Source organism: Pelmatolapia mariae, linkage group LG14 (assembly GCF_036321145.2).
Source record: "Pelmatolapia mariae isolate MD_Pm_ZW linkage group LG14, Pm_UMD_F_2, whole genome shotgun sequence".
NCBI classification, from domain to species: Eukaryota; Metazoa; Chordata; class Actinopteri; order Cichliformes; family Cichlidae; genus Pelmatolapia; species Pelmatolapia mariae.
The window spans coordinates 26417036-26703165 of NC_086239.1; the positions used below are offsets into that span (position 1 = coordinate 26417036).

General features: G+C 39.9%; 16 protein-coding genes, 1 long non-coding RNA gene and 2 other non-coding genes across 28 annotated transcripts; 7 read left to right on the top strand and 12 right to left on the bottom strand.

Moving 5' to 3' along the window:
- Nucleotides 1-324: 324 nt before the first annotated feature.
- Nucleotides 325-4360, top strand: LOC134640635 (extracellular calcium-sensing receptor-like). The gene is made up of 9 exons (XM_063492543.2): nucleotides 325-434; nucleotides 714-1008; nucleotides 1174-1260; nucleotides 1540-1809; nucleotides 2026-2232; nucleotides 2308-2583; nucleotides 2917-3144; nucleotides 3240-3363; nucleotides 3450-4360. Exons 1-9 carry the CDS (start codon nucleotides 325-327, stop codon nucleotides 4358-4360), a joined length of 2508 nt encoding a protein of 835 aa, XP_063348613.1.
- A 1243-nt stretch (nucleotides 4361-5603) lies between these two features.
- On the bottom strand, nucleotides 5604-11004 carry LOC134640636 (extracellular calcium-sensing receptor-like). The gene is made up of 13 exons (XM_063492544.1): nucleotides 10988-11004; nucleotides 9552-9779; nucleotides 9134-9375; nucleotides 8913-9004; nucleotides 8585-8764; nucleotides 8265-8453; nucleotides 7932-8151; nucleotides 7597-7838; nucleotides 7189-7398; nucleotides 6963-7086; nucleotides 6612-6805; nucleotides 6105-6386; nucleotides 5604-6026 (listed from the first exon to the last, which is right to left on the bottom strand). The coding sequence occupies exons 1-13, from the start codon at nucleotides 11002-11004 to the stop codon at nucleotides 5604-5606; spliced, it is 2643 nt and encodes an 880-aa protein (XP_063348614.1).
- A 2735-nt stretch (nucleotides 11005-13739) lies between these two features.
- On the bottom strand, nucleotides 13740-41225 carry LOC134640637 (extracellular calcium-sensing receptor-like). The gene is made up of 12 exons (XM_063492545.1): nucleotides 41132-41225; nucleotides 40678-40963; nucleotides 40293-40501; nucleotides 40039-40130; nucleotides 39710-39889; nucleotides 39390-39578; nucleotides 38743-39276; nucleotides 38335-38544; nucleotides 38109-38232; nucleotides 37758-37951; nucleotides 14254-14535; nucleotides 13740-14162 (listed from the first exon to the last, which is right to left on the bottom strand). Exons 1-12 carry the CDS (start codon nucleotides 41223-41225, stop codon nucleotides 13740-13742), a joined length of 2817 nt encoding a protein of 938 aa, XP_063348615.1.
- LOC134641537 (extracellular calcium-sensing receptor-like) lies at nucleotides 18009-22080 on the top strand. Its single transcript, XM_063494012.1, has 9 exons — nucleotides 18009-18148; nucleotides 18427-18721; nucleotides 18884-18970; nucleotides 19245-19514; nucleotides 19723-19929; nucleotides 20024-20299; nucleotides 20637-20864; nucleotides 20960-21083; nucleotides 21170-22080. Exons 1-9 carry the CDS (start codon nucleotides 18039-18041, stop codon nucleotides 22078-22080), a joined length of 2508 nt encoding a protein of 835 aa, XP_063350082.1. The 5' UTR covers nucleotides 18009-18038.
- On the top strand, nucleotides 33535-37600 carry LOC135933779 (extracellular calcium-sensing receptor-like). Its single transcript, XM_065471952.1, has 9 exons — nucleotides 33535-33674; nucleotides 33953-34247; nucleotides 34410-34496; nucleotides 34776-35045; nucleotides 35253-35459; nucleotides 35544-35819; nucleotides 36157-36384; nucleotides 36480-36603; nucleotides 36690-37600. Exons 1-9 carry the CDS (start codon nucleotides 33565-33567, stop codon nucleotides 37598-37600), a joined length of 2508 nt encoding a protein of 835 aa, XP_065328024.1. The 5' UTR covers nucleotides 33535-33564.
- Nucleotides 41226-44342: 3117 nt separating the features above from the next.
- LOC134640638 (extracellular calcium-sensing receptor-like) lies at nucleotides 44343-48431 on the bottom strand. The gene is made up of 11 exons (XM_063492546.1): nucleotides 48166-48431; nucleotides 47685-47887; nucleotides 47447-47538; nucleotides 47034-47213; nucleotides 46752-46940; nucleotides 46181-46639; nucleotides 45813-46022; nucleotides 45600-45723; nucleotides 45273-45466; nucleotides 44857-45138; nucleotides 44343-44765 (listed from the first exon to the last, which is right to left on the bottom strand). The coding sequence occupies exons 1-11, from the start codon at nucleotides 48429-48431 to the stop codon at nucleotides 44343-44345; spliced, it is 2622 nt and encodes an 873-aa protein (XP_063348616.1).
- A 4328-nt stretch (nucleotides 48432-52759) lies between these two features.
- Nucleotides 52760-56696, bottom strand: LOC134640639 (extracellular calcium-sensing receptor-like). Its single transcript, XM_063492547.1, has 11 exons — nucleotides 56512-56696; nucleotides 56176-56378; nucleotides 55922-56019; nucleotides 55633-55812; nucleotides 55341-55529; nucleotides 54736-55218; nucleotides 54403-54612; nucleotides 54169-54292; nucleotides 53856-54049; nucleotides 53492-53773; nucleotides 52760-53182 (listed from the first exon to the last, which is right to left on the bottom strand). Exons 1-11 carry the CDS (start codon nucleotides 56694-56696, stop codon nucleotides 52760-52762), a joined length of 2571 nt encoding a protein of 856 aa, XP_063348617.1.
- A 4161-nt stretch (nucleotides 56697-60857) lies between these two features.
- plch1 (phospholipase C, eta 1) lies at nucleotides 60858-130349 on the bottom strand. Of its 2 annotated transcripts, XM_063494441.1 has the most exons (24): nucleotides 130267-130349; nucleotides 120449-120559; nucleotides 100051-100197; nucleotides 95672-95915; nucleotides 95170-95299; nucleotides 92613-92783; nucleotides 91973-92066; nucleotides 90317-90520; nucleotides 89566-89686; nucleotides 82271-82442; nucleotides 79063-79170; nucleotides 76443-76601; nucleotides 75664-75726; nucleotides 72755-72849; nucleotides 71088-71185; nucleotides 70813-70992; nucleotides 69038-69145; nucleotides 68244-68368; nucleotides 67948-68032; nucleotides 67135-67281; nucleotides 66653-66732; nucleotides 66448-66507; nucleotides 65569-65959; nucleotides 60858-64679 (listed from the first exon to the last, which is right to left on the bottom strand). In XM_063494441.1, exons 2-24 carry the CDS (start codon nucleotides 120525-120527, stop codon nucleotides 61999-62001), a joined length of 5742 nt encoding a protein of 1913 aa, XP_063350511.1. In that variant the 5' UTR covers nucleotides 120528-120559; nucleotides 130267-130349; the 3' UTR covers nucleotides 60858-61998. The 2 variants fall into 2 exon arrangements, with proteins under 2 accessions (XP_063350511.1, XP_063350510.1); XM_063494440.1 differs by lacking the exons at nucleotides 120449-120559; nucleotides 130267-130349 and adding an exon at nucleotides 108180-108757.
- Nucleotides 128766-134176, bottom strand: c18h3orf33 (c18h3orf33 homolog (H. sapiens)). The gene is made up of 5 exons (XM_063494439.1): nucleotides 134010-134176; nucleotides 133689-133748; nucleotides 133358-133517; nucleotides 132645-132805; nucleotides 128766-132558 (listed from the first exon to the last, which is right to left on the bottom strand). The coding sequence occupies exons 1-5, from the start codon at nucleotides 134169-134171 to the stop codon at nucleotides 132304-132306; spliced, it is 798 nt and encodes a 265-aa protein (XP_063350509.1). The 5' UTR covers nucleotides 134172-134176; the 3' UTR covers nucleotides 128766-132303.
- Nucleotides 134177-135298: 1122 nt separating this feature from the next.
- Nucleotides 135299-159850, top strand: LOC134641765 (mediator of RNA polymerase II transcription subunit 13-like). 2 transcript variants are annotated; one of them, XM_063494307.1, is made up of 30 exons: nucleotides 135299-136160; nucleotides 137024-137258; nucleotides 138301-138469; nucleotides 141359-141504; nucleotides 141602-141799; nucleotides 145694-145888; nucleotides 146001-146157; nucleotides 146249-146356; nucleotides 146441-147160; nucleotides 147287-147503; nucleotides 148214-148244; nucleotides 148341-148462; nucleotides 148573-148663; nucleotides 148758-148954; nucleotides 149039-149238; nucleotides 149471-150360; nucleotides 150462-150629; nucleotides 150745-150968; nucleotides 151101-151296; nucleotides 151401-151782; nucleotides 152987-153203; nucleotides 154267-154458; nucleotides 154586-154809; nucleotides 155096-155238; nucleotides 155326-155484; nucleotides 155579-155764; nucleotides 155852-155985; nucleotides 158177-158341; nucleotides 158629-158729; nucleotides 158829-159849. In XM_063494307.1, the coding sequence occupies exons 1-30, from the start codon at nucleotides 136095-136097 to the stop codon at nucleotides 158959-158961; spliced, it is 6366 nt and encodes a 2121-aa protein (XP_063350377.1). In that variant the 5' UTR covers nucleotides 135299-136094; the 3' UTR covers nucleotides 158962-159849. The 2 variants fall into 2 exon arrangements, with proteins under 2 accessions (XP_063350377.1, XP_063350376.1); XM_063494306.1 differs by having other exon boundaries at nucleotides 148214-148462; nucleotides 158829-159850.
- A 4711-nt stretch (nucleotides 159851-164561) lies between these two features.
- Nucleotides 164562-169259, top strand: LOC134641040 (uncharacterized). Its single transcript, XM_063493227.1, has 6 exons — nucleotides 164562-164825; nucleotides 166390-166530; nucleotides 166673-166765; nucleotides 166884-166952; nucleotides 167415-167532; nucleotides 167637-169259. The coding sequence occupies exons 2-6, from the start codon at nucleotides 166432-166434 to the stop codon at nucleotides 168380-168382; spliced, it is 1125 nt and encodes a 374-aa protein (XP_063349297.1). The 5' UTR covers nucleotides 164562-164825; nucleotides 166390-166431; the 3' UTR covers nucleotides 168383-169259.
- A 104-nt stretch (nucleotides 169260-169363) lies between these two features.
- zgc:112083 (uncharacterized protein LOC550461 homolog) lies at nucleotides 169364-177120 on the bottom strand. The gene is made up of 10 exons (XM_063493226.1): nucleotides 177044-177120; nucleotides 176364-176548; nucleotides 175105-175331; nucleotides 174899-175010; nucleotides 174667-174819; nucleotides 174493-174567; nucleotides 174032-174152; nucleotides 170426-170564; nucleotides 170203-170327; nucleotides 169364-170076 (listed from the first exon to the last, which is right to left on the bottom strand). The coding sequence occupies exons 2-10, from the start codon at nucleotides 176512-176514 to the stop codon at nucleotides 169662-169664; spliced, it is 1518 nt and encodes a 505-aa protein (XP_063349296.1). The 5' UTR covers nucleotides 176515-176548; nucleotides 177044-177120; the 3' UTR covers nucleotides 169364-169661.
- Nucleotides 177121-181064: 3944 nt separating this feature from the next.
- Nucleotides 181065-190696, bottom strand: map6b (microtubule-associated protein 6b). 2 transcript variants are annotated; one of them, XM_063493015.1, is made up of 4 exons: nucleotides 189310-190696; nucleotides 186979-187192; nucleotides 186358-186406; nucleotides 182732-182838 (listed from the first exon to the last, which is right to left on the bottom strand). In XM_063493015.1, the coding sequence occupies exons 1-3, from the start codon at nucleotides 190041-190043 to the stop codon at nucleotides 186362-186364; spliced, it is 993 nt and encodes a 330-aa protein (XP_063349085.1). In that variant the 5' UTR covers nucleotides 190044-190696; the 3' UTR covers nucleotides 182732-182838; nucleotides 186358-186361. The 2 variants fall into 2 exon arrangements, with proteins under 2 accessions (XP_063349084.1, XP_063349085.1); XM_063493014.1 differs by lacking the exon at nucleotides 186358-186406 and having other exon boundaries at nucleotides 181065-182838.
- Nucleotide 190697: 1 nt separating this feature from the next.
- thap12b (THAP domain containing 12b) lies at nucleotides 190698-195910 on the bottom strand. The gene is made up of 5 exons (XM_063493013.1): nucleotides 195603-195910; nucleotides 194691-194811; nucleotides 194456-194563; nucleotides 194292-194328; nucleotides 190698-194185 (listed from the first exon to the last, which is right to left on the bottom strand). The coding sequence occupies exons 1-5, from the start codon at nucleotides 195689-195691 to the stop codon at nucleotides 192279-192281; spliced, it is 2262 nt and encodes a 753-aa protein (XP_063349083.1). The 5' UTR covers nucleotides 195692-195910; the 3' UTR covers nucleotides 190698-192278.
- A 496-nt stretch (nucleotides 195911-196406) lies between these two features.
- Nucleotides 196407-196478, top strand: trnap-agg (transfer RNA proline (anticodon AGG)). Its single transcript has one exon. It is a non-coding gene; the product is annotated as a tRNA-Pro (tRNA).
- A 267-nt stretch (nucleotides 196479-196745) lies between these two features.
- Nucleotides 196746-196817, bottom strand: trnap-cgg (transfer RNA proline (anticodon CGG)). Its single transcript has one exon. It is a non-coding gene; the product is annotated as a tRNA-Pro (tRNA).
- Nucleotides 196818-196949: 132 nt separating this feature from the next.
- dyrk1ab (dual-specificity tyrosine-(Y)-phosphorylation regulated kinase 1A, b) lies at nucleotides 196950-208585 on the bottom strand. Of its 4 annotated transcripts, XM_063492462.1 has the most exons (13): nucleotides 207767-208585; nucleotides 205895-205964; nucleotides 205227-205245; nucleotides 204216-204412; nucleotides 203844-203936; nucleotides 203274-203462; nucleotides 202917-203064; nucleotides 202524-202810; nucleotides 202227-202373; nucleotides 201812-201952; nucleotides 201379-201682; nucleotides 200963-201087; nucleotides 196950-200646 (listed from the first exon to the last, which is right to left on the bottom strand). In XM_063492462.1, exons 2-13 carry the CDS (start codon nucleotides 205922-205924, stop codon nucleotides 200059-200061), a joined length of 2268 nt encoding a protein of 755 aa, XP_063348532.1. In that variant the 5' UTR covers nucleotides 205925-205964; nucleotides 207767-208585; the 3' UTR covers nucleotides 196950-200058. The 4 variants fall into 4 exon arrangements, with proteins under 4 accessions (XP_063348532.1, XP_063348533.1, XP_063348534.1 ...); XM_063492463.1 differs by lacking the exon at nucleotides 205227-205245; XM_063492464.1 differs by lacking the exons at nucleotides 205227-205245; nucleotides 205895-205964.
- A 13961-nt stretch (nucleotides 208586-222546) lies between these two features.
- Nucleotides 222547-268196, bottom strand: LOC134641513 (CD166 antigen homolog). 4 transcript variants are annotated; one of them, XM_063493969.1, is made up of 16 exons: nucleotides 267890-268194; nucleotides 237438-237544; nucleotides 237007-237223; nucleotides 236831-236895; nucleotides 236324-236411; nucleotides 235913-236077; nucleotides 233329-233453; nucleotides 233065-233197; nucleotides 232620-232732; nucleotides 232404-232530; nucleotides 231676-231797; nucleotides 228500-228632; nucleotides 227691-227720; nucleotides 227130-227241; nucleotides 224379-224518; nucleotides 222547-224283 (listed from the first exon to the last, which is right to left on the bottom strand). In XM_063493969.1, the coding sequence occupies exons 1-15, from the start codon at nucleotides 267948-267950 to the stop codon at nucleotides 224416-224418; spliced, it is 1701 nt and encodes a 566-aa protein (XP_063350039.1). In that variant the 5' UTR covers nucleotides 267951-268194; the 3' UTR covers nucleotides 222547-224283; nucleotides 224379-224415. The 4 variants fall into 4 exon arrangements, with proteins under 4 accessions (XP_063350039.1, XP_063350038.1, XP_063350040.1 ...); XM_063493968.1 differs by having other exon boundaries at nucleotides 227691-227723; XM_063493970.1 differs by lacking the exon at nucleotides 227691-227720.
- A 9689-nt stretch (nucleotides 268197-277885) lies between these two features.
- LOC134641726 (uncharacterized) lies at nucleotides 277886-280030 on the top strand. The gene is made up of 3 exons (XR_010095570.1): nucleotides 277886-278046; nucleotides 278385-278461; nucleotides 279739-280030. It is a non-coding gene; the product is annotated as an uncharacterized LOC134641726 (long non-coding RNA).
- The last annotated feature ends 6100 nt before the right edge of the window (nucleotides 280031-286130 follow it).

The following is a 286130-nucleotide window of genomic DNA, read 5'->3' on the forward strand; positions in this document are numbered from 1 at the left end:
TTCTTCAGTGAGTTATTACTGATGACTAATTCAGTGTTCCATGAGTTTGCCTGGATACAAAGCAATCTCAGATGAAAAGTATACTCCTCCCTCTTCCCTAATGGGTGGTGTGCAAGATTAAACAACACAGTAAGTCAATAAAAGGGAATGGCAAACAATAAAACCTAATGACTGATCTCAACAATTCAGAAAGCTGTCATGTGCTCATCTTTGCGAAACAATTTAGTCGTGGTTGTTTTGCTGTATTCCTGTGTTTCTTCTACTCTACCCACTCCTCAGTTTTCTTTGTCCTGTCAGCTGCAGGGACAGTTTCATCTAAATGAGATGCACAAAATTGGAGATGTGGTTCTGGGTGGACTGTTTCAAGTCCATTTCTTTTCAAGTGTTCCTGATCTGTCTTTTACCTCGCAGCCACAACAGCCGACTTGCCATGGGTAACAAAGACAGGGAAACAGAATGAATAAAACAGAATAAGAAAACTGTCAAACTTAGTGCCAGTATAAATATGTATTTTATATCTGAAATAACTAGACAAAACATCTTCTTTTTTAAAATGTATTTTCATTAATATATGTCTTTAATTGTTATTCACTTTTCTTGATTGTTCATAATAGTATTACTTTTGCAACATTTTCAAACTGTGCTCATTTTCCTATATTTTAAAAATCTGTATTGTATTATACTTTTTAGTAATTAACCTTTTCTTGTCTTAGTGTGTATGTCCTAGGATTTAAGCTCGCACAAACCATGGCCTTTGCTATTGATGAGATCAACAGAAACTCAAACCTGCTACCAAATGTGACTCTGGGATACACTCTTTATGATAACTGCTTTGAACTTGGAATTGGATTCCGTGCAGCATTGTCATTAGCCAGTGGTCAAGAGGATCAAATTGTAGTAGATGATACATGTGTTGGAAATCCTCCAGTCGTAGGGATTGTGGGTCATCCGTCCTCTACAATTTCTATTGCAATCTCCAACATCTTAGGCTTGTACAGAGTACCGATGGTAAGTTTTCTGCTTGACCATGTAACAGTTTTCATGTATTAATTTGATTTAATTGAAAATGTAAAACCATTTTATGAAAAAAATAATGCAGTCATGATGACAAAGTTAAGATATCTCTACATGGAAAACTCTACAATATACATATACAGTCTGTATTTTTCACAGGTGAGTTATTTTGCCACATGTTCCTGCCTGAGCGACCGTCAAAAGTATCCATCCTTCTTTAGAACGATCCCAAGTGATACTTTCCAGGTGAAAATTTGTCATCAAAATTAAAATGGAAAAACAAAAGTCTGTTTCAATATCTGTGTAAAAGAAGAACACAGACAGATATGAAAATATTAGAAATAATAATATAATTAGTTTTGAGAATTATGCTCTCTTTCGTTTCTGTATTGTCTCAGAGAACAAAGCTAAATTGCAATTATATTTAAATACTGTTCTGTGGACACTGATAGACAGATAATGCACTGAAATTTTGTTTTGTTTCTTCTTTTAAATGCACTTACACTTTCATCTATATTCACTTAGGTACGTGCAATGATCCAGATTCTAAAACATTTCGGCTGGACTTGGGCAGGTCTTCTTGTCAGTAATAATGATTATGGACTTCATGCAGCCAGATTCTTTCAGTCTGAGCTGAGTGTGTCTGGTGAATGTTGCCTGGCCTACACTGAGGTTTTACCCTGGGTCAAAGACACAGAAGAACTCCGGAGGATTGTTGATGTGATGAAAACCTCTACAGCTCGAGTTGTCATTGTCTTTGAAGATGCTAGTCGCATGATACACCTTATAGACGAGGTTTCACTTTAAAACACTTTAATGATTACTAGTTACAGAGATCTTCATAATTATAGTTCATAATTGTGTAACACACATATTACGTATCATTGTGAGTACAGAAATGAATACAGAAGAATAATCATTCAGAATTCATTTTAAAGATCAAAAACTGTTTCAGTAAAGAAGTTAGAGGTTCAATATTACTTCATAGATTTGGTCTAATCTAATTCACAGGTAGTAAGGCAAAATGTGACAGGCCTACAGTGGATAGCCAGCGAGGCCTGGACAGAATCTACTGTGCTCCAAACACCTCACTTTATGCCATACCTGGGTGGTACACTGGGTATTACCATTCGTCGAGGAGAAATACCAGGGCTCAGGGAATTCCTGTTGCAAATACGTCCTGATCTACATCACAACACTAGCTACGGAATTAGCTTGGTGAGACTTGGATACTTTTACTATGTGTGTGTATATTTTCATAATGTGTAACAAACATTTTTCAAAATATTTCAGGTGAATCAGTTTTGGGAATTTACATTTCAGTGCAGGTTTGCTCCAGCTCCAGCAGGCTGGCTGGAAGTTGGAGGTGCACTATGCACTGGACAGGAAGATCTAGGAAATGTGGGCACTGAGTACTTGGACATTTCCAACCTGCGGCCTGAGTATAATGTGTACAAAGCTGTTTATGCACTGGCATATTCCCTTGATGACATGCTGCGGTGCAAGCCAGGAGGAGGGCCTTTCAGTGGGAACAGCTGTGCCTCTTTGCAGTCACTGGAGCCTTGGCAGGTGTGGTATCATTGTACACTCCACCTTTGAATAAATTGTTTTTGCGTGCTTTCAGAATTTTATTAACTTCAGGTCATTATCTTTTACACAGGATTATTAGTAATGTGCCTTGGTTGATTGAGACTTAGATATAAATGACTTTATATATGTAGGTACCATAGATAGAATATTATATTTGATTACTGAACTGAAAAATTCCCACTGTTTGCACTGTAAAGTTACTGGAGCCATGGAAGATGTGATATAATTTTACACTCTATCTATAAATCAATCATTCTATAATTAGTTTCGGAGCAAAAAGTAATTTATTTATTATACATTCCTTTTAAACAGCTTGTTTATTACATGGAAAGAGTGAATTTCACCACTCCATTTGGTGATCAAGTGTCATTTGACGAGAATGGTGATGTGGTACCAATTTATGATGTTATTAACGCGTTGTGGCTCCCTGATGGAAGCACTAAAATTCAGAAAGTGGGTGAGGTTAAAAGGACAGCTTTCAAAGGTGAAGAACTCATACTTGATGAAGGCAAAATCTTCTGGAACTTTGAATCCAAACAGGTTAGATATGTTTTTATTTCACAAGTACCTTTTATGACATTTACAGTATATACAATTGTAGCAGGTAATAAATATTTATTTTTTATGTCCAATAGCCACCTCGATCAGTATGCAGCGAGAGCTGTCCTCCTGGTACCCACATGGTGAGAAGGAAGAGAGAGCCCGAATGCTGTTTTGATTGCATCCCTTGTTCTGAGGGAAAGATCACTAACAAGAGCAGTAGGTCTTTGTCTTTCTGTATGACATATTTGATTTAATTTCTGTGAAATATAGGATGCATTTCAACATCAACCCCTTTTTGTCAGACTCCTTGGAGTGCACCAGGTGTCCAGAGGATTTTTGGTCAAACCCACAGCGTGACCACTGTGTTCTTAAGAAGACAGAGTTTCTCTCCTATCATGACCCTTTGGGTATTTGTTTGACAACAACCTCCTTACTGGGAACATTTATATGTGTTGTTGTTCTGGGGATCTTTATCTGCCATCGCAGAACACCTATAGTTCGTGCAAGCAATTCAGAACTTAGTTTCCAGCTATTGTTGTCACTTAAGTTGTGTTTCCTGTGTTCACTTTTGTTCATTGGACGACCCAGGCTGTGGACATGCCAAATGAGGCATGCAGCATTTGGGATCAGCTTTGTGCTGTGTGTCTCATGCATCCTGGTAAAAACCATGGTTGTGCTGGCTGTGTTCAAAGCCTCCAAGCCAGGAGGGGGAGCCAGTCTGAAGTGGTTTGGTGCTATGCAGCAGAGAGGAACAGTTCTGTTTCTTACAGCTATTCAGGCAGCCATCTGCACTACCTGGCTTGTCTCCTCCTCTCCAACTCCACATAAAAACACCCAATACCACAATGACAAGATAGTATATGAGTGTTCAGTTGGGTCCACTGTTGGTTTTGCAGTGTTATTGGGCTATATTGGCATACTGGCTTTCCTCAGTTTTTTAATTGCATTCCTGGTGAGGAATCTCCCTGATAGTTTTAATGAGGCCAAGCTCATCACATTCAGCATGCTGATCTTCTGTGCTGTGTGGGTGGCCTTTGTTCCTGCTTATGTCAGTTCACCAGGAAATCTTGCAGATGCAGTGGAGGTATTTGCCATTCTTGCTTCAAGTTTTGGACTGTTGATCACACTGTTTGGACCCAAATGTTACATAATCCTGTTGAGACCAGAGATGAACACAAAGAAAGCTGTTATGGGCCGTGGGTTTGTGTCATAAAATGTTTTAATTTATGTTAAAACATCTTCATTTTCTGTGCAGTAAATCAGAAAATAAAATATATTAATAAAAATAATAAATGTAAATATTAAAAACTCTTGAGAAATCTAAATAATAGAGAGTTATTTACTCTTTTTCCTCTTGTCTTTCTTTTAAATAAATCTTTTCAAATATAACTGACTGACTGTGTTACACTTTATTGTCAAAATGTATCTATTATGTAAGTTAAATGTAATTAGAATTCTTTTAATAAACTAAGCTTTAATTTTGTGCTTCAGCAATTTTTGTGGTATATGATGTAAAACACAGTAAGACATGAAGCATTGTGCAAGGAAGTTCTGTACAGATGTCCTCCAGGTTTACACACCAACTTCTTTGGTAATATTGCTTACTGGGATCCTTACAGTAATATGAATGGATGTTTTAATGATTATGTTAGGCTCTTATGAATTAGACATGAAGTTTAAATAATTCTCTGAATGATATTCTGGCAAGTTGGAGTACTGAGTGTATGAAATAATATCACAAATTAAGAATTCTCTAAACACAGACACACATTTACTAAAAGAGACCTGTAGTTATGTTTGTGAAGCTGCAAATACTGATGGCAATGGGTAAATAGGAAATTCAACCACAATCTGAACATTTTACTAGAGGGTTCGTCAGCTTCATATTTTGCCTTCCCAGAAAGATCATATAGAATCCTACACCTTACAACCACAGTTACATTTTTAACATTTTTTTTTAACTTTTTAGCATCTCTTAAAACGTGAATTGTGTTTGATCTTTACCAAGAAATTGAATTACAGTGAGTTACAATTTAAAAAAGAGCCATCTCATGGTAGTTCATATTGTAAAGTCAAACATTGAATAATTTAATTTTTATACCATATAAAAGCATCTTAGTTCCTTAAAAATTATTTTAAAATGCATTTATTAATTGATGTCAGATACAGCAATTTTATATTAAAACTATAAACCGTTTTCACATTGACACAATAAGTTAATATGGGTGGTGTTTTGTTTTCCTCAAAGGTTTGTCTATAAAACTACAGTCGTACGGTATATACATTTGCAATAATATATTAAAACTTTGCATGATCATTCTTAATTCTGGATAAAGTGAATCAAGGTTTTTCTATTAATTTAACAACAAACAAAGATAAATACATAAAGATGAAGTGCAGATATAGATAAACGGAGAGATAATGAATATTTGTCATATTTTGTTAATTTACTTTTGCTACCTGGCCATCATATATTTCTTGGTGTTTCTCTCAGGCCTCAAAAGAATGATGAAACACTTCGGAGCAAAAATACAGAAAAGTAAACCATAGCTAGAAGCCAGGATGGCAAAAACTTCCACAGCAACAGTGTATTTACCAGGAGAGCTAAGGTAAGCAGGCACAAAAGCCACCCAAACAGCACAGAAAATCAGCATACTGAAAGTGATAAGTTTGGCCTCATTGAAATTATCAGGAAGTTTCCTAGCAAAAAAGGCTAATATGAGACTGGTGCAGGCCAGCAGGCCAATGTAGCCCAAAATCAGACAAAATCCCACCACAGAAACCATGGCACACTCCAGAGTGACCTTTGACCCTTGAAAACCCAGATCTTGTCGAGGCACGGGGGGAATGAGGGATAGCCATATGGTACAGATGATAATCTATATGAAAAATAAAATGTTTTAGATAGATGTAAAAATACAAAGACTTAAAAATTCAAAACAGAACATCTGTATGACCTGTATGCATGTAAGAAGGCAGACACTTCCTCTCTGTTGGCCTGGACCAAACCATCTAATCAAGGCTTCAGCACCAGGCCGAGCTGAGCGAAATGCTGCCAGAACCACAATGGTCTTGACTTTCAGGCAGGACACACAAAGCACAAAGCTAATCCCGAAAGCTGCCTGCTGGAACCGACAAGACCAGACTGATGGACGACCAATGAACACGAGCGAGCACAGGAAGCAGAGTTTGATTGACACAAGAAGCAGGAAGCTCAGCTCTGAATTGTTAGCCCGGACCTAAAATTAAGAAAGTGCAGCTTTATAAAAGTAGTGACACAGATAATATCAGCCACATGTGGAATAATTCTGTTGTTTTAATACTTTGTCAATTATTTAATCTTGAAGAAAAAACTGTCATGAGATGTCAAATAAAACCTAACAACAAAAAAACTGCACTTGCCAACTGCACACAATGTTTTCTTTAAAATGTACATTATAATTTTGTGAACATTTCTTTCTCACCACAGGTGTGTGACGGTAGTGAAGGAAAACCACAAAGACAACTGTTGTCACAGTGACACCGGTCACAGCTGCTGTAGTAAGAGTAATTCCCAAAGTCTCATTAAAGGCAAGAAAGTCAAGTTGGCGAGGGATGCAGCCAGTACGTTTAGCATTAGACCAGAGCTCTAGGGGACAACGCTCACAGTCAAGGGAATCTAACAGTAAAAAGAGTGGAGAAGGAAAGAAGAAGAGAAAGGAAAATCAAACAAGAACAGCAGAAGTACATGACTTTAAATCAAATGGATTTACAAGGAGGGGTGTCTGATATTCCAAGGCACAACAGGCATAATGTTTAGATTGTAATCCCATTACCAGTTTTATTGCTTATCTCTCCTGCAGCACATGGAATACAGTCAAAGCAGCAGAGAGGTTCTCCTTTCCTGCTGACCTTTCTGGTCCCTGGGGGGCAGATCTCACTGCACACCGAAATAGGCACCTAAATAATAAGCCAACACTTATTTTTAAGCACAATATGTGTATTCCAGTTAAGAGCAAGAAATGCACAAATTACAGTTTACATTATTTTCATATAAAATACCCGATTGGATCCTGTGATCCACTGAATAGCTGATTCATTAAGATGGAGAGCAAACCCATCCACATGACCAATCAAAGTAATTTTTAGTGTCCCATCAAGCATTTTCTGCCAGTTAACAAGGTCATACTTTGCTGGAATATCGGCTCCTTGAAAGTAAAATGTTTCGTCTTGTGGTGTGGTGAAGTTCACTTCTTGCAAGTGCTGCAAAAGCTGTAAAATTATAACAATCATGAAACTAGAGTTATTAGAGTTCAATGATAAGTGCAGTACTGAAACATATAAAAATGTTGTAATTACAGCATTGTGGGTACTCATGGGTCAGACCAAAACCCTGTTCAGTGTCTAAAGAATGCAAATGGATATTTATTTAATTTTTTAGGGAAAGGATGATATTCATGATTACTTTACCTCAGTGGGCTTGATTTGTTTTGGAGAGGAGCAGGTGGAGATGTTGTTTTCAGAAGGGCTGTCTTTAATGGGACAGAGAAGGCTGTGGAGGGCATGGGCTGCAGCATAAACAGCAAGGTAGACATTATATGTCACCCTTAGCTGGGATGCATCTGTAAAGAGATTCTGCACTTTTTTCAGAGACTCCGTCCCATTGCAATGTGATAGTGAAGCTTTCTGATCAGACATAACAGGAGGATTTGAAGTTAAAATATTTGATATATGGCTGGACTTTAGTGTGGACACAGGAGAACTGAGCAATGAGGAGGAATATAAATGAAGATGCCTGGTCCTGTGACTACACCCAAACTCCACTTCCCAGAATTCTCTTAAGAACTCGTCATCTGGACGGTGAATTGGGTGTAAACGTCTGAGATAACTTTCAAATCCAGGTATAGCTGAACTTCTAGTGGCAACACCAAGAACACCGTTTGCCACTTTGCTTGTAACTGAATTTTGGACCAGATCCCCACTAGTGCTCCAAGCCTCACTGGCCAAAAACTGTCTATCAGTCACCTAATAAGCAAAAGCAAAATTATTTTTAAAGTTTATTTTGTTTTTAAATATAATCTCTAACTTTTTTGCAGCATGCATTATATGCAATAGGCAATATTATTGCAGCTTCTCACATTCAGTTTGGCGAGTTGCAGGAACAATTCTCTCACATCTGTATACCAAGTGAAGATCAAAATCACCCTTGCAGTTGAGGCTTGAATTGTGAGGGCTGCTCGTCTGGCATCACTAATGATATTTTCCCTTTGGAGAGTCTCTACAAATGCCAGGCAGACACCTGCTCCCTGAATCTCCTCCTGAAATATCTGACATATACAGGTGAAAGAAGCCTATTACATGATTACACTGCAACTGTAGTTATATAATATACTTATTACTGTATATTTTAGAGATATGACTAAGTAGTCTAAATGACAGAAATAAAAGATGCAAATACCTTTACTGCCATGTAGCCATAGTTATTGTTTGCTACAACTGCTCCAACCCAAGTCCAGTTGAAGCGTATAACAAGCTGGGCAACAGCACGTGCTTGGTAAATATCACTGGGAATTGTTCTGAAGAAATTTGGATACTGGAGCCTGTCACTGAGACAAGGACAGGTGGATAGATAGCTGATCTGAAAGATACATACACACACACAAACACAAATTTTGCTTAGAGTAAAAGATATAAAATCAAGTAAAGATGGCTCCACTTATCTAAAAAAAATAAAAAAATAAAAAACTTACATACAGTTTTTATGATGCATTCACAACAAAACTCACGAAAGGTATGGAGAGTGGCCCCAGCACTGTGGAGAGTATTTGGCTTGTTATGGATGAATCACCACCAATAATCATGGGGACAGATTGACCACCTGAAAACAGAAATTATTAATTTAATTAAACAAGATCCTGCAGCAGGAGTAGAAGAAGTAGAAAGCAAAATTGTTGACACATTTTTTTTGTATGTTTTCTGATCAAGTGCTAGATAAAGAATGAGTTACCCCTCCTGTCTTTAATTTCTTCTCTATTCCCACTAGAATAATCTGGAGGGTTTGTAGAGTTGCAGCTGGTGCTGTCTCCACCAACGAGTGACAGTGCTGACTGGAGAGCCCATGGTGGGCGCCCACAGCTGTCAAAAATATGATAGCCCAGCTTGATTCCTGGTAGGAGCATTGTACTATGATTGATTTCCTCCAGTGCAAACACCATAGCATATATGTACTGCAGGGGAACATATTCTAAACTGAGAGGAGGGAGATAAAGTGATGAAATATAAATTAGTGATTTCGTTTGAATCATGTCTGTACAGCTACAAGTACAAATCAATGGGAAAAATGTAGCAATTGCTCCTATGTTATATCTATGTATGCTCTAATTCTACAGCAATCACAATATTCACTGTAACTTAGAGTTTTTTACCCAGTACATGGATTGTAGTGTGGCAGCTGAGTGAAGTCATGGTCTATAGCTGGAGGCTTATAATGAAGAGGAAAAAGACCACCAATGATTACATCTCCATCTTGAAACAGACCCTGGCTACTTGGTGTACCCCGATGAGAACATGTCAGCATCTGAACATACAGAAGCCCATCCCGGATTCCCAGCTCTCTTCCCACAAGCCACACAAGTAGCAGAGATTGGGATGACCTGGACCACGCAATGAAGAGCCAAGAGAACCAAGACATAGATGCAGCTGTTCTAGACACTTGTACAGTACATTAAATTTGGTTTATTCTCATGAGCTCAATCAGTATCTATAAACATTTCCTGGAATGAAAATATCAAATTAGATTAAAACCCAAAATATAAAAAACTGTTCCATTTAAAAATGTGTATTTTCATACACAGGATATAACATGAGTTGTCTGCTTACATCCATCCTCTTCCTTGGAATAGATGATTTGCAGATGTGGGCACTTTATATAGAGGCAGGGCCTTTTGGTGAGTAAGTGAACATGACGACACATATACCCACTCCCAAATCAGTTCTCTCGAGGTAGAAGATGTGCACTTAGGATGTGTATGTAGGTGTGCCTCATATAGTATTTGGTCGTCTTTTAACATGATCTCTTTAGTACTTCTGTAGTGATCGTGTAATATTTTGATATTTGGAATGAAAACTCCCCCTGAAATACCACAGTTCCCAATTATTTTAATTGGGGGAATCAAGAGACAAAAAACATGAGTACAAATGAACATTTCATGCAAAATAATAAAAAAAAACCCTTTAAGATAAGATAAGATAAGATAAGATAAGATAAGATAAGGTGTGTTACCTCAGCTCAGGTACAGATAGCAGAAGAAAAATACAAAAAATACAAATAAAATACAAACAAATACAAAATAAATAAGATAATACACTATATACAACAGTAGCATATGCATATGCTACTGTTGTATATAGTGCATATGCACAGAGTGATGGGGCTGACTCTGCTGTGGGTAGATGTGTGGATGGAGGTGAAGCAGGGTGGTGGTGTGAGGAGAGCTCTGGTAACAATGGCAATGCGGGGCGGGGGGGCATCAACCCCCCTCCAGCATAAGATTAAAAAAGTTAACCAGAGTCGTTGGCCCACCCCCGGTCAGTAGACACTGTGGCTCCTCCATTGTCCTCAAAGTGTCCAGAGATTTTTTAAGCATGTTTAAGGCTGTCATTAAGTGTCACAACTTCACTCCATAAATATATAAGAATGTTAATTTAACTTTCTGGCTTTGACTGCTGTTCCAGGTAAACCCCTTTCATTGTGAATGTAGAGGTTTAACCATCTTAACAACCTCATCTAACTTAGTATTCTCCCTTATCGTTCATTGTAATCAGTGATCAACGCAATGTGGATATGTGGATATTTACCAACCTTATTGGTTGCCACATATTGGTTAAATGGTGATAAATGGCAGGCACAAGACCACTGAATTAACAAAATATTAACCAAGGTGAAAGCAAAATACTTTGAATTACAAATAATGCAGATAATGATTACAACAAGACTGTTCATTCCAGGTTTTTGTTGTTGTTGTTATTTATGTATTTATTCTTTACAAAATGGAGATATCCATAACATTGCTAGCTAAAGTCAACAGTTCATTTACAAGAACACCAAGTGCAATATATACAACGTGCAGGGGTCGGGGCCTTTAAACAAACGTCCTGCCCCTTTAAGTCAAACTTTTAGAAGTTGAGAAACAAAATAATAGATTACCCACCAACTGAATAAGATGTGAATATATTCATGTGATTTTTTTGTGCTGAGGTGTTTTTTTTCACTGCCCTCAAACTGGTCTCCCAGTTAGGAGCCCAGAAGCCCAGAAGAATTCCTTTTTTTCCCCCTTGTCCCTGATGTTTGTACTTTCATAGTTTCCTTTTTGGTGTGGCCATGTCAGCTTGTATCCCCCCCCCCCCCCCCCCCCCGGTACAAGCATTTCACTGTGTATGTGACGAATGCATAAAATTTGAACTTGAACTACTTGTTGGTTGTAAATATCTGGATGGATATTTTATTTTATTCTGTATTTATTTTTATTTCATTTTTTTCATTTTTTGGTGGATTGACTTTTTTTAATAACTTGGCCGACTCATTTTATTTTCATTAATATTGGCAATAGTGAGAAGTACTATTGTTGGGTTTGAATATATTTGATGTAGGGCATCCAATTAAGGTAAATTTCATGTTTTTAGTTGTTATAATCTGATGAGGAACATTTTATTTTTTGTTGTTTTATTTTTTCAGTTTTCCCCCTGAGGGATTGCCGTGGTCAGGGGTTTGTGTACCTCAACGACCCCAAGAGCTAGACCAGCAGAATCTTAGCATTTAGGTGGACAGGGCTGTGCATGGAGGATCATCTGATATCGTCGTGTCGGTGTTGTTCCCACATCATCATAATAAATGTTGTTCCAGGTTCAACATTGCAAGTGACCAATCACATTGTTGTGACATCATACTTTTGCAAGCCAAGCAATTCAGTCATTTATGAACTTCCAGTGTTGCAAGGACAATATGTATAATGCTTACCGTTTATTAAAGAACAGTATCCTGAAATGCAAAGAATTCAAATTGCTGGATCGGCGGACAGAGGCGGTTTCTCGCAAGTTAAGTAGATTTTTTTTGTACGCCGTTTTTTTCCGAAGTCGCAAAAGTGTGACGTCACAACAATGTGATTGGTCACTTGCAATGTTGAACCTGGAACAACATGTATTATGATGATGTGGGAACAACACCAACACGACGATATCAGATCGTGCTCGGGTGGATGCCTGACAAAGTGTAATCTAATTACATGACAAAAACAGTTATCTAGAGCACCTCACCTCCATTTCAACCCTTTCCCGCCTCTGTTGCCACCATGTGGCCCCTTTACATTTCTGTCTGCCCCCTCATATTTGCCTGTCTAGTAATGGCCCATGTCCCAGGGATCCATGGGGAGGAAGGGAAAAGGTCCACACACACACACATGTCACGCTCCTCTTCAATAACTCCACGTTCCTCTTCAGACACTCACACTCTCGCTCCACATGCACCTTGCCACTCAGCCACTCTCAGGTAATCCAGGGACAGGAAACGAGAACAGGTTCAGGGGTATCTATATACAGGAGAATACGTTCAGAGATAAAGCTAGAGATTCACACGGGGAAAAACAGATTTACTGGGGCTGCACTAATACAGGTTACTCAATGATCCAGCCATGAGAAGCACTGAATCGCCATCTTTAAATAGTGGTAATTGAGCAGATCAGCGGCAGGTGAGTAATCAGGCCAGGTGTATGGGCCAAAGGCAGGAGCCTGAGATGAGCTCCGCCCACGCAGACAGAGGTCAGAGAAAAGAGAGAGAGAGAGAGAGAGAGCATCACGACAAAAAAACATATGGCCTGACGCTGAGCCAGCCAGGGAGGCATGGAGATCATGACACAAATGTTGCTTATAATAAAGCCTGTATGCATGTAAAAACTGAAAATAAGTTCTCTGTCTCCCCAGGTGCCATTTTACATATGAAACGTGAGTCAATTACTTATTTACTAGACAGAAATTTCACAAAACAACATGGAACACTAAAATCCCATCTGTACTCTGATCTTATTGGACTCTCATGAATTTTCTGTATAACAATTTACTTCTATTAAACTGGATGTCTTTATAGAATAATGAAAGCATTTAAAATTCTTAGTTCTCAAAATTAATGAAACATTTGTACTGCTACAAAGTAAAAACAACACAACATTGGACTTCTTTTATAATGTTGTTTTAATTTTATGAACGTGCAATTGTTGTCAAATAGGTATAATAAAGATTTTTTCAAAAGAGTAAAATAAAAATATATTTTAAGAAATTGTGTTTTTATTTGCTTTGACAGCCTGGTATATTTTGTCAATTCATGTCTAGGAGAACATTTCTGATTTCATATAGCTTAGTAAACAATCATAATAGCTAACAGATAGTGACATAAAATGGAGCTCTGTCATAGAGATTTAGGATATGTCACAACTTAATAAGAAAATAAACAATTATATATATTTTTTTAATGGTATATGACCAGATAAATAAAATGAATGTATTCCAGCTGATAAAAAATTTTAAAACGTTGAATTACAGTGGCAATGGTTACATTTGCTTACCTATCTACCCATCAGATGTTTCTTAGTGTTTTTCTCAGGCCTCAAAAGAATGATGAAGCACTTTGGAGCAAATATGCAGAACAGCAAACCATAGCTAGAGGCAAGGATGGCAAAAATCTCAACAGCAACTGCATATTTTCCAGGAGAACTGACATAGGCAGGAACAAAAGCCACCCAAACAGCACAGAAAATCAGCATGCTGAAGGTGATCAGCTTGGCCTCATTAAAGTTGTCTGGAAGTTTTCTGGCAAGAAAAGCCAAGAGGAAACTGGTGCAGCCCAGTAGTCCAATGTAGCCCAATACCAGAGAGAAACCCACCACAGAGGCAGTGGCACACTTCAGAGTAACCTTTAACCCTGGGACATCCAGGTCAGATTTGGGAACAGGGGGGCTGATTGATAGCCAAATAATGCAGATGATAACCTTGATGGAGAAGCATTGTACAAAATCAAGCTAATTTCTGTAAATCCCATAAAGAGTAATGGTTTATGGTTTCAAAAAGTGCATGTCGAACCTGCACACAGGTGAAGAAGAAGACGCTTCCTCTCTGTTGACCTGGACCAAACCACTTCATTAAGGCTTCAGCACCAGGCCGAGCTGAGCGAAACGCTGCCAGAACCACAATGGTCTTGACTTTGAGGCAGGACACACAAAGCACAAAGCTGATTCCGAAAGCTGCCTGCTGGAAACGACAAGACCAGTCTGATGGGCGACCAATGAACACGAGCGAGCACAGGAAGCAGAGCTTGATTGACACAAGAAGCAGGAAGCTCAGGTCTGAATTGTTAGCCCGGACCTTAACATGAGAATTGGAATACCATTATTATCTTAAACTAGTTTTTTTAATTAAGCAGCAAGGCAGAACAAAATCAGGGCTGTATCAAAACACAGGGACTAAACCCCAACTCAACCAGACCCAGAACTGATCCGGAATTAAACAGGACTACAACAGTTCAAAATCAGGACTACTTAGGACTTAACCAAGACAGAACCAGAATCAAAACTAGATGATAGTAGCACTAAAAGTCATCATAGACCTCCACTACACTTATTTTTTAATTCTGCCAAAGTACACTATTTAGATTCAGAAAAGTTCATATAATTATTTAGCCTTGTTGTGCAAACAAGCCTGCATAACTTAATAAATATAGAATTTGAAAAGTAACAAATGGTATCTAAAAAGTTACACTAGGTACTAGATACATGTTATGGTGAGTTTTGCCAAACAACCATTTGACTAACATGTCTGTCTCACCTGCTCTTGTTCCATCTCTATTCTGTCCTCATTCTCCTCTCCATCTCCCTCTCTGTTCCTCTCTCTCCCTCTTTGTGCTGACAGTCAAGCCAAACACCAACATCATCAAATATACAGTTGGAACCAGATATTTACATACTCTTCAGATAAAAACACAAACACTTTTTTAATTGTAACATCAAATCAGACTAAATGTTTATTTTTTTAGATTGATAAATATAAAAACATATCTGTTAAATTTAAGAGTAAAGAGAGAAATTGTCTGTATTTCTTAAGTGCAAATGGCACCCAAATTGTATTCAAAATTGAGCCACACTTATGGAGGTCCACAATTCTTTTCCTGGTGTTTTGGTTGACATCTCTTGATTTTCCCATGTCAATGAAACAGGCTCTGTGTTTTGGGGGTGCCTTATATGCATCCACAGGTGTGCCACCAATTTACTCACATGGACTCTACTAACCTATCAGAAGCTTCTTAAGCTCAGAATGGAATCGTCTGGAGTTTTCTTATTAATTAACAATAAACTTTGTGAATATATACTCCTAAATTTGATGAAAGTGATTAAAATAGACAGCTCTCTCTCTCTTTATTATGACATTTAACTAATTCAAAAGATATTTCAATATTTATTTATCTGAAACAAAACAAGTTTACTCTAAATTGATGTTTAACAGTAAAAAATGTTTTTATGTTTTCTCCCTAAAGTGTATGTAAATATCTGGTTTAAACTGTGAATATACTGCTGTGTATTGAAATTTCTCGTGTTTTGCATAGAAATATACTGAACAACATACAAAGCATAATATATAAAATAACATTTACCTGAGTTTTTTCTTTGAAAGAAGCCCCTTATGTACAATGTTGTATATCAGTACATAACTGAAACCGATTTGGAGTGCTTTATTTAGCCATGGAGGGTAACAACTGAAAATATGAAATAAACACACATGTAAGCTAAGACTTTCTAAAAAAACAGCATTGTTGTTCGGCTTTTCATTTCGCCATTTATTGATTCACTTCAAGAGCAAGTATCGTAATGTGGGTCAAGTGATCAGTTTGATATCAATCTTTTGTGATACACCATCATATTTACATTAGTTGTACAGTACGAATGATTTGCTCTGGTACCTGGTCAAACTTAACCTCTCCTCTGTCTACCTGGCTGCACTTCTCCAACAGCAAACTCGCAGGCAGCAGCTTCTCCCCCCTCGCTCACATGCGTAAGTGCTGTGCTCAGTCGCCTAGTGCCTGAGCTCGGATCATACCAAAATTAGGCGGAATTTAGGACTGTGCGCTATGTGCTTCGAATATTATGTGTAGTTTTTGTTTTATACAGTTGTCAGTCAGGCATCTAACTATGAAACAAATTACACTCCAAAAGACCCCGGGCTTCTGAAAAAATGACCATGGCTTAAGCCCAGTAAGCTATCCCCCCCGCTCCGCCGATGGTTAACTCCAAATCTCCCGAACACTACAGTGGCTTGCAAAAGTATTCGGCCCCCTTGAACTTTTCCACATTTTGTCACATTACAGCCACAAACATGAATCAATTTTATTGGAATTCCACGTGAAAGACCAATACAAAGTGGTGTACACTTGAGAAGTGGAACGAAAATCATACATGATTCCAAACATTTTTTACAAATAAATAACTGCAAAGTGGGGGCCAAATACTTTTGCAAGCCACTGTATGTCGATCTGAGAAAGCAAGACCGAGACAGCGAGACCAAGATGAGACCAAGACCGGTCTCAAGACATCCAACTCTATCTCTTAGTTGAACCTCTGATTCAGGAGGAACAATGAGATTTTCATCCAGGCTGTGGAACTGGACAAGCTCTTTATCCTCTCAAGGATGTTTGAGAAAGTGAGCAAGTGTGGACAGAATATCTTGGTCTGTCCAGGCTGGTGGATGTTCTCCACTATGATGGCCTCAGGATTTCATCTTTACCTTTTGCAGATGATGTGGTACTGTTTGCTTAATCAGCTGGTGACTTCCAACTTGAACTGGAGTGGTTTGCGCCCAAGTGTGAGAATCACTACCTCCAAGTCAGAGACCAAAGTTGTCAGCCGGAAAAGGTGGAATGCCAACTCCATCTGGGACAAATTACTACCCCAATTGAAGGAATTTAAATGTCTTAGGGTCTTGTACACGATTTGGGGGAAAGTGGAGCATGAGATTCACTGACGGATTTGGGCAAAATATGCAGTGATGCAGACACTGTACAGTCTGTTGTGGTAAAGAGAGAGCGGGCAAGTTTTTAATTTACAGGTCTTTTTACATTACATCCTCCCTTACCTATGGCCATGAACTCTGTCCCATGTTTCACATTCATGCATTAGCCCTGAAATTTTTCTCTGTCTAGTTTCTCGTTTGGGCCGTCCCCTTGGACTGTCCCTCAATTATAGTTTGACCTCAGGACAATCTTCCCCATCCACTAAGTTTTCTATTTTCCTTTTGCCCTTTGCAGCTTTGTGTCCTGCCCATGCTCATGCAACTTTGTTTTTGTTATGTTTTTCATCGTTCCCTCAAAAATTTTGTTTTCTCTTTCAACTCAAATATGACCTGAAGTTTTTAATATGATGTTGTTGAGACATTACACATGAACTTTGATGTACATGAATTATGATATGTTATTTTTGCTATTTGACTTTTATGTCACTTGATATGCACACGGAAACAACTACTGACTACTGAACAACTACTTACTCTGACAATTCTTCAGTGAGTTATTACTGATGACTAATTTACTTACAGAGTGTTCCCTGAGTTTGCCTGGATACAAAGCAATCTCAAATGGAAATATACTCCTCCTTCTTCCCTAATGGGTGGTGTGCAAGATTAAACAACACAGCATGTCAATAAAAGAGAATGGCAAACAATAAAACCTAATGATTTCAACAATTCAGAAAGCTGTCATGTGCTCATCTTTGCAAAACAATTTAGTCGTGGTTGTTTTTCTGTATTCCTGTGTTTCTTCTACTCTACCCACTCCTCAGTTTTCTTTGTCCTGTCAGCTGCAGGGACAGTTTTATCTAAATGAGATGCACAAAACTGGAGATGTGGCTCTGGGTGGACTGTTTCAAGTCCATTTCTTTTCAAGTGTTCCTGATCTGTCTTTTATCTCGCAGCCACAACAGCCGACTTGCCATGGGTAACAAAGACAGGGAAAAAGCAAGAAAAAAATAGAATAAGAAAACTGTCAAACTTAATCCCACCATAAATATGTATTTTATATCTGAAATAACTACACAATGCATCTTCTTTTTAAAAATGTATTTTCATTAATATATGTATTAAATTGTTATTCACTTTCCTTGATTGTTCATAATAGTATTACTTTTGCAACATTTTCAAACTGTGCTCATTTTCCTATATTTTAAAAATCTGTATTGTGTTATATTTTTTAGTAATTACCTTTTCTTGTCTTAGTGTGTATGTCCTAGGATTTAAGCTCGCACAAACCATGGCGTTTGCTATTGATGAGATCAACAGAAACTCAAACCTGCTACCAAATGTGACTCTGGGATACACTCTTTATGATAACTGCTTTGAACTTGGAATTGGATTCCGTGGAGCATTGTCATTAGCCAGTGGTCAAGAGGATCAAATTGTAGTAGATGATACATGTTTTGGAAATCCTGCAGTTGTAGGGATTGTGGGTGATCCGTCCACTACAAATTCTATTGCAATCTCCAGCGTTTTAGGTTTGTACAGAGTACCTATGGTAAGTTTTCTGCTTGACTATGTAACGGTTGTCTTAGATTGCGTTGATTTAATTGAAAATGTAAAACCATTTTATGAAATGAAAAATAATGCAGTCATAATGACAAAGTTAAGATATCTCTATGTGGATAGCTCTCCAATATACAGTCTGTATCTTTCACAGGTGAGTTATTTTGCCACATGTTCCTGCCTGAGTGACCGTCAAAAGTATCCATCCTTCTTTAGAACGATCCCAAGTGATGCTTTCCAGGTGAAAATTTGTTATCAAAATTAAAATGGAAAAACATATCTGTGTAAAAGAAGAACAAAGAAAGATAAGATATTATTTCTATATATAGAAATAATAATATAATTAGTTTTGAGAATTGTGCTCTATTTCGTTTCTGTATTGTCTCAGAGAATAAAGCTAAATTGCAATTATATTTAAATGCTGTTCTGTGGACACTGATAAACAGATAACGCACTGAAAGTTTGTTTTGTTTCTTCTTTTAAATGCACTTACACTTTCATCTATATTCACTTAGGTACGTGCAATGATCCAGATTCTAAAGCATTTCGGCTGGACTTGGGCAGGTCTTCTTGTCACTGATGATGATTATGGGCTTCATGCAGCCAGATTCTTTCAGTCTGAGCTGAGTGTGTCTGGTGAAGGTTGCCTGGCCTACACAGAGGTTTTACCCTGGGACAAAGACACAGAAGAACTCCGGAGGATTGTTGATGTGATGAAAACCTCTACAGCTCGAGTTGTCATTGTCTTTGAACATCCTAGTCGCATGATACACCTTATGGATGAGGTTTCGCTTTAAAACACTTCAATGATTACTAGTTACAGAGGTTTTCATAATTATATTGTGTAAAACACGTATTACGTATCATTGTCAGTACAGAAATAATTACAAAAATGTCCTCATTCAGAATTCATTTTAAAGATCAAAAACTGTTTCAGTAAAGAAGTTAGAGGTTCAATATTACTTCATAGATTTGCTCTAATTTAATTCACAGGTAGTAAGGCAGAATGTGACAGGCCTACAGTGGATAGCCAGCGAGGCCTGGACAGAATCTGCTGTGCTCCAAACACCTCACTATATGCCATACCTGGGTGGTACACTGGGTATCACCATTCGTCAAGGAGAAATACCAGGGCTCAGGGAATTCCTGTTACAAATACGTCCTGATCTACATCACAACAGTAGCTACGGAAATAGCTTGGTGAGACTTGAACATTTTTACTGTGTATGTGTGGATGTGTCACAACAATTATATATTTTATAATGTGTAACAAACATTTTTCAAAATATTTCAGGTGAATCAGTTTTGGGAATTTACATTTCAGTGCAGATTTTCTCCAGCTCCAGCAGGCTGGCTGGAAGGTGGAGGTGCACTATGCACTGGACAGGAAGATCTAGGAAATGTGGGCACTGAATACTTGGACATTTCCAACCTGCGGCCTGAGTATAATGTGTACAAAGCTGTTTATGCACTGGCGTATTCCCTTGATGACATGCTGCGGTGCAAGCCAGGAAGAGGGCCTTTCAGTGGGAACAGCTGTGCCTCTTTGCAGTCACTGGAGCCTTGGCAGGTGTGGTATCATTGTACACTCCACCTTTGAATACATTGTTTTTGCGTGCTTTCAGAATTTTATTAACTTCAGGTCATTATCTTTTACACAGGATTATTAGTAATGTGCCCTGGTTGATTGAGACTTAGATAAAAATGACTTTATATATGTAGGTACCATAGATAGAATATTATATTTGATTACTGAACTGAAAAATTGCCATTGCTTGCACTGTAAAGTTACTGGAGCCATGGCAGATGTGATATCACTTTAAACTACATCTATGAATAAAACATTCTTTCTGTAATTAGTTTCGGAGCAAAAAGGAATTTATTTATTATACATTCCTTTTAAACAGCTTGTTTATTACATGGAAAGAGTGAACTTCACCACTCCATTTGGCGATCAAGTATCATTTGAAGAGAATGGTGATGTGGTACCAATTTATGATGTTATTAATGCGTTGTGGCTCCCTGATGGAAGCACTAAAATTCAGAAAGTGGGTGAGGTTAAAAGGACAGCTTTAAAAGGTGAGGAACTCATACTTGATGAAGACAAAATCTTCTGGAACTTTGAATCCAAAAAGGTTAGATATGTTTTTATTTCACAAGTACCTTTTATGACATTTACAGTATATAGAATTGTAGCAGGCAATAAATATTTATTTTTTATGTCAAATAGCCACCTCGATCAGTATGCAGTGAGAGCTGTCCTCCTGGTACCCACATGGTGAGAAGGAAGAGAGAGCCCGAATGCTGTTTTGACTGCATTCCTTGCTCTGAGGGAAAGATCACTAACAAGAGCAGTAGGTCTTTGTCTTTCTGTATGACATATTTGATTTAATTTCTGTGAAATATAGTATGCATTTCACCATCAACCCCTTTTTGTCAGACTCCTTGGAGTGTACCAGTTGTCCAGAGGATTTTTGGTCAAACCCACAGCGTGACCACTGTGTTCCTAAGAAGACAGAGTTTCTCTCCTATCATGAGCCTTTGGGTATTTGTTTGACAGCAATCTCCTTACTGGGAACATTTATATGTGCTGTTGTTCTGGGGATCTTTATCTACCATCGCACAACACCTATAGTACGTGCCAACAATTCAGAACTTAGTTTCCAGCTATTGTTGTCACTTAAGTTGTGTTTCCTGTGTTCACTTTTGTTCATTGGACGACCCAGGATGTGGACATGTCAACTCAGGCATGCAGCATTTGGGATCAGCTTTGTGTTGTGTGTCTCATGCATCCTGGTAAAAACCATGGTTGTTCTGGCTGTGTTCAAAGCCTCCAAGCCAGGAGGGGGAGCCAGTCTGAAGTGGTTTGGTGCTATGCAGCAGAGAGGAACAGTACTGTTTCTTACAGCTATTCAGGCAGCCATCTGCACTACCTGGCTTGTCTCTTCCTCTCCAACTCCACATAAGAACACCCAATACCACAATGACAAGATAGTGTATGAGTGTGCCGTTGGGTCAACTGTTGGTTTTGCAGTGTTATTGGGCTATATTGGCATGCTGGCTTTCCTCAGTTTTCTAATTGCATTCCTGGTGAGGAATCTCCCTGACAGTTTTAATGAGGCCAAACTCATCACATTCAGCATGCTGATCTTCTGTGCTGTGTGGGTGGCCTTTGTTCCTGCTTATGTCAGCTCACCAGGAAATCTTGCAGATGCAGTGGAGGTATTTGCCATTCTTGCTTCAAGTTTTGGACTGTTGATCACACTGTTTGGACCCAAATGTTACATAATCCTGTTGAGACCAGAGATGAACACAAAGAAAGCTGTTATGGGTCGTGGCATTGTTTCATAAAATTTTCAGTTCAAGTCAAAAAAGTGTTTTTTTTAATTTGCATTCTATTGACCAAAAATTAAATAAACAATTAAAATGAACAAATGTTAAATATTGAAGACAGTTATTTAGTCATTTTTGTTGTTGTTCTTTTAAAATGCAGTTCACATACAAAACAACCAGACTTTTCAAAGATAAACATTGACTTTGTTACACTCCACTGCAAAGTTAACCTATTATGAAAATTAAATGTAATTGAAATTATTTTAATAAACTAAGCTTTCAACTTGAATTCATTTAGCAGTTTTACTCTATATTCTTGTATATTTGGTCTGTCTTGAACTGATGGTGATCAAAACCATGTTGACCATTTCAAGAAAACAACTCAGGCAGGACTCAAATACAGGTCTTAACTTTCAAACTTCAGTGCAGTTTGTTTCCATTTAAAAATGTGCTACAATCAGAACTTAACTGTAGTGACAATTCCAGGCTCCCAGACACACAAGGCTCTCCAACAGTTTGCTAGAAGGTCTCTCCAAACAGACTCTAAGAAGCGTGTCATCCAGAGAGTTTATCTCCCAATGAGAACTGGGAGTAATGCAAGATGGCGGCTCTATGCTCTCCACTTAGGTGCTTTTCTTTTTTGTTTCTACACTTTTTCTTTTCCTTTAGTTTTTCTTACTGTAAAGCCAAATTTATCTACAGCCATCTGGAATTATGCAACATTGGATACAACAGCCAGATCCCCATTACCAGTGATTATCAGAGGATGCACAACATCCCCCTGGAGATAGTGAGAAAATTCGGTGCTCTGTGGATTCTTATCGAGTCTGCCAAGAAATGCAGATGGCGGAAGGAACGCAAACAAAAGCAGGAGTGCCGGTCGGGCCTGCTAGCTATGCTAAAGAAGCAGCCTTTCAAACTACTGCTCCTGAGCACCTTCCTGACCAACGCACGGTCGGTCGTCAAAAAAATAGACGAACTGAAGCTACTTCTCACTGCACAGCCACTTGTACGCGACTGTTGTGTCCTGGTTGTCACAGAGACATGGCTACGAGAGGGAATTCCCGTAGCCTCGATGGAGCTATCAGGTCACACAATGCACCGCAGCGACAGAAAGACTACAGCGGGGAAAAGCAGAGGAGGAGGTTTGTCCATTTACACACATAACAACTGGTGCACAAACATTAAGATCATCACCACAGTCTGCTCCCCGGACATAGAGGCAATGTCTGTCATGTACAGACCCTTCTACTTGCCCAGAGAACTGCCTGCAGTGCTAATAACAGCAGTCTACTTACCACCAGACGCTAATGCTAGCTCAGCCCTTGCCTACCTGCACGACACAATCTCCAAAAAGCAATGGACATATCCAGAGGGAGTACACATCATTGCAGGGGATTTCAACAAAGCATGCTTAAGAACTGTGCTGCCTAAATTTGTTCAACATGTGAAATGCCCTACGAGAGGGAATAACACCTTGGACCATGTTTACTCAAATATTAAGCAAGCCTCCAGATCTTTTCCCCTCTCCCACCTGAGTATGTCCGACCACTTCTCTCTGCTAATCGTCCTGGCATACACACCACTCAGGAAAAGAACAAAGCCCACCATCAGAACCATTAGCCCCTTTTCTGAGGAAGCTCTTGCTCAATTGCAGGACTCTTTTGCCCTCACAGAGTGGACTGTCTTTGAACATGATGGCCTAGAGACTCACACATCCGCAGTGCTGGGTTACGTCACGCACTGCATGGACACTGTCTCCACGGAAAAGGTCTACCCCAACCATAAAACCTGGATGACAAGTAAGGTTCAGGCATTGTTAAAGGCACGCAACTCGCCATACAAATCTGGGGGCCAGGACATGTACAGCAGAGCAAGAGCAGACCTTAAAAAAGGCATCAGAGCAGCAAAACTGGACATCTCAAACAAGCTATCAGATCACCTCTCTGATAACAACTCCAGAAAGGTATGGGAGGGCCTGAAACACATCACCAATTACAAGGGCAATGGGAAAAATACAGATAACATGGACATCTCATTAGCAGAGGAACATAACCTCTTCTTTGCCTGCTTCAAGAAAACTGCAGTCACCCCCACCATGCACACCACCCTGCCCACAGCCTCCTCTGAGCACAGCCCTCACACATTTAGCCTCCAAGAACACCAGGTTCGCAACGTGTTCAGAGCAGTAAATCAGAGGAAAGCTGCTAGCCCTTACCTGTTAGAGTGCTCAAAGCCTGCGCTGTCCAGCTGCCTCCTCGGTTCACCAGACTATTCAACCTCTCCCTGTCACATGCCACTGTCCCTCAATGCCTGAAATCAGCAACAATAGTCCCAGTCCCCAAATCCCCCACCATCAGTAGCCTCAGTGACTACAGACCCATCACACTGACTCCAGTGGTTGCAAAGTGCTTCAAGAAGCTGGTCCTAAAACACATAAAGAACTGCCTTACTGGGACATCAGTAAGGATGCTCTTCATTGACTTCAGCTCGGCCTTCAATACCATCATCCCAGACATTCTTATAGCCAAGGTGGTAAACTTGGACTTCCCCCCCTCCACATGTGCATGGATCAAAAACTTTCTCACAGACCGTTCACAATCAGTCATGGCTGGCAACCAGAGATCATCCACCCTGTCACTCAGCACTGGCTCACCACAGGGATGTGTGCTGAGTCCACTCCTACACACCATCTACACCAGTGACTGCACCCCCATGCACCCCTGCAACATCATCATCAAATTTGAAGACGACACCACTCTGATGGGGCTCATCACCAACGATGATGACACCGCCTACAGAGATGAGGTCCAGCGACTGACAGAATGGTCTAACTACAGTAACCTCACCCTAAACATCAAGAAAACCGAGGACGTGGTCATGGACTTCCGCAAAACAAGAACTGATCCCCCTCCCCTATCCATAAAAGGTGACTATGTGGAGAGGGTGCCCTCCTTTAAGTTCCTCGGCACCAGAGATGGGCAGTAACGCGTTACTGTATTCCGATTACTTTTTTCAAGTAACGAGTAAAGTAAGGGATTACTATTGCAAAAAAGGCAATTAGATTACTGTTACTTTCCCGTAAGCACGCTGCGTTACTGCGTTACTAAAACCGTGATTTTTTTTGTGATAGTGTCTCATGACAATGACGTAAGCGAGTGCGAGGTTCGTGAAAACAGCTGTGTGCATATCAAAAATGGATAATATAACGAGTGTGGGACAGAGTATGAGCATGCAGCGTTTAAAGCGTGGAAATACTGACCGTACTTTGAGTTTGAGTCTGTAAAAAGTGACAAAAACATTAGTGTCCACTGTTCACTGCATGGGAAGAAAACTTCTTTTTACAGCGAAAAAATTCCTTCTGAGCAAGCACCAAATACGCTACCGCTGGAATGTGAAATTCACAGAGAAACTGCCGTATCCTTCCACTGACCGCTGCGACACACCTGCACCAGGGCAAACCTCTACCTGCCCCACTCCTGCTATACAGGTGAAAATAGAGCAACAGGACCGCTAAGTCTTTGATTTTATTTATTTTCTGCTGTGTTTTACATGCATCTATTTGAAAGAGTGAGTGTAAACACAAAAAAATATTTTATTTTATATGCTGGAATCTGCAGAAAATAGGTTTAAATGTTAAACAAATTTCTTCCAGTCAGAGAATGTTGCATATAATTTAATGTTTGCTTGATGCATAAAGTTAAAAGATTAAAACTAATAAAACAAGTTTTAAAAAGAGACTTTTTCATTTGATTACATTTTACATGATGGATTATGCAGAAAAAGTAGAATTGGGCTGAAAGATCTATTGCTTTGTTACCTATTCATGGTGTAAATCATGTTTTAAAGAAAAAAAGTAACTAAAAAAGTAACTAAGTAGCTAATTACTTTTGAAAATAAGTAATCAGTAAAGGAATGGGATTACTTTTTCGGGAAGTAATTAGTAATTAGTTACTGATGACTTTTTTCAAGTAACTTGACCAACACTGCTCGCCACCCACATATCTGAGGACCTATCTTGGTCCACAAACACATCAGCCCTAGTGAAGAAAGCCCAGCAGCGCCTCCATTTCTTGAGGGTTCTGAGATGGAACAGGCTGCAGACTGACCTACTAGTGTCCTTCTACCGAGCCACAATCGAGAGTGTGCTGGTACATGCCATCCCTGTGTGGTACCCTGACAGCTGACAAGAAGAGACTGCAGAGGGTCATCAGAACTGCAGAGAAGGTGATCGGCTGTCAACTCTCCTCCCTGGACTTAATTGCCAGCTCAAGATGTCTCTCCAGAGCCAGGGCACTTATAAAAGACCACCTCCATCCTAACAAACACCTCTTCAACATTCTGTCGTCTGGAGAAAGTTCATATCCATTAGGTGCAAAACAAATAGACTAAAAATAGCTTCTTCCCGTGGGCTGTCAGAACTCGCAATGCAAACTAAGAGTGTGAACAGACTTCTCCCATACAACCATTCTGATGCAGCTATTGATCAACTATATTGCTGCCATCCCATGTGCAATATCTCAGTCTTTCCTTGTTTTGTGCAATATCTTTGGCCCATGTGCAATATTTTTGGTCTTTGGTCGTTGTGCAATATTTTGATCTCAGTGGAATTACCATCCCCACCCTAGACCTTATGACCTTAGCCCCTCCACCCTTATTTATTTATTTATTATATTATATAACAGCCCTTGTATATGGCCTCACAATGTTTCTGCTTCAATGTTTCTATGCTTACACCATGTATATAGTTTACTCACATATATGTATACATATATATTCCTTTTTTCCCTCGTTGTATATAGTTTTCTTTACTTTTTTTTACCTTTCTGGTCCAGCTACCCAATTTCACTGTGCAAGAAACTGCACAATGACAATAAAAGCTCTAAGTTAGGTCTAAGAATCAGAATATTTAATTAATCCCTAAGGCAATTATGTCGGATACAGTTGCTCCAAAACAGTAACAGTAACACACTAAACTATTTCAACAATACGATATGTTACAGATTTTACAAATTTAAGAAATAGCACTAATATATACAAATCATCAATTATAAATATCAAGAATTAACAGAGGTGGTTATAAATAAATATCAAGAATATTGAAAAGAATATTACAGAGTAGAAAAGAGCATGCACAAAAAGGGTGTAACTATTGCAGTGTTTACAGTGTATTAGATGGAGGAGTTGTACAGGGAGATGGCCACGGGCAGGAATGATTTCCTGTGTTGTTCAGTAGCTATGGTCATAGTACCTATGGTGTCCTAGGCTCCATAAATGCTAAAGAGGTAAGTATTATTTCTCAGTTGCAGTGAATTAAAAGAAGAAAATAAACAGTAGAAAACTAAACAGCAGAAAGAAGAAGAGAAATAACAATTTAACATAAACCAGTGACCAGTGTTGGGGAGTAACGGAATACATGTACCGCCGTTACGTATTTAGAATACAAAATATGAGTAACTGTATTCCGTTACAGTTACCGTTTAAAAAGGTGGTATTCAGAATACAGTTACTTTGTTGAAATAAATGGATTACACGGCGGTACTTTCCTGTTTCATATTGTCGCGGGTCAGGACTGTTTGGGTTTGTTTGACAGCTACGCTCTGTTGTTCCAGGCGGCAGTGTTACGGTTGCCATGGTTACAGGGTGACGCTCTCTCTCTCTGCGTGTTTCCTGGGTGAGAGAGCGCTTTTTTGTTGTTGTTGTTGTGCTAAGCTAAAAGGCAGAATGCTACAGGCATGGCCCTAAAGAATGTAGCCTCATGGGCAGTGTAGTCCGTGCTGCAGCGAGAATGGACTACCATACACGTTATGTGTCTGTGAGCGAGGGGGGGAGAGAAAGGAAAAGTCCGAGCTGTCACGGAGCAAAAACGGGAGCTGGAAGCATGTAAATATAATAATAACCACTGCAGCCAAGAAGAGTGCCTGACGACCCCAGTTGTAAGTAAGCTATTAAGACTCGACTGTACACTGTGTTCGTGTTTTCCTCCGGAAAAAAATAAGTTCCGTTGGAGCAGCCTTTCAGCGCCTCTCTCTGTCTCTGCTAGCAAAGTTGACCCAGACAACAAAGTAAAGCTAGTTTTCAGCTACGAGCCCGACACGGAACCCGACGTATTAGCCAGAGGTCCCTTTACTACGGTTCGGAGCCGCGGACCTTCAGTAACAGTAATAAATCACAGCAATAGTACATTCACGTAGTTGTAAACAGCATGATAATATATTAAGTAATCCAAAGTATTCAGAATACGTTACCCTCATTGAGTAACGTAACGGAATACGTTACAGAATACATTTTGGGGCATGTATTCGGTATTCTGTAATGGAATACATTTTAAAAGTAACCTTCCCAACACTGCCAGTGACACACTCCGGGGCCTCCTTGGATGAGGGTGTAGTGATAATGACCGAAACACCCGATGAATCCAAGGTCCACCACTGACTAAGTGTCCCAAATTTTAATATGATAATTTAGATCAGATCTTTAATCCCTAAACCCAACCGAAGAAGAAAAAAATGGCAGATTAGCTTGGGTAAAAGACCGAAAGTTGAGGCACACAACGATGTGTGCTGCTGGTAAAGTTTCTGGGCTGCTTTTCCTCATAACAGCCATCCCTCAATATTCTCTCCATTTAAAGCAATGCATTATCAGGAACTGTAACATCTAGTGCTCTTACTGAATCAGCAGATAGGTCTATTAATACATGTTGAGTGAGAAAAGTGACTGAAAAGGAAGTACTCAATGCATCATGGGAACCCCCCAGAAGTCTACACCTATTGCAGCATAACTAAGGGAGGATTCAGGGTCACCTGATCCAGCCTTAACTATATGATTTAGAAAAAAGGAAAGTTTTAAGCCTAATCTTAAAAGTAGAGATAGTATTTGTCTTCCGAATCCAAAGTGGAAGCTGGTTCCACAGAAGAGGGGCCTGAAAACTGAAGGCTCTGCCTCCCATTCTATTTTTAAATACTCTTGGAACAACAAGTAAGCCTGCAGGGAGTATTCTGAAAAAATTTGGATGCTCGAGCCTGACAAAAACAGGTGGATAGAGTGTTGATTTCTTCTTGATTATATTTTGATTAGATCCCTTATTTGGTTAAAGAAGGAATAACTATCACCAAAAGCACATGCATTAAACTCTGTCACAGGATTGTCTTACATTACCACAAAGGCTGGATTTTAGGCCTTTTTCTTCACGTGTGAATGGAGCTGAGCTGAGGGATCACGACACTGTGAAAGTCAGGACACTGCAGGGTTTATCTCTTAGTAGACTTGTAGTCAAGACCGCCTAAACCGAGACCAAGACAAGACCAAGACCAGAGGGTATCGAGACCAAGACAAGACCGAGACCAAGACCAAGTCGAGATGAGACCAAGACCGAGACCAAGTCAAGACGAGACCAAGTCCAAGACGAGACCAAGTCCAAGACCAAGACCAAGACAAAAAAGTCTTTAAACTGCAGCCAGATGCTGCTTTGTTTACGGGTCTCAAGCATATTTATATGTTTCTGCGATGCACTTGCACAGCCCTCTTCACCGCTGTCTACTGTCTCGCTCACTTACTGAGAGGACAGATGCACGCTCCACTTGACTGTCACATCCATCACCCTCTCTGTTTTTCACATAATGATATTATCATATATCCTCGCCTGTGATTGGCCACAATATGGAGGGATTGGAGCATAGCTGAGCCACTATGTGAAAGGTGAGCAGCGAAAGGAAATTAAGTGAGGAGCCAGTTCTCGCTCAATGGGAGTCGGCTCTTCTGATTCACTACAAAGTACTCTGTAAGCACGGCTCTTAGAGCTGATGCTTTTGTGCATGACACATTATCGAACGTTATGTTGTGTGTCATGGATACTGTTGACTCCAAAGGCGGAGCCAGACATTTTATACACCCGGGGCTTAGCCCTAAAGGGCATGTGGGATGGGGGGGACGGTGGGGGGGTTAGAAATGACTGAAAGATTTATTAGGCTGTGTTTTGAGTTTTGTTCAAAAAAGAATGACTTCATATAGGAAAAAAAAAAATCACATATGCAGGACACCTTAAACTAGTTTTTTTTAATTAAGCAGTAAGACAGAACAAAATCAGGGCTGTATCAAGACACAGGGACTAAACCCCAACTCAACCAGACCCAGAACTGATCCGGAAATAAAACAGGACTACAACAGTTCAAAATCAGGACTACTTAGGACTTAACCAAGACAGAACCAGAATCAAAACTAGATGATAGTAGCACTAAAAGTCATCATAGACCTCCACTACACTTATTTTTTAATTCTACCAAAGTACACTATTTAGAGTTCATATAATTATTTAGCCTTGTTGTGCAAACAAGCCTGCATAACTTAATAAATATAGAATTTGAAAAGTAACAAATGGTATCTAAAAAGTTACACTAGGTACTAGATACATGTTATGGTGAGTTTTGCCAAACAACCATTTGACTAACATGTCTGTCTCACCTGCTCTTGTTCCATCTCTATTCTGTCCTCATTCTCCTCTCCATCTCCCTCTCTGTTCCTCTCTCTCGATCTTTGTGCGGACAATCAAGCCAAACACCAACATCATCAAATATACAGTTGGAACCAGATATTTACATACTCTTCAGATAAAAACACAAACACTTTTTTAATTGTAACATCAAATCAGACTGAATGTTTATTTTTTTAGATTGATAAATATAAAAACATATTTGTTAAATTTAAGAGTAAAGAGAGAAATTGTCTGTATTTCTTAAGTGCAAATGGCACCCAAATTGTATTCAAAATTGAGCCACACTTATGGAGGTCCACAATTCTTTTCCTGGTGTTTTGGTTGACATCTGTTGATTTTCCCATGTCAGAAACAGGCTCTGTGTTTTGGGGGTGCCTTATATGCATCCACAGGTGTGCCACCAATTTACTCACATGGACTCTACTAACCTATCAGAAGCTTCTTAAGCTCAGAATGGAATCGTCTGGAGTTTTCTTATTAATTAACAATAAACTTTGTGACTATATACTCCTAAATTTGATAAAAGTGATTAAAATAGACAGCTCTCTCTCTCTTTATTATGACATTTAACTAATTCAAAAGATATTTCAACATTTATTTATCTGAAACAAAACAAGTTTACTCTAAATTGATGTTTAACAGAAAAAAATGTTTTTATGTTTTCTCCCTAAAGTGTATGTAAATATCTGGTTTAAACTGTGAATATACTGCTGTGTATTGAAATTCCTCTTGTTTTGCATAGAGATATATTGAACAACATACAAAGCATAATATATAAAATAACATTTACCTGAGTTTTTTCTTTGAAAGAAGCCCCTTATGTACAATGTTGTATATCAGTACATATCTGAAACCGATTTGGAGTGCTTTATTTAGCCATGGAGGGTAACAACTGAAAATATGAAATAAACACACATGTAAGCTAAGACTTTCTAAAAAAACAGCATTGTTGTTCGGCTTTTCATTTCGCCATTTATTGATTCACTTCAAGAGCAAGTATCGTAATGTGGGTCAAGTGATCAGTTTGATATCAATCTTTTGTGATACACCATCATATTTACATTAGTTGTACAGTACGAATGATTTGCTCTGGTACCTGGTCAAACTTAACCTCTCCTCTGTCTACCTGGCTGCACTTCTCCAACAGCAAACTCGCAGGCAGCAGCTTCTCCCCCCTCGCTCACATGCGTAAGTGCTGTGCTCAGTCGCCTAGTGCCTGAGCTCGGATCATACCAAAATTAGGCGGAATTTAGGACTGTGCGCTATGTGCTTCGAATATTATGTGTAGTTTTTGTTTTATACAGTTGTCAGTCAGGCATCTAACTATGAAACAAATTATACTCCAAAAGACCCCGGGCTTCTGAAAAAATGACCATGGCTTAAGCCCAGTAAGCTATCCCCCCCGCTCCGCCGATGGTTAACTCCAAATCTCCCGAACACTACAGTGGCTTGCAAAAGTATTCGGCCCCCTTGAACTTTTCCACATTTTGTCACATTACAGCCACAAACATGAATCAATTTTATTGGAATTCCACGTGAAAGACCAATACAAAGTGGTGTACACTTGAGAAGTGGAACGAAAATCATACATGATTCCAAACATTTTTTACAAATAAATAACTGCAAAGTGGGGGCCAAATACTTTTGCAAGCCACTGTATGTCGATCTGAGAAAGCAAGACCGAGACAGCGAGACCAAGATGAGACCAAGACCGGTCTCAAGACATCCAACTCTATCTCTTAGTTGAACCTCTGATTCAGGAGGAGCAATGAGATTTTCATCCAGGCTGTGGAACTGGACAAGCTCTTTATCCTCTCAAGGATGTTTGAGAAAGTGAGCAAGTGTGGACAGAATATCTTGGTTTGTCCAGGCTGGTGGATGTTCTCCACTATGATGGCCTCAGGATTTCATCTTTACCTTTTGCAGATGATGTGGTACTGTTTGCTTAATCAGCTGGTGACTTCCAACTTGAACTGGAGTGGTTTGCGCCCAAGTGTGAGAATCACTACCTCCAAGTCAGAGACCAAAGTTGTCAGCCGGAAAAGGTGGAATGCCAACTCCATCTGGGACAAATTACAACCCCAAGTGAAGAAATTTAAATGTCTTAGGGTCTTGTACACGATTTGGGGGAAAGTGGAGCATGAGATTCACTGACGGATTTGGGCAAAATATGCAGTGATTCAGACACTGTACAGTCTGTTGTGGTAAAGAGAGAGCGGGCAAGTTTTTAATTTACAGGTCTTTTTACATTACATCCTCCCTTACCTATGGCCATGAACTCTGTCCCATGTTTCACATTCATGCATTAGCCCTGAAAATTTTCTCTGTCTAGTTTCTCGTTTGGGCCGTCCCCTTGGACTGTCCCTCAATTATAGTTTGACCTCAGGACAATCTTCCCCATCCACTAAGTTTCCTATTTTCCTTTTGCCCTTTGCAGCTTTGTGTCCTGCCCATGCTCATGCAACTTTGTTTTTGTTATGTTTTTCATCGTTCCCTCAAAAATTTTGTTTTCTCTTTCAACTCAAATATGACCTGAAGTTTTTAATATGATGTTGTTGAGACATTACACATGAACTTTGATGTACATGAATTATGATATGTTATTTTTGCTATTTGTCTTTTATGTCACTTGATATGCACACGGAAACAACTACTGACTACTGAACAACTACTTACTCTGACAATTCTTCAGTGAGTTATTACTGATGACTAATTTACTTACAGAGTGTTCCTTGAGTTTGCCTGGATACAAAGCAATCTCAAATGGAAATATACTCCTCCTTCTTCCCTAATGGGTGGTGTGCAAGATTAAACAACACAGCGTGTCAATAAAAGAGAATGGCAAACAATAAAACCTAATGATTTCAACAATTCAGAAAGCTGTCATGTGCTCATCTTTGCAAAACAATTTAGTCTTGGTTGTTTTTCTGTATTCCTGTGTTTCTTCTACTCTACCCACTCCTCAGTTTTCTTTGTCCTGTCAGCTGCAGGGACAGTTTTATCTAAATGAGATGCACAAAACTGGAGATGTGGTTCTGGGTGGACTGTTTCAAGTCCATTTCTTTTCAAGTGTTCCTGATCTGTCTTTTACCTCGCAGCCACAACAGCCGACTTGCCATGGGTAACAAAGACAGGGAAAAAGCAAGAAAAAAATAGAATAAGAAAACTGTTAACCTTAATCCCACCATAAATATGTATTTTATATCTGAAATAACTAGACAAAACATCTTCTTTTTACAATGTATTTTCATTAATATATGCATTAAATTGTTATTCACTTTCCTTGATTGTTTTTAATATTATTACTTTTGCAACATTTTCAAACTGTGCTCATTTCCCTATATTTTAAAAATCTGTATTGTGTTATATTTTTTAGTAATTAACCTTTTCTTGTCTTAGTGTGTATGTCCTAGGATTTAAGCTCGCACAAACCATGGCGTTTGCTATTGATGAGATCAACCGAAACTCAAACCTGCTACCAAATGTGACTCTGGGATACACTCTTTATGACAACTGCTTTGAACTTGGAATTGGATTCCGTGGAGCATTGTCATTAGCCAGTGGTCAAGAGGATCAAATTGTAGTAGATGATACATGTTTTGGAAATCCTGCAGTTGTAGGGATTGTGGGTGATCCGTCCACTACAAATTCTATTGCAATCTCCAGCGTTTTAGGTTTGTACAGAGTACCTATGGTAAGTTTTCTGCTTGACTATGTAACGGTTCTCTTAGATTGCGTTGATTTAATTAAAAATGTAAAACCATTTTTTGAAATGAAAAATAATGCAGTCATAATGACAAAGTTAAGATATCTCTATGTGGATAGCTCTCCAATATACAGTCTGTATCTTTCACAGGTGAGTTATTTTGCCACATGTTCCTGCCTGAGTGACCGTCAAAAGTATCCATCCTTCTTTAGGACAATCCCAAGTGATGCTTTCCAGGTGAAAATTTGTTATCAAAATTAAAATGGAAAAACAAAAGTATGTTTCAATATCTGTGTAAAAGAAGAACAAAGAAAGATATGAAAATATTAGAAATAATAATATAATTAGTTTTGAGAATTGTGCTCTATTTCGTTTCTGTATTGTCTCAGAGAATAAAGCTAAATTGCAATTATATTTAAATGCTGTTCTGTGGACACTGATAAACAGATAACACACTGAAAGTTTGTTTTGTTTCTTCTTTTAAATGCACTTACACTTTCATCTATATTCAATTAGGTACGTGCAATGATCCAGATTCTAAAACATTTCGGCTGGACTTGGGCAGGTCTGCTTGTCAGTGATAATGATTATGGGCTTCATGCAGCCAGATTCTTTCAGTCTGAGCTGAGTGTGTCAGGTGAAGGTTGCCTGGCCTACACTGAGGTTTTACCCTGGGACAAAGACACAGAAGAACTCCGGAGGATTGTTGATGTGATGAAAACCTCTACAGCTCAAGTTGTCATTGTCTTTGAAGATCCTAGTCGCATGATACACCTTATGGATGAGGTTTCGCTTTAAAACACTTTAATAATTACTAGTCACAAGGGTGTTCATAATTATTGTTCATAATTGTGTAAAACACGTATTATGCATCATTGTGAGTACAAAAATTAATACAGAAAAATAATCATCATTTTAAAAATCAAAAACTGTTTCAGTAAAGAAGTTGGAGGTTCAATATTGCTTCATAGATTTGATCTAATCTAATCACAGGTAGTAAGGCAAAATGTGACAGGCCTACAGTGGATAGCCAGCGAGGCCTGGACAGAATCTGCTGTGCTCCAAACACCTCACTATATGCCATACCTGGGTGGTACACTGGGTATCACCATTCGTCAAGGAGAAATACCAGGGCTCAGGGAATTCCTGTTGCAAATACGTCCTGATCTACATCACAACAGTAGCTACGGAAATAGCTTGGTGAGACTTGAACATTTTTACTGTTGTAGTCACAACAATTATATATTTTATAATGTGTAACAAACATTTTTCAAAATATTTCAGGTGAATCAGTTTTGGGAATTTACATTTCAGTGCAGATTTTCTCCAGCTCCAGCAGGCTGGCTGGAAGGTGGAGGTGCACTGTGCACTGGACAGGAAGATCTAGGAAATGTGGGCACTGAATACTTGGACATTTCCAACCTGCGGCCTGAGTATAATGTGTACAAAGCTGTTTATGCACTGGCGTATTCCCTTGATGACATGCTGCGGTGCAAGCCAGGAAGAGGGCCTTTCAGTGGGAACAGCTGTGCCTCTTTGCAGTCACTGGAGCCATGGCAGGTGTGGTATCATTGTACACTCCACCTTTGAATACATTGTTTTTGCGTGCTTTCAGAATTTTATTAACTTCAGGTCATTAACTTTTACACAGGATTATTAGTAATGTGCCTTGGTTGATTGAGACTTAGATAAAAATGACTTTATATATGTAGGTACCATAGATAGAATATTATATTTGGTTACTGAACTGAAAAATTGCCATTGTTTGCACTGTAAAGTTACTGGAGCCATGGCAGATGTGATATCGCTTTAAACTCCATCTATGAATAAGTCATTCGTTCTATAATTAGTTTCAGAGCAAAAAGTAATTTATTTATTATACATTCCTTTTAAACAGCTTGTTTATTACATGGAAAGAGTGACCTTCACCACTCCATTTGGCGATCAAGTGTCATTTGACGAGAATGGTGATGTGGTACCAATTTATGATGTTATTAATGCGTTGTGGCTCCCTGATGGAAGCACTAAAATTCAGAAAGTGGGTGAGGTTAAAAGGACAGCTTTAAAAGGCGAAGAACTCATACTTGATGAAGACAAAATCTTCTGGAACTTTGAATCGAAAAAGGTTAGATATGTTTTTATTTGACAAGTACCTTTTATGACATTTACAGTATATAGAATTGTAGCAGGCAATAAATATTTATTTTTTATGTCAAATAGCCACCTCGATCAGTATGCAGTGAGAGCTGTCCTCCTGGTACCCACATGGTGAGAAGGAAGAGAGAGCCCGAATGCTGTTTTGACTGCATTCCTTGCTCTGAGGGAAAGATCACTAACAAGAGCAGTGGGTCTTTGTCTTTCTGTATGACATATTTGATTTAATTTCTGTGAAATATAGGATGTATTTCACCATCAACCCCTTTTTGTCAGACTCCTTGGAGTGTACCAGTTGTCCAGAGGATTTTTGGTCAAACCCACAGCGTGACCACTGTGTTCCTAAGAAGACAGAGTTTCTCTCCTATCATGAGCCTTTGGGTATTTGTTTGACAACAACCTCCTTACTGGGAACATTTATATGTGCTGTTGTTCTGGGGATCTTTATCTACCATCGCAGAACACCTATAGTACGTGCCAGCAATTCAGAACTTAGTTTCCAGCTATTGTTGTCACTTAAGTTGTGTTTCCTGTGTTCACTTTTGTTCATCGGACGACCCAGGCTGTGGACATGCCAAATGAGGCATGCAGCATTTGGGATTAGCTTTGTGTTGTGTGTCTCATGCATCCTGGTAAAAACCATGGTTGTTCTGGCTGTGTTCAAAGCCTCCAAGCCAGGAGGGGGAGCCAGTCTGAAGTGGTTTGGTGCTATGCAGCAGAGAGGAACAGTTCTGTTTCTTACATCTATTCAAGCAGCCATCTGCACTACCTGGCTTGTCTCTTCCTCTCCAACTCCACATAAGAACACCCAATACCACAATGACAAGATAGTGTATGAGTGTGCCGTTGGGTCCACTGTTGGTTTTGCAGTGTTATTGGGCTATATTGGTCTGCTGGCTTTCCTTAGTTTTCTTATTGCATTCCTGGTGAGGAATCTCCCTGATAGTTTTAATGAGGCCAAGCTCATCACATTCAGCATGCTGATCTTCTGTGCTGTGTGGGTGGCCTTTGTTCCTACTTATATCAGCTCACCAGGAAATCTTGCAGATGCAGTAGAGGTATTTGCCATTCTTGCTTCAAGTTTTGGACTCTTGATCACACTGTTTGGACCCAAATGTTACATAATCCTGTTGAGACCAGAGATGAACACAAAGAAAGCTGTTATGGGTCGTGGGATTTTGTCATAAAATATCAGCCACATGTGGAATAATTCTGTTTTTTTAATATTTTGTCAATTATTTGATCTTGAAGAAAAAACTGACATGAGATGTCAAATAAAACCTAACAACAAAAAACTGCACTTGGCAACTGCACACAATGTTTTTTTGAACATTTCTTTCTCACCACAGGTGTATGATGGTAGCGAACGAAAACCACAAAGACAACTGTTGTCACAGTGACACCGGTCACAGCTGCTGTAGTAAGAGTAATTCCCAAAGTCTCATTAAAGGCAAGAAAGTCAAGTTGGCGAGGGATGCAGCCAGTATGTTTAGCATTAGACCAGAGCTCTAGGGGACAACGCTCACAGTCAAGGGAACCTAACAGTAAAAAGAGTGGAGAAGGAAAGAAGAAGAGAAAGGAAAATCAAACAAGAATGGCAGAAGTACATGACTTTAAATCAAATGGATTTACAAGGAGGGGTGTCTGATATTCCAAGGCACAACAGGGATAATGTTTAGATTGTAATCCCATTACCAGTTTTATTGCTTATCTCTCCTGCAGCACATGGAATACAGTCAAAGCAGCAGAGAGGTTTTCCTTTCCTGCTGACCTTTCTGGTCCCTGGGGGGCAGATCTCGCTGCACACCGAAGTAGGCACCTAAATAATAAGCCAACGCTTATTTCTAAGCACAATATGTGTATTCCAGTTAAGGGCAAGAAATGCACAAATTACAGTTTACATTATTTTCATATAAAATACCCGATTGGATCCTGTGATCCACTGAATAGCTGATTCATTAAGATGGAGAGCAAACCCATCCACATGACCAATCAAAGTAATTTTTAGTGTCCCATCAGGCATTTTCTGCCAGTTAACAAGGTCATACTTTGCTGGAATATCGGCTCCTTGAAAGTAAAATGTTTCGTCTTGTGGTGTGGTGAAGTTCACTTCTTGCAAGTGCTGCAAAAGCTGTAAAATTATAACAATCATGAAACTAGAGTTATTAGAGTTCAATGATAAGTGCAGTACTGAAACATATAAAAATGTTGTAATTACAGCATTGTGGGTACTCATGGGTCAGACCAAAACCCTGTTCAGTGTCTAAAGAATGCAAATGGATATTTATTTAATTTTTTAGGGAAAGGATGATATTCATGATTACTTTACCTCAGTGGGCTTGATTTGTTTTGGAGAGGAGCAGGTGGAGATGTTGTTTTCAGAAGGGCTGTCTTTAATGGGACAGAGAAGGCTGTGGAGGGCATGGGCTGCAGCATAAACAGCAAGGTAGACATTATATGTCACCCTTAGCTGGGATGCATCTGTAAAGAGATTCTGCACTTTTTTCAGAGACTCCGTCCCATTGCAATGTGATAGTGAAGCTTTCTGATCAGACATAACAGGAGGATTTGAAGTTAAAATATTTGATATATGGCTGGACTTTAGTGTGGACACAGGAGAACTGAGCAATGAGGAGGAATATAAATGAAGATGCCTGGTCCTGTGACTACACCCAAACTCCACTTCCCAGAATTCTCTTAAGAACTCATCATCTGGACGGTGAATTGGGTGTAAACGTCTGAGATAACTTTCAAATCCAGGTATAGCTGAACTTCTAGTGGCAACACCAAGAACACCGTTTGCCACTTTGCTTGTAACTGAATTTTGGACCAGATCACTGGCCAAAAACTGTCTATCAGTCACCTAATAAGCAAAAGGAAAATTATTTTTAAAGTTTATTTTGTTTTTAAATATAATCTCTAACTTTTTTGCAGCATGCATTATATGCAATAGGCAATATTATTACAGCTTCTCACATTCAGTTTGGCGAGTTGCAGGAACAATTCTCTCACATCTGTATACCAAGTGAAGATCAAAATCACCCTTGCAGTTGAGGCTTGAATTGTGAGGGCTGCTCGTCTGGCATCACTAATGATATTTTCCCTTTGGAGAGTCTCTACAAATGCCAGGCAGACACCTGCTCCCTGAATCTCCTCCTGAAATATCTGACATATACAGGTGAAAGAAGCCTATTACATGATTACACTGCAACTGTAGTTATATAATATACTTATTACTGTATATTTTAGAGATATGACTAAGTAGTCTAAATGACAGAAATAAAAGATGCAAATACCTTTACTGCCATGTAGCCATAGTTATTGTTTGCTACAACTGCTCCAACCCAAGTCCAGTTGAAGCGTATAACAAGCTGGGCAACAGCACGTGCTTGGTAAATATCACTGGGAATTGTTCTGAAGAAATTTGGATACTGGAGCCTGTCACTGAGACAAGGACAGGTGGATAGATCGCTGATCTGAAAGATACATACACACACACAAACATAAATTTTGCTTAGAGTAAAAGATATAAAATCAAGTAAAGATGGCTCCACTTATCTAAAAAAAAAAAATACTAAAAAGCTTATATACAGTTTTTATGATGCATTCACAACAAAGGTATCACGAAAGGTATGGAGAGTGGCCCCAGCACTGTGGAGAGTATTTGGCTTGTTATGGATGAATCACCACCAATAATCATGGGGACAGATTGACCACCTGAAAACAGAAATTATTAATTTAATTAAACAAGATCCTGCAGCAGGAGTAGAAGAAGTAGAAAGCAAAATTGTTGACACATTTTTTTTGTATGTTTTCTGATCAAGTGCTAGATAAAGAATGAGTTACCCCTCCTGTCTTTAATTTCTTCTCTATTCCCACTAGAATAATCTGGAGGGTTTGTAGAGTTGCAGCTGGTGCTGTCTCCACCAACGAGTGATAGTGCTGACTGGAGAGCCCATGGTGGGCGCCCACAGCTGTCAAAAATATGATAGCCCAGCTTGATTCCTGGTAGGAGCATTGTACTATGATTGATTTCCTCCAGTGCAAACACCATAGCATATATGTACTGCAGGGGAACATATTCTAAACTGAGAGGAGGGAGATAAAGTGATGAAATATAAATTAGTGATTTCGTTTGAATCATGTCTGTACAGCTACAAGTACAAATCAATGGGAAAAACGTAGCAATTGCTCCTATGTTATATCTATGTATGCTCTAATTCTACAGCAATCACAATATTCACTGTAACTTAGAGTTTTTTACCCAGTACATGGATTGTAGTGTGGCAGCTGAGTGAAGTCATGGTCTATAGCTGGAGGCTTATAATGAAGAGGAAAAAGACCACCAATGATTACATCTCCATCTTGAAACAGACCCTGGCTACTTGGTGTACCCCGATGAGAACATGTCAGCATCTGAACATACAGAAGCCCATCCCGGATTCCCAGCTCTCTTCCCACAAGCCACACAAGTAGCAGAGATTGGGATGACCTGGACCACGCAATGAAGAGCCAAGAGAACCAAGACATAGATGCAGCTGTTCTAGACACTTGTACAGTACATTAAATTTGGTTTATTCTCATGAGCTCAATCGGTATCCATAAACATTTCCTGGAATGAAAATATCAAATTAGATTAAAACCCAAAATATAAAAAACTGTTCCATTTAAAAATGTGTATTTTCATACACAGGATATAACATGAGTTGTCTGCTTACATCCATCCTCTTCCTTGGAATAGATGATCTGCAGATGTGGGCACTTTATATAGAGGCAGGGCCTTTTGGTGAGTAAGTGAACATGACGACACATATACCCACTCCCAAATCAGTTCTCTCGAGGTAGAAGATGTGCACTTAGGATGTGTATGTAGGTGTGCCTCATATAGTATTTGGTCGTCTTTTAACATGATCTCTTTAGTACTTCTGTAGTGATCGTGTAATATTTTGATATTTGGAATGAAAAGCTCCCCCTGAAATACCACAGTTCCCAATTATTTTAATTGGGGGAATCAAGAGACAAAAAACATGAGTACAAATGAACATTTCATGCAAAATAATAAAAAAAACCCTTTAAGATAAGATAAGATAAGATAAGATAAGATAAGATAAGGTGTGTTACCTCAGCTCAGGTACAGATAGCAGAAGAAAAATACAAAAAATACAAATAAAATACAAACAAATACAAAATAAATAAGATAATACACTATATACAACAGTAGCATATGCATATGCTACTGTTGTATATAGTGCATATGCACAGAGTGATGGGGCTGACTCTGCTGTGGGTAGATGGAGGTGAAGCAGGGTGGTGGTGTGAGCTCTGGTAACAATGGCAATGTGGGGCGGGGGGGCATCAACCCCCCTCCAGCATAAGATTAAAAAAGTTAACCAGAGTCGTTGGCCCACCCCCGGTCAGTAGACACTGTGGCTCCTCCATTGTCCTCAAAGTGTCCAGAGATTTTTTAAGCATGTTTAAGGCTGTCATTAAGTGTCACAACTTCACTCCATAAATATATAAGAATGTTAATTTAACTTTCTGGCTTTGACTGCTGTTCCAGGTAAACCCCTTTCATTGTGAATGTAGAGGTTTAACCATCTTAACAACCTCATCTAACTTAGTATTCTCCCTTATCATTCATTGTAATCAGTGATCAACGCAATGTGGATATGTGGCTATTTACCAACCTTATTGGTTGCCACATATTGGTTAAATGGTGATAAATGGCAGGCACAAGACCACTGAATTGACAAAATATTAACCAAGGTGAAAGCAAAATACTTTGAATTACAAATAATGCAGATAATGATTACAACAAGACTGTTCATTCTGGGTTTTTTTGTTGTTGTTATTTATGTATTTATTTTTACAAAATGGAGATATCCATAACATTGCTAGCTAAAGTCAACAGTTCATTTACAAGAACACCAAGTGCAATATATACAACGTGCAGGGGTCGGGGCCTTTAAACAAACGTCCTGCCCCTTTAAGTCAAACTTTTAGAAGTTGAGAAACAAAATAATAGATTACCCACCAACTGAATAAGATGTGAATATATTCATGTGATTTTTTTTGTGCTGAGGTGTTTTTTTTCACTGCCCTCAAACTGGTCTCCCAGTTAGGAGCCCAGTTTGAGAGAATTCCTTTTTTTCCCTTTGTCCCTGATGTTTGTACTTTCACAGTTTCCTTTTTGGTGTGGCCATGTCTACAGCTTGTTGTTCCCACATCATCATAATAAATGTTGTTCCAGGTTCAACATTGCAAGTGACCAATCACATTGTTGTGACGTAATACTTTTGCAAGCCAAGCATTCATTCATTTATGAACTTTCAGTGTTGCAAGGACAATATGTATAATGCTTACCTGAAATATCCTGAAATTCAAAGAATTCAAATTGCTGGATCGGCGGACAGAGGCGGTTTCTCGCAAGTTAAGTAGATTTTTTTTGTACGCCGTTTTTTTCCGAAGTTGCAAAAGTGTGACGTCACAACAATGTGATTGGTCACTTGCAATGTTCAACCTGGAACAACATTTATTATGATGATGTGGGAACAACATCAACACTTCGGTGGATGCCTGACAAAGAGTAATCTAATTACATGACAAAAACAGTTATCTAGAGCACCTCACCTCCATTTCATCCCTTTCCTGCCTCTGTTGCCACCATGTGGCCCCTTTACATTTCTGTCTGCCCCCTCATATTTGCCTGTCTAGTAATGGCCCATGTCCCAGGGATCCATGGGGAGGAAGGGAAAAGGTCCACACACACACACATCACGCTCCTCTTCAATAACTCCACGTTCCTCTTCAGACACTCACACTCTCGCTCCACATGCACCTTGCCACTCAGCCACTCTCAGGTAATCCAGGGACAGGAAACGAGAACAGGTTCAGGGGTATCTATATACAGGAGAATACGTTCAGAGATAAAGCTAGAGATTCACACGGGGAAAAACAGATTTACTGGGGCTGCACTAATACAGGTTACTCAACGATCCAGCCATGAGAAGCACTGAATCGCCATCTTTAAATAGTGGTAATCGAGCAGATCAGCGCCAGGTGAGTAATCAGGCCAGGTGCATGGGCCAAAGGCAGGAGCCTGAGATGAGCTCCGCCCACGCAGACAGAGGTCAGAGAAAAGAGAGAGAGAGAGAGAGAGAGCATCACGACAAAAAAACATATGGCCTGACGCTGAGCCAGCCAGGGAGGCACGGAGATCATGACACAAATGTTGCTCATAATAAAGCCTGTATGCATGTAAAAACTGAAAATAAGTTCTCTGTCTCCCCAGGTGCCATTTTACATATGAAACGTGAGTCAATTACTTATTTACTAGACAGAAATTTCACAAAACAACATGGAACACTAAAATCCCATCTGTACTCTGATCTTATTGGACTCTCATGAATTTTCTGTATAACAATTTACTTCTATTAAACTGGATGTCTTTATAGAAAAATAAAAGCATTTAAAATTCTTAGTTCTCAAAATTAATGAAACATTTGTACTGCTACAAAGTAAAAACAACACAACATTGGACTTCTTTTATAATGTTGTTTTAATTTTATGAACGTGCAATTGTTGTCAAATAGGTATAATAAAGATTTTTTCAAAAGAGTAAAATAAAAATATATTTTAAGAAATTGTGTTTTTATTTGCTTTGACAGCCTGGTATATTTAGTCAATTCATGTCTAGGAGAACATTTCTGATTTCATATAGCTCAGTAAACAATCATAATAGCTAACAGATAGTGACATAAAATGGAGCTCTGTCATAGAGATTTAGGATATGTCACAACTTAATAAGAAAATAAACAATTATATATATTTTTTTAATGGTATATGACCAGATAAATAAAATGAATGTATTCCAGCTGATAAAAAATTTTAAAACGTTGAATTACAGTGGCAATGGTTACATTTGCTTACCTATCTACCCATCAGATGTTTCTTAGTGTTTTTCTCAGGCCTCAAAAGAATGATGAAGCACTTTGGAGCAAATATGCAGAACAGCAAACCATAGCTAGAGGCAAGGATGGCAAAAATCTCAACAGCAACTGCATATTTTCCAGGAGAACTGACATAGGCAGGAACAAAAGCCACCCAAACAGCACAGAAAATCAGCATGCTGAAGGTGATCAGCTTGGCCTCATTAAAGTTGTCTGGAAGTTTTCTGGCAAGAAAAGCCAAGAGGAAACTGGTGCAGCCCAGTAGTCCAATGTAGCCCAATACCAGAGAGAAACCCACCACAGAGGCAGTGGCACACTTCAGAGTAACCTTTAACCCTGGGACATCCAGGTCAGATTTGGGAACAGGGGGGCTGATTGATAGCCAAATAATGCAGATGATAACCTTGATGGAGAAGCATTGTACAAAATCAAGCTAATTTCTGTAAATCCCATAAAGAGTAATGGTTTATGGTTTCAAAAAGTGCATGTCGAACCTGCACACAGGTGAAGAAGAAGACGCTTCCTCTCTGTTGACCTGGACCAAACCACTTCATTAAGGCTTCAGCACCAGGCCGAGCTGAGCGAAACGCTGCCAGAACCACAATGGTCTTGACTTTGAGGCAGGACACACAAAGCACAAAGCTGATTCCGAAAGCTGCCTGCTGGAAACGACAAGACCAGTCTGATGGACGACCAATGAACACGAGCGAGCACAGGAAGCAGAGCTTGATTGACACAAGAAGCAGGAAGCTCAGCTCTGAATTGTTAGCCCGGACCTTAACATGAGAATTGGAATACCATTATTATCACTTTCTGTGAATTCTTTCAAATGATTCCTATATGCTTAATGTTTTGGATTTTTTTTTTTTCAAAAATGTAGTGTCTCTGTTACACAGATGTGCATTCTCACCACAGGTGTTTGACGATAGTGAAGGAACACCACAAACACAGCTGTTGTCACAGTGACACCAGAAACAGCTACTGCAGTCAGGGTAATTCCTAAGGTTTCATTGAAGGAAAGAAAATCCAGCTGGCGAGGGATGCAGGCAGTTCTTTCAGCATTTGACCAGAACTCAGATGGACATCGGTCACAGTGAGGGGAACCTGGGAGAAGAAAATACATACAGTAAAGCGTAGATGTGCTGAAACTAATAAAGCCAAGATTATGGTATAATAAAAGATTGATGAATGAATATTGAAGTACTGAATAGATTAAAGAACATTATATCTTCCTCACCAGTTCTATTGCTAATCTCCCCATCAGCACATGGGATACAGTCAAAACAGCAGACAGGTTGACCTTTTCTGGTTGCCACCCGTGTACCTGGGGGGCAGCTTTCACTGCACACTGAAACAGGGACCTAAACAACAACAACAAAAAAAATCCTTTTCTCATGTATATAATGTATTATTACCCACAGAAACATTTTAATTCTCCTATTTTAGCTACCTGATTGGATCCTGTGGTCCACTGAATAGCTGACTCATTAAGGTGGAGGTCAAACCCATCCACACGACCAATCAAAACAAATTTTGCTGGGCCCTCAGCAGTGTTCTGCCAGTTGAGAAGGTCATACTTTGCATGGATGTCAGCGCCTTGGAAATAAAGCTGTTCACCCTGTGGTGTGGTGAAGTTTAATTTGGCCACATGCTTTAAGAGCTGGAAATGTTGAAACAGTAAATATTCAGTAAACATTCAGTGTTTTAGTAGAAAGTACTAGTCTAATTTTACATGAAATTGTAAATGCCCCGACTGCAAATGTAGCTTTTGAAAAACAGTATACATAGAAATTTTGGAGTGAAAGCAATGTTACTAACCTCTATGGGTTTAATATCTGCTGGAAAGAAGCAAGAGGAGTTTTTATTTTCAGAATTGCTGTCTGTGTATGGGCAGGAGAGTAAGCTGTGAAGGGCATGTGCTGCAGCATAAACTGCAAGGTAGACATTATATGTCACTCTTAGCTTGGAGGTGTCAGTAAAGTGATTCTGTACTTCTTCCAGGGTTTCTGTACCACTGCAGGGTTTAGAAGCATATGCAGAGACAGATTTGAAACCAGGACTACATTTAAATTCCTTTTCCCAAAATTCTCTTAAGAACTCATCATGAGGACGATGAGATGGATTCAAACTTCTGATATAATTTCCGAATCCAGGTATAGTTGAACTTCGAATGGCCACACCAAAAACACCAGCTGCCACTTTGCTTGTAACCGGATTTTGGAGCAGATCCCCACTGGTGCTCCAAGCCTCACTGGCCAGAAACTGCCTGTTAGTAACCTAGTAAGCCAAAGGACAAAGTCAGAAAAAAGAAAAAAGATATGCTGTTACAAACCTCAGTTCTGTCTTGCATTTTGCATAATTCATTATTAATTTTATTATAGTTTCTCACATTTAACTTGTCAAGCTGCAGGAATAATTCCAACACATCTGTATACCATGCGAAGATCAAAATCACCCTTGCAGTTGAGGTCTGAATTGTGAGTGCTGCTCGTCTGGCATCACTCACAATATTTTCCCTTTGAAGAGTCTCTACAAATGCCAGACACACCTCAGCTCCCTGAATCGCTTCCTCAAATATCTGAAATTTACGTTAAAAGCATAGAACCTTTAGATTTGTGTCAAACAGTTGTGAAGATTTCTTGCAAAGATAAAATTGCAACAAATAAACCACCTTTAATGCAACATGCCCATAATCATTATCTACTATCACTGCTCCAATCCAGGTCCAATTGAAATGTATGGCAAGTTGGGCAAAAGCCCTGGCTTGGTAAATATCACTAGCCATGGTCCTGAAGAAATTAGGATATTGACGTCTATCACTCAGACAGGGACAGCTAGCTGTATAACTAATCTGAAAGACAAAAAAAAATCATACTCACCCATAAATATATATACATATAAATTTACTGAAATATATAGTATATTTAACACAGGGTTGTACTATATAGCTGTGTTGCTAGAGTCTTCGTAGCAAGACTCTATATATATATATATATTTATATATGTGTGTGTGTGTGTGTGTGTGTGTGTGTGTGTGTGTGTGTGTGTGTGTGTGTGTGTGTGTGTGTGTGTAGTACAACTCACTAAAGGTATAGAGAGAGGCCCCAGGATTCTGGCGACTGTCTGAGTTGTTGCAGATGAGGAGCAACCAATGATCAAAGGAATGGGCTTATCACCTGATGACAATGGAAAATACAGTGAGATAAAGTTATAGTTTAAAGAAAACTAATAATACTTGATTTACTGATTTATTTTAATTGCTCAAAGTGAGGGCCAAAATTCCATGGAAAACTAGATTTATTACCTCTTTCTTGTCCATAACCAGACTGCAGGGCTGTTGTGTTACAGTTAGTGCTGTCTCCACCAACCAGCGACAGTACTGCCTGCGAAGCCCACTGTGGGAGGCCACAGTTATCACGGATGTGGTAGCCCAGTTTTATACCTGGTAACAAGTTTGTACTATGATTTATTTCCTCCACTGCAAACACCATAGCATAGATGTACTGCAATGGAAGATTTTGCACCCTGGGAACCCAGGTTAAAAGAAAAAAGTACAACATTAGGAACAATTATGAAGTTTTTTTTATGAAACTGTTGCACTGTAACAGTTTGTAGATTAATTACTAGGTGATATTCATATATCATGACATTATTAACAAGAATGGAAAGAAAATAATTGACTGCATTTGGAATAGAAAAGACAAAAATAAAAATAATAGAGTTCATCTTCTGTTTTTTCATGTTTTTCCAAAATGCATTGAAATTGTACAGTTATAAGAGTAAAAAAATGCATATAGATTTACCCAGTACAAGTTTTGTTGTAGGGCAGCTGAGTGAAGTCATAGTTTATAGCTGGAGGATTGTAATGAAGATTAAAGAGCCCACCAATAACTACATCTCCATCTTCAAATAAACCCTGGTCTCCAGGTGTACCCCACCGAGAACAGGTCACCGTCTGAACCACCTGCACCCCCACCTGGAGCCCCAGCTGTCTGCCCACAAGCCCTACAAGGAGCAGGGATGGAGCAGTGCAGGACCAAAGAATGAAGATCCATTTGGCCCAGGACATGGACAGAGCTGTTCTGGATATTTCAAATATGCATATCATATTAAAATAACTTCTCAATGGTGTATCATACATTTATAAAATTTGCAAAAAAATAAAAAATAAAATCTGTATTGCTAAGGTTTAACAGTTCCCGAAATGCCTAATTGTATTATATTTTTCTTTATAAAGTAAGAAAAATACTTGTTCCTGGATGTTTACCTCTGAAGGAAAATATTTCAAGACAATATGACAACAAAGATAGCTTCCACTAAAAGCTGGCAAGATATCTGAACTGACATACCTGTCTCTTGCTCTGCAAAACAAAGATGTTGTTCTAGGTATTTATAAGAGCTGTAAGGCTGATATTTAAAGCAGTAAACAAGATGAGCAAAACATCACTGAGGGTGACTGGTGTGTGCTGCAGAAACTGGAGTATTTACCTGGAGGGCGGTGACTACATAGACCAATAGATTTTCCTTAGAAACATTTTGTTGACCAGGTTTAGAAGATTTAATTTGAACTCAATAACAATGGAAAAAAACACACAGACCACACCCATTCAAATGGTTGTTTTTATAATTGTAATAGAAATGGAGCTATTTCACTGTATTATTTAGGTTGATGAAAATATTGCAAATAATAGCCAACAGTGTTAATGGAAACCACCAGTATGAAAGCCTGGAAATCTTCAGAGGACAAATGCTGGGATTTTTGCACCAACAGTTTTACAAGCCACATTTGACTCTAACTCAACATTTGGCATTAAGCCGGGATGCCCAATGCTTTGCAGAGGCACCCCCATGTCTCCAGGGAATAACAAACGGCATATTTGACCTGCTAAAATATCACATTTGCACTAGGCCGCAAACCTGACAGATGTTAACAAATATAACCAAGCAATGAGTTCAGGTCTTCCCCTACACCTGGAGCTGAGAGAGCCAGATCTGGTATCTAGTATTTTGGAAGGAGGCCATAGTGTTGACACTTAATCGCTACCAGCTGACAGTGAGATTTGCAGCTACATCTATCGCAAGACTGCTGCAGCTCTGGTGAGTTTTGCATCCATGAGTTCACACAACAATGACAAAGACAGGGATGCCTATTCAGTGGCAGTGATCTAAAGCCAATTTTTCCTGACTGTGTACAGATGTGAGCTGTTCACATAAATCTAATCAGTTATGATTAGATAAGTTAACATGTGATTTGATTGCAAAATAGGAAACAATAGTAATACAAAAATGCAATAAGCTGTACCACCAGGAGCAATAAAACATTATAAATCCATGTAACTTGGTCATGCTCAGTGACAAAAGTATGTGTAAAAAATATCCCTGTATTTACCCTGGGAGATCTATTGCGTTAAATTGGTTTTGGGCTGTTTTAAATTAAATTTCAACCAACATATTCAAGTGTGAACCACCAATGAGTTGTCCTTCAGAGTAGATACTTTTATATCTACATGCAGGCAAGTGTGCAAACAGTGCATTTTGTGTCATAGCAGTGTGAGTTGTCAGTATGATTAGAAAAATGTTCTATAGATGTCAGTCCATTTTATTCAATTATATAGGTGCTTGTTCACATGTACCACACACATGATTATCATAATCCAAATGAGCTTGCACTGCTTATTTGAAAAGAATTATACAATGCAAAACAAAAAGGATTCACAAAGGAAAAACGTTTGATTAAATTGTTTGAATCTGATCTATAGTTGAAGCTTTGATTCTTTTCTTTTTTACTGACAGATTGCACTAGCAAACCATGTTTTGCGTGTTATTTCCCATGGAATTAAGTCCTATTAAAAGGGTCATAGTACAGAGTGCCAAGGAAGCTGTGAGGTAAGTTTTATTGCATTGTGCTGTGTTTTATGGTTTTTCAGAAAACATGGCACATTATTCATATACAGGGTCATGAATAATCAGGGCCAATCTTATATTTCTTTGCCCTCAGACTGCTGAATTATTTGTCATTCCTAGGGTATTTAAAAGTAAAATGGTAAGCAGAGCCTTCAGCTTTCAGGCCCTTCTTTGAAACCAGCTCCAAGTTTTGCTTCAGGTAAACAGATACCCTCTGCACTTTTAAGATTAGGCTTAAAACTTTGCTTTATAATAAGTGTAGATCAGGTGACCCTTAATTCTCTTGTGCTGCAACAGGTCTATGATGGGGGTTTCCCGTAATAAACATTTCTTCTTCAGTCACGTCTTTTCACTCACTTTGTTTATACCTACTTTGCGCTTAATCATTATTATTATCTGGCTCTCTTCCTCTTGTCTTTTGTCCAGTCTCCCTCTCCTCACCCCCAGCTAGTAGTGGCAGATGGCTGCCCCTCCCTGAGCCTGGTTCTGCCAGAGGTTTCTTCCTGCTAAAAGGAGTTTTTTTTCTTCCCACTGTTGACAAATGGTTGTTCAAAAGGGTCATCTGATCATTGAGATTTTCTATTTTTTTTTATTCTTATTGTAGCTTTTTCACCTCATAATATAAAGTGTCTTGAAATAGAAGTTGAGTAGAAGTAGAAATAAATTGAAAAAAATCATGTAGGACACTTTAAAAAAAAAAAAATAAACATAGAATAGTTTGGCTGAAAATCAGTCTTTGGAAGAGCATTTTGGTCACTCATATAGGAGTACATCATGATTTGATACATTTATACATTAGTGGAAAAAGGAAGAGAAGCTCCAAACAATTTGTACTCCAGGTCACTATGACCCTTTCATTAAGTTTCCATGGTTTACCACTGTTCGTAATCATCTGCACTAAGGTGTAAACAGCCTGCAGTGTGTACAGGAATTTCACAATTAAATAAAAGAAAGTGGAACATGGCTTAAACATGGCAAGAAATGACACGACCTCTACTTCTATTTGGCCTCTAAATGATTAATGTAGATGGATGCAGTAACAATAGATTAAAATATTATTACGGTTTTGCTTATTTATTATTATTATTATAAATGGACAAAGTGAAATTCAGAATTCCTTGTTATTATTAAACAGACTTGTTTTCTTTTCTGTAAGTATAAAAGCATAGAGTAGTTTCATATAACACGTACAGGGTCATGGCAACAAATTCAAATGGAAATTACATCCAGCTTTTCAGCTTTACATGCAAATGAAAAATTGTTGATTGGGAAGGAACCTGTTCATGAAAAAGCCCCTTCAGATTGCCCCTGTCTCAGAAATGGCACTGTAAAGAATCCACTCAGAGAGGAAATTATCTGAAAATAGCCTGCAGAGAGTGCCCTTACGCCAATATACACGAATAGCGTAGGCTCTCATCTAAAACACTGCTGTGAATAGTTGCAGGGTGGTTGATGTACCAACCTCAAATCCTTATTCTGTGCCACACATAAAACATACTGTCTATTCAAAATGGTTTACAGGAAGTGGCAGATGTCAGTGACTGAAATACACAGAGTCTAAAGTGACATACGGTGAGAGAGAGATGTGAGTAACCCCAAAACTACCTTTGAAAATAAAACATGGACTAACAGTGCAATCCATGAACTTTATTGTATTGTTATTGCAAATTGTATTTGGACTGAGACTAATTTCTTTGGGTCAAAGAAAAGACTGTTTGCACTGTCATAAGAGTGCTGTATGTACATTATTTTCAAAGCAGCCAGAGGAAGGATCAGAGTATCAATAAATGGTATGACACTACCATCTGCTGGCCATGACTTGGTACATGCAGTTTCAGCAAAACCTACATATTACTCCATCTTTAAAGTTACTTGTGTATGTGACATCTACCTATTTATCATGAACTTTGATTGTTGTATATATTTAGAATATATACGATATTAATGTGATCTGCCTGACAGATTAGTCCTCTCTGTACGGAGTGTGTATCTTCCATTATCAAAGTCTAATGTCATTTTATTTATTTACTACCAAATGATATCATACGTCGCCTCAGCACATCTTTGAGTATTTGATATCTATAAGTGTTTTGGGTTGGCCTGTTGTCTTTAAACTGGTGTGTAATGGTTGTGATAAGTTGTCCTGAACTCTCAATTTATTATCAACACAACATATCAGTAAGTTACAAAAGCAATCACTGAATTTAAATCAGTTAATGTGGATGGCATATTGAAAAAAAAAACAAAAAAATGGCCTAGAACAAACAAAGTGAAGCATTTTACTGGGTTTTGGTGCAGGTTTTAATCAAAACTCAGGAAAAAAGAACCACTAAAAACATTGACACAGAACACATAATTGCATTATATTTGATTCTATTCTCTATTATTTACTAACAGTAGAACTCCACTACTTTTTCTAATTCAATTCAGTTATTAATAAAAGACAAATGTAAAAAGAATTCTACACTCACAATCGAATAAGAAAAAAAAAAACTATCGAGCCATAAGATGTTTCTTTGTGTTCTTCTCAGGCCTCAAAAGAATAATGAAACATTTGGGGGCAAAAATGCAAAGCAGTAAACCATAGCTAGAGGCAAGTATTGCAAAAACTTCCACAGCAACAACATACTTCCCCGGAGAGCTAATGTAAGCAGGCACAAAGGCCACCCAAACAGCACAGAAAATCAGCATGCTGAAGGTGATGAGTTTGGCCTCATTGAAATTGTCTGGAAGTTTACGAGCAAGAAACGCCAAGAGGAGGCAAGTACAGGCCAGCAGGCCAATGTAGCCTAGGACAAGGGAGAAGCCCACGACAGACTCCATGGTGCACTCCAAGGTGACCTTTGACCCTTGAAAACCAAGATCACTTTGAGGCCTGGGGGGACTGAGAGACAGCCATATAACGCAGATGATAACCTGTATGGAGAACAAACAAACCTCAAAGTTATTATTATTTAAAAAATTATTATTATAATGAAGCATGGGATTTCCAATGAAATTTCACTGTAAAAATCATGCCCAAAAGTAATATTTAAATGTTCTTACTCCACTGTTGTTGCCCACATTTTTAATGTACCTTATTTGTAAATTAATGTACTTTATTTGTACATTAATTTACTTTATTTGTAGATTAGACAGCTAATAAAACAGATTGTGAGCCACTATAGAGAACGGACACTATTAGCAAACATTCTCATTATGTCATCAATACAGGAATATGTGCACCTGTATACAGGTAAAGAAGCAGACACTTCCTCTCTGTTGGCCAGGGCCAAACCACTTCATTAAAGTTTCAGCACCAGGCCGAGCTGAGCGGAAAACAGCCAGAACCACAATGGTTTTTACCAGGAGGCAAGAAACACAAAGCACAAAGCTGATCCCAAATGCAGCTTGCTGGAACCGGCAGGACCAGACTGACGGGCGGCCAATGAACACGAGCGAGCACAGGAAGCAGAGCTTGAGTGACAGAAGAAGGAGGAAGCTCAGCTCTGAATTATTGGCTCGTACCTGGATATGAGAAAAGATAAATAAATATGAAACAATGAATCAATACTTTAAACTCTATTTCACATTTTGTCAAAGACCTCACCATAGGTGTTTGACGATAGAAAAGAAACACGACAAAGACAGCGGTTGTCACACTGACACCAGACACAGCTGCTGTCGTGAGAGTAATGCCCAAAGTTTCATTAAAGGAAAGAAAGTCCAGCTGGCGAGGGATGCAGGCAATTCTTTCAGCATTAGACCAGAACTCAGACGGACACTGCTCACACTGGAGTGAATCTGGTAAAGAAGTGAGGAAAAGCAGATTGAAAACAGGAAAAATGAAAAGTGCTGATGAACTTAAAGTAGACAAGGGTCAGGGTAAACACTACCCCAGAACTCTGCTTACATTTCCTTACCAGTTTTATTGCTAATCTCCCCTTCAGCACATGGGATACAGTCAAAACAGCAGACAGGTTCCCCTTTCCTATCTGCCATCCATGTACCTGGGTGACAGCTTTTACTGCACACTGAATCAGGCACCTAAATAAAAACCACAAGACACATGGCATAATCTTATAAAAATTGACAAGAACACTACTTTCTGCAGCAAATTAATCAGTAACCTTAAAGCAGTTTGTTAATCTGACTACCTGATTTGATCCTGTGCTCCACTGAATAGCTGACTCATTAAGGTGGAGGTCAAAACCATCTACATGACCAACCACAACAAGTTTAAGCGTCCCCTTGGGTGTGTTCTGCCAGTTCACAAGGTCATACTTTGCTGGGGGGTCACCTCCTTGGAAATAAAACACTTCTCCTTGTGGTGTTGTGAGATTCACTGTGTTTAAGTGTTGCAATAGCTGAAAGCAGAGGATTGAGAATATAAAAAGCATTTCTGAAAGTCCTTTATAGTATTCAACTTATTGAAATCTTAAAGTCCAGCACTTGTGTTTAATAGCTCACACAGTGATAATTATGATCACCTCTACAGTTCTGATGTGTTTTGGAGAGGAACAAGAAGAGATGTTGTTTTGAGGAGGGATTTTTCCACTGGGGCAGGAGAGTAGGCTGTGAAGGGCGTGGGCTGCAGCATAAACAGCAAGGTAGACATTATACACCACTCTTAGCTGGGTGATGTCGCTAAAGAAATGCTGCACTTCATTTATGGACTCTGTCCCACTGCAGGGTGATATAGAAGCTTTTTTCACATGGGATGAGGTAGAAATATTGTGTGAGGCATTCACAATACTGCATCCAAACTCCTTTTCCCAAAATTCTCCCAGAAATTCATCATCAGGACGATGAGATGGGCTCAACTTTTTTAGATAATTTTCAAATCCAGGTATTGATGAACTCCGAATGGCAACACCAAGAACCCCACTTGCCACCTTAGAGATTGTAATATCTTGAAGAAGATCGTCACTGGTACTCCAGGCCTCACTGGCCAGAAACTGTCTGCCAGTCACCTAAGGAAATATCAAAATAAAGAAAATTTGCAATAAAACCAGCAGTGCTTTTATTTTTCAGAACACAAGTTTGTGTTTACTGATGAACTCCTACCCTACTAGTGTCAATATATTTTACTCACATTTCTCTTGGCAAGTTCCACAAATATTTTCTGTACATCTGTATACCAGCAAAAGATCAGTATCACAGTTGCAGTTGAAGACTGGATCGTAAGCGCCACCCGTCTGGCATCACTCACAATAGTTTCTCTGTGGACAGTCTCAATGAATTCTAAACACACCCTTTTCCCCTTAATCTCTTCCTGAAATACCTGGAATATGGAAGTATAAACAACCACTATGTTATCTTTTATTATATAAGATGGACACAAAGATTTTATTCAGCAATTTACAGCATAATAGAAAAACATGCACCTGTATTGCCTTTTGACCATAATCATTGTTCGCAAGCACAGCGCCAATCCAAGTCCAGTTGAGGCGTATGGCCAGTTGTGCCATGGTCCGAGCTTGGTAGATATCACTGGGGATTGTTCTGAAGAAGTTAGGAAAGTTGGACCTGTCACTAAGACAGGGGCAGCTAGCCAAGTAGCTGATCTGTGAGCCACACAAATATCAGTTTTTTACAACTTACAAAATATATTAGCTCTTCAAAGATGACTATACAATATTATCATCAGTCATTTTTCCCATTATAAAAACTTACAACTGGTACAGAGAGAGGCCCTAGGATCCTAGACAGTATCACTCCTGTTGTAGATGCGTGACCTCCAATGAGTAAAGGAACAGGCTGAACACCTGATGGTTAGATAAATTAATAAATTAATAAATAAAAGCAGCTTCTGTACACAGTCATAGGATCATATTACTTGTTGTTTGACATGAACTTTTCAAATTTTAACTTCATGACATTTCAAATCAAACCTGCTGTCTCTCCGGGTTGTTCATAAGCTTCAGAATAAAGTGTAGAGGCTGTTAAATTGCAGCTGTGTCTGTCTCCTCCAACCAGTGAGAGAGCACTTTGCAGAGCCCAGGGGTATCGGCCGCAGCTATCAAGTATATGATAACCTAGTTTTATTCCTGGTAGCAGAGCGCTGTTTTGATTTATTTCCTCCACGGCAAATGCCATAGCATACATATATTTTAGTGCTTGTAATTCTAAACTGAGACCACAGGAGGAAAAAAATCATAGTGAATTAAACAACCTGTGAAAGGTAAGGTTACAGGATATGATTTTATAATAGGAAATGATACATATTGCAGCAAACAAACAAACGTGTTTTGAGTAAGTTTTACCCGCTACAAGGTTCATAATGTGGCAGTCTGGTGTAGTCCTGTTCTACAGCTGAAGGTATGTAATGCAAACTAAAGAGTCCACCGATAATCACATCTCCATCCTGAAAGACACCCCTGTTGCTTGGCGCACCCAGCTGGGAGCACACCGTCACCTGCAACCCCTGCAGTCCCACTGGTTTACCCATTATGCTGACAAGCAGCAGGGAGAGGGCTGAGGAGAGCCACTTAGTGGGATGCAAGGGGAGCCAAAATGTGGAAGCAGCCATTCTGGATATGTCACACATGAATGTCAGAAAATTCATGAATCATAATTACAGTAAATCTAGTAAATGTAAAACACAATTCAGCACAAAACAGTTTAATCAAACCTGTAAAATAAGTCAAATACACTTTTACTAAATAAAAAAATTAAATTAAATCCTATAGAGCTTCATATGAGTTCTTCAAGAAGAAAGGGCATTTTAAACAAAAACATGATTTCACCTGGTTACAAAGTCCCCACTATCTCGACCAACACATATCTGCCTCCCTCTCTGCACATGTCAGGTGTTGATGTGGGTATTTATAACAGGTGGGAAGCATTTTGAAAGGAAGTAAAACTGATGACTCAAGCAGCAGATAAAATAAAATGACTCCTCTCCAGAGTAATAGTGGAAAAACACTTGAATGCTAAGTAATTAGCATGCATGAAGTTGGTGGTTGGTGGGTGCGTGTATGAGAGTACAGTATGGTTGCTGTACCCTGTATCCTGTACCCCCAGGGGGTCATGAGTATTTTATATAAAATAAGGTAATTGGGAAGTGTTGGTGTAGTGAATGAGCACAACAAATGCTTACATTAAGCCAATAGATAAAAAAAAAAATAGAAATAAGGAGCTCTGACTGCACAAATTCCCAGAGCAGTTGGACTACAGAGGCACTTGTGGAAGCACAATTTTTTCAAGATTGCTACTATTACTACAATTACTATTAAAATACTATTCCCCTGCTATTTGCAGGTTCAAAACAATATTTTAGAAATGCTCTATCATTTTTGCTTACAGGAACAGAAATGTATTTAGTGTACAAGGTTCATCCAGACTTGTTCTACATCACATCTGATCTATTTTATTTTATTTTTTTTATCTGCAGTATCAGATGGCTCAAAAGTAGTAGCATTTGCAGAACACACAATGTCAAAATACTATAATAATAATAATAACTAGAAAGTGCATTTTCTGAAGAAACTGCAGTGTGAATGCTTGAATCTGAATGTATGCACTGAAATGAATTAATTGCTGAATTTAAGTTAAAAATTTTGAATGACATGAAAAATACAGAAATTGTCGCCTGAAAACAAAAGTGCTGAACTGCTAAAAGCTAAAATCCACAGAGAAGAAGTTGGAAAATAGCTGAAAGGTTTTTCAATAAAAATGAGAAAGGAAAATTCAGAGTCAAAAAACCTCTGAATGAATATTAAAAGTTCATATGCGTTGAATAACTGAATGACTAAAATGTGAACCCTCCACTTGGATCCACACAGTTTAAAAAGTTTGTATCTATGAGCTTTGAAAGACACGGTGTTGGAAAGAGAAGAACGATGGCGACATTTTGAGGGTAAAATGATGGCTGTAGAGCAAACACTGTGGACACAGCAGCAGTTGAAAGAGAAGTGTTTAAGATGAATCTTGGCAGAGTGAGAGACAGAGCTCGTTAGGCAGGCAGGTGTGAGCCTGGTTGCTATAGTGACTGCACCCAATGGCTCAGTACACACGCACACAGACATGCACCTCACTTTTGCTGCTTAAAATGAACAGAAAAGTCAGGTCGAAACAAATCGCTCCCAAATGAAAAGTACCGGTCCTATTGACAAAATTCTTTCACCGTGAGCGCCAGCAATGTCTAGTCTACCTAATTCTCAGTTTTCATGCTTGTGGAGTTTATTATATGGACGTGGTGACAGTGTAAAGACAGCCTGTACTTCTGGTTTTCAAACGAACCTTCTGAGCCATTTTAACATTAGAGTCTATGGAGGAGTTGGAGGGAGTAGGCTGTGCATTGGTGACATTTATGAAAGAACCATAACACCTACTACAATAGTAAACACATTGGATGAAAGAGGACAGCGATGGCTACGTTTTGAGGGTAAAATCATACCTGTAGACCAAACACCGTGGACACAGCAGCAGTTTTAAAAAATATTTTAAGATTAATTTTCGACCTGCTTCCACTCTAGCAGTTGAGCTGTCTCACTCTAGCGGCAACATTCCGTCCCATACACACCCATTATAAACTCTGAAACGGCTGAAAAAACATCATGAAACTTAATCTGGAACTGAAGAAAAAGTATAATAGATATTGAAAAGATAAATACAAGTTGAATAGTTGAATGTCTTGTCTTCGTTTTAAAGTTTGAATGGTGGCTCTATGTCAATGTATGTGGAAGTAGTAGGAGTTTAAAAATGAGTAAGTTGAATGAGGATTTGAAGGGTCTCCCCATTGAAATACATGGGAAATTTTTGTTGAAAAAAGTTAAATAAAATTAAAAATATAAATGTTAAAAATGAGAAAAATAGAAGCAGTCGTGTCCAAAAGAAGAGGAATCTAACGGTGTTTGAATGGTTTTTCTAAGTTGAACGGTTTTGAAGGAGTAGGACTACAAAAAACGTACGGAATCTATAATAATAATAATAAAATAGAATAAAGATTACAACAACAATACTGTGAATGCTTTTACAAGCATTCACACTAATAATATTAATAATAATAAAAAGAGCTTTTAAATACAAGGAATGAACATCTGCAAATTCTTGTGAAAACCTTATTTCTCCGAAAGATTTCCAGTTACTTCTGGAATTCCAGTGCTACACCTTAACTTGTTTAATTGTTTTTTTAATATGTGTTCTCAAATTCTCAACATTACATTTATATAGATGATTCGAACTCAAGTGAAATTACAGTAAAGTGTAAAATAAGATGGGTGAATATTTTTTTTATATAATCTGTGGTCATTGTAACGCAGGAGTTAACCAAAAAAATAACTAGAAAACTATTTATCCTCCTTTGGATCAAGTTCCCAGCTGCCCTTCAAATCTTTCTTCTGGTGATTTTTCTAATTGAGTCTTAATTCTTTTTACTTTTCCTTTACTGTTTGATGTTTGTAGCTGGCAAAACCAGCTACTGACCAGAATTCTGTAGACTATGTACATATACACTCACCAGCCACTTTGTTAGGTATAGCTGTTCAACTACTTGCTAATAAAAATATCCAACTAGCCAATCACATACATTTAAGGCGGTCTGCTGAAGGTCAAAAAATGATTTAAGAAACTTGCCATAGTTGTTAGCATTGGACAGGATGGTGTGAGTATTTCAGAAACTGCTGATCTAGTAGAATCTGCACACAATCATCTCTAGGGTTTACAAAGAATGATCTGAAAAAGAGAAATTATCCAGCAAGCAGCAGTTCCTTTGGGAAAAATGTAATTACAATATGTAAATAATGTTGTTCTGATGACTTGATTTCAGCTGCAGGAATAACAACTTGGCATAAACTACATGAAAGCATGGTTTCATTGTGCCTTCCATCAGGTGTTCAGGCTGCTGGTGGTGGTTTAATGGTGTGGAGAATATTGTCCTAGCACACCTTTGGTCCCTTAGCACCAACTAAGCATCATTTAAACGCCACAGTTTACCTTTTATTGCTAACCATGTCCATCCTTTTATGACAGTGTATCCATCCTCTGAGGCGGTCCAACTTGGTGCTAGCAAGGTGTACCTAAAAGGTAGATTGTGTGTATTATGCTGACATAAGAAAAATAACAACATCTCATAGCCTCTCTAAAACCCATTAAATTAGCTTTATAATTAAGGCAATTTTCACTGTCTCTTGCTTTTAGGTGGCTTGTAACTTTAATATTTCATTTGGAAAGAAAAGTTTACAGCCACTGTTATAGATATAGTGATGTTTGGTATTGTGTGGATGAACTAAGGTGACCGAGATACTGAGCATTAGGGTAGAAAAGCAAAGTCTTGGCTCAAATCTTATGCTAATGAGCCTAAAGTTGAATAAATAAAAAAAAAACATTCAAACTATCTAGCTGTATGCCTCTTTTCTCTCATATTTCCCTGGATGTTTGTACTGTGGGAGTTGTGTATCCAGAGCAACAGGTGTATCATTTGTCAGCTGTATTACACAGTCATTTCATGAGCAATTACATCCCGTTACGTTTTAGGTAGCATATGGGGAAAGAAGAGGCTGTTTATGTCTTACAATGAATTGATTTTGAGCTTCAGCCGCATTCTTGATTGATTATCTGTTACTACGCAGGAAAAAAACATGTCATTTGTTGAAACCAAATATCTCATAATTTTATTGCATTGATAAGAAAATGCTCATAGGTCTTCAGTGAGCAGCCATACAAAGAAAAAAGATGGTGCAACACTGAAACAAAAAAGAAAAAACCACCAAAACTGCAGTCTTACTACGCTCCTCTCCTCTGCTTGGCCCAGTGTAGTTGTCACTCTGCCTTTTCAGTCCATCACGTATACAAAATAAAAATGAACAGAACTAAAAGATCATTTTTGCAGTCTGTATCAAAGCAATTATAAAAATAAAAACCTTAAAACTCAATTTTTTCTTAATTTGCAATCACATTTTCAAATTCTACAAATCAAAAAGAGCAACAAGTCCAAGCAAAGAAGTCTATGTACTGTATTGCACCCAATACAAACAAGCCTATGCCCTCTGTTGTATCCAATACAACTGTTTGTTCTGTGCAAATAAGGTTGGTCAATGCAACACCTATTGTATAAACTGGTGCATAGTCATGCTTGACATGTTCACAAGTAACATGCACAAACATAAATGTACAGTTAGAACTGATTCTCAACTAAAACTCATCTGAGATGAAAAATCATGTCAGGAATATTTACACACAACACAAATAAAGAAATACCACTGGAAAGAGAAGGAAGACTTACATTTGATATGAAGATGAAACCCATCAATTCAAAGTAGCTGTTTGATACTACTACACATTCAAATGATACAAAGAAAGACATTCCCTCTCTGCTTAACAGCCAATACTTCTTTTTTTTTGCTTCATAGTCAGTGTACATATTTTGGACAGTACATCACAGGGACAAAGATAACAAGTATCTGTACAATCAGTCTAGGAAGCCGTTTGGAGAGACTCAAAGTTCCCAAGTACATTTACACATTAAGCAGAATACAGACGATACATATCCGACTAGAAAGACCATTCACTATTGAAATAGTGGACATTTCATACAGGCAATTCATGCTGTCAGATCCAACCATGGATTATATGAGATGCTTCACTTTTATCTTTTCTAAAAACATCCCAGAATAAACATTTATTCAACTTGGGGCTAACAAACATGAGAACAAGCAAGTGCTTATTTCATTGATCCCCAGACTTTTGGTATAACTGAAGTTAATCAAGAATCACTGGCAGATTCTTAATTTCATGTAAAGTTATCAGAATTAGAGTCTGAGCAGAAAGTAGACCTCGGGCTCAGACACTGAGTGGCTTGTGTTTGCAGGTGGAAGAGAGTCATCGGTATAGTATCGATCTCCATAATGGTCACCATTTCCGTAACGTAATGATGTGCAAGCTCCTTCGGGAAGTCCCCTGTCCTCCAGCTGACCAAGATAACCTGCTATGTAAGAACCAGTAGAGTGTCTGTTCGTTGGAGGATTCTGTGAGGCTGGTTTATTCCTTAATACCACCCCACCAATGTCGCCAGTGCTATTGATGACCACCCCTGAGCGAGGTTTTAGAGCTTCTTGCTGTCTTTCGCGAGCCCGGCTATTGATGTGACGTACACGGCTTTGACTACGGGAGGATAGGCGACGTGTTAGGGGTGGAGGGGAATCATCTATATCCCTGGACACAACAGGAGCTAAACTTGGTGCCTGTGGCTGTGACAGTGGGGATTTTGCTTGCAACTGAGGAGACTGGGGCCTATCAATGTCACTGTCATCCCCCTCCAAACTGACCAGCTTACGCAGCTGTTCGGTAAGAGGATCACAAGACTGTGACTGGAAAGTTACTCCCTCTATGGTGCCCGACTTCTTTTGCTTCCTCATATGGGGTGTGATGAAACTGCGACTAATAATGTGGTATTTGCTCTGAAAGTTGCATGATATGTCTTCAGAGGTTAAGTCTCCCAGGGATTTGGATTTGCATGGGCTGGGGGCTGTGGAGTCTATAGTATCAGACTGAGAAAGAGGTGATAAAGGCTTTAAACTAGACTGTCGTGTAGTTCTGGTTTCAGCCTGTGGCTGGTGCCTATAATTAATCTGAGAAACCTCGTGGTTCCATGACTGCTGTTGGTCAAATGATTGTGTTTGACTTTGGTTGTGTAGCTGGCTGTTCTGTGGAGCTGGAGAGGACATAAAGCAGTCATAGTCCAGATGGCTGTATACTGCTTCACAGTCTGAAGGGGGGGAATAAAGGCCTCTGTCTCTACAGCTGTTTACAGATGTAGCAGATTGATCATGGAGGCTTTCCGAAGAGGAAATACCATTTTGGTAACATCCTGCTTGCTCCCTCTCCAGCTGTTCATACCCCAGCTTGTCTTGATGAGACATGTTTAGGATACGATTCCCACTGTAGCTCCTCTGCTGGTAGGAAGTGCTGAAGTCTCTGGTGTGGTTAAGGGCCTCGGAATTTCTCTGAGGTATGGGGTAGCTGTTTTGACGCAGTGGACTGGGTTTAGAGGGTCTAGAGTTAAAAAGGCTATAGTGGAGGGAAGTCTGGGAGCTGTCATGATGTTCGTCATGACTGAAATGCTGATAAGAAGGTTGATTCATGGGGGAATGATGCTGTGAAAATGCAATGTGAGAGGAACGTGATGAGTACTGCTGTTGGGAATCATAATATGAAGAAGGCTGTTTTTGTAGGAAGCAGCTGGGAGTGGACTCATGGTTTTCATAAATAGCCTGGCGTTTGATAGGACTCATAAGCCCAAACTCATAATGTCTTGGGGAAGTCAGCATAGTCTCCAGTGGATCCTCATCAACATTTAACTCCACTTCTGTAAAAACCTTTCCAGATGAATCGCGGGGAATGTGGAAACTGTGACCATTTACAGAAGAGCCTATGTACCTTTTAGAAGTATTTTGTTCTGTTTCACTCATTGGTCCTGGGGGATCAGTCACCTCTTCATACACCCTCTCCTCTATCTCCTCATCTCTTTTTCTTTCCACACAATCCCAGCCTATATTACGACTGTTCCCCAGTCCCTGAACCACCTTTGCTGGAGATGACCCCAAACTGCTTGAGGGTGTGCTCTTTAAAGTGTCTGCCTGAACATGGACTGTCTGTTTCTTCAGGTTGTACACTGATACTGGCGACAAAACCTCCTCATCTAGAATGGTATAGACCTCCTCGAGCTCAGTGGTTTCTGGGCTGGAGATGAGGGCTGGTTGGGTAGTTTTGTGAGGTGAACAGATTTCCCGATTTACATTATTTGCTTTTTGAACTGCCTTCTGGGGACTTGTGGGATTTTTCTTGTAGGGGGAATCTGCGCTGGTTTTCAGAGGAGATCTGAACTCTTCTTTTGTTTTAGGGGTAGTAGGCCTCAAGTTTGAATGATGGGACGGGATCATATCATGAGATGTGAAACTGTTTTGGTCAACAGTGCTTTCAAACTGACCAATAAGAGCTGAAACCGAGCCACATGTGTCTTCCTCATTGCTTAAGGATACAGCATCAATAATTCTGGAAATTGTGCTGTCATGCATAGAGCTGGGGCTCTTTAAATCACAGTACCTGTTGACAGGGGAAAGAGGGGCCACAGATGAGGGGACAGGGGAGGAGGATGAAGACACTGAAGGTGCAACTGTGAATGTTGTGCTACTTAATGACGTTTCTGGTTTATCCAGTTGCATCTGGCTATTCATTGCAGGCAATACAAGAGAGTTTTTCTCTGTTCCTGTGGAGATGATCTTGGATTTGTTGACTTCTGGCTGGTAATTCGCATAGTCTTCTTCCTTCCTCACTTCTCCAACACCAACAACCAGATAAGAAGTCTCTGACTGGTGAAATTCTTTGTTTCTGTATGTTTTAGAGGGAGAAAGGGCGTTTGATTCTGTGGCAAGTGATGATTCGATGAGTAGGTCAACAGATGAAGACCTGGGCCTGTCAAAAAGGCAGGATCCTGTGGACACAGATAAATGAAATAAGGGATTAATAAAGAGATGCTTATATACAATAACTGATTTTGAATACCAAGCAGACCAACACTCACAACAATTAACAATCCAGCCAATACAAGGCAACAGCAAAACACAGACAAATGGATCACCAAGTACAACTGTGAAAGGAGAAGATGGTGGAGGTTTTAAATAAAGAAAGAATCCATGTTTGCAAAGATCAGATCAGGACGGAGATGGTCAAATGGGATAACATGGCACAGTAATATATTTCTCAGACCACTTTCCAACAAAATACACTGGGTTGACGCAATACTGGTATGTTTTTGAACGATGCAACCTTCAGACAATAGGTATTTTAGATTACCTGTAGGCATATCCTAGTCAGTTCTCTACTATAAGGAAACACACAAATGAAGATGGGACAGAAAAGGCACGTTAAGGTATTATGAAGAATAGGCTGTAGTCTGTCAGTTCACATGGTTACTGTACATGAGTTTTGTAGCATGAAGTAAAGCAAGGGAGGGAAATCAGAAAATATTTTACATTCATTAATCTGCAAAGCAAATCAAGGCAACTCCATGTAACATTCACAAAAACATAGCAGTTTAGAAATATGCTGTAGTTTTAAATGTTTCACATTTTGACTCTGTTGTTATTGCCACAGATTGCTGTGGCCTGATATGTGTTAGTATCTGATATTAGATCATGAATCTTACAAATATATTTAATTCAGTTAAATTTTAATTAAATAGTGCCAAGTCACAAAAACAGTCTTTTCAAAGCTCTTCATATGATGGCATTTAAACTAGAATGGTTCAATTTTCTCAGTAATTTATATAATTTCTGTATTTATTTCCATCTTTGACTGCAGGATGAATGGAAAATACCCACCAATAACAGTGTCTGCACCCATGTCATGCTGTTCTTTGTCTGGGGAGCAGATGGAAAGCTGCCCTTGCAGAAGTCTGTCTAAGGGCATGGAGATCGGCCTGTGAATAAGTGGGGCTCGAGGCTGGAGACGTTTCTCCATCCCTCCTTCCTTCCCAGACACACCCTCTCCTCCTGCAGCAGCTGCACCTGTGCCATTCTTTTGGTCTGATATTGAAGCCACTGACTCTGACAGCATCATCTTTGTCTTCTTCCGTCCCTTTGCCGGGGCACTTGCCGTGCGTCGTAGGAGGTGATCACTGATGGAGCGTTTTCGAGGACCACTGGAATTTGTGTCAACGGAGGACTTGGAAGAACGGTTAAAGAAACCTCGGATACCTCTCAGCTGATTACTCTGAGGACAAGAGCCAAACAAGAAGAAAAATGTATAAGTAATGCCTGATCAACCAGTGTGTCAATCTAAAATAATCTAAATTCATTACAACATTTCAGTTTGAAGTTAAAATGTTGATGTGGAATTTTATATAAACGATGAGAGGTTTGGCATGTACTGGATATGAGCAGTTAACAACTACCTGCTTTCATGAACATTGTCTATAGATGGCACCCTTACTCCTTAGTCACCACAGCAAACAAAATGCAAAAAGCTGTTGTTTGGTTGTGCACACATGCTTACATTAAAAATAATTACATGTACATTCATAATAAGACAACAACAGGTAAAAAAAAATCTGAATGAAAACTTAATTTGTAAGTAAACTGATTGACTCAGTCATTGAAATGTCACAGACAAAAAGTCACTGAAGATAAGCCAGACTGCACATTTGCATCATGCATTGCTTTTTCATGCAGCACCACACAGACCCTAGTAAATGGTTATACCTTATTAGATCCTAGAAAGTGCATTATGGTAAAGCTGGGGTTCAGCACTAGAGGGCTCCACTAGAAAGACAAAGTATTGAGCATAGCTTAAATGGACTGGTGTGTTGAGAAAAAAGCAATTTTCTGTTTACCTGTTAAAAAAGAAAATGTGTCACTTGATGAAAAAGGCTAACAAGGGGATTCCCCAGGCGTATAGGGCACTTACCTTCCCATAGACATCATGCACTGACATGTGCACAAAAATGGAAGCTTCAGTTAGCCCTTCCAAGTAAACATGTCTGTAACCTGTGGTTAGAGATGAAGAGAGAAAGCATGTGAGCTAAACAGTGTGTTTAATACAGATAACAGATGTTATCAAATGATGCAGGGTGATCTTCAGGATTTCAAAAGAAATTCAAATGGATCCAAATTTAGAAAAGAAAAGAAAAGATGAAAAAGAAAAGAAAAGAGTAAAAAGATAACCTGACAAATAACTTTTTTTTTCACTATATAGTTACATGAAATCATGGTTTACCTAATACAACCAGGAGATGATATATCCCTTAGCAATAGCACCATCTAATCCACAAAGGAAAATTATCCTAGTACTGTATTGATTCTAGCCATCAGTAACAAACAGTGTCCCCTCTTATGTTTATGTCATTCATGCACAGTAAGTACAATATGTAAAACAAAGTCTTAACAAACCAGGCATCAGGCTGGTGAAAGCAACAGTCCGTTGACCAATAAAGTCCCTTCCAATCGGGTCATGGTCCCAGACAAGGAAACGCACCAATGCTACCTCAGCCATATGAAGTGTAAAGGTCAGAGTCTCCTCCCATACTGGGTTAAAACCTGAAGAAAATACATATATATATATATATATACAGTAAGCTTAATTTTATTATTATTATCCATTTCATTAGCATGCTGTTAAAGCACACACCCACACACCACAAGACTTCCGTTGAGAAAAGGTAGGATCTCACACTGATCTTATAATACTGTTGATCCTGGGCTTCATAACCTTTCCCAGAGGAGGCATTCTCCCTGCCCCTGCAGAGTGCTCTCATCTGTGGAGTCACGTTTGGGGTGACACCCGAAGATCACGACTTTTTGCTTCCATTGTTTCTGTAATTAATTCATCTGATTTTTTATCTGGGCTGTGCTTCACAGCCCAGAGTAAAGTGCAACATCTGTGGCATTGTTTCATTGGTTTGCTCTGTTATTAACAACAATGCCATTACCAGAATATGACAGAGGTGAAAAGACCTGTGACTTTATCTGCTTTTTTTGCATGCCATACATGCATTTTGTTCTATAGTATGAACACTGTAAAACACAAAATATATGTAAACAAAACTCACACATACACAAATATTCCACATTGATCCTTTTTACACAAAAGCATGTAAAACAGTTATGAGAAAATATTATATTACATAATTTATACTCGTTGTATATAGTTCAGGTTAGGTCAGTGTAGAAATGTGCAATTTTTGGTCTGTGTGTGTGTCTAACCATTGTCATCAACAACTCGAGTCTGTTCCTTGCAGCAGTCAACTGGCAAACCGATTATTTCCACTTCAACAAAAGGATCAATAATCTGATGGGGGAGAAAAAGCAATAAAATGAATTGTATTTCATTTTATGACCCTGGCTATATTAAGAAAGAGAGCAACTGGAAGATCTCTAAACAGTCAAATATAATTGTCCAAATGTGTGCAATAGCATGTAAGAACAAGAGAGAGAGAGGGAGAGAAGAGATGACAGATGGAGAATGTGGAAACAGGGCATGTGTTTTGGTATGTTTTTACCTCTCCACGGTCCCCCAGCATGGAATCTGGCGGTTTGGGCAACTGCTGTCCGCTAATGATCTTGAGAATGAGCTGCTTCTTGGGATAAGCTGGAAGGGGATCATCACTGAATGGGTTGAAGGTGCCTAGAGGGAATAACAGACAGCAGCGCACCAACTTTGATTAATTCCGGCAGTAAATACAAAAAAAAATAAATTAAAAATCCATGACTTGCTTTCATGCTGCACACATTTAGTAAACCGTAAAGAAATTGTACAGACTAGAACTGCAAACTACATCTAAAGCAAGCCTGCTAAAAAATTCATCAGTGCCTCTCTCATGTCATGCAGCTAACTCCCAGTTGGATAGATAATTATAAAGCAAACAACGCTGTACTGTAAAATGAAATCTCTCTAATGAACTGAGGTGGGTGAAGAGAAGGATACCTCAAACTTACAGCACGTTAAAAACACAGCAGAGTTCCCAAACATTATGCTGAATTATGTAACATGATCAGAAAGTTCTTCCTCTGATTGCTCTAGCAAAACATGTACTTAAACTATAATTTTAGTTAATATCTCTTTCAGTTAAATTCTTATTACGCTTTCTTCAACGAACACTGAGTTAACATGTTCCAGCATGTTTCCATTCCAACTATAATGTACAATGTAATGTATAATGTACTATAGTCCTGGGACTCGGAGAAACGAGAAAAACAAATAGGTACTGATTTAATTATCAGTTAATGCTATTCACAAATAATCTTTTATAAACGCTGACCTATTTGTGAGTTTGCAGTGAGTTTGTTGCTGTACCTTTACACATTGGAGGAGGCTTGAGGACATATCCAATACCTCCATTCACCATAAACTTGGCTCTGTTCAGCTGCATCATCCTCCCCTCTGTCTGATAGTTGAGTGCAACTAAAAGAAATAATAATAATAATAGTTATTAGTATTATTATTAATAATAATAATAATAATAATAATAAACATATCATGTTAATGGATTTTCATCTTTAGTATTTTTTATTATTATTTAATGCTCCAGTGGGTTCTTAGTTAGTTAGTTAGTTAGTTAGTTAGTTAGTTAGTTAGTTAGTTAGTTTATTCTTGATCATTATCTGTAATATGAATTCTTGGTTTCAGTTAGTCGGCTTCGGTTAATATTTTGCTTAGGGATTAATTTTGTGTAGGCTTTTATTATTTTTGGCCTTCCTTTCTGTGTCACTGTCACCGTTTTTTTTTATTATTTCCTGCTTTATTTTGGCGGCCTGGGTCTTGTGTGCCTAGTATTTAGTTTTACATTCCCTCTCTCGCTATCATGGATATGTTTCAGTCACCCTCCTGTGTCCACTTCGCTTGATTACCTCATGTGTGTATTGAAGCCTCAGTTTGCCTTAGGTCTTTGACATGTCTGTTTGTCCTGTTTATCCGCCTGAGTAGTTTCCCTGGTTGGATTTTGGGATTCTGTTTTCATTTGCCATTTGCTCTGTTGGCTTCCCCTAATGAACGTTCCCTTTTGCTCATTAACCCGATCTGCAAGTCTGCATTTTGGAGTCCACATTATCCACTAATAATGGCAAAACATGAATACAGATAAACTGCAATGATTTCCCAGTACAGTAAGTCTAGCCTTATATTTAGTTGAAAATAGTACAAAAATAACACATCAAATATATCTATCTATCCATCTATCTATACAGGACTTCAAAGGCTGATGAAGATGTTTCAAAGGTTTCAATGATGTATGGCCAGTGTAACAAATGACTGACTAAGCTGTTTAATCTAAAGTAAAATAAAATAAAATAAATGAATGAATGAATGAATAAAATAAATAAATAAATAAATACATTCCTGGTGGAATAACTCAAAACAGTTGAAATAGCAACATAACAACTCATAAAGAGAGCGTCCCAGAGATGGTGAGGGGTTCTGAAAGCCTGCATTGACAAATAGTTTAACAGTTTAAGAAAAACACCTTTAAAAAAGCAAAATTGCAGAGTATATTGGAATTCTGTCTTCTATGGTAGTATATGATACTATAGAAATTTAAAATAAAATACAGGAAAAGTGTCCATCCTTTAGATGGAACTGTTTTTGTTTTGCTTAAAAGAAATTAACTATTTTAGATTAAGAAAGATTCCTATCTCTTCACAAATAACTACATTTCAAATTATATCAAGTGAAGGCCACCGATAAGCTGATTTGTATGTGTTCATGCATTTGTTAAGCAGTGTTAATGTATAGCAGATAAATAGACTAGTTCTTATATAGCGCTTTCCTACTTTACTTGAGCACTCAAAGCACTCTATACAACATGTATGATTCACCCATGTGTCCTTTTTGTCTGTACTTTTTCTACCTAACATTCACACTCCGATGCATGCATCAGATAACAACTTGGGGTTCAGTGTCTTGCCCAAGGATACTTAGGTTCTAGCATGCAGATTAAAACAGCCAAGAATCAACAAACCACCCTTCCAGTCAGTATGTTGAACTAGGAGTATGACATTTTTTTAAACAGCTGTGTTTTCTAAAGCTCTCAAAGTTTTCTAGAACCTAATAAGATCTCTAATTTGTCATCTTACCCAACTGACAACCCACGTTCCAGTAGAATTGAGGGTTGAAATTGGAAGAGTCGATGCGATATGCCGAGGGATAAATTCGAGACAGCTGCCTCTGGTTAAAAGCCAGAAACTCTTCTGTTCTGTGATTCACCAGAGACTGTGCTCTAGTCTCACTGAAAGACAGAACGTCACCTGCAGTGCCTGAAGAAAAACGTGGAGTTGTTATAAAAAGTTGCCGTTAATACGAAGATTGCATTTTGCTTGTGTGTGCATATGTCATAGCTCTGGTGTTTCACCTTCATTAAGACACTCCTGTGAGGCAACAGAGTTGGTGAACACCACGAGATTTGACAGATCTCTGCTCAGTTTCATCGTCTTCCTCTTTCTTCCACACCTGAAACAATCGTCAGATGGACGATTTTAAAAAGAGGAAGAGATGACAAAGTGAGATCATCGAGGCAGATGGAATAAAAAGGATAGTAGTTAAGACTTGAACATTCATCCATCCATTAAAGTATTTATAGGAGAAACGCATTGCAGGATAGAAGATTGTCCACTGGAGGCAACTTGGAAACCACAGGAAAAGAGCATCAAAGGCAAAAAGCTTAATTGAGACCAGAGGATATGCAGTGCAGAAGACTCACTCAGATTCCCACACACAAACAACTACACTGTCATGCACCCGCAGTCTTAAAAAAAGTCAGCCACTCAGACACATGCTTGCAGGAATCTGTATTGTGACAGTTCCCTGGGACATGCCTATATGAATATGCAACAGAGACTGGAAGAACAAAGAGAGACAAAGGTCTTAGTTGCAGACAGCAGCTGAACAAGGAAAACAAAGCTCGATTTCCACATTTCTTTGCCAGTGTTGACTCAAATAGAAATGGGGGGAAAACAAGACCAACATGGGCATAAACTGAAAAAGAAGTGGACTATATTCAAACTGAGGATGAAAATTAAAATACTACAATTTACTTTGGTATGATTCTTTTCAGATTCTAAAAGGTGATTCTAAATAAAATACAGACCAAATTAGTGGCAACAATAACACTGAATTATGTCATTTTAACACCCCTTCCTCTGTTATTTTTTAGTACATAATGAGTTGAGAGGATAGATGGAGGACTGCAGAAATGAAAGTAAAACATTAGAATCATGCATTTTTATTTCTCGATAATGATATAGCAGTAATAATTACCACTTATTACTGTAGATGAAAACAAGAATTGTAAGACCACTCATTAGTGACAGGTAACATTTAAGTGTGACAAATATGCAAAATATTGATATGATATAAGTGAAGGCAAAATACCTAGCAATACCGGAATTAGAGAAAGGTCAGGAAAAGAATTTTGAATATTTTGAGTTTTACTTCTGACAAATAATGTGGCATCAACAATTTTGCCAAATAAATGATCAAAGTTTTCTAATTATGGTTTTGAATATAATATCCATCTTTGACTACAAGTTAATAAGCATATGAGCTGTGGGATGGGTTTTTATTGTTATTATTATGTGATGCATTCTGTTATGGTGCCAGTTTCATGCATCCTAGACCCTTGGTATTATTGGGCTTTTGTAGGAAGTCAGTAAAATCAGGGTATAATCAGGGTAAGGATGGCATAATTGCACAGCAGGGCATGCAGGCTCAACATTACAGATAAATTTGAGAAAAGTGGAAATGGGTGACTGTTAAATACAGTCACCCAAAAAATCTCGGTTCTCTGCTTTGATGCTGGTGGTAGCTCCAGATTTGACTCCTTAAACTTTCTACATAATCTTTTCCCCACAAAAACAAAGTCTTCTCCAGCAAACATACAATATTTGTTTGGAGAAGCTTCAGTGTTTACATGGCACTACCAGTGACCTGGATTGTTTCATGCTCCCAGCAGTCAGCAAGTATCCAACCTCTCAGCTGTCAGAGATTGTCAGTATTGGGATGAAGTGGTTCAAAGGTCACCTGTTGAACTGTCCTCCAGCCTCCCTCCCAGACCTCTCCTGACCATCTTCTTCCTTGTCCATGCTTTGGCATGTCAGCCTGGATTTGGAGTGCCTCTGGACAGTGAAGAGACACGTAGAGATATGTAAACAAAAACACAATTACACTACTGTAAAGGTTTGCCCTCTAAATAAAAAGTATAAACAAAGACATATGTAATATCCACAAAGCCACCTACATTCTCACAGCACACGTTCTTTATGCCTACGAGTTGTCACTAGTGTTTTTTCAGCAAGTCCTTTCCACTGCGGCTGTTGCAGTATGTTTGAGTGTGTGATTGTGCATGCCAGCAGATGTTTCATACATAGCATACTCAAGCAATGTGAGACTTTTTTTGAATAAATTGCTTTCTGTTTTCTTAGTTTTGTTGTGCATTTAGCTAGTCTGTTCTATCAGTGGTAAGGTGAAGTTAAGAAGAGTAATTACAGGGTTAAGGCTGCCTACCAGCAAATTACTTGCACCCATGTGTGAACAGATATATACACACACGTGGGAGGGTGCACAAAATGCAACGAGGGAGGCATAAAAGAATGAAGAGTAGATGTGTGTGGGCAGTAGAGGAAAATGAGGAAGGTAAAGGGAAGCGAATGGCTAGAGAGAGAAATTCAGAGAGAGAAATAACCAAACTGAGGAATGTGGGAATGTTTAGGGAATCTTTTCACAAACCACCACCCACTTAAAACTGACCCGAACTTGCATTAAATGCATGGTAAATTGAAATCATACTGAAGAACTGAGAAACATTGTAATCAGCTTCACTAGATTTTTTTTTACAGTCGGCCACACTCTATAGGAGAAATGTACCATAAAGAATATATAAATTTGTATATGCGTATCAGTATGCTTTAGATCTACAATTATAATCCAAAGGTATGTGACAAAGAAAAAACTAACATAGTGGCATAGACCATCACAAAAACATGGATTCTATGAGTTTCCTAAGCTACCGTTAGCTGGAAGTACCGTTTTTTTCCAAAGCATATTTGTTGATTTAATGTTTCGATGATGGTGGTGAAAAGCACTGTTCAAGAAGTTGGTACAAAATCTCCTGCAGAGGGTCAGCTCTGTTAAGATCTGACGAGTTTAAAGGCCGTAACTTAGATTCACATAATTTCCATACTCATTAAACCATTCAGTGACCTCTTGTGCTCAATGGATGAGACTACTCCCATCAAGATGGAAATCTTTAATCGAAGGATAAAGGTGATTACTCATAAAACTTTGCATGCACTAGTTTATGGTATGTGCAGGGACCATTCTCTTTATGTAGAATTTAACATGTCAGAAACTAAGCTTAACCATTCCTCTAGTGCCAGAGTTAAAAATTCTGGGTTTTTTCTTTAATGTGTCATGAGGTGTCATTTACATTAGCATTTGCTATAAATGACTTCAAAAGAAGCTTTCAACTGAAAGAAAGCAGCAGTTGCTTCTGTTTCACTTCTTGTAAGTGATGCTTATCATTTAGAGAGCTGTCTCTGATATGAAATAGAGCAAACAGTGTGGCAAGGTTGCACCAAATAAAAGCTCTGCTTAATAAAAACATATGTAGTCTAACATAACAGCTTTGAGGTAAGCACTACCTTCAAGAAGGCTTTAAAGTTATGTGGCTTTTTTTCCAAACTATTTTAAAGAAGTGTTGATAAACAATTATGTTCATTTTCAGGGTTGTTACTAAAATGCATTGCAATATTGTAATTAGACGATGAGCTGGTATAAATTTAGTGTTAAGGTTGTGTAACACTAGCTCTTGCCTAGAAGAAGAGCTGGTCTCTTTCTTATATACAGTGAATACAAAGCAGCACTAACACTGTCAGGCTAGGCGTAGCACAGAGACTGTAAGAAGATCCACACACAGTTACTCTCACAGTCCTGGGTCGGTGACCCAGTGTTTTATATTTTGTATTATTATATAGTCTTTGATTTCATTGCTACTTAGGTTCTAGGCTCTTGGTTACTGTCCTGTGCTCCGTGTTCCATGTTCCCTGTGTCTCCTCAGTATCTAGTCTGTGTCTTTTGGATTCCTGGTTCTTAGGTTTTGTTCTGTATCTGTTTAGTTATCTGTCTTCCCTGTCAACCATGTCCCCTTGTGAAGTCTGCGCTGTCCGCACATGTCCTGTGTTTCCTGTTTTATTTTGATAGTCCTTGTCCTGTGTGCAGCGTATCTAGATTTGCTTCCCCTTGTCTTATTATGTCTAATTAGTCCCAGCTGTGTTTCCCTCCTGTTTCCTATTCCCTCGTTACTCCCTCATGTATTTAAGCCCTGTGTTTTCCTTTGCCGTTTGGCATGTCATACTTCCTCATGTACTGTGAGTCTCTCCGTGTTTTTAGTTGCCGTGTACAAGTGTCTGCATTTGGGTCCACTTCCTGACTGCTCCAGCCATACATGACAGTTACGATATCTACAGTAAAATCTGAGTAGTTAACATTCTATATCTAGTTTGCTTCGTGGTTTAAAATTAAGAGAAAAACACAGTATAAATACAACAAACTGGAGCTCTGCTGTTGAGCTGATGGAGCATGTTAAATCACCACCCTGGGTGAATTCAGTCAGGCTGGCTGTTCTGACAAGAGACTCACTGATTTCAGCCGTTTAGTGCAGGCTTGCACATTTTTCCTCCATGCACAAAGACAGCATTGATTTCTTGGGGCAAGTTTGGTCTGCCATTCAAATAAAACAAAATCTCATCCTACTGAATATTAGTTTCCCCTCCCAAAAAAGATCATTTGAAAGTGGTTTAATATTCTAAGAAGTAAAATAACTGATTACAACCTAACCTGAAGCTGAACAAAGATGAATTACATTTCGGGACCGCAGATAAACAGAATAAGAAACAAGCACATAAAGCCACCTCCTTTTCTATGCTTCTTACCTTCTGTTTGAGTGTCGTGATGAACGATCTGCTTTGGGATTTCTTCAGAACCCCTCTGGAGCTCTAAAATATATATTTTTTTAAAAAAATGCATTCAGAGGCTTTCATATTCATGAGAATCATTTGGTGTGAATCTTATAACAGTCACATTAGCACCCAAGTGAGTCACTTAAACCCTAAATCTCAAGAGATGCATATAAAAGACATTAGCCAGTACAGCATAATACAACTGATAAGTGGGTGGGAGAAAAGAAAAAAAAAGTACAGTAAGTAACACCTAGAAATAAATAAGTAAAAGAGTGTGGTGACAAAATGAGGTGAAGGGTATCACCAGCAAACCATGAGTAGAATAAAATGAATAGGAAACCCCGAAGCACAACACCCACTACGTTAAAATGGCTGTCAGGAAACTGAAGCTTCTAAAAATAGCACAAGAGGCAAGCAGGGAAATTAAATATTAAGTAACACTGCAGACATTTGGTTTCTCATCACTTTCAGTCTGTTTTGACAGCCTTTGGATGAATTAGGATTACGTGGGTGGAAACATAAGATCTCCTTCAGACAGATGTGTGTGTCTCTGTGTTTTCATGTGTTTGGTGAGTGTGTTTGACCTATGAGTGGTGCAGTAACTAGTCTGCTTCTTTATTTTCTCCATCCCCCTCCATGACTAATCCCGTGGCCTAGTTGTATCCCCTTCTTTTTTTGATTTATTCTCTTCATCTGTTAACAAGTATAACTCTCCTCCATACTCATCCCCACACATCGCCTTGGGGCTATACCTGCCGCAGATTCTTCTGAAGACCCTGGTGTGTGGCTCGGAGCAAAGCTCTGATGCTGAAGCTGTCAGTGTCTTCCTTGTCTCCAATCCGAGACTCCTTTAAAAGAGAGTCCAGTTTCTTTCTGATGTGAGACTCCACCACCTGGTGGTGACCATTGCCCTAGGTGAAAGAAGAGACAAAAGGAAAACGTTTTCAGTGTGGTGTAGAGTAATGCCTTTTTGAAGCAGGAGCACACCTTATCGCTAATGCAAAGCACCTGAAATTGCAACACCAAACTGCTATAAATCAAACCTGTATACACAGTACCATATATTTGCAAGAAATAGAAGTAGAAGATGATAACTGCATATAATCACATATAATCTTGTGTATATCTGAGGAGTATCGATTTCCTTTCCACAGGTCAGAAGTGTATAAGCGATAATGATAATGAATAAACATCTCCATCTTGTATAAAACTGTACACCTGCTGAATGAATGGCTGAATGTGAATGAGTAATTTTCTCAGTGAATTATATCTGGAGCTCAGTATGTGCATCATTCCATTCAAAATGACAATAAAAATAAATATTTACTAACAGTCTGAGTAATCAAGACCATGCAAGTCACCTTTATACAAATCCGATGCATCATTACTGTACAAAACTTACACCACACTATTATTGTAATGTTCAGCTGTGACTGCTGTGAAACCAGACTGGTTTTATGAGCTCAATTCAAAACCTCCCATCAGTGGAAACCTGCCATCTCCCGTTTTAAATTGGCAATGATCATCTGAAGTGGCATCTGCAGCCTCGTGCCTCTCAGCTAAATGTGGAAAAATGATGCCATATTTGGTTACACAACTATACCATCTGGAAGAGTCTTGTCCTCTTTTAAGCATTGTAAGGAGGACCATGGCACTATTGTATCACAATATGATGATGATTAAGAATAGCTATGAAAATAGCTCAGGGAAAACTAAAGAGCAGTTATCATAAGCTGGCATTAATGGCATTCTTGGACATATTTTCTAGCAGGCTGAGTACTGAGTGCATTTAAAGAATTTTTTTTTCTGTTTACTTTTGACTTAAATCTACGCCTGCTTGATTAAGCACCAGTTATTCCAAAACATTACAACAATGACGATCATTAAAACTTTGCAAGCAAAAATTATTGAAGTCATTACCTCTAGAATAACAATGCCATTTAGATCTCATTATCTAACCTCTGTTTATGGTACCTGTATGTGGCGGTTGAGATTAATTCAGTGCAAACTGTTTGTTTGCTTTCTGTTTGCTTGCCTGTTTGCTTTTTGACAGGGTGTTGTTTTTGTTATTATTTTCTGTTATTAATTTTGAATTAAGATAAATAATTTATCAACATCATGATTTAACATAATTTAAGTTCATCGTTAATTAAGCAATGTTACTTGACCTGGTTATTTGATTTTCATGGTAGAAACAAGTAGAAGAAACTTATCTGGAGACATTTCCTACACACAGCTCAGTAATAATATGGTAACAGTGTGATAACAACGGAGAAATGAGACTGTAATAACATGGAAATGACAAGTTAATTACCAAAGCAAAATTCAACTGAAATCCAAGTAATATCTTGTATCGACAGTGGTTCTACCTGAGTAATATTACTTTTTTTTTTATTAATGTGGAACTGAAATATGCATCATATTATAACAGTCTCATAATCATATTATCATCATATTATAATACTGTTACTAACATAATGATATTCTGTTGCTAACTGGTTTTGCCTAATAAGCATATATTGGTTTCCATATTATGACCCTTAGTTTCTGGTCCCTTATAACCCAATTGCATAAATTTCAGGGTAATATTACTGTGGTGCAAATATTGTTGGTACAAGATAATACTTATTTAATAATATGAAATTATTTTGGTAATCAAGTGATAATAACTTGCTATTTTCATCTTATTACCTTCTTGTTTCCACCCTATTACCCACCATTATTATTGCACAGCTGTTATAAAAAGTGCTACGACTTCCAATTATTTCCATTGAGAATATCAGTAAATGCATTTTTTGAATTTTATATTTTTCAAGGAAGTTAGAGTAGATGCCATTTATTTACATTTCTAAATATTGTCACTAGTGTTTTGATGGAAAAACAATTGCAAAGAAAAGCTATTCTTAAAAGCAGCCAACTTTAGCTTTACAATTTAGTTTTCTTTATATTTGTGTCAGTCAAAACATTGTCTGAACGTGTTGATAATAATCATTATTATGGATTGTATGAGAGCATGTTGTGTTATTATGCATGCTGTTAAAAAAGTGCAAACCATCAGTGACAGGGAAAGACAGAAATATTGAAGTTGTCTTAAAATGAGTAAAATGAAAGGTGCTCTTGGGTGACTGATTACATTTCCAGTGTGCTTGACCATTTTATTTTCATGTTATTATTTGTGATACTGATTTTTTAATGTATATATTAAGTGCATAGATACAAAAAAAGTCAAGAAATTATGCCAGGATCTAACTGAAAACAAGCAAGAAGGTTTCAAGTAATGCAGAAGAACATGTCTATTTGGACATGATAATTTGAGGGTTCATGCTTCGTTGTGTGCACATCATCATTCATAGATTTATTCCTCTCTCTTACATTACTGCTCTTGAGCTTGAAGTCGTCCTCAATTTCATCAGCGCTGTCATCATCAGACACCTCCCCTTCTTCAGCATCTGCAGACAGATAGGCAGGCAGGCGTTTTCCCTGCATAGGAAAAAAAAACACAGACAAAGACATGAGAGGATAGACATTTGACCCGTGCATATGTCTTAAGTGCATTGCTCATCCCTTTTATACACATGAACACCTACTCTGCTTGGACTTCTAAGATAGTCCAAGAATAACACAGCACAATTCAATATGTTTCACTCCAGAATATATGCAGGCAGATAATGAGCATCCTCCTAATTTTTGAAGATGCTTTACTAGATTCAGCAGGCAAAAATTAAAGGATATAAGCACAGAAGACAGCAAAAGACACACATATGTGCAACCACATACATTCTAAACAGTCATCTGCAGAGTCTCTGATAAGCTTTCTGAGCGCTCCTTTCAGCACACAGTGGAAGCCCATTAGTAAGCCACTCTGGAGGTGTGAGTGGGAGTTAAAATTTTCTAAGCGTCTTCTTCTACTATCAATGGCATACTCTATGCTTACTGCAGTACATCACCACCCTCACTTCAGCAAGTAATACATCCCCTTTCCTTCTATCTATCTGTGACTGTCAAAAATCTTTACGACAGTTTTCTTCATTGTCTTGTGACTCTCTGGCCTCTTCTGCTCTTGCTCTTCTGGTTTATTGAGAAAGGTGAAAGCCTCTCAAACAGAGGGACAAAAAAGATGGGGGAGCAAAGGGCCTTTATAGAAAATCAATAATGCTTTTTAACTTTGCAGACATCTGACCATTTAAGACAGATCCAGGTTTTCTTTTCACAGAGAACAATGCAGACCTTCTTCAACATTACAGATAAGCTGCACTGTATCTCATTCTTATATATATAAAAAAAAATCCAACAAATGGTGAAAGCTTTTGTTGGACTCTCTCTTGGAGTCTCTGGGCAACTCCTACTGCACTGGTGGATAAGGATCTTGGGTCTCAGGTCTTTTTAGATCAACCACAATTTACAGATCATTTTTGCTGGACACCTTTACTGCATCTTGGGAGAGGCTATTGCTCTAAAGAGATACGCTTGTGAGGCTAGACATAGTAATGTTTTTAGATAAACTTCCAAGTGCAACATCCATTGTAAGGTCACTCTAAATTGTTGCTTTTATCTATATGATTACATCGACTGAAGAATATATGTGATCGCTGTGGAAGTACACCAGTTTAGTAATACACAAAAGATTTTGTGTGTTCAAAAACATTTGGTAAAGTATATTTTGTTATTGCTTGTTCACATTGAGGTGTACTGTGAACAAGCTTAAAAGAAACTTTAAAATCAATCATGTTTCATCTTTAAATGACATAATACAAAATTATCATAAAGCATACTACGGTAAGAAGCCTACTTTGGCTGCTGTTAAGATGCAAACTACAACAGTCACATGCCAACTTAAAAACTATTAAAATTACCCCAAAGGAAACATTTGTGTACACTAACCAGGCACTCTTTTATGTACATCTGTCAACTTCAAATATCTCACCAGCCAATAGTAGTGCATGGATAGATTTAAGTATATGCACATGGTATATGCAAATCTGCTAAAGCTAAAACCAAGTATTGCAACCTGGAAGAAAGGTGCACTTTGACCTGCTGGTTGGTGCCAAATGCTCTGGTCAGATATTTCAGAAACTGCTGATCTACTGGAATTTCCAATAAAACTCTCTGCAGAGTTTACAGAGTATGGTCTGAAACATAGAAAATATGCAGTTTTCTGGTTTAAAAAAAAAAAAAAGCCTTGTGGATGTCTTAGGTCAGAGGGACTGACCAGACTGATTTGAGTGGAAAAGAAGTCAACAGTAACTCATATAACAACTTTTTTGGTATGCAAAAGAGCAATTCTGAATGCATGATATGTCAAACCTTGAAACAGATGGGCTACAGCAGCAGAAAATCACACCAGATGACACTCCTGTCAGCTGAGAACAGGAAACATTACACAGGTTCACCTAACTGGACTAAAAAAAATAATAATAATCTAGTCTAACAGGTCTAGATTTCTCTTGGAGCATTCATATGGCAGGATCAGAAATGTAAATTGGTGTAAATATCATAAAAGCATGGATTAATGCTGCTTTGTATCAATGGTTCAGGCTGCTGGTGATAGAACGGTGTGAGGAACATTTTCTTGGCACACTTTGGGCCCCTAAGTACCAACACCACAGTCTACCCAACTATTGTTGGTGACCATGTCCATCCCTTTATGACCCCAGTTTACCATCTGCTGACAGGCTGCTTACAGCAGGACAAAGTGCCATGTCACAAGCCTCAGATAACTTTTGTTATGATCTGTCATTTGAGGAAAATTGCAATATATTGAGTTTCTTGAATAAGTACAAGAAACTGTTTTGGGGTTTCTTTTTTTCAATTTGGTAAATACAAATAAATAAATAAGAATGATAAACTTTGATATTTCAAAGATTTGTTGTGATGTTGTATGTGGTAGGTTGTATTATAAAATATTTTTCAATTCAACATTGCTAGTTACAATTAGTTGTCACGGTTATTTTTAAAACCTATTCACACATCCAAGTGTGCAAGACAAAATTGTCACAACATCTCAGAAAAGCATAAAGATGGCACAAGGTTGGGCTGCAATTAAATAATTTATTCTCTTCAAAAGTTTTAGGGCTATATTTTGATCCAGCACCCTGAAGAAGATTTGATCCTCTGAATCAATGTTGCCTCGAAAACTAAAATAATTTAATCATTAAACTGGAGCTCAGCAGTTCTGCAGACTTTTGTGTTTTATAGTTAACAAAACTTAAAGCCTCACTCATCATATACTAGCGTCTCGTTCTTCTCTCTTTCTTGCCTATGATTAATACATTGACCTAGTTTTGCACCACTTCCACACCCTCTCCCACTCCCTTCTCCTCTTCCTTCACTTCATCTGTTTATGGGAAATAATTAATGGCCTTGCAGTACCTTCTGAACTCGTGCACATGAAGTAAAATTGGCATATGATCAGCACACTTCTTTGTTCACTGAAGTGAGAGGAGAGCTGATGCAGTTGCATTCATTCACAAGTGCACTAACTGACAAGTCATATTTGAATTCAGTAAGACATTCATTCATTTAAAAGCATGCACTGTCAGTCCATCTTCCATTCGTCTAACCACTTTAGACTTATTCTTACTTTGATGAGTATCTTGCCTTGCAGGCTGTGAGGACTGGGTAATGTTTTGCAGTCTCCACTCAGTACATCTCCTATGTCCAGTTTGTCTGCAAAGATTTCTCGCAGGTACTGTGCAATCTTCTTTTGCTGCTGGATGCTACAGTGGTTCTCTATGGAGAGAATCACTGGATACCTTAAAAAAAAAAAGAACAAGAGACATACTCAGCTTTCTTTAAGTTACATAAACGCTGTCCACACTCTCAAAATGTGCCTTAAATGAAATCAATGGACTGAAGTGAGATGGATCTGCTGACATGATCATAAATCACATTTCAAACTGTGCTCCCATTTCTCACCTCAATCCAACAGAGCAAAGAAGAGGTAAATCATAAAAATACAGCTGCACCTCTGTGGCATGGCATGGTGTATGCGAGTCAGTGGGCTGTGTGTGTGTTTTTTCATTTAGAAAAGGTGAAATGACTTGTGGCCACACAGCAGCACAGCTCAAATGTCAGGTTTGTCAGACTGACAGCTCTCCCTCAGGGGACACAGCCTCGCTTTCACTCCCACCTCTGATCCTCGAAACACACACTTGCATGAACAACACACACAGGGACATGGGCGCGCGCGCACACACACAAACACACACACACAGACGCAGGCACTAGTTCTCTGCCAAAGAGCTAAAGACAGAAAGAGACAACAGAGAGAGAGTCATTTCATTTCAAACATCTAGCAGCTCCTCTCAGGTGAAACACCGAGGCAGCCCAATGAACTGCGTAATGTGTGCTTGTGCCTGTTTGTGTGTGCGCTCATGTGATGCGGGAGAGCAGAGACTCACTCTCTTTCATTATAGCCTCGGGCCCATTAATCACATTAACAGGTGGCACTGATGATAAAAAACTTACTGAATATAGAAAGTGAAAACGGCAACAGGAGAGAAAAGAGAGCAATAAAGCACATGACATTCATTTTATTAGTCTGTTCTTGCTGTCATTATTATTATAAACACTTAAGCTAATTAGGATCAGCAATTTTTTCACAATTGGCAAGTTTCACATGACAATACTAAACATTTATTTTATACTAGAGCGCATCATCATGAAATCTTTGTTTTATTTCTTGGGTCATTAATGGCTTAAACTATTGATTTGTACTCAGTAGGGGTCCATAACTTGCTGGATAAAGGCACATTTTTTGTAGTTTTGCTGCTGTACACCACAGTGGAATCAAACAGTTATGTGATGAAAGACTGTCAGTTTTAATCTGTCACAGGCAGAGTTGTGGACCCAAAAGGACTCAGCAACACAGAACCAAACTCAGAAAAAAAAAAATAACAGGAACAAAAGGCAAAATACCCAAGTAAACGGTCACAAACATAAAATAATCTGATCCACTGACAGGATGACAAACAGATGGAAAGAACCACTACCCACATGGGGAGAGAAGAGAGGGACATGTAAACAATAGCTGTATCTCAATTCAGGGGCTGCATCCTTCCGAGGACCTGACCTTCGCGGTCTATCTTCTGAAGACCGAGAAGGCCGGAAGTGCGAGGCTGTGAAATGGGACGGTCTAGCCTTCAGATTTGCGTCACCGCTGTCTCGGTGGAGTTTAATAAACTCAGCCGTCTGCCGTACTTTTTTTTTTTTTTTATTACGAAGTATGACTGTCTGTTTTGGTTTCTGTCTTAGTATTTCAGCTTCCTAGTTTGGCAGTACTTCCTGAGTTCTTGTTTTTAGGTTTTGTTATTTGGTCTCCCAGGGTTTATTCTGTGCTCCCTCTTCTCTGTGTTCCTTCTGTCTGTCCATGGTGTTATTTTGTCTGCTCATGAGTCTGCGTATGTGTCTCGTCTGGATCTCGCTGCCTGTCGTGTACTTCCTGTTTTACTTTGCGGGTCTGTGCCTAATGTCTGTGCGTTCAGCTTTGTGCTCTCCCTGTCTCGTCAGCATAATCAGCGTCAGCCGTGTCTCCCAGCTGTTTCCTCTTAGCTCTGTTCACCTCTTGTATTTAGTGTCTGTGTCTTCGCCTGCTCGTTGTCGCGTCGTACCCTCATCCATCCCCTGTGTGTTCAGTTTGCCTACCTACCTGCCTGCTTGCTAGTTTAGTTTTGTATTCCCAGTTCAGTTCAGTTTGTGCACAGCAATAAAGTTGCTTAAAGTTCCCCCTTTTGTTTCTGCATTTGTGAGTCCAGCACTTTGGGTCCTCTCTCCCTGCCTGCCTGCACACAGTCATGACAGAACGACGCGACCAGAACCTGGACCCAGTGGGCTCGGCCCGAGAGAGCGATCTCGCCCGCATCATGAGCCTGGTGAGGCGGATTTCCCACACAGAGAATATTAAGGCGATGGCGGTGGGAATAAACGCTATCGAGGCGATTCTAGAAAGGAATCATCATTTTCGCCACCTCTCGGGATTAATGGACTTTATTAATGAGCTGCATCGAGCCCGGGAGGCAATTCAAGCTCGGGACCGAGCTCCAGATTCCACACCGAAGCAGCAGCAGCAACAGTGGACCGAGTCCACTGCGATACAGCAGCGGCGAAAGGAGAAGCTCCCCGCATCGTGGACGCTACGGCAGGAGGATGACCCTACGCCGTCTCCACGGATTAACCCGCTTTCCACGCCTGACTCCGACCATTGTTCGCCGGCTTTTTTCCTTGCGGCAATGTAGTCGGACGATGAGGAGTCGGCATCAACCTCTCCGTCATTATCGGCCTCCTCTGAGATCTTCGCCCCCACTCCCAGGAGGAAGCGGCACCGGCGCCATTGTCGTACCTTGCCACAGCCGCACTCCAGTTTCTCACCACAACAGTCGACAATCGTGAGTAACCTCGACTGTTCTCCTTGCTCTCCTTTGGGGAATAAAAATGAAAAGAACTGTGTGTGCCCTGCTCCATCCGAGTCTGCTAAAGTTGTGGCACCCCAGAGACAATTAACCACAGCCCAAAGGATAAAAAGACTGTTTTGTTATCTGAGCTGCCACCTCAAGAGACTGTTCAGTATGCGTCTGAGTGTTTTGTTTTTCGGACTACTGACACTCAGACATGTTGTGGTAATGTTAGTGAAACAAAGAATTCTGTGTTTTCACCTGAGTTGGCTGCCCAGCAGCCACCACCTCAGTCTTCCACTCCACCACCTGCTTTACAGCCATCATTACTGCTTTCAGCGAAGCCTGTAGCCCAGTTAGCCGCCCGGCCTGACGCTCCAGTGTCCCCGCTACCTGTAGCTCAATCATCTGCTCCACCACCAGTTTCTTCCTCACCTCAGCCGGCACTTCAGCCTTTAGCAACCTAGTCTCCTGCTGAGCTGCCCTCTTCACTCACTCATGCTAAACAAGAAGATGCACTCATTAAGACTGTTTTATTCCCTCAAGAGCTGGCCTTTATAGAGACTGTAACTCTCCCCAGGGCCTCCCCAGAGGCTGAGCTTCAACCCTCAGCTGACTCTGGACCCCTGGAGACCAAAAAGCTAGCACAACCCGTGTTACCTGAGAACTCTGAGCCCTCTCAGCAATCAATCTCTGCTGAGAGCCTGGGAGAGTTAACCCAGCCACCTCCGCCCTCTGTTGGGAGTTTCTGTGAACTCTTTCAGCCAGCAGAGGACTGCACCCTGCTGTCGGTGCCTGAGCCAAACCTATGGGCTGCTCAGCTCCAGTCAGCGTCAACCCTGCCAGAGGCCCGCGCACCTGCTGGTTCTGTCTTGTCCCTGCCAGAGGCCCGCGCACCTGCTGGTTCTGTTTTGTCCCTGCCAGAGGCCCGCGCACCTGCTGGTTCTGTCTTGTCCCTGCCAGAGGCCCGCGCACCTGCTGGTTCTGTTTTGTCCCTGCCAGAGGCCCGCGCACCTGCTGGTTCTGTCTTGTCCCTGCCAGAGGCCCGCGCACCTGCTGGTTCTGTCTTGTCCCTGCCAGAGGCCCGCGCACCTGCTGGTTCTGTCTTGTCCCTGCCAGAGGCCCGCGCACCTGCTGGTTCTGTCTTGTCCCTGCCAGAGGCCGGCGCACCTGCTGGTTCTGTTTTGTCCCTGCCAGAGGCCCGCGCACCTGCTGGTTCCATTCCGTGCCTGCCAGGGGTCTCCAAACCTGCTTGTTCTGTTTTGTGTGTACGCCAGAGGCCTCCGTGCTTGCTGGCCCTGTGTCTGCCTCTGCTGGAGGGTCCGAGGGGCCCGTTCAGCAGCCTGCTTCCGCTGGAGGGCCCGAGGAGCCCGTCCAGCCATCACCGTCGCCTGCAGTGCCACCAACTGCTCCATCACCTACGGTTTCCTCGCCGTCACCTGCAGTGATTCCGGCAACTGCTACAACTCTGCTGCCAGCAGTATCACCACCTGCTCCATCGCCTGCGGTTTTCACAACACCGCCTGCAGCTGCCGTCTGGCTCCGCAGCTGCCACGTCCTCGCCCGGTCCAGCACCCACCACCCGCCACGTCCTCGCCCGGTCCAGCACCCGCCACGTCCTCGCCGGGTCCAGCACCCGCCACGTCCTCGCCCGGTCCAGCACCCGCCACGTCCTCGCCCGGTCCAGCACCCGCCACTGCCTCGCCTGGTCCAGCCTCTATCGCTTCTACACCGCTGTCCGCTCGGCCTGAACCACCTCGCCTTTGCCGGTCACTCTCCAGGGCTTTAGCTGGATGTCTTCGCCAACGGCAGCCCCCTGAACGAGGTCGTCGCCGCCGTTGCCCTCTGCGCGGCCGGCCTCCGTACCTGCTTGGTCTCTTTTGCTGGCCTCCAGGTCGGCCCCCAGAACTCCTGAACTGGGAACTATTGGGCCAGTGGCCTCTGGATCAGCCGCTTGGCTGGTTATGGTCTATTTTCCAGGCCTTAGGGCCTTTGATGGACTTTTGGTTCTGGACTTTGTTTGCCCGAACTCCTGTTCCTTTTGACTTTTTGGACTTTTGGTGCTCCTGTTTTTGTTTTGTTTGGATTTTCAAAAATGGGGCCTAAAGGGATGGTAGTGCAAGAGGTTAAAAAATCCACGGAGGAGGAGTGGCCAAATAAACTTCAGGAGTGGCCAAATAAACTTCAGGAGTGGCCAAATAAACAATCTAGTACATTCATGAAAAACTAATGGACTGACCAGCTCAGGACCATAAGAAGGCCTGAAAGACCACAGAAAAAACGTAAGTGGATAATCATGGTAATATTTCCATTGTTAAGAAAAACAACATCGCAACATCTAATTGAATAAATGATACATCTACCTCAGGCAGGCAGACATGTTCCTATGTGTAGGGGTTATACTCTTTGCTCAGAGTTCGCCAAATGCTGCAAAACTGATCAGACGGTGTTTAACAATGCAAACGGATAATGACCTATTATTACAAATATGTGATGCAGCTAGGTAACATAGTGATGGGATTTCCGGTTCTTTTTAGAGAACTGGCTTTCGGCTCGGCTCACTAAAAAGAGCCGGCTCTTTCGGCTCCCAACCGGCTCTTCAGGTTGTTTTGTTGCTTTAATTAATTTATTATTAACAACAATTTAAAACTATGCACAAAAAGAATTACTAATGTAAAAAAAACCCGTGGTTTTATTTATATATGGTTATATATAAATATATACGGTGGCCCCTAGAGACAAAGCACATACAAACTCCAAAAAGCACGTACAAACTCCAAAGCACGTACAAACTCCAAAACACATTTCTAGCGTTAACTGAACTTCCAAATCAGAGCTACCTAGATCACTTAAATTACACAATTGAAAGCATATGTGTATTGTTTGTGTATTTATACACAAGCACTCATATATATTCAAATAATTTAAAAAAATGTTCATTTACCTGTTACTACCACACACCGAATCCAGTCGTTGGTACTTCCTGGCTTGTGTAGCCACTAGGTAACAAAAGTTCAACACTGCCCCTAGCATCCTGGAGCACTTCTGTTGTGTTTTGTACGTGCGTCGGGGTTTGTACGTGCTTCGGGGTTTGTACGTGCTTTGTACGTGCTTCGGAGTTCGTACGTGCTTTGTCTCTAGGGGACACCGTAAATATACTTTTATTTATTCACTCCAATTTAATATAAATAAAAATATGAAAACAATAAGAAGATGCAGATTCTCTGTCATATGGGCCTGCATGAATAAACTTTCTGAATCCTTTATCATCCGCAACTGAAAATAGTTGTGGATGATTACTATACCTTTCTAATGTGATGTTGTTGTCCCTGGCTCTCGGTCTCTCTCTTTCCCTCCGGCTCTGTTCCTGTGCTACTGCGAGTGTAAATACTGCCCCTCCCCCCTTTTCCCAGCGCAAAGCACAAGGCTCGCGTGCGGAGTGAAGCGGAAAAAAGTGCGAGAGAGAGGGTGAGAGAAGGAAGAAAAAAAAAAAAAAAAAACCACGGCTCGCGATAAGGAGCCGGCTCGCGATAAGGAGCCGGCTCGCGTCGTTCACTTCAAAGAGTCGGCTCTAAGAGCCGTTTCGTTCGCGACCAGCACATCACTATAACATAGTAGTTATACAGGTCTATAGAACATGTACCATGAATTTTAAAAACACAAATTTGAGCTTCATTAATATCAGTGTCCAAATGGTTTAAAGTAGACAGTTACAGGCAAACTCTGAATAGGACATGCCGTCAATCTGTTCCCTTTAAACTTAAAATAGCTGTATATTTCTGCCAACAATGTCTCAAAAATGAACAAAGTTAAGTTGAAAATAAGTTAAAGAACAGGCATACGACTTTTAATTAACTTTACCAAACATTTCAACATGCTGCCAAATGTAGTCACACTTTTTGTTTACTTACAGAAACTGAGGGTACTCCAATATTGTCTTTATTAGAAACAGATAAATGGTTTTATAACACAATTGCTGCCATCACAAGAAGCTGCAATACTGGATGTCAAATTGAGCCAATGTGGCAGCAGGAAGCTGCATCATTCAACACTTTGTTTGGGTAATGTTGGACCTAACAGAGACAAACCGTGGCTCCTCGGGGAGCTAGAGGAAGTACTGCTAAACAGATGGCTGGGTAATAGGTGCTATTCAGTGCCAGGAATCACAGTGTTCTCTTATTATCTACTTTCTGCAACTTCGTATTTAAACATTTCTGGGGAAACTTTCAATGTAATCATCAATATTTCATTATAACAGTGTGAAAAACAGAAATTATGTTTATATCATGTTAGTGAGTAAACTGAAGGATAAATAAGCCAAACATAATTTCCATTTGGTATTCAAAGCTGTTTTCTCCCCCACTAAAATAATGGGATAATGGAAGTGTCTAGTTTCCATTAAACATTCACAAACACTCTGTCTCTCTCCTCCAGACACACACATTAAAAAACACACACACATAAACACACAGAAGTTTTGACTCACTGGTTATTTATGAAGGCATATTTATTGATGGTCTCTATGACAGACTTGAATGGGATCTTTGAGGTCAGAGTGTAGCCATGCTGGACCATCGGCTCTCCTTCGGGACCATCCCAACAGTCCACTGTAGGAGAAGAAGGAGCAATGATTCATAAATACCGAAACTATTTATATACAGTTCTCTCCTCGGAAGAAAATACAGCAGCACAATGCTACTGCTGTGAGTTTTTAGTCTGTTATCGCTGTTCAACTTTCCATATGGGAAACACAAAATGTATTTGAATAACATTTGATTTCACAGCTCTTCTGCGTGTTTTTAAATGTTATGACCAATTGGGGTATTACAGGTTGTAAGATTGTGTTTTATGTTGAGGTGAAGCTCTTTTGTCCCCAAAAGGATCCATGCAGTGAGAAAAAACGCACACAAACAACATAATTTAGTACATGCTGAAATCAAGATCATTTTTTACTATTATGAGCCACCAAAAAATTTTGTCTAATTACAGTACTACATTTTCACCACACATACTGATTAGTTACAATATGAAAGGCTCAGGTGTTACTAGTTACATTAATGAGGGTACTGTTCTATAGCATGAACCATTAAGCAGTAGACCCAGTGATGTAGTGTAATGGAAGTCATCTATCATCCATTTAAATATTTTTACCTTCCTTTTTCCCACTTTTTCCTACATGCTTAATGTCTTCCGTGCAATGGGTCAGATCACACATTTAAATAGAGCTATATCTTTACCTTCTACACAGCGGCAACCAGACTGCAGCACCCAGGCATACATGTCAGTCTTGGAGTGGGAGAGGAGCTGATCTCCAGTCAAGTAGGTGTTATGAGAGGAAGCGATGAAGTAGTTACACAGAGGCTGGTCCATGTCTTGATTTACCTCGTGGTGCAATGGGTTGAAAATGTCACACGTTGGACAGCGCATGAAATTTGTGAAACCTGAAAGAAAAATATGAATTTTATTTGACAAAAGAAATTACAGGGGAAAAATAAACATCCATACTGAAAGTACTGAAACCATAGTTTCAGTTATGTTTTACAGCTTTTGTGTGAAATAGAATAACCCCCCTTTTTATATAACTTTATTTTTCCTAAACTAGTAAAATGTTTTTTTCTTTTTTTGAATAACAATCCATGGGATTATTTCAGAACTTCTACCCACATCTCTTGATCACCAAGTCAGTCTCTACAAAACTACAAATGGATGACAAACAACTCTAAAAACCACAGCGCTGTGGTTTCAAGCCACACTGTTAGATATACTTCACATTGTTAACTTTTGGGGGGGTGGTACAGCATGAAGGGGAGTAAGAAGGAAGAAAGTTTCCTTTCATCCAGCGAGAATGCAAAGAAATGAGACAGGAATACCAAGAGCAAGCGAAAATAAGGAAAAGAAAGGAAGGAAGAAAGGAGAAGCAGAGAGTTAATGTGGGAAAGCAGACTGAGGAGGAGAATTAAAATAAGAAAGAGATTAAAAAATGTAGCATAAATATGGTGATTGATCACATGTGCCTGACCATGGTATATTGAGATTAAGTTTAGATTGTAACAACACACTTGGAGGCATGAATATTAACATCTGTTGGAAACACAGATGTTAAGAGACCAAAAACTGTACAGCACATCTTATTCTTCATGCTATAGAAAAACATGTACATCCTGTGACTTCTATTTGGACACCCATAATTCAGAGCTGCAACACGGTCATACCGATCTGGGTGGCCAGACATACAGACAATAGTGGACTTCATGCCTCAGATGACAAGATTAGTCTTACCCCCTTGTCCTCCCACCCCTCATCTACTCTGGCCTCACTGACTTTTCTCTTTTCCACCACCCGCATTCTGATTTGCCAATTTTCACACTTTGGCTGTCCTCATCCATCCTCACGCCTTCTCCTCCTTTAAGGTCACCCTTTGAGTACATGGGATGTTACTTAAAATGACACTCAGAGATAAAATCAGAACCACTCATGGTCCTCCTTTTATAGTTCCCATCATTTCCTGCCAGCAGTTTATAGAATTTCTATTATGAGGACTGGAATTTACCGTCAATATTAAGAAAAATTGTTTCTGAATGTCAAATATTTTTATGAATTTTAACCTGGAGACATACAAAGGGTAATATAATATTTCATAATTTGATTTTTATTTTTTTAACTGGCCCCTTTGTCACCTCCAAATAACCAAAATGGCATCAACTCTATCAATAGCTGGTCTTGATCTTAAGAGTATGAAAACTAATTGCAAATAAAAGTAATAAGCATTGGTGTTGCAAAGTGATGATGTGCCATGACAAACACAGGGAAGGAAAGAGAGAGGCTGACAATGTCCAAGATTTAGAAATGCAAATAGAAAACTCTGAAAGGGAGGATAAAGAACTTAAAGTTACCTTCAATCCCCATAACGCATTGTTGTTTATTTTCTTCTGACACTTCAAACTTGTCAATGATTTCTGCAACATACTCTGGAGTCACATTGGTCATCTGTACAGAAAGAAAAGCAACAGAAAATGTGAAAAGACCTATATTTGCAGCATTTGAAAGGCAGTAAATACCCCGTTTCATTTAAGTCTAGAAGGTCAAGGTAGTCAGTGTTACTTCCCATTTTTGTACTAAATTCAGCAGCTCAATTTTAAAAACATATTAACCTGAGTATATTAGGATGGGAACAAAAAATGGGGCGTGATGAAAAATTACACCATTGAAATGTAAGAGAAGTAAAAACTCTGTAAGAAAAAAGAAAACCTTGAGAAGAAAGAAAAAGAGCATAGAAAAGTCATATAAAACAAGCCAAGTGCTCCCATGACACAAACCAATTTTAGATGCAATACATTGGCTTAGTGGAGCAGATTCCTCTGGGCAGACAGCTTAGGCAAAGGGAGCTAGACACTGGAGTAACAAGGAGAGAGTGAATAGGAATATAATGAATCTCTTTTCTGAGGCCGAATTAAAATTAAGAGAGCTGATTTTTGAGACTCTGGACTTCTCATTATAAAACTGTGATGGGTTTTAACATCCTTTGCTGAGAACCTTTTGCTCGTTGTGCAGGAAGTTGGCCAGTTCTTCCGCTGTCAGGTGGTCCTTCCTATCGCTGTATGCCATCATCAGCAGGTACAGATCCCGTCTAAGAGACATCATCTTGTAGAAGACAGAGAACTCCTCGTATGTGAGAGTGCCCTGATGATCATCTGTGTCTGCTTCCTGTGATGATGACAGAGTGATATGTCATTGGCGATATGACTATAGCTTGGAAAGCCTATTATTTTCATGCACACTCAAGCTCTGCAGTGTGATTATCAGCACAAGGCTTCTAGAGAGACAGAAATTCTGCTCATTGTTTCACAATTATAACTATTACGATTGAACGTTGTTGTACTCTGTGTCATGTTAAGTTCATCTTCTTCAGTTCTGAATACATCTACCGTTGGCTCTTGTTCTTCCCAGTGAAGCTGTAGTTCAATGTGACATTTTGTCTGCAGTATGAAAAGTGCCATGAGTTCTTCCCACCTGTTAATTTATCTGTTCCTTGATATTTGATCCAAATGATCATAATGCAAGAAGTTGCATATTCCATGTCCTATAAGTGAAAAGCTATTATCCTACCAACATGCAAATAGTCTTAAACTGTGCAGGGGTGCACACGGTAGCTGCATACTGTCTCATCCTTTTACACTCCTACAGCACAGGTTCACACTAGGACCAGCATTTTTTTCTATATATAAACACATTACCACTTTCTCTTTTTTTTTCTTCCTATACTCCTATCTCACTAGATGTTTCCAGGGGACATACACAGCTGGGCTCGCTCCTTATTCTATCCTGCCACCACGCTCCACCGGCTCGGTGGGATCCAACACCTCATATTACCTGGATCTCACGGAGGCCCATTCGACACTAAATCTAATAATACTAGCTAATGCCTCCATCGCAATCCCATAATGAGTTCACTGTGAGCATTGGGGACTCGACCACAGACAGAATCTACACACAACGAAAAGGATAAATCACTGTGATTGACTTGGAATACATGGACAGAAAACAGACAGATTCTGGATATTTTAAGCACCAAAAGCTGTTCAGGTGATGATGTCTCCTGGTGCGTCACTGGAAAAAGATATATTGAGGAAATTTTCTTTCTAATCTAAATGCAGAGACTGAACACTTTCAATTTATTCCATTGTGAGAGGATGAAACATTCTGAGATTCACTGTATCATCTGTGAACTAATGAAAGACTGGAGAAGAGGAGGCTTAAGGGGGTTAACACCGTTCGGATTTTTCATATCAGCAAATTAGATTTATTTTAAAAAATGATGTAATTCTTGGCTTAAATAGGGATTTACCACACAATATGTTCTCATGAAGAGCGATTTAAAAGCTTAAAGGCACTGAAACCATTTCTCAGCCTCTACATTTGCGCAATAGGCCCACCAATGATTTCATCAAGTATGGCTTAGCTGAGTTTTTGTTTTTGTTAAATTGAGAGAACAACAACACTTCTCTCATGTAGTCATACCTGAGCAACTTGACAGTTGTGGCCCTAGTTGCCTATTATGCCAGGACACCTACACAGGTAATCAAGCCGTTAAGTTGAGTTTTATTTTTTTGATGATGGGATGTAAAAATTAATTAATCGGCCCAGTTTGGATCCTCACAGTAACAAATTGTCAGATTGTTGTAATTACTTCTGATGTCTTTGTGGCTGGATACATTTGTTGGGGAGGGACTACCTTGTGTCATTTATGTTTGTTTTTGTGGTAATTAAAAGTAAGAGCTTTATTTTTAATGCTGTACCTTCCTAAAGTACACAATAATTAACATTAGAAAAGCCTGCAGCGGCTACCAGAGGGTCCAATCCTGCCCACAGAATGGCTTTGAAAAATGTGGATATTTCAGATGAGGAGGGCATAAAATATGAATGTTTAACTGTATTTACAATCTTCTTGATGATAAAGATATAAAAATTACTGATCCATTAAAGGTAAATAAAAATAAAAAATAATAGAAATTATCTGTAAATTCACATATAATTAATTGCTTTATTTCTGCCTCTGCAATCCCAATGAACAACAGTAACTAGTTTCCTTGATTTACTCCAGCTGCATTGCTTTATAATGTAGAGAAACTAAAACCAAGTTGAAAATGGTGTGTTGAAATTGCAATACCTTTTCTCAGGGCATCTCTTGGATTGAATGTGTACTTAAACTTATTTAGACTGAGTGAAACTGGGCTGTATCTGCCCCATGAAGAAAAATGAGACTGACACTCCTGGTTTCTGCAGCCGGGACATTCCTCAATATCACTACTCTTCTTACATTAAAACATTCTTTTCCTATAAAATTATCTCATGCATAAGGGCTAAAATACTACTAAATAGCTCTAACATATATATTTAAATTACACACAGGCATAAAAATTACAATAGCTGAGCTCCTCTAATGTGCTAAAATGGAAAACCTTTATGTTGACCTAAATATTGTATATAAAGGATTTGAAACTGACTGTCTGTTTGACTTTATTCAGTTTGGCAGCAACACTTCAAGTGGACTGTAATAGCTGAATGATTTGGAATGGTTTCATATTCTAACCTGAAACATTTGCTTGACCTTCCTGCGTGGCAGATTGACATTCAGCTTATGAAGAAGTTGGTAGATTTCGTCAATGTTTAGCAGGCCATCTCCATTCTTATCGGCCTCTTCAAATGTCTGCTTCATCCATGTGACACACACACACATTAAGGAAAAAGACGTAGGTTTTATGTTTCTATGTTTCTATGTTTATAAAAATTGTCAGGATCATTTTTTGCATTTCCACTTGTTTAATAGGAAACACTGACAAACGTAGATGAAAACAGTTTAGGCAAAAATATGCTGATTGCCAGCTTTAATAGTAGAAATAATTTTTTGACAATGTGCGTGAATGCAAAGTTATTTTCTGAAGGAAAACAATTATACTTTGCATTGTGGTGAAGAATTTTATTTTAAATGATTAAATGTTTCCTTCTTAACTTAAAAAAAATATGAATATAAAACTTCCTTCCTAGAAAACCGATGTTCATGATTTCTCTGTAGCTATTTGTTTAAAGGATATTGATCGTGTGTACGCTGGCGTTTGGCCAAAGAGTCCTCATCACTAATTCCGGCCATCAGGTAGCGAAGACCAGTTACCCAGGTTCTGGCTTCCTCTGCATTTGATGTCACCAGGTCAAGGGACTCCATGTGGTTTCCATGATAAACTGTGAAACAGCAGGCAGGGTCGAAGGTGCCATCCGCATGCCGATGGAAGATGTCCGACTGACCGCCCTCTGTCACCTTATATAGTGAATCGATGGTGACTGACAGTGAAAAGAAAAGATGGAAAGAAAGGAGAAAAATAATTAATTAAAAAGGCAGCTTTTAGGTATCATTAATAATTGTATCTCTAGTTAATACTGAATAACAACTTAACTGAAAGGCTGCAGATATGAAACTTTTGAAAAAAAAGTAGTTAGTTAGTTTGTTGGTATAATACATGTATTATAGTAGTAAACACTAAAGCTTTGGTATAACATTGTTGGTAAAAAAAATATATTGAAAAGTGACAGAGTTATGCCATCTGTTTACATTTAAGACACAGACATTTATCCCGTGAATGCCCATTTGCCCTGAATTAAAGTGTACTATAAAATTTTGATGTCTAATCTATAGCAAAAATGAAAAAAAAGCAACACCCAAACACTTTTTAAAAAAATCAATAAAAAATGATACGCATTTGGTTCAGTTTAAATTTATTTATATGGAGCCAGCTGTCTCAAGGTAATTGATATTCCAAGGTAAAGACCCTAAATTATTAAAGAGAAAACCCCAACAATCACACTGTTTCAAGTTAGTAAACACTTGGTGATTATAGGACAGAAGAACTCCCTTTTAACAGGATAAAACCTGCAATCTACCATCAGGTGGGGGGTGAGAAGAGAAGGGAAATAAGGAGAGAATAGAGTTTTTAAAGATGAATTCTTAAATAAGGTTGAATGGGCTTGAGGGCTGGAAGAGACAGGATGGAAAATTTAAAGTTCATTATTTGCTGACAAATTGAAAAAAATATGGATTAACAAAATTAATTGCCTTTAACTTCAAGAAACAGAAGAACCTAAAGAAGCATAATGACAAAAATGCAAAGCCGGCAGAATAAGTGCAAAACATAAAACAAGGGATAACATGAAAAGAACATGAAAAGCTTTTTGAAAAATCACCATGATTAAAAAGATGCCAGTTCCTTCACGCACTGCTTTTATGTGAAATACATAAAGGCAGAGAAAGAACATAAGCTGCTCCTATACGCTGCAGAATATAACAGCCTAATGAGATTTCAGTATAAACCCAGCTAACTATGAGTCTGTGCCTTTGTGAGGAAAGAGAGAGTGCCTGCAGTAAACTATGACCTTTGCTGAATCTAAAATCCACTCAATGCATCGCTTCAAGTTGCTGCTTTTTTCCTTATGTCTATAAAATGTTTTGTTAATGACTCTCATCAACACACAAAGCCTTTTACTCAGAAGAGTAAACCATTTTGTTTTAGCATAATATTTAAATGACTAATTAAAGAATTGATGAGTTTTTCATTAAATTAATTGCCTCTCTACTCATCCTAAAATAAATTTTGCTGTGATCCATTCCAAAATTATCCACCATCACACTCTTACCATGTCACTTCCTGTTACATAATCTCATCTCTGAAATCCTGCTACAGTATGACAGAAAGTATCAATATGGCCGCCGTGTTTTGATACTGCTAAGAAACACACACACACTTTCAAAGAAATATTCAGGCAGCTGTTGTGTGTTTCTCTTAATCATGTCAATGGAGAGTATCTAAGAGGCTTATCTAATGTTGACAGTCTACTCACAGACACACACAAACACACACACTGCCATGTACACATGTAAGGACAGGTCCATAGACAGATGTATGCCTCAGTGGGTTGATATAAAATAAAAAAGTGCCAATGATGCTTTGAGGGGGCCGTGAAACATATAACGATAATCCTCTCAGAGCCAGAGCAATGTGGCAAACTCAGATTATTAAACTTCAACACACATTCCAGGAAAAAAAAAAGGTTTACTGCTCCCAAAAAAAAGGAAATAGCCACAATCTGTCAAGCACTTTGAAACATGATATGTGCTAAAAATAAATAAATAAATAAAAGTATTATTAGTGCTATTATTATGTAAGTAGAAATAATCTTTTGTTGATAGCTTTTTATAGCTTTAACTGTTGAGTATTGTACTAGAAACAATACAATATCAAATAGTGCAACATCTGCGTGATCAGACAATTAGGCATGCAAAGAGCAGAGTGGGGTTTGTAATCGAACTCTCATTTGTTTAGATCTAAACAACAAAAGCACCTTGTTTCAACCCATAACAGATTATTTCTTTTCTGTATTAAACCAAATCACAATCTTTCCAACAAGTTACACAGGTGTAAATAACAATATATAACACCAATGACATTATTTTAGGATTTGTTTTTTAATTTTCATGATTTTTAACCAAATTCACCAATTCATATTAATAATCTAATGAATGCTGCAATATTTTTTGGTCTTCTTCAGGCCATTGTTAGGAGGCGGCTATGCAGCATAATGATTTCATGATATACCACAGCCAATTCAAGTTATGGGTATGTAAACATGATGTTACTGTTGTGAAATAAAAATGGCACAATGCTTTCCTAAGGTGCTAAAGATGTATAAAAACAAACAGGTCAATTTAGCCTTTTGGTATGTAGTTGCTTGGCAATATTTTGATATCATAATATCTGTATCCATAATATACATAGGAACGTTGAGGGGCCTAATATGTACCTTTGTGCAAATTTTGGTTGTTCAGCTACTGATTTTTTAAGAGAACTTCACTGAGATAAAAACATTTGTGTGTTATAGTAAGATGCAGCGATCTTAGAATATTACAGTAATGTATGACACAGTACTTTAATAGTAGCATTTTATAGCACAGTCTTGTTGGAACTAGCGGTGAGCGATATACTCTGTGTATCACAAGTTTTCCACATACAATGGTTAAAATGGCTTTATTGTAACCACCGAATATAAATTGCACAGGCAATATTAAGCTGTCTGCATGTAATTGACTGAGTTTTTTTTTCTCCCACGCACTGCGAATGCATCATTAATCCACCCCTCCCAACCACAAAAAGTTCTACCTGGCACACTGCGTTCACCATGCATATTTATATACTACCAGATAGGGAAAAATATGGCAACAGGCGGCAATTTCAGATGAGCGAGGGAATCCGACTAGCTGTCGTTTGGATATAACGAGGAGGATGTTGCACAAAATGTGGTAATTTGCAAAATATGCTGTAAAACTATTGCCGCAAAAGGCAGCAGTACCACATATTTATTCCACCAGCTGAAAAGTCATACAGTGTAAAATGAAGAATGTTTTAAAGTCCACATTTTCCTCACATTCAGTTGGAACACAACTGAAGAAAATTAAGAAGGACAATCACCTCAGCAACTAAAGGGGCAGGCCAGTAATTTGAGGCGGACTTAAGCAACTAATGGGAAAAATCAGAACATGAAACAGAGAAATTATCTGATTTTTATTAATAGATATATCTCATGCTGCAACTGTAAAATCTCTGCACTCTACTTCGGTCATATGGCATCTTGTGGTAGCAGCCACAAAGACACTACAAATAGAGCTGGGGTTGATGGATGGGTCCACAAATCACTTGATTTAACACAAAAGACTTCTGCTCATTTCTGATTTTTAATCAAAAATATACACTACTTTCAATCGTGAGTATTTCTCAGACTTTACTCCTCATTTATATAGTAACAAAAGAGCCTTTTTCAACAAAGAAACCTTTCCCAGAACTTGCCTGGTTGGTCAACTCTTCTCAGCATTTTTTTCAGTCACTATTTTGCACTCTTGAGTTACAAAAGCAACCATTTGACCAGTAGACTAGGTTAAAGCATAGTATGGTTGCCTGTAAAAACTACATTTAAAAAAACATCCAATTTTTGATATGTCAGGGGATTCATGTGCTTGACATTTAAGCTTCAGTACAAATCTTTGGACCATAGTGGAAATGAGGCCAAAGAAAAAACAGTCTGAAGGAGTCTTTTAAGGTCCTCTGTTTTATTTGTTTTTGTGCCTGAACCTCACAGATGTTTACTCTGAAATCGCATGCTCAGACTCAAGGCAGATCACCCATATGGTCACTTAGGTTGAAGGCTTGTACAGTGCTACTTCTTGATGTGCACCTTCAACTTACACAAACCTTGAAAAAAAAAGTTGTAATAAAGAAGATTTTCTCTATTAAATGTATCCACGATGTTTAGAAATTATACCATAATTTGATAGAAAGCCGGATAGAAGGACAGATGCAAAAAGAGTTTGTGTATGTTATTTTGAATCTGTGTATCGATGCAGAGGAGTGTGTGTGTGTGCACGCATACTCACTCTTGGCCTTCTCACTCTTGCGTGAGGGCTTCCAGCGGATGCAGGAACGATGTTCATCCAGGTAGAAGAGCCTTACCAACCCTTTGGATCCAGCCTTCAGCTTTACCATCTGTGTCCCTGACTGCATAACACTCATGCATCGCTCCACTGCAAATAACGCAGACACACAAACACAAACAAGGTTAGCAGAGAACCATATCAAGACAAAAAAAGGAACAGGTGTTTGGCTTTAACTGTATTTTCTCAGGAAGAAGTGTGGCAAAGTGTCACAGAGTCACACAGTTAGTAGTTGAGCCAGCAGCTGATGTGGGTCAGACACCAAAATGAACAGAGATTCTTCTGTGTAAACACACAGGGCTGCTTTTCTGTTACCCCGCTGACCTCCCCATGAGAGCAGCTCAGAGAAGGAAGAAGTAGAGCGATCTCAGAGAGAGAGAGACTCATCTAATGTGTATGTCTCTGTTCTAAGTTTCACAGAGAGCCTAAAGAACTGTTTGAGAAAAAAAATCTTCACATTATGATGAAGCAGGTGGAAGCTAAGATTGGGCTGTATTAAAGGCTGCTGAATTTGTTACATACCTCTGTAGATTTCTTCAGTTTTAGTGTTTCAGTGGTTTCTGGTGTCTGTCTCTGACATTTCTCCCTGTTCCCCAATCCAGCTGGATTGAATGCAGTTCTCTTTGAGGGTCTCACAGTATTGAATAGATTTCTCCAATAAACTGAAATAATTCAAAAGCAGAATCTGTGTTGCTGCTATTCTGGATTATCTACAGACCTCACCGTGAACAGTATGATTTAAATCTATGATTTTTTTGATGTTGTCTTTGTGGAGAAGGCTTTATGGTGACTGGATTTAGATGAATTCACTCCCCGGCTTCAAGGTTTTGGTGTGTGCACCTGCCATCATTGCTTTTTTTTTTTTTTTTTTTTTTTTGAAGTACTGTGGCATTTTGAAGTCTCTGCCCATCAGCTTTAACATGAAACACACACACACACTTATTGCAAACCAATCCTTAACATTTTCACATTAAACACATTAAACACAGGCAGGTGAAGGTCCACTCTCTGTCAATGCATTACATTGTATATATGTGTGTCTACACTATACTAGGAACTGAAAACTCAATTTCTGGTAGTTATCTACTGGCAAAGGTTCAATTAAAGACACTTGAAATCAACAGGAGTATGGCAAGGAGGGGGCAGGGTGTTCTGAAGAGGAGCACAGAGGGACTGAAATGATGGTAAGAATTGACTTTGTGTTTGATTGCTTGACTGTCTAGCACTGTCCAGCTTTGAGAAAGGATAAAAGACAAAGCTTCAAACTTTTTACTTTGCATGACAGCTGGTGGCAGAGATATAGACAGGGATGACAGCAGAGAGAAGGGGAGATTTCCATCCTCATTAGTGGAGTGTGTGCACGCCTCTGCGTGTATGTGTGCGTGCATGGCTGTGCATATTTCATGTTTTCACATAAGTATGCATCATTTCTGTGTTAACATGCATCAGTCCACACATACATGGATACAACGCTTAAATAAAATAGAGAGGGGAATAAAGAGGTTAAAAAGAAAAAATGTTATGAAATACCTGAAAGGTTAATAGTTTAGTGACAGGTATTCAAATATTTGGCCTTAAAACAAGACTGACACACTTTTAAAAGCCTCCCCCTCTCTTGACAAGACTGCATTTCCCAACTGTTAATAATCATTTTAGTTTAATATTAAGTTTTGACAGTGATAGAACAGAAACACACGGTTGGAGAGCAAACTCTGATCTCTCAGGGACACTTATTTACTTAAAAGATCAGACCCGATAAGAGCAATTTTATAGATATAGCAATCCATGTGTGAAAGAGACACAACAACAAGCATGACACTGTAGTGAAGATCTGAAATATACTGTGGCTCATATAGTGACAAAGACTAGAACTGCCAGCTTCACTGCCTGCTTTCTGAATCTGCTATGAGCTAAATTACTTTCTTAAGGAAAATTCAACTAGTAAGATGTTTGCCAGCATGAGTGCTGGAGCCAAGTCCTGAAGGCTAAAGCAATCTCAAAAGGACACGAATCATTTGCTGCCACTGAAGAGTAGTGATAGTAAAATACCATCATACTCCTTGTTTGTTCCCTGTTCCCCTTTTCATCCTATGTAAACACAATTTACATTTCAACCAGAAGTCACATTTTTTTCAGATAAAGGTGAGAGAAAACACACCAGACAATCAGTGACAAACTTCAGAATGGGATACAATGATTCTATTTATTATAAGGGCTACTTAGTGAAAAAAAGATAATAGGAGGCAGATTAAAATATGAAGAATGGAATAAAAGCAGCAAAATTTGTAACATATATAAAACAGCTTAATCTTAAATTTTCCAAGTTTGTGCTCCCCCACTTTTAACCACCCGAACTCTTCCACGGCATGCATTTTTAATTTCTCTTTGATATTTGGGCTGATTGGGACCTGATGAATGTAAAAACAAAGAATTACCAGATTTTTTTTTTTTACCTAATTTTTGTTTCTAAGAAAAATGAGAGCCACATATGAGGATATTCATTTAAAATTTCGATAGAACAGTAGCAGTATAATGTCCTCGTAAGCGGATATCAGGCCCTTGTAGAGCAAAATTGAGTATTTTGGTCTAAATAACCCAAAATGTGACGTCCACATATGTGGACGCCAGGTCCTAGGAGGTTAAAAGCAGTGAAGTAGCCCTTTAACTGTAAACTATAAGCTATTTCAGTAGATTATGGTGATGAGTTAATGTCTGACTTTAGATGTATAATGTGGAGCCACACCACAGGCTGGAGCTGATGAATTCGCTTCCCAACCCTTCGAGATGGGAGGTGATTACTGCCAAGCGTAACACTTTGTATTAAGGTACAAGTATTCACGGTCAACTAGTTATTAGGATACATAGTTGTAGCATTAGGGCCATTTAGAAGTCCTTATTCAGCACTTATTGATGTCTTATTCAGCATTACTGTATTCTATGATTGCTTGGCCATTAAGAAATTTCCCCACAAGAACCCTCTGTGTCTAAAAACTGATGAATTAGTCATGAAGAAATTACTTTGGGATTGGGACCGAATTTAAGGGTATATGGACAACTGTAACAGACCTAATAAGATGTAATTCATGTACTTCTACTTTCCAACAAGGGGCTGTAATTAGGAGGTTACTGATAAAGGAAAAAAGCTTGTAAATACTAAGTGAACATTAATTTTATAAACCAAAGTGGATCGCTGACAGTTTAAAACAAGAAATAAAACATACACATCAGAGTGTACTTGTAAAGAGATGCCCATAAAACATTAAACATTTAGTGATGCCGTAAGGTAAATGCCAATTCTTCTCCTAAACACAGTATATAAATGAAAGCAAGCTCAAGTTCTCATGTCCCATTTCACTGTCTTGGTTCAAAAAAGAAAATGTACTCAGGGAGAATACATGCTAAACAAAAACTCTCAACATATCAAAGCATTTTTTCATATTACAAACACAGCAATTATATTATTTAGTAAAATTAACATGCACTGCAAAAAATAATGGTTAAGATGTTAAGAAGAATACAGTTAAAAGCATACATGATAATAACTAGTATATTTTTTCTGCATCAAATCAATGGTGAAGGAACCTAAAGACTCAAAATCATCAGGGTTTACAAATAAAGAAAAACTGCCTAAAGACTCCATATCAAAATTTGAAAAAGGTAAAATATAGTAAAGTTGTATTATATTGGTAATAGCAAATACACAAGTACACAGAAATAAATTTAAAAATGCATTTTTTGATGACATGAGTGATTATCTTCAAAGACAGCAAAAGTCAAACCTTTTGTGGCTCTAAAACACATATTTAACCATACTTGACAGAGCACACACTCAGCAGAGCGCTGAGTACAATCTGCACTCTCTCTATCCTGAGGACAGGCTTAGCAATGGCACGAATTTTGCTTTCGATACAAGATGAGTTCTTTTAGTCACAGATGCTCACTCCAGGGACGTACGGAAACACAACCGCAAACATATGAGTCCAATAGCTGCGTATCACTTCTGAAGGTTCACAGCACATTATGAATGCAAAGATGGTCACACAGCCTGCCATGTTAATAACACAAAAGAGAACAAAGATCAAAAGATACATACCAATATGTGCAAAGTACACAACAAGCTATTTACTCTAACCGGCAGATTCCAGCAAATCAGAAGAAATATCAATAGTGTTGGGGTAGGATTAAGTTTTAGCCAACAGTAATGGACTGCAAGGGTCACCTTTTATAAATGATAAGCTTGAATTTAAGTAAAAGGATTAGTAATGTGAACATCTGATATGACAAATGGGCGTGACTAAGATATAAAAAGGAAAGGGCAGCGTCACAGAGTTAACAAAAATATATTTACTCTTATTAGATTACGGTAACAAAATGTTTTTTTCGTTTTTATGTAAATATAAAACAAATACAGTTTTTGTTCTCTGTAAATGACCCGCCTCCACTTTTGCTTATTATAAACCAGATGCATTTTTTACACCATTTTGAGCTCTTGTTACATAAATGTTACCTAATGCCATACTTCTGAACTTACTAATATTTTTGCATGAACTGCTGTTTTGGTCTCTTTTCAACTGTTTTTTTGAACCATAAAAATCTCCAACCATAAATAATAGTAAGAAAAATTGTTTCTTTTAACACACTGGGTATCTTCAAAAGCCCCTCACTTGACTTTGAAGTTACTGGCGAGTGGTTGATGGAAGTTACTAGCAGTCACTTGGTGAAATCAGTCGCAAACAGCTAAATTTCCTTGTGATTTCTTTGATTCTGAGCAGATTGCTGCAGTCACCGGAAAAACTGTGTGGAAGGCACCAACTTGTTTGTAAACAGTTATGCGCTAAGTGACAATGAAACCGCGAAGAGCACCAAACAAACTAGTAATAGAAACGCTTGCCTTCATAGTAAAATTTTAAACTTTTGCTTTGAAAGAACTTTACTTTTTGGTTTGCATCTCACTTTTATAGGTTTCACTACCAGTCAGCAAGCAGTTGGGGAGTGTTTATAGAAAAGCAGGTGTCTTCCATGCAAACTACAAGTGATTGTGGCAATCATCGAACTAAAATCAGGGACGCTTTTACAGCACACTCTTTGCAATCAATTTCATCAAATTACTGGCAGCAGCCACTCGCCAACCAGTCAAGGAATAAGCATTTTCTCTAGGGACCACAGGTTGCCAGGGGGTTGCTAACTGGTCTTTAGGCCTGTGGGACTGAGGCCTAAATCAAACTGATCAAACTGTCTAAACTTGTTTGGGAGATTTGCTCATTAAGCTCCTCAGTGACAATGCCCTAATGAATAAATTAATTCACAATGACATTGAAATATTCTACAGTACATACAACTATTAGCTTTAATACAACCAGAACCTGGATCTTTTTTTTTCTTCCATCAGCATTCACTAATCACTGTAACCTCATAAATTCTTTTTTTGGTTGTTAACTTTGTTTATCACTGTTATAAATGAATGACTGAGTGCCATAACTATTTTTCTCAGTGTTGTATTAAGTGCACTGTAGTTCAGAAGAAATAGAATCTCAGGCACAAGGTTTCATTAGACCCACTAACAGTTATATAAACACTATATGCTATTTTTCTATACCCAGCTTTAAGCCATTTTTAATCATTTATCACAAAACAGGGAATACCACAAACTTTTATATCAGCTCATAATGGATGAGTACTTTATGGTGTTGCAAAAAGCCTTCAGGGCTGTAGAAAATAATGGGACACTGAAGATTTAGAGAAAAGAATTAATCAAAAACAAGAAAATAGGCCATGTTGCATTATTTATCTCTCATGGCCACTTATGAAATCCACAGCTTCATTAACAATGGATTTCAATGGAAGTCACTGTCACATGTGGGTTTCCTGTAATGCTAATCACATCCACAATCTTTTTTCCAGGTCCTCTCTCGCTATGTCAGACTGTAAAATCCATGACTCAGACTAGACAAGCTCACAGCATCACTCTGCCAGCAGTTGGATGTGAAACATCACAAATCAGCCCCAAAGTGAATAAATGCTATTCAACAGCCCTAGAAAGTACATGCCCATTCTCCCACTATTCCCTCGGAGCATAAATATGTAAAAATGTTTTTCAGAAAGGCAGTCAGATATATTTCACAAGAAAAATCTCAAAGGGAATACAGAAGTCATTTTTTTATTTATCCATCCAGCTCAACATCAAAAAACAGGCAGCTTTCCAGAAACAGAAGACTGAAATCCAGGTATCATTTCATCATCAGTTTGTGTTGAAGCGCAACCTAAAGTAAGTTCACTTCCTCCCTTGTTGCATCTCCATTTTTACTCTATTTTCTTCAATCCATCCCTGCTATTTCTTGACCTTTCTGCAGGCATTCTCCTGTCACTCTGTTTTCCATCTGCATGATAAGCACCACAAAGAGCCAAATCTCAAACTTAGGCCAAAAGCTGAAAAGCAGAATGGAAGAGAGCAGGTGGGTTAATATGTACACAGGAGAGGGGAGTCAGCCCATAATAATAGATGAGAACTAATTTAAGTAGCTCTTTGAAGATCAGTGATGTTGAATGAAATAATCGGCGGCCTGAACACCTTGACACTCATCTCTTGTCCAATTTCTCTGCTTAAACCATCTGAGGAGCAGATAAGAATTTTACCATTTCAGTTCAAATTTGTAATTCTTGTCTGTTTCTTAGAGACACCTTTGCAAAAATGAATTCACTGCCTTTTTAACCCCACTTGACATTTTTATGTGAATTATCCTCTGATGGTGGTCTTTGTGCTTTGCCGGCAACCTTCCAAAAAAAGGGATTTTAGACACGTAGCAGCTCCATCCAAGTGTAAAAATGTGATATTTTTTTTAGCTATATGAGAGTAGGGAAAATATAAAGAGCAGCCTTTTTTCTACTTTTTTAGCTTCCATTTCCATTGAATGAAATACAGTTGCTACACATGCATGTGCTGCTGTGTGAGTGTTTATGAGCGTGCACGCGTGCATGTGTAAAATCTCATCATCTCTGTCGGCGCACAGCAGAGAGCAGATCAAAGCTTTGTCTTTCCACAGAGGCCAAGGAAATTCAAACATATTTTAATGGGGTAGGTGATGAAGACGCCTCTGTGATAACCTGATGAACAAAGCCTGTTCTTACTTAGATCCATATTATAAGGCCTGGAATCGCAAACACATAATACCTGGTATTCGATTATCAGCTACAACAGCTTTCATTAATCTTTTTCAATCTTAACTGTCATTTTTCTAATCTCAACACTGATGTGAGATTCTTATCAGCCATGGCCTCATTTGACTGTCTAATCTACTCAGGCTAATATTTCAATTCTAGTATGGCCCTACATGAGATCTCTGTTAAGATTTGGTCTAAGGGTGACGACTAGAATGGACAACAGTCCACAGATTTATCATAATTTATTCATAACTACATAAATTCATATTCACCAGCATCTGCCTGATACTTCATGCACTATTCATGTGGCATAAGGCACCAACACTCAAACTATCTGAGCCAGTTTGACTACTGAAAAACAAATGCAGCATTTAGACAAGAATGAAGCTGTCCGAATGGAGACTTCTGCCCGATAGCTTTCATGACCTGCAGGTTTTGTTTTGTGCACGCAAGTTGATTGATGATTGGCTGTCCAAAGGACAAAATGAATTATATTTACGCAGCATTACAATGTGAGATAAAATATGCAGAAATCAACACACAAACTAGACAAATCTTCCCTCATGAGGGCTCTTCTGCTGGTTCAAAGTTATGGTAGCTGAAAGTGAGCAATTTGATTATTCTGGGGATATTCCATTGCATAAACATGAGCTCCTGCTCTGCTCCTGTGCTATGAATAGCACCAGGATGTGATGTGTTCAATATGCAAGATGTTTGTCTTCATGCGCAGTTTTAGAAAACCTGTACAGAAACACGAAGATACCAGTTTTTCACAACATATATCAATTTAAATATAGAAAGTCAGCAAAGGATGATGAAAATCCAGTCAGCTCTATTTGTTTGCTTCAGTCTGCATCATTGTCTCGATCCATACACATACCTAAATCATACAGACATCACAGACATCAACTTACCAGTCTGTGTAAGCCTGCATTTCTGTGGTACAGCCACGGTGCCACCAATGTGGTATATGTTACGCGCCAGAAGGGTTGCTACTGTTAACGCAGCAGACTTTTCAGCAGGACCGTGAATAAAGGTGGATTGTACTTTATGAGCAGACAAAGAAGTTGGACCAAAAAGTGAACAAATTTCCTCCATTTCCTCGGCAAAAAAATCCAAATTCGCCAGTAGGAGTGTGCCTCAGCTCAGTCCCAGTATGAAACACACTCAGCTTTTACCTGTAGCTAAACCCTCTGAAAACCACTTGCGCTTTTCCTCAAATTAGGCTTGACGGACAGCACGCACTCTCTTCAGACAGTAAGCTTCCACACTCAAAACAAGAAGCAAGCACACCAACACTCCTGCTGTTCATCTTCCTCTGTGCTGTGCTCTGATCTGTAGCGTCACCTTCATCTGACAGCCTTCTCTCTCTCTAAAAATACACATTTCCACCTTTCGGTTGGTCATCTGTTCACCACTCCCGCTCTTCCCATCCACCTCTCTCTGATGTTCGCAGGTCTTTCAGAACATGTGCAGCTGTGTGACTGTGGCTGCCAACATGCTACTCTGACACACAGATTTGTATTGTTGTGCAGTTTATGGAGTGATTATGAAGAGCATGGGAGGAGGATAGTGCAGATTTCTGTCTCTGTATCGGCAGGGTTCATTAAGGTCAACTAGCGGGATGCAGGGATAAGAATGATGACATAACATTCATGATAATGCATTACCAAAAGTAAGATTTAATGGGCTGGCATGTGGGAGGAGTGTGTGTGGGGATGTGAGTACAACAGGAAAACTCAGAGATGGCACATCTGTCTATCTTGCACTAAATGCTCTGCTATTATACACAAGCCCCCTCCTGGGGGTAAAGTCCTCTTCTCTCATTTAAATTTATTTGATCAGGCGATGAAAGATGCTTTTTGTTAAGAGCAACATAATGCTGTAAAAAAGGACTCTATAATGTCATTTAACTAATGTGCTCATGTGTTGTTTTTCATACCCTAATCTGGTGTTTAAATCTCAATAAGCTATAGAATAGCTCGAGGATATGAATGGCTGCAGTCAGGGATAGCTTGGGTCTTCCAGGCTATACTAAAGTACAGCTTTTTTTCTCTCTCTTTTTACCCTTGGCAGAGGAGTCTTGAACTAATGTGTCTCTTTTCTAGCACTTACAGTTTGTTCAGAACAGCTGCACTTAAGACAAGAAGAGCATGCTGTGATGAAGAGAGGCCAGATGCAATAAATCCTCAAATACAGAGATAATAGGATTCGTTATCGGTCACTGTCTCCTTGAAGATTGGACAAAAAAGCTTGAGAAAGGAATTCATACCATGCTTAATGTCACACCTCCGCATGCATGAACTATAGCTGTTTGGAGATGAAATGCTAGTTGTTAATTTATCATTAGAAATACAACTTTGGAAATGTAGTGAGGAGAGCTGCTTCAGACACTGTTCAAAAAACAGTCAGAAGATTCATTCTAGTCACAAGTTTAACAGAACAAAGCTGAATGGGATCATCTGTGCCTGCAATCATGAAGGGCTGGACTGATAGGGTGCTAGGCTTTGTCCACACACAGGAGAGGAGCTCTTGAAGTACAAGAAAGTCATGCTGTCCTTTACTGCTGACTGTCCTGTGTCTGTGTACAGCACCACTGGCACTAATGCAGACATTAACGTTACACTGTGGTCATTGCAGAAGAGGATCCTGTGGTTTCCAGGTTCTTTCTGCTCGCGTTTCTGCTGAGGCTAAAAAAAACCTCTGTTGGGAAGAACCAATGTACGTCTTTTTCTTGGACTACTTTGACAAGGAGAAGGGCTTCCAGCTGAATCCTAAGGTCCAAGAGACCATGGTGGATCTCCATGGTGACCATGTCTGCTCGCCAAGTTTTCAGACTAGTTGGTTGCAACAGTTAACTAATAATTAACATTCACTTTTTGTTACATGTTAATATAATTTTAAAGTAAAGTTGTTTTTTTAAAGGCGCATTGTGTTAGCTGAATATATTTACTTTTTTCCACTACAGCCAAATATTTAATCTTTCTTTGCCACAAGTCAGTGAAAAGGTAGAGTTTTGAAGTCCCTTTCCAAAATTGTAAAACTGCATTGTACAGAAGTTGAAATCAGATTGAAATGTAACATATAAATAAATATATATGTGAGGCGAGGAGTTTCCCTTTGATGGATCCAAATCTCAAGAAAGGTGAAAGTCCCTCATGCCAGTTTTCAGTGTTTCACAGAATATTATTTCTGGAGGTATTTTTTCTTATTCCTTGTATGCAATTTTCTTTATGCTGTAGGTAATATAATATTATATAGGATTTTTATTTGGAATATAACATCCACAAGAACCAGTCTGTGTTTCTAAGACTAGATAATCAGGCAGATTGTTTGTTTTTTTTTTCATATCACTGTAACAGAATAGATCAAAGATGATAAACCACAAATTAAACTTCATGTAATCCCATCACATCTTCTTCTTACATATATTCATGCGTTATATCATCCAGTCTCCATCCTGTTTCGCTGTTCCTCTCAGGACATTCAACAGCTTATGAAATTAAATTAGTGAGGCGCACAGCTCTGTGACAGATGACGACTTCTGGTTAAATTTGTGGGGAAATCAGGCCGTAGCATGGTGGGATGAATGCCCCCAGCTCATTTGTGACACTGCTGTTTCTAATACCTTGGCAAATTCCAAATTCCATCACCTGCTCCATCAGTAAGCTTTCCAACAATGTGATTACTGGGTGGACATAATTTTTAGGATAACAAATCCTTATGTGGTGTTTAATTGATTCATTTTGTCTTGTTGCATGTTTCTGTTCATAGTGATGGTGGCCTGGAGCCATTCCGAGTATGTATGAGGTGGAAAGCAGGTAAATAGCCTGAATCTGTTTGTCAGTCAATGCTAAAACAGAGAGACAGACCCTCACATTCCTACCTGTGGGACAGCTGGAGTATAATCCACCTGATGTGTGATTGAAAAGAAACACAGGGGAAACCTGTATGAATGCAGAGATAACATGCAGACCACATGCAGGAAACGCTAATTAAAGAACTGCAAAGCTGCACAGCCATGACACATTTTCTGATGTTCCTGTTTTAAATCAGAACAGTCATTTGCTAATATATGCAAGTAAATATTCGACCATTTCTATTCCTGCATACATGGAATTTTAAAATGCACAATATTAAAAACTGATTAATAAATGTGCAATCATCATAACTATATTCTCAGGGGAAAAATAACTATGTAATAACAGTTTGACCAACAATGTCAGCATAAAAAAACTCCATTGTATTTTTAAAAAGTACTGAAATCTACAGCAAACTCATTTTCATCTTCAAGAAACCCTTTTGAGATTGTTTGAGCTTTGTGACACTGTGAGGTGGAAGCATCTAGCAGAAGATGGGTACACTGTGTTCATAAAGGGAGGGACATGGTCAACAAGAATACTCAGTTGGTACTAAGGGGTCTAAAGAATAGCCTCCTTATTATGACATCATGACCAGCAGACGGACCCATTAATACAAGGCAGGATGGATCCATGCTTTCACATAGTTTATGCCAAATCCCAACCCTGCAGCAGAACTTGAGAAGTTTAAACAGAGTTCAAACAAACCTCAACAAAAAATTGTTTTGCCTTCTAAAAGCAGACATATGGCTGTTTGATGATCTACTGCCCCCCGCTGTTGTTTAGCAGTGTTGCACTGTGCAATTTCATACTAACACTAATAATAATATCGCTAAGGTTAAGGTTAGGTTGCGCTTCAGAAACTAAAGCTACTTACTTCTTGTTAAGATATGAAAAGAAAATATTTTATCCTACAGTGGAAAAATAACTGAGGTGTAAGTTTTGAGTATAGGTGCAAACCAGTCTAACCAACTATCCTGCATCACCACAGGAGTGGTAGCATGGATTTATGATACATAATTATGGTACGGAATTTTCTTGTGAAAGGAATGAAAACAGAAAAAACCACAGGATTATAATCCTAATCTAAAAACTAAGTCATAATTAACAGAATTCTGAGTTAATAACCTCTTGTGTGGTGCCTGTACTGGCTAGTTCTGTAATCACCACAATGCGGCAGCTTGAACTAGACTGCATCAGTCCCAAACTTTTGAGCAGAATGAACAATTAGCCACATTAATATCTACGTTGATTTGAACACTTAAAAGTGTTTTACTTAAGAATAAACAGTGAATGAACTGTATTAGAAGTGTCAGACATACTGCCCATGAGTCAGAACATGCAGCAAAACTGCAGTGAAGTCAATAAAAATTATATTTTGCTATTAATTCAGGCTCTCAGTTTCACTCAATTGTTGCATTTGTGTCTTTTTTCTGGCTGTAGGCTTGAATGTGTACATGAATAGCTGTCTCTTTGTCTTAGCCCTGCAATAGACACCATGTCCAGGGTGTACCTGACCTTTTACCCATGACAGCTGAGATAGACTCCAGTCCCATTGCAACTATGAATTGGATAAGCAGAAGAGGACTGACACAAGGATGCAAGATATGTGACATTGTGAAGAATTTCTTATCGCTAGTAAAAGAACAGATTGTGCAGAATTTAACCAAATAAAATGTAAGAGCCTGCATACAAATTTCTTAATTTATTTTTCAATTCTCCCACTCCAGTCTCACAAGTTTGCAGCAGAAGCTCAAATTAGTTTAAAAATAGAGTTTGCATGCAGACAACTGTCTCTCAGCCCCAGAGTCAATCACAAACACCTGGTACACAGAAAAAGAGATCACCGTTTGAAGGGCATTAAATTCATGGAGGGTTTTGATTCATTAGTTTCAACCCAAAGAGCCAAAGGTAGAAAAATCACAATTGAAAAAACAATCAAAAAAGTCACACCCATAAATGAATGAATGAATGAATAGCTTAATTTGTTAGTCTATATCGTACTAGTGCCCAGGCTCAACGAGGCTACATAACAATGTCATGATATGAATAATGCTAAAACATTACTAGTTTTCCATTTTCACACTTTATTTCTGTGTCAGTGCTAAACAATCAAATAATATTCGTGTGTATCTGAGATCCGTGTGTCGGTGTTGGTCCTGCCTCATAACAACGTTTGTCTGGAATCAGACCAATCACGTTTCTGCTGTCATAGGATTGCACTGTGGGAGGTAAAGGGGAAAAATATTTCTTTGTGTATATTAAACTCTCTTTTCTTTATTAATTTATTCACTATAATAAACATATTATTAATTTGTGTTTGCTGTAAGCCAAATTTAGGTTACCTGCTTTGGCTTGCTAATGAGAGTTTTTAAAAGCACTCGTTAACTTCCTGGCTAATGATAACTAAATTCTCAGTTAGCCAACTGAGCAATAACGATGCTCCTGAATCATTATTATAATGATGCAGAAACAACATCAATACGGTGATTTCAGATTGTACGACTCCAAATCTGATATTATTATGCAACTTTACTCTTACAGTAAATCAAAACAGTCAGTGCCTGAGATCGTGGCTATAGTATGGATGGCTGCATTTTCTAACAAAACAGCCCACACTAATGTTAAAATTCTGGGCATGTATTTATGTCTACATTTCCTGCCTATATATAGGTTGTTAATGGCACTAAAACTAATTGACTTGTCACAAATAAATGGCTGCCAAGATAAAAATCTGCAGTACCAATCATTTGTATAACTCCAGTGCTTTATATTTGACAGCAACACAGTGACAATAGGTTTTAACTAGAATCTGGAGTGTACTTTCAAATAGAAACTCCTTTTAAAACAAAGTCATTACACAAAAGTTCTAGGGTAGAGTTAAGAACACTTGGTAAGGCTTCTTGTTAGCAACATAAAAGAATACACACTCACTCTTATGTCGCAGTCACTTACTCCACCTAATTAAGAGCTCTTAGGGCAATGCTCACACTGCCAGTGCTACAAATGGGTTTCCAGGTTCCCTCGGGTGCAGTGTGGAGCAACTCCGGAATAAAAATAAACACACGACAACTGCGGCATGATAATGCATTTGCCAAAGCTGATACAGGGGGTCCCCGAGCGGAGGAGTTCAGCAGTGACTTCAAAGGCGGGAACTGAACCCTGCATGTGTGTCAGTGCGCTTTTTATGTGTACATTTGGTGTACGATTGTTGGCTGTTCGTGCAATGATTGAGCTTCTTCTTTCTTCTTCCCAATGCCAGGAAGGATGATTGAGATGTAGTATCTCTAGCAGAGCCAGACTGCCATAAAAACCTGTGTGATCTCAACAACTTCACAAAAAATATTTGAGAGAAGATATGACTGCCTGCCTTGTGCTTCTTATCAGGGAGGCCGAGAAGTGTTGAATAAAAGCAAACTGGACCTCTGGGTAGCTCATTAAAGGATGAAGGGATGAAAGGAAATTAAATAAAAGCCTGTATTTATGGATAATTTCCTTTCTATTTCCCACTTAAAACGCTAATACGTTGTGGTAAATGTGCTGCCTGGCTGCAGATTCATGCTGACAATTACCAAAAGAACCCCAGTAGGTTTAAGGAGTTGGATTTTTTCACAATCCAAGGCAAGAACAGATGTGATGTGCCAGTGTCTATGTCAGCACGCAGGCTGATAAATTAACCCAGCAGCAATTAAATTTTACTTCATATAAATAAAAAAAGAAGATCCTTTTGGAGAAAGAAGAAAAGGAAAGAACATTATTAATAAACAAGAAACTGATTATTGTTAAACTGGATACACTGGAAGCACCTATGCAGTGGAACAGCTAAAGAGACATGGGTCCTTTTTCCAGCAGTACCGTGTTTCAGTATCATATTATATATACTTTATACCTTATTGAAAGATTGCCTATTTAAAATTGGACGAGATTGGTGGTATCATATTTATTTCATTTCTGTCAGAAGAGAAGAGAAGAGAAGAGAAGAGAAGAGAAGAGAAGAGAAGAGAAGAGAAGAGAAGAGAAATACTTTTGGAGAACAGTGAAGATCTAAAGGACTGGGAGTGTGTTTCTTCCTGGTGTCTGCTTGCTGTTTCTGCCCCGAAGCTACAAAAAAGGAAGAGGCAGAGACAAAGATGACGGTAGAGAGAAGACAGGGGGAACATACTGTGATTCATCATCATCATCAGTGCAGGAGAGACACATGAGGAAAAACACATTTTACATGGAAAAGCCATTTCCTCCATGTGGAGGAGATTAGTATCTATACATGCTCCTCCATACCTTCCTCTTCCTTTCATTTTTGTTCAGTTTCTCTCACAGCAAGAGCTAGATTGTCCATGAAGCACAAGAGTTGTTCAAAACGAATAAAGCGCTAGTGTCATGTCCAAGGTTAGCAGGGCCCTCCCTCTAAAACCCCAAAATGAGAAAGAAAAACACGCAAACCTTGGCACTGCAAGGGGTGGTGGCGGGGGCTGACAGCTTGACGTATTCTGCTTTTAAGTGCCAAGGATTCTCCATATTTTTGACATCATAAAACGGCTGCTGTAATAGCCCGGGGACTGTTAGGGCTTCAATTTGGCCATAAAGACTCAATCCACAGCTCTGCCACATTGTATGGTGCTTAACATCCCCTGCCTGATTTTAAAAATGATCCTATTTCTCTTGATGCCACCGACAATCAAGCCCACCTCTTTTACTGAGCTATGGCATGTGGTAATGCTATGTGGTGTGTCAGTTTCTGAGACATGTTCTCACCAAGGCATTGTACTGGCAGAACTTGTGAACATCTCAGATATGGTCAGATTTCTGTAACAGTGCAGAAGATCCTGATCTTACAGGATGCAGATCTATATGGACTGAGGGCAGTGTTATCCAATCGAGAAATTAAGGGGGTTTTCTGCCCCCTAGTGACACGTACAAAGGGGCATTTTCAGCACCAGAGACAGTTTCCCGCTGCTGCTCCTCATCAACATTTCTCATATAAGCTGACATAAACGCTCAGCAGTTTACAAATTAAAATTAAAATATTGCCCCGAGTGTAATGAATTCTTTCTGTATTTGAAACGCCAATAAACATCAGCCTAAATACTGCCTAATGAATCCCTCATGCAAATGACAATGCGATTAGGTTCCTTTTTCCAGCGTTTGTAGGAGAGTGGGTGATGAAAATTCCCCACAACAAGCGCAGTGGAGATATTACGCTCCAGCCTTCTTGCGATGTAGGCTGGTGCGCACGAGAAGGAATGTGTGCACCGCACTGTCTTCTGTGAGACAGATACACCAAATAACCACAATGTCCAAGTGCTGAAAATGATCACTTACCCCTCTCCAAACTAAGATTTCTGCAAACTTCAAGCTCTGCCATTTAGGACTGAAGTTGTTGGTCTCACAAAATCCCTCCATGCGCTTCGGGCATCATTTTATTCCCTAGTTGTGGCGGTTTGAAATGCCAAGATGCCATCAAAAAGTATCCGATTAGTCCATTTCTCCATGATGACTAGACTGTTCACAATAAGCGCGTCATAATCATAAAGTGACACTTGTTTTAAGAATCCAAAAACAAGCCCCAGAAGCAAACTGCTCCTCAGTACCTGCCTCCCTGTACTGTCTGCAGAGTGGATTCACAAATCACCAAAGCTCACATCCACAGCCTGTGCGCGCACATCCTCTCCTCTCACCAGGCGCAACACAGGAGCAAAACGATAAGCCGATTTCTCACACGCTCGATGGGTTTGGCGGAGAGTGGATGTTAATGAGCGAGAGCTCAAGACGGGCGTGGAATGAATGAACGTGAATGATAGCGCACAGCGCGTTGGCTTTAGCCACTCGAGTTGGTCATTTGGACATTTTCACCAGGTTTTGTTTTTTGGGGGTTTTTTGCCCGACAGCGTGGATCAGCTGCTTGACGACCGTTTAAATTCCCCACCAAAATCAGCTCGTGCAACATCCGTTTGTTTTGTTACAAGCATATTTTTTTGGTCAGTGATTGATCGTAGTCTTAAACGATAAAAACAACAACAACAAAAGCGGCACAATTGCGCAGCGATGCCAGCGCTATGACCCACTTTACATTGCCTGTCTCTTTCCATGCTTACTCCAAGACACAACAGGAAGCAGGCTTCGTGAAATAATAGGAATGCAGTAAACACACTGGGACATACTGGTTCCCCAGAGAGAGCGACAGAGGCAGAGCAAGTCCCCTGTAAACATTAATAAATAGGTAGGTTTTTTAGCGTTTAAATTGCGTGTGAGCGTTTTTAGTGTGTGTGTCCAGCCGGGAGCGTATCATCCCAGTAGAGTCATTTCCCTAATGAAAGTTTACTCAGTCTGAATCTCATAGATTAGTTTCGTTCACTGGTCCTCGTTAAAGCCATTTCATTTAGGACTGCGAAAGACAATTTCGGAATGACTGAGCAGATACACAGACGCGCAGTGTTCAAACACTGGGAGCCAGAGGCAGAGGTTACCAAATCGATTAGTGCTGTCTGAAGAAACAAAAATGCATGTCTTAACACCAGTGTCACCCTCAGTTTAGTGTTGCATGACTGTATGGGTTGTTCAATAGCATCCTGTGTATTAGAAGGTAATTGGTGACTCTGATTTAAACACAAACTTCTCTTCATTCACACTTCCCTGATCACAGACAGTTAATGGGCCCAGCCCAAAACACCTTGCAGTGTCTAGTTTATAAATCATGATCAAACAAAAAACAAAATCAGCCACCTTGATAATTCACAAGGCCGCAAACAACTTGGAAGAAGCAAAAGAGGCAGAGTGAAGAAGTGAAAAGAGAAATAAATATGCTCTGACACTAAAGGACAAACATGTCAGGGACATTAATGGAAAAATAGAAACTGAGATTTAAAAAAAAATCTTAACTCCAGAAATGATGCAGCAGAGATTTCATACAGCTTGTTTGATTTTTCTTCCTTTTTCACCTCTTAAAATGACGCAACGGCTTAGACAACAGTTAAAAGATTAGTATCTATTCAAAAAATTGGTTAGCGCTCACTGAAAATGCATTCTCATTTTGTGCTCAGCAGGCTACACTTTTTTCATTTTCACAACATGAATAGCTCCCAGATTCTAAAAGAAAAAGCAACTTCATCCTCAGAGAAATTATATATACAAATTATAAATACATGGACAGAAATTGTCTGAAATTTCATACACATGGTGATTTCTAAGCATAACAGATGGGAAAACAAGCAATTGTGTTTTCTCTCTGTGTTAGTCAGCTCAGTCCATCATCCACAGAAGAGCACTGAAGCAGTCATGCTTGTTTTCTAGTACAGTTCACTGACAAGAAACGGTACAGCCAAAGCATAGCACACAGTCTACCGAAGTAGGATGGAGAGTCGGGAGGCAGTTTGTCAAGGTGAGGCTGTAAATGGTTTGTCTGCTGTAGGTGTGTCAAACTCAGAAGCAAACCAACCCATCAGAGATTTTTCATGGATTTTTCTGACAGAGCTGTCAGTGCAGAGATCAAGATCAAACTGATGCAACTGCATGTCTGGATTTAGTTCAGATTAAGAAAAACTGTAAGGAAAAACCAACTTAGATTATATCTAACGTAAACAGTAAAGTCTCTCAACATTTCAGATGATGTGTATTACAAAAAAGAAAAATATGACATTTCCAAAGAAGCTGTAGTGTTAATAAAAATAAAATGCAGTGATGTCCAAATAATTTCAAACCCCTTTACTTGAAAATACTATTAATGTAATATATAAATGTTGCAAACTGACTTTTTTGTCATTTTGAATGTGATGACAGGGGCATTTTTAACACCACTGTGTTTCAGCGCCTCTTCTTTTAACAAAAAGCTGTAAATGCTTGGGTGGTGAGGAGATGAACTGCTGGAGTTTTAAAAGCAATCCATTTCAGCAGCAATTTTTTCAGTAGTCAATTTTTGTCATTTTACAGCAATATGACAAAAATTGGGTGGGTGGCAGGTCTGGACTGGAGGCAGATCAGTTTAGAACCTAGATTCTTTCACTACAATGCCATGCTGTTATTTGAATGATATAGTTTGACATAACAAAGCTTTAAAAAAAAAAAGAAAGAAAGAAAGAAAGAAAGAAATGCAGCATGCAGCAATGCTCCAAAACCTGTATATATTGTCCGGCACTGATGGTACCTTCACGACAGATAAGGGGTACCCATGCTAAAGCCACCAGTGCACTCTCATTCAGTCAAGCAGGCATTAGCTGCTAATAATCTGGATCGTTCTTCTTCACTGTAGCCTCTATGATTTCCAAAAATAATTTCAATGCATGAAAGAACAGAATACGTTTTCACCTCTGGATGTTGCACATATAAGGTCTGAGTGGCAGTTTTAATTGTGGAGGGAGGAATGAACTGTGTTCTCTGGCAATCACTTCCCGTGTCCATGCACATGCCGAGTGCCCAAATGTCACAAATATTTCATCTATTTTTTTCCATATTGTTTCTTATACAGACATTTGTTTTGGTGACACTGTGTCCAGATGTTTGTATCCCCAAATATCTTCCATTTTGCTTACGTTGACCATTAAAAAAAAAAAAAAAAAACATTAAAAAAATCAGTAATTCTTGAATTTTCTTGCATTTTTTCCCATGCAAAGTTTCAGAATGGTGACTCCCTGCCCAGTTTTATTTGAAAAAAGTCTAGATTCTCTACGAATCCTAGACTTCTCCCCTCTGTACTCTTACAAATGAACCTAATCAGTAGTCAAATTATTCAAATTATTATTTTATGATCCCTTGTTGCCATTGTCCCAACATATTCGAAAAATGTTTCTGTCATCAAAAATATATATTTTTTAAAAACACAAGTAGTTACAACATATCAGTTATACGTCAGTTTCAACATTTGATATGTTGTCTCTGTGATCATTCCAATTATGTATATTATTAAATGGTTTGAAAATCATTGCTTTGGTAACAGCTTCATACACACATTAACTTGTACTGATGGAAATGTGAGAAACAGATAAGAGATATCTTGTTTTCATTTCACAGGTACTCTTTTCCATGGTGAGAAATTCATGGAAGGCAAAGAGATGCTTTTCATCAATAAAAGAAAGAAAGCAATAAAAGAAAGTCCAATAATCTGCCAACACAAACATCTATGAACAGTTTTTCCATGTTTCCATGCACTGAGTCAGTTGCTTGCAGTTGTCTTTTTTTACACCATAATAGGGAGGTTTTGTTGTATTGGCTTTGCAGTCTGATACTAGTCTGATATTACTTGAAGCACTTTTTTTGGCAATGCATCTCCCTCTAGTGTCCATTCTCAAGACATGCAGGTGTCAGAATATTGTGTGTGTCTATTTGATATTTACCATGAAAGATGCTATTGTCTGCCAAGAAGTGCCGTCGGTACTGCGGCTCTCCTTTCCTGTTCACCACCCAGGAGCTCATTTTGAGAAGAGGAGAACAAACAACTGGATGACCTATGAAGGAGAGGACAATTGGATTATGTTGTCTCAACATTTTTGCAGAAATCTGGATAAATGTAAAAAGCAATATGATGATATATGTAATATAATAAAATAAATCTACTGCACGTCCATAGCTGTGAGCCAAGTCACAAATCTCCAAACAGCAAGTGATTCCGTTTCAAAATAAGGCTTACTGAAGGTTTAAAGACTAAATGCTTTCTGGACATGGAGATGTAATTACAATAATGGCAAAAGTCAACATGAAAGTAATCTTTCAGTAGTCCTTTCCTGCTTCTGTAATCAAAGCTTGAATTGAATTAAATTATCCGATTGTTGCTATTTAGACACGACCCAGGCTCCCTGCTGTCTCGCCTGCTCTGCATTCACCAACCAGGTCCCGTTTCTCTAGCCAGTTCTCTTCATTCAGTTTTTTGTCTCCTTTGATTTTTCCCATCTACTTCTCAACATGTGTTCCCATTTATCTTCTTTCCATTTCTCTTCTTTTTCCTTTACTTCCTCCAGATTACCTTTCATTCCTACCATTTCCATGGCAGCTCTTAGTGATTTCCCACCTGTTGCTCATCTGTCTTTCTCTGATTTATTGCATCATACTACACACACATACAAACACACACCAAAGGTGTGTAGTTCTGAAAAGGCTTGGAGCCCCTGAGACAGTTATTGGCGTCTGGTTTCAGCTGACCTGAGAAGAGGTGACTGTTGAAACACACAGAGCTCAAGGGTCAAGTGTCTTGAAGGTGAAAGTACTTTCCTGTGACCCTGCAACCACCTTGTTTTAAAACGGACCTGTAATGTGAATGGTGTCTATCATAGACCACATGGACCGAGACTTATGTGTCCTGTTAATACGAGACCCGTGTCATTCAAGTCAGAATGTGCATAATCCAAAAATGTCAATGCCTTGTAGTGTCAGTGGAACAGTTTAAATTTTTTAACTCTTCTTGTAGTAGACAACTGGAATACTATACTTTCAACAAGCAGTCAGATCTTACATTTATTGTTTAGGTATGCACTGGTAACTGCTGCTGCGGGAAGTTAACTTTACAAGATATTTAAAGAAAGAAAATTATATGTAATAGAAACAACTGACTTAAGCACAAACCATATGAAAGCACAAATATTCACCTTTTACTTCAGGGTATGGAGGAAAACAACAAAGAAAGTGTTTCAAGAAGAACAACAAAGGCACAGAAAGGAGTTAAGGAAAGCTTTGATAGCACATATTTCAGCTAATCAGTGCAGCCTAGTGCACTGGTAGTTGGCGGAACACGGCTTTGAATTTGTGTCATTATTCCTACTCAACAAAAAAGCTTTTTAATTAAAGGAGATGAGACAACTTTTGCATTGCCTTCATGCCAAAAGCACAAAAATCTGAGGCTTCTCTCCAGCCCTGCTCCACCTTATGTCAGCAAAGTCTCTTAGGGGCTCTGAATTCACTGTAGAGCGCAGCCCCTTGAGGCTTACTACTTAATTATAGAATAATGTTCCTAAATTCTGTTTGTTTTCATAACAGAGTCCAAATTAGAGACAGGAGTTGAGCAGCTGAGGTAGATGATGGGGGATATTGTTTGCACAGCTTTAACGGGATGTCAGGTTGCAATGCAGATAGATTACGAAAAAAAGACAAATCACATGGCAAGAACTCACCACGTTTGCACTTACAAGTCAGCAGACGTTATAAATGCTGTGCAAAGGCGCATAGCAAAATGATATCAACAATGCAATGACCATCTGAACTGATAATTCTTTTAGTAAGTGGTGTTTCTGAGACAGAACCACAAAGCTGGAAGAAACAGGGTCGTGTCAGTTTGAAGAAAACATAGCACAATTTAGACACTTTCTTACCAGAAGATATTATAAATGAAAACACGAATATTAAATGTAAAGCTACACAGATAGGTACTGAGTAACTATAGCTTAGCACACTGAAAACAGCAGGAAGCAGGATAGTGCACTAGCTCTGTCTTAACATAAAACATCCATACCCCATCACCTCAAAAGTTTACTAATTAGTACAGAAATCATCTGTTAATTGTTAAAAACAAACCAAATTAAATGTAAAAATGAGTTGTACAGTGGGGTGTGTGGCAGGCCGCTTCTAGGCTGGGTATATCAAGACTTACCATCATTGGGAGGTATCCATGAAGCAAACAGTAGGGTTTTTTTTGTACTAAACAAACAAGACCTTACCTGTAAATTACTGCGTTTGCGGTCTTTGCTCTAAGCCGAGCTAAGCATGTTTATATGCAAAATAATAAGCATCATTGCATCATCATTCAGCTGTTTGTGCATGTGTGTGGGTGTACTGTCATGCTCATGTCTTGTGAGTTAGTAAAATGAGTCTTATTACTTCATAACTGTAGTACCCTACTTAACCATAGAGTGCAAAAACCTCAGGGGAGTACAGTCCGTTCTTTCTTTTCCATTGGGCTACTGACTGGGAGAGAGAGCAGCTTAAAAATAGATATTTCACTGCCAAACTGCCTATTTCAGGTCCTGACAGGAAGTAGGTCAAAGATATCCGCAAGTGAAAAGCTTTATTGTAGTAGCTATTTAAATCATACCGGAGTAAGATTACCTCAAATATATGTGTGCAGAATTCAGTACTTCCACTTGTCTTTTTTTATTTAGAGCCAGCTCCAAATACATTGATGTTTTATGCATGGAGTGCTAATGCAGAGGTTACCTGTAGCATGTTGAAGCCTCTGCTTGTGGATGTGGGTTAAATCTCCAGGGTGAGATCTAATCAGAGTTATTATAGTTTTGTATTTTCTAATCAGTTTTTTCATTTTAATTTCATTTTGACTTTGTCTTTAAGTCAGTTTAGTTTCAGTTAATTTCCAGAGCATGTTTACTCATTTCAGCTTAATTTTTGTTTGAAAATGTTTAGCCTTAGTTTAGTTTTTGATTCGTTTTGAGTGTTAGTTTTAGTATTTTTAATTATTATTGTGGGCAATGTTTAGGAAAATCAGTACAGTATTACAATAAAAAAAAACAGAACTGTTGAAAGCCGTTGGCTCTCAATACACATTCATGAACGCCCCAAATATTAAACCTTCCTATAAATTCTTATTTTATTTTAGTTCATTAGAGTATAGTTTTTTCTAGTGTTTTCTAACAGTTCCTTGCTATAATGGTAAATTACAGTTATTGCATAACCATTCCTTTTCAGATATAGCATCAAATGAAGTGGTTTACATAATCTGCAAACACCTTGTCTGATAATACTTAAAGTATCCTGTAGTTGTTTAAGGGTTTGGGTGCAGCTAAAGGTTTTAGATATATAATAGATTTTTTTGTTTTGTGAGGTAACAGCATAACAGATCAGGAACAACACAAATGGTCACATATTCAGGAAGCGGAGCAGTGTGTATGTTGAAATTATAACAAAACCGCAGGCCCACACCATTTTCTGCACCTGCTCTGAAAGTTTACTCCAACATAAAGATTTTTTGTTTGTGAGAATGTGAAGCAGTTTTAAAGCATTCATTGCATATTTTATTGCCAGTGTGAGACTGGGTTGTAACATAGTTTACAAAATTACCTTTTCATTGATTTTCATTGCTTTTGCATCAGACTGATTTCTGCGTATAGGACACATGCTGGATTTTCTGTGAAATTGTTGTGCATATGCATGTTTCACAGTGCCTTGCCTCATTGCCTCCCTTTCAGTGTGCTACAGTGTCAACAGAATACAACACTTGCTAATGTCTGCTTGGAAACAGAGTTCACTAACACAACAAATAACTGCATCTCAGTTCAACACAGACTCCAACACAAACTCAGCGTGTGGATGAAAACAAAAATTTGTATTGTGCCAGCTACAGTATTAGCCAGGAAGCAAGCTAACATCAACAAGCTAGCTGTTACATGCAGAATCAAGAAATTCATCCAGTTTACTTTTTTCATTCAAATCAAGTGATCTACAACAGCATTTCTCCAGTATTTCTGAAGATCTGAAGTTTTTCTTTGGACTGTGGCCTCTATTTACTCATTCTCAATCCAATCCTTCTATCTGACCATTTCAAGAGGAATGAACCTCGAAAGGCTGCTACTCAAGGGGTGAACCAATGTTGTGTATACACAAAAGAGACAACTTGGCAAAGAACAAGTTTTAAATTGTGTCTTTTGGTACAAATATATAATTTAGTCCCCTTTCTTTAGTTGAAATTATGAAAAACAACAAACATAATAAAGTTTGACAGTCAAAAATTTACATTTTTGCACCAAAAAGATGATTCCCAAGGAGTTGTTAGCCGGTCAAACATTGAGTTGTCAAACATTTTGACAAAACTGGATGTGGTGAACAAAATAACAAGTGGCATGGCTATACAACTATCTATAGATAAACAGTATCTTAAGTTTTTTGAAGTTTCATTAGAAATGGTCTCATTGCAACGGTGGCTGTCAAGAAGCCATTCTTACAGGAAAAAACACAGCGAGAAAAGGCCAAAGTTTGACATGAGAACCGGACTGAAAATCAGTGTTATGGACTAATGAATCAAAATTTTAAAGTTTTTGGTTAAACCTCATCAGTATGTATGGATAGGGTCAGGAGAAAGGTTCAACAGTGAGAGTCTGCACGCATCTGTAAAACACGGTGGGGGCTCTGGTTTGGATCTCCAGTGGTGTTCGAGATTTTGTCAAAATTGATGGAACTATGGACGCAGTGAAGAGCCATCAGACTTTGATCCATCATGCAATAACCATGCAATACCACCATTTGGAAAGCAACTGGCAGGCAACAGCTTGATTTCTCTGTATAATAATGATCCCAAACATACTGTCAGTGCAGTAAAAGAATACCGAAAAAGAAAAACACAATGGAACGCTATCAGTCATGAGCTGGCCTCGCCAAAGCCTAGATCTCAACATTATTGAAGTAGTGTGGGATCATCTTGACAGAGAACAGAACAAAAAGGCTTTGAATGTGCCTCAATAAGCCTGGAAAACTATTCCTGAAGACTATTTAAGAAATTACAACGAAAGCTTCCCTGAGAGAGTTCACCCTGTGTTGGAGAATAAAGGTGGTCAGTTACTAATTTTCATGCTGGTTAGAAATTCTATATGTGTACCGTACATACTGTATGTCCACAGATGTTTGCACATGTTTTAATAAATTAGATGTTATCAGCCATTCCCATGTCTAAATGCTCCTTTAACTCCAGTACATATAGTATTACTCTTCTCCCAGGCTATACAACCAAGTATAATGTCAAGACATCCATAAAAAAGCAGGATTTTTGAGGTTGAAAGAAGTTAGAATAAAGCTGTAATTTAGACAATCTACCTAATCTAACAGAAATATTCCTTAAAATAAATAAATAAATGAACAAATAATCAAACATGTACAGCACTGCTTAACTGTGGAAGTAAAGGAAGTCAGACATGTAAATAGAATTGATGATTTGGAGGGTTAACATATAATGACCTGCTACCTCTTGGTCAGTCACAGAGCTATAGTTAGGTTAATAATGAACATTAGCACAGGAAAGATGAAGGAAGAGGGTTTTATAGTTTTCAGTAACAGTGTGGGTGTCCCCATATCGCAGAGACAGAAAAAATAGGTTGAGGACACAGAAAATGGATAAAATGTAAGCCAAGAGAATGAGGTTAGTCATTGATATGTTTCTGTATGATCTGGATTAGTGGTTATGAAAAAGTCCTTACGCTAAGCATAATGTCTATAGTGAGATTGAGAATAATTATTTTTTGAAGAATTAAAATATTTGATTTTGGGGACACCCTGAACACAGTATGCACCACCAGTTTATTTGAATGGCAGTGAAACCATGCTTTACATAAATAGTGCTAATGAAAAGCTCTTCAGGCCTAGAACAAAATAGCTTTGGGGGCAGTGATATTTTAAAAAAAAGGGCAAAAAACAGCATCATGTTCCAAAAAAATGGGATTTTTTTTTTCTTGAAGGCCACTTACAACATTCTTGAGACATGACTTAAATATGTGCCCATATATCAGTACATTGAACAATGTCCCCCTCTCATGACTGTGACACAAAGAGCAGCATCTGTTACACCATACTGACACATTACAAAGAGTGTGCTGCTCAGACACGAATAATGAGACGTACAATGATTGTTCTGTTTTATCTCATGAGGCCATCTGTCAGTCATGTTTAGAGTTAGTACAGCTACACTTACACAGAGTACACAGTTTGTCAGATTGCTTTACTCTACCGTATAATATCCTAAAATCTGTAAATACACACCATAAAACTGACTCCATGAACACAAGCAGAGGTGTACTGCTCATACCGAAGACAGATGTGTTACTCTCTAAACACTGACCTTAACTACAACTCCAATAGGAATAAAAGGGATCCTAATAGCACACTACTTGTAAACCCTCCGTGGTCAATGAGTACCTTGCAATTTCTTGTTGAGCAGCTATCAGAACCGAGTAAACAGTCTTGGTATGCTGATGGCTAGACAGATAGTTTTATAGTAGAGGGCTGAGTGACCTACTAATTCAGTAATGCGTTATTACAGACTGTACTGGAAGTATGGGGAACAAAAGTCAAAGAATTGGCATTTGAACACTTATGAATACTGTACACTGTAATGTATTGTTTAATACATTGTTACAAACTAGAAATGTGTTTGTTTTTTTCAAACAGGTTTAAGTATACGTTTCTAATTTGGGTGTTTATGTCTGTGCATAGAATTGTGTGGTTCAGTTGGCTGGCAAGTGAACTCATTCTTTAAACAACTCTAAGATATTTTAACCAGACCACGAGGAAGGACAAGGAAGTTGTAACATCTAAATTGCCTAGTCAGAGCTGCTTCACGGAGCTTTGACCTGATAAGGATACGGGGCGGAACTTGAGGTTACAGAGGGGTCAGCAGGATAAGTCCAACCACAGACAGGTGATAAATTATAAGAAAAGCCTGGGCACTTCACTCCTATAGTGAGAGGACTTGCTCTGTTTTGGTGTAGGGGGACTTTTTTACTGGAATGATTTTGTTCTAAGAGTTCAGGTTATTGCAAATCAATACAAAATTGTTCTGAATAATCACTTTTGAAATATGTCTACCCAGATGGGAAATATTTCTGGGAGTATGACAACGTGCCCATCCATAGACCACAAGGGGAAACTGAATGGCTAGATTAGCAGAATAATAGTCGGAAAAATATGTATTTTTAGAATCATAAAAAGAAATATGGTATACTTTTACTATACACTTAATATATACATTGAATATATTAATATCAATATCAAAATTTACTGTTATCTTTGAAAACTTTATGAGCTCAGTCTCAATTGAATGGTGAAGATCTGTGTGGAGAACTTGTGTGTGTGGTAAGGTTTCCATGCTTTACCACTGAATTGAGTGTTGGGTAAGGGTTAGAAGTCATGCTTATGTCAAGCAAAGCCATCCCTCAACTCCCCCTCCTGATTCTTCCCACTCTCATGTTAGACTCAGACTATTGCAGCTGTTGCTCAGGTGGAAGAGCAACTCATTTACCAATTGGAAAGCCAGTCACTGGTTCCTGGCTTCTCCCATCCCATGTCAAAGTATCCTTGGGAAAGATACTGAACCCCAAGTTGCCCCTGATGCATCCACATGAGTGTGTGTGTGTGCGTGCGTGCGTGCGTGCGTGCGTGCGTGCGTAACTGACTGAATAAGATTTGCAGTAGGAAGTACTTTGAGTGCTTGGCTTAAGAAGGAAGGTGCTATAATAATGCCAGTCCATTTTCCAGATTGTCCTACTTTAGCAGATAGATGTCGCAGATGATTTTCCATTTTAATGTGAGGAAACTGATATGAGGAACAAGTGTTTTTTATACAAGTTGCGGCTATGCATTTTACAGCATAATTGACTGAAAGTTGTTAGAAAATTATACCCACAAAATTAACAAAGTTCAGTCCTCAGCTGTCCACTTTATCACCTCTTCCTTTCTTTTCCACCAACAAATGTAAATTATTCATGATCACGAGTGATCCCGGCACTCACAAGGAATCATGTTTCCACTCCTACAACCCAACACCAGCAAGCTGATACACTGTTCACAATACTTTAACTCACACAACACAAGGAGTCACTTTACGGCTGATGCATTCCTTCACACACACACACACACACACACACACACACACACACACACACACACACACACGTATACAAAGCTTTTACAGTGCATGTGGGTGTGTGATAGAATAGCTGCAAAGTGGTATAGCTGTTACCAGTGCGTGTTTATTGTGACAGAAGATGAAAAAAACAGCTGACTCATTCAATAGAAAACTAAGCTCACAAGACAGAACTGCACATGAAAAAATGATATACTAATGACAGTTTATAGTATGCTGACAAATTGAAGATAAAAAACAACATACCGGGTTGCTAGTGTAGTTTCACTGTGCTTTGCCATTCTACATTCTATGCTATATTAAGTCTTTGGGGAACATGGATTACCATTTTTCCAACAGATATTTCCAACTTGGGCATAGCGAGCTCAGTCTAACCTTATGGACCAAAATTGTTGAATGACCTTTCTGCCCATGTTAGGACGGCTTCCTCACTGCCTGTTTTAAAATATGTCTTAAAATTAGAACAAAGTGTTCTTACCTTCTATTTATTTATTTATTTTAGTGTTTTGTTGATTAGCTATGTGTTGTTTTCTAAATGGGTTGGGAAAAAAGCAGCTGAACGTATTTAAGCTATGTGACACCCTTTTACCTCTCATCAGCACTTTGTCAAACTGTGTCAACTTTGTCAAGCTTTAATGACACTCTGTTTGTTGTGGATGCGGGTTTGTCATCATAAAAGTCACCACTCCAGTGATGATAGAAATGTTTTGTCGCAGGTTAAAGAAACCCAGACTTTACCATTAAAATGTTCCCCACATTCGGACACTCTCATTACACAGGTTAACATTTTTCCTTTAATTTGTCACCCGTCTGCGTATACTTCATCCAGTAAGCACACAAAGACAGTCCCTGTATTAAAAGCTGACAGCATTCTGTAAAGTTTATGAGGCAGTAGCACCAGTGAGGAGAGTTACTTTGTGCTGTGTCTTTAAATCTCTTTGTCTTTCACATAGGCCAGCCACTCACAACAACCCACTCAAATCAAATCAAAAATCCCCAAGGAGTATGCTCTGGGATGGGGGAGTGCCCCATCTCTTTTTTTTCTGGGATGGCTACCGGCTGAGTGTAATAAAGGCCTTTGTTATGCTGCCCTGCTGCAAATCTGTGTTGTTAAAGCTCACATGGCAAAGAGCACTGAAAGTGGCCAAAATTGAATGTCACAGAAACGTTTAATCAGTCACACTGATTAATTACTGACTGCGGCAGCATTCAAGCCAAAGAACAAGACACATATGTATAAATGATCACATGAGGCTATTCACTTTGTTTTGGTCAAAGTGATCCGAGATACGTTTTAAGCCTGACTCTGTCTTACCTGGAGCAGGACAATAAAGATAAGGATGGAAATGTCTTGAGTTTTGGTTTAATAGAGCTTGTGTGCAGGTAGACACACAGGTTTAACAGGTGCACAGCTGCTTGGATACTGCATACAATGTCCTAACAACAGTACATTTAAAGTGACAGCAGACTGAGTGCAGATTGTTTTAGTCTTAAAGTGCACAGTTGGAAAGTAAGCCTTTTAAGTTAGTAACAGTTAAAGATTTGCCGTATTTATTTAAGAAAGAAAGAATCCATCAGCCCACTTACGTCTTTTACTCCAGTTTCTGATTTTGAAGTTAAGTTGTCCTTCTTTACAAAATCTTGCCACGTTCACTGGTAGTAATACAGAAGTCCTTCAGGCTCTGGACTTCCATAGCATTAGGCACTAGTGTAAATCTGTTATAGTCCCAGTGGTCTGGTTTAAGGCAGGGAAGACTCCAACAACTTCACTGTGTGGGTAAGAACCCACCACTAGATCAAGCATGGTGCCTTTTCAAATGACTACTACTGGTGTGGGACTAGTGAACTGGGGAAAGCCTGGAACGGATTTCGGAGTGGACTGTGTTTCATAATTTACTCAGATTTTGATTTACTTAAGTTAAAACTAAAAAGACACAACAGGCTTTTTAAATACTTCAACATTTAAAGGCATAAGCCTCCGTAAGCTGGCGTCTTTACTAATGCTTTCTCCACTATGACATATCCGTTTCTATTTTTCTTTATCTGCACAAAATGTTAACCGTACTATACTGGACACTGTAACAGTCATAACCGTTTCTGGTAGTGCATAAGAAACAGGTTCTTCTAAATCAAGGCTCCCTGGTTACCTGGAAACTAATTTTTAACTATTTACTATATGTCAGTACTGCTCAGCTATCTCCAAAAATATAAAATTGCCATTATTTAATTGAGATACAAGAAGAAGTTACACCAACAGCTAACTAAAACATTTAAACCTCCTGATTAAACAGCACACTCTCTCTGTGATCACTTGCTTTAGAAATGTTGCCCTCCTCCTGCTGTCTGTCACAGCCGTGGTTTCCCTCCCACTCCTCCCTCAGTGACAGTTCAAAGTCTAGCAGCAACAGCCATCAGCCTGAAATGCACCTTACAATTTAAACCAGCCCACCAATCACCAGCCTCTTAGGCAGTAACAGTGGCTAGTAACATTTGCACAACAAAAGAGAAATCTGATTCATCATCCCCCCGCGTTCACTCCCTTTCCCTACCACTGTGACTCCTCCTCTTCTGCCTTTGTGTTCAAACTCAAAATCCCCTTCTACCCCTGTGACCCTCCTCCTCCTCCTCTGCACTAATCTCCTTGTGCCCCACTGGATTGACTGCTTCACCTCTCGCTACACTGTGACTCCCCCACCCCGCACCCCTCAGGACGCATCGCTGACTGGCCTCATTTTTGCAGGACCTCCTCCTCATCTGCCTTGCTCGGATGAAGCATGTGTAACAGCCACAGGCACAAGGTGTAATGTTGGCAAAGAAAAAGCAATAACAGGAGCAGGATCCTCAACAGGAAATTAGCTTTGATGCAGGTGTCGATGTATGCTGATTAGAATAACATTTGCAGATAAATATCACTCATGAGATTTTTCAATCATGCCTGCAATAACAGCATGTAGCATTCTGAAAGAGAATAGATTTGATCTCCCATTTCCCACTGTGCTTAGTGCTTAAATGTACTGGTCACATTACAACTAAAAGGGCCCTCTTTATAGGTACTTGAAAGCCCCCTCACACACACACACTCAATATATAAGGCTCCCATGGGGTTTGGGGGCCACCAATATAGAGTTTAGCCTTGGAATCGCTTTGTATTTCACATTTGGTGTTTCTATAGCAACTGTGGACAAGTGGACCCCCCTTTATTTTGAACACCATTAAATACCCCACCCCCGTCTTGAGTTTAGTGGGGTTTCCCCCCCCCACACACACACATACACACACTCGCCAACAGACGAGGCTGTGTCTAGCTCTAGTTTAATTGGTAATGAAAGCTCAGGGAAGAAGAGCTTTCAACAACCTTTTCAATCATTTCAAGCATTTTATGACTGAGAAACACAGTAAAACACGTTTCAATCGTTTGCAACAGGTGCACTAAGGATTTGATGCATAAATGTACTTCTTGGGAATTTTTTTAAGTATCAGAGAAAATAAAGCAGATCAAAGACTTAAAGAAATCCTAAGTGCACAATAAAGGGAATGTAAAATATCACATTTTTGGCTTCCACTTCCACACTTCCAACAAAGGTTTTGGGATTCTGACTTGGAAATCATCGCTCACTTGGTGCATCAGGTTCTTTTAAAGATCCTCTTCATCAGTCTGAATACAGCGTTGTCCCTGATAGCTTTTGAAGTTCTCTCCCACAGGGTGTCCTCCTTCCACATACCCCGACCCTTCCTCTCAGCTTTCACCTCTGCCCTGTGCAGTCGTCTGTGGAGACGCCAGTAGAGGCGCGAGTCAGGGAGGACACCAGCTACGGGGGCAGTGCGAGCCAGTCCGAGCCTGAGTACCTCTTCGTTCATACAGTAGCTCCTCAATGACCCCTTGTGGAGAGATGGGAGAAGACAGGGAAATATCACTTTATAACTTGAAATTAATTATTCACTTTTCCACATAAAGTTTGCCTTACCCTGCTTTGAGACACCAAACAATGCAATATGTCCTCCTCTCGGCTGATAAGCTTCAACCACACCATTTGGGAAGGGGCCACGTTCTTCTCCAGCCATAGTTTTCCCTCTGGTGTCAGCTCCACTCCTGCAAGATGGACCAGCAGCAGGGATGTAGACACATCTGAAAAGAAGAAAGACGAAGCATTTACCTGACATTTTATGTATTCTGCTTAGAATATGAATTTTGAGCAAGGCCTGAAACTGGATTTTTTTTAGTAGTGTGAGGATAATGTAACAGTTTAGTGGTGTCACTACTGAAATGATGCATTTTACATTTAACAATAAAGAAAAAAAACTGCCGTTAGATGCAAAGACAAATTGAACCCTCTCTATACTAAACGACTGATCAGGTTTAAAATCTTGAGTCAGGTTGGGCAAACGTGTTATCTGTGTCCTCGGTGGAGTAGCTGATGCTGCACCTTATGATTTCATTGCTCAGTGACTACTGTGACTTGATATAGTAGCTAACAGGCTTACCTGCCACTTTCAGTCATGGCAATTTAATAAAATATATCTGACTTTGAAAAGTAAAAACGCCACAATTATATTATGGTGAAAAAAGATTAAATAATTACGCTGCTAAGCCATAGATTAGTGGCTCTGAATCGTATAGACCGTGTATTTCTGGTGTGATAGTGCACATGCTTTCATGATTTCCTCTCTCCCGTATTACCCTTATACTTTGAAAGTAATGGAGAGATAACAGGCAGATAAATTGGGACATGCTCCACTTTAAATCCTTTCTCTGTGATGGAATGGACTTTCCCACGAAGGCTGACGTTCCTCTCAATAAAGCGTGCGGGGATGTCACACGCAGCTTGAAATTTTGTGATCTACAGAGGTGGAACAAGACAACTGAGTGACTCATTCTAGAAAAACACAGAAAAAATGACATCCTATGTAGTAGGATGTCGAATTGAGAGAGCAAATTGAGATAGCACACAGTGGACATCTATCAGCAGGATGAATGTGCAACTGAACATTTGAGGGTCTTTCTCCCTTACCAGTTTGATACTCCTTGCTATGACAATTACACCAGCAATGGCCAGTCCAGTGCTTATATTCTGGGGGAGACAAGAGAATAGTAATGAGATGAGAGTGATGTTACCAACCAGGCTAAAGTGCTGGTCACTGATAATGCACATGAGAGAAAGGGCAACTAGAGAAAGGGCATCTGGTCAGCGCCATGAAGGCTTTTGCATGAGACCACAGTCCTTCCTTTCAACATATAGGCTACCAACAAGTGAAAGATTAAATGCAGATGCAGGCTAACAGTGAAGTAACCATGCTGTCTGTGCATCGCAGCTTTCAAAGGAGACTCCTACCCGCACGAGCGTTAAATTATCATCTGCGAACTGAGATATTAAAGTCACGATGTTATGAGACGCCGGGGTTTCTTCCTTTCTTTGTTGTCTGTCTCTCATTTCCTCCTCACTTTCTGTTTCTCTGGAAGTCTGCGGCATGTTGTTGACATTTTCTCGACGCATCCTAAGCCCCGCCCACTCCGGGGAGGGACGCTTCACCAGTGAAGGCTCGTGCGGAGGCTCCGCCCTGTGGTCTGCTGTGGAAATGACAGGAAGGTGTGCACGTCCAATGCGTCTGAAAGCATCAAGTTCACAGCCCGTGTGACATAAAAAAGCACCAAAATAACCAGTCCGGTGGATGGCGAAGCTGTTTACTTAGCGCTGCAATAACGTTGAGGAGGGGGTAGAGAAAAAGTTGTCCATGCAAAAATGCTGCTGAGGTTCACATTATTGAACACCGCTGGGATCAGTGACGTATCCATCTTTGTCTACACAGTTTGACCTAGATTTCTTCATTATTTAAAATCTTCCCTTGAATTTATCTGTTTATGTCTGTTTTTGTTGTTGTTGTTGTTGTTAGATTTAAAAAGTATGAAGATTTAACTCGTGATTGATGCCTTTTCTATTTTGAGACTGCAGTCCACCTGTTCTGAAATGCACACATAAATTTAAACTGCGGTAACATATTTGCAGATTCATCTAGAACAAAGGAGTTTTATTTGATTGAACTGAGTTTGCTTCTTAAGGGTGCTGCAATGCATGAAAAAGTTTGTTTATATTAATTTCAAAGTAAATTTCAAAAATGCACTTAAATAAATTCTTACTACTGAATGTGTTTTTTTCTTTATTCTTCATTTTCAGTGTTTGTGTTTCATGCAAATGTTGGTTCTTTATTTGCATTTGAAAAAATTTCAGTAATAATTATAAAAATAATAACTAGATGACTTCGTGTCATCTAGTTATTATTATTCAATGCACAACGCAAACGCCCCAGAAGACAATAGAATAACTCGGTTTTGTTTTTGTTTTTTTTGTTTTTTTTTACGATCAGGGCCTTTACATAAAAATGCAAACAAACACACACATGTTCCCACCACCAACAATAATTCACCAAATATTTCCCATAACTGTCCATGCAGCAGATGATGCACAGTGAAACATGCACGTTAACAGGGATCACTGAGGAGTGACCACTGCATGACAGATGCACTGGAGCTTTCATCTTGTAAACTGTGAAGTCATGGAGCTACTTGAAGCCGGATCACGCCCCCATTACCACAAATTGGCCAATAGGAGCTGAGAGGCAGAGTTGTCCTCCTGGCCGCCATTAAAGAATTCAATACATGAACTGAAATAATGGAAATCTGCTGGACCTATGGAGCAAGCAGAGAAGAGTAGCTGATGAGTAGTCACGCTAGTTTGGGGTGTTTCATTTGTTTTAAGGGTAGTTTTAATATGACGGAGCACCATGGTGGTTTTGGTGAAAAGGAGGGCGGCGTAGCGGGTTGTTTTATTTAGCTGGCGAGCTAACGCTGGAGCTCTGGTATGTTAGCGAATGTGCTAGCAGGCTAGGCTAGCTCAGGGGGAGGAGGGGCGAGTTCCTCCGCTTTGAAATTGTTTCAGAGCAGCTAGCTGCCATTAGCATTAGCATACCAGCATCTAAGTTTTTCTTTTAAGTTTTTGAGCTCGTATTTTTATTGCGCATTTAACTTTTTCCGGTGTTGTATTTAACGCTAGTCTTTCTTCGATTTGTTATCGATGATTATTTAATGTTGAGGTGATGTAGCCGCAAGCTTGCGGCTAACCAGATCAGACAATACATTTCAAATAGGATTGATGAATCGTATAGCGAGAAGCTTACAGTTGACGCGTTCTGGCTGTCTGTCTAACGTTAGCTTAGCTGCCAGGCTAGTGGTGGTGGCTAGCGCCGGTTAGAAGTTGACTGTTTAGCTAGCGTCAGCTAGCTGAAGCTAGCAAGTTGGCAGCGCTTTAACGGGATAATTAGAGCTGAACATAGCTTCGCAAGCGAGTTACCCAGATCGGCTATTGCCCCCCCGAAGGTGATTGAGAACATGGATTTTAACGTTACAACTACGCAGTGAAAGGATGAGTTCGTGCTTTGTACCAAACGGGGCCAGTTTGGAGGACTGCCACTCCAACCTCTTCTGCCTGGTAAGACTCTGCTCTGTGAGCTAGCGAGCGTTAGCGATCCTGAGAGGCCAGAAAGCCATTTTGGCTAATAAGGCAACAAGCCTTGTAACGTCAGTTGCAGATTGGAGTGAAGGCATCAGGCCTGCAACTAACAAATCGTGATCTGAGCCAACTTTCATAACAGAGCCAGCACATTCTGCATGACAACTATGTTGAAGGCTGGTTGATAAATATGGCACGATCTTGTGTTTACACTGCACTGAGTGCTAAAATATTCCGCTAGCAATAACGTTATTTACATGGTGGTAAAAAGAACAACTAAACGAGCAGTTTCTCTAAAACCAGCTGAACATATTGTTTTCCCTTGATTTAAACTGCACTGCATGCAAATTAATTGTGGCTGTCACCAACCATTTTGAGACAGACCAGTCTGGTTTTAAACTGACAGGTCTGTCATTGGTTGTTAACTTGCTGGTTGTAAATTATTTCCTTATAGTTGTTTGTTATGCCTTCAGGTGTGATCATCTTGGCAAGTGTAAAGAGTACAGGAAAACTTTCAACAGTGTAAACAAACCTCAATTTTCAGCTTTGCTTATTCAAAGTTTCCTTTTTCTGTTTTCTCAATATAATTGTAGGATCTATACCTTACAATATAAAGCACCTAAGGCAACTGCTGTTGTGATTTTGCACTATATAAATAAAATAAAATTAATTGAATTGAAAGTAATTTTAGCAGCGAAAGCAGTGGCTGGCTTGTTACTGCAGTGTGTTCGGTCAAGATGCATGAAGAGTTATGCAGTAAACAACTGGAAAATAGTTTTATGCTCTTCAGTTTTTCTCTGTGTTCATTCTCAAATTCTCACATCACTATTCTTCTCTTTAAGGCTGATTTGACTGGAATAAAATGGCGGCGTTTTGTGTGGCAAGGACCCACCTCCTCGCCAATCCTTTTCCCTGTGACTGAGGAAGACCCGATCTTGTGCAGTTTCAGCCGATGCTTGGCGGCAGATGTGTTGAGTGTTTGGAGGAGGCACCAAACCCCGGGTCGCAGAGAGCTCTGGCTCTTCTGGTGGGGTGATGACCCCAGTTTTGCAGAGCTTATCCACAATGAGCTCTCAAGTAAGTGCATTTAACCTCTCCGCGAATTCTACAAGATCTGTGATTCTGACAACATCAGAGTTTATTAGATGAAAATGTTTATTTCATTTCGCTGAATTAAATTCCAATGTTATTTGGTGATTTACCCCAAATTATATGTGGACTCTTGTGCTTTCGCAGCAGTTAGTTCAGTTTGTGCCATCTGAGCAATTTGAAATTAAAGTGTATAATTGTTGATATTAATAACAAACCTCTCTAGAGATGCTGTCCTGAAATGCTTACTGCATTAAAAATTTTTCTTAGACATTTTTGGTGATGCAAAGTCTGATTAAAAATAATTTCTAAGGCCCTTGAATTTGTGGCTAACTGGTCTTTGAATGTCTTTAAAGCCTTGTGAAATTGATTGGCCCTCAGCCATAGAGACGCAGACTTGCATGGTAGGATTAGAACAAGTTGTTGTGCATCACAGTCACCTGACACACTTCTAGATTTCTGGAGATTCAATCCTGCTTTGTTGATATTCATATTCTTAGAGAAGAAGTACCCTTAGGGGCTAACACACAGGTATTTTGTCTCAGGTGGGATGAAGTGTTACTTGTAGAAATTGCTCATTAAAAAGACAGAGTTGGCAACAATTTTTCAAATCTCTTTTGAGCTCCAAAGATAGTTGGAAGTTTGAATTTTCCACTATGCAGGGAGTATAGCTCTTGATGATCAGAGAGGAATGGCATGAGTACGCTTCACCTACAGAATAATTTCTCTGTAATTTAACAAAATAGTTTATTTTCTGTTACATAAGTCAGTAACTGGGTTGAAGCCTTTTTGGATCACGTCATTACATAACAGCGGTTAAGACTTTTATTAATATTAAATGTTTTCCTGTATTTATATGCGGTAGAGCAGCTGTAACTGTGGTCTTTTTTTTTCTTTTTTCTTTTTTGCATAGCCAAATTAAGGCTACGCATGTATGACAAAACCAAGTACATTTAACACTGGTTAGCTTTATCAGGGAAAAAAAGCTTTGATTGTTAAAGTCATCATGTTTGCATCTGCCTTGTTTCAGGTGAGGAGGATGGTGAGTGGGAAAGTGGCCTATCCTATGAATGTCGAACGCTCCTGTTCAAAGCCATTCACAACCTGCTGGAGCGCTGCCTCATGAACCGGGGCTTTGTTCGTATTGGCAAGTGGTTTGTCAAGCCATACCAAAAGGAGGAGAAGACCATTAATAAAAGGTATGTCCTGCTTCTTTCTAGAAAAATTGTAGGATATTCTGTGAATTGTTAAATTAAAGATGACACTTCTCTTGTGATACTCTGTACTCTTAACTGGGGTTCAATTCAGTCTTTTGTACTGATACAAGAGCATATTCATCTCATAGTTTGCTATCTTTAGGGCTGATTAAGACAAAGTTCACTATGAACCAAAGACGCAACAGAAGTTCCTTTCCACATTAAGCCCGAGCTTACACATACGTCAGGGTGTTTTTTTTGTTTTTTTTTTTATAACACAAAAGGACTAATACAATTGCTTAAGGTAAACATGTCAGTGGAGTGAAATGCCATGAATTGTGATTGTGCTGAAGGGTAAACATTAGTCATGTTGGCTGTTGGAGTGTTTTTTGAAAATTCGATTCATGTATGGGTTTTTGTTTTTTTTCCAGCTTTCTTTAATCAGAGCAGAACAAACCATGGAATGTGACATGTGTAGGAATCAGGAACTGAAGCACGCATGTGTTAGACATGCTAAAAACAGAGGGTAATTTAAGTGCATGTGTACTGCTTAAGTTACGGGGGAAATTCAGCTGAGCTGATGTACTCTTTATGGTGTGAAGTTAGTATAACAATATCTGGCCTTTCACATTCTTTAGTCATTCACATTGCCATTTGTGACGCAGCTTGGGAAATGTTGCGTGTGTTGTTTTGACTATGCTGTGGTCAGCTTATATCTGTTTTTAGGGTTGAGACACCCTTTTCTTATAAGGAAAATAGTGATTTGTACACTTTTTAAGTCTTTCTTTGAGCAGTGTAATCACGACATTAAAGTATTGCCTTTAACACGACATCTGCATCTCTGATATAACCCCTTAATAGATACATGACTGTGGTCTGTACCTTTTGTATTCATGTACAACTGACTCAGTGTTGGTTCACCTCTATGACATCCTTCAGTTCTCAGAAAATTCTGATTCGTGGAATTGCACAAGATCTAATGATGTGATGGATTATGGCAGCTTTTGAATCACATCACTGGCATGGCACATTGTCATGCTACACTGTTTCATTTGCTGTGAACCAATCCATCTTTTTGAGTCCAAGCACTGATGCAGATACCCGTCCAATACCATTGTTAAAGTTCACTGGAAACATCCAAGTTGTGTAATAAATAAATAACTACATTTAAAAATGTTATTAATTGATTCTTAATGTTATATTACGTTGGAATAAATAAAAGATCTAATTAGATTTAATATATAATTACATTTATCTAATTTATTTGGCCCTTTCAGCTCAGTGTGAGTTTTTGTTTTGTTGTAATTTACAGCCACCCCGGTGTCTCTGCTCTATTATTCTGCTCGCTGTTTCACTGTGTGCACTTCTCGCCACTCATAAAGCAGAGCAGATGAGACAGTTGATTAAGGAAGGTGATAACAAATTGTTACGGTACTTTAAGTGAAATAAATGGTTCTGTTGGAGTTTTAGACCTAACATAATGAAGAAAAGATTTATGGAAAAGCCATGTGAGAAGGCACTGTTCACTACTTGCTGTAAAATCAAAATTAAGTAACAAATAAGGTGATTTGTTGTTGTAGCCAGTGTGAAATGCCATTGAACTGGTGGTGCCCTTCATGCAGCGTTGCTCTGCTTCTAGCAAAATGTGCTGCTTTAACTACAGCACTGCTGACATGTGATGTAGTTAATGTGGAATGACATAAAACAAAATAGAATAAATAATTCCATTATCGCAGTTACTGATCTCACTGGCTCAAACAGCAGGAACGGTATTGCATCCATAGTTTTCTGTGAAATTGTAGGCTTTTGAAAAAAGAAAAAAAAAAAAGTTAAAAAGAGCCATTTATTGTCCACATCTCTCCAAAGCCCAAAACTGGGCTGTTGTTGTTGTACAAATACAAGCTTGAGGTGAACTAGCAACAGCAACACATAAATATCTGCCTGGTTCAGAATGGAGTTGTGTAATGCTGTACCATAAGGTTGGTGACATAGATTTAGCATCTGCTGTTGAATAAGGAGCCTGGAGGACCCCAGAGTTTCCCGACAAGCTCATTTGAGTTTCAATTTCTTGTGTCTGTTCATCCAGGGTGACTTTGTGTTTGATGCACAAGCCTTTGGCTTAGTTCCCTCTGGCTACTTTTTCAATGGTTTTAAAGAGTTTTAGCAGTTGTATAAAAAGGCTGTTGTGTTGAAGAGGAGGTGATTTATTGCTCACTGGTTTTTAGCTTCTGTTTTTACATAAAGAGGTCCACAAGCGTGTTTTGTGGTAGAGAAGCTGCACCTCTAACAGAGGAGTCTGGCAGCCTTGCTGTCGCCTGCCCTCTCTGACTGGTAAACACAGCAGTCTTTGGAAACTGCTGAGTTTGCGCTGTGGTTTTACAGAAATCATGTCAACGAGTACTATTTTAGTGAGTTTTGCTGCCTGGCCTTCCAGACGTGGTTAGAAAATAAAGATGGCATTGTTTTCACATTTCAGTGCTATAAGAATTTCCTATGCATATTTGTGCTTCATATTGTCAGTTTGCTTTACTGCAATTTTTAAATCAGTGTGTATACTGCGTGCACCATCTGATTGGCGGTATTAGCCTTGTGTATGTGGAACCTACCATTATCACCTGAACACGTGATATGAATCAATGAGGCCAGTTGAATATGAAAGGAACTGTATGGTTTCCATTATCTTCACCCTTATCAGCCCTGCCTTTTTTCTTTGAGTCATTCCTTAACAGTGAATAAAAGAGAGTACACCGATAATCTCAGTTGCCCTCAGGGAGTTTATCTTCTAGGTGTTTGAGTCAAGTGTTTGTTTATTCATTTACTGATGAGCTTCTGTTGTATACCAATCTTTCTAAGCATAACAGTACCTCTTTCTGTCTTTGATTCACCTTGCAGCGAGCACCTTTCTTGTGCATTCAACTTCTTTGTACATGGGGACAGCAACGTGTGCACAAGTGTTGAGATTGCTCAGCATCAGCCTCTTCAGCGATTGAGCGAGGAACACCTAAGCCTTGCACAGCAATGCTCCAGCCCCTTGCAAGGTAAGATCACAAGAGTTGTGCACAGTAGTCATGCGTTAAATGGAACTAGACCAATGTTTTGTTTTTAGAATTAAAGTACTGTAACTCTGCCCTACAGTCATCCTGAGCCCATATGGCTTGAATGGGACCCTCACTGGTCAGGCTTTTAAGATGTCAGACCACCCTACTCAGAAGCTTATCGAAGAGTGGAGGCAGTTCTATCCCATCAGTCCCAATCCCAAGGAGGTCCAGGAAGAAAAGTTGGAAGATGCAGACTGGGAGGATGACTCCCTGGCAGCTGTGGAGGTCCTTGTTGGTAAGGCTTCTTAATATGTTTATAATGTGGTGGTGGATCACTGAATGCAAGGAAGGAACAGAAAGGTAAGTTTATTGATATTCATTTATTTAGTCGTGTCAGTTGAAAAATACAGTACTACATTTTCAGCTCTTCTTGATATGAGGATGACATACCTGCCAACCTTTTGGTCTAAAAAAAACCCCCAGAGTCCAGGAGGATTATGTATTTATTTGTAGGAAGGAGGGTGATCTTGGTGGCACAGTATCACAGTAAATGCACTATTTAAAAAAACAAAAACCTTTAAAAAAAAAAAAAAAAAAAAAAGTTCCTATTTTAAAAATATTTGCGGTCTTGCACTTCAATCCAGTTGGCAGAGCACAGAGAGTTTAGTACTGTTTGTCCAGCTCAGGGGGCGGCTCATTCTGATGGAAAATTTGAGTGTTACTCATCTAATTCAAAACGGTTGGAAAATGTGTTGTTTGTGTTTTTGTTCACGTTTGAGTTAGCAGTCTAGCAAGTTTGATTCGGTGCATAGGTTTCCAACTTTACTTAAATCAAGCTTCTAATGTGCTCAATAAGAATTGCTCAAGTGGTAAAGCTACAGCTAAAATATCGAGCCATCCATATACCTGTGCCAAGAATAACTGTACATCCTTTGAAGCAGGTTGTGGGTCACCAGGTTGGATTGACAGATTGATTAAAATTGCATGTGGGTGGATTGTGTGTGTGCAGACTGCAATTCATACCCAGTCTTGCAGTTTTGGTAAAACTAGGCAAAACTTAAAGTTTCAACCCTCATCCACCAGTTAGCTTGTTAGCGTAGGCCAAAATTATGGCCAAAATGGTTATCAGGATTTTATTACCTGTTATTTGTTATAATTATTCATTGATTTGTAGTCACATAATTTTTTTTTTTGTGCTGTGATCTTGGCGGCACGTATCTTGGTAAACATATCAGTGCTTTAAAATCATGTTGTGCTACATTCCTGCTAATGTACAAATATTTGGATCAAAGTAAAATAGATCCCCCTTATTCATCTAAATTCAGTACATTCTTAAGAAAAAAAATTTAAAAAATTGTACCAAAACTAGAGAGACTAGATTAATAAATGAACAGGGCACTGCTTTCACATTTACACGGTACTACATTCCTTTATTCACTTGACAAGTGCATCTCTTGGAAGCAAATATAGTCTTTTTATTTCATCTATTGTGCATCCAGGATGGGTATCAATAAAACCTCTAAGTAAAGTGCTCGACAGCTGTGTATCCCTGTCCATGTCCCTTGAGATGTTTTGCATACAGTTCAGCTTTTGGCACGCTGGAAAAATAACTGTGCAAGGGGAAAACGTATCTGTTGTCCAGTATGTAGACAATTTTCCTGAAGCCCTTGTGATTACGTGTTTATTGGAGACAGATCTTTGGCCAAATGGAATCTGATTTCATTTGTGATTTCAGTGCATATTTGTGAGCTGGATGGATACGCTGGTTTGCTTTTATGGACGTCTGAGTTGATGTTCGACAATTCATGTTAGCAACCATTGCATTGTCTTTCTTGGCTTTCATGTAATCAGTATACTGCAATTCGTGGTGTGTGTGTTTTTTGTTTGGTTTTTTTTTTTGTTTAGGAGGTTCAATAAGACACAATTCTACAGCACTCTTTGCATGCGATTATGGCTGCAGTGATTCGTCGAGTATTTCAAAGAATTCAATTATTAAAAATTCGCGACACAAATTCTTGCTTCAGTGCTTTGTTAAAGGCACGGCTCTGTAGTGCGGCACTGTTACCATGGAAACCAACATTTACGACTAAAAACAGACCTGCATTACAAATGTATTTAAAAGCAGCGTGTGAATCAAAAGTTTGACAACATTAAGCCCACACAGCCCCCAGTTTTAAACAGAAATACTGATAACACAGCAGTGGTGATGAAGACGATGGCACAGTTTAACGTGGAGCCGGAGTCTGTTTACACACTGCAAAGAGGCAGAGCCGGTACCAAGATAGTGAGCTCTGGGAGAGTAAAAGAAACAGTGTTTCTAGCGTCCAAAACAGCAACACTGTTCCTGTAATCACCATTAAAACCTTTACTGGGGAAAAGCGAGTCTTTAATCAAAGCACCTGATCAACAAACACTGACCTCAAGAAAGTCAAACTTTGTACCTGCTTCATCCACCGCCATTTGTTTTACATAGTGAAAAATTTCCAGTAAGCCTCCAGAATATGTATTAAAATATGCAGATGAACTTTTAACTTAGTCTGATACCATGTTTAAATTATACAACTTGCTGAAGGCTGATGGCAGCCATCCTATTTTACATGGAAGCGAACAAGGGTGTTAGTCTAAAGCAGGGCATGGTGTCTTCTAGACCAGATTTATTTCAAGGTTTTCAGAATATTTTTCAGATTGAAAGTGAAATAATATAAAATACTGTCTCAATTAAGTTGTGTTAATATTTAAAAATATAAAAATTAAAGCGTTTTTCACAATCCAGTAAAAATGAAATGAAATGTAAAACTCTGAGCCACTGACCTGAGGGATTTTAGGTTGGAAACTGAATTACTGTTAATATTAAATAATGTCTACACCATCATAACATCTTGTTTTTAGCAGCACATAAGCTTTGCATCAAAGCACAGGGCAAACTTCAGAATGCTGATATGGTTGCTTTTCTTCGTTGCAGCCACCACATTCTCCTTACAAACAAAAACTTACTCATTCACTTTCACACTTAAACACATGTACCAAAACATATAAGCCTTCCAAGAAGACAGACTAAAGATTTTTTTTTTTTTATGTCTTAGTTTAGATGGCATATTTATCTTACTTTATTTGACTTTGACTCTACTTGAGAGTATTTATGTATTTCTGCATTTAAGAAAATGTTTTCTTTAAAAAAAGAAAACGTAATGTGGCATGTAAATACCAAGGGTTGTTTTTTTTGTTTTGTTTTTTTGACAAATGAAACAGATGATGGATGCAACAAAAAACACTGCAATTTCTAAAAACCAAAAGAGCTCTTGAGCTCTGACTATTTATTATTGCTCGTTAATAAGATAAAATTATTTCTTATTCTATTAATTGATGGAATAATCTATAGATTACTTGATTACTAAAATAATCAATAGCTGCAGCCCTACACGTGATTTCCTCTTTAACATCACTACCATAAATTGGAAATTTTTTTTTTTGTTTGTTTTTGTTTTTTTCCAAAAACAAAAACAAGCTCTTCACTTTGTGCTTTACTAGACATTTGAATTTTTTTGAATTTCTTTCTTTAAACGTGGTGTTACTGATACAGACTTATCCAGGAAAACCTCAAGAGGTGCAGGGAACAGCTGTGATTGGCTGTGATACAGCATCATTTATGGAGCAACTAATTTGCTTTTGGTTTGCATTCTGTTGGTGAAGCACATGCTTCCAGTATCCCCCGTTCATTGAACTGTGGGAAGCCAAAGTCATGGTTGAGATCAAAATCAGAATAATTGTGTAGCCTTACAATTATTCATAATAAAGTTTGAATCTCGTGTAAATTACAAGTGTATCCTGGGAAAACGGCAACACAGGAGGCACCGGAGATGTTAAATACGGGAAAGCCCGAGAAAAACAAGAGTGTTGGCATTTATGAGATAAATAGATCAGTCCACAGCTATAACAGAGCCCTAAAATGTCTCTTTTTTTTTCTTTTTTCTTTTTTAAATAAATCAGTCCAAATTGTTCTCTCTGTCACTGGTACTTTTAAGAGACACTATCCTTTTTTTCTTTTCTTTTTTTTTCTTTTTTGAGTGATGGTGAATAAATGAGTCAGTTATACCGAAACATTGTTGCATTTAAAAATATTTGGTTTGTTCAGTTCTGTTTTGAATTTTCATGCTGAGTTTTTAAAATGAACAAATGTCTTTACTTTCAGCGGGAGTAAGGATGGTTTATCCTTCCTGCCTGGTGCTTCTCCCTCTGTCGGACCTCCCTACTGTGGTCCCTCAGGGCTCAGCCAACGCCTCAGGAAGCTTGTGTGGTGCTCAGCAGGGCCAGGCTGCTAACAGAGATCCTGCCATGTCCTCTGTCACTCTGACTCCTCCGACGTCACCAGAGGAGGCTCAGACTGGTAAGAATTGCAGAATTAAAAATACATGTACATCAGCCTTTATTTTTGTGAGACTCTGCATACCACTGCGGTTGTATTTTATTTTTATCATCTTTATCTTACTATCTCGCAGATTATCAGCCTGCCCAGAAGTGGCTCAAGTTGTCTTCTGCATCTGATGGCTACAGCTCTAACAACACTCTACACGGTGGTAAAATCCCTCGCAGGATGGCCAGCCAGATGGTGGAGTCTGTATGGCAGGAGTACAACCTAAACCATACAGGGAACAAGTATGTTTTTGGCCATCTCTTTAAATTTGCATTTGTTCTGGTTTTGCCTCCATCCAGATGGATAACGTGTTTGTATTCCCACTCTTTCTAGGAATAAGTTTACTTCATTGACAAATGGAACCTGTGAGGAGGAGACAGAAAAAACAGGACTCTGGGATTTTGTGGAGCCAGCTCATAGGCTGCATTGTAATTGCTCAAGGTATGTTTAGTGAAGTTAATTCACCAGCGATTTAGTTATTTATTTAAAATATTTTATAGCCATTATTTGTTTTATTCCAAACAGACATAAGAATTCGAAACAGCGGTCTAGCAGCACCTCAGGACACCCACCTTCATCAGGACAGCCTGCCCTGCCAGCCCCCAAGCACAAGCTGGGCGAGAAGCTGGAGAAGGGGGAGAAGCAGCAGAAGAGGCCACAGACACCTTTTCACCACCGCAACTCTGTGAGCGAGGAGCAATCCCTGGAGCCTCAGACCCAGAGGCTTTGCCTCAGATCGCAGGAAGAAGGCTCATATCCCAGCTTGCACCATGTGGACACGGTGCAGTCTAAAGCCCCTACACTGCACGCCCACGGCCCTCCTGCAGACCTTGTTGGATCTCCACCTCCCCCTCCTCTCAGCCCACATCCCTGTGATCACGTAGAAGTTGACATGACTCCTGGTGGCATGAAGAGCTCGTCAACTCCCATTCACCAACCATTCTACCCGCCATCAGTGGAACCTTGTCAGATGCCACCAAAGGGCTCATCTGAGGAGCCTCAGATGGAGAACATGCCTATGCCTTTGCCCTTTCCCTCAACCTACAATGAAACCCTTGAACCCACCATCTTTGTAGGTTCTGCCATCAGCCCCAGTGATGACTCCACCCATAATCCATGGAAGTATTTCCTCCTCCCTCAGAAAAAGCCCTCAAACTTCCTGACACCCCAGCTACCTTTAGATAAAATGAGAGAGGATTCTGCAGGTGGTGGAGGAAGTGAAAGTGGTGTAGTCTCTGTCACAGAGTGAGTATCTGATGTCTGATCGGCGGATGCTTTAAAAAAAATTTCTTTCTTTTTTTTTCTTTTTGTGAATTTAAAAATAATGTATCTGCATGCCTTAAAAATGTCTTTCCCCTACACCCCTCCCAGGTTGATGTCAGGATCCTCGCATCCCCTGAAAGTGTCCCAAGAGCTCATCAAGACGTATACACAGCGGAGAAACAGCCATCTTGCTTCCACCTCAGGAGATGAAGAGCCTAGTGAGGAGCCAGACCCTTATGCCTTCGTCGAAGGAGATGAGGAGTTTAGCTTTACTGAGAAGAAGGACAAGTCTGGAGCTGAAAAGGACGGAAACAAGAAACACAAGGTGGGTCCTGACAAAGGCTGAAATCCTCGTTTATTATGATATTTGATGAAATCTACTTTCAGTCCCTGGTAAAGTACATGTTGGAACTAGTTATTTTGAACATTTCTGTGTTTTATGTTAAAGGAGGTGAATCATTTAAACATTTTCACTTCTGTTCCAGTGTTTATTTCCTTCATTTCCCTGTGCTGCATAGTAGTAGTTGCCTTTTGAGAGCACACACTGATATTGCTGGGTATTGACCATTAGTACTTAATTAGTAACCAAAATGTGTCTCTATCACAGGTCCTGTTAATTAAATTTGCTTTTGCATACTTGTCAGCTTCACAGTCATGTTTTCTTGCTCAGATATTTACTGATGTAAAGTACGTTTTTGTTTCTAGTGCCAGTATGTATACCCTAGTGAATCACTAAAAGACTGTGCAGTCATCTTGATAATTGAGTCAAATTTTTCTTATCAAATTCTCTTGTGAATTTGTAGAAGAAAAGTTGTGTAATGAGGAAGAGAAGATGATTTTAGATGTTTCAAACCTCACCCTGTTGTGTTATGGCTAACTCTGAAAATCAGCACTCAGTGGTGTGCAAAATAGTGACCTTCATTTTAGGAACATGTTTGATAATCAGAGCTTTGTATACAAGTACAAATAGTGGAAATTTTAATGACAAACAAGTGGTTATGACAATAATTACTGTCATCTTTTTGTTTAACCAAGGTGGATGAAGGAACTGGAACTTCTGCAGATGGTGAGAAGTTCATTCATTCTTGCTTGGAGATTTCTATGTATGTTTATTTGTTTGCTTTAATTCAAAAAATGTCCCTCAATTTGTTTTGTGGTGTAGATGGACAGTGTCCTACAGGCAGTAAACCCTCAGCCTCGACCAGCCTCATCCACGAGAACGACTTGGCTGTGTCCTACAGCGACCTGGATAAAATCTTCAATTCAGATGAAGATGAGCTAGCAGTAAGTGCATGTTGTGGCATATTCAGGAGCTGATGGTGATGTCTCCTCATGAAGCCTGTTAAAACTCCAAGATGTACTGAATATGTTGACTTGTTTTCCCCGTTGCGCAGCCTGGATCCAAAAGAGCTGGTGTTGGTACAGATGACAAGTTTGGCTCTAAAGATGCTAAGCCAACTGCACTGGATCCCCTGTCTTGCATAAGTAGGAAAATTAATCATCAATTACTCATTGTGCATCATGGATCATAACTACGTAAGTTGTTGTTTCAACAGAAGTAATGATGTCTTTTCCTTAGGCTCAGTAGACCTGCACACAATGTTTCCCACCCCACCCTCCCTGGAGCAGCAGGGTTATTCTCCCATGAACTCCGGCAGCAAGGACAGCTTAGAAGCAGGGGCGGGGCTCACCCTGTTGGACGGCAGCCAGCTTAATAACCACTTCAAGATGGAGGTGGAGGAAGGTTTCTGCAGCCCTAAGCCATCTGAAATAAAGGTACAACACATCACGCAATTACCAAGTAGAGAGGAAACTGATCATTTTTCTTTATTGTTAAATGACCTGCGTTTTTGCTTTCAGGACTTCTCCTTTGTGTACAAGCCAGAGATGTGTCAGTCATTCATTGGCTGCTCTATGTACGCCCCCCTGAAGACACTACCCAGCCAGTGTCTGTTTCCTGTCAAACTACCAGAAGACTGTGTGTACACGGCGAGCTGGACCCTGGGCAAAATGGACCTGATACCCCCAGTGTCCAACACTAGTCTCCTCACTAAAGATAGGTAAATGCATATACTGAATTAACTTTTTCCCATCTTGGATGTGTGATCTGTTGATCAAGAAGGGTTTTTTTCACAGTTTGAGTTTTAGTCTTTAGTCTTCTGCACATAATAAACATTGCAATGTATGTAGAACAAGAAAGAACGTAAAAGCATGTAAACAGTACTCTTCAGCTGCTATATAACCAAACATCACAACATGAAACCCTAATCACTGTTTATCTTTATATAACAGTAATGTCCCCAGTGTGGAGCCTGACTATAGCCAGACCTACACCCCGCAAACCCACCCGCCCTTCATGTCCAGCAGTGCTCCTCCCAGCAACAGTGGTGCAGGTATTCTACCATCCCCAGCCACACCACGCTTCTCTGTGCCCACACCTCGCACGCCCCGCACTCCACGGACTCCACGTGGCCCATCCAGCGTCCAGGGCTCCCTCAAGTATGACAGTTCTGACCTTTACTCTCCTGCCTCCACGCCCTCCACCTGCCGACCCCTTAGTTCTGTTGAGCCAGCCACCGTGCCCTCAATTCCCGAGGCTCACAGCCTATACGTCACGCTCATACTTTCAGAGTCAGTCATGAACCTCTTCAAGGACTGCAACTTTGACAGTTGCTGTGTGTGTGTCTGTAACATGAACATCCGTGGGGCAGATGTAGGCGTATACCTCAAGGACAACGGCGAGGCCCAGTATATATGCACTTGTGGTTTTAGCGCTGTCACCAATCGGCGCTTTGGCCAGTCAGCTGGGCTCTTTCTAGAGGATGAACTGGACGTAGTTGGACGGGGCTCCGATGCTGCTCGAGATACAGAGCGGTGTTTCGAAGAACTGCGAGCTTCTACATCACACAAAGCCAGCAGCCTGAAGGAGAAGCCTCCAGATGAGTTAATCCTGTTGCTGCAGGACCAGTGCACCAATCCATTTGCCTCGATGGCCGGTGTGGAGTACCCCAAACCAACTTCAGCCACCAGTTCGTTCCTAAGGGTGGAAGAGAGAGACTGTTATAACGACTGCTACATGGCACTGGAGCATGGCAGGCAGTTCATGGACAATATGTCAGGAGGCAAAGTCGATGAAACACTAGTGAAAAGCACCTGTCTTCATCAGTGGCCCAAACGCAAATGTATGTATTCTCACTTTACTACTGCTTTAAATGTAGAGTTCTTCCTTATGTGTTTCTAGCAGAAATGCAATACTTGTTTCCTATTGTTTCTCCACTTGTAGCAGCAGACATGAGCAAGCTATACTCTGTGGATGTCCTCCGGGTGTTGTTGTCCCTCCAGCCTGTGCTGCAGGACACCATTCAGAAGAAAAGGAGTGTGCGCTCTTGGGGCGTTCAGGGGCCACTTACCTGGCAGCAGTTCCATAAAATGGCTGGGAGGGGATCATATGGTGTGTCGAAAGCGTTTTTTGTTGTTTGTTTGTTTTATAGAGATAAATAGAATATTGTGGAAGTTTATGGCTTTGTTGTCTTCAAAGACACTAACTTGTCTCCTTATCTTCACAGGTACTGATGAGTCTCCTGAGCCTCTGCCCATCCCAACCTTTCTGGTTGGTTACGAATATGATTTTGTGGTACTGTCTCCTTTTGGGTTGCCCTACTGGGAGAAGCTTCTCCTGGATCCTTTTGGTTCCCAGAGGGATGTGGGATATGTTGTCATTTGCCCTGATAATGAGTCTCTGCTCCGCGGGGCCAAGACCTTTTTCAAAGATCTAAGTGCAATGTATGAGGTATGCACCTGGCAGCTTATTAAACTCGCCCTTCTTGTGCTGACATGTCTACAGAAACAGTTTTGTAGCTCTGCAAAAGTGATTCACACTGTTGCACTCTTTTTTTTTTTTTTTCTTTTTTCCTCTCGACAGGCATGCCAGCTGGGGCAACACAGGCCCATCTGCAAGAGTCACCCAGAGGGCATATTGAAGGTTGGCACCAAAGAAGGCAGGAGCATGACAGAGCAGCCTCTTAGTGACTGGTTCGTTAAGATGGCTGCCAGAGAAGGAAACAATGAAGCCTTTAATAAGCTCAAACTCTTTGCTCAAGTGTGCTGCTATGATCTAGGTAACGTGATTGCTTGTAGTGCTGAAAACCTAAAGTAAGTAAAATCACATGGTTTTTAAAAATGATGATTTATCATTTCATTTTTATTTTGGGATCCATTTCAGCTCCATACCTGTCAGAGCAGTCTTTGGATAGCTCTCTGTTGACCCAGCGGAACCCTACCACAGCCGCCACCCCCTCCTTCCAGACCTCTAGCTCTTCCAGCACTTCATCAGGACTCCAGAGCACCAACACTACCGGCTCCAACACCAGCTCTGCCCAGCCTGCCCAGGTCAACAGCACCCCTCCCTCTTCATCCTCAGGCTCACAGACTATCGGGGGAATGACCTCAGCCAAGCCAAGTTCCTTCTCGCCATTTGGAACAGCAGGCTTGCAGGGTGGAGCGTCTCAGAATGGACCCCAGCCAAACTCGCAGGGCACAGGGGGCCTGGCTGAAAATGGATCGTCTGCTTACCAGTCTCAAGGACCCACTGAGAGCCCAGAAAGGTAGTTAGATCTGCTGTTACATCACCTGGCCAAAGGACCAGTGACCTTATGCCGTAACTAGGCGCCTGTTGTCTTATCTCTCCATATTTCCCAAAAATTGTTACAGAGTCATATTTGTTTTGGTTTTTTTATGCGCGGTCACTTGGGATCTGTGATGGTTCATGAGCCAGATTATATTTTGAATCTTTTCCTAGCAAATGCCAGTTTTCTCATTTCAATTCTTTCTATTTGACAGAATATCTCAAGTAGTTTGGTACTTAGCTCACAAGCCTTTTCATAACTGGTATGCATTCACAGGATAGATAACCAGTGCTCAGTTATTATTTTAAGCTGAGATGGAGATCGTTTCTACAACTGCTTTACAAAGACAATCTGATAAAAACACACTGACGTGCTCAGTTCCTCGACAGTTCTGTGAGACACCTTCTTTCAAAGGTCACCAACACGTACACATGGTCTGTTTGATATGTGGGATTTTTAGGCATTCATTGACCAAATAGTCTTATCAGTAGTAGATTATATTTAAGGTTGATGAATGACCACATTGGTAACACTGCATAATCAGCAGGGAAAGTTCACCCTCTGACTAAAAAAGTATTGTGTGTCACATGTTTTGAAGGCAGTATAATATTAGTGAGATCTGAAGTTTTGTTATGCCAAAACACATCTCATGAGCGCTGCGTGTCTCTACTTTCATCTCAGTAATTTTATTTTTACATTTCTTCCGATGGGAGCTGCGCCTGCCAAGATTTGGCTTGAGCCATTTTCATACATGATATTTGGACAGTTTCTTTCACATGTAGCACACAGCAGCTACAATTATACTGGAAATACTGGAGTTTATGTCAGGGAGCTACCTAAATAAAGTGTGCACGAGGCAGTATACAAACATCCATTTGCTGGAGATGAATACACTGAACAACTACAAAGTGTGGATCAACAGAGCCCAGAAAAGTGTGGACTTTGTAATTGGGCTGGCAGGTTAAATAGTGGCTAATATCTAATCTGACTGCTCTGAATGTTAATTTTTGTTTTTTCATGTGCATGTCTTTCTAGTAATGTCTAGAAAAAGGTTGAGGCTGTACAGGACGCATCTAAAAAGCTTCAGTTGCACACTGTGGACAGTAATATGAACATTATTGACAGATCTGATGAAGATAATTTCTTGGCCTGTTTCAGTAATTATCTGCCTAATTTTTAACAGCACAATGGAGAGAGACAAAGTGGGTAAGCCAACAGATGGAGAGTCCCATGCTGTGTCTTACCCGCCTGCTATAGTGGTGTACATCGTCGACCCCTTCAGCTACGAAGACGCAGACAGAGAAGTCCATTCGAGTACCTACACGATGGGCCTACTGCGCTGCTACATGGAAATGCTCCACATCTTGCCTGCTGGCATCAGAAACTCTGTCTCTGTGCAGGTAGAACAGCACTCTTAATGGTTTTAAAATTTCATAACTGCAGATTAAAGATGCAGCTAAATATTCTGCGTAGTGTATAAAAGAACAGACTCCAAAAGTCAAAGATATTTCACAAAATAAGTTCATTTTCTAAATATAATCTACAGTTTAATAACATCTGCTCAGTTTTCTACTTTGGTTATAACAGAGAGGGTTACCAGCTGCCACAAAGGGAGGTGAGAAGGAGCAGGGGAATCATTAGCAGGCACTAATGGAGGTGGTAACTGCCACACCTGTGATATAGTGGCACAAGATTGCATCAGTATGCCAGAGGGAGTTCTGAAACACAAGAGGCGTGAATGTGCTAATGGTTTCAGTACAGCAGCAGCAGCATAACAGTGTGGGCTAATATCCATTCAGTCCTATCGCTGCAGCCATGCTAATCTCTCAGATGTGCTGTAGTTTAGTAAACAAACGGTTTGGTTTGACCTCAGTCTTATATGAACAATCTAAGATTAAAGACACCCATACTTCTTATAATTATAATTACCATAATCACTCACACTTGCCAGTATAGTAACGGTACTGGTAATGTGGTGCAGATGTTTACAAGTACTGATGTGCACAAAGTCTTCTCACAAAGTTTTAATATTGGGGGGGACAAACATTTGATCACTCAAATATAAACTGCACAGATTTGAAGGTGTGGATGCCTTTCACTGGGAGCTACAGAGAATTTTACAGCGTTCCTGTGGATTAATACTTTTAAAACCAATTCTGATCTTTGGATGAAGCAGAAATTTCATGTTGGGATTAAACTTACTCACAGCAGTGTGGTTTTTGAAGTTCAGGGTTTACTAATGTTTCTTTCACCACAAACTATTACTAAAAAGTGGGTAATTGTCAGAAAGACCTGTTTTGAGATTTCCATGTCCATGAATTATCATCTACAACACAACCCAGTCAGTAACACAGAGAAACTTCAGTAAAAACAAATGTGTAGTGAAGCTTAAGCCTAACAAATCCATAAACATCCAGCACTACAGGCTGTCCTAAAATGCCTTTTTTCCTCCTTTTGTGTCAGATTGTTCCCTGCCAGTATCTGCTCCAGCCGGTGCACAGCGCAGGGCGCCACGTCTACAGTCAGCACCTCAAGTCGCTGGCTTTCTCTGTGTTCACTCAGTGTCGTCGGCCTCTTCCCAACTCCACCAATTTCAAGGCTCTGACGGGCTTTGGTCCTGGTCTTGCCATTGACATGGCACTCAAGAACCCAGAGGTAACTACCTGATGCTGAACCTCTGAGTTTTGTTGAAGCTGTATGTGTACAGACAATTATGCTGTTGTACCTTCTGTTGTCACTCTCAACTTGAATATGTTTTTTTGTGTGTTTGTGTGCTGTGCAGAGGCCCGAGTGTCTGCGTCTCTACACGCCACCCTTCATTTTGGCTCCAGTGAAGGACAAGCAGACTGAGCTCGGGGAGACGTTTGGTGAGGCATCGCAGAAGTACAACGTCCTGTTTGTCGGCTACTGTCTGTCACATGACCAGCGATGGTTGCTGGCCTCCTGCACCGATCAACACGGAGAACTGCTGGAGACCTGCATCATCAGCATCGATGTGCCGAACAGGTGCCTGTTCACGAAAGATTTACCTCAGTACCACAGAATCAGTTTGGTTATTGATACCTAAGTCTTTGTAGTTAAGTGTAAAAAAATCTTTTAGTTAACAAAGACTAAATACTAAATATGATAAATGTCTTTGTTTTAAGACTGAAATGAAACATTTCTAAACAATAAAGGCTAAACCCACTCTGGAAAGTAAATGATGCTAAATGAAACTGAAAGCTAGAGAATCAAAACTAATTAAAAAGCAAAACTACCTCATAAATGCATGTCTGTATTATTGTTGCTGCAGGGCTCGCAGGAAAAAGGGCTCAGCCCGACGGCTGGGTCTGCAGAAGCTGTGGGAGTGGTGCCTCGGCCTGGTGCAGCTCACGTCACTGCCATGGAGGGTTGTTATCGGGCGGCTTGGAAGGATGGGCCACGGCGAGCTGAGAGGTACACACTTCAACAGTGTCTGCAGAGCGGGCAGTTTATACACACACACACACACACACTTATGTGCTCGTGTCTTGTCTGTTTCAGACTGGAGTATTCTGCTGAGCAGGAGGAACTTGCAGTCCCTCAGCAAGCGACTGAAGGAGACGTGCAGGATGTGCGGCATATCTGCTGCTGACACTCCCAGCATCCTTAGCGCCTGCTTAGTTGCCATGGAGCCTCAGGGTTCCTTTGTGATTATGCCAGGTAAAAGAAATAATATTTAAAGTTTGGCTAGTTTCACTTCATTTAGAAAAAGCCTGTAAATCTGACAGCGCTCTCCTTCGTCTCGTCTCTGCAGACTCAGTGTCAACAGGCTCCGTGTTTGGTCGAAGCACCACCCTTAACATGCAAACATCGCAGCTGAGCACCCCTCAGGATACATCCTGCACACACATACTGGTATTCCCCACGTCAGCCATGGTGCAGGTCAACACTAACACTTCAGAGCCCATCGACATTGACACCTTTAACCCAATAAATCCCGGTATGTTTTCACAGCTCACAGAGCTGCTACAGTATATTTCTGCTCAAAGCTGGAAAGCCAGAATGACACATTTTTCCCTCTCTGCAGATGGTTCAGAGGAAATGAACATCATTGATTGGTTTGAACAAGACATGGATCCAGACTTCATCAACATCCTGCCCAACTCCCCCACAACTTCCCCTGTTCACTCTCCGGGCCCCCAAGGGGGAGATGGAAGCAAGGTCTGCCACCTTTTTCATGAAGACACTCGTCACTATAAAATGTCAGATACAGACTTTAAGATTTTTTTTTTTTTTTTTTTTTCCTTTCCCGTTTGGATCTTTAGCCATCAGAATTGTTGTCTTAAGGCCAAGAGAGATGCCAAGCGGATTTACTTTACCAAGTGGATCATCATGGCCTTGCCATATTGGTCCATTTGATTGACCTTTATTATAATTATGTATTTATTTTATTTTCGGTTGTTACAGTCGGGACAGACATGACTGGGGGATAGGACAGGGAGAAAGAATGAAAGAAAGAGAGGGAGAGAAAGAAAAATAGAGGGGAGAAGAGATGGTGAGAAAGGGGAGAAGAAAGAAAGAAAAAACAAACAAAACACCTGGATCACCTGTATGGAGAAAAAAAAACAGAAGAGAAAACAAACAAACAAAAAAGAGCAACATAATAAATACAGCACCATCACAATAAACTAGCTAGCAGTAGATAACAGTAGATACTAAATATTAAATGTTATTGTGCAGCACGCAAGATAGACAGCGCACAATGTGCTTTGAGGTAGCAGCCAAGAAAGGTGCTCCCTCTTCCCGCTCTACCACACCCACCCACACACGCAGGGCTTGGGGTGCAGATATGTCACCAGGGTGCAGGGGAGGCACTCCCCCTCTGTCCCCTTCTGGCCGCCTGTGCCTCAATTTTATTCTGCAACCTAGACATCCACATTACTCACACTCTCACATAACACATACATATAGGGCCTTGGGGGTGGGCACGTTTTACAGCATCCAGCAGATGGTCGGTGTATTCCAACACACCTCTGGCGCTGGTGCCCTACCCTCAATTTTAATGCATATAGACACTGAGGGTTTTCGGGAGGAGCCGTGCTGCTCTCTGGCAGGAAGCACCATGCCCTCCTGTGTTTTAAATGCACTTTAGAACCGCACACAGCAACACTACATATGAGCGGGCGGAGGGAGGTTTGGGGTCTTCACTCACCCCGGTTCTGTTAGCCGTCAGGGCTGGGGGGCTGGGAGGAGGTGCTGGCCGTCAGATTGGGGTCTGGGATGCGGGGCCTCCCTGCTACTGCAGATAAGGAGGCGGTCCGCTTGCCTCCACCTCAAAGAGAAGGGTTACACCTCCTGGGTCTAGGTGCGGCTTGCCCCTTCTGGGGGCAGGGGTACCTGGACCTGGGATATAGGGTATGTTTGGGGAGTGTGATTGTCTGTGCAGTGTCTATTTGTGTCTGTCTACACGTTGGGTAAGTGCCGAGTATTTGGTTGTGTATATGAGGGTGGGAATGCACGTTTGAGTCTGCGTGCGCCTGTTCGTCTGTGTCTATATGTCAGGTTGGGCCTTAGACTCGACCACTCTGGGAACATCTCAGGCCCTCCAAAGTACGGAGGCCTATTTCCCCTCACCACACTCCCTGCCGGTGGCTGATGCCCTCAGACGTTGGTGTGCTGGTGTTTCTTGTCGGCTGGGGCTGGGTGCTCATGTATGTACCGGCTCACTCCTGGTGGCCGATTGGCCGGGGCCTGGCGCCTGTGGCCTGGCTGGGCCCCTTCTGGGGGGTGGTGTGCCCTCAGGCCTCTGGCCTCTGGGCCTGAAGCTCGGTCCTCTCTGGCGCAGCTGGCTGCCGGCAGAGCCCGCGGGCACGCCACTGCAACCCCCTCTGGCCTCTGCTCCGTGGCTGCTGGGTGTCCTCTCGTTTGGGGCTCTACTCAGCTCTTCCCAGGAGGGTGGCACGGTTGCCCCCCTTTGGTGGTCCTCCTTGGGTCCTCGTTCTCTGGGGCCTCTGGATGTCTGGGGCCTGGATCTCCTCCATACCTGCTTCATGCCCTGGGGGACGGGGCTATGGCTCCCCTCACTCCCTAGCAGACCATTACATGGAGAAACCTTTGGAATACAAGCATGCTTATCCACACAGGTGTACACACGGGTGTTCACAGACACAAACTACACCTTTCTTGACTTTAAGATTATTAACAGGCTGTGATGTATGAACCACTCGGCAGTAATTAAACAACTTCTTCTGTTTTTCGTCCTCAACTTAATAGTTACATTAAAAAAAAAAAAAAAATGAAAAGCACGCTAATGAGCAAAAGAAAATTAGGTGCCCCTTGGTTAGGAAAATATGATGCCTGTTTTGGCTGCAGCGATGCTCTGATTGATGACTTTATCACCTTCGTTTCGCAGGGTCAGAGTACAGATCGGATGGAGTCTCACGAAGAAGCGCTCAACATCTTGCAGCAGCCGATGGCTTTGGGTTACTTTGTCTCCACAGCGAAGGCCGGACCGCTGCCCGACTGGTTCTGGTCAGCCTGCCCCCAAGCCAAGAACCAGTGCCCACTCTTTCTCAAGGTAAGTCACATTCAAGTAATATTAATCTGCTAATTATCTGTACTACTAAAATTATATGTTTATGAAGTCTTGAGTAATCATAATAATGCCGTTCTTCAACAAAATGCCTCTTTGTCATCGTTGCTCTGACACATCAACAGTGCTGCTTGTTTGCTGGTTTAAGAACACTGACTCTTTTACATCAGTTGATAAAATAATGAGATTTTACAGCTCTACATGCAGATGTGCTGAACCTGACATTCAGTGAATGAATCTGAAAACTCTGATTTCATTTCTTTCTTTTCCAGGCCTCTCTTCACCTGCACGTGTCTTCTGTCCAATCAGATGAGCTTCTGCACAGTAAACACTCCCACCCCCTGGACTCTAACCACACCTCTGATGTGCTCAGGTATGAACTGTAACCAAACTCAATTTTTAAATAATTAGAAAGACATTTATTTCACTCTCAGCTTTATTAACATTTCCATGTCCTCCTCCTTCATGCCAGATTTGTTCTAGAGCAATATAACGCCCTCTCCTGGCTGACCTGCGACCCTGCCACCCAGGACCGGCGCTCCTGTCTGCCTGTTCACTTTGTGGTGCTCACCCAGATGTACAACTTTATCATGAACATGCTCTGAACTCTAATGGGATCAAACTGCTGAGATTTGATTGGAGGGATCGCTCAGACATGTTGTGGATTTCCTGCTACAAAGACACCCCGACACTCGAAAGGACCTCACACTCCATCAGGGTAAATGTGGACGAAGCACCCTCCTCTTCCTCCTCGTCCTGGTGTATCTCTCAGAACTCTAACTGGAAGTTTCCAATGAATCAATCAGATGCCAAGAATCCATTTTATCACTTTGGATGATCAAGGGACATTTCATAAAAGAGAAAAATGTCTTTTTAATGACTGTAGATTGCAATCTATGAGATTTTATCATAATGAAATGCCTGCATATATTATTTATTGTAAGTTTTTAAATGTGGAATTTTTAATGCTTAATATCTTTTATATATTACAAATCCTAGAGGGTGTGTACATCTCACTGTACAGGAATTGGTATCAAAAGTGTAATTTTTCTCAAATACAACACGAAAATCCTGTTCAAGTGAATTTGCTGTAGATTGCTTTTAGAATATTATTTTTTCAAAGGGGTACAGACCTTTCTATTGCCATGCTGTAATAATGAAGTAAAAGCTGGCCTGGGCATTTGTGTCCCACCCAATGAGTGGATGAGACTTACCTCTCTGTCTACTTTGGCTCCAGAGTCTCTTGCACAGTAACTCAGTGAGCTCTGAAGAGGAATTAAAAGGTACATTGTCAGATTATATATTTTATATAACAGATTTAGGTAACTGTGTGTGTATATGTGTACATAGTAATTGTGTGCCGCTACTGATGGTGCAGCTTCTGTTTTAGGAATAAAGTGTCTACCTTACTGTCTTCGTCTTTATCTTTGTAGCTGCTCGCAGCTCTCATAGTCGTTTTGTATATAAATACAGCCTCAGGTGAACAACAACGATACACGTGGCATGCTGCCTCATTATTTGACAAAACCAGTGTGTGAAAAATTAATTGCATACTGACTGTATCCATAGGAATTAAGAGGACAAGAAGCAGTCAGTCACATGTACTTAATTTAGTGATTGTCAGCAAAACGGAAGAGTGTTGGACAGTTTGCTGGTCTGGAGTAGTGGTGTGTGTGTATGTGTGTTAAAATGATCCTGAGGTAGAAAGACATCAATGGTGCTCTTAATAAACTAACCGTCAATCTGGAAATGGCCTTAAAATCTTTCCCAAACAGTGAAAAAAGGGGAAAATGTTCAAGACAGTATTCACAAATTCAGCCGAGCAATGTTCAGAGAAACTGCACAACACAACACAGGCGCTACCTCTCAGAGTGTAAAGGCCTCAGCATGTTAAAGTTCATGACAGCACTGTTAGAAGCGTTGCCAGCAGAAAGCCCCTTGTCTCTAATAACATGGCAGCACAGCTCAGGTTTCAAAGTCGCATCTGAATAAATTAGAATTCCTGCATAAAGTCTCTGGACAGACAAGTCTGAAGTGGAGATGCTCAGCTGTAACAGACAGGGCAGAATATCAGCCTCACACCAACTTAAGCACAGTGGTGCTGATTTGGGGTTGTTGGCCAGCCACAGGGCCTGGGTAGCGGGACTGACAGAACTAGGGGCACAGAAGGGAAAAAAATAAAATTTCAGATTAAAGTCTAAATACTTGTTAAGAAGCTGTCTTGTGATATAAATCTTTTTTACTGCACAAGGCTGACCATCAGTTGTCTTAGCATCTATCCGCTGCCAGCCGTCTCATGTTGCGCAAATTTGCCAACTTTTCCAGGTTTGTTTGGGTTTTTCCTTCTGACCAGATGCAGCTTTTTGCGCCATCTCTTCCAAGTCATTATATTTATTACTACACTGTATTTATGTGTTAAAAGATAAAATAATTTCTTTGTTATTGAAACTGATTCTGAAGCACACTTTCACTAACTTACTATGCAAGGCATTTCGTAGAGGGCTTCACAGTTCTCTAAATATTATTTCGACTTTATTTGCAAAAAGAGCGATAGCATTTTTTTTCATAATGTGTCCCTAACGCGCCTTTGTAGTCCAATAGCTAAAGCTTGGCCCAAATTGGATCATCTTAAGGTTATTGTTAACAGTGGTTCTATAAGCTTCTGAATCATGGCGTAGGTAAGAATAAAATAGAATTAGTCTAGGAATTTAAAACTAATAATAACTACAATCTGAACTATCAAGGGGAGAAAAAAAATACATTTTTCATTTTAACACAATGGTGATCAGTCACACTGAAATCCTTAAAATATAATTAATCGCTGGAGTAAGACATGTAAGTAATGAACAATAACAGGATTCTGAAAAAGAGAAACTGAAAATTTAAACAGAGAGGACTGTCAGGTATATAAACAGTGGCACCAAAACGGTTAAAGTGGTTAACCACTACTGGTTCAGTGAGAACTTGGAAGTTCCTGTTTTGGCCTCCACCTCGAAGTTTTTCTTCTCTCTGCACTTGCTTCATGTTTGTCTGATAGTTCTGCAGAAACAGGAACATCATGAGGACACTGCGGGCCATGAGGATAATAACTGTGCAGATAGAGGATAAAGCACCTGATAATTTAAATATATATTTTAGCAATAATGGTATTACAAATGGCTTTTTATAAGAGCTCCTAAAATCTGACCATTAGAAAAAGCATGTTGAATAATATGGTTATTGGCGCCCTCTGGTGGAGACAAAATGTAATGGTATCTAAACACTAATTCTTGTGCTGCCTACACAAACCTTCAGGCACATCTCTGATCATCAAACAAGCATATATGTGAGCATTTCTTTTCTTCTTCTTTCAGGTGACCATTTTAGGAGTCGCCTCAGTGGAACTTCTATCTCACCTTATTCCTAAGAGCCTCCTCTATCATGCCAACCCTCCTCCTTCACTGCATCCATGAATTTCCACCAAAATCATGCAACTCCAGTGTCACACTTTTTCAGCCTTGTGGCCTTTTTTGCAAGTTGTTATTTTTAGGAGCTTATGAGTTTGCATGTTTCATGTAAAGTTAGCTTCTCATATTGTAGATTTTAATCAAGCTAATTATAATAATGCACTAGATGACAGAAAGTAATGGCTATACAGTAATGAAAAAAGTGAATATGGTTTTTATGTACCAGACAGATTGAACAAACAGATGAAACTAAAAATGAAACCTAAATGCAGAAGCAGTGTCAAAAGTACACTCAGGATTCAGCAGCAATAGCTTGAAGTAATCATTTTCTGTATTACTCTAACAGTCTCTCACATGGTTGCGGAGGAACTTTGGCCCACTCTTCTTTGCAGCGATGCCTCAGTTCACTGATATTTATGTGTACTGGTTTATGCACAGGTCTCTTTAAGGTCCCACCACAGCATTTCAACCAGGCTGAGGTCTGGACTTTGACTCAGCCATTGCAGCACCTTGATTTTTTTCTATTTCCAAACATTTTCCTGTTGGAGCAAGGCTTTATCAGTCGGACACATGGTTTTGCTGGGGCATCCACTCCTGGGAAAACTTCAGTATTGTGTTAACACACACCTGAAAGCTCCAGACCAGAAACAGATGAAACATCTGCTTTGATAGAGGTGCCCAGACCTGCTGAGGATCAGTTAACCAAGTGCATTCAATAGGCAGCACCTAGCTGCTGGAAGCAGGACTTTCGTTTCTCATTTTGGCTTAGTTTGTCTTAAATAAATAACTAAAAGTTAACCTTCTCCATGGGTTCTCCAGGGTTAATCAGTGAAAGGTTTTTAATAGCTAAAGTAGTCTTTGTAGCTCCATTCTGAAGAAGCTGCTTTAAGTTGTCTAATTAGTCTTGGCGCTTGAGGTTAAAAAGGGCAATAGATCGCTCGCTGAGTGAATAATGTTCAGTGCAGGAGCAGCTTTAACCCTGCCCACACTAACCGGATTTGGATGGTTAGTGAGAATGGAATTAGCTAATCGAGGAGAACATGTCATCCCAAAGCCTCATCCAATCATCGTCTTATGTTCTGCTTAATAGGATCCAATTGAAGGGTAGCCCAATTTGTCTGGGGCCATTTGGGACATGGAGCTTGAGCCAGATGACAGAATTCAAAGAATCCGAGTATTTAACCCCATTTCATGTGGAAAGCCGAACACTGGCGCTATACTGGGGGTAGATATGTTCGGAGCCAGCCAGTAGATTTTCTTATGCGGATGATGGCGTCATATTAGCGCTGACACTGCTTCCATGTTGAGCCTCACAGTAACATCATGTAACCGCATGCTTCTTTCTGGCTGAAACACTGTGTCAAAGTGGGGCAACTGATAGATTTTTACAGAGTAACAACATTTTCTGGATGATTCCAGCTTGTGTTGATAAGTGCTTAGTTTCAAAAAGGTGTGACCACATAGTGCGTACTAGGACGCACTACTGTCCCAGGTGTTGGGTATGTTACGTTTTAAGTAAAAAGTGACCAAAGTAATTAATAATTGCGTAACTGTATTACTTACTTTATTATTTACTGTTTGGATTCAGATGTCTCTTTTTAAGTTATTAATGAAAATCTTTGAGTTCAGGAGTATTTTGACAATATAATACCTGTAAAAAAACAAAGAGCATGAAAATACATGAACACAGCATCATCATGCATAGAGCTGACCTGCTTGCTCTATGCATGTTGGTGATAGGAAGTCACCAACCACTTCCTCCTAATGTGGGAGTCAACCAACAGGGCCACTCCTGTACATCATGATCATTGCCATCTAAAAGGATGCGTGTGGCATACAGCACATGTGGCAAAGCAACTTCTTTCTCTGTTATGCTGTGCATGCAAAATTTATCAGCGTGGAGAATCTCATGTTAAAGATGGTATGTGAGCAGCATGCATGAAGCTCATGCTGTGAAAATAGAAAAGTGTCCATAAAATGACAAATGTGACCTTGAGCACAACTTGGGTACGGAAACATAATCAGAGGGGCACATGCAGCCCACTTTGATCTAAAGTGGGTCGGACAAGTGAAGGTCCACCTGTTTAATTCTGTGCATGTAAATGTGTAAAATTAAGAAAAAAGTTCTGATAGCTCACTTTTATTAGTAACCAAACTTTCTGTAGTAGACGAAAAATGTATCCATTATGTAACTCCTGTGGTGTAGTATGGTAGTATAGGATGTAGTATAAAAGTCCAAAGATTTATGCCCTCTTTCATATGTTCCAAAGCCAGAGCCTTTGCCGGGACAATTCTGGCCCCCAGGCCTGATGTTTGACACCCCTGCTCAAGGAGGAGCAGTGATTCTTTGTGACTTGTGACAGGACAGACAAACAGATGAATAGACACCTCGCAGTGTTATGGGTTCATCAGACAAGTTAAAAATGATCGATAATAGCTTGCAGTATTTAAATTTCATAATAAAGTTTAGTTTTGCTCACTAACAAAACATATTTTATTAGTGTTGAAACCACATCAACCTGCTGAATATTTACACGTTGCGCAGTCCTGCATGAAGCTGGACGGGATTCTTTTAACAATAGAAATGGCTGGAGGTGCTGCAATTATTTGCATGCCAGATTTGTATTGTCTCTCTTTGTGAAATCCCTTCTGCTGCCACACAAGCTGTCTTTCCCTAAACTCAATCACAAAGATTTATATGGCTGATGGGATTAGTTTAAGCCATTAGGAGTAGTTAATGGTCTTTCCCAGTGTTGGTAAGTAACACTGACTAATTGACCAGGGCCAGCAGACAGCTGACACCGGTTCACAGCAACAGGTGGTTCCTGCTGACATGAAGTTAGGACCTGCAGAGGGACAACAAACAGGGTTCATGCTCCTGAATGCTCGGCTGAATTGATCTGGATTTTTTCCCCCGCCATTTAGCTGAAATTTAAATGTAAGGAAGGATATCGCTTTGCTGGGTGATAATCAGGCTGGATGTTATTCAACCATCCGGTGGCTGAAGGACTTGGTGCTCACAGGTAAGACTCATAAATGTATAAAACATACATGACTTTGGAAGGGAAAATGTCAAATATTAAATTGCGAGAGGGACCCCTGTAAGACGGGGACAATTTATATATACTGTGTAAATTTACTTCTCAAACATAAAAATACATCTATTTTTCCCATGTTATGTTAATTATGTGATGATTCAGGTGATTAAATCAAATTAATATGTGTTACAGTTGCTCTGGGACTGCAAGTGATAGCTGTTTTTCCATTTTTGTAAAGCTGCTTTTTGACCAATAAACTGCCTGAAAACAGTAAAATGTTTCTAGAAGTTTAGTTGATGAGCATATAAAACGAGGAAATATTAACATTAGAAGAGGTGAATTAAACATTTCTCAGAAACGACCTTAACTGTTCAGCTGTCGTTTGTGCCAGTTTGTTTTACTAATGACATGTTAAAAAATAAAGGATTCAAATTAATAACCTTTTTTTTCTGAGCATGAAAAAAAAGAGCACATGTCATGTCAGAGGCGAGCCCCGGTGCTATCTGTGCCCTCCGATGACACAGCAAGATGTTTCCAAAGCCTTATTCACTCTGTTTGCTGTTCGCCTAACAAACAGCTCCTTTACGAGATTAAAGGATTTCTGTGGCACGCTGACATGCACGAAATTTAGAGAACATAGGATGTGTAGCCTCTCGCTAATCTTGTCTTTATGAGAAAGGAGGGATCAGGCTGTTGGATTGCTGCAGCGAAGACAGGTTGTCAGAAAGGAGTACACCCGACTATACGGATGTTTTCTTTTTTTATAGTTTTTAAATGTTTGTAGTCCCAGTGAGCAAAACTACAGAGCCCACTGTGCACTGCAAGCACAGAGACCAATACAGTGTCTGCCACTGCGTTAATACTGTGTGCTGGTTAATTACCTGCTGATATGAATGAAATAGGTGAGGATTGTCTTATGATCAGGTTATTTTCTGCTTCTTTCCTATGAGTCCCACATTTACAATAAATCACTAGAGAGGAATTTTCTCTAATATTATATTCATCACTTTGCTCCCCATTCACTAACAGCATTACTAATCATGTGTCCTTGAAACGGATGGATTTTAAATTAATTAAATGGATTGGCACACAAAATGCCTCAATTGGATTACCATCTGTAATGCAACCTAACAAGATACAGTCATTTGCATGTGATTTGAAAAGCAAATTGACTAAGGTTTATTCAATACTGTACAATATGTTTTAGAAAACATTCTTAATGGTTGGTGCCCTTAAATCAAAAACCACAATGAACTGGAGATCGGGGAGCTCCGTAGTATCCAAAACTTCCCAGGAAAATCATCCTGTTTGAAAGTTCTCTTCAGTTTCAATATAAGAGACGGTGAAACGCTTTAAATGGGATTTTCTGATACTCTAAATGAAGCCAATTTACCAAAATGTAAACAGATATAGGGCAAGAAAACAAGGCTTATGTTGTGGTTAACTAACTTGCCCCATAGTGTCAGACTTTAAAATCTCCTGCTCTACAGCATGCGATCTGCCATCTTAGCTCAGAAACTAAAACTCTCACTTGTTTCTATCTCATCAGTCTACTTCCTTCGACCACAGCCTGCTCCGTCAACTTCTCCACATGCATCAGAACATCCCCCGGCATGCCTTCACTCCCGTCCTGCACCAGTCCTCAAGCATCCTGCCAAATCCAGCATTGATGGGACCTCAGGACAGAAATGTGAGATGTGTATAAAATTCCGATTTTATTAATTACTTTAACTATCCTCATGTGATGCTGCTCAGACTTGGAAGTTATTCCAGGCCCCTCGCCCGCTTTTACCTACTGCTCACTGATTTCCATCTTTTACATCTTGCTACAGTTTAACACAAACCTGCCCGGACAAACAATGAGGGCTTTCTTTGCACCCATCACAGCCTCGCACAGAGCAACAACTAGATCCTTTAACTCAACAGTGAGTAAAAAACTCAAGAATCTCATCAATACAGTAACTAAAATATAGAAAATGTTACTTCAGTTTCCTTTTAAATTGATGAAATTGTTTTCATTAAAATTAATGATTTCTTTTCCAGATACGAGGGAGATGGGGCGCACTGCACGTGTGTATTGCATGGAAAATTTACTACCACAAACAACTCAAGGTGAACGCTAAATGCATTTGTTATTTTTTTTTATTGGGATTTGTGGTAGTTTTGAACGTTTCTACATGTTTTGGGAGTTATGTGTGGAATCATTGGTGATCCCATGCAAACTGTAGGCTACGGTTCCTGCTGTCAGCTGACAGAAGTGGCACCCTGGTGTGGTCTTCTGCCAGTAGCTCTGCTGTCGCCCATCTACTTTAAGATTGGATTTGTTGTGTATTCAGAGATGCTCTTCAGCACCTCCTCATACTCTTATTTTGAGTGTAATTCATTTCCTAAAAGAAAAACTGAGTTTTATTGTTTTTCAGCTCAGAGGTATGTCACAATAGTACTGTTATTATGAATTGTATTGCTCACAGTATTGTGAAAAGTTTGCAGAGGGATATTATTAATGGATCATACTGATCTTGTATTGCACAGCTGATTTGTCTTATAAACAACATGTAATATTTAATTTACCAGAAATTGCAACAAATGCACAGCAGTCAACAGGAGCTGACACCTGAGTGTCCTGCTAGCAGTCCCTCTGCCTCTGTGCAACAAAAGGAACTACACCAGCCGTGTGCACACCCATGTTCAGGTGAGTTTCACACCAGTAATGATTAAGTAGTTGTTGCAGCAAAAACAGAAATGTAGCACTGATCCTTTTCTTGGACTTAGACTCTTCATCTGAATTCTCTTCAGGTGGAAGCAAGAGTGAAACTACAAGCTGTGACAGTTTTGTCTCTGACCTTCAAACGCCTCCACCAGTGTCTACCCACAGCCGTGCGAACAGGGAGAAACTTGACTGTGAGAAGCAGGACCAGCACTCAACACCTGATAAGAAAGAGAAACACCAGATCCACCAATCTAGCCCAACAAAGGATTTACCTCATAAAGAGAAGTTCAGGGAATTAATAGTCACTTCTGACCTTGATGGCAGACACAGCGGATCGCTTGACAGGAAGAGGCAGTTTGAGTGTGAAGGCATCAACAAAGCGAAGAGAATGAGGCACGAAATGTTCAACAGTCCATTTGGTTCTTCTCAGACTTTGCAGTATTATCCATCTCCATTCATCTCAACTTATACACATCCACCAGCACACAACATGCAAGTGCAACACACTAACATGAGTGATTGCTCTTTCCTGTATCCTAACAGCATTAGATTTAATGCGTCTTATCCAGGCACCAAGCCGCATCCCTGCCAAACTTCTTCATGGGAGACAATGAGGGACACACACAGTTTCCATTTTAGGAAACACACCCTTAAAGACTACTCGCTGAATACCTGCAAGGCAATCAGGAAACCTCTTGTAGCAAGAGGTATCACGTCACCTCTTTATTTCCTTCGAGGGAGGGAGACACTTCTGTCGAGAGAAGTGTCAACACCGCTGCAGACGCCAGCGGCCTCATACTGGCTTTCTAGCAATGCAGCATTGGGACCCTGAGTCTCCAGAGTCATGCTCAGAAAGGGAGAGCTCACATTCTCAAATTTCATCTCTCACTTCAGTTTTATTTATACTGAGCCAAATAAAAACAGTCACATAAAGGCACTAGGAATCTCTGAGTAATCAGTAATCAGCCACAGTGGGAGAAAGTACCTCTGACAGAACCAGGTTCATCGAGGGCAAGCATGTCCTGGAACTGGGTGAAGGAAAAATTGAAGATAATGGAAAAAACAGCAACATTTCAAACTCCAAGAGAGAACACACAAATTAAAGACATGAAATAATGGCTTATAAATGCATGTTGAATGTTATTCAAGGAAGGTCTTCCAGCAGTCTGAGCCATTTGCTTCATAGCTGAAGGGTTGATCCAGCTCTGAATGTAAGCTTGACCTAAAAGCTAAGTTTAATCCAATCTTAAAAGCAGACTGGGTTTCCCAACTCAAGCTGGGAGCTGGTAACAGAGGACTCACAGAGATCATTAGGACATGATGGGTACTATGAGGTATTTAAAAAAAGATATTTACAGCGCTTGTCTTGTGTTCACTGGTCATTTAGGTTTCTGTGGTTCTCCACACAGTGAGCAGCACTGATTATTTATACCTTCAGTGTAAGCAGATTCATATTCATGTGCTTACTTTTTTTTTTTTAAGTTGGGCTCAGGTTAAAAAAAAAACTGGAATATGAAAAACTGCAGATTTATGGAGTTTACGGAGATTCTGTCTGTAAGGCTGTATTTTGCACATAAGCTTTGAGCTATATGCTAAAAGTGAGGATGTATGATTAGATGTGGATTAACCCTCATTAGCATCCCTAAAACCACAAAAAGACACAAAAACATGGCTCGATCTTTTCTTGTTTCAAAAATGTATTTAACTGTGTAACAATAAAATTAAACAAAGGTCACAACAAAAAATAAAGTCTTCAGAATTCAGTGCCTGGAGAACATTTCATGGAACAAGCTTTCTAGTGCTTTTAACTCCTCCCCCATTCATAAAAACTTTAACAGAAATTTTTACCTGTGGTTCACATTTGTACGGAGGCTTTAAAAGCAAGGTTGTGGTATTTGAGTATATAAGAGCTGCTATGGTGTGCGAATGATGCATGATCTTCTCAATATATGAAATGCTGGAGAATGTGAGGAAGGGTTAGGATAAATTTAAAAAAAAAAAACAACAACAGAAAATACAGCTGCTCCAATGACGTCTCCACTAACAGCTCCACAACAAAATATGCACAAACAAACCAAATTAATTGCATAAAGCCTACACTGGGTGAACACTTAAACCACATCCATGCCGAGGCCCCTCGCAACCTCTGTCAGAGCCTGGACGGCTCCGGAAGCCCCAAAACCATCACAGTCCTCCTGCATCAGTCCTGCAGACTCGTCCTCAATGTGAGGAATGGTGCTCATCACACAGTAGACAGGAGAGTCGCTGCCTCTGGGGCTGGCCTGAGACGACATGTCCTCACCTCCTGAGAACTCTGAGGAGTAGGAGGAGCTGGAGGAGGGCGAGGAGGATCCTGTGGGAGAGCTTCGGCCGCTCTCCGGCGTGACAGCAGCGCTCTCGTCCTGACTGCTTTTCTGAAGGCTCTGAGGCTTCTTGGCCATGTTCTTCATGATCTCCTTTGTCACTTCAACAGTCTCAAAGCGCACCATATTTAACTTCAGGAAACCATCGACATCCTTCCTGTACCTGTATGACAGGAGAGGAGAGGAATCCATTTGAGTTTTAACTTTTTTTCAGCTCTACTTAAATTATATTTGTCGCACCCAGAGGACTGTAAAGCAGAGAGGATGACTATTACCACAGGTGACTCACCTAAAGCGGGAATGTCCAGAGGGCCACTTCAGCTCGTGCTTCTTACGAAGGTGAAGTGTAAGAGTGTAACACCAAGAGAACACCTTATCACAGATATGGCATTTATATTTAGCCATTCCCCCATCCTATTGGTCATCAACAAAAAACCATTAGTATATCTACAGTCACAGCAGGCTGTGATGATCTGACCAGGTAATATGTTGGACAACACTGTGTTACAAACCTCATGGACTCTCTTGAAGTGCTGGCTCATTGTTTGGAACGTATGACAAGTATAATCACAACCCTCCACTGTACAGCTGTACATGGTGCCCTCATTGTGAACCTCTGTGTGCTTCTGCAGATCGCGCTGGTTCTTAAATCTGTGGGGAAATAAAGATGGAAACAGTTAAAAATACTGGCGACTGTAGGTTTTACCCCTCGGCCCCCTGTAGATGCACCTCTGGTATAAATGTAAAAATCCGAAGTGATTTTCAGAATAGTTGACCTCACTGAGATTCCAACTTGATTTGGATTTGGAGTCAATTTCAAATACTTGGTGACATCTTTTTCGAGTAATCACATTTGCAAGATCTTTAGAAAACTTGACCTCTGACCTTGAGGACCAAGTCACTGAGTTTCAAACTCATCTGAGACTTTTTGTAGAATCACTTATGGTATGAATTTAAAAATCCTACGTCGCCTCCTTTTTTGTATTCACAAATTTGAGTGTCCAAGCCGCCTGCCCGGCAGGGTTACGGCAATACCCCCTCAGCCTTTCAAGGCTGAGGGGTAAAAACTGATTTCGGTAATAAAGATGTGGCTCTAGCAGCATTCTCACTCACATGTCACGTGTTTGAGCCTCTTACTTCTTACTTACTTATAGTTGTTTACATTTTCAATACAGATGAGTTAAAAATTGCACTACTACTTAAAAGGTCTCATATTATGGCCCGTTTCTACCCTCATGTGTTCTATTAATATGTTTTTCAAGTTTCAGCTAAAAAATACCACACAGGCAATGTTCCCTCTAAGCTGCGCACGTGCGCAATTGCGCACTGCTGGCACGGTCTCTGCGCACAAAAAATCTGCGTTGCGCACAGAAAAAATCTAACCTGAATTGAAATTAAAATTAATACTTTAACAATTCTGTTTTGCAGTGTTAGTCAGTAAGTGACTGGCTGCTCCCATATGGGATTAGAACGATGCCACCTTATCCCATAGTTCAGCCAATAATGCGATTCACATTCGTATATACGCAGCCAATCAACGTCGTTGACAGGCTATGACAGCGTCCTTATGTGTCGACACTGGTGTTTTAGCTAGCAAAGCGGCGTGGCTGATGTGGAGTGAAGCCACGTTAATGACAACGTGTACAACCATTGGAGATGTGAGCAGGACAGACGGAACAATTGACGGAAAAAGTGTGGACTTTATACCAGTTTTTAAATTGTGTTGATAGGCCACGTAAAACCAGAGTTGTGATAAAAAATATATGCAATGTTTGTTTTTCCTGAATACTATCGTTGTTTATATTTACTGCGGGAAGAAACGGTAAAAACAGCGTTTTATAAGAAATTCAGGCTCGAAAGCACTCTCCGCCTGTGAGCAAAAACAAACCCCAACCCCCTGTCCCTTTCCTATTCGTCCAAAAAAGTACCATGTCGACCAATCAAAAAATGATATGGCAACGTGGCAGCTAGTTGTTAAGAAACGGGGGGAAGTTTTCGGAGTGACGGCGGTGCTTTGAGATGTGAGAGATTTGAGACGTTTAGCGCAAATCTTGTGTAGTTAGTGTGTAGTGTAGTCAATAGTTTTGTTGTGTGTGTCAGAACAATGAGGCGACTGCTGAATGTTACAGGTGTTACAGGAGTGATACATCTGCTGTTGTCAGGCCTGCAGGTATCAGGCTGCTGTTCTCCTTTATCTCATAGTGGACAGAAATAACTTTTTGGAGTGGCACAAATAATTTGTGTGGCATCAGATTTGATGCAGAACAGCTGATTGTTCTGTAAATAGTTTGAAATGTTTATTTAAAAACGCCTTGGCTGCATTTAAAAAAATAGCTGCAAAAAACTTTGTTGTTTGCCAAACTGAGTTACTTCTTCAAAAAAGTAACTATATTATTAATTGCCCAACATTGGTCATTATATACTATATTTTGCAGACAGAGAGTTACAGGACTCTCTCCCAGACCACAGACTCATACTCATAATACAAGTCAGAGCTTTATAAAAAAATTTTTTAAAAAAGAAAGTTGTGTTTTCGAAATTGGAGTTCAAGTTATTTTTACTTCCAATAGTGTTAACATACTACACAGGTCAATGACTAGATTTTTTTTTTAATTTTCATTGTAAGTGGGATGAAGCAGTTAATTAAAAGTAGTCTAACATAAATGTTAATGCTGTAATTTGATTATTTTAATAAACCATGTAACTTGGATGGATTAGATGCTGGCGTGACCACAGTGCACACGTCTGATGTCGCTCCCGGTGCAAGGGACCGCTCAGGGAGTCTGTGTGTTCGCTCAGACACATAAAAAATTAGAGGGAACATTGCACACAGGTCACTAATTCTTCCCCACCTTTATACCCCTGCTTTTAACTCATCTCCAAACAGGGCGTATCGGGGGGCTTTAAAAGCAAATGAGCTGCTGTGCGACTGAGCTCCAGCCAGGAACAGTCAGAGCACACAGCTCTACTGAGTAAATAAAAGAAATAAAATTACACACTACAGAGTTTTTCCTGGCTCGAAATGGGCTCTTCTGGGGGATGAATATGCACATAAGCAGGACTGGTCAGCATAAAGTCAAGGCAGTAAAGTCTGTGTTACTGAACAGAAGTGCCTGCATTTTCCTGTTCTTTGTGGTTACTTCATAAATAAAAATGTCTATTATGCGTGAGTAAACAACACCCCAAATGAAACAGTTACAAACATCTGTATGTCAATCCTGCTGATTTTCCTTTAGGGGAGGGTCAGTTGGAGGCGATGATTAGGCTGTTCTGACATCACAGGAGGCTGCAAACCAATATATCTCATACAGAGACATAAATGATTGAAAGACAGTAAAACAAGGAACTGGTTTCTTTTTTCATATTTTGTGGCTCTTTCTGTAAAAACCCCTTTAAACACAATATTTTAACGAACCTTTCCTAATAGTTTTGTTATGGTCTTATTAGGAGAATTCCTTAAAGGGTATACAATATTTTTAAAGCACGACTAAAGACTGGTTACATTTGAAGCAGATATTAAAGGGAGTATTTTTGACTAAAAACATATAATAAAAAGATCTAAAGAGCAGATATTATCCTGAGCTCATTTCCAGCTCCCATTTTTGTTCTTTGATTCTATACTAGAGTAGCTTTGCCTAAATCACAGTTAAGAATAATCCCTGTTTATTATATACCAGGCTCACGGTGCACCCACTTTGGTCTGAAAGACCTCTTTTAGCGAATCCTGTATTCACAAACAGAGCTGTGTACCTGAGAGCACCGTGTTAAGGATACAACAAGCTAAGAGCAGAAAACTGTGAGAAATCAAGCATTTAAAGTCACCTGAAGGCTGAGTTTTTGCCTCACAGGGATTACTTACACATACACAAACTGAAGGAAATAATGACTCAGCTGGAATGAAAACTTCCTTCTGACTTTGGATGTCAAAAATGCTACATGGTTTCCTCACAAATACACGATTTAAGACGTTAATGATAAAAAAAATTATGGAAGAGAATTTTACTGAAATAACTGAAACTTGATAACCCAGCTTTCGCTGCCAGATTAAAGAAAACGATGGAGTTAAGAGTGTGTTTGCTGTTAACTGAACACTTGATGAGCTGTGTTTGAGGATCTACCTTTTGTCACAGAAGTCGCACGGGAACGGACGCTCATCACAATGGCGGAACCTGATGTGGATCTTCAGAGCAGCCAAAGTGGTGCAGGTCATGTCACAAAAGGGGCACTTCACCTGATTCACTGAGAGTAAAAAGAAAAAAAAAGGGGCCAATGCATGTAACAGATGATCAGTAACTGAGTCAGAGATCCACCATGGATCTATTAACGTTTAATAACTAACAGATCAGAAAGAAAGTGAAATAGATCAGATTTTGTACACCTGACCAACCAAATGGTATAGCTCAGTATAAAATAAGAGCTCAATGAATACAAATCTAAAGACCACACAGTAGGAAGCTTGACAACAGAAACAAAAAACAAATAAACTGCTCGTAAACCGCTCTCTCCATTTCTAATATTTCAAGACAAACAGCCATAAAAACAATTTAATCCCAAAAGAAAACTTAGAAATAAAACTCACCATGCTGACGAACATGATCCCTCAAAAGCCTCTCGCTGGAAAAAGCTTTCCCACAGTGTTCACAAACCAGCGTCTCTGTTAGGATAAGTACACATACAAGCATCAGCAATAAGGCGGCGCAATTAAAACATCAACATCAAAGACATTTAATGCGAGCTTAAGCGTCCGTCTCACCTACTGGCTCAGCTTGCCTGTGCAGGTGGTCAAACAGCTTTGTGTTGCTGGAGAACATGCTGCCACACGTAGGACAGGCGACAAGTCGCTCCTGAGTATGGCTCCGCATATGTTCCCTCAAACGGTACCTGATTTTGAAAAAGGCGTCGCAGCCTGTGAACAAAACGGGAAACGTCACACGGTGTCCAAGGAGATAGCGTCTCACGAACGTTTAAAAAACTCCCGGTCGTACCTGCCCACTGGCAGAAGAGCGCCTGCTGTTGTTGAGGCAGAGACTGTGGTTCAGCACTTTCTATGTGGTTGTCCACATGTCGATAGAACCACTCAGGATTATTAAATGTACACTTTAAAAAAGAAAACAAGGAAAAAAATATAAATCCCATGATAATATATCAATCGTTTGGTGAAGACTGGATAACTTAAATGAAAAATACCTACATCACATTGCTCCCACTGGCAAACATATCCGTCTGATCCTTCAGGAACCAGATTGTTGCTGTGCATGCCTTGATTGCAGCTGGGAAGATCTGGACGGGACTTGAGCAGCTGTGACCCAATGAACTTGAGCTTCCCATGGTAGTTGTGGAAATAAGCATGGACCTCCAGCTCTGCAGGGCTACCCATGGATAGAAATTCACATCCATTCCAGAGACAAGCATATTCATCTAATAAAGAAGGAAGGAAAGAAAGAAAGAAAGAAAGAAAGAAAGAAAGGGAATCAGTAATTATTGCAATGTCATTACAGAATGTTTAAAGCAACTTTAAAAACTTTAAAGCACCCAGATGTCCAATAACATGAAAACCAGATTAACCGGTGATCAGCATGAGGTTGAGAAGCATCCCATCGTATAGTCTGGTGTTGAGTAGAGATAGTTGCTGTGCAGTTGCTGTCACAAAATAAAAATAAAACTATGTACCAGCAAAATCTGACTGTAGCTACAAAAGCAGTTTCACTTGTGACTCATAAATACACCGTGAAGCAGGGGGCTTTATAGCGCACTCTGCAGCACTGCCATTCGTAATATAAGCAGGTTATAGTTAGATGATGCAGAGATGACTGGTAGGGGTGAGTGATTAAAATAAGCATTTACCAGTAAAATAGTACAGCCATCACAAAAAATTCTAATAATCACAATTAGTTTAATCCATAAACTTATTAACTTGCCCCTTTCCTGATTTTTTTGTTTTTGCATATTTGTTTCAGATCATCAAACTAATTTTAATATTAGCTAAAGACAATTTAATATCCACAAAAGCAGAATTACTGAATCACCAAAATTACTCTAAGAGCGCCTCAGCGACTCATCCAAGAGGTCACAAAAGAACCCAGAACAAGAAAATGTGCCACAGTCTGGCCGATGGAGGGACAAAAGTATAAAAGAGAGGATGAGCTGAAAGGCAAAACAAGAGAAATACTGCAAAACAGAAAACAGCACAATGATATTTTTTATCTCTGTAATCTTGTTCATATAAATCACTGTGAGCCAAAATTTTAAATGACAATAAAATCCAATCACTTGCACTGATCTACACACAACCACAATTAGAGTTCAATAACAGAAACACCTCTTTGTAAAATTCAACAGGCATATTTAAACTGGACCAAACACTGACCATTAAACCCCATGCTAATAAACTTAATGTGCTGCCCAACAAAAGCTGACCCCTCGCCCACCCCTGCACGCAAAATCGCTTACCCAGCTCCTCCAGGGCATCGTTGTCCCCCAGGTAGTCCTTCAAATGCAGACACATGTGGTCGCTGAGCTCCTCCATGGAGCGGCCCGTGAAACTGCACGAACCCCACTCACAGACCACCTCAAAGTTCCCGAGTCTCTTTGTTGTCATCATGTCGGAGAGTCCTGTGAGCTCAGCCCCTCACACCCTAACCAGCCACACAGAAAGTAGGCACATATTTTTAACCCCGGGAGAAAAGTAAACGTTGAACTACGACACCTAAACTACTAAAGACGCCGTTTTGCTAGTTAGCATGTGCTAACGAGGACTGATGGAAACTGAAACATGTTTGTAAATGTTTGAAGAGTCATTAGCTGAAGTTAGCGCCAAAGTTCTTACTATCTGACTGAATGAATGAATAACTAAAACCACATCAAAACATGTATTTTTTAAAACGACATAACAGTTAATGAGGCCGTTCCCAGCTAACAACAGTTTACTTCATCCTTAAGAAGTTGCGTTTGTATAGATGATGTTTATCTGGCTAACAGCTTAGCTCCCGCGAAACCTGTCACAGGTCTGTGCTCTTTATCCGACTTTTCCTAAATGAATACAGTTTGTACATTTTAACCCGGAATTTTATAAATTCATACTGTTGTTTCTATCTCTAGTGATACACAAGGTTTTCATAAATGTTTCTTACAGCAGTTAATATCACTTGGTGCAGCAGATCTGAGCTCCTCCTTGTTCTTCCCTCCTCTCAGCTTGTTTGGCTTTGTTTATTTCCTGTCGCTTCTTCTTCGTTTATTATTAAAACTGTGCCGGGAAAGCTGAGCATATCGCCACCTACTGCACTGGAAACCACAGCAAACTAAAGCCTGAAGTAAATAGCATTTTGTTTTTATACACTTCTTCTTCTTTTTATCCCCCTCTTCTGCTTCTTCTTTTTCTTCTTCTTCTCCTTTCAGCTTCTCTCTTTAGACGGTCCCACAATGGATTATCTGCATCTATCTCTCTATCCTTCTATCACAAATCACCCCTGAAGCACATCTACACCCACTCCACCCTGTCTGCACTCTCTTCTTCTCTGGATGACTGATTCCAGGTATTTAAACTCATCCAGCTCGAATTTTATGGCGTTATTTTTGTGCCACGCCATAGAATTTCAATTTGAAATAAATACATAAACTCAAAGAAAGGTGAAAAAAAACTGTTTCTTAATTTCTTAAAATAAATCCTCACATTTATGAGAAAAATGTATTTTGTAGTGAAGGAACAAGTCAACCCTTCCCTTTGTATCCTAAAATTAACTTTAAAAAGGTCAGATTCAAGACGTCCTTGAATGCTGTGATGATATCATGATTTTGGGCTACAAATTAATATGTCTTTCAGACTAAAAATATAAATATAATTTAATTTGGTTATTTACTGCAGGGATAATACACACTCCACACACACACAAATATACATTATTTTAATTTGTTCTTATCTTGTATTTACATTTTAATAGCCATAAAACATAATATAACAAGATCCTCTGAATGAATATGGAGTAGTATGGTTTAGTTATGGAGTTTCATTTAAGTAAAAATACTAATAAAATACTTCAGTACCTGCCCTGAGTTCACTTAAAGTACTATTTAGGAAAGTATCAAAAAAGAGGACATAAAATAGTCACAAACATAAAATCTTTTATATCATAAGATTATTCATATGCGGTTTAAATTCAGCCAGTTTAGTTTAGTTTAGATTTTGTAATCAACTTTTTAGAAAAAAAAAATATATACATTTCTATATTAATTGATCAGCTCAGTCATGATTTTATAGTAAAAGAATCTCAACCCTGTGTTTAAGTGTATCACTTAAGTACCGGACACATTCCACCACTGATAACCTCGGAAAGCCTTCTGTCTTCTTTGTTCCTTTTTTGGCAGTGCAGTTAAACCACAGCTCTTATGCCTGTTTTTATCTTTAAACGCCAGACCAAACTCCTCCCAGGAAGTGACAAGAACTCCTCCTCCACCCTGTCAGCATTTCCTCCAGACACAGAGTGTGAACAAAGAAACAGACCTGTACAATAAGGACTGCTGTGATAATGCTATTTCATGTGCAGTGGACGGATTAAATAATAGCAGTAATTTTCACTGTTAAATAGTCCTCTCTTGTATAAATTCAGAAATGTTTCCTGTCAGTCTGAAAATCATCCATGCATGCAACTTTATTCTTTATTTTATTCACTTTATTTATCTGGAATGATTTCGATCTTTGACCAAAATCCCTGCATTTTTTCTAGTGTGGTTGATAATTATGACCCAGGCTTAATTATTCCCCTTCTGTTGTGCTGTACTATACTGTATTCTTACACTGGGAAGGTTTCACATGTTGTTAATAGACAGAAAAGAGATGATTTACACCTGAAGGAACTGGTTATCCCTACCAGCCTGAGAAAGCCCTTAATGCCAACAGAAACAGGAAGCTACTGTAAGCAGAAGGAAAGCTGAGATCAGCCTGCAGCCACCTTTCAATCAAGGTTCACAAGGTTCACTGTCAGATTGTGCCATAGAACCCCTCCACTAGAGGTCATGATTTGCTGACCGTCAGTCCCTTGTCTGTCAAAGAAATACAATATTTTCACGAGAGTGCATGTCTCCTAAAGTGAAGTCAGTGCTACACTAATAAAGTTGCTCAGTGTTGCACAAAATGCAGGTATTCATAACAGCAGCCTTATACTGTGGTGCGCATTCACGGTGATTCATTCCTCTGTGTTCTCAAAAATGAGCTGCTATGAAACGAATAAAGTGGGAAATCATCTGCAGTCTCTTCTGTGCTGTGAATATTTAATACAAATATTGTACATGCCATTTTCCCCACACATGCATTCAAGCCTAAACCCTTTTTACTGTCACAGCTCCTGTTTTGTTTGTGACAGTCACTGAAGTTTATTGTTTCCACCATAATGAACTTCAAAAATATACAATACAATACAATAAGAACTCTTATTTGCACCGACAGTATAATATAGGGAGGGACCATGACCAGCCAGAAATGTGTTTTAGAGGGGGTGGGGGGGCGGGGGCAGAGCCTAGGCAGCTCCAGCGCCATTGCTGATCTCTTATTCAATATTTCATGCTGCTCTGCAAACACGAGGGCCCATAACGACTGAATTATTGATGCAGATTTATGTCAGGATGACTGATTCACAGGAAAATGACCACCAGACACCAAAAAGGATGATAAAGGGATAAATTAATGTTTCTTTCCAGTCTTACATCCGCCCTTTCATGATTTCATTAACAGTGAGTGTTTTGTTTTCAGATGAGAGCACTTTGGCTCCCTTGTTTAAACCGAACTGAACGATGCTCGCATAAATTATATTTATGCAACCTTTAAATGGCTCTCAATTTTACCAGAGTTTGGAGGAGGGAACATCTGCAGAGCACAAACTGTAAGGTCAACAGAAAACAACAAAATCCAGACTTGAAGGAGAATGTCTCAGATTTCTCTTCTGGAGAAATGCAAACCAGTAACACTGGAGTTAAATAGCAATTCAGTACTCTTGCTTAATTATTTAGTTCGAACCTTGGCACAGATACCCTAAGTTTTCAGTTGACTTGACTTTCTTTGGAAATTCTTTAAGATACAAGTATCTGTTGATGTAAAAAATAATATTTTAGGAGGTTAGATGTAAGTTGTAGAAAGATATTTCAAGGAAAACATGAGTAACCACACAGATTTATCATGACTTCATTTCTTCTGGACATCTAGGCTTCCCCTCCTTGCATTGTCAGTCTACACTGGCCACTTTATAAGGTACAGAAAGCTAGTGCTAACCCCTTTTGCCTTCAGAGTTGTCCTTATTCTCGGCATAGATTCAATAAGGAGCTGGAAAAAATCCTTAGGGACATTTGATACAAAAGCATCACACAGTTGCTGCAGATTTGTCGACTGCACATGTGTGATGTTGATCTCCCGTTCCACCAGATCCCAAAGGTGCTTTATTGGATTGAGACCTGGTGAGTGTGGAAGCCAGTTGAATACAGTGAACCCCATGTTCAAGAAAACAGTTTAAGATGATTTAAGGTATGTGACATGCCGCATTATCCTGCAGGAAGCAACCATCAGAAGATGGGTACATTGTGGTCATAAAGGGATGGACTTGATCAGCAACATTAATTGGGTTGGCTTTGGTGTTTAAGTAATGCTCATTTGGTTACTAATGGGAAACAAAATGTGCCAAGAAAACATCCCCCTTACCATTACACCAATAGCAGCCTGAACTGTTGATACAAGGAAGGATGGATCCATGATTTCATGTTGTTTGTACCAAATTCTGAGCCTACCATCCGAATGTGAGCAGAAATTGAAACTCACCAGACATGGAGACATTTTACCAATGTTTTATGGTTTAATTTCTGAACTGTAGCTTCAGTTTCATGACAGGAGTCATGTTATCTTCTGCTGCTGTAGCCCATCTGCTTCAAGGTTTGACATGTTGTGCATTTTCAGAGATGCTCTTCTGCATACCTTGGTCGTAACAAGTGTTTTTGAGCTGTTGCCTTCCTTCCTTTTCTCTGACCTCTGGATATTTGTGATAATGAGCAGCTGAACAGGTGTACCTAACAAAGTGGACAGTGACTGTATATGCCATTTACTTAACAGGATAAGCTGTTGCATTTTAATAAACACTAAAGTCCAAATAAATTCAACAAGTCACAACGCAGGGTTCTGCATCACTTTAATCAGTTCATTCAAAGCAAGCTGAGAATACAAGCACAATATCACAACAGCAGTATGACATACGCATGTCATATCATCACTTCACTCTGGTCTGACGCCACGCGCAGTCCAAACCAGACAGCATATAAGATGAGAGATATAGCACCAGAGTGTCGGAGTGCATAGCAGCACTTGTAGTGGTTGGGTCAGACTTGATGCTTAGCAGGCAGCAGGCTGAAGAGGTCAAACACACACACACACACAAAAAAACTTTCACTCAGTTATCACTCACGCACTCACACACACAGAAGCTAAAACTGGAAGCAGACCCACAGTGGCTAGTGCTAGACTGGGCCCTCACACACTGCGGCCGTGTCGGCCACTGAGGGTATCACGGTATACGTCTGTGTTTACAACCAGAGAGGGAAGGCTGGGCTGTGATGACTTTTTGAGGTAGAACACCTCATGTCACGAAGAACTCATGCGAGTTTTAGATTTTCAGACAGCAGCAGTTTAAAGAGTCCTGGCCCATTCCTTGTCCTTCAACACATCAGCGCATTCAGAGTGAAAAATGTTGAGCAAATCTAACTAGTTCTCTCTCTCTCTCTCTTTTTTAGGCCTATTTGTCTTTTCTTTTCTTTTTTTAAATTATTTAGCACAACTACAGCGTCACAGCTCAGAGGGGAGGGTGGAGTACAATGCCACAAAGTACTGAGTCATCGTGAAAACTATGGTTTTCTTATTAAATCAAGGGAGTGGATCTCCATTTAGATTGCTTGTGGGTGAAACCATATTGCTGGTGTGTTTATTTTACAGATTTAATAGCCACTAGACTATGATTTTACTCACTGTATGTACCTTTTTGGTGTGATCAGAATCTATTTCTACTCATGCATTATGTTTGAGAAGGATTTAACCCTATACATTTATCTTTGAAAGCTCAATTTACAAGCTAGGATGTGACTGTGACAGACAGTCAGCTAATGAACCGAAAACAGGGTCTTGCATGCAAGCTGTAGTAATTATATTACAGTTCACTTTCTATCTCAGCAGATATCATTCAGAACAATGAAATGAAAACCAGGACCATACAGCGGAGGCACTGTAATTCACTGTGAAACAGATTATTCACTTTTCACAAAAATCCTTTCATGTGATACAGAAAAACAAAAAAAGCCTCTCTTTGACCTTTTTCTTTTTGTTTACAATCATTTTAACACTGAATTCATCATCCATTCAGACAAAGGTAAAAATTCCCTTTCATACACACACTACATGTGTACCGATGGCTCCTTTTTAAGGTTTGCTGTCGAAACAGAACTCATAGAAACAATGTGCAAAATTATGTGCTCGATAATAGAAAGCAGTTCTGTGCGCCAGAATACATTCACGTACTTTTCACACATTCACACACGCATAGTTTGCCGTGAAATTATTTGCATTATTCTAAAAGCTCAACATTGGTGCCCATTCAAACTATATATGACCGGACAGCAAAAACAACAGGTAAGGAAATAAACCAAAGGGAAGAGATTCGCTTCATGTGACCACGTTAGCTTGTTTTTACTGTTTGCCCGCCTCTGCCAGTCTGTTGCTGATCTCTTTGCTCTTCTTTGTGACGGCTCCGCCTGGTTTGGGTTCTGAGGCGCCCAAAGAAGGTTTCTTCTTGGCTGACTGGGAACTAGAAATCTGCTTCTCTTTAGCTTTTTTCTGCATCCTCCCTGTTGTTGTTGGTGTTGATGATGACTTTTTTGGTTTGGTGCGGGAAACTGGTTTATCCACCTGAAAGAGAGAAGAGATGCAAGAAGAGATGAAACTGATGTCAGAGAAACTGATTAATACTTTGGGAAATGGAATTTATTTTGTTTCCTTGCTTGGAGGATGACAACATCATCATTTAAATATGAATCTAAAGCCAATAGCCAATTACCTTGGCTCAGCTTAGCACAAATTCTGGATAAACACCTGGCCTTATTGTTTTCCTCTTTAGACACAATCGAACACAACAAACAAATATTTAATATGAAATCATGTTGAAAATTCAGCAGCACAAACTGCTGTCAGTTTAATAAAATAATTAATAAATATGCCACTACGGTAGATTCCTAATAAAAAAAATTGGCCTGGTTATCCACTGATCACAGATTTCTCTGCCTTCCTGCTGAGCTTGACCCACATATTTAACCACATATGTAAATATCCAGAAACATCCAGTTCCATTTACTTAAAGTTACTGCAGACTTCTGGAGTTTAAGAGTCAATGAATGTGTAAAAATGACTCGCTCTGTAACATGTTTTACAGCATCATGTACCACAGATTCTAACTGTGAATGGTGCATTCAATGACAATGGGGTTAGGGTTGATCTTTCCACCCAGGAGTGTGGCTACTCCACCTCTCTCAGCCCATTACAGGTGTTGCTCCATCACTTGCAAAGCCAACAAACTGAGCCAATCACATTTGTTTAAACGCCTTATAGCAAGACTTTCTAACTGCAGGATGGTGCAGACTTTAACCCCAATGCAAAACTGCCATTTTAACATGTTGAAATAACAAGTTGCAGATCTCAGCTTAGAAGGGAATTCTGATGCTGATGATCAGGCATGTCGTTGACACTCTGTGGGAATATTCTAGGATTCTACATTTTATTTAGTTTAGTTTTCCACGTTTAACCAGTGGGGGTGACATAATGAAACCAACCAACACCACCACCACCATGTGGGGTGTGAGGAACTAACAGCTAATGGGGTGACAGTAAGGTTTAGACCGCTATGACTGCTAGAACAGCAAAGGTGAAACCGAAGCGATACATTTTCTTGGTTTTGCTCTGCACTGGAAATTTAAAGGGTGACGTGCATATAAATTAAATGTGTTGTACATTCATGTATTCTTTCCTTGTCAAACTTACAGGCAGCATACTGTGTTACCATGGAATGCCACTGACCTGCGGACCACATTTTGAGAACCTTTGTGCAAAGCTAAGATAATTAACTGCTGGCTCCAAGCAAGAAAACAAATAAGAATACTTCCCAAAATTTTAAGCCAACCATTTACATCTTTACTTACTGTAGGCTAACTGATAGATTATAAATCAAATCTTATTTTATCATGCAATACAAACCTTCTTTTATCTTGCTACTCAAGATAATTTCAGGCAAATGACACCATATGCTATAGATGATACTTGCATGATGTGGTTAGTGCAATGAAGATAAAGGTCCAAAAAATAGCACAAAAAGCGTGTTTGTGCCTTTCCTTCTCTAAAAAGTGGTTCGTGCAGTTCCTTATTTAATGAACTTTTAAGGAATATAAAGCATACATGGTATTTAGTTTATATTAGTATATGATGTTAGTATTATGCTTTATAAAATGAAGTAATTTGGTTCAACTACTAATACTGGTGGAGGCTTGACAAGCAGGCCTGCATTGGTGAGATTTGTTCAGATCAAAAGATTGAGTGGGGAAAAGTGGGTGCAGAGATAAAAGTGGCCTCAAGCCAGGCGCTTAGCTCATTTCTGCTCTTGAGCTGGAGTTGCCTTAGTGATAACAGACTGATGGAGGGGCTCCCAGCTTTTATAAATGAGCATCAGCATCCAGCGACAAAGTTGCAAATCATGCTCAACTTTTGCTGAATAAATAAACCTTACAAACAATATTGTATAAGATGACAGTGAAAGGTTATTTCCGACTATTAAAAAAAAATGTGGACAGCTCTATTTCTCAGAGTAAAACGGCGGTCGTGTTAAGTAAGTTAGGCGTCGCCATGGCAAACCTTGTTAATAAATTTTGTTGCCAGAGACGGTCAGTGTGGGATTAGGAAGACTATGTTACCATGGTACCAGTGTAAAATAAATAAAGAAAAGCACTGCACTCCATCAGGTTTACCAGACATTTTCAGAACAAAGTCCAGATTAGATTTAACACTTTAAATATTTTTCTTCTTACTGTTGATGACGTGGGTCTCAAAGAATATAATTAGATCCACATAGCTGTGTCACACTGACCTGCACACTGCTGCTACATTAATCAGACAGAGGCACAAAGGATATCAAAAATGCACTGCCATATTCCTAGTATTCCTCTTTATAATCTGTACACCAATTCATGGTCAGCCACTGCATGAAGAAAAAAGAAGTGCCATCTTGCCCAGCGTAGCTTTTACTAACACAATAGAGCCTCAAGCAATGTTTTTAGGTCCACTGGTGCAACAAATGTTTTGATTTTTATCTGATACATGTTGATAGCATCTCTGCTTCATTGTTTCCTCCAATCCCATCCTTTTTTTCAGTTTTTTTTTCCAAAACCCCATGATGAACTGTTAAAACTACAAATCTCCACAAAAGTTAGTGGCTGGTGCAGGCTGAGAGGTGGGCAAACAGTGAACAAATAACTTTGGGAGGACTGCATCTGGCAGCTGGGTGATAAATGTGACTGAGGCTACGTCCACACTAGCCCGGATAAATTTGAAAACGGTGTTTTCGTCTGAGAACGCTCCGCGTCCACACTATCGTTTTCAGTCGTTTTCACATAGTTGTGCGTCCACATTTGGAAACGTCTGAAAACGCTTACGTTCCAGTACTGCGCATGCGTGACACGCAAGACGACCTGCCTCATTTCTGTCTGCCATTTATTTACTTTTCGGCTCTTTGAAACGTGGCGGCAAAATGTCGAGGAAAAGCACCGAGTTTTTTAAATGGATTAACAACGAGGTGGAGTTGTTGCTGCGAGTAACACAAAATTACAAAGTTGCAAAAGCGATTGAGAATGAAAGAATTTGAAGAAAAGCTTTTTGGAGCATGTACAAACTGATATTAATCTTTAATAGGGCTGTCAAAATTGAGCGCAAACAAAACAACTGCTGTGTAATGCCCTCCGCTATCTTAGTTTAATTGGTCACATGATTGCATCACATGACTAAAATGTGCCATCGTTTTCGAAAAGGCTCCAGGTTCGCTGTCCACAGTGCCACGCAAAAACTGCGTTTTCAAATGTTTCCGCTTTGGAGAGCGTTTTCAAAACGCTGCATTTTCCTTGACCAAAAACGCCGTCTCAGCGTGGACGGAAGGCCAAAACGGAGAGAAGAAGATACGTTTTCAAATGAAAACGCATTAGTGGGGACATGGCCTGAAGCTCACATTAGCCAAGACGCATACTGCGTGCGTGCGTTCGTGCGTGTGTGTGTGTGTGTGTGTGTGTGTGTGTGTGTGTGTGTGTGTGTGTGTGTGTGTGTCAGTATGCATGTTTTGGCCTTATCAACTTTGAGGTCAGCCTCCATGCCTTCTAGAAGAAACAGAGAACACACCTGACTACAGCAGATTTAGAACAGAGCTGCTCTCAGTCTCTGAGAAGTCCTACAAGAATGAGAGAAGGAGTGGCCACATGAACACACCACTGTAGACACATGACTAACCAATTCAAACCCATTACATGCAAAAAGATCTTACCGTATGTGGGGAATATCTTCAAATAATAGGTTGGTAAAGGGATTACGTCATATTACCATACTCTAATGATGGAATGTTACTTTAGCTTCTGAAATCGATGCAGTGACCATTTTACTATTCATTAGCATATACAGCTTGCTAAATACACAGTATGTATGCTGATTAGTTGAGCGTAGTGTAGCAGAACCAAGTAGCAATGACAAATGCACATCATGTATTTAAAAAAGAATATTGACACATAAAGCTGTTCTAGTTTGTGTTTATGGTAAGTTAGACCACATGCCATTAGGCACTGCTTGAATATTTTGTATAACGAGATAACACTTATGGGTTTCAGTGAGTAAGAACTCAAATCACGAAATACAAACTCTAGCATACAGTCGGGTTAATTTAGGTTTGATATGTGTGCAATTACAAGAAGTCAAAATGGAGATGGAGAGGTATAGTTTCTGCAGATCCGTGCGTGGACGTCATCTCACCTTGGCAGGCTCCTTGCTGGGTTCGCTATACAGGCTGCGTATCCTCCTGCGCTCCAGCAGCTTGTTGTCCGTTGGGTGAGCCTTCACCTGCTCCCCCTTGAATGTGGCACTATAGCTGGTTTCCAGACTGGTCTCCTCCCCAGGGGGTTTATACTGGGATGGAGCTTTGATGGGCTTCACTGGCTTCACATCCTTATAAGCCTTGAACTCAGTCCTAAGAACAGTGTAAACGAGATTTAGATTTTTTTATTTTTTATTACTGAATATTTAAGAAAAAAGAAAAAAATCAGAGTCATTAAATCAACTGACTCTCAAATAAACTGAAACCTGATCAATGAATCAATTATTAAAAATGAACACAGCTGTGGTGCTCCTCATACAACATTAACAGCTAGCCAAAATTAAGCATTGAATTGAGAGAAGAGCGGCCACTGATTATACTGAAACGACAGAAGATTTACAAATAATGATGATAATAATAATAGTAATAATAATAATAAAAAGCTTTCTATGAAAGGTTTGCAAGGTACAGATTACCCTTGGCATAGAGGCCTAGGATAATTTGACACCACCACTAGAGGCTATCCTCACTTTTATGTAGATGCTCATGTACCAACCATCAGACATGTACACTGTATTCATGTTGATTACAGCTCAGCTGCAGGTTCTGCAGGACTGTCAGTTTATTTTTAGCAGTCAAATCAAAATTTGACCTTCAGATTTATTGTCCACGTTCTGCAAGACCGGGAAGTGCCAACACGTGCTTCCTTTTCAGGTACATGTAGACAGGAAGTGGACTCGTTGTGAGACACAGCTTACACACATTTTCTATTACACAGCAGGAAATTAATTAGGAATTCTAATTCAGATTCAGATTTATTATTATTATTATGATGACCCTGAAAAAAGTTTTTGTTCGTTTTTTAATAAATGGGAGCTCTTATTGCAATGTGTAACTGTGTTTTATTCACTGCACAAATGAAAGCTTCAGGTTTCCAACTCAGCCATTCAGAAAGCAAGATCATTTATGCATACACTCACTAGTCACTTTATTAGGTACACCTTGGTAGCACCCAGTTGGACCCCCTTTTGCTTTCAGAACTGTCCTCATTCACTGTGGCATAAATTCAATAAGGTGAAATTATTCCTCAGAGATTTGAGTGATAGCATCAACCAGTTGCTGCAGATTTGTCAGCTGCACGTCCATGATGCAAATCTCCCGTTACACCACATCCCAGAGGAGCTTTATTAAATCTATTAGATTGAGGTCTGGTGACTGTGGAGCCCAAGTGAGTACAGTAAACTCATTGTCAAATTAAGAAAAAAAAAAAAAACAGTTCGAGATAATCTGAGTCTTGTGCTGCTAGAAGCAGCCATCACAGGATGGGTACACAGTGGTCATAGAGAGACAGACGTGGTCAGCAACACTTACTTGGTAAGGGGCCCAGAAGGCAGGATGGATCCATGCTTGTTGCTAATGCCAAATTCTGAGCCTACCATCTGAATGTTGCAGCAGAAATTGAAGCTCAGAGTGGACACTGTTTTTCCAGCATTTATTGTCCGATTTTAATGGAGGCTATACAAACTCAAGCTCATTAAATTTATCATTCTGGCAGCCATGTGATTGGCTGATTTGATATTTGTGTTGATGAGCAGTTGAACAGGTGTACCTAACAAAGTGGCCAATGAGTGTGTGTTCTGGGTTAGAGACAGAACATACACTCATTCTTTACTCTTGTATACATGGTTTACTCCTTCATTGGTTTCACATTTTAAAATTCTCTGATCCAAACTGTTTCTACTTCACTGCCTGCAAAATACAGTGAAGTAGACTAATTCACTTTTGATCTGTAATGAGCTTTTCTCCATGAAATTTCAGTGAAGCATGTCTTCTCAACTTGCATGCCTCGCCTACTCAAATTTGGAGGAAGCCTGAGCAGAAAAAACCCTGTTAAGACACACATGATTACATTCAGATCCTTTTAGTGGCTTTACTCATTCATGGCCCATGGCATTGATTTGGTAGTACTCCCAGGAAGGCTGAAGCAGAAAAAAAAATCAATACTGGAACCTTTATCTGTAGCAGTGTCAGTTTACATCTGATATCACTGGAGATTGCAAAAAGAGACCCTTCAATAGCCTACCAAAAAATCCTCTAGTGATTTTTGCGTGACAGCTGAAGTGCTTTCAGGGATGCTGTGCTTATTCCTGCTAACAGCCTCTGTTGCTACCGAGTGCACAGTAACAATTACAGAAAGTCAAACATGTAATAGAGTGTAGAATAAAAAGTGTTACCTCGAACAGCGCATTGTCACAGCCTTACACTCTTACCTGTAGCTGCTAGAAGTCGACATAACCTCCTTTATCTGCCTGTTCAGAGCGTCTGCAGCCGCTCTGCCTTTCCTCTGCTCCGCGCTCACATCTGCAGCCACCTGTCCCTCCGTCTTCTCACCTGTTTTCCTCTCCGATGACTTTTCCCTCTTCACGCTTCTCTTGACCACCTCCTGTGACTCCTTCTCCTGCGTCTTCTCCTCAATCTCGCTCTTCTCCACCCCGCTCTCGACCTCGGCGGCCACCTGCTCCTGCTTACCGCTTCCTGCGCTCCTTTCCGGACCGCCGGTGGTGGGGCTCGATTTGGGGATCCATGGGTGGTCGTGCTTCTTCGGTATAGGCCAAGGCTTGTAATCCTTCTGATACTGAGTTTCGTTGTTGAAAGGGGCCGGCGATGGCTGGTACTCGTTTCTGGGCTTGCAGCTGGCCTCGGGGCGCACTCTCCACGCCTTGAAGTCTTGGCGCATGACGGACGCAGTAGAGCCATCTTTGCCCGCTGCGGCACCCGTCGCGGGCGGTGCCTTCCCAGCCTCCTGCTCGCCGGGATGGGGCTGGGTTTCTATGGCAATGGCACCGGCCTTCTTCAGTTTCGGCTGCGGGTGATGGGGCACATGCGGTACGTCGGCCACGTCGGAGTATCTGGCGAAAACCAAAGGCACCGCGATGTCTGCTTTATCCAGCTCGGACCAAAAGCGATTGATGCAGCAAGCACGCGTAATGCACGGCCATGCCATAATGTTCGATTCTAGGAAGCTGACCAGAGAAAATATGCTAAAGGGGAAGGAAATCGGGGATAAACACGTAAATAAACGTCCTACTCACGACTCGAACCCTCTTCGTTTTTTGTCCAGTCAGGATTACTCTCGCGTTATGCAATTCCGATGAGCAGATCTAATCTTTGCAAGAGACTTACGGGAGAAGCACCCACACGCCTCCCTCTCTGCCTCCTCCTGCAGGATGTTTGCTCTTGTTCAAGTTTCACACTTTGGGGGCTTGCTGTGGAGTGTATACATTGCTGTCTGGTTGCGCATCAAAGCGACCCCACCCACATTTGTGTGATGCTTCGACAATCAGGGGGTCTGCACTGAGTATGCACGATGAACTATCACCTGAGCTCGTCAGCATCTGGCCAGCAAAGAGGGAGGAGACAGTTAACCCCAATGCTGCCATGTCACAAACGTAAACCCACAGTAGATGCAAGCCTCGCAGAAGCCTATTGTTCCGTTTTTAGGAAATGGCCGAAAAAAAAAAAACGTGGCTGAAAATCAGAACAAATAAAACGAAATTCACATCAAGTCCCACTTAATGCAGCGGCCATGATTAAAGTTGGGACGAGATGCAAAATCTGATGATGAAATATTCAAGAAAACAATAAATAATATTTTGGTCACCGACTCCGGCTTTATTGGTCTTCTTTACAGAGTCTTATTTAAGCAAAACAAACTTTATATAAAATGCCTAGAAATAAAAATGAAACCATCTTTCCAAACAAACAAACCCATTTATGCCGACTCCTATCCTATCCCTGCATCAATCTGCACAGTGAAGCAAACATTTAATTGCATTACAATCAGAACAGTGAAGCACGAACATTTAAATCATGTTAGCCTGTACAGGGATGAGCTTTCCACAGATTTGCACTTAGCTGTACAAAATAATTGACATTCTAATTCACTCTACAGTAGAAACATTTCCTGAGCATTAATTCAGGGATGCTGCTGATATTGATGGAATTGCTCCCTCTCCTGCTCTTCCTGCATCCTGCACTGTGAATCAACGGGGGCATCTGCCTCCATCATGTGGTTTGAATTAAAAGCACACAATATAAAAAAACAAACAAACAAAAAAATCAGGCCATCAGTTAATCTCAGCAGCAAAGCCCATCAAGCACAAAACATAGAAAGCCCTTAAAAGTGGACCGATTTCCTGTCATATATGACATAAACTAAATGTTAAAAAAAAAAAAGAATGCTCATTTTGATATGACCAAACTTTCAAACAATGAAGCCAGCGACTAATCACTGTCAAGACTTCAGTCACACAGGCCTAGAGATCAGTAGGCAACCCCCTGGCAACCTCTGGTTACTAGTAGTTAGTGTGTATTTATTAAGCGGTTGCTGGCCGTCAGCAGGTGAAAGCAGCTGCAAAGAGGGTGCTGCACAAAAAAACCCTCCTTGCTGTACTTTGCATGAAAGTTGTTGACTTGTATGCAAACATTACAGTTTGACGGGTAGTTTGTGACTGACTGCAGGCAAGTTAGGATGCTCCATGTACACTACAGGAAACGGCAGCAATCTGCTAGCAGCTAAAACAATCGCAAAAATGTCACTGACCGGTCTCTAGGCCCGTGTAAATAAGTCTCTAGCAATCAATTTCGCAGCAACCGACTGGGAAATAAACATTTTTCCCTCCCAACTGGAAGCTCATCAATTTTTATCTTGGGGCTCTATGACTGCTGACTAAGATAAAATGGCATGTTTTAGACAAAGGATGAACTAAGGGGCTGCAGTTGATTGCTTTGAACTTGACTGTTTTGAAATTATATAGAGCTAGCCTAGCAAAGAAACGGGGAATCGTAAATGAACCTGACAGATCCATTTTAAGATAGAAAAATATATAAACATTTACAGAAGAGTCTAGTCTAATAACACAAGTTGACACAGAATTTGAATATTTACAGATCGTTTTTGATTTACAATTTTCAAAAAGTCCACAAGGAATAATGAGTATTCATTTTGTTCCAGACAAATTTGTGAATCTGTTTACAACTCAAGATTAAGTGTGTGGTGCATTTAAATACACCATTTATTCATCTGACCAAATACAATAAGAGCTTAACTTCAGACATGAATGTCAAGCGCTAATTTACGTCTCCATTAAAATTTACTAGTACTTGTATGCGCATATTTTTACACCACCGAAAATTATGCAATCAATTCAAACTGTTCTGTTCAGCTCACTGCATCACATCATTTCATCCCAGCCTCTTCCTCGGCTACTTCCTCGGACTCTGCGTCAACTTCAGTGTCATCCTCTGGATACAGTCTGCAGTATTTGTCCACCATGACATCCAGGTCATGTTTGACATGAGTGTTAACATTAAGCATTGCAAGACTTTTGTTCCATTGCTGAGGAGGCATGCTGTCGAGGTAAGCCTGGAGTCTTCCACTTGCCGTGTCACTTTTGCTGTCCTCTAGCTTCAGCACAGGCAAGGTGGAAAGTACCTTGAGGAAGGAGTTCACATTGGGAAAGAATTTAACGTCTGGGAGCTGCAAGGTTTCATGAATGGTGGTGGGCAGGCGCACCTCTTTGCCTCTGTGCTTCCACTTGATTCTCCAGCAGTGGAGCTCTGCAGGTAACGTGTCAGGATTGGGGAGGTCATTCCGGTAAACATCCGCGTAGTTCTCCTCAGTGGTGTTGAACTTCATTTGGCCCATGACAGCCGGAACCAGCGACAGACACTTCAGGGCTTTGAGGTTAGTCTCAGAGAACATGTCCTCCACCTCCTGCATGATCCCGTGGATTACAGGCATGGTAACATACTCCTTAAAATACGGCTCAGCTTGAATTTCACCCACATCGGCAGCACGCTGTTTCCGTAGAAACAGCCTTGGAACTTTGACGGGAATCTCGATCATGGTAGCCACGCTCACAGCTTCCTCGTACCAAAATTCATGGTAGACGTCAATGTTATCGTTGACCTCATTAAGTGAATGCAGGACAGCTGTTAGACTGTTGGCAGCAAAAAACACATCAAGTGTTTCCCCTTGGAGATTCCTCCCAAAGGCTCTAGTGAAGGTAAGGACATTCTTCAGGATGACAATGGTGACAACGATCTCAAAGTCTGCAAGAGTTTCTGCTATTGAATATCCAACTGCCACCAAAGAGGCAGCAAACTTTCCTTCTTCATTGTCTCGAATATTGTCCATGCACAGCAGCAATGGTGGCAACATATCCAGCAGCACATCAAAGACGTTGTGTTGTTCTGTCCAGCCTGGGATACAAGCTTGTTTTAGTGCAGCTCCTTTCTCTTCATTCTTTTGATAGTGAGTGGAGATGGCTTTCTCGAGCTCATCCTGAGTTGAATGGGCCTGAAAGAAAGCACCAATCCTCCTCAGGGTTTCCATGACCACCTGGACATTGGGGAATGGAAGGCTGTTGGCCAGGTGAATGTTCAGTGCCATATGGGAGCAAGGCATGTGCAATGCCAAGGGATACTTCTCCATCAGTAATACTGCTACTGCTTTCATCTTGGTGGTGGAAATCCCAGTGGCCTTATGGGCCTGACCACGGCAGTCTTCCATGCTGAGCCCCCAGCGATCAGTCAGCTGGGCCTCCAGTCTCTCTACCAGTGCAGGCTCATCACCATCAAATGGCACAAAGTCCAAAAACTCCTCTCGGAGGACGTTCTGCTGATTTACAAAGCGTAAAAATAGAGGCAGGTGCTTTTCATTGGCAAAGTCCACAAGGTCGCCTGTCACTAGGGAGAAGAAGCGGCTCTCTCTCACTTCCATTAGCATCTCCTCCCTCACCGTGTTCTCACAAACGTCCAGGAGCTGACTTTGCTGGGTTACAGAAAGGTATTCAGAGTTCACGGCCGTTGCCTCAAAGCGCTTCTTCAAAGCTTCATCTCCAGCGTTCATGCGATAATCTAGGAGGGCCTGGAAGTTGTTGGGTTTAAGTTCTGTTTCTGATGCTTTAAGAGGCATTAACGGTATGCTTTGTTTTCCTAACATGACCACGGCTTCAAACAAAGATCTCAGGTATTCCCGAAATGCCTTCTCTTCCGTGGACAGCTGAGGTTCATCCTCATTGGTGGTTGTGCTATCTTCTGCGGCATCTTTTTTGGAAGCAATCTGGTCAATAGAAGATGCCACTGTGAAGAGAGATGACACAACAACAATCCTCTCAAGAAAACTGATAATAAAATTGGAACAAAAAACAAACAAAAAAAAGAACAAAGTCCTAATTTAATAGCTTACATCTCCTTTCTTTTATCTTCCGTATATCTTCTTCAGTCTGCAATTTAAAAAAAAAAAAAGTATAAAAGTTATTTACCAAAACTAAAAAGAGTCACGTTATTACCATTATTTAAAAAGTAAAAAAGAACATCAGTGACCCAAAAGCTATCAAATATCTTCCTTACAAGCTCTTTAATCCGCTTGCGATGTCTGGTGTGAGGATTTTTTAAATGGCTTGTTAAATCAAATATTGTTGGAATTGCCGTATCCTTCAGCACAGTCCGATAAGGGCTCTGGGGAATAAATCGAAAAACAAACAAACAAACAAAACTCACATAATTAAATAAGCAACATTTAAAAGATGCACATTTTTGAGGAAATAAATGTAGATAAGGCTCTGCCTGCTCACGAAATACTCACTGTTTTGCACACCATAGCTGGGTCAAAGTGCTTGGCACATAGTCTATAGTGCTTATTCAACTGGTCTGATGTTTTTGCCTCTAGATCGGCCCTGCGACAGTTCTCTACCCAGATTCTGCATCTAGAAGTAATAAAAAAATATGTCTGACATGCTAAGATACAGAAATGGATTGAGACTGCCACTGTCCATATGAAGGCTGAGAAGAAAAAGGAAAAACTACAGAAACAGCAATATATCCTACCACTTTCCTTTGCAATACATCAATAAAAGTGCAATAAAGTATTTCTATTTCCACTAAAAATCAGGTACTCCAAATGCATTACCCTAGCACTTTTACTAAATTCACAACTTAATAATTGAAGTAGCACCTCTCAAACTTATCATTATAGACAACTTATTAATTCAAATGACTCGTTATTAAAATGGAATAACAACAACTTTTTGACTCTGGTTTGACATTGTGGCCACAATATATATATAAATCACAATAAAACTGAAAATGTCAGTTAAGAAATAATTTGCTTTTGCTACATTTTGAATGTTGGGCTAGAAAAGGAGATGCAGAAATCACATTATACATACATTGGAATTGCCAGGACCTAGTCTACACGTCTTAGATTACATAACAGAAAGTTAGCTCTAAACTCAGTCTGCCATAGAGTCTATATATATATATATATATATATATATATATGATGTAATTCAGTTAAAAGCTAGTGATTAAACACGGCCCAATAACTGGAAAGTTAACAAGAAAATATTTATCGCGCCTTGTTTGTGGTCTTTACGGATTGGTTAGTGGTGTTATAATTTCTCACTCATTTCAGTACAACTTTAGGACACTACACATGGTCTTCTGGACTCTGCTGAATGCTAATGCTCGTAGCGTACTGTCATATTTGCTGACTTACCTCTCCGGGTCCCGTGGAAACCGAAAAAATGCCAAATCAGATTGCGTGCTTTTCCGCGTACAGTTCGGGGCCGCGCAAAAATTCGGCATGCTTCAGGTTCGGTGGTTAGCTTAGCTAACTTGGCTGCCTATTGTCATCCGCGGACTTCAGTGGTTTTCTTGTAGAAAGCTGAGTGGACGGTGGGTACGGCTAAAGATAAGAGATGACTAACATGATCTCAGACAATGTCTAGCAAAGAAAACACTTAAAGGACACACAATACACCAACACACATTCACAACGGTTAAAATTGGGATATATCGCTTTTAACAAAGGGATGTCCCGCCCCCGGAGCCTCTGATTGGACGTACCTAAGCTGCCCGTGATAACTACTGGACGCCACAGATAACCCGTCAACCAATGAAAAGGCAAAAACAGTTTTTGTTTTTTTCTTCTTCTTCTTCCTGAAATGTAGCGACAGCCGCGCTTCCAGGGGGCACTGCACGTACCTCATTAGCTAACGTCTCCGTTAGCCGCTAGGGCAGGACGACCTGCATAACTATGGGTGTCTTTACTGTTTTAACTAACCGGTAGCATGTGATTTAAATAGGTAGCTAACAAAGCCAAGAAATATGCACTTAATAGTGCATATTTCTTCGCGTTGTGTTTTCATCATTTCCCCATACTGAATCCTTCAGGTCAGTGTTAGCTATTTAGATAGTAAGGGTGTTTTCTGTGGTTAGCAACATTACGTATACTTCAGAAATAGGCGTTCGCAGGTGGCCGAGGCAGTAATAGCTCGCTGGGGTGAGTGCTCCTGTATGTGGCTCGTTGGTCTAGGGGTATGATTCTCGCTTAGGGTGCGAGAGGTCCCGGGTTCAAATCCCGGACGAGCCCGCCTTTTTTTGGCTTTCGGTTTATTAATATTTGTCATAAAAGCATGATACATGAGTGCAAAAGAAAACCACAAAAAAAACCCCACGAAAGGACACGATTAATGTTGACAACCCCTTTACCAGTGTAAACAGACAAGACTTTAAAATCCGAAGTTATGTCCAAGCATGAAAAGTTGGTGTCTGCAAGTATAATGTGTTTTACCATTTATCATGAAGGGTTCTTTATGTTTCTTTTAAATCCTATACATACTCCCGAGTAAAACGTTCAGGGCTCGTCCGGGATTTGAACCCGGGACCTCTCGCACCCGAAGCGAGAATCATACCCCTAGACCAACGAGCCAACGCGGTCAACTATATCCTGTATCCTTTTCTAAATGTAGTATTTTCACTCCGTTTTCTAGGACTACATACCATTACACATCTGAATATTTCACGTAGATGGGTCAATGGACAATAAAGACACACAGAGCAATTCAATTAACTTCTTTTTATATATCATACATAAGACTGTCTTAATATAATACAAAGGGCATTGTCATAAACACAGCAAAGTCTTGACTAGATCTTACAATCTGTGGATACATGGACTTATCCTTTCCCCCATGCTGTTCAATTCTATAGTGCATGTTGCATGTACAAAAAAAGTGAAAAAATGTGAACCTTAAAAATGAAAAGGATAAATCCAAATTAAATAAGAGGATTTCAACTTCTGTCGGGTGTTCAGATATGTCAACAAGTATACGTGTTTGTGTGTAACCCACAAACTGAACAGGCTTATGAACGATGGAACCTTTTTTTTTTCTCCAACCATGTGCTTCTCATATAACCAAAAAGTAAGGTTTGTGATGTACATGCACTTACAATATACCCTGTGAAAATTATTAAGGTTTGAAGATCTAGCTTTCCCTGTTTGATTCAAACCCTACCTCATAGTGTTGTCCTGATGTAGTCAAGTACCTTTGCCAAAAGGCAAGGTTTTGCCACTAAGAAAACAGGAGTTCCTGCCCACTGAATGGTCACCAAATTGACAAACATAATCAACATACCAGCAGGAGCAAGGTAGTGAGTTCTATACTTCCTTTATTAAAAAAATATAAGTATATACATAAATTCTATTTCAACTATTAAAAAGGGGCTGCATTTCATGACAACTGCTCTAAATAAGAGGTCAATCAGCATGATCTGAAATAGGCGCACACTTACGAGTCACTGCAGTCAAATTTTTTTTTCTTTCAGTCTTTATTTTTGGAATGTTTAGTACCAGTATGAGTGCCAGCAATAAAAACCACCGGCTAATTCTTAATTTCTCAAATTCTGCGGGGTATGAAAAATGATTGCAAATTTGCAAGTATAACCTTGACATCCAGATAAAACTCCAATCTCAATATAGGTAGCTTTATATTTGTGTTTATGGAAAATGCCAAGCATGAATTCGTATGGTGGTTTTCCTTTAAGATGACAATAGCATGACCTGTGTCCTGCCCTTAATTTGAAAGGTGGCTGTGGGCAGGGTTTCTTTTCTTTTTTATATCTAATTTCAAAGCTGGTAAGATGAGCAACAGAAGAAAGAAAGCACTTCAAAATCCCTGATATAAAAAAAAAAATAATAATAAATCTGGTAATTGACTGTAATGTTTTGAGGACATGCATTTCTGCCTAGGCAAAGCATGTTATTGTGGGCTGACAGACACCCTTTCCCTTTGAATAGGACAACAATCGTGGGGATCTGCCCTACCAAATCAGAACAATACCATTCAACACAAACTGGTTTGCCACAGTCTTGCTTCACGGCAGACACTAGCCAAGTTGACCAAATGATGTATGAAAGGCAGCAACACCCTTTGAAATAGTATGATGGGGGCAAAAGAAAAACGACGACACAGAAATAGAACGCATTAGTCTCCTTTGTTTTGTTTTTTTTTGTTGGTTTTTTTGTTTTTGTTTTTTTTAGTTTTTTTTTTTTTTAAACCATCAGCCTCTATCTTGCTACTCCGGAGCCTGCAGAGTAACTACCAAATTCTCTAACATACCAAAGTTTTAAAAGACTCCCAAAATAATCTACCAATTAATATGGAAACAGTTTTGGTAAAACGTTGCAAACAAATCTGGCCAGAATACACAATAGCCAACGGTCTCGACAACGGTCTCCAGTTTTGCTAAAGTAATATATTGCAGCTGTTTGTGTTGACGTTAAAATAAGATCTTGATAAACTTTGCGTCAAAGTGGTGAACTGCTACATTATTGGTTACAGACACCTATATGCTATAAAACAACTGCTTTGGTATAAAAACATATCCAAAGGGAAAATAAATTCTTGTAAAATTCACAGCATAATTTGAGGAGAAAAAAGGCAGTCACTTAACTCATTTTTTTCTTCAGTTTCCATGTTTTGGATGGAGAGACTTGTGCAGGTGGTTCTGATGAGGAACTACATGCAGAAGGGGGGGGGGGGTTGAGAAAATAACAAAACATAAAAGGGTAGACTCTGGAATAGTTCTTTCCACTGCAAAATCCTTAACCAGTAAATTTCAAGGAATTAATGTTTAGGAGGTTGTTGTGTACAATAAGACCCTGTTATGTGGGGCCCTGCTGAAGACGAAATCTTTGTCGAGAAAGGCCTCAAATTACCATTCGTGTTTACCTTTTCTAAGTTGTTTTAATTTCTTTAAAGAATTAAGGGCTGTCTAGAGAGAAAAATAGAGAAAAGCCATCTTAATTCAAATGATAATGTCCAGCTCCATCCCTTTCCAAGTCCATGAGTCATAAGGCCAAAGGGTTATCTAGAACCAGCCACTGACTGTCTTCCTTTCACTGGGCTGGATCCTTTCGTCTCCCACGCCCATCGCTGCTCTCGCCTGTGCCGGCCCGGTTGCAGCTTGCAGGACTACGGGGCCTCTAGGCCTGAGGGGTGGTGCTTCCCTCTTCTTGGACCCCGGCTGGTGCCAGTATCCACCTGCGGGGTCTCCTCTCCACCCGGCCAGCACACGCATAGGGACTCCACTGCTATGTGCTCCCCTTTGACAGAGTTACACAATACCGACCAACAACAAGAAATATCACCGCAAACACTTCCCCTCATTGTCAAGCTACAGGATTTACAAGCAGCTTTTTACGTGAAACTTCACAAAACAAAAAAAGGGCAAAAATAATTAAGAACCAGTGAAACAGTAATGTCAGGCAGTCCATGGTTTGAACCGAAGGAGGACGCCAAGCATTTCATCACCAACAGCTACCTGCAAAACAGCTTCAAACTTTGCTCTGAAATGCTCCTTAGAAGATTTTGCCACATAATACCATATGGTGATTACTTGGTGGTTACATGAAACTGGTGAAATGGTAAAATGGATGTCTCAATCTCACTATGGTTATTCCGCAGTATTATTTTGTGCCTAATGATTGCAAAAGAAAAACTGGTGAAAATTACATATATACTTTTTAACAAAGGTTTATCTCTGTAGTAGCGGTTCAGTGATATCTCCCTTCTGACGTGAGCAGCTTTTGTTCTCAACACACCTTGTAGTAAAAAACACCACCTTAAAAATGACGCACAGGGGGAACACACAGCCAAATGTCAGTGCAGTCACGAGCTGGCCATAGAACTCTGCTGCACACACACTCCAGTCATTGGAGACTCTTCCCGGTCCATGCCCTGCCTCATGCCCAGGTGGCCTTCCGCTAGGTAGTGGGCAGGCCCTGTGTTCGTTCCCATGGAGAATGCAGGGTGCGCTGCCATGCCAGTCTCCTGCCGTGGGTTCGAGAAGGCACCTAGCCCCATGCTCAGCCCACCATTCTGACCAAAGTCAAGGGCTCCAGCGGGCAAATGGCGGAGCTGGTAGGCCTGGTTGCCATGGTTCCCAGTGGAAGAGGACGATGTAGAGGAAGAGGAGGCAGAGGAAGACAGGGAGGTCATGGACAGATGGCCATGAACCACCTCCATGGAGTCCTGTGTCGAGGAGCTGTGTGTCGGGGAAGTGTAGTGGCGTGGGCGTGGACGTGTAGCCATCATCTGCCCATGGTGGTGATGAGTATGTGAGTGGGGATGCAGGGCCTTAGGGTGCTGAGGGGGGACATGGAAGGTGGTCTCCTGGACTGGGTGGGTCTCTCCAGTGACTGATTCTGGTCCGACGCCACCTCCCCACACCAGCGGGGGTGGGTAAGGCTGTCTTGCCTGTCAAATAAGAAGAATCAGTAGTGGAATACAGCTAAAACCTTTCTTTGAGAACATAAACTAAACAAAATTTAAATTCACAATTCAGGAACTGTGACCATTTCTGACGAGTAATGCTGATAATAAAGTAACACGTGATACATGAAAAATAAATTCAAGAATATTTTTGATGAGTGAAGGAAGTCTTGTATGACACTAACAGGAAGTCATTTCTATGAACTTTAAAAAAAAAAAAAAAAGCTATTAAGTTTTGGTTTAATCTACCAGCATTCCAAGAACTTAGTACAACTTTTTAATTTTCAGCTACCTTACTGACCTGTGGGCAGAGGCTGTCACCATCCATGGCAGGCATTGCCGTGCCAAAATGTCCTCCACTATGCAAGTGGTGATGGGTAGGGTCTGATCTGGCTCTGCCACTGGTACTTGTCCCAGATGATCCTCCTGAGTTTTAAACAAAAGTATTTTAAGTACAGCCTCAGCAATTCAAATATGTCAAATTCTGTCCCACACAGCTGTATGGATTTCATACCATGTTGTTTTTCTTGGTCATTTTACTTGTGGTAAGAGTTAAGAAAACAGTTTACAAAAACTGCATTTTACCAAACAAACAAAGTCAGCAAATTTTTTGGTTACTTAACTATGTTACCTAATGCAACAACATACAGATGTACACATATTACTACTTAAAAAGGATTAACACTGCACCCAGAATCTGTAGCTGGTGGCTGTTACCTGAGCTAGAGGAGGTGCTGGAGGTGGTTCCTGAAGACTGGGACTGCTCTAATGCGGGGCTTGTAGACACACTACTGCTTGTATTGGTCCCCTCATCCGCAGTCTTCTTGAAGAAGCTGTGCTGCAGGGCATAGTAGGGCTGGATGCGGCTCTTAGGGTCATAGTCCAACATCCGGAGGATCAGGTCCTTGAACTTCAAGTAGTCAGCAACAGCATGGCCAGACTCCCCCGCCCGCCGGCCACCTGGACCCCCTGTCTCCACACCCAAGATGGAGTGGAGCTTCCGCGAAGCTGGAGGCTTATACTATTTAAATCAGAGGACCATCACATTAAAGGCAACTCGTGTAGCACCAAAATCTACAGTAATGATTCCAGAACATTCAACAAAACAAATTGTTGCAAGAGTACATCTGCACAAAGAAAAAGAGCTCACCCTTTTGCCATCTTTGGTCTTCTTAACACTCCATGTACCATCCGAAAGCTTCTCAAAGAACTTCCTGGCTTTTGGGGCTAGGTCCATTATGTGATTAGGCGGGATACCAAGAACCTCAACTATTTTGTTCATCTGGTCCACCTGGATAAAGTGTTAATAATAAAGTTACTTCCTGTCATGCTGACAGAAAGGAATATTTGACAAAACCTTTGACATTTATACTTGCAACTTAAAGCAGACTGAAAACTTCTTATTAATACATTAAGTTAAATGTCAATCTAAAGATGACTATTCTTAAACACTTATCTGACATTTTAAAGAAAAATGTAAACATGAGGTGAAAGCTATTGCTATTTGTCATTATTAGTGGTGTTACAGCATAAAACAAACCTAAGTAGAGTTTCACATTTTTTACCTCGTTAGCTCCGCTGAACAGAGGTTCCCCAGTGTGCATCTCTACCAAGATGCAACCCAAGGACCACATGTCAATGGCCAGGTCATAGGGCATTCCCAGCAGCACCTCTGGGGAACGGTAGAAGCGACTCTGGATATACTGGTATATCTACAAAAAGGGTAAAAGAACAGGGACAATGAGACCTTTTACCTAATATAACACCAAGTGTTCAGGGGAAAAAAGTTTATGGCACACTTCCCAGAGATATTTTTTTATATATGTTGATTTTAATGTTGCTAAGGAAAACGGTAAAAGTACCCTTTGGCCCAGTTGGCATGAGCTGCCAAAGTCCACTATTTTGATGGCACTCCTCTTGGGGTTACAAAGGAGGATGTTCTCAGGCTTCAGGTCACAGTGGATGATGCTGAGCTCAGGTGTGGCCAGGAAGAGTAGCGCCGTGCATAGCTGCTGGGCAAACTTCCGGGTGAGATTGAGTGAGACGCCACGGAAGTTGGTATTTCGGAGCAGGTCGTATAGATTGTAGGACAGCATCTCAAACACGAGGCAGAGGTGGTTCCGAAACATGAAGTGACGCTTTAGGTGAACTGCAGCAAACCAAATTGTACCCATATGAGTCAAATACAGAAAAGGCCATTTTAACTTCTTTGATATGTTTTTTATGATCAGATGCAAATTTCAAGGGTTGATTACCAATGTAGTATTTCATCTCGGTATCATGTTTGTTCATGAGCTCTAGGAGCCGCACTTCAATCTGGGCTTGATTGAGGAAAGCTTTCTTGTTCTTGATGATCTTAATGGCAACCCATTCCTGCTCTGCTCGGTCATATGCTTTCACAACCTAAAGATGCCAAAAACAACAAATATTATCGTTTCTGAAAATTACTTGCTGACTGTTAACCACAGCTAAAAAACCTACAGCTGTTGCTTCACAAATCTTCTGGTGACACAGATGAAAAGTAAACCATAATTTTCTCATAAAAACCTGCATTTTCTCCATGCCATGATTCAAATCATGTGTATATGGTGCACAATGTATAAATTAAGCACCTGTCCAAATGATCCTTTTCCTATCAAGGAATCAATCTCATAGCGGTCCATCCACTTCTCCCCATTCTTGACGATGTAGTCATAGTTGTCATCGTCATAGCCGTCATTAAAGACCTTTCTCTCTTTTTTGTGACTGGAGTCTTCACCCTGACCCTGTTGGTGCCGTCGCTTCTTTTTTGCATAATACACCTGTAAGTTTAAAAAACAGTTCACATAAGTTTCACTGACTATTACAACGTAAAAAGAACGCCAAACACTAAAGTATTCTTTTTTTTTTTTTAAGGTGCAACAATTCATCGCTTTAATAACAAAATAACAATAAATAGAACAAAAAGGCTGTCAGATCAAGGTTACACCTTCCTATATCTTGTTTTGTCTGACCATCAATCCAAATTCTTGACATATTAACACAATATCACACATGACAAAAGAAACAGTAAATATAAAAGTATATACAATTCTATTTGTAAAACTAACTGAAACATGTAGCAGAAAAATAAAAATAACCGCTTATCAATTTCATATTTAATTATTGCAGCTCTAGATACATGTAATGAAAACAAAACTAACCTCATTGATGTGTTTGTATGTTTTGATAAGGTCAATGGAGAGCTTCCTCAGGGGAGCTGAAGTTGGGTCACGAAAGCACTGGGGCATGTGCCTCTGAAGCGTCACAAAAGGGAAATAACAGCATTTTAGGGAAAAAAAATATACACAGCAGCTCTGGATGTTACAGCTTAGCGTCAAAGGGCTATCATTAAATGCACTATAATTGATTTTGCACAATATGACATGAACAGAGTGAAGGAAACATTTGACAAGCAGCTACTCTGCCTGGTGACAGCAACAAAAGGTGAACCAGACTTTAATAAACCACAAAAAGTATTGCCGGGTTGAGATGAAAGGAAATCCAGGAGGTGGAGAAGGGTAGGGTTAGTGTACCTGATTGGCAGTGAGCTGTGGTGTCTGGTCGCTGTACGGTAAGACCGTAACAGATTGGTCAGTGCTTGGCTGGTGGCGGTCACTGTACTGCTGGTGCGTATGGGGCATTGGAGCAGCCATCTGAAGACCAGCAGTGTGTAAAGAAAAAGAGGGCGCAAGCCGGACGGACGAAGGTTTGCATGCTGAAGTCTCTCCTCCTGGAAGAAATTAACACTCTTTTGAGTTGCAAAATTAACTGATTCAACATTATAGGTAAGAAAAGAAAAAAAATGTAATAATCTTGATTTGAAACTATTGTATTACCTCCTCCACACAAGAGATGTGTGGCCAAAAAGACAAAGTATAAATATATTTGCTACTTACTGTACAGACAAAATACAAATGGCCTTTTTTGGCTACTTAAACAGGCAATGCTTCCCTTAACACAAAAAAGAACCTAAATTTAGCTATGGGAAAATAAAATACTTATGCAAATTATGCATTTCTAGTGTTTACATGTATAGTGAGATAAGATCGTTCTTAAAAAAAAAAAAAAAAAAAAAAGAGGCAAAATTATGTTTAGAATAGCAAGGATGAATACATATTTAAGAGAAACGTCAGGTTAATACAAAGTGTCTTTTGTTAAAAATTTAAAGCAAAAAAAAAAAAAAAACAGCATTAAAGGATTACCACAAAATAAAATACAACAGTAACATATTAACCTTTGTGAAGAAAAAGGAGCAAAACAGCAGGTTTAACAGTGAAAAGGGGTGAAAATAAAGCATCTCCACACTGTACAGTGAATCATCCTTCATTTTAAGCCAGAAGGAATCAAAAAATTATTAAATAGCATGTTCAGCTATCAGCATCTCTCACCAGACAACACAATTCACCAGTGCTACACAGTAACCACTATTCAGAATCCCAGCAACAGCACCTAATTAGCATAGCCTATCACCACAGAGATACAGCGTGATTTGGCAAGCCCATCAATGCACAGACCAATCACAACGCAGTATGCAAATAGCCTACTTTTGTTGCCAGGGCAGAGCTGCTCCCATTTTCCAATGAGAAAACAAGAAATAAACAAGAAATAAAATTGAACTTTGGCACACTTAGACGTTGCTTTCAACACAAGAGCCTGACAGCAAAATAGCTGCACAGCCCAAAACCTGCACTCCATCTGAGAGCGTTACAAAGCTGACCCAGCTTTCGAAAAGCAAAAAAAAAAAAAAAAAAAAAAAAAAAAAAAAAAAAAAAACCATCCACTGACAGAAATAAGAGGAACTGTAAGAAGATGGAGCACAGTCAAACACTATGTGAAAAGTAACACTTATATTTCACTTTTATATACATATATAGACACACTTTACAACATATTTTAAATTTAAAGCACTTCCATTTGTCATAACTACTTTGTTTTACTGCTTGTTCAGTTCAGACAAAAAAACAAAAAACTAAAACTAAACAAATTTTAATTACTTTGAGCTCTGCAATCAAATAATTGCAATGAATTAAATGGTAAATGCTGTACTGACAATTCTTAATTATTCATCCTTACTTGACTTTTTCACCCCCCTTAAGAGAGTCCTACAAATGTTTGAGTCTGAATTTAAAACAACAACAAAACTGAAAGAGAAGCTCCTAGAAGAGCACTACTTCCTCACCAAAGGGTTAAGGCTTAATATATAGCAGCTAACCTGGATGCATCTTCTCCTGTAAAATTTCATATCATCCTGGGAGGAGAGTCCAGCAGCAAACCACAACCCACTACAAAGAATAAAAACAGAATATCATCATTGTGCATCTTTGGTGGGACTTAACTTCATAGTGGTTAAACTTTTCATAAAAAGGGACAGAGAACTGCTAGAAAGCAGAAGACACCCCAAAACTTTAAGAAGCTCACTTGGGGTAAATGTGTTAATGGAGGGAGTTTACAAACAGACCTGAAATTTGAAAATTTCAAGCTACTTGTGCTTTTACTGTAAAGATAGTTAAGACCCAGGAAATTATATATTTGAAATACTTAATACATATAGCTCTTGTGAAACTTCTAAATAGTTCTATCACAGACATTAACTAAAACAGGATTTGCATTGTTGTGGATCTAGAAGAGCACTTGACCTCCTCTCAGAATGTTCATACCGATTTTAAAAATATAATCTAAATGGGGTGAAATTAAATACACAATATTTTTCCTTAAAATAGCCATCTGCTACTGAGAACCCAACTGGCCTTACTGCCATTACTGTTTTGACAAAGAACTGAAAAAGTTTGGTTTGACAGAAATTCACAAACACAATGGCAGGCACTATACTAACAAAACTAAGAGGTAAAATTGTCATTTAATAAAAAAGACAAACCACACAGGGGAAAATATCAGCTGTATTTTAACACAAAGCCATTTTACAAGCGCACTTGTGGCTCTTTAGTCTCCCCTAAATGTCTGATTCTTGTTAATTTTCAGTACTGACATATGAACAGTTCCTTTCCTGGCTCTAGTCATTACGGCATCAACGGGCCTATTTAGGTGTAAATATAACGACAGCTAGCTTGCTATTAGTAGCCGTATCATATCATAAGTGATGGCTAAAGACCTCTATAACAAGTCTGCGTGTCATCTTCTCACGCCCAACTGATTAGATCCATTCCAAAGCTGAATCAAACGAAACCAACCCAAAACAATTAAAAGCCTAACGCTCGTGTATAAAGACCGTCGCCGGGTAGCTCTGTACTTACAGATGATGGGGTAGCGCTCGTCATGGTTGGAATTTAGGAAGCATATTCAGTGTTAATTTGCGTCCAGTCTTGCTACATATCGTTCGTGTATGTGACTCCCAATTCCACGCATAAATGACAAACGTATTCAGGCTCACGTTACCGTTAGCAGTCTAACTAGCTAACGCTGTCGTCGTTAACGTTACCCTGAAAACTGCGGGACAAGCAAGCATATCTCTCACCAATCCAGTGTTAACGTTAGCTAGTGACGCTGTGTGTGCAGCCAGCGGGTTGTGGGGCCCATTCAGCTGGTTCGTCAACAAGTCAGCGTTAACCATTAGCCGAGTTAGCCGATTTAGCTACGAGGCGTTAGCCTGGTTAGCTTCCGCACTCCATTGCTGTAAAAAACAAAACTACACCTCTGCAAGTCATATAGTTAGACAGTAATTCACAACGGAAACATGAGCCAGCAGAGCAACATTTTCTTCAATCCTACAATGACACTGTCTAATATCGCAGGGCTAGCTTTAACGTTAACGCTGTGCCAGCATGACTCTTCGTCTAAACCCACACAATCCGCTGCACCCCTCTCTCTCTAGGGTTAGTCCAAAAACCAGTTCGGATGCTGTTTCTGTCTGACATTAATAATCAGTTGACCTACTGACTGAAAGCAAACGTTATAGGTGGCTCCAGCGGAGTCGGCGCCGCCACAAAACGTTAGCTAGCCGCCATACCATAAGCTACCTTTCTTAACTTCACGATCGCGTCCATCATTGTTAACCATTGACGTTACACACAACATATACATCCACGAAAGCGTTAACCTGGACGCTTTCGCAAAGGCTTTTGCTCACCTCTGATGGCACGATCTTCATTTAAAGTCCAATAACCTGTATGATGAGGAAACTTATCCAGCTTGAGATTCTCCCCTCCCTGCACGGTTAGCGAGTAATGTTAACGTTAAATCCAATTCCCCCGTCCTCTGACCGGCTAAAATAATTCGCCAGTCAGGTTCATTGCGCTCTTCATGTCCCAAGCACTATGGAAAAACATCGCCTGTCGAAGAACCTCTTGACTAACGTTACTATCAGCTGATGACAAGCGACATGCTAACGTTAACTAGCACGCATAACTCACCAGCTAACCTTAGCGAGCTGGCTAGCTAGTTGACAAAATGAACGCAGCTAACATTGGCTAGCTGTAGCTTCTGTGGCTAGCGTCAAGCTAACGAATCTAGCCACCGCTAAATAAATGTTCTGCCAAATTCAGATTTTTACGCCGTCTTCGCAAATTGGGCGCCGGCCACTTCGACAAACACGAGAACACGGTTAAATCCGGAGTATTTTAAACGTGAAACGGAATCCGTGTCCTCTGGTAATTTTGGTTAGGAATTTTGTGTCAATTTTCACAAAATGGCGCGCGGTCCAAACCTGCGCAGTGAACCGGCCCGGTGGACCAGAGACACGGACAACTGAGTTAGTGCGGCGCCGCCTAATTATTTCAACTGTGTTAAAACGTCGGTCTCTTGATCTTCTTAATCCGATCCACTAGACGCATTTCGATATCCAAAAACGTCAGACATATATCCACTGACAGCATTATTCCGGCGGGAAGGGAGAACATTTGAAAAGACTGAGCTGGGGAAAAAAACCCTCCTGACAAAATGGCGATGCTCTAGCTTGTTGCCATGGCAACTGTCAATCAAAAAAAAAAAAGGTACCCGGATGTACCAATGACGAATAAGATCTAACTGGCCCGAGTTACAGGACACACATAACTCCGGTGGTGTCCCTGTCTGTCTTTTTCCACCGCGTTTGGCATGTTGCTATCAACCAGAAGAGATTCAATTTTTAGCCGTATCTTTAGACGGTTATTTTCACCGTCTAAAGATACAGCTTCGTACAGCAATATAACCACAAAGAGATTCTAGCTCAGCCAACACATGGTCATAACAATAACAAAAGGTTAATAACGTGTAAACGTTTTATTTCTTTAATATTTATGTTTGTCAAAAAATAGTCATTTTTAGACACAGTAATGATGAAATGATGAAACTGTTTAATAAAGCATACACTGTAAAAAGTTTCTGGGAGTTGCTGAAATTCCTCACTTCACAAAATTGGTAAGTTAGTAGGTAGAAACTTTAAAAACTTTCACTGAACATCTTTATTAATTATTAATTAAATCTGTTTGCTAAGTAAAATAATTAGCCTCCTTCCTATTTTTTTCCTTTTTCTTTTCTTTGCATGCATTCACATCTTTCAGATAAACAAAATAATTTTAAGATTGTTTTAATTCGTTGGGCATTTTTCAAGCATGAGCGACTTTTTTAAGGACATGCAAATCTCAATCAAATTTAGTCTTGAACTTTCACTAGGTCACTCTAAAAACCTAATTTTGTTATTTTTTATATTTCAAATCATTGTCCAGCTGCATAACCCAAGTGCATTTGATCTTCATGGCGCAACCTGATTGCTGGACATTTTCCTCATGGATTTTCTGCAAGAGAGCTGAATTCATGGTTCTATCAATTAGGGCAAGTCGTCCAGGGCCTGAAGCAGCAAAACAGCCACAGCCCATCACAATACCACCACCATGTTTAACTCTTCATAGTTTCTTTTTTACAAAAGCCTCTGCTAGTTTTATACCAGATGAAATAGAAATCAAACCTTCCAAAAAGTTCCGCTTTTGTCATATCAGTAAACCAAATATTTTTTCCCAGAAGTCTTGGGGATCATTGGGATGTTTTTTGGCAAATGTGAGATGAGCCTTTGTGTTCTTTTTGGCTAGCAGTGGTTTTCTTGGAACTCTCCTATGGATGACATTTTTGCCCAGTCTCTTTCTTATTGTTGAATCATGAACTCTGACCTTAACTGAAGCAAGTGAGGCCTGAAGTTTGTTAGATGAGTTTTTTTGTGATTTCTTGGATGAATCATTGATGTGCTCTTGGAGTAATTTTGGTAGGCCAGCCACTCGTGGAAATGTTCATCACTGTTTCACGTTTTCTACATTTGTGGATAATGGCTTTAACTGTGGTTCACTGAAGTCCTAGAGCTTTAGAAATGGCTTTGTAACCCTTCCCAGACCGATAGATGTCAATGACTTCTTTGTTTCTCAGCTGTTTCTTTAGATTGCGGCATGATGTGTTGCTTTTTGCGATCTTTCAGTCTACTTGTCACAGAAGTTCTGTTTAAGTGAAATAGGCTGAAAAATTCACTGGCATTAATCAGGCCTGGGTGTGGCTGGTGAAACTGAACTCAGCTTTCCAAAACCAAAATGTGGTTGATCACAGTTAATTAATGATTTAATAATGGTTGTCCACACTCCACCAGCAGCAGCTCTATGTACAGTGGAACTCAGTTTGAGAAGTACTGTGGTTGACTGCATTCCATTTTTGTTTTCTCTGTTCCTGCTAAAGATTCACAATGAATGGTGAAACTTTTTTTTTCCACTGACTGGTTATTGTGGCCAGACAAATTCACTATAGCAATGTTGTTAATGTTGTTTTTTCTCTTATTCTCAAACTGGGGGCTGGAGAGAGTGTCCATAACTATCCATCCATCCATCCATCTTCTTCCGCTTTATCCGGGGCCGGGTCGCGGGGGCAGCAGCCTAAGCAGAGAAGCCCAGACCTCCCTCTCCCCAGCCACCTCCTCTAGCATTTCCGGGGGAACACCAAGGCATTCCCAGGCCAGCCAAGAGATATAATCTCTCCAGCGTGTCCTGGGTCTGCCCCGGGGCCTCCTCCAGGTGGGACATGCCCGGAACACCTCACCCAGGAGGCGCCCAGGAGGCATCCTTGTCAGATGCCCGAACCACCTCAGCTAACTCCTTTCGATGTGCAGGAGCAGCGGCTCTACTCTGAGCCCCTCCCGGATGGCTGAACTTCTCACCCTATCTCTAAGGGAGAGGCCAGCCACCCTTCGGAGGAAGCTCATTTCCGCCGCTTGTATCCGCGATCTTGTTCTTTCGGTCACTACCCACAGCTCGTGGCCATAGGTGAGGGTAGGGACATAGATCAACCGGTAAATTGAGAGCTTCGCTTTTACACTCAGCTCTCTCTTCACCACGACGGACCGGTGCAGCGTCCGCATCACTGCGGCCGCAGGACCAATCCGTCTGTCAATCTCCGGCTCCCTTCTCCCATCACTTGCCAACAAGACCCCGAGATACTTGAACTCCTCCACTTGGGGCAGGTACTCATCCCCACCCGAAGTGGGCACTCCACCCTTTTCCGGCTGAGAACCATGGCCTCAGATTTGGAGGTGCTGATCCTTATTCCCGCTGCTTCACACTTGGCTGCGAACTGTTCCAGTGCGAGCTGGAGGCCATCACCCGATGAAGCCAACAGAACCACATCATCCGCGAAAAGCAGAGATGAGATTCTAAGGCCACCGAAGTGAAAGCCCTCCGCCACTTGGCTGCACCTAGAAATCCTGTCCATAAAAATTATGAACAAAATCGGTGACAAAGGGCAGCCCTGGCAGAGCCCATCACCCACCGGGAAGGAGTCCGACTTATTGCCGGCAATGCGAACCAAGCTCTTGCAACGGTTGTATAGGGATCGAATGGCCCGTAACAATGGGCAAGACACCCCATACTCCCGTAGCACCTCCCACAGGACACCCTGAGGGACACGGTCGAATGCCTTCTCCAAGTCCACAAAACACATGTAGACTGGTTGGGCAAACTCCCATGTGCCCTCAAGTATCCTCGAGAGGATAAAGAGCTGGTCCAGTGTTCCGCGACCAGGACGAAAACCGCATTGTTCCTCCTGTATCTGAGGTTCGACTAGCAGATGAACTCTCCTTTCCAGCACCCTGGCATAGACTTTCCCAGGGAGGCTGAGGAGTGTGATATCCTGTAGTTGGAACACACCCTCCGGTCCCCCTTCTTAAAGATGGGGACCACCACCCCGGTCTGCCAGTCCAGCCCCAGCCCCTGATCTCCACGCAACATTGTAGAGGCGTGTCAACCAGGACAGCCCTACAATGTCCAGAGCCTTCAGGAACTCGGGGCGGACCTCATCCACACCAGGGGCTCTGCCACCAAGGAGTTGTTTAACTGCCTCAGTGACCTCGCCCCCGGAAATTGGCGGGTCATCCCCCTCATCCCCAGACTCTGCTTCCTCCTCGGAAGATGTGCCAGTGGGATTAAGGAGGTCCTTGAAGTATTCCTTCCACCGCCCGACAATTTTCTCAGTCGTAGTCAGCAGCGCTCCGCCAGCACTATACACAGTGCAGGTAGAACACCGCTTTCCCCTCCTGAGACGCCTGACAGTTTGCCAGAATCTCTTCGAGGCAGTCCGAAAGTCTTTTGGCCTCTCTGAACTCCTCCCACACCCGAGTTTTTGCTTCAGCCATTGCCCGAGCCGCATTCCGCTTGGCCTGTCGGTACCTGTCAGCTGCCTCTGAAGTCCCACAGGCTAACCAAGCCCAATAGGACTCCTTCTTCAGCCTGGTGGCTCCCTTCACCTCTGGTGTCCACCATTTGGTTCAGGGGTTACCACCACGACAGGCACCAACCACCTTGCAGCTCAATGCAGCAGCTTCGGCAATGGAGATGCTGAACATGGTCCATTTGGACTCAATGTCCCCAGTCTCCCTCGGAATGCTGTTGAAGCTCTGCCGGAGGTGTGCGTTGAAGATCTCATGGACTGGGGCCTCTGCTAGGCGTTCCCAGCACACCCTCACTACGCGTTTAGGTGCACCGGGTCTGTCCAGCATCCTCCCCCGCCACCTGATCCAACTTACCACCAGGTGGTGATCAGTTGACAGCTCAGCCCCTCTCTTTACCCGAGTGTCCAGAACATATGGTCGCAGGTCTGGTAATACGATTACAAAATCGATCATCGACCTGCGGCCTAGAGCGTCCTGGTGCCATGTGCACTTATGGACACTCTTATGTTCGAACAAGGTGTTCGTTATGGCCAAACTGTGATTTGCACAGAAGTCCAATAACAAAACACCGCTCAGGTTCAGATCAGGGAGGCTGTTCCTCCCAATCACGCCCCTCCAGGTCTCGCTGTCGTTACTCACGTGAACATTGAAGTCTCCCAGTAGGACAACAGAGTCTCCAGGTGGAGCACCTTCCAGCACCCCACCCAGGGACTCTAAGAAGGCTGGGTACTCTGAACTGCCACTCGCCGCATAAGCGCAGATGACAGTAAGGACCCGTTCCCCGACCCTAAGGCGCGGGGAACAAACCCTCTCATCCACCGGGAAGAACCCGGTACAGGAAGCAAGCCGAGGGGATATTAGAATACCCACCCCAGCCCGCCGCCTCTCACCAGGGGCAACTCCAGACTGAGACAGAGTCCAGCCCCTCTCCAGGAGACTGGTTCCAGAGCCCAAGCCATGCGTAGAGGTGAGCCCGACTATATCTAGCCGGTACCTCTCAACCTCACGCACTAACTCAGGCTCCTTCCCCACCAGAGAGGTGACATTCCATGTCCCAATTGCCAGTCTTGGTAGCCAGGGATCAGTCTGCCAGGGCCTCCGCTCCTGGCCGCCGCCTGGCACACAATGCACCCGATCCCTACAGCGCCTCCTGCAGGTGGTGGGCCTGCGAGAGTGTCCATAACTATGTAATTGCAATACGGTATTAAAAAATGACATTATTATTTTTTATTTAAAATATTATCGTGCATGCATCATTTCATTAAAGGAAAATTAGTTATTTTCATTATTAAATTATAACACTGGTGGAAACGATATGCATTTCACATTCTTTAAATTCTTTAAACGGAAAAGAGTCACAATATCATGTTTCGGGTTGAGCTTCAAGGAGTAAATATTAGGAACACACACTCAGTAAGGTCTGTGCCTTACTGTCTGGGAAATGTTATGTAACCTCCTCACCAGATTTGATTATCACCAAGAGTGAGCGCCACTATAAAAGCAGAGGTTTTGTCAGCTTGCAGGTCTAGAAATTTAGATATATGTTAACACAATACCGAGGAGGAAAGACAGCAGCAATGATCTCAGAGAAATAACCAGTACTGACCATCAGTCTGGAAAAGATTATATTCGTGAATAACTTGAAATCCATCATTCAAGGCAGTTGTCAATCTTCCCAGCGGTGGATGTTCTAGCAAATTCACCCCAAGGTCAGACTGTGCAATTCTCAGAGAAACTGCAACCCCCCCCCAAAAAACAACAACAACAAAAAAACTGCCAAGAGCTACATCTCACACGCTACAGGCCTCAGTTACCATGTTAAATGTTAAAGTTCATGACACTACAATTAGAAAAAGCCTGAACAAGTGTGAGGAACTTGGTAGAGAAAAGAACATGGTAGTGCTTCAGTTTGCAAAGTTACCTCTGAATAAACTACCAAACTTCTGAAGTGATCTCCTTGGACAAATGAGACCAAAGTGTTTGACTTTGTTGTTGTTTGTTTGATGTTTGACCATAATACACAGTTCCTGGAAAACCAAACACAACATGAGCATAAAGAACAACTTTTGAACACGGTGGCGGAGGCGTGATGGTTTGGACTAGGTTTGCAGCATTAAGTCAGCCATGAACTTTTCTGTGTACTAAAGTGTTCTAGCACCAAATATGACAGATAAAGCTCGGCTAAAACTGGGTTAGACAGAAGAATATTCCCAAGCACAGTAGCAGGTCTAAAACACAATGGCTGAAAAATATAAGAATTAAGGCGCTGCAGTGGCCCAGTCAAAGTGGCAAGACTTTAAGAGAGCTGTGTATAAATGAATGAAGCAACACTGTAAAGAAGAGTGCAATAAAATTCCCCCACAATGATGTGAGAGACTGATAAAGTCATACAGAAAACAGTTACTTCAAGTTAAAGATGTAGAAGCTGTTGAATCATGGAGTGTACTTAGTTTTTCAGTTTACTTTTTTATTAAGCCAAACATATATGTGCCCTGGTAGAATATTAAGCCACATCAATTGAAACTAGCACAATAAGCATTGGCTCATGTATTACAGAAAGAGTTGAAAACAAAGAGTATTTAGAAAGCTGTTGTTGAACATTTACATACAGTGATGTACGTCAGTGAGGTCTTGAGCAGGTAACAGTTGCAGGACTTGTCTGAATAATGATTACATATAACAGACAAACGCTTAAAGATTCAGACATCTTATAGCTGGAGAAACAAGTTGAGCCAGGAAATCTCATGCTAGTGTCTTGTGTTTACTGGAATGGTCTGGGAGTTTATTTCTTACTATGGTGAAATAAACACTTTATAAACACAGAAATACTGACTAAAGATATCTTAATAGCTAAACAATGGGACAAAAACAGACTGTGTAGTGGAATGGGATAATTACTTACTGTAAGTGCAAACAATGACCTTTTCTAACTGTAACTGACATTTTTCATTGTTACGCCTGTTTTGTGATATGTTCAGGCTATAGAAATAAAGCAGATTAAATGAATTTAAATTAGTTTATTTAAATTCATTTCTACTGCAGAAGTTTTAAAGTTTGCTTAGTTATCTGTAGCTGTAAGACTCACGTCATTATCACGAGTCATGCATTTGTAACATGCTTTCCAGTGTCTGTGTCTTCAACAACAGTTTGAGCAACAGGCCACCATGACTGAGATGCCTGCAGTGATAATGAGTCCTGGTAAATGTTCTTAAGTACTGCAACCACAAAATAAACAAAGTTAATATAATTCACTCTTGTTAAGCGCTTAACAAGAGACAAGGAGTTTGAGGCAAGGAGTTTGCATAATTTTGTAATAAAGCCCGCATATCTAATTTTAAACTGGATGTTTAACTAGCATCTGGGAAACTGTAAAGTTTTGCTTGCTCATTTGCTCATTTTCAGGTCAAACACTCATTTAACAGCGAAACCTATTGTCTGAAAAATGTCCCTAAAGCAATATTTATCTTGACATATGTACTGCACGCAGCAGTGAATTTTACTTTAAAAGGTCGCAAGAGGTTCAATTCATTATAGTGAAAGGGAAGTTGTAAACTTATGACATCTGCTGGCTGTGTGGATTCCATATTAGGAGACTCTGAGTGTGCCATACATCCAGTTGAGTGACAAAATACAAAACAGACTCCATTCTGAATGATCAGTTCAACTGATGGTAGCATCAAGCTTTAAACAAAGGGGTATGGGGCTGAAATAAAATTCAAGCACCAACTTGTGGCTTTTATTGTTAAAGAGCAGGACTTCACAAGCACACTAATCCTTCAGGAAACAACTGCTTTCCCTTCATACTCTACCTGTTTCACGTGTCTGGAATACATAAAACCAAACAAAATATGATACAAAGAATAAATATTTACACAAACATGGATTCATATAGATATTAAAATCATATAAAACCTTTAAATATTTACAGATAATAGAATTAGTTTGACTGAAGTGCCCTAACCAGTCACGCTGGTTTGCCCCAGGGGCGCTTAAGCAGGTGATTAAACTCCTTTTCCTCTTTTGTCTCATGCTCCATTGAAGAGACAAGCAGGAAGAGTTGAGTACTGATAGTATGTGCAATAACTGAACACACGTAGTTTATATAATTATAGACTGAAAATTAATTATGATCAGTCATCAGTGTTTATGATCAATGTTTTCACTTAAATAATTCTCCAAAATATGCCCTAAACTCAAATGGTTCCCCCAAAAATCAGCGTGGGTCGATTTTCATTTAGCTCACAATATCAACCATTCGTGAACTCACAAGCATGCAGCAGGTAAAGGAACCCCTGGTTTCAATACGTGCTCCAGCACATGTACATTTTGTGAAGCCAGGACCAATTTGTACTGAAGACATGCTGGAAATGGCCCCAGCAGCCTTGGGCTTCTGTCTGCCATTAATATAGAAGAAACCATTTGGGTCCATCACTATGATGGTGTAAGACTGTCATTCCTGCTGATAACCTATCTAATACTGATAATTAATCATGACCATTTATGCCATCTGGACGACTGCATATGGGACTGTTCACTAGCTGACTGAGAAATCTTATTTTTGTGAATCTTTGGACTGTCTTTATGTTTTGCACAAATTAAAGTTCCATTGGCCGATTTTACTCCATCCACTTTTATGGGACTTGCCAAAATGTAATAGAAATAAACTGAGACTGTTTAGGGGGAAAAAACTCAAAGCTCATCAAACTTTTCTTCTTTCATGAACAACCAGAAAAAGAAGGTAAACCATACAAAAGAGATGAAATCTGCTGGATATAAGAATGTTTTAGCCTCTAGGAAATCCCTGCATTAAAGATTTAATTTCTGTATTAACTGGCAGTTACCACACCACCATGTCATCATTTATTGGCTCATAGATAACCTTTTGTGTGTGTCTTTTTTATACTCAAGGTTTCTGTAGGTGCACCGTGACGCTGCATCAAGATAGATAGTGTCACTTGATGGCTTCCAAGAGCTATGAGCAATTTAGATGAATAATGTGTCCATTCTTGCATCTTGTGGATAGGGTTAAAAAAAAACAAAGTCATTTTTATGATATGTTCATTTGAGAAACAATGAGCTTGGTTAGTTGATGTGGTAAAACCTATGCCTGAATACTTAGAAACAAATTCTGTTAAACATATCTGGGTGGAGATTAAGGATGAAAATTTACCGGTATACAAATACAAGTGTAACACAACCTGTTCTGACATCTTCTATTACCCACTCCTACATGAGTTTGCTTTTTTAGCTTTTTCTTGTAATTTTTCTCTTTTTTTGTTATCATTCCTGACTTCTTTTCCTCAATACTGAGATATGAAATGATCTCATTTTACCTTCTTGGTCAGACTAGCAGTAGCAGTCACCAAGTAAAACATAACCACCTCTGAGCCAGGACATTAGTAATGCATTAAAGAAAAGCCATGTCCAAAGTTGTTTTGTTTGACCTACTCTTTATTAGGTACACCTTGCTACTACTGTGTTGGATGCCTTTGACCATCAGAGCTGCCTTTATTTTTCTTAGCACCAGTTTAACAAGGTAGTGGAAAAATTCCTTTGAGATCAAAAATTTTATGTTGTTTACACCATATTCTGACTCTACCACCTGAATCTCACAGTAGAAATCAAGTCTCTTTTTCCAATCTTCTATTGTCCAGTTTTGGTGAGCCTGCAGCCACAGTTTCCACTTCTTAGCTGAGTCGCACCTGGTGTGGTGTTTTGCTGCTGTGGCCCATCTTCTGTATGTTGTGTGTTCAGAGATGCACTTCTGCATACTCTTGCTGTAACAATTGGTTATTTGAGTTACTGCTGCCTCCAACAGCTAATAAAGTGGCTATGAGTTTATATTTAATTTATGGGCTTATATGGAATGGACCAGGAGTCTGGCTCTGGCATAAAGCACTTACCTAGTCTCGTGGACTTCTCAGAGCACCTTATACTACGCATCACATTCGCAGATTCAACACACGATATTAGTTTGGTCACTTTAAGCACTCACCTTTCTCACATTCACACCTACAGCCAATTTAGAGCCATGAGGTAACCTCAACCTCAACAATCGCTACAGAGACACTAATAAAAATAAAACCAAAGATCTCTACATCCCTCCCAAGATTCATGCATGATACAGTCAAACCAAACGTTACATTCAAACAGCACAGAAAAAGAAGAACAACAACATAGAAAACAATTTCCCATGTTTCTAACCTTTTGTACCTGCCATCCACCGGATTTGGAAAACACAGATTAAATTGATTAATTCAAATGAGGAGAAAGGGTTTCATCAATAAAGAGGACAGGTAACATTTAGAGGGCATAACAAATGATGCAAAGTAAACCAGCTGAAGGTCTTAGTTAAGAACTGTTGCAGCTTTGCATTTCAATTTTCACTAATGATTGTGTTATTTCATTATGTGTATGTGCACCCAGAAGTTGTACTCATAAAAGCTGGAAGAGATCTCCTCAAAATTTTAGGCTTTTCCCCTTCATAACGGACCTCAGTGAAATTATGATCAGTGCATTCGAAAAATGCTTCTGGAAACTGAATCCAAGTTACTGAATCACGTTTTCACACTAGTAAGTACTGTGATTGTGCTCTTTGGGCTTTTGTTTAATCACATGTGACAAATGGCTAGTTAAAACACAGTGGAAGCCAACAAGTTATCATTTACACATGCAATCATTTATTCTCAATATGGCTCAAGGAAATTAATTCTGTTAAGACTTTTTATTATCAATATTTTTGTTTAGGAGAGCCACTTTTTGTTGCTTTAATTTGAAACAATTAGACCCAATTGTGACCCTAAAGTGGATAAGCAGAATAAAATGGATCAGTAGATATACAACTTGCCTCACTAATCTGGTTCAATTTATATTTTTAAGCAGAAGTGGATGAAAATATACAATGAAGTGGAAAGAAAATCGATATAGTCGATATTTAGAAAAGAAACACAGAAACTTTGCCCTTTTCCTCGTTGGTTTGTCTTTTGTCTTCTTTATTTTGAACTTCCTGTTGATCTTCAACAAGCAAATGTGACTCAAAAACAAAGACAAAACCTTTTTTTTCAGGTCTTCTTTTTACTAATACAGTTACAACACACCAGATGACAAATCTGCATGAACTCTCTCAACACTGTATCCACTAAAGACAGACATAAACCAGTTTTTCATTAGTTTTTTGTTGTTGTTGCTTTTTAATGTTCTCCCTGTAAAGGTGCAGATGTCCCTCATTTATCAGTGGATCAACTTATGAATGTGTCTTTTACAATTTACACTCTTTTTTCCTATTCCACAGTGGTCCTACTTGCTGTAGTTTGCTTCTTAGTATACTGCAGTGGTTAGTGAAGCATCAAACACAACGTAAGTTAAGTCATTTTTAGGACTAAATAATGTTAATTCAAAACATCATATAAGTCATTTGTGTAGCTTGCATGTGGTACGTTTGGTGAACTTCTGATTAGTTTTAGAAACAAAGAAACAAACCAAAAAATATCGTCAAACTTTTCTTTCCTTTGACGCCGTCACTACCCATTGCTGTTAAATCTTTGGCCACATGGTGGCAGCAAATGCTAATGTTGGTTGTTATGTTGCCTTTATTCCGAGCAAAGTTAAGATGGAGATAGTGCTGCAAAGGAGAAGAATGACTAATCACATGTGATTTCTGCTGCTGTCTTATTGAACGAACCAGTGAATGACAGTGATTATTTAAGAAATAAACTTGCCTCAGAGTGTATAAAAAATCACATTTATGTTTAAATCAGTTAAAGTAAACATTCTTCAGTTAATGGCATATAAAATGTGTCTTTGCCTGCACGGTTGGGGCCCTGTCCTCGCAGGCTTTGATGGCTCTCTCTGATTGCAGATTCATTCCCTTCTGTTTATTGAAGCTAAACATACAACTTAACTAAAGCACAACAATAAAACCCACACAGACATTAGTAGAAGCACAGCACACATTAATAAATATACTGATCTGAATATTATAGAGATAAAGATCCCCCCCCGCCCTTCAGAGTGATATTTATGTTAAGCTTCAGTCCAGTTCACTGAGTGAGAGATTTGACATGCCATTAAGTTATATGTTGTCGTGTTTATGATAAATCATTTCCTGTTTTATTTTGTAATTATTTTTCTTTCTGTATTATTATTAACCCTTTAATAATTGTATGGTCCATTCTGGTCAACCTCACCTGTGTTGTATTAGTCACACTCAGTGTGTGCGTATACACCTGCAGTTGTTCACGTTCAAGTTGCCAGATTTTCTTGTTCAGTCAAGTCTTCCTGGAATTTTCTCGCATCCTTTGTGTTTAATTGTTGACTTCCTTGTGTGTGTGTGTGACCTTTTGGGCTGTTTTATGGACTTAGTCTTTTGCCTGTGCCCTCCTGGTTTAGTTTACTCTTGCTGACTGATCACACTTGTATGACCTCTGCCTGTCTGGATTACAGATTTGGGTTTTACTCTGCCTCTGTGTGTCCTCCCCCTGTTGAAATCTTGTACATCTGCTTGTGCATTTTACTCCACAACACCCTGTTTCATGTGCTCTTCATAGGTTGTGCATATGAAGTGTAGGCCAGAGGTACATGTTAGGAGCTTTGAAATACATGCAGTGAAGCGAAAAGTGCAATATTTCACTTTGACATGGAAGAAAAAAGGGATCTCAAAACTGAATACCGAGGAAATATTTAAGCCCTCTCCATGTATTCTTTATTTGTATGCATCTCATCCTAAACTGTCTGATTAAAAAAAATAAAATAAACTTCAGTTTATGAAACCCAAGCAATAACTGCTGAAGCAACAAAGCTTATCTAATAAAATATGTTAAAACAAAAAAGCACATATCCTCTTGGTTACCAAAACTCTAAAATATAGTATCAGCTATACAAACTGACACCTGGTGAATAGCATTTACCAATCAAATTAGGACTTTCCGGTAGCATGAAGTTTACCAAAAGATCTAACTAGTAGATCATAATGTCAAAAAAGGAGAGGTTAATAAATAAGTTTCTGCATCTCTGAGACTAATCAGATTAGAGACCCCATCTTCAAATGCAGAAGCCTCGCAACAGCAGTGAGCCTTCCTAGTAGTGGCTGTCCTCTCAGGTTTTGCCAAACAGCACCTGGGTGACAGGAATTCCCAGAAGACCAGAGGAACTTCAGGCCTTTCTCTCATCAATAAAGTTCAATATTCTACTGTCTGAAAGACACTGGGCAAAAATGGCCTCCATGGGAGTGTGCCAAAGCAAATCACTGCCAACCCAGAGGGAGATTAAGCTTCATCCCGATTTTGCCACAGCACACTTTAATATACCTAAGACCTTTTGGGAGAATGCTTAAGTGACTGGAAGACAGGGGATCATTAGAGCTGACAAACTAAATAGAGAATACAACAAAACGATCATTATACTTTCAGTCATGCATGGAGGTGGCAGAGTAATGCTGTGGGACAGCTTTGCTGCTTCAAGGTCGGGGCAGCTTGCCACAATTGAGAGAAACATTAATTCCAGCGTCTGACAGAAAATCCTGAAGGAGAACATTAGGTCACCGGTCTGAGCTGGAGCTCAGGTTCAGCTGCATTATGCAGCAAGACAAGTCATTCCTAAGATCTGACACAGTTTAGTAAGAGATACAACACAAACACACATACACAAAAAATTGGGATGGGGTTCAATACCTTTTTCATGCCACTGTACCCGTTCATCCATATTCATCCTGACATAACACCTACTCCAAAATGTCAAAGTCAATTTCTGGAAGGAGATGGAAACCTGATACTGCAGACTAAAATATGCTGTAGTAATAACGTCTGTGTAGATCCTGCCCTTGGCAAAATCTCAGATGGGTTTTGGATCAAATCCAAAATTCTGCTAAGTTTTGTGGCCAAATATTTTAACTGTTTTTTTTTTTTTGAATAATTCATGGAAACAGGGCTAAATCCTGCCTTCCTCTAAAAAGACAGATGAAAGGACTGAATATATTTACAATAGTTTCCACCGGTAATAACAACAAAAGGTCAGGTTTTGTAATTTTGTATGTCTAATGCAGGAGTATTTTTCAAATTTTAAGACTGAGTCTCATTAACTGTTCCTCAAAACTCATCACTTTCCTTGTTTTCTGCATATTTTCTGCAGTATTGACAGATTTGTTATCACACAACCAGTCACTGTACATTAACTCTGTGCCGTCAGTGTTTTCTGCGTATGCGTGCGAGTGAAATGAAAAAGAAAGACCTGAACCGTGTTGATTTTTATTTCAAAAGATGGCCAGATGAAAAAACGAGAAAAATGATAACAACATAATTAACATTGAGTGGACATAACTGTTCCAAATGTACACTTTATTTTAAACAAAAGTACAAAAACAAACATCAGATATTTACAATACTTGCATGGCAATGTTCACTTTCTTTGGTCATTCTTCCAATCAGATGGTTTTACACAAGGTAGGCAACAAACAGCAGCTTGGAGGTCTGAGATTCTCACATGCTGAATATATTATTCAACCAGACACAGAGCAAACTACCGATGACTCAGAACTTAATGACATTTTTTGTAGAATCTGCAAGCAATTTATCAGTGGTTTAAATCCGAGACATGAGTTATGTGACCATTATTGAATGCGCCTACCAGGATATTTTAGTCTTGTACAATATAAATAGCAAAAAGGAAAAGGAAAATCACGTACGTCACAACTACATCCTGGCCTCGCTGCTTTTTCAAATTCATTAAATGCTCTTGAGGGACCAAAACCGTGACATGTACAGCTGCAGGTATTCCATCGTATTCTACACAAACTCGACATGAAACATGAACCCTAGTGCACATCACAAACTTAAGCTGTTACAGGTAGATTTTTAAAAGAAGGCAAACATATCGTAAAGGCTACTTTAAGACAAACATCCCGCTCACTGGGTGTCATTGATTACAGAAGTATGCCACAGCTACAGAATGAACACTCGTACCTCAACACTGACGGAGCACAAACTTATAGAGGAGTTACATAAAAACAACCTTTTCCTTACTACTAGTTTTTTAAAGAAAAGCATGAAAGTGAACTTTATGTTGCTTTCATGCAAAAACAAAAAACAAAAAACACATGTGCAGCCAAACTACAGACAATAAAAGAAGGTTTAAACTGTGCTATACATTCTCCCAATAATCTACCTGCTTGTGTCGTTAGGTGGCTACGCTGAATGAAAAGAACGATGGCGAAAAGACGAGGCAAAATTAACCGAGTTTCTGCAATTTTCTCCCCTGGTTACACACAATCAAATAATAATAATAATTAAAAAAACACCTTTGTGAAACATCATGTCCTTGCTGATATACAACATCTAAAACTAATGCTAATACCCTTAGCCCTTTCAGGATTTTATCAATTTCTCAGCTTTTTTTTTTTTTTTACCTGAATGAACAAACTGAAATAATGATAGAAGTGAATGGATTTATGACCTCGATGTCAAAGGCAGAGGTTGTTTGAGTGTGATGAGGTGAAATTAAAAAAAACACAAAGCAGAAAAAAACCAAACTATGGCGGTAATGTCCCTTGGTCCCTGCTATGTCCCGAGGGCCGAAAAAGTCGAACACAGACTAACGCAGGCCTACACATCCTTACATCAAAGGCAACTGGTCTAGTAGTGATTTTGCATTTTCTCAGCTTTCCAATTTCCATTCTAACAAACATGAATCCTAATAGTAGACAGGTTTACACATGTATCAGTAGTGCAGACAGGCTATGTATATCACATACAGTATCCATTCTTTTTTTTTTCTTTTTCTTTTTTTTTTTAGGAATGGGAGGAGTGAGGGGTTGATGGGCTCGGGGAGATGTTTGGATATGCTTTTTTTTGTTTGTTTTTAGTAAAATTCTCCCTGAAACCAAATCCAAACGGTCTTCATCCCAGTGTACACTCTTTCCCCCCCCCCTCCCTCCCCAAAGACAGAGGTGAAGAGAAATGTGCAAAAGTTCCACGTTCTCACTGGAAGGGAAAGATTAAAAATGTGTTATTAATTTTTTTGTACAACTTTTATACGTCAATCTCTTTATGTGCATGGTGAAAATGTCTTGCTCTACCTTTCGCATCGCCGTTTCAAGAACAGTTGCTGTTTCTTTACACCTCAGCTTTTTGGCTGTTTTCCTCCACTTTCTCCTCCAGCTTTTTCTCCTCCTCGGAAGACCCGCACTCCTTCTCACCGGTCTTCCAGCTTCCTTGCCTGTTTCGATTAAAACAGTCGTTTATTAACCGGTCCTGGGCAGGGCAGGGATAGCTCAGTAGGTAGAGTGGTGGCCCCATGATCGGAAGGTCGGGGGTTCGATTCCCCTGAACAGCTACCCTGAGGTACCCCTGAGCAAGGTACTGCTCCCCGGGCGCCCAATGGCTGCCCACTGCTTCACTGAGTGAATGGGTTAAATGCAGAGAGGAATTTCCCCACGGGGCTCAATAAAGTACACTATAAAGTACACACTTTCTTGCATGATGATATGCTAATACCACGGTGTGACCGCTTACTACACGTGTGCAGAATAACTCACGGTATAAACGGTATAAACTGCCCACTTAGGCTAAAGGGAAGCTATCCATCTACAGCTGCTGTGTACTTAAACTACTGTTCACAATCAATCAAGGGCAAACTCCCTTAATTTGGCAAATGGAAGACTGATTAACAAGCAAGCAAAATGGAGCGCTGCCCAGGTACCCAAGCCCTTAATAGTCCTTAAAAGCCTACATTAACCGCAATGATTTTTTATTTATTTTACCATGTATTTTAATTTGTTAATTCATTTGAAGGAACTGCCAAAAGTGAGATCAGAAGATCAATACTACTCGTACACAAGGTTAGAATAGGATGAATAGTGAAACGGCGAGTCTGGCTGTGTCCAAACTCTATTTGTACAAAAATACTTGACCGCATCTCCTAATCTTTTAATTCAAGTGTTTCTGTTCTACAGGTATATGAAACCGAGCACCTGTCCAATATGTCTTTATAAATATTTGTAAAGGAATTCAAGGAGCTCGTTATAAAGATCTCACTGAAGTTTAGTGTGGTTATGTAATAGTATAACACAAGTTGCACCAACTTTGTGAAATTTCTTCCTCCTGGATATTCCACACTCATCTGCAAGTGTTATTATTGCAAAGTGGAAGCATTTAGAAACCACAGCTACTCAGTGCGGTCGCTGAGTGCTGAGGCGCCTGGTGCATGAAAGTCGACAACGCTCCGGTGACTCAATAGTCTCAAACCTCGTCTGGCTTGTAAACTACATTTCCACATTAGCCACTTGTTTCCGTCTCTTTTGAGTGTTAATGTTAAGTCCAACTTTATATTTACTGCACAGATCTGAGAGCAACATCAGTTTTCTTGTAACTCTCAGCTATAGCTAATTGGAAAATTTACATCAACAGCTGAATAAATTACTGCTTCTATTAACTGGTCTTGGATGAAAATTGAATTTTGAGTTAATTGCTTTTATTTTAGTATCCTCATATGGTCCATATCTCATATTTTAAAACAAAGCATTTAATCAAATATCCATTTGTTTATAAACTAAAAACCTCATGCCAAACAGTGTTATTCCAGCAATAGAGAACTGCTTTTTGAATTATACATGTTGTTGGCAAGAGGAGTTCATATCAGAAGCTACATTAGGTATGCCTGTTCAGTTTCTTGTTAATACAAATATTTAATCAACCAATCACATGGCAGCAAGTCTGTGTATTTAGGCATGTAGACATGGTTGCTGAAGTCCAAACTGGGCATCAGAATAGGGAAGGTGATTTAAAAGTGACTTTGCACGTGGCTCGGTTGTTGATGCCAGATGGTCTGATTTCACAAACTGCTGATCTGCTAAGGTTTTCCCAAATTTGAAAAAAAAAAAAAAAAATCTCCAGTTATGTGCAGGTTTTTGAGCAAAAACGCCCTGGTGATGCCAGAGGTCAGAGGAAAATGGTCAGGCTACTTCGAGCTGATAAGAAGACAACAGTAACTCAAATAACCAGTTCTTACAACCAAGGCATGCAGGAGAGCATCTCTCAATTAACAAAATGCCTACTGTAGAAGCAGATGGGCAACAGCAGCAGAAGACCACGCTGGATGCCATTCCTGTCAGCTAAGATCAGGAACCTGAGGCTATAGTTTGTAAACTCTCACCAAAATTGGAAAACAACAACCCGATGATTGGAAAAAATGTTTCCTCCTCTGATGAGTCTCAATTCCTGCTGTGCCATTCAGATGGTTACGGTCTGAATTTGGCATAAATAACACCAGAGCATGGATTCATCCTGCCCTGTATCACTGGCTCAGGCTGCTGGTGGAGGGTTAATGACGTGGGAGATATTTTTCTTGGCACACCTTGGCAGAAACTACATGGTGCTGTCATGTCAATATGGACTAAAATCTCAGAGGAATGTTTCCAGCACCCTGTTAAGAATTAAGGCAGTTCTGAAGGCAAATCCGGGTGTCCAGTACTAGTACGGTGTACCTAACAAGTCGATGAGTGCATATGTAACACACAGCTTTATCATGTTATGCGCATAATTGCTTTCTGCTACATGAATACTACACATACCTGCATGTAAAGTGCAGGTATGCAATGTTTTTAGGCTAAAATGAATCTAAATAAAATATGTTTGACTGGAAATAGAAAAGGACGTTTTAGAAAATCAGAATAACCACGATGCATGAATATAGACACTGCCTAATTAATGAGGAGATCCAGATGGAGGTAAAATTGTGTCTACAAAGATGTTCATTTTATCTTGTTGGGTTACTGGTGAATTTTATGAACACTTTTATGTAGCAGCATTTGTTTAAATGTGCATCTTACTTGGATTTCTTCGAGTAAACCCAGTATGCCAGTCCTATAACCAAAGTGGCGATGAGGAGACCCACTATAACACCAACCACCAATCTGGTTTGGTCGCTGTCTTCCGACTGATCTGTAAAGAAAGACAAAACAGAAATATCAGAGGCGTGAGTGTCATGTTTCTGTATGCTGCTCCAGTCTGGACAGAAAAAAAAATACTCTCGTGTGCATTAAATGCATTGATGAATGGACACATCCGCACTGTGCATGATTATGACTCATTGATTTGAATGTTAATGGGAGCAGTCCCCACTTTAATCTCGTCAATGGGACTATGAACAATGTTGGCATCTTGTCAGGATGCTGGTAGCTCCATTCCTCCTACTGCTTCATAACTATATTTATTTAAAAGAAGCGCAATGTCTAAACATTGTTTTTTCTGCTCTAAAGTCCAAAGTGACGCTAAAGATAAATATTTGATAAAGAGCCATCTTTTAGTGAGCAACATTTGATTCCCCCATAGACTTTTGTCAACCCACTTTCTGCTGTTTCTTTACAAGAAGGAAGACCGCGCCAACTTACCTTGTTTATCCATTCTCACCTCCTCAATTACTGAAATCAGATATGAAATAACATTAACGTCCAACCGAAATGAAGGGGGGAAAAAAACAAAACAAAAAAACAAGCTTGAAAAATTACTACTCTACATCTACTCGACTTTGCATGCAAGAGGTTCCAAGAGGGAACAGATTAAATCCAGCATCCCAACATACACCCACTGAGCGAGGGGGGGAGAGAGAGAAAAGAACGATGTGGAAATGCCATCCCAAACACACAGGAATGAGTAGGCAAGAGAGAACAAATGGTGATATAAACACACTCGGACACCGTCAGACAAGAGTGTGGACTAAGTGCTAAGTGCATGCACTAATTACAGTTTGACAGTGATGGTGAGAGTAAAAATGCTGGACTTTAATAGACAACTACCACCAATACATAAAGTTCTTGAAAGACGTACTAGTGTTTGTGTATGTTTGATACATTGTGTATTTAACAGTGTTTTTTTCCTGCTTACTCATCAGTGGACTATAAATCCTAAAATAACAACTGATTTTAAATAATTGCCCTTATGGCCACCAAATTGGTGTGCAACGACATGACTCCACACACTCTACAAACAATCCCAAACTGGGTGGATTTACCCTGGTGTACATACCTGCTACAATATTGTCGTTTTGTCAAAGCATGTAAACATGATGTCAAGTTAACATGCAGATGGAAAGAGTTAGTAAGAACAGCAGGAAAACACTTAGGAAGGCAGATTAGTGACTTCATGAAAGAAAAATGAAGCCGACAGAGGTAAAAGGACCAAATTATGACTTTGTACTTACAAGAGGACACATTTATAGCTCTGGAATCAATGCCAAGCCTATTGGTCACTGTACAGTGGACAGTCAGATTTGCAGAGGGCACAACTTTGATCTTGTGTGTAATCTTTCCATTGACGAAAGGACTTTCACCAAGCTGAGTAACGAGAGAGAGAGAGAGAGAGAGAGAGAGAGAGAGAGAGAGAGAGAGAGAGAGAGAGAAGAAACAAATGTTAATATTTGCACATCTGATCCGGATGATTTGAAAAACATTTGCACCATGAGGGGGCGATGTTGGACCAATAAGTGAGTCAGCCCTTGCATGACAAAGAAACAGCGTGTGTGCCTCTGGGATATAGACTCCTGAGTCTCAGAGGAAAACTCCAGACACAAAGACAAACTGCCAACACCCTTTGCACATCCTCTGCATATACAAAAGGATGTTGCATTCTTGTAAATACTTATTACTGATCCTGTATTCAAGTCTTCACATTTTGCTGAATGGGGGGCGGTGGGATTAAATTGCTGAAATGTGTTACTTTCAAAATGCATTTTTATTTCCTGACAGAGTTCTGTGTATTTTTTTGGAGTAAATTAAAGATTTTAAGGCTCCTCTCGTGGTTACACAATGACTGAAAGGGCTGAGAAGAACTGCAACCATCCTGCGCACACCCCCAGGTTTATGTGTAATTCACACCGCTTCACTGAGTGACTCTGCTATCAGTGCGCACACAGGTAGACTGTGGAAACAAAGAAGAAGAAAAAAAGAGGCTCCATTTAAAAAACAGACAATTTTTGTTCTCGTGACAGGCTGCTGGAAAATACTGTGTTTGAGCCTCGGGGAAAATGAAGAAATGTACTCTTTCGAAACACTGACCACAACCGCCTGGACCAGATAAGTTCACAAGTGTGACAGCTGGGGAAAATACTAACAGTGCAAACTGCCATGCACAAAACAGGGGGTATTCATTCACTGTGCAGCAAAAAGGGAAAAAGTAAAGAAAAGGAAGAGCTGTCTCTGGACAAAGACAATAGTAGGAGGCTTAAGCAAACAGCCTCTGTTTAGCCACACCTTCATATTTCTGCTGGTGATACACTGAGGTTCGCTGTAAGACAAATGCCACTATGTTTTAAACCCATGCAACTCTATTTGTGTTTTTATTTCATATTCACAACCATCTGCTCGCTATCAGGCTCTTAATGAAGCCGAAAGTGGACCTAATTTCTCCTTATAAACCATCTATTGGCTACTTTGTAGAGGACATTCAGACGCTGTAATCTAAAGATGTCAATGAAATAGTTACTGCAGGACAAACCTGTTGCCATCTTATATAGGAGGACCACTGTGAGGATGAATTTCTATGACAACCAGTATTGATTCACCAACAAAGGAGTAATGCTTTCAAGGGAAAATGGGACAGAAACACTCAAAGCATTCTGAATGATTTTATATGGCTCGAAAACCTCACTGCAGTCTCAAGAGTGTCTCGAGGTGGAGGAGGGCGGGGTGTGGAGGTCATTTGTTAAAGCCGATACCCATCTTGTTATTTTAACAAATAAATTGCTACACCCAACTGCGACTGAAAACAGGCGCGTTAACAAGCACATGGGGGGAAACTTTCTCCATAAGCTGCCACTGAGAAATCGCCTTGTCATGACTGGTTTCCAACTACCCTGGATGACAACGATGATGAATTGTGTTGTCCTGTGACTGAAATTAGACGTCACCCTGTAGCAGTTTCATATACAGGTACAGATACAATAGTCATCTTCACTGCTGTTATTACTGTGGTCATCTACTAATTGGAAGGTTGGCGGTTCGATCCCTGGCTGGCCCTGGCCAAGTATCCTTGGGCAAAATACTAACCCCAAGTTGCTCTCTGATGCATCAATCAATGGGAATGTTTAATAGAAAAGTACTTTGAGTACTCAGGTTGAATAGAAAAGCGCTATATAAGAACTCATCCACTTGCCAGATTTCAGTATTAAAATTATAATCTCATGATAAATTAAACAAACAAAACAAGTTGATTTTTTGGGGGGAAAAGTCTGTACAGGCATTTAAATTAGCTAATTATCTTATTTCTTATATGGTAGTATTATTATTTGTGGTGGAGTTCACCATGGATATGATTCCGACAGGCACCCACTTTTAGACTCAAAAGTAATTGGACAATTGAATGATGAGCAGTTTCACAGCCAAATGAGACCCATTCCCTTGTTATTCCATGACAAATTAAGCAGATGAAAGATCTGGGGATGATTCCAAGTGTTGCATTTCCTAAGTTTCCACTGGCAGTCTCTAAATGTGGTCCAAAGAGATGGAAAAAACCCCAAAATATACCTATCAGAGCGATAGCAAAAACTTTACAAGTGGCAAAGTCAACAGTGGGCTACATTCTTAAAACAAGAAGGAATCATGGATTCCTCAGAAGCTCAGAAGATAACTAAAGTGGATGAATGCAAAGTCTTTCCTTGTTTAAAAAAAGCTTCCACAACTTCATAACCAAGTCAAGAACACTCTCAAGAATGACTTGTAGCCACCCAACAAGCAAAATGTTTGGTTTTCTACTAAAAAGAAGCCCTGAATTTGCAATGTGCTGACAGCAGCTATGCTCGCACTGTGTAAAAACAAACACGTCTCCCTCATGACCCTGGTGTAGATTCCATAAACAAGTTTACCTTGAGTACCAGAAGGTACATTGATATTTTCACCATTTCACAATATTTGATTTTGTTAACGGTATACATCGATCCCGAAGGACCTGCTTTTAGCTGTGTTCAAATTCACAGAATCTTGTGAAGCCTCTGAGATGTATGTCATCACCAGCCACAGAGCAATCTTCGCCATAACAGAAGCAATAACTGCCTGCATTTATCTTGGAAAAAAAGCACTTGTAGTTTGTTCTGATGTGACAATAAACTGAAGACTTCACACAACTGTAAGCGTGGCGCTAATGCATGTTTTCTACTAATACAGTATTTTTCCTTTCATGGCTCTTTAAGTCTGACACAGTTTTTTTTCTGAGGATGTTTTGTTTGTGCCAGCACAGGAGGAGCGAACACATAAAACAAATCTTTTATGTACTGTTAGGAAGAATTAATGGATATGACCTTCAGAAACTGCAACAATTATCCAAGGATAAATTTCCTGCAATTCTGATAATAGGTAAACTTCCAAGCATGTAAAGGGTACATACCACGGTGCCATTAATGCTCCAGGAAACAGCTGGCTTTGGAGAGCCTTCAGCCTCACAAGTCAAGACTTTATGTTGGCCGTCACTACTGCGATTTTTGAACAGGTTCTTTATAACTGCAGGACCTGTAAGGGAACACGTGTTATAAAGCTCGATTTATCGTGGTTTAATCTGATCCACCAGCACACCTAAATATGACTGAGGAAAGGAATTTCTTAGACAAATCATTTTATATTCGCTGTCCTGCCAAGAGTTAGATGAGAAGATGAATACCACTCTCATGTCCCTATGAGTCTAGAGTCATTAGCCATTTGGCTGAAAACTAGAAGTAAAGAAAATCAGCGAGCCAGTCCAAAGGAAAATAATCCCACTAGTGCCTCCAAAAATCAGCAATTAGCATGCTCTGTCTTGTTTATTTTTCAAAATTTGTACAGAAAATAAAGTGTAAAAACAAGATGTGGCTGCGAGTAACCATCTGGAGTCTGATCAAACCGTTAAAATAACTTTTTTTAACCACTGATTTTTATATGAATTAAAAAACAACAACGCATATTTAATTAATGCGTTAGCTTTAAGCTGATAGTTTTTACCCTTAGACAAAGTCAGGCTGTTTCCTCCATTCTTAACCTTCACAAACTGCCTGTTGGCTGCATAACTTAACTAACTTAAAATATGAGACAGAGTGGTACCAGCTTTCTCTCCCTGCATAAGAGTTTTCTTCAAACCCTTACCTTCGACAGTAAGATCAAAAGAAGCTGTCCGGGTGATGTGTCCAACTGTCACCGTCCACTCATAGTGACCAGAGTCCGAGTAACCGAGCTTGGTAAAGTCGGGCTGTTTGTCCAGTTTGGCATTATTCTGAAATAAATCAAGAGAATATCGGCGCTGTGAATAACAAGCACAAACCCCAATGATTGGAGCTTTGTTATATAAAAGATCGCTTCTACCTTTGTCCAGGAGACCTCTGCCTTTCCGGAAGAATCAATCTGAAGACTCAGATTCAAGGCTTCGCCAGCGCGCTTGACGATATTCCCAGAGGGGCTTAAATTGATGTCTAGGTCTGAAAGGAGAGGAGAGGATGGCAGAAAGATGGTTCAGAGGCCTGTTAAGGGTCAAAACATTTCTGTTGTTAACCATATAACTCTGCACTTGGCTCACAGCCCTGCAGATGCAGCTTATTAGAAGCAGTGCGGCTGACACAACAATTTCTCCCCAAATCAGAAGAAGACAGTCTTGCAAAGAGAGATATTAGGACTTTTCTCTAGAAAAGGCTTTTCGTAACAAATAAGACTGCAGGGAGAAAAGGAAATTATTTGGATACAGATGCAGATGTGTGGGGTAAAATTGCAGTAATTTCTACTTCTAGAGAAATTATTATTTTTGTCTTCTTACAGGTGACGGTGATGTTCCTGGTCGCTTCCATGGACGTGTCATCAATTAGGGAGCATTTGTATTCACCGGTGGCGTCGCGTGAGACATTCGCGATGGTGTAGGTATCCGTGTTTTCCACTGTCACCAGCTCCCCCTGCAAAAACAGTGAAAACAGCAGCATTTCATTTACGTTGCTGAGGATAAAAGACTGAATAAATACATTTTAGATGAAGTAAGCACTAGTTTGGATGAACAGAAGGAATTTCAAAGCTTTTAATGAGATACCTTAAGGTGAAAGTTAAAGCTGGTAGGAGCTGGGTTACCATCTGCCACACACTTCAAAGTCAAGTTGTCTCCCTCTTTAAGCTCTTTCTGAGGACTGACCTCAAGCATGATGTTCTCCGTGGAGTCTGTGCAGAAAACAGGAGCAAAAAAGTCAGAGGGGCGAGGGTGGAGGGTGTAACAAGTGGAGCGTGCTCCCCAACCAGCTGAATGCAATGGGGACTGCACTCATCCACTGTGTCAGCACGCTACAGAGAGCTCTAACTTTGTGCCTCACTATTGGTTATGACCAACTTCAAAATGCAGCAGAGGAGGTGGTTGAATTGCAGTCATAATCTGAGGCACTCAACCAAACAATCCTTTCAAAGCTCAATGTTTCTGCTCCATCTAAGGCAAACTCTTTCAAGAATTTCTTGAAAGAAAGTGTTCCAGCACTGATAAGTTCTACTCTGGGCCGTGTTGAGCAGGCAACTTCAATATTTAATGCTGCACTCGGTATAAATCTCAGAATCCACACCTCATTTTTCAACTTTCACCATCAAAAGGTGCCGTTACCCGTGTCTGTCTCGACTGGAAGTGAGAGAATTATAGAAAAAAAAAAATGTTAATGCACTCGCAAAAACCACAGGCACCGTCTGATTACAGTTGTAAAATGTCTCTTGGTCTTCTCGTGGATCACGAGCTGCTGCTGTGTTACACGTGTGATGTGCAAGAAGCTTGACTTCAATTAAAAAGGGACACTTTTATTCTCTTTCACTCCATTTTGAAATTCTTGTCATGCCATATTAAATAAGCTGTTTTCTCACCAAAAAGCAAAATTTCATCAACAGCAAAGTTTCATCAACAGAAACATACTCACTTTAATTATTGATGCTTAGAAAAGAAAACAGCATCACTGATTCATTTGTGTCAATACTTAAAAAATGTGAATAAAACATGTTTGTAATTCTCATCGCGGTGGAGGAAACACAGACGTCAGCGAGGAGAATCTTAAACAAAACAACCTGAAATAAAACAGTGTAGCCAGAGAGAAAAAAACGCCCAGTTGTAAGTCCTCTTTGAACATTATATACATTCACACAGCACCTTCTTCCTTCAAGTTTGCACCAAATCACAGTACTGCACAAAGGTCCACCTTTCTTTGTGTTCTGCTAGAAAAATGGCAAATAGGGGCAGCGATTTATTGAAACTTGCAAAACTGAATAGAAAAGCAGTACTTACGCCAAAAACAGAGTTTGTACAATACTAATGAGCTTAAAAGTCACCAATTGCTACGGCCACCTTTATTCTTCAACACAGCCTGAAATCTCAAGGTAAGCTTTCTTCTAATTTCTTTAAATAGTCTTCAGGAATAGCTCATGAATGACATTCAAAGGTTTTCTTTGGATGTTGGCTGCCTTTTGTTCCGTTCTCTGTCAAGATGATCCAACACTGCTTCAATGATGTTGAAGTCCGGAGAATCTGGGAGGCCAATCCATGATGGATAGTGTGTGTTTTTTTCTATCCAGGTATGGTTTTACTGCATTGGCAGTGTGTTTGAGAGCCACTGTGTTTTACAGATGGCTCCTGACCTCCTCTGTACACACTGACAATGATTTGAACCAAACATTTTAAATCGCTTCATTAGATCTGTTGCCACTGATTTCGGTCTTCTTCTTTAATTTGGCATACCTCAGCCTTTTCTCTCTGTTTCCCTTCCTTAAGAATGACTTGACCGAAGAGCCAGACATCTGTTTGGTCTCACATACTTGCCTGTTTCTTAAAGGCATGACTTTCACACACTGTTCATCTGCTATAGATAGTTTTTATGCTTGTTACCTCTCATTTTGGCTGCCATTTGTCCAGTTTCCTCAAATTTCTTTAGGACACACTGCACACCAAGGCGCTATATACCAAGTTTCCAGCTAGTAGCTCTCTGGGTATTGCTTTGTTGGCACAATAATGCTATATGTCATACTGTGTTATCTTTGGCATTTTTGGACTGAAAATGAGTGAACAAGCAACCCACTGCTTGTAAGCAAAATACAGAAAAATGGGGGGGGGGGGTGTCTGCACAGTACTGCATCCCAAATCGCTGCTTACCTGTCTGGCCATAGCTGGTCATTAATTCCCAACCACAGCAGAGGGGAGAATTTTCATGGCTCTGCTTACTTTGCATAGAGTGAAGGTCCCTGTTGTAAATTAAGCTCCAGCATTTTGACTGTATATAGTTTGTGTTATAGTATATTGTGGATAATTCACAGAGTTATAAGCAGCATTATTATGTTGTGCCTTGGCAGCTTGCTACAAATATCTTTGCAACAGTTAATTACAAATGAGGTGCTAAAACAATCCTCTGATACAGGCACATTTTATAGTTTTGTCCTGCTACAGGCAGTGGATTACCGAGGCTTTCAAGCTGAAGTAGAATATTGTGGGTGTTTGAGTGGGTGTCGTTTTCAGGATATGTAATGTAGTTTAGACAGAGCGTAAACTTTCAGAGATTTCATGATGATCATCTTGCATTTTAAACCCTTTCTTTGAATTTACAAATAAAAAAACAAAAGCAAAATAAAAGGTGTTAGACAAAGTATGCTCAACGACTCACAGGTAATAGTAAAGTTCACGGAAGAGGATTCCAGCGGTAGACCGTCAGCACGGCATTCGAACTTGGCGCCTGTGTCTTCCTTCATTGCAGAATATTCGAGTGTGGAGGTAGTGGTCGAGAGGCCGGTATTAGAGTCTGGCACAACAGAAGCTTTGATGGAAATCCCTAGACAGAAAACAAACAAGCACTGTCTGAAAACTCTAACAAGGAAAAAAATGTGCAATGACCAAAACACTGCACACAGTCATGAGCCGCGCCGTCATGAGAGTGCAGCACAATTCATCACAGCAGAATAATTTACAGCAACTGTCCCTGTCAGAGAGAATAAAACCATCTGTGTATGCAATATTTATAAATGTCAAAAAAAATTTTTAGAACTCAAAGACAACAAAAGGGATGGTGAATGCTCACCTTTCCCATCAGCCTCCAGAGGTTTATTGTTCTTGAACCATGTGATGTTTGCAGGTGGGTTGGCATCTTTTGCAACACATTTTCCAAGCTGCAAAGCAAAAAAAGAGAAAGAAAAAGTGAGACACATAGGCAAGAAAAGCACTCAAAGGATGAATAAAAAAATGCATTTCATGACTATTTTTAAATGACCAAACATATGAGCAAATTAGCTTTTTGTTAATGCCACTCTGGTATTTGAGGACTAAACAGTTTTCCATGCAATAGACCATGAAATGCCTAAAGCATTTGTAAAGCCCCTTAAATCCTTTGGGTCTTTTAATTGTAGCACAAGCGAGATTTCTACTCTTTACTAATTCATGAGAATCACTTCAAAGAAGTCATTACTACAGTAACAGGCACCGTCTCTGTTAGGCCTCAAGATACGTTAGCTCAAGTAAGGAATTTCCCTTCATGACTCATTGCTTAAAATAATGTAGGCATTAAAATGTTTATCATTAAAAACTCCACCTTAGTAAGTCTTCCAATCTCTAGCTCCTGTGCTTTATCAGAAATCTCCAACTTTGCCGGCAACTCTGTAGTTGAGGGAAAAAAACAGTATGAATGGAAAGGCTGGGCGTTGCTTGTGTCAGTCACAGCACTTGAACGAGGGCATTTCGACAATTTTTCAGCTAATTCAGACTCACTGTGAATTAGGACATTAACTGGGTATTCGAACACGTCTCCGTCGGTCACCACCATGCAAGTGAAAGTCCGCTGGTCGCTGAGCTTGGCGGCAGAGATCAGCAGGCTGGAGTTTTTGTCCATGCTCACACGGACCTTGTATTCATCAGTGGCGCTGATTGAGACATTCTGGTTTTTCTGCTTGACCAGCAGGTATCCTGGAACTCCATCCCCTTTGTCCTGGAGAGCAGAGCGCGCTTATTATGTGTCGCTCGCATATGGCACTGGCTTCGTGTTCACAATAAAAGCATGCACTGTTCACACAGTGTCATATGGAGGGACAGAAGCATGGTCTAATGCACTCAGACTGGGCGTGGTTCGACTTCAGACACAGTAAGTGGGCATTAGACCTACTTTGCCATTTTGAGAACAACTGATCTCCAGTGTGACTTACATATTTCCATTTAGTGATGGCGATGTCTTCTGCCTTTATGGCTCCACTGTTGCATGGGATCTTGAGCATTTCCCCATACTGGCCAATAATAGGCTCCAAAGAGGTGACTGCAAAAGAGAAACACCAAAGGCACATTTTCAATTGCTTTCTAAGAATGGCTAATCTGGTCAGCTGCAACACAGCACGAATTATTAGGACAGAAAATGAAAATGCTTATTATTCTGAATGCTTTACAGCGCCTCCTGTTTGCATACATTTTACTGACATTTATCAGCACCACTTAGTGCTCGCCTAAACACACGAGGACAGCAGTTTCTATAGAGTTCTGCTAATTTTTCAGCTCCCTTGGGAAAAAAACAACAACAACAACAACCTTTCCTGCCCTAAATCTCATTCAAAACATTGCCATGGAGACAAAATGTTCAAGAGGGGGATGGGAGGGGGGTGCCAGGCGAAGTGTCTCAATGGGCTGCGATGAGGGGTTAGAGCCAAAGGGCTGCAGGGAAGAAGAGGCTGCCATGGCCCGACTGAAAATGAGGTGTTGCTCAGTTTTTCTGGCATTCAAATTTACATTTCAGACCTCTCGGAGTTCAGGCAGAGGTAAACGCACAAGCGTATGTGTGGAAGCATAAATCTGACAGCTAAAATCCAAAACAGCTTGAGAGCAGCTCAGTAAAGTGTATGAGAGGAAAACGGTGACCAGTCGGATTCTCTCTGCTGAAACAGAGACAAGTAATGTTTGTGTTTTGTGTGGTTTTTTTTTTTACAAGGAAAGTGCAAAACAATGAAGATCCTCCAATATTCTGCGTGCATTCGACCCTGAAATTGTCTGATTATATTCGTGCACAAAAAACCCAGCTGCACACCAGAATGCCATTTCTGCACTGAGAAAAAAAAAGTTATACTCTCACTTTCCCTCTGAACACATCAGACTTTTAAAGGTTTTCTTAGTGTGGTACAGAGATGAACTGAATTCATTTGCTCTGTGCGTGATACTCATTTGAATCCTGTTTGAATGAAGGTAAATACTTTTACTCTGGTTACCACTGTCTGTATTAAAACAGAGAAACAACTGGGACCCGGAAGGCATGCTTGCACAGTTGGCAAGTTCAGAGGTGCGCAAATACCTGCCTGGTTTCCTTCGCACACAGTAAACCCCCTGTCGTTAAGTGTCATTTTCTCATCAGGACTATTAAACGAGTCCATAAAATAGTTATGTACATGTGTGATGAAACTAGAGAGACAACAAAATCAGACAGTTTGCCTCGAGTCAACAAAGTCTGCACTTATTGCCGTCCTCCTGACACTAAGCTGAACAAGTTCGCACACCGACACCTGTCACTCATCGTTACGAGCTGTCAACTCACAAGAAACAGCACCGAGCCCATCGCTGAACTCCGTAAAGCCTGTTTCTGAAGTCACTACTGCAGAAAGATGACAAACACAGACAATTTAATAAGAAGACTTTAAACAAGGCATGTCTGCCTCTTAGCTCTATGGCTTTTTAAAGCTGTTTTCTGCCTTTCCTCTAAACCCTACAAGGAAGTTTTACCTCGTAGGGGGGCAAAAAAAAACAAGTTTGATCTTTCTCTTTTTTCTCAAAGTATTAAAAAAAATTTTTTTGGTCAACAAGAAGATTACAATAATTTAACATGGTTGCTCAGAGACTCCTCAAACTCCCTCAAACTAATTATAATTAAAGTCACGTAATTAAATAAAAACATCACTTGTAAAGCCACATGCTATTAATTGCACAGCCCTATTTTCCCACCTTGTGTCTGGTATAGGTGTTTATATATACCAGCCGACATGTTCTCACTCCAAAAGCGTAACATTTTACGCTAGGTAACAAATCGCTGATATATTACTCTTCAACAACACGTCCCTATATTACGAGATCGGAAAAACGATGAAAGATGAGAACCGTTTGGATCGAATCTACACATGTAGAATCTACAGCTTGTGAAATGATCATCTGCCTCTCAACTCCTATTGTGTTGCTTGTCCTTTAAACTAATTAAGATTTTATATAAAAATCGCTTTGGAAAACAGTATTTAATGTCATTAAAGTGCTGGTTAAGGTTAGGGATAAGGTTATGGTTAGGGCTGGAATACATGGCTGGAACGTGTATTACCGCGGGAGTGCCATACTACATGATTTCATCCATAACCCGACGCGTCGTATAAGAATGCGGAAGGTCACCTTTCGCGTTCCTCAGCCCGGCTGTGCCAGCAGGGGCAGACTCCTCTGCTTGAAAAAAAAAAAAAGGGTGGTTGTATAGAAGTTAGTAGGAAAACAGCTCTTGGGTACCTTAACCTGTGACATCAATCAACACTTTCCTGAGAGTCAACAATTGAATACAACATGATACTAAATTTGCAAATACGGTCACAATGGCATTTGCCGGGTTTTCTTTGACATTTTGTTTCAAAAACCTACGACAGCTGTAGCTACAATGTTCATCTTGAAGATTCACAGTGAGAATTTGCTAGCCACAGTAGATACGTCCATCTTTTATATACAGTCTATGGGCTCACTTTAAACACGTTAAACATCTGGGAAGTTCACTTAAAGGCCCTTCAGATACCACATGACAACACTGCACAACTCCTTATTTCCAGCACTCCTTGTGCTGTTCCTTCAAGCAAAACAATGTGGTGTAATTATTTGCTGACCACTGAAAGGTCTCTGTATGGTTAAATGTCACCTTCGCACGCTCAGACTCTTGGCTTGAATTCAGAAAGACCAACTTAACGTAATGTGTGTTTTTGGATTGTGGGAGGAAACCCATTGAGACACAGAGAGGTTGTTTGAACCAGAAACCTTGATGTGAGGCAACGGTGCTAACCGCTTCACCACCGTGCTGCTACGACCCATGTTTGCACAACCAACAGAAACGCAGAATGCTAGAAAGCAGACACATTTAGTACATGTTCGGCCATAAACAATTTTTTTTAAAGTGCCGTCTGCGATGTAGTTTTTGATTATACCGACGAGGGCCACATACTGACCCACACCGGTCAAGTAATAAAGCTTCTTTACACTACAAGTGTTTGTGGAGCTTCAACCTCTTTAGATCACTCAGCTCAGGGCGAACTGTTTTCTATGTGAGGGAGTACACTTTAGCCTACCTTTTTGAAGAGAGTCAGACCAGATGAAAATGTTGATATCACTCACATGTGTTAAAGCCTGAAGTGGTCAGTTGTCTAAAGTGGACCTCTAAAGATCAGTACTCTACATGTTACACCTTGTTTTTTTTTGTTATCTACGTGAAAAGCCAAAGCCTGGCTAAATAATTGCCCTTCTGAAGAGTAGGTGCTAAGCTGAACTAACTTTGTCTAAAGCTATTTACATGTTGTTAAGAGTCGCTGCGACCTTCTCAACAGGTGCACTAGGAGAACTACTGAAAATAATTACCTATTTTTAACAGCCCAACAGACAGACTGAACTTTCTGAAGGTGTCCTTGTTCACTATGACATCTGAATAAATTGAAACAAAGTGATGGATGGAAACATCAGAAATTACCAATGCAGAGACCGAAAACAAGATATAGACAGAACAAAAAGGCTCTAAAAAAGTGTTAAAGTCTATCTGCAGTGGTGGCTGTAATCAGTGCTTACAGCTGCATGAAGCAGAAACAGCTTGTGTGAGCATCAAAGCAGAGTAACCCACCCAGTAAAAGAAAAAAAAACAACAAAAAAAGAAAACTATCTGAGAACACATAGCACTACCACGGCACTTCACCCACATAGATACAATCCCTGCATTTAAATAAGGCTCGGCGACATTTAACAGTGACAGCACGGGACAAAACAAACCTCGCCACATTTCAACTGCTGACAGCTTTACCAGGAATTCTTCACCAAACACAGGGATAAGCTCCGTCACTTGTCAACTAAAGTACGTGCATTTCCTGCACTGATTCTCTCATTTCCTATAATTTATTCCATGTAAAATCTGTTAAAAGCTTTTCGGGAATCAAGTCGTGCAATGATCAGTCTTCACAAATTACTCTGTTTGGGGGGAAAATGTTACCTACTTCAGGTATTCGTACATTCACGAAATGTACTTTTTTTTTTAAGCAGTGTAATATAAGAGAAATGCTGCTTTACTGCATGCATGAGCTAAGAGTAAATGCACCCACTGGGTCGTTTTCTGGACTGTAAATTTCTGCCTGCATTTCACAGAGTCTTGCTCACTTTCAGTGTTTTAGCAATTGGATGTACATGAGTGTGATCCACCTGAAATAATGCAGATTGCTGGTTGTGAACCCAGCATGCTGATGTAGCCATCCTACACTTGGTTGTTTTTAAAGTAAATGAATCGTGCAGGTTTCTGATCCAGGCATAAAAGATTGCCCACGCTGTGTGGCAAAAAGGAAAAAATGGAGGCATTGTGAATACATTGAGAGGAATCCATTAATGAGCTCTCTGTTCAAGGGACGCATTTTTGCATGTGTCATATTTGATGACATCCCGCTAGATTACATTTTAGCATTTAAGGTGCCAAAAATAGCCTCTCACTATCTTTATTGTGTGCATCTCCTGGCCATGTTGATGCCAGAATGCTCTAATGGCTGAGGACAAATCCAAGCGTTTTTCTAAACCAAGTCGGCAACCAAGCCCACATATGCTGTGTCTTAGTAATAAGACGCAAACCACTCAGGAGACAATACGAAGGTACACTGCAAGCCCAGCAGTGTTGCAAAGGTTATCACACTCTCTGTATAATAAACTCCTTGCATTTCAAATTCAAATAGACATTTTGAATATTCAAATAAAGCTGCCTTCAGTGTCTCTGAGAACTTTAAAAGAGTCTGCATTAAGGGAAAAAGCATTATCTGTGCAGATTACACTGTCGCACAATGAGAACTAATCGCACATGTTGAGTAACAGAAGACAAAGCTCCTGCTGCTCGCTGAGATAAGGTAATCCTTTTGCAACAAAAGTAGGTGAACTGAGCGACTTCCCGTTGACAAATACACACAAGTTTACACCATGCATACCAATCATCAGCTTGTAATCATTGTCTATATGATGAGGAGGATATTTAACATTTACCACTTCCTTATGGTTTTACCTTGTTGGTGTATGTCTGAAGACAATAATAACACTTTTATATAATATAATACTTACTATATCCAGCACTGTGCAGCGTCTTTAGTCATCCCACATTTGTTTTAATTTCACTTCCAAGCAGAAGCAAAAATTCTCCAACTTTTTGAAGTTTTCCTTCGGACACGGGCTGCTTTTTCACTAAATTTCAGTCCAGTTTCAGTATAATGCTTTTAGTTTGTTTGTTTAAGCCACTTAACACTAACCTATGAATAATCCAAGCACTAGAAGACACATAATTCCAGTTCAGCCAGTGTTGTGTAAACACATAACAGGAAACCTGGCAAAGCATCAATTTTAAATTGTATTTTTGGGACTTTGTTACCAGCAGCCAGTCACAAAAACACATCGTTTGTTCCCATTTTGTTTTTTATGTGAATCTATGATAAATGCCAAACATAACACAGTTTGACAGACATATGTTGGCAGTGTATCCTTAAAATAATTGAGAAAACTGGACAGGTGACCAGTATCTGTCTTTAAGAAGGAAATCCAACAGGGACCCTGCACAGGATCTGGCCCTTCAGTTGATCAGTCTACTGCTCACTGAAGCCTCATCAGAAATGATGTCAGTGGAAGCGTAGCTGTCAAGAAGCCATTCTTAAGGAAGTGAAACAGGGCAAAAAGGCTGAGGTGTGCCAAATCACACAAGAACTGGACTGAAAGTCAGTGGCAACAGGTCTGATGGAGTGACGAGTCCAACGCTGAAATTTTTGGTGAGTGTGAGTGTTTACAGCCATCTGTAAAACACAGTGGAGGCTCTATCGCAATTTGAAGCTGCATTTTTCAGCATGGCAATGATTCCAGACATACCGCCAATGTAGCAAAAGCATACCTGATAGATCAGTCATTGACTGGCCTCCCAGAACCTAGACTTCAACACTACTGAAGCAGTGAGGTATCATCTTAAAGAACTTAGAAGAAAAATGCCTAAGAGAGTTCAGACAATGTTGAAAAATAAAAGCCATACAAAGTATTGACCTTTAAGCTCATTCGAATTGTACAAGCTCAGTTTTTGCCTCCATAGATGCACTGCATGAACATGTGTGTCTATTTCCCAGTTTCCTAGCAAAATACAAAGGAATGAGAGGGTGACTCAAGACTTTTGCACAAAGAACAGAGTTTAGCAGGAGAGTAAAAACATTAAATGAGGACATATTTCATGTCATAAGTTATATGGGACACAAGAACCAATGTACATTTCTCTAGCAGAAATTAATTCACAAAGAAAATCCCCATAACAGAAATAAACAAACACTAATTTGGGTTTTTGATGGGATAGTGCTGTGTAGAAAGTACTACTCCAAAAAAACTGCATTTTCTGTGTCAAGCTCATAAAAAAAAGTCGGTTTTGAAGGCTGCTTAAAAGATTCAGTATTTCTGGGATTTCAAACTAAAGCTATGAGTTAAAGTAAGACAATATTCTAGTGCACATCATTTGGTAGTTTTACAAAAAGCATTACAGACTTTTTAGTCTCGTCAACCACCCCAAAAAACGTGTTTGCTCGTCTGAATTTGAATTTCACTGTACTTTTTTCTCTTTCTTACACTGGACATGAAAAATTAGCTGCTACTCTGGCAATGGTAACTCAACTAAGAGACAGGCGAGTGACAGAGACAGGAGGCAGCACCGCAGGAGATACTTTTATGTTCCTGATTAAGGCGCCTCTATTCCCGAGAAGAGACAGGTGACGACAGCTCAGATATAAACTCACCAGGGAAATCAGCAACCTCCCCGCATTAGTCTCTATATCCCTGTTTTGCTACCTTACGCCCTCCTATTTGTGTGTGTGTGCGTTTGTGTGTGTCCCTTTGAGCTGCAACAACCAAAAGAAAACCGAGGCCCAAACTTATTAAGTGCTGAAAATGAGGATTGTGCACTGAATGGGGATCCCATGGCGCATGTCCACAAAGACTTGATGGCAAATAGCCTTGCTTCAGAAGCGGTTCAGTGTGAAGGGGCAGACAGAACCACTTCAACTGGATCAATAATACTCGAGGAAAGGCTAGATTCTTATAGTGAACGCCGTTTGCCTAAGGAGCAAGAAATCAAAGAAAACCTAACCTCCCGTGACATTCTGCCTCTCGTCCTTGTCTCTTCTTTAATAATTTAACAAGTGCTGAATTTTGATTAGCCATATTAAGAACCTCAAATGAGAGAGATCACTGGTTTAATAAGCTCAAACTCTCATTACTCGCTGTTGCGAAAAATTGCCGCAACGCTTCTGTCACACGGAAAGGTGTCAGAAGGACCACCAGGGTCCCCAAAGAATCCTTGTAGATATTTGGTAATAAATGAGCTTTGCAGGCTGTTGTTTTGCCAACTCTTTCACTGAGTACACACGCTCAACTCGTGCGTTACTGACTATGACAAGCACATGACTGTATTTAAATTCTGCTACAGTATCAGTTCACGCCGAGGAAGCGTTCCAGACCAGCTAGCTGTAGAGAGATTTCTTTAAAAAAAAAAAATACACAGCCACATCCTCACTATCTGCGTCTGTCTCTCTTGAGGGAAGGGGTGTAATCATGTCACTGATGGATAACTGACAGCACAGCTTGCACAACATCCCTCTCGCACAGTTCCTCTTTTTGTTGCAGGCTGAACCACCATTCCAAACGTCAACAATGCGTGCTCTATAATTTAGCTTTTTCGTTTTTTTTCTTCTTAGCTGTAATTGCCTGTCACTGTCTTTATAGCATAAAACTGAGAGCATCAGCTTCTATTTCCTTTCTTTTTTCTACCACACTGGCGTGAGCCCGTTGGGGGGGAAAAAATCCTGACATCCAAAGCTCTAGCCGCTTTAAGGCATGCATTTCTTTCCATTAGACTGACGGCATCTGACGTGTGATAAAGTCAAATGCTGATTTTAATTCTTGGACACGTAAATATTAGTCAGACATATTGTACTAACCTGAGATAATGTAATAAACTTAATTAATACATTCTTCACTGATGGATTTTTGCTTTACCTTGTCAAATAAAGGAGCTTTCTCTCAGAGCCTGCCTGTTTGCAACAAGTGCAGCGCGTCTTCTCTAGTGTGGCTCTCACAGATCTAAAAGATGGACGTACCTGTCGTCGGATCCACATTCTTTCCTTTGAAATCCAGTTATATAGTTACAAGTTTGTGATACAAACAAGGCTACTTCTCTCTTAAGAGAGAAGGTCTCTTTCACCAAAGCAAAAAAGTGCTCTAAAACATGAAGTCTTCTCTTCAGATTCCTTTCATAAAGTTTTGACTACAATGTACTTTAATTGTCAATACATTGACATTAAATTGGGAGCGTGCTAATGTAACAGTTGCTAAATATGACCATATAAAAACTACTGGCCTGGGCTGCCACTCTTTCAGCCTTTGAATTATTCTGTGTGAAAGGACTGATGACCACCTTCAGTCACAACTAGACATGTCACTGCTACTCTAGTTGTTTTCTCAGTTGTGTTACAAGCATTATTCATCAAAATGCTGGCACTTTTTTGCGTAATCCCCAAAATCACGCACAATTTGGTATTTAAGTTCAGAGCTCAAGGTTACACTTCAGGCCTTTAACATTTGTATGAAATCAACAAAATCCAGACGTGCATCTTACAAGAAAAAAAAACAGCAAATTATTACAAATTACTACACCAAAGAACATTGTGGTACTTGTGCTTGATAAACGCCGGCAATTATTTATTGATTATCACACAAAAATTGCTGGATAATTGCTATTTTCCACAAGTAAGCAGCAGGTATGAATTTGTTGAAGCACTTTGGGTTCGACAAAAGCTGTAATATGAGAAATGAACGTTTGAGAGGTGAGGATTTAGAGCCATTTTTCTCATTTATGAAGCGCCATCTGTTTCAGGGCTCAGAAAGCTGCACAACACCCTAAAGATATGGCCCTGTGTCTCTTTGACCTTCAACGGGGCATAGAGGTCTTTCAGAGAAGAACCAATCTGGAAGAAAAAGGTCCATTTGTGGACAGAAAGACTCGGGACAAAGGTTTCATTTTCTGGCAATGGTCCCCAAAGGCTCTGTCTGCAGTTCAGCTGAACTAGGCCAGCCTAGTCTCTTTTGTTTTTAATAAGTGATCCACTCTCTATGGATTCTTATCTACAAGTTCCATGAAAAACGTGTCTAAAGTCTAACACATTTATTAGTTTTATGATGGAGAAGACTCTGCAATATTGTTTGATATTAATATAACACTGAATCGATGCATGGCCTTGCCTTAGGATGGGAAATTAGTCTCAAGAATAGCAGGCCAATTTATTTTCATGCTCGCTAGGACATGTTCTCAGTGTAACGTTCAAAAATCACTTTGCAGACCCGCGTTAAAAAACTTCAGGTATCCACATCCAGCATTCAGACAACTGCAAACCTGTCACATTTTCAACTAGTTGATTATTCAATTAAACCCTTTAATTTATCCAGACTCTTCAAGTATGAGTGTTCTTTTTCTCATCATACGTAACAGTCAGGGGAAAATAATAGAAGTTCTGGATGACACATGGAGATTAAAGCCCTCACAGTTGACCACAAGAGATTGCAGAGGGTGGTTTTTTCCATTTTTTTTTTTTTAATTTTCATCTGCTAAACCAATTACGGATTGAAAAAATAATCAATAAAAAATCTTTGCACTACCAAGGCTGTGAGCTGTGCTACAGCACCCTCGACACCTCCAACAGGTGCAGCAAATTTCAGCCTTCTTAATGAATCTTTGAGAAACAGCGAAACCTGGCAGATCATCAGAATCACCAAGCTGCTTCTGCAGTACTCATGATGACAGCCCAAGTATGTTGGCTATTCGTTTGCTGACACAAGAGCATTAAGCCAACAACTGGATATTTGTGACTTGATGAAATGTTTCAGATTGAATTCTGAAAAGATATTTTTGGGAGTATCACTAATAAGTAAGACCAGTTTATTTCCTGCCCTGCCACCATAAATTCGCTGCAAACGACACTGCGAGTGACAGCTGGCGGTCAGACGTGTTTGCTTTGCTTGTGAATATGGCAGTGCATTTGTGTCGACTGTAGCTTGCTTGTTATCACATCATCGCTGCTTTCGTCAGGAAGGGAACAGCGTTTGAGGTTGTTCTGCTGCTGTGGCGTCTTTGATTTGTTAGTAAATTGCTGTTGATGGGTGCATTTTTATCATTGATGTCTACAATGTCCTTTGAGCTTCTCCACGGGTGCCTAGTTTATTTTCTGTATGTTGTCTGAGATGATTGTGCTTTCAAAGATCAACATTTTTTTAGCATTAACTATATGGAAAATTTTGCTGGTTCAAACTGGCGTGCTAACACGTTCCAATTTCTTCTTTTGTCCAAAACGCACCAATTTAGTTTACAATACCACGACACAAAGAAGATGATTGGTGTAATTATTTTCTTGAAGACAGCTTTAATGATTCCATCGGCAATGTGTCACAGCACTCATCTAACGTTACCACATTTGTCAAAATAGTCGCGCATTTTCTGTTGGCCATCTAATGATCTAATCAAGTGATTATTTAGCTGTACATCTGACATTGTTGTTCAAAAAAAAGAGGCTCTCATAAACCAGACTAAAATAAAAATAGATAAAAAAAAACCCCTCACATTTACCCAGCCACTGAGCAGAGCCATGTTCGTCACTTGAGGGCAAAATAAGCCTGTGCTCTGCTGAGGAAGAGGATGGACAGCAAATGGAGAATTATGTAGAGTGTGCAACACACGGTATTATTAGTCCGAGTCTATTAAGCCTAATGGCTCCCCTCCTTCACCTCAGCAGCATGGAAACATTTTTTAGGCCACTGTGCTCTAAAAACCAACAAAAGCACTAATGCTTGGCAAACAAAACGATCGAAGAATTCATGATAAATCTGGAAATCTCTGCAGTGGATGGAGAGAGGTTTTTAAAACATAAGAATGCACAGATGATGAGCTGACCTGAAAGCTTCAAGGCTCTGGCTCCTCTTTTATTATTATTATTATCATCGTCATTATTCACATTACTGAAAAAAAACCAAAAACGCAAAGTTCACCATCATTACTCATTATCCAGTGACATCAATGACTATTAGATAGAAAGATAAAGAAACGCAAGAGCGTTCGTTACACAAAACATCATCAAATTAAAGATTAAACTGTTCAAGGGTGACATACAGGTTTAACCTAAGCAAGTTCTGAAGTCTACTCCATCTGTGATGTGCAAAAGATGAGAATGCAGCTTGTAGGGCTGTGCGATATGACCAAAATCTCATATCCCGATATTAAGACATCTATCGTCCGATAACGATATAAATCACAAAAATGCAACATTTTCTGTAAATTCTGTGAATCTCGGGCAGCTCGACTTGCGTGAAGTTTTTCCAGCTGGGCGTCGTGTACCTAGAGTCGAGTGTTTTAACTGATGCATGAAACTATACATTTTTAGACATAAGTTGTAACAGCCGCCGTTTTCTTTGTGAGTATTTATTACACAGCGTGCTGCGGGGAAAAGTCTGTTCTAACGTTTGAGTCTAAGGTTTATTTTTTTTAGCACCTAACGGCTCTTTTTTGCTTCTCATCTGTAAATACCCTGCATCTTTCACGTGATTCAGTTTATTTTGAAAAGTCTCAACAGGATCTTGAGCTTTATTGTGAAAGGTTTATGTGGAAAATAAACAAGCGGACACGCCGTGGTTTTACCGTCATTGTTGCTAACGACAACGCATAAAAACAAGTGCTTGTCTGTCTGTAGTGTGGTTATATTAATTATAAGAGAAAGAGGGAACTTTAAGAAATTAATATAGCCACTACAGTGACCATCAAAATGATGAAAAAATATTGCCGTAAACAGTTTATTTTGCGACACCACGAAACAAACGATAGCGTAAAATGAAACGATAGACGTTTTTATATCGTCATCCGATATATATCGTTATATCGAACAGCCCTAGCAGCTTGGATTATGGAGTATATTGGAATATTAAGTGTACTGTGAAACTGGACTGTAAGCTATATTTCTCAGTCTTAAAAGGATAAATAACATAGTAGTTTATTGATAAAAGAACTATAGAAGCCTTCTAATCTTAGCAGCACTGCGATAATGGCACATGACCACATCACTGGCTTAGACGTTACAGCTTCTGAAAATAATACAGTCTACAGTCTGGAATTAATTCAGAAAGGTGACGGCCAGATATCACAGATCTATTAAGAGTTCGACAATTAACCTGAAAATTATAAGAGATCAGCCTTTTGAAGCTGCAGCCTGCATGCCAACAGAGAATAACATCAGGTCACTGGCAGTGGCCAAGTGTCATGGCTGTGTTTTGCAGGTGGATCTTTTGTCTCTTGGCTAACCTGATTTACACTCCTCTCCTGCCAGATATACAGTGTAGCTTCCACGGTGAAGAATATTTATTCTCTACAGAGACATATAGTCAGCTCTCTCTCTCCCCCTCAAGCAAAGAAAACAATGTTCAGCTGCTGCTTCATGTGTGGTCAACAGACACCCACAGAACACAGCAGGCGGGAACAGGGCTAATGCATTGCCTGCAGTCTCACCTGTCGAGTCCCCATTGTTCCCTTATGACTAAAAATGCTGGCTCCATTTTCTCTGGTTTCAAATTTGTCCTGAGGAGGCCCCGGTACCTGTGCAGGCCTGCTGCTGAGGGATCAGGTTGCTGCCTCTGCCTCTCATCAGGGATTGAGGCGAGAGAACAAAGGAAGAGACGAGGGCCCAAGAAGGAGGGAAAGATTTATTTTGTTTTCAGGTGTTTTAATCCACTTGTGTAATTAATGACTGGCTCCCTAAAGAAGCACCACGCTGCTGAAGAAAAACCTTTCATGTTATAGATCTCTGATCTTTTAAAGCTGCACAAAGAAGGTGATTGTAGCCACCTCTAACTCCTAATTTAATGCTTCAAATTAGCATTTGGTCTTTTTTGGAGCTGTGATGACAGAGTTGAGGGCTAAATTAGAAGCTAACACAAGAAGCTACAACAGGTTTTAAGTGCACAAATACATACAAATAAAATACTGAAATTTGAGACTTTTCAATGGCTCATTGGCCAAACATGAAGCCATAATGCATGTCTTTTACTTGCATGAACAATGGTCTAGTGGTCCAACCCTGTGACTTCTTTTAACTGAGATAACCAGCTATAGTCACCTGTGTGGCATCCAGCTGTCAGGCAAAGCACGATGGAAACTTTAACCCTTATTATAAAAGTTACCACCCCACTTTGCTCCACCATGAATAGCTTCAAAAGATCAAAACAGCGTTTTTGTGTGTCCCATGCTGTAAAAACTCCTGCTATAAAGTTGTGAGCATTGACTCGCTTCTGGAGCGAGTCTCAAGTGGCCGTTTGAGGAACTGCAATTGTTGGCGCTTCCTCACTGGGTTATTTTTTTTTAGCCCTGGAGTTGCAGCTAACAGCCAACACTCTTTATTTACAGATTTTATTAGTCTGGAGATTTGGTTGTTATGTTTGTTTGTTTTGTTCGCTCTTCGAATTGACTCTAAGTGGGCGGGAGTCAGCTGGAAAAAGATGACGGCAAATATTTACACACAAACAGGTTTGAGCAAGCTTTAAATGAAAATGTCACACATGCTACATCTGCTGTCCTGATGATTCAGTTCTAATTGCTAAACTCCAAAAACATTTGTAATTTTAATCATTTCAGTCAATCAATCATGAAATGTTATATTACCAGCAGTAACCGAGTGGAAAAAAAAACTTTGCATTGTGGAAGTTAATTTAAGAGTGCCACCTTCTGGGTAAACACTACACGAGTCGTATCATGTCTTGCTTGCTCATGCTTCCTACAATTCCCGGAATACCTGTTGATAATCCTCAGAGAACAGGTGCAAACACTCTGCACCAGCTGCGGGTTATTCGTGTAGGTGGAACGAATAGCAGCGTGAGCGCCGAAATAATTAGCCCAGAGGACGACGCGAGTCCTGCTCCACATCTCAAAACGCAGGTTGCCTTGTGACTGCATTGCATTCTGGTCCATTAAGGACAATTGTTTTCACTCTGTTTCACTCTGTTTAACTAATGAAGACAGTGTGTGATTGTGAGGGAGTGAAAAAGGGGAGCATATTTCCTGTTGATGTCTCAGACAACAAAAGTTTTCCATTAAATCATTAAATTAAAGTGAGTGCGGTGGAAAAAGCGCGGTGTGTTGTCGCAGTCTGTGTTTGACCTGTGATCCAGTTAATGAGAAAAACATAGAACTGAGCAGCAAAACAGACAAAAGACAGCCAGAACCAAGTGCACGATGTCGTGAGTTCTGCACAATATAAGCACATATATTACAGCACAAATCAGACTTTTTGCATCATTATTAATCAACTATTGAGCTTTGAAGCTGGTTGATGAGAGACGTAAAGATTTACACCATACAAAGAAAAAACTAAACATGAGGAAACTGCAGCACATTCTTGCATTTTTCCCTTTGATTAGTCAGTCAGTTTAATATGAGAATCTAAAAGAGAAGCATTGTCATATATTTAAATTAATTATGGTCAAGTTACTCTAAAATGCCGTCTCATTCGAGCACCAATGACAGCACAATCAAAGCAGACGATCCAGCTTTGATTTAGCTTAAATTGCTCTCCTAACCTTCAGTGAAGACCTATAACAAAACTAATATCTGGGTTACAAAAAAAAGAGAGTTCTTGTTGGTACTGGGAGTTGAAAGACACATAAATGTTTCCAGAAGGCTCAAAGACATTATGAAGGAAAACATAGGCACCTTTTTATATAGCATATCTGTGACACACGACTCCCATTATTGGCAGTGTCAGAGTCATTTTTCTCTGAGCGAGGCAGATTGCAAAGATAAAAGCACATTACAAGAGTGGTGATTATCACTCTAAATGACTTGCCATAAGGTTGCCTAGAAATTGATCTTGTGGCGTGATCGTTAGTCTTTGAAATGTTCTCCTCTACACACTCGACCACACGAGCGTCCGTAAAAACCTCTTAAAAAATGTCATAAATTGCGTCAGCAGACGAGCTGCATGGGTGCGGGGAGTGCTCTTAAGACTGCAGCGGGCTCGAGCGAACGGGTGGTAAGTGCACTCAGAAATCACATCCATTATGTTGTGAATTATGTATTTGAGGGGCGCAGGCCACGGGACCTGAGGGGAGAAGTGGTTGTGAGTTGCCTGCGGGCAGACTTGGGGCAGATCAGAAGAGAGCTCACTGTCCTGACTCCAAACATCCGCCATCAACTCCCATTAATGACGTACCATTAAAGGCAACATTAGGCCATTAACAAAGCACGGCCTCAACGCTTGCTACTTATCCATTAACCCCTCCTAATGCAACTTGGTGCCTAACATTTTGGCAATGACTTCATTCTTCTGTTTCCGGAAGAGCTTACATTAGCTCACCCAAGGGTCTGGCTTTGTGAATGAACAGACTGGTTTTTTTATGTTCCCCGTCAGCAGGAGACGCTATCAGAAGCCCTAATGGATCGCCAAGTCTCGACCCTGTCACGATGACCGTGTTTCTCAGGCAAGAAGTTTAAAAACTCCATCACCGTGAGGATATTAAAGTCCTCCACCGCACAACCTCTCTCCTCTCTCTGCTTTCAAAGTCATTTTCCTAAAAATAGACATGGCCTGCAAGCAAGTTTGCCGGACAAAAGGGATTATCGTATCATTTCTGCCCATTAAAATGGAAAACTGGCCATTTCCAACCTGAATCTGTCTGCCATACAGATAAAGCTTATTTTAATTAGGGTTGAGACATGTGGAAATGATCGCACAACACCTTGAAGGCATCTGAAGAGGCGTAGGGTTAAAGTGAAGCATAAAAAAAAGGAAAAGAAATGTATTTAAACACATTAAAGACTCAAAAATGAACTGTTCCTACAGTGAAGTTCAACATTCAGTTTTTCATTTAAAAACACAGCAGAAATAACTTGTGAGGAAAATGTAAGAGTTTATTTCAAATGTTGCTTTTGTGTAGCACGCAGCAAGGCTGAAGTCTGTTAACTCTCAATCCAGGCAGTTCAGACGTGTGATTAGAAACTAGTCATTCATTTTTAATTATTTCTGAGCCATTTAAATGTGATAACATTCTCATATGCCAAGGAGCCTTCAAACTTCATTAAACTGGAGGATCCTACAAGCATTATTGAATTTGTCCTGCTCGCTCATGCCTAATGATGAGCTTGCATCCACACGCAACAACTCTGCTCCTAATCACACAGGCTTTGAATTTAAGTTGGTTAATCGTGCACTTGCTGAAACGCTAATAAGAGTCTTTCTATTTTATTGGCCTAAAGTTGAACTTCGCTTCAAATCTAAAGACTTTTTTAAAATCTCTTGTTGCTTGCCAGTTGTTGGTCCCTTCCGTGCTGAAACACATGGTAGTTTTACAAGTGAAACCCATGCATGGTAAAGAATCCCACATTTGCGCTGTGGCTAAGTAGTAGAATTAACATGAAAGGCAACATATGTCCTGAAAACACCACCTGCAGCTCTGATTTGCGCTCCTACTTTATAATTTTGGATTTCAGCAACTCCTGCTACACTCCTGAATCTATCGCAGCTGTGATAACAGGTATCTGATCACATGGTTCTTACCGTTACATGCTATTTCGCCTGCGTTTGAGATGAGGCCTGGATAAGCAGACGCGGTTTCTCCGAGGGTAGGACTTGCTTTTGGAAAACTTTATTTTTAGCCCATTTAATTAAAATTACAGCCCTTCTTTCCCTCTAGCGCTCACAGGAAAGTATAATCAGCCCAATTAAGGCTTCAAAATATAGTCACACGGATAATTAAATAAATGTTTACAGTCTAATAAAACAAATTTAAGCTTTAAAGGGGTGAAGTGATGGAGGCAGCAGTGAGTAGCTCTTCACATTAATGAGCAGAGCGAGCTTTGAATTTACTGACAAGTCTGAACTGATATCTGCAAATCTAAGCGCAAGGAATGAATCCTCAAATTCTTAAAACGTCCTCGATTTTTCACCCCTTCCCAGTGAGAGGTGTTAAGAGGGAGCTTTAAAATATTCCCGACACATTCAAAACAACCTTCTTGACATCAAAGTGCTCGTCGTTTCACCAGGTCTCTTCAAGAGGTATCACATCAGACAGGAGGTATCAGTTTTTTTTGCATGCTGGCCATAAACCTGCCAGCTTCGCTCGCCTCAAGCAACTGAGCCAACTAGAGCAGGACTGACTTGTAGGGTAAGTGTCTGCTGTCTGGACTGGAGGCAGAACATCATTTGTAATCAGTTTTATTAATAGCATAAAAAGGTCCTCTGGAGTAACAGCATGCTGCAATGGAGGGGGAAAAAAGGAAGCCAGGCTGGTTCTGGGACAGGTGGCCAATTGAGTGAATACCAGTTGGCAATAGTGGTAAATAGTTGGCAATTTTGATAGGCAAGTCAGTGTCTGTGTGATTAGTCAAGTTAAAATCTGCTTCCAGCATTGAAGGTTAAGGACTTGCTGCTTTTCTCAGTTTTATGTACATGTAAATCGAATATCTTTGGTGGAGAAACACGCAGTCTAAAGATGTCACCTTGAGCTCTGGAAATGTCAGTTTTTAACATTTTCTTCAATCTTATTAATCAAAAAAAAGGAAAATTCACAGAACATCTAGTAGTGATGTGACATTTTCTAACAGTCACTTAGCCCTGGCCAAGGCTTAAATCAGGACTACAACTACTGATCATTGTTACAATCAAATTATGCTTTTTTTTTTTTTATTAGATTTGTTATTATAACAATTGTTTTGTCCATGAAATGTCAAATTTTTTTTACTATAATATGAAAGAAAAGGGAGCACTGGTATTAAATCTGAATTATCAAAGTAGATCGTTTTTAAATTTCTGCCAGTCAGCTAAGTCAATTCACAACTTCCCTCTGTTTTGTTTCGCTGTGAATAAATATCCTTTTGGCTTTGGAGTGTTGGTTCATCGAACAAAAACAGCGTTTTGGGCTCTGGGAGCATGTGAGGTTCTTTTGCCCTTTTATTGCGACGCATATTAATGATGACAATCACCAATGCAGCTCTCACTAATGCTCATGTTCAGCAAATTACATATGCAAACCGACATAGCCCAACTGGAGGGTCAAGATGGAAACATCCACTGAGTCATCAGACTAAAAGCATCCTCATTCTAGTAATTAATTCAGTGAATTATGATCTTTTTTTATTATTATTTTGAATTATTACCCCAGCTGGCAGCTTCAGATTCCACTATTTACACAACTGCAATCAGCTTTTGTTCAAGTACCCGCCTGCCTGACTGCCTGTCCCACAAGTGCTCCCTCTCCTCTAAAAGCGGCCCCACCCAGTCCCAGCCCCCACACCTCCCTGAGCAGGAAATCCTTTGAACATTTGTAGCCCATTGATCCTGCGGGAGCAGTTGTGTTTACTATTATGCCATCTGTATGACCATATTACAGTTTCAGGTGGTGCCTGAGGATACCAATCAAACCTGCTGCCACAACACACCCCTCTTGAAGCATCCTGGCAACAAACCACACACAGCCTCTCATGGGAGCTGTGGAAAAAAAAAATTAAAAAAGAAGAGGGGGACAAATCAGGCCAGGAATCATACCTTTTCTACGTGGGTAAACAAGAATGCATCCACTTATCGATCTTAAAGTGCCTCATTAGATGCTGCATGAGGCATGGCCTAATATTTTCCCAACTCAAAATGCATGATGAATGGAAATATGTGCAGTGCTTTTATTATTGCATGAATTTAATTCACGCCACCTACTTTGCCGTATCAATAATGTATGTCTTGTTACGCTGTAAACAACAGAAAATATTAACAGGTAGGTATTTCCATTTGTTCGGCAGATGGTTTTTGTAGCTTTCATCTCCGGTAATTGCCGCGGTAAGGCTGATACTTTTATATTAGTTGGGCAAAGAGTCGTGTATGCTGTTGTGCACTCATAATGACAGAACTGACCTTCTAACCCTTCACTGTGAAACAGAGCAAGCAGTGTTCCCCATTCCAATGAGCCAAACAGCCTGGTTGGTATTAAGAGGGCATGACGGTTTCAAATTGTGTCCTGCTTCAGCTTTTGACTCTAGGGGGGTCGTAAAGCCTCTGCTGGCTAAATAGAGCGGAGAGCAGTGGGAGGAATACATGGAATGCAGATAATACATACAAAGGATTATGTACCTGCTTGCACATCAAGTCTGTGTGGTTTCACGTTTAATACCCCTGGACCAACGTCCACTTTGATGGAGGACTGTGAAAGGCTGGAGATTAGCATTATATGCAAAAAATTCACCTACATTCAAAATGCATTTTATCTTTTGTCAACGCAAGGTCACCATTAGTGTTATACTTCTTTTTTGTTGTTGTCTAAAGACACATAAAAGATAAAACTGTCACAACAGGCCACATCTGATTCTTTTGTTTGTGCCTTTTGTTTCTATGAAATGAGATAACCGCTCTTAGTTGATGTAATTCAGTATATGTCACAGTCATCTTGGTTACAAAGGACCTTTAAGGCATAATAATTTCATTAGCGGTGGCTATTACATTTTCTTCTTCCATCATGGCATGAGGAGAAGCTATACATCAAGCTAAGTGCTTTTAACCATCCACCCTACGGTTGCAGTGCTTCCCACCCAACCTCACTCTGTTTCTTGTCCTGTGCGGTACATCCCAAACAAGCGCATAAAAAAGCCCTGCAGATCTGTCAGATAGTGAGATGTACTGGCAGCAGCGAGACATCCCGCTTCACAAAAAAAAAAAACCTGTCAATAAGCAAAAATGTGCCAACACCTCTTCTGCTACTGAAAGGTGTTCAAAATATGAGCAATGTGGCCTGAAGAGCTCATGAACAAAAGTCTCCATGGGAATGTTGTGCACAGACTATCCCCCTTCAAGCAAAGTGAGTCAACACACTGTTCAGAAAGTCCTCCAAAGCCATGTGCTGCTTCTGCTTCACGGCCAGACAAAAACAAGGTCTCGGGGTGAAGGCTTCCCTTGAAGTCCAAAAAATGATTTCAAACTGAACAAAAACACCGGGTTTGTCTGTAGGTTGCTTCGCCATTCAGTCCTGATATATAGAGAAGGCTGCTGACTTTCACCATCTAATGTCAAACATACACGATATCTTTGTCAAATACATTTTGTGTTACATATTCTAACTAGCCCTAACCCTACTGGCCTCTTACACATCAGCGTGTCTGCTGCCCAGTATGCACCAATCTAAACTGTTGTTTGCATAACATGATCCAGGAAGACAATTCAGAAAAGGTGTTGTGAAATATGTAGTCTTTACAATACTGCAGCACATGTAGCAGAGTAGCATGACAACTGGTGTGGAAGCAAGGGGTACCTCTATAAAGACCTGCTAAGTGGTTTATGAAATATGCACAATGTAAAAAAGATAATAACCTGTGAACCTGTCTTTTGTCCTCTTCAATATATAGTAACTTCTACTCCAATTATATATATACTGTATGTATAAAGAATACCCATGCAGGCAGTGATTACTTCCTAACGCTCAGTACTTGCATTGGTCCCAATGAACAAGTATCAGTAAGGCTATTAGGTGGCTTGAACTTTTGATGGCACCATCTTCTCCAATGGACCAATATACAAATGATCTATCTAATACGGTCCTAAAGCCAATATATTTTGACTTTTGACTGAGCAGGTAATGGGAAAATACTCATACACTGTATGGACAAAAATACTGGGCTCCCTTCACACTACACCTGCAGAAGCTGCTCAGCCGTGGAAACCCATGCCACGAAGCTCGCGGTTTCTGATGTTAATGCCAGAAGAAGTCAGCAGAGCGCTGGCGCCTTTTACGCGCCATGTGGCTCAGCATCACTTTGTGCCTGAGTTGCTGTGGTTCCTAAATGCTTCCATTTAGCAGTGATACCACTTAATATCTAGGGGGGGAAGAGATTTCACAAACTGACTTGTTGGTGGCATCTTATTACAGTACAATCGTTGAATTCAGTGAGCTCTTTCGAATGACTCAATCTTATAAATGATTGTAGAGGCAGACTGCATGGCCAGGTGCTTGATTTTATACACCTGTGGCTATGAGGCTAAAAACACAAAACAATTAAAAGATTAAGTGCAGCCCAATGCTTTTGTGCATGTAGTGTCTCTTTGGTGAATCCGTTCCTTTCTGTAATGCGCCAACATCAGCAAAGGGTGTTGACAAGTATATAAAGAACTATTATTTGTGCTAAACACCTGCTGGTATTGTTACTATAAGCATCGACGCATGTTGATGTATTTGGGCCAAAGCACTGCTAAGCTTCGTAAAGACTGACAAAAAGAAAAGGCCTTTACTGTCTTCAGTTGTTGGTAATATAAAGAACATGCATATTAGGCGATGTAATGACCTGTGACTCGAAAATGCATTACACAAGAGACATCACAAAAAGAAATATAGCCATTCAACCATGATATCTATACAAATGCTGCCCCAAGGAGAAAGGTAACAAAGTTGTCCAATTATTAGAAACCCACTGGGAAATATTGTAGTCTGAACCAATATGCCTGTAAAAACAAACTCTGGCTGTGATGTTGTCTTGGTTTAGCACATCCATAGGTGGTGGCTTTGTTTATAAATCAGCATGCTCTGGCAAGTCCTTCACAATAAGACAATCAATCCTGAGATTTTCATGAAAAGGAGTCAAAAATCCATTCAGCTTCAACCAAAACATCCCAAACCTACATTCTTAGCTTTTATTTTCAGCTCTCAATTTTTTATTTATTTTTTTATAAATTTTTTTGCTGTTTGACCCTGAACATTTAAATGAGATCTTGGCATCATTATAAGAGGAAATGATGTATTATCTCTTCTATAGCTTCTACTTGTATGATGGAGGGCAGGAATGGCAGGGTAATGGTTTCTGGCATCTTCATTATTCAAAATTACACACTTCAAAGCTCATTTAGCAACATCCTCATTCTATAGGCTAGCCAGCAATAGCAGTAATGCAATTTTTTATGTGACAAGGGCCAGTGTTAACAAGCTAATAGTGAGTTTACTATTAAATATCCCCATTGTTTTCCATTGTGACCACTTTACAGCAAAGCCACAGTAAAATTAAAAGTGATACATGCAGAGAATTTAGCATTTAGAGGATAAGTCAAGTCAATTATATGTATTTAAACTGCACCAGTGGGATATTTAATGCTTTGAAATTCTCTCCAGGAACAAAAGGCTACTTGACCTCTTAAGTCGTCCCATTAGAAAATTAAGTACTGCATCCAATTACCAGACAAGCATCTCTTCACCTTCCTCGTAAGGTCTGGCAGCAGAACAGCCAAATACTTAACAGCAAAGCAGAGCATTTTATCACGAAGCATCTAACACATCAACAAGTCATGCATCAGCCAAAGCATCGCTTGAGGGGTAGCTGCCACGCAAAAACCCACCACTTGACTCCTATGAATAAAAATTGAAGCTGAATGTGAGGAAACATTGCTGCAATTGCAGATGCATTAACAAAAAAACAGTTTTGAGTAACATACTGTAATCTGGTGTGAGGATTACAGTTTTTCTAACTTTTTCCAGGCAGCTGCACATTAGGAGATGCATGCCCAGGGGTCCAAATACAAGTCTCAACTGGAACACATACTAGAATGAAAGAAGGTCTCAACTTCAGAAGGGAAATCACAAGTTCCTCATTTCATGGACTGATTTATGTTTTAGGATTTCCCTTTATTTTATTTTATTTTTTTATAATTCAGCATATAATTTCAGTAAACTGTTTGAAATGTTTATCTTTCATGTTTAGCTAATTACTTTTCAAGTGTTAAACTACCTCAGGTTTCAGTTTGCTTATTCTAGTGGCAGCCTCAATGTGTATTTGACAAATCAGAGTAACATTAAAAGGATGTCTGAATCTTTGTGCACTGGAACTTTTCTCATCAAGCACACGTTAGTTCTCAGGCACTGCAAAGCCAAACTTAGCTGCAGTTTTCGATATCAGTCCACATGAGGATGTGGTTAAGCTGATACCATTCAAAAATCTAATTGGTTAACTCTTCTAAGAGGTGCTGTTTGAGTTGCTGTTGCCTGTCCAGTGTTGCTACACCTCTGCAAACTGCTTTTCAACCCTATTTCATACGAGATCCTCTGTTCAAGCTGGTTCTGACTTAATCAGTGTCGTATCTGTTATCTACTCCACATATGCAGATGGAAAGGAGGGGAGGTCCCAGAACAGTGCCAGGATGGTTGCCAAGTAGCCTACTAACATTACTATGAAATATAATCATATTAACATTAACATTAGCTCACAATGCTGTCTCAGAATGACATAACACAATGATAATACTTTTTTGGATGAACAAATCTGGATACTGGTATTTGCTTGCGCTGCTATTTTGCTAAATTGGAAGTATTTATTCGTTGGGTATGAAAAACATTGCAGCCTTGGTATGTGTACTGCCTGTGGTACCTACAGTAGCTTATGGTTGTTCCATATTATGTTGTTCCATATCCGCGGTAATACTGGTATATATTTTTTTATATGATATAAAAATATCTTATTGCTATAGCTATGTGTTTATGTTTCTTAGTGTGCACAACAAGGAGACAAGCCCGGGCATGTCTGAGAGCGAGAGGGATGTGTCCGCTGCTGTTGAGCAACATCATCGAACAGAGCACAGTGCTTTCCAAAAAATGTGCGAAAATGTTCAGGTTAAACGTGGAAACAACAAACCTGTTTCACCACTCCAGGCAAAAACACATTATCAAGGGCAAACCAGTCTATAAAGGAGGGGAGCGACCCAAAACTAAACAAATAACTCCACCGAGTGTTACTGGAGCACTCATTGTACTGCTTCAGTGACACTACATGAGCCTGCTCCACTGCTCTTCCTGTGAGAGGAAAAGCAATCAGTGGATTGAAATTACTGATGCGTTGACACGGTGGAAAAGCAGCTGGTTAAAAAGGTCAGCCTAAGATTATTATATGACACTATTGTACAGGTCCTGGTGAGTTACAAGGTTAAATTACTTTAGTCATTGTTAAGCAAGAGTATTAAGAGGTTATTTTATACTTTTACTGAAAATTTCCAGAGAAACACTACCTAGGCTACATTTGACTCATGCTGTGTCACTGGATGTTGTTGCTATATTGCTGCTGCTGCTGGCACCTTGTTTTAGTAAATTCACACTTTGAATTAGGCAGTTAATAACAGGATCCCACTGCAAAATAAGGATGGAAAATGATCCTCATTTACTTACACTTATTAAACATTTACAGCATTTTCCCCTATATCATCAGAAGTATTTTTCCTGAAATATCGTGATATAAGTTTGAGCCTGTATCGGCCACCACTAACCCCTACGAAATAGTGCTAACCGAAATCCTCCAAAGAAGATCTTTACAGAGATACCGACCATTTTTAAGAACAACCTGAAAATTCTTTCATTTAAAGAGTAAGGTACTCATCTTAGAACCATGTGTTACACTGTTATAAAAGGTTCATGGTAGTCATCAGTGTATTGACTCATTGGTGACTCAGAAAGATCTGCCAGTCGTTTAATTTTCCTGTTGTTTGATATTAAACACTGTCAGAATGATGGGCTTTTAATTCCAATCACAGATATGCTGTTGCTATCCTCTGTGAAAGGAAGTCGTCCCTGAATGGGAACTCCTGTCTCCTTACAAGTTCAGCCATAGCAGCATGTAATCAAAGATAGCTTCAGGCACTGCAGACTGCTGCTGCAGTCTATGAAGGGAGGATGGTGGACATCAGCACAACACAAAGAAACAGCTTTTAAGATGGCGAGAATGTGAATACTGAGGTCAAACGCAGACAAAACCTCCCTGTTGAGTCCCAAGGGTGGAACGTAACCGGGAGCAGTGCAATGTTTCATGACTGGAAAACTGCTAAACAGCGTCGGAATGAATAGAGTAACTTCTCAGTATTGCAAAAGAGCTTTGGAGCCAACAGAGGGTGATTCAGAAATGAATGGGAAGACAAAACTCTGTGTCGTTTTATTAGTGGCCCGAGGCTTGGAATGAATGTTTCACCTTTAGCACAAAAGCTGTGTCAACCTGGCTTCCTTGAACCGCAGACAAAGAAAAAATATAGGTTTGATATAACAGAAGCCTTCTATCTTGCTCAGTGTCTCTTGTATATATATAAAGAAGCAATGAGGTTTTATGAGAGTGCAGGCATAAATATCAGAGGTCCATCACTGACCCCCTTTTAAGGGCAGGAGGGACATCCTGCTACTGGTAGCACCCATGTGGTGAGACTCTGCTGTCAGTGGTGCTGTGGCTTTGTCTTTCTTTTACCTACAGGATAGATTTGAATAAGGAAAAAGTAGCCCATTAAATGTAATCTACAAAAAAACAAAGGACACATAAGCAGCCACCATGTGGCTTCCCATATACATGTGTCCCTTTGTGGTATTCCTAAAACCGAGGTCAGCTCATTAACATCACAGTTAATGGGAGAGGGGGTGCCACTCGAAGAATTCATTAAAACAGAGCAATAACTCTAATGGAGGATTTGAACAAAGATCCAGGGCCTGTTAAAAATGGGTGTGGCCACAGGCTTTTCAAATGGAGGGGAGACGCTTCCCCCCAGTCAGGTTGCACATGTGAAGCGCCAGGACCGACAGCAGCGACTCTGTGCCCTCTCTGAGGGGTGTGTGCTGTTCCATATTAATGACAAAGACAGCAGCGGGAGCAAGAAGTCGCTATCATACACTCATTTGTTTAAAAAGAGCCAGCGTCACAATACAGTCAGTGGGAGACCACAGGAATCCAGTGAAAGCTGGGGGATGCGTCAATGACAAAAGACCGAAACAACCTCACTTTTAGTCCCCGAAACAAGGACCAATCTCAGGGTGCCCTCCTCGTTCACCAAAACCACGAGTGGCTTCGTGCACATCAATGGGGGCTTTCCTGCATAAATAAGGAAGAAGCACCACTGCATTGCACAGTTATCGCTCTCTCTTGTTGTTAAGTCTTCCTTTATAGCTGAAACAATGAAACTGTGGTGCCTCAAATAAACCATTATTTAAACGACAGTGACAAACAAGAGAAAAGGAGGGAAATGAGACATTAATCTGTCTGGTAAAGTATCATAAAGACTCCTCTCACTTTATTTCACTCAGTGTAAGCATGCGAGTTGTAAAGCGCAATGTATAAAAAGTCAATAAAGTGCTAAATTTAAACAATTTTCTGAACCTGAGCAGTTAATTGAAACAAGAAATGGACAACTGAAAAGGCAATTTTGGCTGAGATTATAAAAATGGAATATATCGCACACTCAGGCTCTGAAAGTAGGGCAAGCCAATCACCAAAGTGTAATTAAGATTCACTTGCTGCTGTTTTACTGATAATCCCGTGTGTAAAACTGTCACAGGCGAACAAAAGACCTTTTTCCTCATTGAGTCATTGCCTGAGAGTGATTACTTCTGCCACCCAAGTCCTTTCATTTTCTCAAGGCAAAGCCACTCATACATCTCCACGGCTTGGCCAGTCCAGCAGAGAGGGAATTGCTCTCTCTGACATGTAGGAAGCTCAGCATGTTCACGCACTCACCCATATTTCTCGACGCTGTTGCGCTACATCTAATCTGAAGGTGAAGTTTGGTTTGGCAATGACATTTTAGAAGGAATTAAAAGTATTGCAAAAATCTTTAAGTGAATAATAGGACTGCAATTTGAAAAAGTTATCATTAAGCTTAGAGATGGGAACAAGCTGTTCTTGCGGCAACTGTACACACAAACAGGAATCATAAAAAGACGACCCCCCTCCTCCCCACACTCCTCCACCTGTTCAGTGTCCTGCTGGGGGCCGAGAGAAACCAGAGTGTGGTTGGAGTGCGCCTGTGTGTGTGTGGGTGTGCACCGCTGCAACCCTCTGCGTGAGGGGGGCAGAGCAGACAAAGACCAAAAAGAAATTAGTATTACAGTGTTTCTATCGAACTGTACTACATTAGAAATACAAATAGCCGAGCTCTTTTTTGCACCACTGAGCACTAAAGCTCTCGATGTACTGTATGTGGGCAGGCTCAATGCACCACGCCATATGGTAAGGATGCACATTTGTCATAAGCGTCGTTTCTCTGGGGACAAGCTAATGCACCGGCCTGGTTTCTTAGAAACTGTAGCATCCAAAGCCTTTTTTTTTTTTCTTCCTCTCACAGAAGTAGAGCAGGTTAATGATCGCCTTTTATGTGAGCTTTCCTAGTTTAAGATTTGCAATGAAACCCTGCTCTTTGCTCTTTCGTGACGCATCAAAGACTCTAACAGCTTTAATTTCATTGTAACCCAGGGTTATTTTAAGTTTCACGCAAAACTTCCATCTTTATTTTTAGTTATTTTGGAATTTAAAACGTCGTTTAAAAAGTTGTGACTGCTTATTCCAGCGAGATCCTCACATCCCCGCTATAAAGTCCTGCTGCCAGGGGCGCTGTTAGGAATTCTGCACCCCCCGTTGGGAAGTGACACTGGCCTCTCCACCATAATGCTGCTCTAATTTACAGTATGACCTCGCCTGTCTAAACGGCCCTCTCTTGTTTGAGAAGCCCTTTTGTTTTGTTTTTTTTCCCCTCCTCTCCATCAGCAGCAGCAGCAGCTCTGCCTGCTGCTCAAACTTCCACTTCTTATTCTGATCGAGACCCAAGGAGCACATGATGCACACAAACAAGCGCACAGAAACCTAAGTCTCTTGTGTGAACATCTGTCTCTTTCTTATATCTCACTTGCTTTGTGCTTCTTGGGTGAGTAATAGCATCTGCTTCACTTCATACTCAATAAAATGGTCTTTTTCATCCGAAACACAAGAGCACTAACTGTGTGAGACCAGAAAAGATTCCACTTCACACTTTGGCTCCACACATACGACTGAGAGTCCTACACAGCCTTTTGAGAGACATTATGAGCCACCAAATACGGGTTAAGCATCCAGCAGGATAATAACTTGTATAGATATCTCTTTTGGGACTATTTGAAGCATTCCTATTATAATAAGTGAGATATATTATGGATGAATGGAAGGTTTGCTCCCTTTATTGGCTTAAGATGTTGCCAGTCAGATTACTCCTATTTGATGGACCAAATTAGGCATTTAAATTTAGCAGATTGTCTTCCTTTCCCATGCGTTTGCTCTACTTTGATTACAGAATGGGATTATGTTCTCTAAATTTGCAAAAACGTGGCCATTTCCAGATTTTGATCAACAAATGGCTCAGCCACTCGAAGAGATTAGGCCTCAAATTGACAGCAAGTGAAGTGCAGATGCAGGATTTCTATTCAAAGCCATGATTCGCTTGAGTTGTCGTCCTTCCCTTCAATGCATCTGAATTTTGCATGAAGGAATACAATACTTTCCAAGTCACAAAGAAATCTCTTTTCAAAGGAGAAACTACCACAAGCAGTCTTCAAACATCGAGAGGAAGCCGCCTATAAACAAGATGAGACGTGCACAAGCGCCCAAATGAACACTTGTACAAAATCTTACATGTAGCTCAAACATACAATTAAAGCTGCTTTCTTTTTTTTTTCTTTCCTCAGGAATTAACATCAAAACGTTCAGGAGACAAGTCCTGACACAACCTAGTTAGAGATGAAAGAAAGGAGAGCGAACCCATCTCCGGTGAAATTGGGTGACCCCTTCACCCCCTCACCCATCCCTCAACAGATTAGTCCATTAGCAAAAAAAAAGGGGAGAGCCCCACTTGCCTGACAAGTAATACCAGCTGTGGCACGGAGCACTGTCTGTCTGTTCAGGAGGGGAGGTGAGGAGGGTGGCGGCGGTGGTGGTGGGGGAAGGGTGGAGACAAGGCGGTGAACAAAAAACAGATGCATCTTTCTGGAATATTTGTTCCAGGACTAATTCAGGACTCTCTCCCCCCCTTCTGTTGTGTCTGGTAGCAGCCATGGCTCGGCCTTCAGCGAAGCAAATATAATAAAACACAGGCTTGTTTTTTCATTACAAGTATTGATGCAGTTTTTATTGCAAATCCAAAACTCAATAAACACCTTCAGGCAGATTCTGCTCACACTGAGCAAATTGGCAAGAGAAAACCGGACAAGTTTCGCTTCACCTTTTGCCCTCTCTCCTTCTCGCCAACTGTGGTCTAAGCAAACACACATGTTTTCACCATCACTTGAGGCCACATGTGTAAATACACAGCAGCGTGGACAACCGTAAAGTCTGCCCTCATTACCCACTCAGAGCACTCTCCTCCAGTGCTCTGAGCACACGGCACTGCAGCGGCACAGCCGTGTAAAAACACTTTAAAAAGCCCATTCGTTTCCTCTCAAACAAACCACCTGAGCTTGACTGATAGGTGCTGCATGGTGTTAATTTACAACAACAGGCGCCACCGTTGTGTGACGAGGTGAAGGGGAGCAGGGTGATATGAGCCACTCCCCCCCTTTCCTACCCAAGGAAGCACTTGAAAGCCTATGGATTTGCCTATGGCCTGGCTGAGTGACACCAACACATGGCGCTGCTACCTGTTGGCGTGACAGAGTAGACTGTATGGAAATCTACAAGCACACTACATACCACGCCCAACATCAAGACCACGTTCTCAAAAAAAGAATCATCCTTTGTCATGGTTTCATCACCTTGAGGGAGGGAATAGCGAAATCATGAAAATCCAGCTTAAAAAAAAACACTGAAAGCACAACAGCTGCACTGAAATCACACAGAAAGTTCCACATTTCTCTGCTAAAACTTAATCACTTGTGCAAGCCATTACAACTGCCCACATCCCAGTGTAATTACTAGAAGGAGCCTGTCAGAAGTGCTTCCCTCCACCTAACAGACAGCCCATAATTAAAATAAATCATACAGGATGTGAGCCAGCATCATTCTGCTCAGCAGCCCGTGTTAACAGAACACACACACACGCACATAAAAAAATGAGACATGGTGGTGGTTATGACATCATGGCTTGAGCACATGTTAACACTGGGTGAGGATGACCACCTCACAATGGGCAGTTTATAGAGAAGAAAAGTCACTTTTAAAGACATGCGCTGCATGCGGAGGACAATTTTACCTCGAGGTGAGGAGTTTTAGGAAACTACTTAGTAATTCATTTTTTTAGTTATTCAGAATTTAACACAATGGAGAGAGGAGGTCACGAAGTTTGTGGCTCATAGGAAGCCCATTTAGTTTCTTTTCTTAAAGAAAGGGGACGTGTTAGTAGCCTGGTGAATCACATGCTGCTACATAAAACTGTACTGCAGGCTACTAACTTATAACTACGAAACACCCACATTCCTGTTTCCTTCTCTCCCCGGGAATGTGATCGATAAGCCCGGGCTGAAGTTTTGGAGGCACCTGCGTGCTGCAGGTACGGGACTTTCCCCTCGTACCTGCGGCTTCCAGCACCACAGCTGCCCGCTCGGTGAGACAATAGCTTACCTTGGCTGAGAAGCGCGACGAGGAGGAGGGAGGACGTGTAGCCGGCGGACAACAAGTGCATCCTTGCGAGTTTCACAGATCCTCAGTGGGCTCTTCCAGAGGTATTTTTAAAAACACACACACAGTTTGGTTTGAGTTTTTTTGTTTTGCTTGTTTTTTTGGTGGATTGACTTAAATCGTCCTCGGGAGCCTGGCGCTGCACAGCCGCAGTTTCACTTCTTTTTGGCTCTTCTTCCAGCGTGGCATGTGCTCGCCAACTCGCGCTCGCGTCAGTTCTGGTGGAACAGGTAATTGTGAGGGGCTCGCGGACGAGCGCGAGGGCGGGGGATACAGTCTGCAGCTCCGCCCCTGAGATACCCCCCATCCCCTCTCCCCCTTTCCACCCACTCCACCTTCCCCTCCTGAGCCAACCACCCTCCCACCACCACTTCCTCCCTTCCCCTCCAGCAACATCCTCCCTCCCCTCCTCCTCTTCCTCCTCCTCATTCACCTCCTCCCACACACAAGTGCACCCCACCCCAGCTTTCTTTAAGACCCCCCTCATGTCTCCCCTTGCACCACCCCCCCCACCCCTCTCCCTCACCCTCCTTCTCTCATCTGAAACTCCTATTTCCCTCAAACCCTCCCACCCATTCTCTCTCTTTCCAACAGTCACCACCATCCTGACTGCACACACACTCACACTCACACACACACAAAGGGAACCCTTCAGTCAAGCAGCACCTCAGACTTTTTCAAAAAGTACACAAAAACCCCACCTGCATTTTAAACTCACCCAGCTTTCAACTTATGTATTATTTAGCAGTTTATTAGGAGTGGGCTGTTTTCTCAGCAAATCAATCAATCAACCAGCCGGTTTATCAAACATGAGAAATGCCAAGGTGACATTTTCACTTGTTCTAGTTTTGGTCCAATCAGTGGATCCAAAACAGTTTACGGTGAATCAAAAGCTTAATGGGGAAGAAGATGGGGACCGGGGAAAGCTGAACTTTTCTGCTTTTAAATGACTGATCTGTCGCCTGATACTTGCAAATTAGTTTTATTTTGATACTCGCCCATTTATTTTAGCTGTCACTTATCACAAAAATAATCATTTAAAAAAGGTTTTTTTTAATGTTTTCATTGTTCTGGATAAACTGAACAAGCACATTCCTCTTGTCAAAAATATAACCTGTCATTATTAGATATGCAAAGCTACTTTTTTTTTTTAGATCATTTTCTGTTGTTTGTTTTTATTTTTAATTGACAGCAGTGACATTTAATGAGCTTATCACAGCGAGGACTCTGAATGCTCATGGCAGCTTGAATGTACAGCCATCATATTACTGCCTCCAAGTAAGATATCCATAAGAAATGCACTAAGAGTCTGCAAAGATGGAAAATGCCAGAATCTCAAAGTTGCACTTTAACAGAGTGCTTGAGTACTTGTTACTTTCTCCCTTTTGCTGCATCCAACATGAACTTTCACACACTTAGAGATGCACACGCACACATGCTGAGGTATATTTTCAATCAGCCCCCGCCTTAGACTTGTTTCATGCAGAAAACACCACAGAGCGTCACACTGCTTTGTGCCTCACAGGCAAAAAACACACCCAAAAAAAGCAGAAGATTTATGAGGAAGCAGCCTATAGGATGTGCATCCAAGGTTAATTATAATGAGGATATTTCATTCCTTTCCATCCATACATAATTAAGCCTTAATTAATTATACAGTCCTTTTGTCATCTGTTAAATTTTCAATAATTTCATAGATCTCAATGAATGGCAATGCCGGCATGATGAATATCCATTTAATGGCTATATAACACTTAGAATTAATGTAAGAGCTTCAGAGTGCTTTTTACTTCCCTTCGCTGGCAGTCGAATCCTGCTCTGTGTCGTGTTAGCAGTCGTCTGCATTCACTTGCATAGCGTGTCGTGGTTTCAGTGTGATGACAAATAGGACGTGATTATAGATGAGGGTTGTTTTCTGTGAAAGTGCAACGCTCTAAAACTGATATAACAATGGCAGTTCCAGCGAGTCCATTTCAAAAGCAGGTAAAAATAACATGAGAGCATGTGAAATGTCATTAAAACCACACTTGCTGCAAATAAAATGATTTACTGCTGTGCTGTAACTGCATGATCATGCTTGTCTGATCGCAAAATGTGTGTGTATGTGTGTGCCCAGTGTGTGTTGGGTTAGGGGGAATCTACTGGGGGTGAAGAAGTAAGTATTCCTCACCCTGGGTGCGAAATTCATGTAGGTCTGTGATGGCTTGTGCAAATGGAGTGAGGGCACAGGCTGTGAAAACCTAATGCAATTTGATTAGAAGTTAACCGCAAAGCAATATTTTTCCTGCCTCAGTGCGCCGAGAGAAGGGGAAAAAAATACGAGAGAGAGAACTATTTGCTTTTTTCTGTGTGACTGAAAGTGAATGAGACTGACTGATGACCAAGCCTGGAGCGTTGTGTTCAATTACAAACAATAACATGTGGGTCATAATTAGGATTTCAGGTGAGGCTGCTCAAGGACTAAACAGTGAAAGAAAACTTGTGCGAACGCTGTGCTAAAACTTCACGTCATGCTTTTTCTTTTCAGCGGAATAAATGCAGCTGAAGCTCAGGTTGATTTTGTATTCACAGGAGAGCATTTTCAGTCAGTCCCCATGACTGGAGAAAGAGATTACACACAGAATAATGAATTACAATATATCATGTCATACTGGAGGAACTGTACCAGCTCCTGCTGTCTTTTATTTGATGAAAGAATGAGCGCTCCTATTTTGACATCTTGTGAGACATCTTGTGACACAGCTCCTGCTATGAGCATGGAAACAAACAACCTTGTGTTGCTATGGACTCAGGCAATGAAAGTACACATTTCTGACATTCAGGGATGCGGCAGACAGATGATCTTTCTTTATTTATTTATTCGCTTCCCGTACTCACTCGTGTTGTAGATACACACTAATTATCATAGGTTTGTTTCAAGTATAAAAATAATTAACTTCATCTTTGTCAGAACGGTGGCAACAGCAGTAACCTGAACTGGCGGTGCGGCTCGATTTGCAGACTGAACAGGATCCCACTCATTTACAGCCCCGCAGTAGTCACTTCTCTTTTGCGTTCCTTCATTTTTTTCCCCCAGTTTAAGGAGCTAATATGGAGTGGGTTAATTTGGCTCTTCTCCAACTTTTGCTGAAAATCTAATTTCTCCTCCATCCCGTGGAGGTGTCGGACCCTTTCAGAACCGCCGGTGGGAGGCAGACGAGTGATTAGTTTCCTACAGATTGGGCTTCAGTAAACTGTGTCAAGAAGCGAACACAGTGACCCTGACATTTTCAGTATGGCCAAGGGAGGGGAAGATCCACTTAATGGCTAGTCCTGCGCCAGCCAACATCCCCACTTTGGATCAATAATTGCTTCATTAGTTAATCTGATTGAGTGTGTGAGCAGCCTGTAGTCGATGCAGAGTTACCTCTCTTTCTGTGAGGAGTCTGTGTTTTATTGATTTCATTGTTCTCTGCAGAGCCTAACTTTTCCCCCCAACTAATCCTCACATTTACACGAAGAAAAGGAGAATGGATCTCTTTGTTTGAGCTCCTCATGCCATCCATGCCTCACTCATATTAAATCCGATCAATAGGAACTTCTCCTTGACGGTGACTGTAAAACAAATGATGGAGGACAAATCACGTCTTATGTTATTCTTCTTGTGCTTTAAAAGGGCAACAATTTTTGCGTTTGCAGTCTTTACAAAATATTTCTGTTCATTCTTTTTCATATATCTCTGCAAAGAGTTGTGCACTGTTTCATGTGCAGCGGCAGTTAATAAACCCTGTTGCCTGCCCGTGGTTACTGTAAGCTCGAGGTAATGATGGTGTATTCATGCAACCTGATGTAAAAAGCTGCACAACAAACTGTGAAAACAACACCTACAGATTAGTACCTATTACCCATGAACATGCTGGTAACCTGTTGCTTAGTTGCACAATTAACAGTTAAGGCATATTTTTTATCATTTAATGGAGTCATATTTTGTCCACCCAGCAAATACAAGTTCAACGCTGCAGTAATTTTTTCTCCAGCTGGGTCTCCACCAACAACTTTCAGTCCAAAGCACGGTGCCAGAAGACAATAGATGCTAAAGGAGATGAAGGGGAACTGCAGAACCTGGTCATTTGTCTTGTTATCGATATAAAAATACTGATAAAAATACATTTTTTAAAATAAATGGTAAAAGTTTAAAAGCAAGCGACTACTTTAAGCCTGCCCACATTTCTGACTCAGTGCCTTTAGCTTCTACATAAATGACTCTTTCCTTGCCTTTAATGGTTTGGCATGCAGGTTGTTTCACTTTGTTTTGTCAAATCTATAAATAGCAGTACAGCAGTGGTCTGAAAAGGAGCAAAAGCAGCAAGTGGAGGGTGGGCACTGTGGTACCAAGTGCATCAAAACATCATTATAGTGAAAAACTAGTCTCTCTATGAATGACTCAAAAAGCATTTCTGAACACATTAGAAGCTTAAATGTGCCTTTAAAACACCCAAGATGCTGGATTTGAAGCTTTTAAACACACAGGAGAAACTGAATGATTTTGGCCACCTATAGCCAAGAAACATTACCTGACACATTATTTGCTGTATACCATATTACGAACATTTTAATACACTTTTCATAGTCTACATGAATCTGCTTGTCTTGCTATCATGCGTGAGGTCTTTATGCTGCCTTTAGCTGGTTAATCCTGTATTGTGGAACTGTCTTGGATGTCGGTGCAAATTCACCGAGACAAATTCCTCATTGTGCTTGGTGAAAGAATACGACCTCTAAACGCCTGTGGCCTGATGGGAAGATGCTACAGGAATGAAAAAATGCCGTTTTAAAGAGCACAAAAGTGAGGTTCCTTGGAGTATTAAATGAGAGCTCTGAAAAGTTTCTGCTGTCTGATATGATGATCACAGCACAGGTCTTCTAAAGAGGAAATTGCGCACACTTTGCTATTTGCCTTTTCCTGACATTTAGATGAAGGCACACACACTAATATTCATATCAAGATTTCAAAAGGCAAAGTCTTAATCAAGAGGGGAAAATTCCTGAAAACTCCTCTAATTTCGTGCAATTTTAGGGAGGCCAAGAAGAATAAATGAAGTAGCACTGATTGAGATTTTCGTAGATATATAGTTAATATAAAAAATCCCCATTAAAAAAAAAATAAAATGAAAAAAAACAACCCGAGAAAACATGTGGCTGAAACGTGTGAGGGAGAATCAATTACAGCAAGAGCTGAGGGAAAAAATAGAGTTCAGATGTACTACAGGTGGAAACGTTCACAGTCTGTGTCTGCCTGCTTTCTGTGGTGGATGCAGCTGCTGGTGTGTGATATATTTGACCCAGTCTGGCAGGTTTGGCTGCTGTGTTGCGTCTGTTTCCCAAATTACCTGGCTGTGAATGCATAAATGTTATTCATTGGCAACATGAAAGGCAGAGAAATTATTCATGAAGATGTAGGCTGGTCTGCTACAACTCAGGCATCTGTCAGCTGTCAGTATTGTTTATTTCTCACCTGAGCCTGAAACTATTTGTTGGTTTGTCAGTTAATGGCGGCTCGTTGCCGGCGGAATCGGCGGTACTTAAATGCCGCCTGCTGCAGGCTGATGCTTTGAAAAACAACTCCGAATAAACACAATTGGCATACTCTTGTTATCCCTCTCTAATGCGGCACAGAATATTTCTGGAATACATATTCCGCCACTTTCTTGTAATGACATGCAACACCCAAATGCTCCATGAAATTAACTCTTAAACAACAGATAAGTCATGTTAAGGCAATTTAAAAAATTTTTAATTCATCGACATGCGGGGATCTCTAAGTTATTTGAACAATTTGTTGTGCACTATCATTTGCTGCTGACTTTTCCTGATTTTTTTCTCTAAGCAGCATTGTGGTGAAAGCAGGTTGACATTCTGTTCAGCAGTTAATCTTTAAAGCACAAGGGGTAGATACCAGCCGAAGAAAGATACCATCTCCTGATATATTGGAGTGAAAAGGGCATGTCAAGAATATCAAACGGATGACAAAGTAATCAAATATAAAAGATGAACTTTTTTTTCCCCTCTGCAACAACAGAATCAGCTGGTGCCATTTGTATGGTCTGAGAGGAGGGACTGCGGAGATTTCATAGAAATTTGTGCAATGTAGAAAAACAAGACCTCCTGCTTTCGGAGACCGAGGTCTGCATGCTTTGTTTCTGAGCTTTACATACATTAGAATAATCCCGCTCCTATTCGGCTGTTTGAAAATGTGTCACCACATGAGGTTTAGAGAGTTTGGGAACTTTAATGTTCACTTGTGGCAAAAATTTGCTGTCTTTGCTGATTGTTGTCAGTGTATATGTTTGTTTGCAAGTTTATTTAACACACTTCTAGCAAATACCACATTAGCACAGCATGTATAGCCTAAGCAAGCTCCCAGTTGGGATTTCATTCAAATACAAACAGCAAATGGAAGAAAACTGAAAACACTTGATAATCTATGGCCAAAGATCTGACAATGAGGAAGTGTTTCCACTCAAGTTCCAGTATTAATGAACAGAGGAAAACATTTTACATAATGGCACCTTACATGTCCCCATAAATGTGACAGAAACCCAGAGAGGTTTAGCCATCCCGGCGAGTATCTGAGGAGCCTATTTACCTTTATAGGCTATAAAACTGAAATGATGATGTGAGATGGTACTGGTTCCTTATTCGCCTTTAATACACATTCAAAGCTCAGAAGCTTTAAGCATAAACAGGATACAACATTCATATATGCATACACTTTATTTATTTGGACTCGTCAACCGCTTTTTAACACAAATATCTAGGCAGTCGATCACATGGCAGGTAAAGATTAGCTGTTGTAGTGGTGCCAGATGGGCTGGTGTGAGTAGTTAAGAAACTGCTGATCTACTGGGTTTACAGAAAATATCCACTGAGAAGTTCTCTGAGCAAAAATGCCTTGTTGGTTCAGAGGTCAGAGGAGAAAGGCCATTGTGCTTTGAAGTTGGAGGAAGACAATAGTTTCTCAAATAACCTGTCGTTACAACCAGGGCATGCAGGACAGCATATCTGAATGAACAACATGACAAACATTGAAGCAGATGGCTAGCAGAAGAACACAATGGGTGCCACACCTGTCAGGTAGGAGCGAGAAACTATGATATGCATGGGCTCATCAAAATTGGACAATAGAAGATTGGAGGAATGTTACCTGGTTTAAGCACTAATCACTCGTCTGCCTCCCAGTTGGAGAGTCTCGATTTCTGCTGTGACATTTGGATGGTAGGGTCAAGATTTTGCCTGAACAGCATGAAAGCATGGATCCTTCCTGCCTTGTATCAAGAATTCAAGCGCCTGCTGGTGGTGGTAGTAGAGGATATCGTCTTGGCAAACTTTTGGCCCCTTAGTAACAAATGAGAATTGCTTAAACATCACAGCCTACCTGAATATTGTTGCTGACCATGTTCATGCGTTTATGACCACATTATTCTGATAGCTGCTTCCAGCAGGATAACAGGCCATGTCACAAAGCTCAACAACATCTCAAACTGCTTATTTGAATGAGTTCCCTGTACTCAGATGGTCTCTACAGTCACTAGATCTCAATCCAATAGGGCACCTTTGGGATGTGGTGGAGCGGGAGATTTGCATCATAGACGTGCAGCCAAGAAATTTGCAAATCTGCTATCATTTCAATATGAACCAAACTCCCTGGGGAATGTTTTCAGCACCTTGTTGAATCTATGCCTCAAATATTTATGCCAGTTCTGAAGGCAAAAGGAGATCCAACCCAGTACTAACAAGCTGTACACTTGTCCTGAGACAAAATGTGAACCTACACTGTAAAATGTAATTCTAGCTGTTTGTTATTTCAACATATTATTCTATATCAGTTTGACGATAGATGACTGAAGTTGTTGTTATAACATAGAATTACAAGTTAAAAACGTCCCAATTACACCAAAAAAAGCTAACTTGAAAACTCATGTCCAGCTAAATCAGAAACTTATGTGAACTTGACAATGCGGGTAAGTTGAGCACAGCAGGATTCAAAACTGCCTCACGTGACTGCTACCGAGGTGCATCATGGGGAATTGGCGGTTAACGACATGCTCACTTTACTTGGACGTTTTCTAATCGTCTTCTTTGGAATATGCTTTCAAGGTGAGTAACATTGGTTATAACTATAAGGAAAGAGAGCTACAAAAGTTGGAACATGTTTTGAATTTATGGCATGACGTGTGTTTTTCTCTTTTACCGAAATGTTTGCTTTAGCTAATGTAACTTTAGCCGACAAGGTCCAGCTTGTGTGTCATGACCAAACTTGACCTAATAAACTGACATATGGCCTTTTTTATGGGTTTAATGTGGCACTGACCAAATCACAAGTATTGTGGCGCTAGCTTTAAGGTTGTGCACTCACCCTGTTGCGATATTAGCAAGCTAACTCAGCTAATTAATAAAGCTTATTTCATATTGTCTCTGTACTTGTAAATTTCTTTCAAGTTCACAGGCTGTTGTATTTTGGTGGAAGTTCATTTTGGCAATATTTCCAATAACTGGCTGGGTTCAAAAAGAACTTTTTGGCAGGACTCGGATGCTTGTTGTCATCTGTTTATCCCTATGTAATCACTTAAGGTGTTATTAACTGCTGCATGCTAAGCTGCAAGAGTGCACTGAGGACTGAGACAAAATATGGTCTACAAACCAGCATTATATTAGTTTTTATCAGATAGTCCTCCAGTGTGCTTATTTTTTGCTTTAATTATATTGTGCAGTTATTTGTTACCCTGAAATGCTTTATGCTTAACAACAGCTCACCATTTTAACTTATTTTTGAACTCTTGTGATCAGTATGACTAGATTGTGTGAGTTTCCATACTAAACGAGCTGTAGTGATAAAATAATTGGCATCAGAGACACTGATTTTTGGCATGGTATACTGCAGAAGTTTTTTTTTTTTTGAATAATTTACCTTTTAATTAAACTGCATTCTCTGTATTGTAACAAAACTAACATTGTTTATATGTCAGAAAATTAGCAAACATGAATAAATGGCGAAAACAATATAATTATAACATATATTTTTATTTTACTTATTTTAGGTCTGTGAAGCCAAACTTGATGCTGGGGATTTATTTTTGTCAGTGGAGTCAAATGGTAAGTTACAATTTGTGCATTTTGTCATACTGGAAACACCTCAGATTATATTGTAATTTAATAGCTCTGTAGAACAAATGATATAAAGATTGTAGTGTCAGGGTACTTCTTAAGAAGTAATATGGCACTATTGATGATCACATGCAGGTGGCATAAACTAAATATTCAGACGTGTTACCAACAAATGATTCATTAACAAAAGCAATGGAGCAGACTGTTTAGGTTCTTGTGGTTGTAATAACATCCATAACTGCAAGTTTGTCATTAATTTATTTTCACAGGTCTAGATGATCACATTTGACTTTGTCATTTAAATGAGGTGGACTTGCAAACTTTGCGCTCTTTGGGGTAAATTGCTGTCCACTACATATACACAGAATCTGCACAGTATTTCAGATCTAAAAAGGGAGTATGTAATGGACTTGCTGGCTTTAATGTAAAAAGCCTGTTGTGTAACTTTAATGAGGCAGTTGGACTAAAACAGTATTGCTCATCAAGGTAAACATCTGAGGAATAAGGAAATTGTTACTTGTCCTTTTACTCAGTGTTCTTTTAATCGCACGTTTACTAAAGTTTTACATCACATAAGTCATTTTCACAATCATTCTACTTTAAAAGATTTCAAGACAGAGCTTATTGTTCTCTGAACTTCCTTGTTTGCTGAACGGCAGGTAAAGTGCATCTTTTTGTTTGTTTGCTTTTGTGTGTTTGTGTTTTCTCTAATGGGCCTCAGATGACTGTTTGCTTAAATTTGGGTCTCAAAGAATCTTTTTTTAATTCTGCCTGTACTCTCCACCCCTGTTCTTCTGTTGCTCAGGTTGAAGCAGAATTTGCCCGTCTTACATCTGTTGACCTGAAAGGGTTCCTTTTTGCTGTGCTTGACCATTATGGAGAGGTTCGTGGAGCTGTACAAAATCAAGAGCGGCATAGAAAGGCTAACTAGGCTCATAAGATGCTTCGGAGATGATGTAAGTGTTCAACTGCGAAATCTAATCCTTTGTTTAAGTTTTAGGTTATCCAGTTCAACTGATGAACTCATTGAAAGAAAGCTGATAAGTAAAGTCTGTCATCATATTTCACAACTGGACATTTAGTGTGGTAACTTTTACAGAATCTATGTATATTGGTGGTAGGTTGGATATCATATTCTACTTGAATGTCCTGATAAGCCTGATTCAAAATCTCCAATGATAATCATATATTGATGGAATTATGCATCAAAAAGCTGTGAATTTGGAGCTGTCTACATGCTTCATAAACACTGTTTAAAAAGTGTTTTTGTTTTCTTTTTGACTTCTTTGACCAGAGCCCTACACAAAGGAAGAGGACAGAGGACCTCATTTTCTAAAGGAAGATCCCTCACACACTTTCAAGACTGTGAAGGTTAGCATTGTTTCTTTTAGTAAATTTAATAATGACAGCACCACAGTGGATTTTAAATTAAAAAGTACATGTGTACTTTTTCCTCACCAAATGTATTATTACAAGATCTTTGACACTGGATTTGGTCTGGGTTTCAGAGAAACTAACTGGCAAGCTAGCATTGATATTATTAGTGTCTTGTGTTTATTCATGTCTTCACCAGGGTCTTTGACATTTCGCTGCTGTACTGTTCACTTCAGCTTTACGTTTGATTTCTCACATTGTATATTGTAATGGCAGAGATATTAGGATATTTAAGGGGCTGCAGTGGCTGCTACAGCTGTGGGGGGCAATACTTTGGTGAAATGTCCTGGACCCTGGAAAAGAGACTGTGTAGACTGGGTAAGCAATTAAAGGTTACTGGCCGAGAGTCATTGGGCAGCTGGGTAAAGGTGGATGTTGATATTCAGTGCCAATTATGCAACCTGTTCAGCCATGTCTATATGCTCTTTTTTCATGCTGTTAATATAGGGGGAAAAAATAAACTTTAATCAATAAACTGATTAAAGAAGCATTGTCTATGGAGCCATAATCTGATCCTGTAGTGTAGCTGCAGTTTGCACATTTCATGTATTCTCAGCCAGATTTGGTTTAGAGCACAGCCAATATTTAGCATAAGTAGATTTAAATTCACACACTGGTGATGGCAGCTACATTGTAGCCACAGCCACCCTGGGGCGCACTGACAGAGGCGAGGCTGCCGGACACTGGCACCACCGGGCCCTCTGACCACCACCAGTAGGCAACAGGTGAAATGTCTTGCCCAAGGACACAACGACCGAAACTGTCGGAGCCAGGGCTCGAACCGGCAACCTTCCAATTATAAGACGAACTGTCAACTCTTGAGTCACGATTCAGTCATCCACCCATGTGTGTGAATGACTGAATGTGTAAAGCACTTTGGAGTCCTTAGGGGACTAGTAAAGCACTATACAAATACAGGCCATTTACCATTTAAATTGAAAATTTTGTTTGAATTCTGCAATTGAAGACATGCTCAGTTATTTATGAACATGGTCTTTGTTTAAAGCAAGAAATGGATTTGTAACATGGGGGTGCATATCTCATTCTGAAAAAACTTTAACAACTAATAAGTGTTACCCAAAGCCAATCACCATCATCCAAAGCATCAGTATGGCTCTTCTTTGGAAAGACATGAATTGTTAAGCACACGGGATATTGTGTAATTGTAATTGTGTAATTTTTTTTTTTTTTTTTGTCTTTGAACCCTTTTATAGCCGACAGGTATTGAAGACACGTTTTCTAAGAGGATGAAAGTTGGCATTGCGATGGTGAAAGAAGAAGACATCATCGATGTGTTGGTTGTCCTTGAGGCGGCAGTAATCCTGTCTAATCTGAGGGATGTCTCAAGTGCCATTTCCATGCTGATGGGCCTTCTTTTTGCCTTCAACATAGACTATCCAAAGGAACTTAAGGACATCTTTGAAGTCATTCAGAACATCCTAATGAACATTGGTGGAAGGCAGTGCATCTCACTAGTGCATGGTCTAAGAAACAGACTCTTGCAGAAAGCCATGCAGAACTGTAATTGTATGATCCTTAGTGTTAAGGACAGTTTTTATTTTACTGTTTGTTTTTTTATTCTTGCAAGTTCTCATTCTCACTTTTGTATGTCACTAAATGACTACACTTTACATTCCAGATTAGACAATTACTCATTTGTTCATGGTTTAAGAAACTTATGTGAACAACAATATAATGGTGGACTTTGCAGATGCTTATCTCATGCAAGTCAGTAGTTTTTCCTTTGTTTTGCAATTGAGCAGACTCAAACTAATGTTTCTGAAATATCCATATTATCAAATGTTTCAGAAGCATGCACTCATTTTCAGAGATATTGGTTCTGTGGAATTTGTTGCAATTGTAAACGAAGACAAATACAAGATTTTGATGTCTTAGTTATTATAAACTGATCTTTACTGTCACTTATCAAAGGTTTTGTACTATTTTAATATTTCAAGTTTTATGCTAACAGGTGTGACTGAGCACAATGAAGTTTAAAAATTTTGTAAATGTAAAGAATAACTTTTCTAAAATAGCAAGTGTCCCGTTGATACATTACATTAATGCAGACTTTATGTTGTTACTTCACAAGAATCACTACTGCTCCTAGAGTATTGGTCAGAATTTCATCTTCACCCAAACTGGGCTCAAGACCAAGTTCAAATTTATTGTTTCACAGGGAGCAGCCTTTGAGTTTTGATGGATTGTGAGCCTGATGAGCTACGTCACTGATTTTTCTGTTTCTCAGATGACTAAGATGGCACAATAAATGGTGAATGTTGGGTGCTCATGAGTAATTGTCTTGTCATGTTCTTAAAACAAACTTTCTGTATGAAATGATCAGATAGACTTTAATGGAATCTGTGGGGTTTTATTTTTTTTCTGTAAACAACAGAAAATTAATTTAAAGGAATGTAGATATTTAAACCTGAGATCTAAGATAAACCTAACAGGTAGTTTTGCTGAAATGGATGTTAGAAAGCCAAAAAAAAACAAAACAAAACTTAAGATGTTTAATACACATTTTTCTTTACATCCAGTCAATCAACTCTGATAATTAAAATGAAACTGATTTACAAGTTCACTCAGCTACCTTAAGGAGCTCAGTTAATTAATAAACTTAAATCAACTTAGCTAACAGATTATGTTAGTTAAGCTAAAATAGATTCCTAAGTTAAAAGAACTACTAAAGTATTTGAATTAACTAAAAAACCCAAGTCAACTGAACTAGGACAAGAGTTTAAACAATAGATTATTTTAATTTAGCTGAAAGGGTTTTCCCAAGTAAAGATGACAATTAAAGGAGTTGAACTGACTAATAAATCTCAGTCAACTAAACTAAGATGAAAGTTTAGACAACATGTGATTTTTCATTAAGATAACAATTGGTTGTGTTATAAGAACAAACTCTATTTCTTGACTTAACTTAAAATTTTAAGGCAGCCCTTTACCTCATATTTTTAAGTTGAAACAACAAGTTATATTTTACAGTGTAGTTGTTGGAAAAAGGGGTTCCAAATGATCATTTAACATACAAAACAGCCTTTGAGAATCACTCAAAAAGTATCTTTCTCTTCTCTCACAACATATGGACAATCTTGTGAAACCTATTTAGTCTGAAAAAAGAAGAGACAAAACTCTGAGCAACATGACAAAGAGGAATTGACATTCTAAACACCAAAGGTCAGTTCAGAATGTTTCATTTTTTTCAACCTTTTCTAACTAGACTTAGCGTGTCACGCTAACCAATGCAACCATGTAACCCAAATTACTGAAAGAAGACAAATTAATTCCAGAGCTTGCTTCCTTTATTTATATAACTGCATTTATCCTTGACTTTCACAGTCTATTACATCCACAGCTAGCATCTTGTTCTGAGTAAACACTAATTTTCAATCCTTGTTTCCACTCATATAAAACATCATAAACATCTGTTAAAAATATATATATAATATTATCAAACAACCATCTGGTCCTCTGTGTTTATTTGTGTTTATGTTGTAATATAAAGTCAAAGTTAATGCATCTATTCAACGCTGTTAGATTGTGCAAGCCTGTTACTGTTAATTATAACCTTGTTTCCATATTATTAAAATAAATGATCATGTAATCAAATCATGGTTTTCTAAGGTAATACAGGACCAATCCATAGTTTTTGTAATCTTTAATTCCTGAACGTTTTTCAGAAATTATTCAACGTTTAAATGCTAAAACAGTTTTTTTTGTTTGTTTGTTTGTTTTAGGAATTCAAGTAAATAACTGTAACTTGGCATCTTCATCAAAGGATAATAACATGATTTACTTTTTCAGCTTTTTTGTAAAATGGATGATTTGAAAGATTAAAGTAACAACAGTAATTATATTTCAGCATTAAACATATTTCGATTAAATTGCTTGAACATACTGGTGTGTTAACCCTATTAGAAACATAAAAAAATATTTTGGTAAATGCTAGTACTGTTAATTTAGGGCAGCTGTGGTCTAAACCTTACACAGGGTGCTGGTGTAATAGATTTGTTAAGCATTTTATTGATCAAAGATTTGAGCTAAAAAAAAAAAAAAAAGAAAAGAAAAGAAAAAAGGTGTCTTGAGAAGTTGAGAAAAGTTTATATCAGTCAAGTCATATTTAAAATTGAATGAATAACCATTATGAGGGTGAGTATCTTTAACTTAATGTCAAGAGGTTATTAAATAATATTTTTTTAAATATACTTGTGGGATACTGTTGTGCCAAGCATAGTACAAGAACTAAAATATCTGATAAAAAGTGCACCTTTGGTCCCTGAGCTGGAGAAATTTTTGTTGATTATGAAACGATCAGGACCCGCACAGTGTTCCAGTGGCACTCTGAGCACCTTTATTTTTAAATACAGCGTTCCCACTGCTTCGGCACCATATATATTCCACCAGGAAGCCAACTTTCCAGCTCCTTCACACACCACACACTGCTCCTTCCTGGGTCCAGGCACTAAAAAGGGTAGAGTACATTAGTTGTATTCCTCACACCTGTCCCCTTCGTCCTCCAGGCACAGCCCTGTGAGCTTACTATACAACCCCTCCATTGCAGCAGAGCCAGAGACCACACCCACAATAAGATTATCACTTTTATAATGTAACTTTTATTGCCCAAACTGTCAACAAATTCTGGAATGACTCACCTAGTAAATTGTCTGGTGAGTGTAGTTTATATATAAAAAAAATGTTTTCACTGATTTAGAGCCACTGTTTGGAATTTTTCTTTTCATTCAATTTCCTTTTAGCTCTATTTTTGGTCTCCACCATACACCGCAAGATTGCTGTATCACTTCCTGTTCCTGTTACAATGCACAGTGGATTTTCTTTATGTAGCCAATTTAATTAACAACTAATGTAAGATTTTATGTCATAGCGTAATCTTTGCATGCTTTATCCAAAGCACATCTTTTAATGTTAATGTTAATTCATTCATTGTGTCTTTAATGATTCGCTAGCTTAGCGCATAGCTGACTCGCTAGCAGTATGGCCACTTCACCTGACCTTCCTGTAGCTTCCTGCTCAGTGTGTCAGATGTTAATTTGCGCCTCGGCCTCCATTAGTAATAACAATACTTAATAAATAATTGTACTTAGTAAACATAATAAGGTTAATAAAGTTAAAACTGAATTCAACTGAATTTATCTGGATTCTGAAAGCATTAAATGATCTACTCTGTTACTTGCAAACAAAGTCTATCTGCTGTTTGGTGCAGTGGTAGTTTTTATGATATAGTTGAGCCAAAATGGTACATTTTTTAGGCTGAAAAGCACGGCAAAGCTGTAGTGGTGGGAGATAACCTCAAGTGGGTTTTTCCACTGAAAGAAAATTTGCTCATTAGTCATTTGAACCATCTTAATGTGAAAATATTGATTACAGCCTCTCTTTAAGTCTAAAACTAATAACACTGCATAAAACCGTTGGCAGCCTAACACAAAAAGAAGTCATTAACAACTCTAAATGTGTTTTGCTTTACTTTTTGAACCTTCACCAGTTCTCCACATTTAGATATGGATATAATCAAGATCCCCCACAGATAAAAATAAAAATATGTAGTGCTCTGTTCACATATAGCAGTGGTCAGAGGTATTGTTTCTGAAATAGAGTAATCACAAACTCCTGTCTTCACATGGTTACTTGTTAACAAGTCGTTAAATATCTACCTCAGAAAGTTGATGCTTTTGGTTATAGATCCGCTGGTTATAGATCCGCCTCTCAATTATTTCTCTTTTTGGCATGATATAAATATAAATAAGCATCCTAAAATAACATGCATTCATCTCCAGTGATGCTAGTTTTCAATAAAGGAAATAAACATCTGTAGGTTGTGAACTCTTCTTTGAGTTTCTTCCCCTCTCCAACAGAGAATAGGACTTGTTTTTATTCTGAGGTGGTGTCAAATTTCTGAATGCACTACTGCTCACAGTCCTTGCTCTGGTCCTAATCGGTGACAGTGGCTCACAAACACCAACACACAGCATGCATTGACAGTCGTCTTGCATTTATGTGCTGAATTTATCGATTGCCTCAAGTTGCACAGTGGCAGAGCAGCTTTACCGCATACTGTTTTCCTTCTTAAGTTGCAGTCATCACATTTTCAAAATATATCTGCTGTCAGATGCCGGTTGATTTCTCCTATGACTTTTTATGATTGCTTGATGTTTGTTAGATGTTTTAATTGAATCTCTTGCAAAACAATTATAGATAGAACATCTTTCATATCTTGTGGTGATCAAATCAGTCAGTTCTAAACGTCGGGGACAGAAACCAAGCAACCAGGCTCATTTTGCACACAGAGCTGAATTACAGATTTTCACATTACTCGAGAGAAAGAATTTAACAAATGAAACGTCATGAGAGACCATGGGTATATTGGGCCAAATGATTTCTAATTAAAACAGCATTTTACTGTAATTGCTTTTTACCGGGATGATACTTTAGTAGTGTTTGGTCAGAATTTTTCCATGTTTTTGCACATTGTCTTTCCTGCTGTCCTTTCTCTCAGGAAAACAGTGCTGTCTCGAAAAAGGCACCTAAAGTTTGCTCACTAACTGACTTACTAATACCTTGTTTGCACACTGTGAAAGAAGCACCTTACAGGTGTCACCTGACACCACAGCCATAAAGCTCCTCATTGTTAAAGGCAACAATGCAGATCTAGCCCTGCCGTCAACAGTCCAACACACAGATCTGATTAAGACTGTTTAAACACAGTCGACTGCACTGCAGTGGAGGGACCACTAAAGCCTCCTGACTCTGGAATGTGGATGGATTGGAGCATCTTTGCCCTGAAGGTTTAATACCAGTCTGGGACATGACCAGTTTTCCGTTTGTTGGCCCAAGTCGTGCTGACATTATCTCTTCAGCACCCTGGGGCTGCTCTGAATAACAAGCTGTAGAGTTTATGCACACTGGTGGTGACCTACGGAACCCAGTGCAATTAGCCACACCTACATTTACACCACATCTCCAAACAAACAGGAATTACCATAACAATAAGCTCTGTTTCTGGCCAGTTCTGCCTTCACCTCATGCCGTGTCTGTGACAATGCGGCTTCAGCTACAGGGAGGCATAGCTGGGTGGTGCAGAGCTGGCTGCTGTTGCAGCCTGCAGTAGTAAAGAAGGCATGTTGTCTGCTATTGTTTGGCTCCAGGACTATTTGAAAGAATGCAAATGACTCTGAAACCAGCCCGAGGCCATGTCAGGGACTCCAGAGTCCCTACATACCTTCCCCCTGCTCAGTGTTTTCATCCTTTGCTCTCTTGTTCACTTTACATTTAAAAATTGTGACATGCCTTAGGTAACACCAACCTAATTTGTTGTTGATTTGTGTTGGCTTTGGGGTATGCTTTTACTGAAATGGTGTGTTTTTTCTTTTTTTTTTTTTTAGTTATTGTCTTCAGACTTATTTATTGTTATTTGATGGAAATATTATAATCAAATGATTCCCATGACTGTAGACTGTTTACACCATCAAATAGTAAAGTATTTTATTGCCATTAAACAGCCTTTTGATTGACAAACTCCACTCTCTAGATTAACATTTGGCCACAACTCTTTAATCTTATCCTGTTTTAAAAATCAACAGAGAAT

Excerpts from the sequence above, each read along its gene's own strand:
- map6b (XM_063493014.1), bottom strand. The coding sequence starts at position 190,043 with ATGGCATGGCCGTGCATTACGCGTGCTTGCTGCATCAATCGCTTTTGG. Across the intron at positions 187,193-189,309 it reads TCGACTTCTAGCAGCTACAG|GACTGAGTTCAAGGCTTATA; the intron begins GTAAGAGTGTAA and ends CACTGTTCTTAG. Across the intron at positions 182,839-186,978 it reads CCAGCAAGGAGCCTGCCAAG|GTGGATAAACCAGTTTCCCG; the intron begins GTGAGATGACGT and ends TCTCTCTTTCAG.
- c18h3orf33 (XM_063494439.1), bottom strand. The coding sequence starts at position 134,171 with ATGCGTCGAGAAAATGTCAACAACATGCCGCAGACTTCCAGAGAAACA. Across the intron at positions 133,518-133,688 it reads TAGCAAGGAGTATCAAACTG|ATCACAAAATTTCAAGCTGC; the intron begins GTAAGGGAGAAA and ends CCACCTCTGTAG. Across the intron at positions 132,806-133,357 it reads ATTACTTTCAAAGTATAAGG|ATGTGTCTACATCCCTGCTG; the intron begins GTAATACGGGAG and ends TCTTCTTTTCAG.
- LOC134640636 (XM_063492544.1), bottom strand. Across the intron at positions 8,454-8,584 it reads ATGGCTACATGGCAGTAAAG|ATATTTCAGGAGGAGATTCA; the intron begins GTATTTGCATCT and ends TGTATATGTCAG. Across the intron at positions 7,839-7,931 it reads AGTGGAGTTTGGGTGTAGTC|CAAATCCTCCTGTTATGTCT; the intron begins ACAGGACCAGGC and ends ATATTTTAACTT.
- plch1 (XM_063494440.1), bottom strand. The coding sequence starts at position 108,363 with ATGGAGGAAATTTGTTCACTTTTTGGTCCAACTTCTTTGTCTGCTCAT. Across the intron at positions 92,067-92,612 it reads TCCTGCACAACGAGCAAAAG|ATGACCAATGTGACTCCAGA; the intron begins GTTCTCAGCAAA and ends CTTTCTGTACAG. Across the intron at positions 65,960-66,447 it reads ACTTTCTAGGATCTAATAAG|AGTAATCAGCTGAGAGGTAT; the intron begins GTATAACCATTT and ends TCTTGTCCTCAG.
- dyrk1ab (XM_063492462.1), bottom strand. The coding sequence starts at position 205,924 with ATGAAATTTTACAGGAGAAGATGCATCCAG. Across the intron at positions 201,953-202,226 it reads TGTTCAGCGGAGCTAACGAG|GTGGACCAGATGAACAAAAT; the intron begins GTAAAAAATGTG and ends CACTTTATCCAG. Across the intron at positions 201,683-201,811 it reads AGACCAAAGATGGCAAAAGG|TATAAGCCTCCAGCTTCGCG; the intron begins GTGAGCTCTTTT and ends TGATTTAAATAG.
- LOC134640635 (XM_063492543.2), top strand. The coding sequence starts at position 325 with ATGCACAAAATTGGAGATGTGGTTCTGGGTGGACTGTTTCAAGTCCAT. Across the intron at positions 1,261-1,539 it reads TCCCAAGTGATACTTTCCAG|GTACGTGCAATGATCCAGAT; the intron begins GTGAAAATTTGT and ends ATATTCACTTAG. Across the intron at positions 2,233-2,307 it reads CTAGCTACGGAATTAGCTTG|GTGAATCAGTTTTGGGAATT; the intron begins GTGAGACTTGGA and ends AAAATATTTCAG.
- LOC134640638 (XM_063492546.1), bottom strand. The coding sequence starts at position 48,431 with ATGTCCTGGGCCAAATGGATCTTCATTCTTTGGTCCTGCACTGCTCCA. Across the intron at positions 46,023-46,180 it reads CAGATATTAAACCCATAGAG|CTCTTAAAGCATGTGGCCAA; the intron begins GTTAGTAACATT and ends CAACATTTCCAG. Across the intron at positions 45,139-45,272 it reads ACTATCGTCAAACACCTGTG|GTCCGGGCTAACAATTCAGA; the intron begins GTGAGAATGCAC and ends TCTCATGTTAAG.
- thap12b (XM_063493013.1), bottom strand. The coding sequence starts at position 195,691 with ATGCCGAATTTTTGCGCGGCCCCGAACTGTACGCGGAAAAGCACGCAA. Across the intron at positions 194,812-195,602 it reads TTTCCACGGGACCCGGAGAG|ATGCAGAATCTGGGTAGAGA; the intron begins GTAAGTCAGCAA and ends TATTACTTCTAG. Across the intron at positions 194,186-194,291 it reads GAAGATAAAAGAAAGGAGAT|TGGCATCTTCTATTGACCAG; the intron begins GTAAGCTATTAA and ends CTCTCTTCACAG.
- LOC134641513 (XM_063493968.1), bottom strand. The coding sequence starts at position 267,950 with ATGCACTTGTTGTCCGCCGGCTACACGTCCTCCCTCCTCCTCGTCGCG. Across the intron at positions 236,412-236,830 it reads AGATTGGAAGACTTACTAAG|CTTGGAAAATGTGTTGCAAA; the intron begins GTGGAGTTTTTA and ends TTTGCTTTGCAG. Across the intron at positions 227,724-228,499 it reads AGCTATAAATGTGTCCTCTT|CAGTAATTGAGGAGGTGAGA; the intron begins GTAAGTACAAAG and ends CATATCTGATTT.
- LOC134641765 (XM_063494306.1), top strand. The coding sequence starts at position 136,095 with ATGAGTTCGTGCTTTGTACCAAACGGGGCCAGTTTGGAGGACTGCCAC. Across the intron at positions 148,955-149,038 it reads CTAAGCCATCTGAAATAAAG|GACTTCTCCTTTGTGTACAA; the intron begins GTACAACACATC and ends TTTTGCTTTCAG. Across the intron at positions 151,297-151,400 it reads AGTGTGCTGCTATGATCTAG|CTCCATACCTGTCAGAGCAG; the intron begins GTAACGTGATTG and ends GATCCATTTCAG.
- zgc:112083 (XM_063493226.1), bottom strand. The coding sequence starts at position 176,514 with ATGATGACAACAAAGAGACTCGGGAACTTTGAGGTGGTCTGTGAGTGG. Across the intron at positions 174,568-174,666 it reads CAGGCAAGCTGAGCCAGTAG|AGACGCTGGTTTGTGAACAC; the intron begins GTGAGACGGACG and ends TTATCCTAACAG. Across the intron at positions 174,153-174,492 it reads GGATCATGTTCGTCAGCATG|TGAATCAGGTGAAGTGCCCC; the intron begins GTGAGTTTTATT and ends TTTTACTCTCAG.
- LOC134641537 (XM_063494012.1), top strand. The coding sequence starts at position 18,039 with ATGCACAAAACTGGAGATGTGGCTCTGGGTGGACTGTTTCAAGTCCAT. Across the intron at positions 18,971-19,244 it reads TCCCAAGTGATGCTTTCCAG|GTACGTGCAATGATCCAGAT; the intron begins GTGAAAATTTGT and ends ATATTCACTTAG. Across the intron at positions 19,515-19,722 it reads TGATACACCTTATGGATGAG|GTAGTAAGGCAGAATGTGAC; the intron begins GTTTCGCTTTAA and ends TTTAATTCACAG.
- LOC134640639 (XM_063492547.1), bottom strand. The coding sequence starts at position 56,696 with ATGGGTAAACCAGTGGGACTGCAGGGGTTGCAGGTGACGGTGTGCTCC. Across the intron at positions 55,219-55,340 it reads TGGAACTTGCCAAGAGAAAT|GTGACTGGCAGACAGTTTCT; the intron begins GTGAGTAAAATA and ends ATATTTCCTTAG. Across the intron at positions 54,050-54,168 it reads GGAGATTAGCAATAAAACTG|ATTCACTCCAGTGTGAGCAG; the intron begins GTAAGGAAATGT and ends CTTCTTTACCAG.
- LOC134640637 (XM_063492545.1), bottom strand. The coding sequence starts at position 41,225 with ATGTGTCGTCATGTTCACTTACTCACCAAAAGGCCCTGCCTCTATATA. Across the intron at positions 40,964-41,131 it reads TTCCAAGGAAGAGGATGGAT|TGTCTAGAACAGCTGCATCT; the intron begins GTAAGCAGACAA and ends GTACTGTACAAG. Across the intron at positions 38,545-38,742 it reads AACAAATCAAGCCCACTGAG|CTTTTGCAGCACTTGCAAGA; the intron begins GTAAAGTAATCA and ends ATAATTTTACAG.
- LOC134641040 (XM_063493227.1), top strand. The coding sequence starts at position 166,432 with ATGCATCAGAACATCCCCCGGCATGCCTTCACTCCCGTCCTGCACCAG. Across the intron at positions 166,531-166,672 it reads TGGGACCTCAGGACAGAAAT|TTTAACACAAACCTGCCCGG; the intron begins GTGAGATGTGTA and ends ATCTTGCTACAG. Across the intron at positions 166,953-167,414 it reads ACTACCACAAACAACTCAAG|AAATTGCAACAAATGCACAG; the intron begins GTGAACGCTAAA and ends TTAATTTACCAG.
- LOC135933779 (XM_065471952.1), top strand. The coding sequence starts at position 33,565 with ATGCACAAAACTGGAGATGTGGTTCTGGGTGGACTGTTTCAAGTCCAT. Across the intron at positions 34,497-34,775 it reads TCCCAAGTGATGCTTTCCAG|GTACGTGCAATGATCCAGAT; the intron begins GTGAAAATTTGT and ends ATATTCAATTAG. Across the intron at positions 35,820-36,156 it reads AGTCACTGGAGCCATGGCAG|CTTGTTTATTACATGGAAAG; the intron begins GTGTGGTATCAT and ends CCTTTTAAACAG.